This window comes from Lampetra fluviatilis, chromosome 20 (genome assembly GCF_964198595.1).
Source record: "Lampetra fluviatilis chromosome 20, kcLamFluv1.1, whole genome shotgun sequence".
Lineage (NCBI taxonomy): Eukaryota > Metazoa > Chordata > Hyperoartia > Petromyzontiformes > Petromyzontidae > Lampetra > Lampetra fluviatilis.
This window is the reverse complement of record NC_136294.1, coordinates 7,251,632-7,507,548: the sequence shown is the minus strand read 5'-3', so window position 1 is coordinate 7,507,548 and position 255,917 is coordinate 7,251,632. Positions and strand designations below refer to the sequence as shown.

Here is a 255,917-nt window from a genome sequence, read left to right as displayed (position 1 = left end):
CATTGCGACCGCGTAAACAAGGCGGAGATACGCCCGGGGTTTAATGGTTGGCACACTGCTCATGCCATCCAGATGCGATCTCCTGGCATGAAATTTGAAATAATGGTGCACTTCTCATAAATCGCCCTGCATTTGTGACGAGAGAGAACGTGATGCGAGAAAGTGGTGAGGGATCATCTGATCATGTCCATGTATTTACTAGCTCGTGGTATTTATTTAAGGAAACATTTCGCGGATAATATTATTATCCGCGACATTTTCTATTCACGAGGGAATACTCCGCTAATTCTATCGAGGCCCCCACCCCCTTCTCCCCCCAACCAGGACTGGGTTGACCCCTGACCCCTCCCCCCACCAAACAGGAGTTGAATCGAGCCACTCGCTCTATATCTGAGCCATCTGACCGCCATTTCAACATTCAACCATAGCGCTTCGTTACAAATGTAGCTTTCATTTCAGAATATAATTGGGTGTGCACCGGCAGACACATTTGAGTCCCACCGAGCACAATGCGTGCCATTTCACGGCTGCTTTTGAAAATGTCAGCCACAGATTTCAAATGACGAGCGTCACACGTTTCATGCCGCTACGAGCGGTGGCGCAGATGCCACCCTGTGGGTTGTTGCATTTAAATATCCTGGCCTTATTGTGGTAGGTTTTTACCCTTTAAACTGGTACAAAACTGACACCTTTATACAAGGCATCATGTTTGCAATAACCGCAACACAATCAGTCAAAATGCAAACAAAAAAAAACAACTCTGATAATGGTAATGGTATGCACTGTCCTTGAAGTTGATTGGTCCACACCTGAGACAGCTTTCCTTAGAGCCTAGTCTCCATTGGTGTATTTTGCCACTGGTAAAGGAGGTCTCATAGTGTACCCTGGCCTTATTGTGGGCGTTCGTTCCGAGCTCCAGCACGCGGAATCAATTGTCACGCATTGCCAAGCTCAGCAACATCACCCTATTCTTAGCAGCGTTTACTTGGCTAGAAGAGTTCACGCGACTTTTAAAACCAACGCCGCATTATGGAATACATTCGGTGGCTTGGGCTGATTTCATAGGGGTGGTGCCTTAGTCGCGAACACACCCAGGGGGTTCAGATGTTATTAAAAATGTGGAATAGGAACGTGGCCTCTAACCTTCCCCGCTGCCTCCTTGGGTCTCCGAGGACCCACGGTGCTGTCACTCTCCTCACCTCTTAACCTTTGCCCCCTGCTGACCCCCACCGATGCTTCATCTGCTTCCCACTTTATCTTTACAGACCGGCTGTGCAAAAGGCGGCGTTCTTTTTACGAATGCGTGCAAGGCTTGAATGTTTTTAAAACGTTCAAATTAGAAATTAACTTATACATATGTACTCTTAGTTCTTTCGGTAAAGTCACGTAGGTAAAAAATGAAATTAAAATAAGAAAAATAATAAAAACAATATAATCACGACGTTTCGGAGGCAACACAAGCTTCCGTCTTAATTTTAATTTCATTTTTTACCTACGTGACTTTACCGAAAGAACTAAGAGTATGAATCCTTGCAGTCACGAATATAAACTGAATGTTTTATTTCACCAGGCAAGGTCCACTGAGCTATATAGCTGTTTTTCAGAAGCGACCTGGCCACAAATGAAAGCTCAACAAAGTGGCTTATCACGTGGAAATTTATAGCTGCCAAATACTCTAAATGCAGCAAGAACCAGCACCAAACATGGCCCAAGCTTTTTCTTCCTATATTGGGATGTTTGGCCAATTCCACGAATGTTTCTATATTCTGTGTTTGCAATGTAAAACACAAAACATGTACAATATTTCGATTTAAAGCTTTCGTGACTGCAGGGATTCATCTTCTTGGTTCTTTCGGTAAAGTCACGTAGAATGGAAATAATAAAATAATAAAAAGGCAGAGTCTTCTCGACAGACCTGTTCTTCACCTGAGGACGGCTGCTTGCGTTGTGGCCGAAACGTCGTGAGAATTATTTTATTATGTTTTATTTTTATTATTTTATTATTCCCATTCTACGTGACTTTACCGAAAGAACCAAGAAGATGTACAATATTATGAATGTTACTCATGTAGCTTTTCTTATATTAAAAAGTGCGTTTTCCTGCTCATGTAGGTCTCGAGTGGCGATCATCACGGGTGGTGAAACTCTACATTCCTATGGCAAGGACCAGGCTGCATAAATTGAGTGGTATTTATTTTATTGAACCTGAAGGGATGAAGGACTGGGTTGGCCTGATCATGTTAACCCGATGTTTTTGGAAAGATTGGGAGTACCCACACTTTACCCCACCAAATATGACCTGCCCTTCGACTAACCCTGTGGTTCAATCTCGATTTGAGGCTGTCGTAGGTATACCTACGTGAGTTTAACACGTAGGCTTTCGCGACCAATGTTATTCATAATCAACGTTTTTACCTACGTGACTTTACCGAAAGAACCAGAGAGTATTGAACCCTGTGGTTGTACCCAATTACACTGCTGAGTGGAAAGAGACGGGGGGGGGGTGGAACCGTTGTTTCAACTGCCCAACCAGGAGATCAGCCGATGACGCAGTGTACTAACCATTGCACTACAGCAGCGTCGCTATGCAATCTCTATTACCTAAGGGGATGTCTCCATTGTAACGTGCAGCTCTCTAATACTGCACGTGCAGGTGTGCGGCCTTTGACTGCTAAGTAAGAACAGCGGTGCAGGAGATATTGCATTCAGCACAACTTTGCAGCAAACGTCCATAAACGAAGCGGGGATTTCATGAAATCCATCAATTTGCTTTCTGTCATTCTCAAGACTACGGTGCAGATTTAGAATGTAATGGTTTTTACTTTTCTCATTCTTTCATACTTTTTTGGCATTTAAATTTCAAGTCGCGGAAATTATGCTGGAAGACTATGTTATATTTTTAAAATGTTTAGTTTAATGGATATTTTTTTTTATCATGAAAGCATGTTATACAATATGCACATATTTTATTTGGCCATGAATTTGTTTTTCAAAAATCTATTTTGATCATCAGCAATTCAATTCAACTTAATTCTGCGCCCATTAAAATCCTCATTTGTACAAAGCGCTGCACCCGTGTGTCAATTAATTAATTTTAATTAAGCCACAAACCCATGAACATATTTCGCTGCGATATTTAAAAAAAATCCTATTTCTCCTTTACTTTGAGCGATTACTATTTTTCCCCCCCCGGAATTTCTTCATAAATCACAATTAGCTGATGAGCATGGAAACGTCTTCAGTCTCCGAGATTGACTCAAGGTGGGGGCCATTTAACCTTGCGCGTATAGCTGGAAGGTCATGTCTGTGGTAGGCTTCCTCATGAATAATTCATGCAGGGGGACATTGTCAGCATTGTATTTTTGCTACACCCCCCCACCCCTAATTCTTCCACACGATCTTTGTTTGCGTGCGCGTTGCGTGCGTGAGTGCCCGTCGCATATGCTTCACCGAACACCGCTGATCAGCTACAGATTCCCTATAAAGATTCATGCCTCTGTGTGTCCCCGCTATGGATGGATTGCTTCGCTGGGAGACTTGGCATTTATCACGGGCCACATTAACCCATTCGTCTGCGAGATGTTTTCGTTGCGTCCGGCAGTTGAAAATTTATCGGGAGAAATCGCAGTCAATTATATTTAAAGGGACGTCGCGTGTGTGTGTGTGTGTGCAAGTGCACGTGTATGCGGTCTCTGGGACGTGAGCCCTGTTCGTTATGGGGTAAATACTCTTGCATTAACACTGCCATGAGGGACCAGCATTGGAAATGACTCAAAATAATCCCTCCCATACCCCACCCCAGTCTCGCCATCTCTCGCTGGACTTGGGATCGCGCAGGTAAAGAGGTTAACGGCGCAAAATGACACTGTCAGGGACAAGTAATTTCTCTTTGAGCGGAATGTCTCCCGTCTTTGAGTATGATGCTTCTGTGGTCCAAAAGAGGCGCTCATGGGAGAAAGTGATTCAAACTGTGATTGATTGGATGTGAACAAAGGCAGCGAGAACATATATATGAAACGTACAACATTTCAATAACGGAAGGATCATCATCAGGCAAAAAAAAATGCAATCAGTAGCTTCAACCCTTTCTTAAATTGCAGTGCAGTTGGTTCAGCAGTTTAAGGTTTCCACTGCAGACATCGTTAATCCAAAATTAAGCAGTGACCCACAATGAAGTTACTGCGTATGAGAGCGAAGTGGAAGACACTTCATCTCCGGCAGACTGGCTCATTGGACTTTAACAATCTGCGTTACACATTCCTGGAATATTTCCTGATTCAACTTTTATGCGATGCTGTTGCAAACGTATGGAAATTACCGTGTCGGTGGTCGCAGTAATAACTGCACAGCTGTCCGATATGTTTTTCTGGTTGTACCACGTGTTGTTCGGTGTGATGTCCGACGTTTCGCTCAATGTGCTGGAAGCTTCTTCAGGAGTTCCTGAAGAAGTGTTATTTTTTTCCCCAAATTGTGCATGAAACGACACGTTGGACATCATGCCTAACGGTTTGCAATTCAACTCGAGAATGCTTCTGAGGTCTAATGTGTGTAGAGTGTATGAAGGTAACAATGCGGAGCTGTTTCCTGCCACCAAGCCTGTTAGTTATGCAGGAGTTTAATATACAAACCAAATGCGGTACTGTACCTGCTCGTACTTGAAACCTCTGGCTTGGTTTGTATAAAAATAGGTAATTCCTCAAAGATGTCCTGGGACGGTATCTGACAAATGTGGATGCTTGCCTCTCCTGTAATGGGATGTCATTTGTCTTTTAAGTGAACAGTAACTCAATACCAAAAAAAATCGATAATGTAAAACATTTTCGTTTGCCTAAATTGTCAGCATAATTGTCCTGTTTTTAAAATACATATTCGACGCTGAGCATCACCCGGGTTCCAAACCATCACGTGAATAAACAAAGTCATCAAGCACACTGACCCTTGCCATTATTTGGTGAGGTTATGCAGTGGATTTGAGAAATTACATGCAAAGTAATTTAATAGTTGACTGGATAGCACGAGTCCCATTCATCATGGGGAATATGTAGCCATTCGTTTTGGATAAGCAGCGATTGCCAAACACATTTACTCTCGTACATCCTGTTACAAAGCATCCCTCGGCAATCGTATGCTCGCTAAATGAACGCAGTGTCACATTTTTTGGACACCAAGGAAAGTTGGCCATGGCCGGTGCCTGGGCTTGGAGGCGAACAAAATAAAAAATAAAATCAGGTCAGAGCAGCAGATGGCATTGCGAGACCCAGCATGAGCACACTGGACTATGGAAAATAAGAGTATATATAAGTAAAATTGAACATTAAGTCAAAGTATGTCCTTTCGGTGGGCATCAGATTACGGGGTTTAGATAACTGGCGAGGGCTTAGAGCTATTGTTCAACTCTGAATGGCTTAGTGACAAAAATAACTGCAATTTCACTTGAAGCGATTGAATGCGGGGCATGAACTTCCCCCTTTATTTGGCAAGGTGCACTTTTCAAAAAGAAAAACCTGGGAATCAGTAATGGCTTGTGTTCTCATCGATGTACAGTGATGTATACGAACAGACCCATCCGTTCCTTAGAAACAGTACTCGCCAAATAGCTACGGTGCTGCTTCCATAGAATAATTTTTTATTTTATTATACTGGAGGAATCCGAAGAGCTATGAAGCTCTTTTTCACAGGTGTCCAGTGATAGACTTCCAGTCACATCGTGGCACAATATTCACATGGGCAATATGTATTTATGTTGGAGGAATGCGATGAGCTTTTAAGCTTTTTTTCACAAATGTCTAGTAGTAGGTAGGCTTCCAAGCACAATATTCACGTGGGCAATATGGCAATGCTGCCAGCCAATGAGTGACACTGACAATGGCCCAAATACTTGGGCACCGAATAGTTTTGAATTGAACTGCTATCGGTGCAAACCAGCACAGGGCAAGGACCTGCACAACCAGAGAAAGTAGATCTCTTTATCACTTTCGCATCAGCACAAACATTGCCTTGAGGACCTGTCCTAAACCACACATTTCTCCGTGAAGGAAATATTCCACGGCAATCAACAGCACACTTAGTAGGTGCCGAGTTCTTGCTGCTGCACCGCTCAGATCGCATCGATTGCGGCTTCGCTTACAAGGTGTCCCAGACCCGGCGCTGTTCCCGCAGGTGTGATCCAGAGATTGAACTTTCCTCCGCCCGTGATTGTAATTGATGAATGGGCAACAACCTTAATGTGGATTTGAGTGTAGCCTTGTTATTAAATGCACGCATCGGTGCAGCTCAGAGCTTCCCAACACAGTGCGGGCCGTTGGTGTTGTTTGACCATACTTCACCACGCTGGGTCAGTGCGGGTTTGTGAAGGTGGGGGAACGCAGACGCGGAATTATAGCAGTGCATTATTATTATTATAACAACTCGCTTATTTGCCCGTCCTAGGATGGAAGCTGTAAAATTTACGACAAAAATCGAGCAGAGTATAATTGTATCTCGTGTAAATTTAATGGCAGTGATTCTTGCACAAAACTACGTCATAAAACACCTAACTTAATGTCACTGTAGCACTGTGTATAAACTGACCTTCAATTTGTTCAAATTCACTGCTCTGATACTTTATTCTGTTCTGCTTTCGGTCGCTGGGGTTGAAATAAATTGGAAATCGATGCAATATGTGGAAAATCGCCAAGAAATGTCTATTTTGCCATAATGTAGAAGCATAAATTAGACTTACCTTTTCTCTCAAGTGCTGAAGAAATAAATAAAGACACCAAATCCACTTTGTTGCTGTGTAGAATTATTTATTACATTCACTATCAATGAAGAAACGTCAAACTTAAAGCAAATTTGCGAATAACATTTTATTTCCGTTCGACCTGCGTGAGTGTAAAATGACGGGGGGGGGGTGGCATGTGGAGTGACGTCACGCGCGTTACATACATTTCTGGGCTATTATAGTAATTTCCATTGCCGATGCCCTTCGCTGCTCCATGTGTAACCCCACAGTCCATACCACTTATTTTGCATGGTGATTATCCCGTGCATCGATCCGGGCTTAAACATGCTTAGTTTCCGAGCTCTGGCGAGATCAGGTGCCTCGATGTGATTTGGTCATATGCTGTATTACAGATCATATATACACCCTGTTTGTACGTAATATTCAGAACACGTGTTGAGTGCACTACACTCTCTCGAACAAATGAACTTGCAATATAAAAAACGCACAACAGAGGCAATATACAGGGTGTCGTGATGGGTGCGTTGCAGAAGCCCTAGTTTCTAACCCTAATTGTTTAAATCAGATCGATGAATGCATTAGTTAAATCTGCGTTGCATTACACGAGGATCTCGTTAGGAATGGGGATGATGTCACGGTATAGGATGCTGATTGCATTTAGTACACGGGCTAATGGCCTAAGTGGCAATGCTGGAGCGTGCGCCTCCAATTAACACGGTTGACCACGTCCGGTGCATATACAACAATGCATGTGAAGAATCACCGCTGACTCAAGTCCTTTACCCTCCGAGTAACTTTCATGAGAATCTCCAAGGTCTTCCTTGCAAAATATTCTTATTGTGTTCACAGCCTCTCTGCGTTCCACCACATAGCCTCACAGCAGCGCTTACTTTATGGCACCCTGTTTGTGCATGGCGGTCACCCATCACAGCACCATCCAGGCGCAACCACGCTTAGCGATTTCGCGGTGATGCAGTAGAGACGTGGGAGCATTTTACTGGTAGCAACCTCCTGGTTCCACCAGCCCACAGGGGATTATTATATCCGTCCGTCGTGGATCCAAAAATGGGAGAGGTGGGGCTGGGTGGAGAGGGGAGGGTGGGGAGGGGCTGGGTGGGGAGGGGCTGGGTGGGTAGGGGCTGGATGGGGAGGGTGGAGCTGGGTGGGGAGGGGAGGGACTGGGTGGGGAGGGGAGGGACTGGGTGGGGAGGGAGGGGCTGGGTGGGGAGGGTGGGGCTGAGTGGGGGGTGGGAGGGGTGGGGCTGGATGAGGAGGGGCTGGTCACCCCGTGGTTCCCTTATAAAACTCAACGTTTAACCTACTCACGCCGGCTTGTGCCCGCCCTCACAGTCGGGCATATTTGCGGAATACACCACGCTGCCGTTGACCCTGGCCATTGACCGAGCAACCCAACGTTCCTACCAGCTCCCTCCGCAGGAATGTGTTGTGCTGCACTGCTCTCTGCTGCTAACCAAGGAAGCTCCACATCCCTCTGCCAACCTGTTTGCGCTATGAACCACCACCCATGACCGTTGGGAAACACTCCACCGCTGTTCACCTTGGTTGTTGCAGATCTCGGTGTAAATGTCATACACGCATGGTAAAGGTAAATCGAAATTTAAATGAGCAACACTTTTAATATCGGCCCATAAATGGTAGTAATGCCCACAGTGATGCTGTGCCTTTATTTAAACGACTTATAGGATTTTTTTTGTAATGATCGTCATCATCACCTTGGTCAATACAATGCTGGATTAAGCCATCACCAAGCAGCCCGCCTCTGATGGTTCTGAAATGTAACAATCCGCCCACTAACACTTGCACGCATCGCTCTGTCTCCTTGGTGGACGCGTTCCATTCCTTGCCACAGGGTGTATCATAGGGCTACAGCGTTGCCTTTTGGTTATTATAATTACACTAATAAAACAAAAATATACTTTTGGAGGGCTCGCTAAAAATACAAAGCTCTCTCGGCTTGCGAGTCCCTAAAGACCGTGTGCTGTCCAGATGCCGTGCCTTGTGCCAAGGTGTTCACCACTGCTATCGCGTGAGCACTGAATCCTAATGGGTGCCCAGGTTTTGCCAGCTCATGTTGAATAACACGGCGCTCCAAATGGGAAATTAGAAATGCTATCCTGCAGCGATTCATCGACCCACATGTTTCAGAGCGATAAAGTCTCCAGCTATTATAAGTATGGCGATATATGAACGACCTTGCCTGGTATTCAGGTCGTGGTTTCAATCCCGACACTGATGCACGTATATTTGGAATGGGCATTGTTTTTTTTTTGGTCGCGTGGGGTTTCCTCTGGGTCCACATTTATAAGCGTGCGTTTCGAGCATTTTGCGGCGAGAAATTACCACGTGATAAGCCACTTCCTTGAGCTTCAATTTGTGGCTCTTGAAAAATATCTACATAGCTCGTTGGGTCTTAACTGGTAAAATAAAGTGTTTATTTTTATGCAACTGTGCATCATATAGAATGTGTCTGCGTTGCAGAACAAACGACAGAGTGTGTGGGGTTGGTAGCAGTTTGCTTCTCTCTACATAAAAAAAACCTGTGACTATTCCTTAAATAAAATATTTAAAAATACTTTTTTTTAAAAAAACACGCTTTAATTAAATGTACCGTACTCGTAATGGCAGAACTCCAGGAAGTGGCCCCGCAGCTTGCCACAGCGTAAGGGACCGTGGTTATTTACAGGCAACGTGAGTTGAGCGTGGACAATTAGACCCGTAAAAAAGATTGTTAAAAATATAGATATTTAAAAAACATTTTTATGGTAGAATATAGTCTTGTCATCAGTATGACATACCTATACCAAGTTTGCAGTCGATACGATATTGGGAAGTGGGGGGAAATTGTGTTAATTCTAGATTTGAAGCTTTCGTGACTGCAAGGATTCATATTCTTAGGTTTTCGGTAAAGTCACGTAGGTAAAACATTAAAATTAATAAAAGTAAAATAAAATAAAAATAAAAATCACGACGTTTCGGAGGCAACACAAGCTTCCGTCTTCAGGTGGAACCGTCACAGCCACGACAGCTGTATCGAGTAAATGAGAGATTGCAGGAGCTACCACTCCGTTTATATATAATGAATTAATTTTAATGTTTTACCTACGTGACTTTACCGAAAACCTAAGAATATGAATAGGAAATTGTGTTACAATATTTTTTAAGGATACGACAACAGACGGAGTGAGTTAAATAAAAGCGTGAAAAAGAGGGCAGTACACAGCAAAAAACATTGTCATACTGTACTATGCTCCCAGGTCTATGCTCTCCACCTTCACCACCCAACAGCAACCAGCACCAACCAGCATTTCTTTCAAACTCGTGGACTCAAACCTCATTCACCATCCTCTCTCTTTCTCCGGCAGATCTCACAAAACTCGTCGCCTGTGTGTGTGGTCTTTAATTTGTATTCTTTATTTCTACTAAAAACTGAGTCCACTCGTGCCTTTCAATGCGAGAGAGAGAGAGAAACATAACACAACTCGAGTCTTTAAAATGTCAGCGATAACAAATAAGGGCAATTCTAACCGAAAAATGTTCAGCCAAACCCAATCGATCGGGAAACTCCAGAAAGCGACGCTATCAATATCACAATCCAAACACGCGCATGGACCGCACAGTACTTTGTGGCGACGATTCCACGTTAAATAAAATGCAACTTTAAATCAATGGAGCATCAGGGCTTCTTCGAAATTGGTGATCAGCATTGAGGAGCGGGTTTATTTGTCATCCGACCTGCATGAACCATGCAGGGCCTCTCGTCAGCATCCACGGACAAATATCGGGGGTCAGCGTGCTGGCGCGTACCAGGCACGCGAGGTCAATCCCCTCTTGATGTTCCGCTCTGAACCCCGGCTGCCTTATCAGCCTGCGGTGGCTTCAGATCTGCCACATGCCGACCTCGCGGCCACATTGGCCATCGCCCATCGAGGGTAGTTCAAAGCCCGAAAAAAAAATGTATTTGCGGTCAACGTGACTACAAGCAGCCATGAATTTGTCTCCTTAGATGATCGCGCAGCAAAATAAGCGTTCGCGCCGCGTGCTGAGCCTTGCACGTTCGTCAGCGCGTCGCGGCGATGGATCCTCGCGTTACACGGCGCACTGCGTTCACGGCCACACAGCGCTCGCACGTCCGTCGGAAAGAGGTGCGCGGAATAAGAAATGTTGCAGCCCCCCTTCCCCCCGTCGCCGACAAAGCTGTCAACACTCCTCTCGGATAGTAATTGTGCAGCCCCGCCATTACCTGCTCAAGGCACTTTTTTCAAAGGACCAGTAAATTGCGGGTAAACGACTGAAGATGATTCATACCGATGCTACGTTTCCTTCGTTAATGATGAATATTAACTCTGATTACTGACTTACGGGGTGATTTAATGGAGACTGATTCAGTTGACGCTGATTATGGCTATAAATGCTCAGGCGCAAGATGGAGTGCGAGCGAGACGGAACGTTGGCACGCACGCCGTTTAATGAGGACAATGAGGATGGCGATGACCGGGAATTATTTATTGACAACGTTGATGAATGCCAAGGTGCAGCCCTGCAATTGCTGGGCCACGCCCAAGAGGGAGCCCTTCCAAATGATGTTTTGGCCAGAGGTCTTGGAAGAGGTGGGAGGACCCACATTTTTACCCCCACCGCATGCAACCTGTGGATTGATGATGAACCGCGGTGAACTCGTTGGCACTGCTGAGTGGACAAAGGATGTGGAGGGGAAAGTTGGAGGCAGTCGCCTTCCAGCAACAGCGGAGGGCAGAGGAGCGACGCTCACAACAACGAGCGGAGCGCCAGGTGGCTAAAACTCAGAAAGTTGACAAAGTGGGCAGCACAGCTGATGCATCTGTCAATCATCTCAGTCCGTCAACTCATCGCACCTGCTGGATCTGTTCCCTGACCTCCTGCTAACGGCCCTTCGACACTTCATATGACGGCCTCAAAGTGCACCTGGCCTGGCACAAGCGCCGTGGTGACGTCACCGCCACTTAGTGGTGAACGGCGGTTTTTGTTGTTGTTGGGGAGATTAAGAGAGGCATCAATTATTTCACTTACCGTGGCGGGCGATCGACCCGTCCACTTCTACGTTGCAAGTCCAATGTGCTGAACCATCACCGGTGTGTTCACCATCACCGGTGTGTTCACCATCACCGATGTGTTCACCATCACCGGTGTGTTCACCATCACCGGTGTGTTCACCATCACCGATGTGTTCACCATCACCACAGCACGGCAGAATCAACCCCCCCCCCACACACACCATTCCTCTAGACAGATGGCAGGCGAAATGAATGAATGTCCTCGTCGTAAATTAATGATGGCGTCGGTGCCCGGGCGTCGCGTTACAATTTGAGCGCGCGGGGGGGTGGGGGGGAGGGTAACGGGGAGTGGGGTGGGGGGCAACGGAAAGAAGGGGGGGGGGTCAGCGAGAGGGAGGGGGGGGGACGTGGGGGGGTGGATGGCTGCCAGCTCGCTCTGCCCAGCCCCGGCCGCAGCCCAGAGGTCGCAACCGGGTACCCGATACCCGTACCCTACCCGATACCCGGCTACCCGTACCCGGTTGGGTACGGGTACCCGTTTGCGACCCTGGTGCGGCCGGGTACGGGTACGGGTAGGCCGTGAGTCACCGGTGAGTAACCGTTTGTCACTCATTTCGGGTAGGGTACGGGTAGCGTACGGGTACCCGTTTGCGACCCTGGTGTGGCCGGGTACAGGTACGGTAAGGAATCAAAACCCGTTTGGGACCTCTGCCGCAGCTTCAACCCAGCGTGTCGGGTGACGCTGACCCCGGCGGCTGCACTCAGGGAGGACACTGGGCCGGGAGAAACAGGACCAGGGAGCGGCTTTTGAACTTCCCCGCTGCCCCGGTCTCTCCGGGGTCACGCCCAGCAGGCGACGGACGGTAGAAGGGAGCCTTTTGCGCGCAAACGGTTGGCAGGGAATGGGGTCGCGGCGAGGAATTAGCACGGCGAAGTTGTTCGCGGTCGTGGTGCTGCACGCCGTGTTGTCCGACGTTTCGCTCCACGTCCCCGGGGGAGCTTCAGTGTATGACAAAGCTCCCAGCGCGTGGTGCGAAACGTTGGACATCGTATTGAAAAAGACGCGTTACGTCCCCGAAAACACATCGGAGAGTAATGCTGATGAACCCTCGTACGTGTGCGCACACCCGTAGGAGGGAATGGCCTGGTTTTTGTTTTTCTGATTGAAGAGCGAACAATTAACATGAATATTTAACGAGGGTGCCACGAATAGACAAATGGATATCAAACGAATATCAAATACCGTTGTGCTTGCCTTTTGTTAGACCCCTTTTAGAAATTGAAAACTGACACTGCAGTCATCCAGGCGAAGAAAAGCCTTTTATGAAAAATATATGACAAATTATCCGAACCATTTATTAAAACAGAACAGCTACACTGAGATTGCATGTAGATACATTACGTAGCGACAACATACGTACTGAGAGTAGTCGGGTACGGATATATACTTTCACCATGGCTATTCACAGTGGCATTAGAACATATTTTTCACCCAAAAAATGTCAAATACAGAGTACACGTCAATGGAGAAAGTATTAATCATCTTAGATTTGCCGATGACGTGGTCATTAGAACGACCAATGGACTAGAACTGCAAAAAATGATCGAATAAGTTCCCAAAGAAGGCGACAACGTTGGGCTCAAGATAAATACGAGCGAAACGAAATCTACGTACGAGTTTACTGAACAAGAATAAAAAAGTATATATTGTTGGAGCGACACGTCTGCAGAAAACGCAACACAGTATAAACAAGGGCAATTATTGACGGCATTTGGAGCATCAAAATAGTGAAATGAAGAGGCGAGTGAGAGCGGATATAATTTTTAAAAATAATTTGACCATGAAAAGTAACACATCAGTATGCCTAAAGAGGAAAGTGTTCAGCCAATGCGTATTGCCCGCGATGGCATGGATCGGAAACATGCACAATGACAAAGAAAATTGCATTTTTATTTCATTTTTTACGATGGATTTCACTTTAAATTTATAGATCTGATTGAAAATGGTCGTGGGAATAAAAAAAGAAACTGGAAAGCACGCGAATAAGTACGGATAGATGCAAGTTGGGAATTGCACTGAGGAACGGAACGAGGTACACACGGAGCAGAGAACACACATTAGAGACGTCGTATTGACTAATTCTAGATTTGAAGCTTTCGTGACTGCAAGGATTCATATTCTTAGTTTTTTTCGGTAAAGTCACGTAGGTAAAAAATTTAAATTAATAAAAGTAAAATAAAATAAAAATCACGACGTTTCGGAGCTTGTGTTGCCTCCGAAACGTCGTGATTTTTATTTTATTTTACTTTTATTAATTTTCATTTTTTACCTACGTGACTTTATCGAAAAAACCTAAGAATATCGTATTGACTGCTAATGAGAGGACATGGAATTGGACAGAGCATATCGCTGGATGGGATCGTGACCTTTGCTTGACACTGATGATGGATGGGCATCCAGTGGAGGTAACTTTTCTCAATTGTATGTTCGTATGTTGAGCTTCTTTCGCACCGTACGTAGCCAACAGTAAGTCAACCAATGTGGAGATGGAGTGATGAAATCATCCCGTGCGCAGGAGCGAGATGGATTGTGGTGTCGCAATGATCACGAGGGATTTCAAGGGTGTTGGGGAGGTCTTCATCAAGCACTGAATAGAGGATGGCTATTCCCGATGACGATGATCATGCTAATTCACGCTTCTTGCCTTTAAAGTAATTACGCAATTTCCTTTTTATTTGCCTCAAAGTTTCCTCCGTCTCCGAGTGCTCTTCATCTATTTACCCCCACGAATAATTCTCCAAACTGTTCAGTAATGAAAGGGTAAAATAGATATTGGCGCTAACAAGCGTGAAAGCAAAAGCTATTTTCACGTTAAGATTGTGCGTGTTTTTTTTTTGTAAAGTCTCACTTTAGCCGCATTAAATTGCCTTCTGGGAGTCGCGTGCGCGAGGTTGCATCAATACCATTGAGCGTTCGCCAAGGTGCCATTTCCCCTACGACAGCACGACGTTACCAGAAACGTTTCCACGTTCAAAAAGGTAACAAAACATGCAAAGGGCAAACGGTCCAATCGATCTCCGCGCGTCGACGCGACGTTTTTATTGTTTTAAGCTGAATGCAAATTTGTGCCAGCAGGTGTGGAGACGAGTCAAAGGTGGTGGGGGGTGGGGTGTCAGGGTCGAGGCGAGTTCATTCGTCGTGGCATGGAAGCGTGCTTGGTGCAAATTGCGCTCGAGCGGTTTGATCGAATGCGTCACCGCTCGTCACCCACCGCAAGCCCTCACCACCCGGTGTCAGATGAAGCTGTCTGTCCTCAAAAAGGCGACGTGAAATCTTCCCTGTCCCGTAGGAAAATAATAAAAATAAAACATAATAAAATCATTCTCACGACGTTTCGGCCACAACGCAAGCAGCCGTCTTGCGTTGTGGCGGAAACGTCGTGAGAATTATTTTATTATGTTTTATTTTTATTATTTTATTATTTTCCGTCTACGTGACTTTACCGAAAGAACCAAGAAGATGAATCCCTACAGTCACGAAAGCTTTAAATCGAAACTTCCCTGTCCCCTCCGCCGCAATTGTGCGGGCGTACGCGCGTCCGTGACACTGTCCACACGACAACAGCGGTGGTGGTGGTGGTGGTGTGGGGGAGAGAGATTCTGTGTGGACGTGTAAACAACGTGTCGCCTTGACGTTGCAATGCCCGGGTCACCCCGAGTTATTCGGCGCATCCGCACGAACCGCTGGAAGCGTTCCGTGTTCAGTGTCACGCATTGACTTTGGCAGCTCTTTGCGAGAGTCCATGGAGACTCGTGTTGATATTGTTTTTGTTTTAATGAACTTAGCACCAGTTTTGTTACGTAAATAAAAATGCCTTTCGAAATTTGCGTCATGGTCGAGGTGCAACGGCTTACAACAAGCACATCAAATTTCGATTTAAAGCTTTCGTGACTGCAGGGATTCATCTTCTTGGTTCTTTCGGTAAAGTCACGTAGAAGGGAAATAATAAAATAATAAAAATAAAACATAATAAAATAATTATCACGACGTTTCGGCCACAACGCAAGCAGCCGTCCTCAGGTGAAAACCAGGTCCGTCGAGGCGACAGCGTCTGAATGAAACAGCACACGAGCTTGGAGCATCTATATAAGCTGGGCGCCTTGACAAAGGAATTTGCATATCAAGAGGAATTTATCATATTTATGGGAAATGCAGGAATGTGATTAGTACTGCATATGCCCGTGCATTATGCAGGATTAGCAGCATCAAAGGAAGGGGTAGCATTAATAAAGGGAAGGAGTGTTAATAGTATGTAGCTGCAGTAACTAAAACCAACACGTAAACAACTAAAGTATAAACTACATAGTATCATCAGTATACTAACTATACTAACTATACTCTACAACACCAAGTCCAGGATTCTCAACGTCTGTTTGACAGCTGACAGCAAAAGCCTCTATCGTCAATGGGCGTTAATGCCCTCGATACATTAACGGGCGGCATCATCGCTTGTTCTTTTTTTCACAGAGAGCAGCAGCTCAGCGAAGAGCGTTGCTGACCCAACGGGAATGCGCGCCCGCCACTAACATAGCCGCTGCCGTATAATAATAATAATAATTATTAATCATAACCTTGACCCGGTCGAGCGCCCACGTTTCTATAAATCCTGGCTGTGTGCCCTTGGATGGCAGGCTGTTTCCGCGTGCATCCAACAGCCTGGACCGGCCACCATCACCACCACCCACACCTCGAATCGCGGGCGACTGCACGAACACCGCGCGAGGTGGCCGCTCTCCACGGCTGTTTGCGTGTGCGCTGCAGCAGCAGTAGCAGCAGGAGTAGCAGCAGCATCAGTAGCAGCAGCAGGAGTAGCAGCAGCATCAATAGCAGTAGCAGCAGTAGCAGGAGTAGCAGCAGTAGCAGCAGCAGCAGCAGCGGCAGCAGCAGTAGCAGCAGTAGCAGCAGCAGGAGCAGTAGCAGCAGCAGAAGCAGCAGTAGCAGCAGCAGGAGCAGCAGCAGCAGTAGCAGCAGTAGCAGCAGCATCAATAGCAGTAGCAGCAGTAGCAGCAGTAGCAGCAGCAGGAGCAGTAGCAGCAGCAGTAGCAGCATCAATAGCAGCAGCAGTAGCAGCAATAGCAGCAGCATGAGCAGCAGCATCAATAGCAGTAGCAGCAGCAGGAGTAGCAGCAGCAGCAGGAGCAGTAGCTGCAGCAGTAGCAGCTGCAGCAGTAGCAGCAGCAGTAGCAGCAGTATCTGCAGCAGTAGCAGCAGCAGTAGCAGCAGTAGCAGCAGCAGTAGTAGCAGCAGCAGTAGCAGCAGCAGTAGCAGCAGTATCTGCAGCAGTAGCAGCAGCAGTAGCAGCAGTATCTGCAGTAGTAGCAGCAGTAGTAGCAGCAGCAGGAGCAGCAGCAGCGTCGTCGTCGTGACACGGGAACGCGCCTGCTCCGTGCCAATGCTGCTGCAAGCTGCTGCTGCTGCAAGCTGCTGCTGCAAGCTGCTGCTGCTGTCTGGAAGTTAGAATCTATATTTGTTTGTCATCAGTAGACGAATTAACGCCAAATCACTTTGGATGAGATTTGCATTTCAATGCCAACCAGCGTTGTGATACAAATTCCGGTTACGTGTTGCTAGCTATACCCCTCGCGAGGTCATGTCTTTCTATTACACCTGAAGATTTGATTTATTTATTAAAACCACCCCTTAACACCTCACTTTCAAGCCTCTCAGCAGGCCTTAGCTCCCCTGCTCAATAAATCCACAGATGGCCATGTAATGCACTGTATATGCCCGAATTTTTAACTTATTGTCGACGTTGGAAGAGGCGACTGGGTGAGCAACGCAGGTCCGCACAATGGCGTTTGAAAAGCTCTAGGTCCTAATCAGATCCTTTAATATGTTTTCATCGAAAACATTGCCGGGTGACTCACTCTATGAATTGCTGCTCCAAACTCTACTAGACTGTTATATTGCCACCGAATTAATTCCGAAGTCAGAGTCAAACTCACGCTCGGCGGCTCTCCGAGAAGGAGAGATAGATCTTCTTGGTTCTTTCGGTAAAGTCACGTAGAAGGGAAATAATAAAATAATACAAATAAAACATAATACAATTTTATAAAAAAAAGCAATAAAATAAAATTGTATTATGTTTTATTTGTATTATTTTATTTTTTCCCTTCTACGTGACTTTACCGAAATAACCAAGAAGATGAATCCCTGCAGTCACGAAAGCTGTAAATCGAAATTTAAGGAGGGATAGGTTCACAAGTCACTCCGTGCGTGAGCACAAATGCACGAAGCCAGAGGCACCAATCAATCAACGCATTTTAAAGTCGGGACGCCTCTTAACGGCCACGATATGGGGCTGCTATTAATTTGCACCAATTGTCCACACGTATCCCCCAAACGCACATCCTATCGGGGCGGACGTCAGTGAATAAACGCGTTTCAGAATCAGAATATTTATACTGGAGGTATCCGATGAGCTTTGAAGCAACTTTTCACAGATGCCCAGTATTTCACAGATGTCCAATCCTGTGGATAGATGGGAGGAGCCTGCTGCTTCGTTCCTCTTGTCCGACAGGAGACCACGGTGGCATTTTGTCTGCGCCACAGAGAAACGCGGATTACAGGAGTTGTCCTCCACTTTCAAGTGGCTCTTCTTATCTGCCAGATGACCACAGATCACGGGAGGAATCCCATCCCGTGAAGGAAAGCAGTGGCCAGAATTAACAGGAATCGGAGAGATAATCGGAGCATGGCCAAGAGGAATCCCACTATCATCGACGATTGAACTAACAATTAGCAATCGCTCCATGCGCTCTACCATACAATTGCCACACAAGAAAATCACTGCCACAAAACTACAGAATCCTTTATTTAGTTCTCACGTGTAGCAAGCCACACGTGCTGCTGCTATTATGTGGCTTACCGATGCAAACTCCACACCACAGAGAAAAGCGCTACTTTTTTTTACGGATAAAACCCTGTGTCTTGTCACAGCCAGAGAGTGGGTAGAATGATCTGATCAGAGGCACTTTTGTCACGCCCGCCTGCCTGGTTGGCATAATTCAACACCACAACCCCCCCCCCCATCGTGGCGACGCGGTGAGTTATTGGCGCTGAGCTGAGTGACTGATGCAGGGCTGTTGCTGGCTTGCTCAACGTTCAAAAGCCTTTACAAACCTGGGGAACCCCTTGTCGGGACCGGGACCGGCTTGCGCGGTGCGCCGTGCCGTGATGGCCCAACGTTGGGCGGAGCGTTGACTTCGTTTCGAACAATCGTGGCGTTAGTTCCAGTGCCGCGTGTAAGAGGTGGGTCGTCTCTACGGGATGAGCGCAATTAACGAGATGGCCATCAATTGGGATGGGGTTTTCTGTCCTATTCTTGCGCGTAATGGGCAATGCATTCAGGAGCTCAATGCCCAATGTCAAGGTCTCACAGCCACGAGAGGGCTTCAGGAGAGCGTTTGTGTAGTTTTGATATTTCTCCTCCATTGTATATATATGCATGTTGAACTACTCTCGCATCGTACGTAGCCAACCGTGCCAATCGGTGGTTTACATGGTTCATGGCCACGGTCGAACCACTGTGCCTTGTCTGTAATTTTTACATTCGTGGGGGAGATGTGCACTCACCTGGGGCGTATGATTCCTGTCACTTTGAACGCAACTAATACCCGCCATCGAGGCCAAACAGACGTCGTTCATGCTAGTCGAGATTCGATCGGTTTAGGGGTCATCGCACCGTACGGCGAAGGGAAACCCGCAAACAATTTTGGACACAAATCCGAGTATTTTTGAGTCCCGTTTGTTTTTTCTACTTTGATGAGGCGATGCAAAATGTAGATCTCTGCCGATGACGGAACCCGCAAGTGCACAACGTGGCACATCACGCTGCCGGCTCCGTGCTGAGTCGGGAGGCAGTGGCTGCGTTGATTTATAGCAATTGTAGTGCAGCAGAACTGCGTCCTGTCCGAGACGAAGCCGAGAGGTCAACTTCCCGAATCCAGTCTGTTATCTCACCGGTAACATCGGGAAGCATTCGCTAGTCCTCCAAACTGTGACTGCGTCCCTGCCTAGATGAACCTGCCAGCCTGAGTTTGATCTCCAGCCGTGGCCAACGTGAGTGGCGAGTGAAATCTAAGCCAGCCCAAGGTCGCCCCTCCCCTCCCCAGCGTGGCCAAATGACGCGCACGACGGCCATCATTCTGCAGGGGATTGACAAAGGCAACAACAACGACAACATTGATTTGAAGCTTTCGTGACTGCAGGAATCCATACTCGTTGGGTCTTTCGGTTAAGTCACGTAGGTAGAAAAAGTAATAGATCACGACGTTTCGAGCGCAACACAAGCAATCGTCATCAGGTGGGACAACGACACCCCCCCCCTACCCCCAGTGACTCAAGTTCTGCTGCACGGTCTCTCAGCAGATCTCTCCTCCAGTGCTGCTACGGGGTCCCACTTCTGCCCCCCCCTCTCTACCCCCCTCCCCTCTCTACCCCCCTCCTCTCTACCCCCCTCCCCTCTCTACCCCCCCCTCTCTACCCCCTCCCCTCTCTACCCCCCCTCTCTAATCCCCCCCTCTCTACCCCCTCCCCTCTCTACCCCCCCCCCTCTCTAATCCCCCCCTCTCTACACCCTCCCCTCTCTACCCCCCCTCTCTAATCCCCCCCCTCTCTAATCCCCCCCTCTCTACCCCCCTCCCCTCTCTACCCCCCTCCCCTCTCTACCCCCCCCCCTCTCTAATCCCCCCCTCTCTACCCCCCTCCCCTCTCTACCCCCCTCCCCTCTCTACCCCCCCCTCTCTAATCCCCCCCTCTCTACCCCCCTCCCTCTCTACCCCCCTCCCCTCTCTACCCCCCTCCCCTCTCTACCCCCCCTCTCTAATCCCCCCCTCTCTACCCCCCTCCCTCTCTACCCCCCTCCCCTCTCTACCCTCCCCTCCCCTCTCTACCCCCCCTCTCTAATCCCCCCCTCTCTACCCCCCTCCCTCTCTACCCCCCTCCCCTCTCTACCCCCCTCCCCTCTCTACCCCCTCCCCTCTCTACCCCCCTCCCCTCTCTACCCCCCCTCTCTAATCCCCCCCTCTCTACCCCCCTCCCTCTCTACCCCCCTCCCCTCTCTACCCCCCTCCCCTCTCGACCCCCTCCCCCTCTCTACCCCCCCCCTCTCTACCCCCCCCTCTACCCCCCCCTCTCTACCCCCCTCCCCTCTCTACCCCCTCCCCTCTCTACCCCCCCCCTCTCTACCCCCCTCCCCTCTCTTCCCCCCTCCCCTCTCTACCCCCCCCCCCCTCTCTACCCCCCCCCCTCTCTATCCCCCCCTCTCTACCCCCCTCCCCTCTCTACCCCCCTCCCCTCTCTACCCCCCCCCCTCTCTACCCCCCCTCTCTACCCCCCTCCCCTCTCTACCCCCTCCCCTCTCTACCCCCCCTCTCTAATCCCCCTCTCTACCCCCCCCCCTCTCTACCCCCCTCCCCTCTCTAACCCTCTCCCCTCTCTACCCCCCCCTCTCTAATCCCCCCCTCTCTACCCCCTCCCCTCTCTACCCCCCCCTCTCTAATCCCCCCCTCTCTACCCCCTCCCCTCTCTACCCCCCTCCCCTCTCTACCCCCTCCCCTCTCTACCCCCCCCCCTCTCTAATCCCCCCTCTCTACCCCCCTCCCCTCTCTACCGCCCTCCCCTCTCGACCCCCTCCCCTCTCTACCCCCCCTCTCTACCCCCGCCTCTCTACCCCCCTCCCCTCTCTACCCCCCTCCCCTCTCTACCCCCCCCCTCTCTACCCCCCTCCCCTCTCTACCCCCCTCCCCTCTCTACCCCCCCCTCTCTAATCCCCCCCTCTCTACCCCCCTCCCTTTCTACCCCCCTCCCCTCTCTACCCCCCTCCCCTCTCTACCCCCCTCCCTCTCTACCCCCCTCCCCTCTCTACCCCCTCCCCTCTCTACCCCCCTCCCCTCTCTACCCCCCCCCCCTCTCTACCCCCCCCCTCTCTACCCCCCTCCCCTCTCTACCCCCCCCCCTCTCTACCCCCCCCCCCCTCTCTACCCCCTCCCTCTCTACCCCCCTCCCTCTCTACCCCCCTCCCCTCTCTACCCCCTCCCCTCTCTACCCCCCTCCCCTCTCTACCCCCTTCCCCTCTCTACCCCCCCCCCCTCTCTACCCCCCTCCCCTCTCTATCCCCCCCTCTCTACCCCCCCCTCTCTACCCCCCTCCCCTCTCTACCCCCTTCCCCTCTCTACCCCCCCCCCTCTCTACCCCCCTCCCCTCTCTATCCCCCCCTTTCTACCCCCTCCCCTCTCTACCCCCTCCCCTCTCTACCCCCCTCCCCTCTCTACCCCCTTCCCCTCTCTACCCCCCTCCCCTCTCTATCCCCCCCTTTCTACCCCCCTCCCTCTCTAACCCCCTCCCCTCTCTACCCCCCTCCCCTCTCTACCCCCTCCCCTCTCTATCCCCCCCTTTCTACCCCCCTCCCCTCTCTACCCCCCCCCCTCTCTACCCCCCCCTCTCTACCCCCCTCCCCTCTCTACCCCCCCCCTCTCTACCCCCCCCCCTCTCTACCCCCCTCCCTCTCTACCCCCCTCCCCTCTCTACCCCCCTCCCCTCTCTACCCCCTCCCCCTCTCTACCCCCCCCCTCTCTAATCCCCCCCTCTCTACCCCCCCTCTCTACCCCCCCTCTCTACCCCCCCCCCCTCTCTACCCCCCTCCCCTCTCTACCCCCTTCCCCTCTCTACCCCCCCCCTCTCTACCCCCCTCCCCTCTCTACCCCCCCCTTATCTCTACCACCCCCTCTCTACCCCACTCCCTCTCTACCCCCCTCCCCTCTCTCCCCCCCCCTCTCTACCCCCTCCCCTCTCTACCCCCCCCCCCTCTCTACCCCCCCTCTCTACCCCCCCTCTCTACCCCCCCTCTCTACCCCCCCCCCTCTCTACCCCCCTCCCTCTCTACCCCCTTCCCCTCTCTACCCCCCCCCCATCTCTACCCCCCTCCCCTCTCTACCCCCCCTTCTCTCTACCACCCCCTCTCTACCCCACTCCCTCTCTACCCCCCTCCCCTCTCTACCCCCCCCTCTCTACCCCCCTCCCCTCTCTACCCCCCCCCCTCTCTACCCCCCCTCTCTACCCCCCCTCTCTACCCCACTCCCTCTCTACCCCCCTCCCCTCTCTACCCCCCCTTCTCTCTACCACCCCCTCTCTACCCCACTCCCTCTCTACCCCCCTCCCCTCTCTACCCCCCCCTCTCTACCCCCTCCCCTCTCTACCCCCCCCCCCCTCTCTACCCCCCCTCTCTACCCCCCCCCTCTCTACCCCCCTCCCCTCTCTACCCCCTTCCCCTCTCTACCCCCCCCCCTCTCTACCCCCCCTCCCCTCTCTACCCCCCCTTCTCTCTACCACCCCCTCTCTACCCCACTCCCTCTCTACCCCCCTCCCCTCTCTACCCCCCCCCTCTCTACCCCCCCTCTCTACCCCCCCTCTCTACCCCCCCTCTCTCTACCCCCCTCCCCTCTCTACCCCCCCCTACTTCTCCCCCCCCCCCTACTGCCGAGGCCTACTATATAACCTCGTGCCACGGCAGCTCTCTTGCCTACTTCAGCAGTTTTTTCTTGCTGTGGTTGTCTCTCCCACCTGATGACGATTGCTTGTGTTGCGATCGAAACGTCGTGATCGATTGTTTTTTCTACCTACGTGACTTTACCGACAGAACCAAAGAGTAACGACGATAACATATCACGGTGGCGTGATGTTGTCTTCTTCACCTGGTATGCAGGAGGTTTGATCCCAACCCTGACGCCTGTATATTTGGGGCTTGCGTGTTCTCCCCGTGGTTGCGTGGATTTTTTTTCTCCTGCTTCTCTGGGTTTTCCCTCCACATGTAAAAACATGCGTTTTAGTATTTGGCTGCTATAAATGTCCACGTGATAAGCCACTTGGTTGAGCTATCATTTGTGGCCAGGTCGCTTCTGAAAAAGAATCTAATAGCTCAGTGGGCCTTACCTGGTAAAATATATATTTTTTGCGATTTGCTTCCCTTTACTATACTTTGCAGTCCGGTCGTCTTTTTGGACTGTTCGTTGTTGTAATGTTCTGACCATTCTTCTTGGTTCTTTCGGTAAAGTCACGTAGAAGGGAAATAATAAAATAATAAAAATAAAGCATAACAAAAAAAAATTCTCACGACGTTTTGGCCACAACGCAAGCAGCCGTCCTCAGGTGAAGAACAGAGCTGTCGGAAAGACAGCGTCTACGTGCCTTTACCGAAAGAACCAAGAAGATGCAGTCACGAAAGCTTTAAATCGAAAAATCTTCTGACCCGCCCCGAATCGACATCTGTGACAAAGAGCTTTACAGCTCATCGGATTCCTCCAGTATAAATAAATATTCCGATTATGAATGTTTTTCTTGGTGGCTCTGAATGGAAGTCCGCTCACTGCTGGTGAACCTGTGAACTACAGCATCTCCTTGGGAGGTGCTGCGTCCTCCTGATGAAGCTGGTTCTCCTCTAAGAATCGCCTTCGAGCCCACGACACAACACGTGACGGTTCATCAAAGGGCGACAGGCAAATGGGTCCCATGGGGCTAGAGAAGCCAAGTCCCGTTGCGGTGATCGACGACATTCTGCCACAGGCTTTAGAGGTCACCTCTCGACGCCCCTCCGTGTAGCCTTGAGGTTTTTGCAAACATATTCAAGAAGAGTGACCGTTTCTTCAATCCATCACGTTTTGTTGGCAGGCTGTGTACTGGAAAAGTATCTTAATTGTTGTGAGACGCCGTTGACATGTTTGACGATCTATAAAATGTACGTGTAGTGGTGATACGCGCGGGGTGTATATGTCGTGTGCCAGCGCGTATGTACGGGTGTGTGTGTGGTGACGCGCGCTGACGGGGAGGAGCAGGCGTCAGTGCGCGGGTGGGGGTAGTGCTGCTGATTGGCTGTGTGCCGGTGACGCGCCCAGAGGGAGTGATCGGGTAGCAGCGCGGTGTGATTGGTCGGGGAGTGGAAACACGCGCTGAGCGGAACCGGATCGTAGGGATAGCGCGTGGGGATTGGGTAACTGAGGAGCGGTGCCGACGTTGAGGTCCGCATCCGCTCCGTCTCCCGGGAAGAAGGGGTATATAGGGTGATGCACAGAGGAGCAGGGGCAGAAGTGGAACCATCTAAGAATGAAGACGAAGGTGCAGAGATAGAGCCGGTAGAGGAGAGTAATGGAGAGTAGAGGAGAGTAATGGAGAGTAGAGGAGAGTAATGGAGAGTAGAGGAGAGTAATGGAGAGTAGAGGGGAGTAAGGTATAAGTGTGTAGCCAGCGAGAGAGAACGGTCTACACGAGCTGAGTAATGTATAGTGTGTAGCCAGCGAGAGAGAACGGTCTACACGAGCTGAGTAATGTATAGTGTGTAGCCAGCGAGAGAGAACGGTCTACACGAGCCGAGTATGCATACGGTGTAGCCAGCGAGAGAGGAAGGTCTACACGAGCCGAGTATGCATACGGTGTAGCCAGAGAGAGAGATGCAAAGTCTACACGAGGCGAGTGGAGAGTGTAGCAGAGGCGCAGAGTCTACACGAGGCGAGAGAGGAGTGTAGCCGAGGCGCGGAGTCTACACGAGGCACAGAGAGCCGGCAGCACAGAATCCAGAGTCAAGAGAAGCGCATTGTGAAGAAGAGAGGCCACGCGTTGTATTGTTACAAGTCAAGATTTAATAAAAGAAGTGTGTTCCCGTCAAGGAGTTTCCTGCCGTCATTTTCCAATACTTCATCTGGCGTCAGAAGTGAAACGGGCTTCCAAGTATGGAGACGAGGAAGACCCGTAGGACCCACGGGATTGACCGCGAGGAAGACCTGGACGACTCGGGGCCGCTGGTGGCGGGGGGTGAGGAAGAGGACTTGCCCACGCTGCAGGGTCCGTCGACGGCGCCGGCCGAGCGACCGGGGACAGACGCCGGGCTTCGTGAGGCGCACTCCCGACTGGCGGAGCTGCTGCTCGCCGCCGCGTCCATCTTGGCGGAGATCAGCTCGTCGGGAGGAGCGGGGACGGTGGGGGACATTTTACAAGGTCGCCCCGCAGATTCCCGCCAAAACGAATGGGGGATTCCCGCCATTGCGCCTGGGCCTACTTTTGGCGGGAACGGCGAGCGCCACGTGGTGGTGGGTTCCCAAGCGCGCGCATCGACGTCATCAGCGCGCGAGGGGGTCCGCCATCTTACGTCTGCTGCTGGAGCCGCCATCTTAGACACCGACGGACAGGCGGAGAGGAACCACGAGGCGGATGACTTCATTTTTCAGCAGCGCCTGCCCACGTTGTCAGCCTTCAAGGCGGAAGGCGGAGACTGGGGCCAATTTCAGCGAAGGTTTTTGGCGCATCAAGAGATGTCAGCGTGGTCCGATGCTACGGCGCTGCGGGCATTGCCCGCCATGCTGGACGACGATGCGCTCGCGGCCTTCAGGGCTGCACGGAAGTCGGACCGCTCCACGCTGAAGGATGCGCTGGGTTTGTTGGCCAGGGTCTACGGGCCTCCCTCTACATGCCGCCATCAGTTCTACGCAAGACGGAAAGCGGCCACGGAGACCGCGCTGGCCTATCGCACGGCGTTGCTGGCTCTTGCTGATGCTGCGTTCCCTCGGATGGACGAGGAGGGCCAAGACGCGATGGTTTTGGAGCAGCTGCTCAAGTTGGCGCAGGACCTGGGGGTCCCTATCAACACAGCTGACGAGATTGATATTTCTTCTTTGAGAGTCGCCACGAGTATTCAAGCGCACGAGGCCCTACAACGGAAGCAAGGCGTTGGTTGCAACGCTGCTGTCGTCGCAGCCCCGGGTTTGGTGGTCGCCGAACCCCAAGTCGTCAGCCCACGAGAGGAGGCGTTCGCCACGGGACGACCAGGGGACTGGAGGCCGGGGGCCCGGTCGCCTCTGCGATCGGGCCGAAAGTCGGAGCAACCAAGATCTACTCCGACCCTCGTCACGTGCTATAACTGCGGCCTCCGGGGCCACGTGGCGTCCGGGTGCCGCGCTCCGCGGCAGCGCGCCATGGGAGCTCGGCTGGACGACGACCGAGAGCCCAAGTCATCTCTACAATCCCCGGCAAGTCGCGGCACCTCACACGCTCGGCCTGTTTATTCGGCACACATGGGACGCCGCGTTGCGGCGGAGGAGGGCCGGTTAAGGTTCGGGGATTCGGTTCGGCGAGGGGGGTTCGGCCGGGACCAGGGAGACATTGAATGGGCGGAATTGGGGCATAGAATTGTGGCTGCTTCGGCGGGTTCGTCCGTTGTTACGGGATCTATTGATGGGGTTGAGATTAGGGTGTTAGTGGACACGGGGGCATCGGCAACTATTATATCGGACCTCATTTATAATATTCTTCCAGTCCAATGTCGTCCGCTGCTTCCAGTGGATGTGCCATTTTACGCCGCTAATGGGGGATCGTTGGGCATTATCGGTCAGGTTAGGGCGTCCATTTGCATTGGAGATATCAAATTGTCGGGGCCCGTTTTCGTTTCGTCTTCTTTGGCAGTTCCGTGTCTTTTGGGCACTGACTTTTTGGCTAAAATGCCCATTAAAATTCTTATCGATCAACGATGCATTGAACTGCCATCGGGTCGCCGGATTTCATTTTTGACGGGCCCTACTGACATTCGGACGGCGTGCGCTACGATACAAGCGGTGGCGACGCAGACAGTGCAAGTGCCCCCGGGTTCACAGATGTTGATTCCCCTCCGGTTGCGGAAACCATGGGTGAGGGAGGCTTCGGGACAGAGTATGCTTTTGGGTCCTTCTAACAAGGCTGTCGGGGGTCTTGATTTATCGGTGGCTCACACTTTGGTGCGGGCTGACAGGGATCCGTTTGTGATGGTTTTGAACGCGGGGTCCCGACCAGCTGTCATTCCGCAGGGCACCGTGCTGGCTCACGCGGCGCAGGTCCCTGGGGATGATGGGTTGGTTGCGCAGGTGGGCTCGAGCCCCGCGCGGAACGTTGAGCCAAGGGAAGACCTTGAGTGGGTCCATTCGTTATGTGCCGCCTCGGACGATTTGTCGGCGGCGCAGTTGGGTGCGCTGCGCGAGTTGCTCATTGAATTCTCTGATGTATTCAGTAAACATAAGTATGACATTGGGTGCACGGATTTGTTGCACCATCACATTGAAACGGGCGATGCGGCGCCGGTCAGGCTAAATCCCTTCCGACTGAGTCCCGTGGAGAAGGAACATGTTCAGTCGGCTGTTAACGATATGCTAGAAGCCGATATTATTTCGCCCTCCTCTAGCCCGTGGGGAGCGCCTATTGTGCTGGTTAAGAAGCAGGACGGGTCCCTGCGATTCTGCGTTGATTTCCGTCGCCTGAATAAGATCTCTGTGGCTGACGCGTATCCGCTCCCCAGGATGGATGAGTCCCTCGATGCATTGTCTGGTGCGCGATATTTTTCGACTCTTGATTTGTTATCGGGGTTTTGGCAGTTGCCGCTCGACGAAGAGTCGAAACCTAAGACAGCATTTCGGACTCCAGGGGGGCTGTTCCAGTTTAACCGGTTACCCATGGGACTTCACTCCTCTCCAGCGACGTTTCAGCGACTTATGGAGCTGGTTTTGTCGGGCTTGCAGTGGGATACATGCTTGATTTATATGGACGATGTCATTGTTTTCAGTAAAACGTTTGAGGAACACCTCCGGCGATTGAGAGGGGTGTTCTTGCGAATGCGATCGGCTAAGTTGAAATTTAAACCGGCCAAATGTCACCTCCTTCGTAGGTCCGTTAGATACTTGGGTCACATTGTCGATTCTTCGGGGATCTCCACCGATCCCGCGAAGACGGATTGTGTCGGTTCGTGGCCGACACCTACGTCCGTTTCCGACGTGCGTAGTTTCATCGGGTTTGCTTCTTATTATCGGCGGTTCGTTGAGCACTTCGCCACTATTGCAAAACCCTTGCACGCTCTAACGGCGAAGGGAGTGAAGTTCAAATGGGGACCGGAGGAGGAGGCCGCGTTTCGCTCCCTCCGGGACGCCTTGGTGGGTGCCCCACCCTTGTGTTATCCCGATTTTGCCAGTCCCTTTTTGCTGGACACGGATGCTAGCAACACGGGCATTGGGGGGGTGCTATCCCAAGTCGTTGGGGGTGTCGAAAGAGTTGTCGCCTACGGTAGTAGGGTGTTGTCTCCGGCGGAGCAGCGCTACTGTGTCACCCGTCGCGAGCTGCTTGCCATTGTTTTTTTTGTGCAGCAGTTTAGGCCATATCTTTATGGTCGTCACTTTACAGTCCGAACGGACCACGCGGCGCTACAGTATTCATTGAGGGTCGCCCAGCCCTCGGGCCAGTTGTCGCGTTGGTTGGAAGTCCTCCAGGACTATCAGTTTACGACTACGTACCGTAAGGGGTTGCGACACACGAATGCCGATTGCTTGTCGCGGTTGTTGCCTTGTGATGAATGCGCGTGTTTGTCGGGATCGGCGCGCTGTAAACCGACGCTTGCAGGGGAGATGGGGGCACTGGCTGCGACAGCGGGCGCACCGATCGGGGATGATTCCACTGCCTCTCAGGGTCGGGACTCGCTGCTCTCGCTGTCGCTCAGCGAATGGGGCCGCCTCCAGATGGCGGACAGCTCGCTGCTAGCATTGCGCCGCAAGGTTGGGGGTCCCGAGGGGGACCAGGAGCGTACCGGCTCCTATGTACTTGAGCGGGGCGTGTTATTGAAATGGGACAGTTTGTCCCGGCGGAACGCACTCGTGGTGCCTTCCACTGTGAGGGGGAGGGTTGTCTTGGCGGCACACGAACGCCTCTTGCACTTGGGAGTTAACAAGACGCTTGCCCTGCTTCAGCGTGACTATTACTGGCCGGGAATGGGAAGTGATGTGGTGCATATTCTGAAGGGGTGCGTTGAGTGCGCTAGGCGTAAACCACCGGCCATGGCAGCTAATCCACCGCTGCAATCTATTCAGGTCTCGCGTACCAACGAGCTCGTTGCACTCGATATTTTGGGGCCCTTCCCAGTCACGCCGAGAGGGAATAAATATTTGTTAGTGGGGGTCGAATACTTTACCCGATGGCCTATGGCGTGGCCTCTCGCTAACCAGTCGGCAGCGGCTGTGACGGATGCCTTCGTCCAGGGCTATGTCCTGGACAAGGGGGCTCCCGAACGCCTGCTGACCGACCAAGGTAAAAATTTTTCGAGTAAATTGTTGCAAGAGGTGTGCGATCTGTTGGGTACCAAGAAGGTGCGTACCTCCCCGTACCACCCGCAGACTGACGGGATGGTGGAGAGACTCCACAAAACCTTGACTTCCATGCTGTGCCAGCAGGTGTGCGAGGCACATGTAGATTGGGACCTGCAGGTCCCGGGAGTCCTTGCTGCGTATAGAATGGCCCCCCATGCAGCTACGGGGTTTTCCCCATTCTATTTGATGTACGGTCGGGAAGCTGACCCGCCAATAGAAACGCAACTTGGCCTGTCCGCTCCACGAACTAATTCTAATTTGGCAGAACATATTAAGTTTAATATTCACAAGCTGACAGAGGCGAGGGAGGCCGCGCGGCTTAATTCGCGGGCTCGCCAAATTGCTAATGAACGGTTGCGGGCACGGAAGGTGTCCATGCACGAATGGAAACCAGGTGACAGGGCCTGGCTGCATTGCCCTCAGGCACCCTTGGCTACGTCGCCTAAATTGTTGAGACCGTGGAGGGGACCCGTGGAGGTCGTGCGCGTTGCACGGCCCCAGTGCGTTCAGATAAAGTGGGGAAAGCGCCGGTGGTACGTTCACCCCTCCCGACTGAAACCGTTCTCGCCTCCATATGGCCTCCCCTTGTGTCGTGATGGCCGGGCGTGTGACGTGACCGGCGACCCAGAGGGGGAAATGTCTCTGCCTGATCCACACGTATTTTCGCCTGATCTGCTCCCAGGTGTCTCGGAACTGACAGCTGCCGATCACCGGCGGCCGGATCTCCGCGGCGGGGCCGGCCCTTTCAGGCCCGTTCCGCGCCGTCTGGAGCAGCCGGAACCGCCGGACGGTCGTCAGTGTCCCGCCCCATACGATGGACCAGCCAGACGGACTCGCGCCAGGTCGTGCTACTTTGCATGACCTGCCTCGTGAGGAGTCGGGGCAGTTGGAGCGCCTCGTCACTGCGTGTAGTCGCAGGGACGTGGGGCGCGTTCGTTTCGAATTTGCTCGTATCGTGTTATTGTTGACTTTTCGGGTTCATTGTCAATCTGTACATAGTTATTCTTGTTGTTGTTGTTGTTGTGTTATGTTACGGGGCACACTCGGGGGGGTTACGGGGTTTTTTTTTGTTGGTTGTCGTTTTATCGTCGCGGTTGGTTGTTGTTAGCAGCCGGGCCGGCTGCGAGCTATGTGGGAGGGGGTGATGTAGTGGTGATACGCGCGGGGTGTATATGTCGTGTGCCAGCGCGTATGTACGGGTGTGTGTGTGGTGACGCGCGCTGACGGGGAGGAGCAGGCGTCAGTGCGCGGGTGGGGGTAGTGCTGCTGATTGGCTGTGTGCCGGTGACGCGCCCAGAGGGAGTGATCGGGTAGCAGCGCGGTGTGATTGGTCGGGGAGTGGAAACACGCGCTGAGCGGAACCGGATCGTAGGGATAGCGCGTGGGGATTGGGTAACTGAGGAGCGGTGCCGACGTTGAGGTCCGCATCCGCTCCGTCTCCCGGGAAGAAGGGGTATATAGGGTGATGCACAGAGGAGCAGGGGCAGAAGTGGAACCATCTAAGAATGAAGACGAAGGTGCAGAGATAGAGCCGGTAGAGGAGAGTAATGGAGAGTAGAGGAGAGTAATGGAGAGTAGAGGAGAGTAATGGAGAGTAGAGGAGAGTAATGGAGAGTAGAGGGGAGTAAGGTATAAGTGTGTAGCCAGCGAGAGAGAACGGTCTACACGAGCTGAGTAATGTATAGTGTGTAGCCAGCGAGAGAGAACGGTCTACACGAGCTGAGTAATGTATAGTGTGTAGCCAGCGAGAGAGAACGGTCTACACGAGCCGAGTATGCATACGGTGTAGCCAGCGAGAGAGGAAGGTCTACACGAGCCGAGTATGCATACGGTGTAGCCAGAGAGAGAGATGCAAAGTCTACACGAGGCGAGTGGAGAGTGTAGCAGAGGCGCAGAGTCTACACGAGGCGAGAGAGGAGTGTAGCCGAGGCGCGGAGTCTACACGAGGCACAGAGAGCCGGCAGCACAGAATCCAGAGTCAAGAGAAGCGCATTGTGAAGAAGAGAGGCCACGCGTTGTATTGTTACAAGTCAAGATTTAATAAAAGAAGTGTGTTCCCGTCAAGGAGTTTCCTGCCGTCATTTTCCAATACTTCATACGTATTATTATGAATTGTTGCTCAAGTATGTTTTTATATTACGTGAATGCATTTTATTGTGGGTGCCTAAACTGTCAATCATACGTTCAAGATTCTATGGCTGGATGTAAACTTTTTAGAAAAAAATGTTTCATCATCGCGAGGCACGGAGATTCCTACTGGCCGTGCTCCCTTGCTGTCACAGGGTTTCAAGAAATGATCAATGTAGACACATGGAATGGAATCTCAAATTACCCGCGCAGTCCTTGACTTTTACGTAACATGATAATTGGTTCTTTACCCTTCTATCTGGCAACAAAACTGACACCTTTTTACAAGGAGTCATGTTTGCATAGACCGCAATACCTGCAGTCATAATACAAACAAAAGAACATAACTCTGATAATGTGCACTGTCCCTAAAGTTGATTGATCCACACCCGAGACAGCTTTCCTTAGAGCCTAGTCTCATATGGGTTGGACCAGATGACGCCAAAAGGCGCCTTTTGGCGTCATCTGGTCCAACCCATATGAGACTAGGCTCTAAGGAAAGCTGTCTCGGGTGTGGATCAATCAACTTTAGGGACAGTGCACATTATCAGAGTTATGTTCTTTTGTTTGTATTATGACTGCAGGTATTGCGGTCTATGCAAACATGACTCCTTGTAAAAAGGTGTCAGTTTTGTTGCCAGATAGAAGGGTAAAGAACCAATTATCATATTTTTACTGGCAAATGAGGTTCCCATAGTGTTTTACGTAACACATAAGGCAAAGGCAGCTCTGTGCATACATCTGGTGGGGATACATTCGACTTCAGCCTGTAGAGTTCTTTCCCGACATTTTTTTACGAAGCGTTTGGGGACTGTGTTGGTCGATATTATCACCTTTTCGGGGGGAGAAAAGAAATAACAACTCAAAATTGCAACCCCTTATAGTGTTCGAAAGAAGACCAGGCATAATTACGACATTTTACACTTTTTCTCATATGGCTCCATTTATTTTATATTTTACATACGCTCACGAAATGCACTCAAAAAGTTTGAAGGTTGTTTGAACCGCGCGTCTGGATGGTTTCTCTCTCTGGCAGCTCACACCGCTCCTCGGTTCAAATGACTCCGTTCCGATGCGGAACTTTGCCGTATCACCGCCGTGGGAAATTTTAATTCAAAGCTTTTTTTGTTCGAACTGGTGGCTTACTCGGTACATTCCCCGTGAACTCTACACACCCCTCTTCTACTGGGACACATCGGATATCCCGAAATCATCTCTCGAGCCGAGAACATAGAATCCACAGCAACAAAGCCACTTTGCGCGAGTATCCGCCGTTGACATTTGCTCCAAAACGTGATCTCGTACCTCACTCAGATCCTCTCGAGAAGTGAAACACCGTGTCCTTCTTAAAACCTTGCGAGTAGTTACACGCTGAAGGGTTTGGTTCAGAGGCGCCTGGTATTGCCACTGAAATCGTACATCCAGAGGACAAGTTTACAATTCCCATTTCGAATAATATTCATTTCCCCCTTTGCTGCAATTCACAGAGTGTAATTTGAAATTAAGATTTCACTCGAATGCAATAACTATGGCAAACACCGAGGCATGCCATAGGTTATTAAACCACGGGGCAGCTGCTTAATTTGGAGGGAAGGTGAGGCAATGTCCCCCTTGGGCTGAGTGAATCTTCTCAAGTTTCCTAGTAATTTGGGGGTAGGGGGGGCACGTATCCCACATCCAAAGCACTCCCTTGTACGTGAATGGCAACTTCAGAATTAGAACATTTCCATTTGTACTGACTTCACTTCGTCCGTGTGTATTTATTACGGTACCGTACTATTCAAACGTAAGTTTCTATTTTTTGGTTGATGAACATGATGATGAATATGCTAATAATTCCAAAGCAAATATCTATATATATAGTTTTTTTGGGACTTCCAGCTTCGTGTGAAACTCTCCTCCACTGCCCACCTGTGCTCACTGTTCAATCAACACCTCCCCCGATAACTGTATCATCTCTCGCTGAAGAGAACAAAACGCAGCACTATAAATATATTCATATCTCCGTTTGCTCTGCCGTGATGCACGCACATCACTATTGTCTCTCGCGGCATCCTTGAGACGCAGTTGCCCTCAGGCACCGTGTCAACTCACGTTGCATTGCGTTAAGTAGGTTAAAGGTAAAGGTGCAGCCCTGAAATGTCTTGCTCGTGGTATGTCTGATGGAAGGGGGCGCTATTCCTTAAGAGAGAGCCCCCTAGGAGGGTGTTTGGTGTCATGGTTCACTCACTGGATTTGCAACACAGAGGTTTGCCGGTTCGTATCGACGAGTTTCTTAGATCCTCCGTAACTCCGTCCACTCAGCAGTGTAAATGGATGCGGCACATTTAGTCGAGTGGTGGGGTAAATTGTGGATGCTCCCACCTTGTTGAAGACGGCCGGCAAGCGTGGAAGAGAAGACAAAAATATCTTTCAGAGGGAGCTCCTGAGAGCTGGTAGTGGAGGCCCGTCAGTCAGAAGTGAGGGGAGCCATCAATTGCAGGGCTGCAACCTTTACCTTTCAAACAGACAGATTCCCAGAGGCCATCGCGTCCATCACAGACAGGGGCTGCACCTCGCGACGCACTGCAGGCACGGGGCACCGCGACTCGACGACTCGATCGCCGGACGTTCAAGATCCCTTGTGGCACGCTTTACAAGAGGCAGGGCAGCGCGCTCGCTTGATCCAGGGAACCAAATGAACCCCTTCTTGGATGACAAAATTACCCCTTTTGTTTAATTACGGCCCGAAGGAAGAAAAAAAAACACGACGCCGCTCTAAGTAGGATGACACGTTGACCAAAATGAGGCTCGCCGCCATGCAGCGGCTGCGCGCTTAGACGGACAGACTCGGTGCGATAATAGCAGTTGCGGCCGTGCGCTGGGCTTGTTTGTGAGAATTAACATTTTTAATGCGATGTTCATTTAACGCGAAGGAGTGTTTTTTGTCGTTGTTGTCGTCATCGCTGCAGAAGCGTTGCGATGTTCGACTTTCAGTCGCACTGCCGCGCACAGCGGTGGCTTAACGGGATTTCACGAGTCACACTGTCAATATGATCAAATTGCAATTCTTGGCACCGCATGTTTTATTCACGTGGAAATGAATTACATTTACAGCCATTCATCGTTGCAATGATAAAACAAAAATTAGGGTGGGGTGGGGTACTCTCCTATCCACATCATTTATAAAAACACGAGTAAACTGTTCGTAAAGAATGCAATTGAAAGAACATAATTTTAGAAAAATCGACAAAGACCATAGATTTAGTTTGAACGCTATATTCCACAACGTGTGAATGTGACATGAAGCCATAACAACACTTGGTCACTCTGTTGTCCCGTAACAAAATCCAACCCGGCATTTACAGTTTGCTCGGAGATTAAACAACAACAAAATTCCAACATGAAGAATTTTTTCTTGAAATCGGCCAACCTTCGGTTAATGCTTCAAACAATGAGCACACTATTGTCATACACGCCTGCTGAAACCAACTGTTTGTCCCTACTGCGACAAATTAAAACAAAATACAAGGCTGGAAACATGTACATGGCACATGTTTGAAATTAAACATTCATGTTTAATTTATCCTTGCAGCGGCAGTAACGGAGGATAGTGGATCAATCGCAGAGTGCCCAGAGCACAATTTACAAAGACAAACACTGCACGTGGGGCAGTATATGTCTTTGTAAATTGCTCTAAGTGCGGTAATTTTGCCAATTGAAGGCATGTTGCATTAAAAATGGTCAATGAAAATCAGAGTGAATAAATAATGTTGTCCATGTTCCGGTTAGCCATAGTCATTGTCACAAACTGAATGCTGTTTTTTGTTAAATCTAACAGTCCGATTAGCGTCGGTATGACTATAAAACTATGTTAAATGTATTTATGTAAACTTGACATCGGATAAGTTTGCTTTTTTACATGCGTGTAGCTGTTTCCAAAGCAAACGTTATCCAACAGAGCAACACAAAACAGCGTTTCATTTGCAAAGGGGACTCATAATCCGTGATGTTGTCACTCGCTTTATTTTTCTTTGCCCGAAAGCTACAAAACTCATAAAGCAACCGCGCGACAACTCCACCGCACGGCTCAACCAACAGATCTGTCACCACCTCCCCCTCCTCCTCCCCGTGGTAGCCCAACGTCGCCTGTATGTCTGTCTAAAGCACAGCAAGTTGGCACAGTAGGGGGCACAGGTGGTGCCATCGGCCACTCATCTCAGTCATCTCAGTCAGTCGACCCGTGGCAACCTGCTGGGTCTGCCCCGTGACCTCCTGCCAGCGGGCGTTCGACACTTCACGTGGCCTCAACGTGCACCTAGCCTGGCACAAGCGTCGTGGTGCCGTCACCGCCACTTAGTGGCGAATGGCGGTTGTTGTTGTTGTATGTATAACTTCTTTCGCACCGTACGTAGCCAACCATGCTAATCGTAGGTGCCGGGGGGGGGGCAACACTAAACACACACACAAACTTCATTCGCTCCGTACGTAGCTAGTCGATCACCCTTCCTACTGCTGCTGCTGTACTTCTCAGCAGCTGCAACAGCAGCGTTCAATCCACAGCGACTTGTATGAGACAACTCAAGAGCTCCCTCCCCTCCACCTCTGTCGCTTGGCCGTCGAGTGACACTGAAGCGAGTCCCAATGGCCCAGATCTGTTGAGTTGTTTTCGTTTGTTCGCAAGATTGCCATTGAAATGCTTCAAATCTACATGTGAAACGTGTCTGTGGGCACGTGCCAATCGCAAGCGTGTTAGAACGCGTGCAATTAGCATGCACGCCAGGGGGTGCGTGTACTTTCGCGTGTGCGTGTGGGGAGCGGTGGTGTGGCGGTTAGCGCCACGCTGCACTACGAACCTGGCGACCCAAGTGCGATTCCCGCTCACGGCCAACACCGGTGAAGATTATACAGTATCACTATGTCACACCATTTTTGTTCCTGGGCAGTAAGTGTTATTTTTAAATTGCTTATGCCTCAAAAGTACAGAAAATGGCTCTTATTCCCCACAAACTTTGCTTTTTTGACCAGGACTTTATGTGAAGGAATGACACAGATGAACACGTTTTCTCACTAAAAATAGGTATATTTCTAAATATCACTGCCCTGGTCAGAAAAGCAAAGTTTGTGGGGAATAATAGCCATTTTCTGTACTTGTGAGGCATAAGCAATTAGGAAACAACACTTTCTATCCAGGAACAAAAAAATATATATATTGTTGCGCAGTGAATTATTTGAACCGGTCCTTGTCCTCCCCTAGGTCGACTCAGCCTCAGATGAGTACCTGGTTCAGCGTGTAAACATCGCCACTCGGGAGACAAAGGCGGCCGGGCGTGGTGCTGGCCACCCACCCCCTCGTGTGCCGTGCCGGCCTTCATAGGTGCTCGCTAACAGCACTTGCCCCAACAGTGTGTTAAGGCTATACGGGAGATCATTGTCTTTGTGTCCATTCCCACATGTGTCTGCACAGTTGAATCCGCCTAAGAACACATTCCTGCGGAGGGAGCTGGTAGGAACGTTGGGTTGCTCGGTCAATGGCCAGGGTCAACGGCGGCGTGGTGTATACCGCAAATATGGCCGACTGTGAGGGCGGGCACAAGCCGGCGTGAGTAGGTTAAACGTTGAGTTTTATAAGGGCACCACGGGGTGACCAACCCCTCCCCACCCACCCCCCACCCAGCCCCACCCTACCCACCCAGCCCCACCCAGCCCCACCCTCCCCACCCTCCCCTCTCCACCCAGCCCCACCCCTCCCATTGTTGGATGCACGACGGACGGACGGACACAATAATCCCCTGTGGGCTGGTAGAACCAGGAGGTTCCTACCAGTAAAACGTGAAACTCATAGACATTCGTCAATAACACGGTGGCCTTGAAAGGGAACTATTATATGCGACGTTTAAGGCAACGAGCCTTCTTCATAGCACATAAATAGTGAGGCCAGAGAGGAAGAGCGTGGAGAGGAGTTGGATGCTCCCTTATGGGACTGCCAGCTTGTTATTTATATTCTACACTAGCATAAGTACCCGGCGTTGCCCGGGTGAAAAATATATTTCTTAATAACCTTACATATATACACACCCTCACCACTCACCACTCACCCTCACCATTCACCCTCACCACTCTCCCTCACCACTCTCCCTCACCACTCATCCTCACCAATCACACCCTCACCAATCACCACTCACCACTCACCCTCAACACTCACCCTCACCACTCACCACTCACCCTCACCATTGACCCTCACCACTCTCCCTCACCACTCATCCTCACAAATCACACCCTCACCACTCTCCCTCACCACTCTCCCTCACCACTCATCCTCACCAATCACACCCTCACCAATCACCACTCACCACTCACCCTCAACACTCACCCTCACCACTCACAACTCACCCTCACCATTCACCCTCACCACTCTCCCTCACCACTCTCCCTCACCACTCATCCTCACCAATCACACCCTCACCAATCACCACTCACCACTCACCCTCAACACTCACCCTCACCACTCACCCTCACCATTCACCCTCACCACTCTCCCTCACCACCCTCCCTCACCACTCATCCTCACCAATCACACCCTCACCAATCACCACTCACCCTCAACACTCACCCTCACCACTCACCACTCACCCTCACCTTTCACCCTCACCACTCTCCCTCACCACTCTCCCTCACCACTCATCCTCACCAATCACACCCTCACCAATCACCACTCACCACTCACCCTCAACACTCACCCTCACCACTCACCCTCACCACTCACCCTCACCACTCACCCTCACCACTCAACCTCCCCTCACCAGTCACTAATCACCACTCACAATCGCCACTCACAACCGCCCTCACCATTATATTTTTGCCCCAGTCAACGCCGGATATTTCCCATTCGTAGCAGTTTATATCAACTCTATAAGCAACTTATATTAAACAGGAAGCGCGATCCTAAAGTAATTTACAACCTTCGATTAGTCCTTTGTGCGATTCAAAGAATCGATTCCTGGCATGTTGGGGGTTTACATTTTGAATGATAGAGTTTCATTTTCATTGTTATTTTACTTTTTAATTTTTTCAGGAGTTTTTAATTACATTTTTGCCCCGGTCAACGCCAGATATTTCCCGTTCGTAGCAGTTTATATCGACTTTAACCAATTTATAGTAAACGGGAATCGTCCGAATCTAACGGAATCTACAACCTTCGATTCCTTTGCGCGATTCAGAGAATCGATTCTTGGCGCGTCGGGTTTAAAAGTAATTACACAGTTGTTTTTTCATTGGTATGTAATATTTGAAAGTTTTCATAAGATTTTAAATGTATTTTCCCCCCGGGCAACGCTGGGTATATCGAGTTTATACCACAAAGTCGTCGCTTGACACGGGTGGGGTGTCGAGGCCTAGTACCGTGCAGAGCCTCCGGCCTCGCTTAGATTGCCCACTCGGCTGAGGCTGGGTACCGGGGCCGTTACCCCCCCCCCCCCCGCGCTACAATAATACTGTGTAATCGCTATAATTTGATTATCTACCGACCCTATAATAGTAATTGCACACATTGTGGTGGGGGGGAGTGAAGAGGACGTGAAACTTTGATGAATTTTCCTCAGAGTCGCGTGGTGGGTGTCAAGGCCTAGTACCGTGCAGAGCCTCCGGCCTCGCCTAAATAGCCCACCCGGCTGAGGCTGGGTACGGGTGCCGTTCCCCCCCCCCCACGCTACAATAATACTGTGTAATCGCTATAATTTTATTATCTACCGACCCTATAATAGTAATTGCACACATTGGGGTGGGAGGGGAGTGAAGAGGACGTGAAACTTTGATGAATTTACCTCAGAGTCGCGTGTTAATGCGTGCGCATATTTTTAACGGGAATTAAAAATGGCGTCCACCCCGCAGCGAATGCGTCGCTACCCGTTGCCAGGGGCAACCGCCGTCCAATGAAACTGCGTATGGTCCGGCGACACACAGACACACACACAGACAGACAGACAGATTTGCGATTTTATATATATAGATAAATGTGTACATACCAAAAAAATGTATTTAATGGAGAATTAAATGTACTTAAAACTATACTGCATAGGGAAATTAAATTTTGAACATTTTTATCAATTCTCTCAACCGAGTTAAGTCAAATCATATGCAAAATTTATTTCTTTTGCCCATCAGAACCACTACAGATAATTCTAGATTTGAAGCTTTCGTGACTGCAAGGATTCATATTCTTAGGTTTTTTCGGTAAAGTCACGTAGGCAAAACATTAAAATTAATGAAAGTAAAATAAAATAAAAATCACGACGTTTCGGAGGCAACACAAGTCTCCGTCATCAGATGGGACCGTCACAGCCAGATTTGCTGCATCAAGTGAGGCAATGATTCAAGATGTAATCCCTTAAAAGCAAGTTGAGGGGGGAGGAGAGGGGGGCGGAGCTCATCAGAATGTGGTAGCCAATGAATGGAACGTATCGGGAGGGAGGGGGGCGGGGCTCAAAGACGGCACGACGTGCCACGTAGAACGCATCGGGAGGGGGAGGGGGGGGCGGGGCCAAAAGAATGCACGACGTGGTACACGAGAGTCGGCGGCGTGGACGTGGTTGTGCGCAAGCAACTACTGCTGCACACGCCAACGCATTGGACAGAGAGGGGGAGGGGAGGCCAAAAGAGAATGTGGTGCAAGTGTACGTGGACATGTGTGTGTACAAGCACCTGTTGATACACATGATAGAAAAGAACGAAAATGCCCATGTTTATACCAGTGCTGGCTGAACAATGAAGAGAGTACTGTTAAACACTGGGGATGTTAACACTCGGTAAAGTAAAGTAAAATAGTGCCTCTCAGATAAGATGGTCCAAAAATGTGTAATTAAGTCTTTTTTGCGTGGTTGATAACATATTTCCAATGATTACTAAGTTTGTACCCATCATCACGGTTGAAATTATGTCTGTGTTTGTATATTTGTATGGCTTCGTGTACAAACCTCCCGATGCGTTCTACGTGGCACGTCGTGCCGTCTTTGAGCCTCGCCCCCCTCCCTCCCGATACGTTCCATTCATTGGCTACCACATTCTGATGAGCTCCGCCCCCCTCTCCTCCCCCCTCAACTTGCTTTTAAGGGATTACATCTTGAATCACTGCCTCACTTGATGCAGCAAATCTGGCTGTGACGGTCCCATCTGATGACGGAGACTTGTGTTGCCTCCGAAACGTCGTGATTTTTATTTTATTTTACTTTCATTAATTTTAATGTTTTACCTACGTGACTTTACCGAAAAAACCTAAGAACACTACAGATAACATTTTCCAATTCTCAATAACAACAAGACCACATTACCCCACCACTCCAATCCCTCCACTGGCTCCCAATATCCCAGATCAATTTCAAAAATCGCACTCACCGTCTTCAAGATCCTCCACGGAGACGCCGCTGCCCACCGCCACTCGCAACCCCCCCCCCCTCCCCCGTACGTACTCAGCTGTTGCAGCAAACCGGGTTCTCTGTCAAAGCCCCAAGTCAAACCGTCCCTCAGTCGCCAGATTAAGCTGGTTGTAATCGCCAGCCGAAACGTCGTACTCGAATTGTAAATGTTGTGGGTGTTCTCTCCACAAACACAGACACTTGTGTGTTAAAGTATTAATTAATTGGCACGTTCTGTCTACGTGACAAATCCTACGAATTGGCTGTGACGAGTGATGGGTGGGTTAATGACACATTTATATTCACGTGATTTAACCCCAAACATTTTTTTATTATGAATAATATCGGTCACGAAAGCCTACGTGTTAAACGGGCTGGAACTCACTTCCCCCAGTTCACTGTGCTGTCGATTCCCTGTTCAAGCAAATATTTTCCTCTTTCCTCTGTCTATGACTGGACTAACTGTCCGCAATGTATGTATGTTGAACTTCTTTCGCACCGTACGTAGCGAACCTTGCTAAATCGGAGGTGCGGGGGAAGGACAACAAACTAAACACAAAAAAGCAGTTCTAAAAAAATACATATTTTCAATCTGGATTTAAAAGTGGATAGCTCCAGCCGCTTCCTAATATCGGAAGAAAAAGCATTCCAGACGGCCACAGAAGGGCATTTGAAAGCACGTGATGCAGTGACTATCTTTGGTCGATGGCTCGCCAAACAAAAAAATAAGTACGCGCACTGCTGCTATACGGCGTTTCGAGATGCGGTTACACTTAGACGCCGTATGAATCCACATTGTATCGTAATAATTAGTGAGAAAGTAACATGCCATAAATAACGGGCCATCGCGAAAAATTACTGTACAGATGTGCAGGGCTAGCTCGGTCATTACGGTCACTTTGATTAATCGGAAATAACCTGCTATTGGCTTATTATTATTATTCCCAAGACGTTAATTTTTGTAATTGTGGAAATGAAACAATAGAAAAAAATTAGTGTGTTTTATTATACATGTATTAAAAATGTATACCAAACTATTCCAAGGGGATAATTATCGTAATCTCTTTTTTTGTGAGAGGATTCGTTTCTGATTTTTAGAACGTGTAAGGGCCAAATATGCTCATTAGCGAGCCTGCAATTTACTGTCGACATGTTTGCCGCCTTGCTTACATGTTCGCTAGTTTTATTTTTAATGTCCCTTGACTGCAGAACAAACCCGATGCTGGAAAATGCAAACGGTTTGACCGTACGTTTTATTGGAGCCAATTAGTGGCAGATGCTAGCGTTACAAATTATGTGAGGAGCAAACAGCCATTAGTGTGAAAGTGGCAATGTGGGAGTTAAGGAAATGCTCAGAGGATATGAAGCGAGTTCATTGTCTTTTGTACATTTTTTTGTCTGCGAGCGTTTTTAGCTGTTACCTCCTTGCGGAGTAATTGAGACTCAAGAGCCTCTTCTAATTCTGTCTCTACGCGTGGGTGACGAGGAACACCTCAAAAGCGGTGCCTGGCTAGGGTACAAAATGCGTTTTTTACGATCATGCCCATGCTTTCCACACATGCCTCTACAAGCCCATTCCATGACCCAGTAATATATAAACACACTACATCATTCGGTTTTTCATTTTGTCCAAACAAAAACAAAAACCTCGTGACAACAATATATTTTTGCGAGGCGCTATGAATAAGGCTTATAAAGCCAGCATGGAAGAGTAGGCCAAATTTCCCTCTACCCTAGAGCAGTGGTTACCAACTGTTCTGGATCTATGGACCACCATGCACCAATTAAATCAAAATATTCGTACGTCGGCAACCAGTGACAGAAATCAACAGATGCGGTCACTGGCCAGTTAGATGAGTCATTAAATTATAGTGTGTATGTTGAATTTATTTCGCACCGTACGGAGCCAACAGTGCTAATCGGAGGTGCGGGGGAACGACGACAAAGTAGACACAAAAAGCAGTACCAAAGAAATCAGTTTTCAAATCGAGATTTAAAAGTGTATCGCTCCAGTGGCTTTCTAATATCGGAAGAGCGTTCCAGACGGGTGCATCAGTTCACCTGAAAGCGCCCGATGCAGTGACCGTCTTCGTTCGATAGCCTGCCAAGAGCCATTGTGAGGATGACCGCAGTTCACGTGATGGTTTATGCTACTCGACGAGATCGGCAAGGTAGAAATCTAAACAGATGTGGAATGGGCACTGAAATAATTTTGCGAAATCAACGGTGCTCTTTGCAACGGTCTCGCGTGCCACTTCTCACAGCCAGGGGGACACCAGCGGTCCGCGGACCACAAATTGGGAACCACTGCTCTCTCGCTCTCTCTCTCTCTCTCAAGCGCTCCCTCTGGTGGAGGCTCTTCCACAAGCGAACAAACGAGCGAGCAGTTGCAGGGCTGCACCTTTGGCGACGTCGAGAAAGCCACGGGGAGAAAAAAAAGTACGCGCGGAACGACGGAGCAACGCTTCTTTCATCAGCGACACCCCAAATAACCGCGACGAAAACATCCCGCCCTCATTAACCGAGCACCCAACGTGGAGTCTGGTGATTGCTGGTGCTGTGTTTGCTAATTCTCGGCAGGCCTAGCTAAGGGGGTGGGGGGTGGGATGGGACTGTGAGTGCAGAATGCAACGTCGTTTTCCCCTTGTTGTGTCACTAACCTTGTTCAACTGTTTGAAATGTACCGTTTACGACCAACATCATAATGATGTTTCGTCACCATCGACGCCAAACGCTTTTTGGGATAATTTTGTCGCACGGGTTATTGAGCTAAACTGGATTCTCATAAGTGCCTGAATATGGAAGCTAGGACGCGATTAAATAAACGTGTCGCTTTCCCTCGCGCTTGAAATACGCAGTGTGTTATCCCAGTCACTGACTGAAGACGAGGCGATGGTCGGTCTAAAAAAATGCGTTTCATGATTAGCTTATTGAGCATTCTTCATCCACTGCTGGATTAAGCTTTCTGATCATGACGTACATCTGTCACTTCACACTGATAAACCTCCACGCCCTCTGAGTCCTGTATACAGCTCGTGCATCAAACTATACTATTTATCATTTACGGTGCCGTAACACATGTGCACGCACGCACACACACAAGCTGGCGTACTTATATCGCAGTGCATCAGCAAGGTTGACGCGTGATGTTTGGGGTGAGTTCAGGGTCAGGGGCCGTGTATTGATTGTTTTAGAGTTCTAATGTTTACCGGTTAGCTCCCAACTCTTCGACTCACCGCCGCCACGTGTTTGTGGCCAGCGCGCTAATTATAAACGGACGTAATGATTTTCCCCCTTAAATTAAAGTGTCGTCATCATTCGGGGTAAATAATTATTCGACTCAATAAAATGTAGCTTTTTTTCTCTTCGTTTTTTTTGGCGAATGTAACGGCCTCTAGTGGCCGAAGGAGTCACGTGAAGCCATGAGATACAGCATGCAAATAATTGAGCATCGATTCTTAAATATGCCATTAATTGCAAATGATCATGAGCTATGGTTATCATCATCACCATCATCATCAGCAACGATCAATCCACTGCCGAATGAAGGCATCCACAATCCATCGTCATCTCTCACAGTCTTGCAACATTAATAATCCACCCAGCGCCCGCACGACAACTGATTTCATCTCTCCATCTCCCTGGCCCCCCCTACGCCTTCCCGTACGCACGATTTGCTCCTCGGCATGAGCTGAGGATCGGTATTATGCATGCATGCACGTTGACTTTCTTTCGCGCCGTACGTAGCCAACCGCGCTAATCGGAGGTGGGGGGGGGATTCATCGTCGAGTCGACGACCGCATCTCTCCGCCGCCAGCGATTGATCGTCGGGACCCGCGCCGCTCGCGATGGGGTGAAACGGTCGCGAGCGGGAGCCGCGCACTTGCATCCGCTCGCTAATTAAGCGCAGCGGCAAGGGCGCCAGGCTCGCAGATGAAGTCTTCCCGCCGTCGCAACGCCGCACGACAGGGGTTTCTGGCAAAGGCGATGCTTCACAAGCAAAAGCCCCGTTACCTCGTGCTCTGCCAGGGAGGACAGCAATAACCCCCCCTTCCCCCCGGCTCAATGTCAAGAACAAGGGCAAGAGAGGAGCTGCTGGAACCTCGCTCCCACGCGCGCTCCTCGCAGTGGGAGGCTGATTGAATGCAGCGGGGTGATATTTCTGCTATGCCTGCTTACCACGCATAAGCACAACATTATCATTTTAAAAAAAAAAACGGCTATCGGTAAGGGAACTTTGTTTATTGACGCTATTTTTTATTTCGATTTAAAGCTTTCGTGACTGCAGGGATTCATCTTCTTGGTTCTTTCGGTAAAGTCACGTAGAAGGGAAGTAATAAAATAATAAAAATAAAACATAATAAAATAATTCTCACGACGTTTCGGCCACAACGCAAGCAGCCGTCCTCAGGTGAAGAAACAGGTCTGTCGAGAAGACAGCGCCATATTTTTTTTTTAATGTATGTGCGTGTGTGCGGAGAAAGCCAACAGAACCTTTTTGTGTGTCCTTCTTACGGCCCTTTCTCTCATCGTCCCCCCCCTTGCCTCCCCGAGGCTTACGAGGGGAGTGCGCGCGACAACATTACGCTTGCACTCCCCCCACCCCAGCGCCGCTGTTGTGGTTATTATTGCGAGCTCGCGAAATGAAGATGAGCGTTAACGCTCGGATAGTCACGCAGATTTAGAATCCGGCGGCCCCCCGAGGCTTGCCATAACGTAAGGGGCCGTGGTGATTTACAGCCAACGTGAGTTGAGCGTGGACAATTAGACCAAAGTCGAAACATTACATGTAAAAAAGAATGTTTAAAAAAAATATTAATGATAGAATATAGTGTTGTCATCAGTATGACATAAGTATACCAAGTTTGCAGTCGATACGACATTGGGAAGTGGGTAAAAATTTAGTTACAAGATTTGAGGATACAACAACAACAGAGTGAGTTAATAAAAAGCGTGTAAAAGAATGTTTTAAAATATGTCTTTTTATTTTAATGATAGAATATCGTATTGTCATCAGTATGACATAAGTATACCAAGTTTGCAGTCGATACCACATTGGGAAGTGGGTAAAAATTGAGTTACAAGATTTGAGGATACAACAACAGAGTGAGTTAATAAAAATAGTGTAAAAGATTGTTTTAAAATATATGTTTTTTTTTATTTTTTTAATGATAGAATATAGTATTGTCATCAGTATGACATACGTATACCAAGTTTGCAGTCGATACCACATTGGGAAGTGGGTTAAAATCGAGTTACACGATTTGAGGATACGACAACAACAGACAGAGTGTGTTAATAAAACGCGTGTAATAATAAAAAAATTAACTCGTAAAAACAAAGTTTTTCACTATAAATCCTTTATATGCGTGGCGGCTAGAGTCCTCTCGTCCTCTGGCTTGAGATGGCTGCCACCTATGGGTCAGATGATTGCCTGCCACCATTAAGCAATTGGTAATTAAATATAAAAAAAAAATTCCTAAAAAATGTAAAGTTATGGAAAAAATTTTTCACTAAAATAAATTGTCACGCACAACGAGTCTGTGTGCAAAATGTCAGCTCGATTGGATCACGAAAGATTTGCACGGTCGTAAGCGCGCAAGCAAGTGAACTTAATATAAAGGATTTAAAAAGCAGGTTACATGCCGTGCTCTGAGTATGTATGTATGTTGAACTTCTTTAGCACCGTACGTAGCCAACCGTTTGCTAATCCGAGTTTGCGGTAGTATAGGAGGATGGCGAGAAGGGCACTAACATCACAACAGCTGTCTCCGTTTTCCGTTGCAAAGCGGCGCCTTTCTCTGCTCGTGTTCTTACTCATAGCGCCTATGTCCCACCTATGTACCATAGATTTCATTAAAACATAATTTCGTTTTAATTGCATTGCATTAAATTTGTAATACATTACGCTGGGGAAAATGTGTTTTTTCGCGTATGAATTAAACGGTGAAAATATTAAAATAGCCGGTGGAACAATGAAAATGTTTGTTTTTTTACAACGTGACTGAAAATATGTTGACGTGGCTTTTATATCCTACAGAATTTATTGACTGGATATTATGATATGTTTTTTCCTACAATCGAAAAAATTACTAAATTAACGTCCTGTTAGATTGCGATTTAAGAACAAGGTATACAAAACTATCTTACGGCCGTACCGAGCGTTGTTCGGCACGACGTCCGACGTTTCGCTCCACGTGGCCCCCCGGAGCTTCAGTTCCCGAGGAAGCTTCGGTTCCCGCAGAAGCTGTCAGCGCGTGGACCGAAACGTCTAATGACGCGCTAAACGCCAACGCGGGTGCGACTCCCCCGAGGCACACCGGGGGAGCTGTAACGGCACGACCGCAAAACATCCACGCGCGCTCATCTACGGCCGCATTACCCCACGGTCTTATTTTAAAACCCCGTATTTATACCTTAATTACATAACTCATTACAATAAGTGGATGGATGCGAGGGCGTACAATATAAACGTACAGCACAGGCGCGTTTAATAATACGTTGTCAATTTTTTTGGTAATCTTTTTTTTTCCAATTCACACAGCTGGAATGGAAGCTCAACGTCGCCTCACTCTTTGGCCTCTTCTCCGCGGGCAGACAGCGACAAATCATCACCCTCGGTGGAGCCAGGTGTGTGGCTGCGATTGGGATCGCTTGGTGGCTTGCGGGAGGTTGCCGCTTACGTGGCCACACTCGCCACCTATCCCGACGGACCTGCTCTTCCCGAATGGCAATGAGGATCGATTGCAAATTAAGGTTGTAGTGGGCTTCTCACGAACATAACTGTTGCGTATTCAGCCTACACGAAGATGATTCGTTTTTGTTTCCTTTCAATTGCTTGATCGAAGCGTCTTTTTTGCTTGAAATAGGTGCAATTCACGAGATAGAGAGAAAACATCCTTTTAATGTAACAGCCAGAGTGATTATAGCTAACCTTAGTTGCTCAAAGCGCGCAGAGTAATGGCCATCTTCGGAAATGTTATATCACGAAATAACGGCAATAACGGCGATTACGGCGAGATTTTTGTAAAATAACTCCCGAGCTATGCAACTCTACTCTAGAATTGCAAATGTTGTGGACTTAATCTCCAACACAACGGTGTGCTGTAATAATAACGAATTGGCATGTTTTTTTTACGTGGCAAATTGTACTATTTGGCTGGAGCCAGGTTTAACGACACTTTTAGATTTACGCCATCTAATGCAAAAAATAAATTTGTATTATGGATGTTAAAATTACGCGGGGAGGCGTCCGACAGGATTTATAATGACACTTTGCGTGCGGGTTAAACTGGTAGTCAAACACTGCCACAAAGACCAACAATGACTCGTGCATTACATATGAAGTATTGAATGACGGCAGGAAACTCCTTGACGGGTAACACACTTTTTATTAAATCTTGACTTGTCACTATACAACGAGTGGTCTCTATTCCTCAGACTACACACACTTGACTTGACTCGTGTAGCCTCTATTCCTCCGGCTACACACACTTCACTTGACTCGTGTAGCATCTATTCCTCCGGCTACACACACTTCACTTGACTCGTGTAGCATCTATTCCTCCGGCTACACACACTGCACTTGACTCGTGTAGCTTCTATCCCTCCGGCTACACACACTGCTCTTGACTCCGTAACGTCCGTGAAGCCTACAGGCCCACCCCGGCTTGGGCGTGGGCCACAACCTCCGAGTCCCACGAGCCGGCTCTCTCACGGACGTTCGGCTCCGGGTCCCAGGGTTCCGCCTCTTCCTCCGTCTTCCGTCTTCGCTGGTACTCTTCTCCCCCCGTGCGCCTGTGCGCATCCCCTTATATAGTCCCCGCTCACGGGAGACGGAGTGTATGCGGACCTCGACGTGAGCATCGCTCCTTAGTTGACCAATCACGCCGCGCTGTTCCTACGATCCGTTTTCCCCAGCGCGTGTTACCACTACACAACCAATCACGCCGCGCTGCCACACGATCACTCCCTCTCAAGCGCGTCACCGGCACACAGCCAATCACCACCACACAACCCATGACCCCGCGCTGACCCCTGATCCTCCACCGTCAGCGCGCGTCACCAACACACACAGCCAATCACTACGCGCTGACACACGATCCCTACCCCAGCGCGTATCACCACTACATCACCCCCTCCCACATAGCTCGCAGCCCGCCCGGCTGCTAAACAACAACACAAGAAACCCCACCCCCCTAGTGTGCCCCGTAACGCAACAACAACACAACAATAACAACAACTTATGTACAAATCGACAACCAACGCAATAAAAGTCAACAACAACACCTAGATAAGAAGCTATGTACAGCCCGACGAACAACACAATAAAAGCGAACTCCAGAAAATGAACGCGTCCAGTGTCTCTGCGACCACATGCAGTGACGAGGCGCTCCGGCCGCCTCGACTCCTCAATCGGTAGGTCATAACAAGTAGCGTGACCTAGCGCGAGTCTGCCTGGCCGGTCCGTCGTATGGAACGGGACGCTGACGACCGTCCGGTGGCTCCGGCAGCTCTGGACGGCGCGGATCGGGCCTGGAAGGACCGGTCGCGCCGTGAAGATCCGGCCGCCGGTGGTCGGCAGCTGTCAGTTCCGAGACACCTGGGAGCGGATCAGGCGGAGACACGTGAGGATCAGGCAGAGACATTTCCCCCCTTGGGTCGTCGGTCACGTCACATGCTCGGCCCTCACGACACAAAGGGAGGCCATATGGAGGCGAGAATGGTTTCAGTCGGGAGGGGTGGACGTACCAACGACGCTTTCCCCATTTTATCTGAACGCACTGGGGGCGTGCAACCCGCACGACCTCCACGGGTCCCCGCCATGGCTTCAACAATTTAGGCGACGTAGCCAAAGGTGCCTGAGGGCAATGCAGCCAGGCCCTATCACCAGGTTTCCAGTCGTGCACGGACACCTTCCGTGCACGCAACCGCTCGTTTGCAATTTGGCGAGCCCGCGAATTAAGCCGTGCGGCCTCCCTTGCCTCTGTCAGCTTATGGATATTAAATTTAATATGTTCAGCCAATTTCGAATTTGTTCGTGGTGCGGGCAGGCCCAGCTGCGTTTCCATGGGCGGGTCGGCTTCCCGACCGTACATCAGATAGAATGGGGAAAATCCCGTTGCTGAATGGGGGGCCATTCTATACGCGGCGAGGACCCCCGGGACCTGCAGGTCCCAATCAACATGTGCCTCACACACCTGCTGGCACAGCATAGAAGTCAAAGTCCTGTGGAGTCTCTCCACCATCCCATCCGTCTGTGGGTGGTACGGGGAGGTACGCACCTTCTTAGTACCCAATAGGTCGCACACCTCTTGCAGCAATTTACTTGAAAACATTTTCCCTTGGTCGGTCAGCAAGCGTTCGGGAGCCCCCTTGTCCAGGACGTAGCCCTGGACAAAGGCGTCCGTCACAGCCGCCGCCGACTGGTTGGCGAGTGGCCACGCCATAGGCCACCGGGTAAAATATTCGACACCCACCAACAGGTACCTATTACCCCTAGGCGTGACTGGAAAAGGCCCCAAAATATCGAGCGCAACGAGCTCGTTAGTGCGCGAGACCTGAATAGATTGCAGCGGTGGATTAGATGCCACGGGCGGTGGTTTCCGTCTGGCACAATCAACACATTCCTTTAGAATATTTACCACGTCACTCCCCATCCCCGGCCAATAATAGTCACGCTGAAGCAGAGCAAGCGTTTTGTTTACTCCCAAATGCAAGAGGCGTTCATGTGCGGCCAGGACAACTTTCCCCCTCACAGTGGAAGGCACCACAAGTGCGTGCCGCCGGGACAAACTATCCCATCTCATTAATAGGCCTTGCTTAAGTACCCAGGAGCCAGTTCGCTCACGGCCCTCCTCGGGGCCCCCCACCCTGCGGCGCAATGCCAGCAGGGAGCTGTCTTCCATTTGGAGACGGCCCCACTCAATCAGCGACAGTGAGAGTAGCAAGTCCTCTCCCTCAGGGGTAGCGGGAACATCCCCGATTGGTGCACCCGCAGTCGCAGCCAACGCCCCCACACCTTCCCCAACTGTCGGTTTACAGCGCGCCGATCCCGATAAGCACGCACATTTGTGACAAGGCGACAATCGCGACAGGGCATCGGCGTTTGTGTGGCGCAACCCCTTACGGTATGTAGTCGTGAACTGATAGTCCTGGAGGACTTCCAACCACCGTGACAATTGGCCCGAGGGTTGGGCGACCCTCAATGAATACTGAAGCGCCGCGTGGTCTGTCCGGACTGTAAAGTGACGGCCATATAGATACGGTCTAAACTGTTGTACAAAAAAAACAATAGCAAGCAGCTCGCGACGGGTGACGCAGTAGCGCTGCTCCGCCGGTGACAATACCCTGCTACCATAGGCGACCACCCTTTCGACCCCTCCAATGACTTGCGAGAGCACCCCCCCAATGCCCGTGTTGCTAGCATCCGTGTCTAGCAAGAAGGGACTCGCAAAGTCAGGATAACGCAAGGGTGGGGCACCCACCAAGGCGTCCCGGAGGGAGCAGAACGCAGCCTCCTCCTCCGGTCCCTATCGGAACTTGATTCCTTTTGCCGTTAGAGCGTGCAAGGGTTTTGCAATGGTGGCGAAATGCTCAACGAATCGGCGGTAATAAGAAGCAAACCCGATGAAACTGCGCACGTCAGAAACTGACGTGGGCGTCGGCCATGAACTGACACAGTCCGTCTTCGCGGGATCGGTAGAGATCCCCGAAGAGTCGACAATGTGGCCCAAGTATCTAACGGACTTACGAAGAAGGTGGCATTTGGCCGGTTTAAACTTTAAATTAGCCGATTGCATTCTCAAGAACACCCCTCTCAATCGCTGGAGGTGTTCCTCAAACGTCTTACTGAAAACAATGACATCGTCAAGGTAAATCAAGCACGTATCCCATTGCAAGCCCGACAAAACCAACTCCATAAGGCGCTGAAACGTCGCGGGAGTGGAATGAAGTCCCATGGGTAACCGGTTAAACTGGAACAGGCCCCCTGGAGTCCGAAACGCTGTCTTAGGTTTAGACTCGTCGTCGAGTGGCAACTGCCAGAATCCCGATAATAAATCAAGAGTCGAAAAATATCGCGCACCAGACAATGCATCGAGGGACTCGTCCATTCTGGGGAGCGGATACGCGTCAGCCACAGAGATTTTATTCAGGTGACGGAAATCTACGCAAAAACGCAAGGACCCATCCTGCTTTTTAACCAGCACAATAGGTGCTCCCCAAGGACTGGAAGAAGGCGAAATAATGTCGGCTTCCAGCATATCGTTGACGGCCGACTGAACGTGTTCCTTCTCAGTAGGACTCAGTCGGAAGGGATTTTGCCTGACCGGTGCCGCATCGCCCGTTTCAATATGGTGGCGTAACAGGTTCGTGCACCCAATGTCATACTTATGCTTACTAAACACATCAGAAAACTCTATCAGCAACGCCCGCAGCGCACCCAACTGTACCGTTGACAAATCGTTCGAGTCCGCGCACAGCGAATCGACCCATACAAGGTCCTCCGTCGCTGTAATGTTCCCCGTGGGGCTCGGATCAACCTGCGCAACCAGCCGCTCTTCCGCAGGGATCCGTGCCGCGTGAGCTAGCACGGTGCCCTGCTGAATAACGGCTGGCCGCGACCCAGCGTTTAAAACCATCACAAACGGGTCCTTGTCAGCCCGAACCAAAGTGTGAGCCACCGACAAATCGAGACCCCCGACAGCCCTATTTGAAGGACCCAACAGCATGCCTTGTTCCGAGGTCTCCCCCACCCACGGTTTCCGCAACCGGAGGGGAATTAACATCTGTGAACCCGGGGGCACGTGCACGGTCTGTGTCGCTAACGCTTGTATCGTAGCGCACGCCGTCCGAATTTCAGTAGGGTTCGTCAAAAATGAAATACGGCGACCCGATGGTAGTTCAATGCAACGCTGATCGATGAGAATTTTAACGGGCATTTTAGCCAAAAAATCAGTGCCCAATAGACAAGGAACCGCCAAGGAAGAAGAAACGAAAACGGGACCCGACAATTTTATATCTCCAATGCAAATGGACGCCCTAATCTGACCGATAATGCCCAACGATCCCCCATTAGCGGCGTAAAATGGCACGTCCACTGGGAGCAGCGGTCGACATTGGACGGGGAGAATGTTGTAAATGAGGTCCGATATAATAGTCGCTCGTCCGGCGCCCTCGGCAGATCCTGCGGCGTCGGCATTTCTTCTTCCTCACCCCCCGATGCCAGCTGGCCCGAGTCGTCAAGGTTATCCTCGCGGTCAATCTCGTGAGTCCGACGGGTCTTCCTTGTATCCATGCTTGGAAGACTGTTTCACTTCTGACGCCAGTTGAAGTATTGAATGGCGGCAGGAAACTCCTTGACGGGTAACACACTTTTTATTAAATCTTGACTTGTCACTATACAACGAGTGGTCTCTATTCCTCAGACTACACACACTTGACTTGACTCGTGTAGCCTCTATTCCTCCGGCTACACACACTTCACTTGACTCGTGTAGCATCTATTCCTCCGGCTACACACACTTCACTTGACTCGTGTAGCATCTATTCCTCCGGCTACACACACTGCACTTGACTCGTGTAGCTTCTATTCCTCCGGCTACACACACTGCACTTGACTCGTGTAGCTTCTATTCCTCCGGCTACACACACTGCACTTGACTCGTGTAGCTTCTATCCCTCCGGCTACACACACTGCTCTTGACTCCGTAACGTCCGTGAAGCCTACAGGCCCACCCCGGCTTGGGCGTGGGCCACAACCTCCGAGTCCCACGAGCCGGCTCTCTCATGGACGTTCGGCTCCGGGTCCCAGGGTTCCGCCTCTTCCTCCGTCTTCCGTCTTCGCTGGTACTCTTCTCCCCCCGTGCGCCTGTGCGCATCCCCTTATATAGTCCCCGCTCACGGGAGACGGAGTGTATGCGGACCTCGACGTGAGCATCGCTCCTTAGTTGACCAATCACGCCGCGCTGTTCCTACGATCCGTTTTCCCCAGCGCGTGTTACCACTACACAACCAATCACGCCGCGCTGCCACACGATCACTCCCTCTCAAGCGCGTCACCGGCACACAGCCAATCACCACCACACAACCCATGACCCCGCGCTGACCCCTGATCCCCCACCGTCAGCGCGCGTCACCAACACACACAGCCAATTACTACGCGCTGACACACGATCCCTACCCCAGCGCGTATCACCACTACACATACACGAATCCGGATACGCAGCTAAAGTAGAATCAAAGGGTTATATAGTTCACTATATTGGGTGACCGAGATAATGTTGATTTAGTCTGAACGAGGGGGGGAGGGGACAGGTCCTGCAGCATCTGACCAGCGAGCATCCCTGCAGTGCAACAGCTGCTTCTGTGGCAGTAAGCACTCGTCACAACAGGGAAACAGCGATGACACGCACAGGATGCGTTAGGAGATAGATAACCCCCTTCCCCTGCCATCGGCTGTTACCTGCGGTACACTAAATCCTGTATGGCAGCACATGCGCGCGATGTTAAGAAGGGCGCAGTTTTCATGCCGAACAATAGCTCAGCGTGAACTTTAAGAAACAATATCCCTAACTTAGGTCAATAATTCGCAAACACAGCTGCTTCTCGTGATCGATGGGCGTAACACAAAGCTGTCGTTAGGTCATAGCTGACATCAGGGCAGATGTACACGTCGTTTCTCGAAGAGGAATGTTCACTGTTTGAACTATTGGAGTGGCAAATCAACCGATACCAATGAAAACAAATACATTTACAATTGTTTTCCCCTATCTGGTGATTTTTTTTACGTGATTAAAAGCTAATGCCTTGCCTCCCTCAACAAAACTGCAAAGTTAACTTTTTCATCCAAATATGGGAACAATTTTGGAAAATTGATCCATGGATACCGAACATATACCATCAGAGATATGAATGCTGACATTTATGGTACATTTTCCAACTAGCTAAGAATGAACACATCCTTGCCTTATGAAGGGTTTCAATTAATCCTGCTTGAAAATGTTCTATTTTATCATTAATTGGATGTGTCCTTTGGCAGAAAAACATATTCGTAACTTATCGTAGATTTCATGATGCAAGTGACATCTCTTTCTGGAAACGTAACTACGGCGAATTCCAACAAAGTTAATTCGACTCCGATGCACAGGCTGTGCTGATGTCACCACGCGCGCGTTTGATGTTCCCGTGCACCAGTATAGCAGCAGCCACAGTAAGCACCCCCCCCCACACACACAGCGTTCCCTCGTTATTCGCGAGGGCCGCGTTTCGGAGATGTTCGTGAATAGCAAACTTCGTGGATAATGACATTGGCCTACAAAAACCTTGAATAAATACATTTAATTGATCATAACACGAAAAAACATTGCTTATAATAAACATGAAGTAAATAACAACTATTAGAGTATGAAATCATCGTTTATAAATGAACTTACCTTAAACTATGATGATGCTCTCATCACTTTATCTCCCATCACGTCATCTCATCACTTAATCTCATTTTTTCATTTCATCACTTTATTTCCCATCACTTTATCTCCCATCACTTTATCTCATCACATTATCTCTCATCACTTTATCTCATCACTTTATCTCCCATCACTTCATCTCATCGCTTGATCTCATTTCTTCATTTCAACACTTTATCTCATCACTTTCTTTCTCTATTTCGATACAGTAGTAGTGTCGAGTTCCAGATGCGATTCGGAGATCGCCGAAATTTGCGGATTACAAGTTAGTGAATAACGAGGGAATGCTGTATTTGTGTGTGCTGACATCATACTCCAGTAAGTAATTTTCCAAGACTGTTAAGAGCTCAGTAATAATATTAAAACAGTGGCTACATTTTCTGAAAGAAGAATGTGGTCAGAGCGTAATTTTAACACCCATAATACAAGTTTTTTTTTGCATTAGATCGCGTAAATCTAAAAGTGTCGTTAAACCTGGCTCCAGCCAAATTGTACAATTTGCCACGTAAACAAAACATGCCAATTCGTTACTATTACAGCACACCGGTGTGTTGGAGAGTAATTCTACAACATTTACAATCTGAGTAGAGTTGCGCAGCTCGGGAGTTATTCTACAAAAACCACCGGAGCACTTCTTGCCTCAGAGGAGTTTTTGGCATCAACATATTGTTGATATGAACTCACAGGAGAGCAGGCATCTCATCCAGCGAAACAAATCAACAGGAGCCAGGCGAGAGTATGAAATGCATGTGACGATGTTGTTGTCAAGTGCATTTGTATAAATTATACGAATTGCAGAGTGATTATTTAGGTGCAGTGAGGCTTTTCTGGGTAAACAAAACGTCGGCGGTCCCTCGGGTACGACGATGACAAGTGTTACGTGGACAGTGTAACCAATGGTGAGTCTGGATGTGGCAGAACAGACTGATCTGAGATCCGCAGTGCTCAATAGCAGACACGGCAGGCGGTTTTGGGGAGGGAGGAGTGGGCCCCGTCGATGTCACGCCAATGCTCTTCTCTCCTCTGCCGTTTATCTTCTTTATATAGGGGGGGGGGGGGGCACGGTGCTGAGATGTTAACTCCCTCGCCTGGTATGCAGGAGGTCGTGGGTTCGATCCTGATCCTAATGATGCCCGTGCATTTGGAGTTTGTGTGTTCACTCTACCCGTGGTGGTCGCGTGGATTTTTCTCCGGGTTCTTTGATTTTGCCACCCACATTCATAAACGTGCGTTTAGATTATTTGGCTGCTACTCTAAATTCCCACGTGCGATGACGATGATGACATCAGCCCCTTCGATGAGCTATCGTGTGTGGCCGGGTCACCTCTGAAAGAAATAGAGATTACAGCTCATTCACTACCTGTTAAGATAGTTTAGCTTATAAAAACAAATATAAAAAAAGTATTATAAGCATTCGAGCAAATTGTATCATCTGCAACTTGACAGCATGTAACCCGCATGTCATCGTGGCACTCAGCACATGGCTGAGACCCATTGCATAAACGATTGTGCTACATTTATAAGTGATCAATCGCATTTAATACTCTTGACCACTCGTAACATTTTACGTAGCACGGGGGAAGGCATGTTAGCAAAGTCAGACATTGAAGTGAGCGCCCACGGGTCTTTGACCTGGAAAACGACCTCAAGGCAGATGTGGGGATACTGTGAGAGTAGACCTTGAGGCGGCCGAGTGTTCACTTCACGAAATAAAAACTACGAGATCTAGCAGGACAAAAATATTATCGCGGAAATCGTAAACATGTCGTAACAGTCAATCAAGTTTCGTCACAGGGATGCATTTTTGGGTTGTTTTTTGTACCAGGTAAGGCCTACTGAGATCCATGGCTCAGCATTAACGTGCCCCTCCCCCCGTATTAATTACAACAACAATAAACAGGCCCTTTGTGGGGCTCTCTTTTGTCTGAGACGTGAGACAAATTTCCCCTTTTGTCCCTCACCACTCCCGGGCAGTCTTGCTAACACAAGCACGGCCACACACACACAGGAATGCCCTCCTCAATTCTTGGCTCTATTAAATCGAGGGCTTTCAGTACTTTCTGTAGCGGGCACACCCAGAGGTATGGCCTTGACAATACAAACTCTTGTTACCTTATCCTTCCCCAGGACCGTTATTAATAACGCTGCAGCGGATGGTTACTTCAGGCTCAGCTGACCTTGAGGGAGGCCAAAGCCAGACACATGCATCAATGTTCACTGTTGTGCGTCGGGAGATGAACTCGGAGCGTGGGAATTGTTGCGCCGTGTGAAATATTCTACGTCGCAACTTCTGCCAACTCACTGGCCCTATCAGATCCGCACACCAGCAGGAGGGCTGCCAGATTTGGCGATTTTTGTAAACGATTTGGTGTTATTTTAAGCCGTTTTGATTCAGAAAAAACTACTTAAACAAATCTCAACTTTGTAGACATTTCGGCTCCGCTCTTGGCAAATGGAGCATTTTTTGGCTCTTCTTTTCAGAAGCTTAGGCTCGATTTCGATATAAAAATATATATTTTCAGTCATTCTCAATTCTCCAATGGATGGATGAAGGTCTCACAAAACCGTGTCAGTCATCGTGGTTTTGGACCATATTTCACTATGCTGGTCAGTGCGGGTAAGTGAAGGGGAGGGTAGGGACATTTCGGAAATCACTCGCCGCTGATGTAAGTCAAGGCTGGGAATCGAACTCGGGTTCCAGGGTTTATCATGCAGCTTGTTAATAATAATAGTTCAATTTGTAACGCGCGCAAATTTGCAGGCGTAGTTGCCGCAACTCAGAGGCGCGGAGCCAAGCTCAGAGTCGCACTATACTTACTCCACCCACAGGCTCAATTTACCAAAAAAAACATCCGGCAATCCCACACAGCAAGCAACTGCCCCTATTGTGATTACCACCACCAACAACTAAGTGGCGGTGACGTCACCACTGCACTTGTGCCAAGCTAGGTGCAAGGTGAGGCCACGGGAAGTGTCGAAGGCTCGCTGGCAGAAGGCCACGGGACAGACCCAGGTGCCATGGGTTGACTGACTGAGCTGACTGACAAATGCACCATCTGTGCTCCCCCATTGTGCCAACTGATCGCACCACTCGCCCTTCGTTTACCTCCTACCCCACATACACCCAGGTCAAATGATTACACGTGGGGAATTAGACTGTTGGGGCGGTTGCTGTTAGTGGGTACCTGCTATGGCTCGCACAAACACACCAAGGGGTGGTGAGGTTAGATTGCACTGGTCAACACACTTTTTCTGGCATAAGGTATTCCAACGGTTCTAAGGTAATTTTGGGGTGCTGATTCCAAATCTGGGATCAGTTTTTGTCTATCACATCAGGTTTTTGAGATATCAAATATTGTATTTTCAATAAAAACTGCAGAAGAAAAATATTAAACGAATGTGGATATCTACATAAAATGATATTATAAACACACTATCCTAAAAATACAGCACCATATTTTAACACTAAAGCAGTCACTGACTCGCAACAACTTGCAATCATAAGTGATAGAGTTAATTTCGGGTAAAATCGATGAAAATGGGGTATGCCGATAGCATAAAAATGATGTGATAGAGCAAATCTGAGATCAGATTTGAAATCAGTACCCTGAAATTAGTCTAAAACAGCTGCAAAAGTCCAGGCCAGAAAATTTGTTTCGTTTGTTGACCAGTGTTGTCCTTGCTCTTGTGGTTTGTCATCCACCTTCAAGCAGCAGCTGGAGGCTCACCTTGCTCCGGTTGGCAAACGAGGGACTCCGAGCTCCGTTGCCGTGCAATGCCTCCCGAGTTGTCGATCAAACAATGCATCCCGATTGGTGAAATATGTGCGCGCTCATAAATTTGCATTATTATTATTATACTAATTATTTGAGGATGAAAGCCTCTTTCGACTCTGAAGACTTTTTTTTTTAAAGAGAGTCCGATTCTATCTAGATTAGAGTCCGATTGTTCAATGTTTGGACCATACCAACAATGAGTAATGCTGCGGCGTTGAGCTCTATGGCTCTTCAATGAGTTTTGGAGTTGTGGTTCGGCATAATGTCCTTCCTAAACAAGGTCCCAGCAAGGTGAGTGAAACAACAGACTATAAAACACATGGGGTGGGGGGGGGGAGAGATTTAAACAAGCGAAGATGTTTATCAGGAAATCAAATGAGTGGAATAATGCTGTGCACATGAGTGTAGAGAGGAGATTAGACATGTGACATATACATGTAGTGCTCGACTTGACACGATAGCTTCTTGCTTCTCTCTCTCACTTTATTTCGCTGATACCGATCAATATTCCTCCAGCTAACGCCAATCAACATTCCTCCTGCGCGCTCTCCGCTCGCTCGCCGCGTTCCGCCGGCCTCGCTCGCTTCGCGTCTCTCCTCCGTCGACTCTCCTCTCCACTCTCTCCGTCACAGTTCAGCCGCTCTTTATCGGCTTCGCCGTCACACTCAGCCGCTTCTGCTGGCATCTCCATTGCTACCCTACACTTCTCCACTGCTACCCTACACTTCTCCGCTGCTACCCTACACTTCTCCACTGCTACCCAATACTTCTCCGCTGCTACCCTACACTTCTCCGCTGCTACCCTACACTTCTCCGCTGCTACCCTACACTTCTCCGCCGCTACCCTACACTTCTCCGCCGCTACCCTACACTTCTCCGCCGCTACCCTACACTTCTCCGCCGCTACCCTACACTTCTCCGCCGCTACCCTACACTTCTCCGCCGCTACCCTACACTTCTCCGCCGCTACCCTACACTTCTCCGCCGCTACCCTACACTTCTCCGCCGCTACCCTACACTTCTCCGCCGCTACCCTACACTTCTCCGCCGCTACCCTACACTTCTCCGCCGCTACCCTACACTTCTCCGCCGCTACCCTACACTTCTCCGCCGCTACCCTACACTTCTCCGCCGCTACCCTACACTTCTCCGCCGCTACCCTACACTTCTCCACTGCTACCCTACACTTCTCCACTGCTACCCTACACTTCTCCACTGCTACCCTACACTTCTCCGCCGCTACCCTACACTTCTCCACTGCTTCTGGCTCCGCTGCTGCGGCTCCAACATCCTTCTTCCTCTCCCAGGCGCGGACTCCCGTCTGCTCCAAAAACTCCTCTCTTTATCCCCGAGCCAATTAATCTCCAATTAAGCGGTGGCATCCTCCGCGACGCCACTCGCTCCCCAGCCCCCGCTGGCACCTGCCCCGTTTTCCAGACAACACGGCGCCACTAACCGACAACAACAACTTCCCGGCCAATCAGCGCCCTGCGTCCTTAATCGCCCCTTAACCCCTGTTACTGTCCTCAGACAGCGTGGCACCACATTTGGACAATAACAACTTCCAGCCAATCAGCGCCCTGTGTTCTTAATTTCCCCCTGCCCGTCTCTGACCTCTTCAGGCCTAACGACAACAACAGCCTCGACCTCTGATAATTGTTTTTTTACCCTTCTATCTGGCAACAAAACTGACACCTTTTTTTACAAGGAGTCATGTTTGCATAGACCACAATACCTGCAGTCATAATGCAAACAAAAAACATAACTCTGATAATGATATGCACTGTCCTTGAAGTTGATTGGTCCACACCCGAGACAGCTTTCCTTAGAGCCTAGTCTCACATGGGTTGGACCAGATGACGTCAAAAGGCGACCTAGTTTGCTCCCATTGTACTCTGCGCGCGCGTACACCCACTCCCGCGTGTGGAGTGTATTTTCAGGCACTACATATACATTGAAGGCTGAGTTAATGGTTCTGATACCAATGATCGCTGCTGCTCTTGTGTGTGACTAGGAATCGGACTTTGGTCACTGGCATAATCTGGTGTTATATTAAACCTCGACACCAATGCTGTCCACACAGTCTAAATTCTCTTCCATCATTGTCACGTTTGGTAGACGCCTGGCTCTTTATCAGCCTTTTGAGATCCACGGGCCATTTCCACACTCCCGTAAGGCTGAAGAAAATAAAAATATGCAATATAATTATTTTTTTCCTCTGGCAACGTGAGGTTTTTCTTTCGTTAATACTGTAGTGAAGCGCATTTTTTAGCACCAGGTGTGGAGAATTTTGCAAGGTAATTAAACAGGTGTGTGCCCTGTGTCCAGTGATGTGAATGCTTTATAGAGTAGAACGAAAGATATGTTGAAGGGGTTTTATATCGTCTGGCTATGCACGGCATTTAAAAACAAAACACCCGAGAATTACTTAACGATATGCGAGTGACCCGGTGAAGACGGCGACAACACGAATCCCTTCCCACCACCCTAAATAATAATACCACCAACTAATTGTATGGCAATTACCATTCGCTTAATATAATCAATAGTTGATATTAACTGATTGCTCCGATAGCTGGTTTGTGGTCAATAGTTGCAGGTCTATTAAAGTGGGAGGTGCGCGTCTTTTCCAGTGACCTATGCACCACTCCATTTGCTGTACCCAGTGAGGCAAATACTTTGAAGCCCTCGTGTGACAACAGAAATGAATGTCCCACTTTGCTCAGCTGCTTCGGTTGTTTATTTACCAAATCCTCCAGCGAAGGGCACCGTGTTGTAATTAAGATTAGCCGGAGCCATCCATCCTGACGTCTACTGAGGGTTATTTTGCTCCGTGTTCCGCTTATCACAAAGCCCCCATTGGTGGCTAAAAACCCCACAAGAAAGGGATTACTCTCCAACATTCATCTTTGGTGAGCACTTTATGTATGCAAATGAGGTGCGTGTGTGTGTGTATATATGTATAGCGCAGTGGCATGGCCTAGGCGGTAGTGACTTTACCGAAAAAACCTGAGAATAGGCGGTAGTGCATTCACAGCTCGTAGCAGAGGTTGGTGGTTCGAAGCAGGCAAGCCGCCCTGGTTAGTACTGCTGGGGTACTGATCATACAAATGCGCACTGTTTGCTGCGCAGTGGATGTTCAAGATCCCATGATGTGATTTGAAACGAGAAGGCCGATTGTGAACCGGCGTCAAATTTGAGAGAGAAAGAAAAATACTCGCAAATTACTGAACCTGTTTGTGAAACATTGCACGTTTGCTATGAGAATGGCGTGAATAGCAAAACCACTGTGTTATTTTAAAACCGTTTTTGTCTTTGTTTTTTGAATTCTGCTTGGTGACAGATTACGCGTCCAGGTATATATATATATTTACACTTAGTATATATAAGAAATATATTATGATACATATCATTAATACAAATATATCGTTATTTATAAATATATGTATTCATATATAAACATACATTATCATTATATTTAATACAAAATATATATATACTGTCGTCTCAGTTGCATTTGACAGGGTTGAATACATTTTGATTTGAAGTGGATACGTAGACAGATTTTATATAGGTAAGTGGAGCATTTTTTTAGATTATTTAGATACTTTGCAAGTGAGATTGAAACTATTTAGGGAGAAATACAGATGCAAGGGCAAATATATAAAATCTGCATAGTACCACACACTTATAGTGAGAATATATGAGATGGTTAATGATATAAAATAAAAGTACTGCACTATAAATAGCATGGTAATATTAGCCATAATTCCCTTGTGAATTAGGTTTAGTGGAAAAAATCTTAAAAGGGCCTAGCAAGGGTTTCTAATTATCAACCTATAGCGCAAAGGGGACAGAATTCAAATTGGATGCAGCATTCATTTATCTCTCTCTCTCTCTCGCAGATAACATTTAAATTGTGACTGGGAGCAGCTTCCTTTGAATATGTATTATTAACTGCCATGGTGGATTGTGGGTAAAAAAAGCAAAACAAGAATTATCATCAGATGCCATTGCACACTGACGTGTACGTGGCCAATGTGCTGACCTGTAAATGCTTGCTGACACCACCGCTCGAGGCAGGTCTCGGCTAGAGGGGCTTCAAAAGAGCCGAACCTTCTCGAGGGTATGTCTAGCGTACTCTGTCACACTAGCCCGACGTCTTGGAGGAGGTGGCATTAGGGGCCGTTCATAAATGACCGTCACGCGATTTTGGACGATTTTTTACCCCCCCCCCCCCTTCGTCACACGGCGTCACAAAAAGTCAAACCCCCCCCCTCAAATATGACGTCACAAAGCTCTGCCCCCCCCCCCAAAAAATATTTCCATTTTGAAAATAAAACATGCTTCAAATCGCTTTAAACTATTGTCATTGTAGTGCGTATTTAATGTGGAGCTGCAATCTGATGTTGTAGGAGAAAACTTTTATTAAAAAGTATATTTCATTAAGTAACAACGTGTTGTTTATATTTATTTAAAGTTGCGCATTTTGATGTGACGTCACATTTCTAAACTCCCCCCCCCCCCTCGTCACACATCGTCACAAATGTCTGACCCCCCCCCCCCCCGTAGGTGCGTGACGTCATTTATGGACGGCCCCTTACCCACACTATACCGCACCAGAAGCGAAGCTGCCCAATGGCTAAGTGTGGCATTCACCTCATACATTGCTGGATGGACAGAAGCAGTGGGGGGGGGGGGGTTAAGAAACTTGCACTTGCCCCAACAGTCTGTTAAGGCTATATTACAGGGGGGATCTTTGTCTTTGTGTATAAATGTGCTCACCGTTGCTTGCACTGCCACGCTAGGAGACCAAACTGGCGACCTCCGGATTTCAGGTTCAGCGTGCCAGCCATTACACCACTGCTCCGGTGGCGAGATGTTAACTACCTCGCCCGGTATACAGAAGGTCGTTGGTTTGATCCCGACCCTGACGCCTGCTGTATATTTGGAGTTTGCATGTCTCTCTCTCGCTCTCTCCCCGTGGTCGCGTGGATTTTTACTCCGTGTCCTACGGTTTTCCCCTCCACATTTAGAAAAGTGCGTTTAGAGTACTTGGTTGCGATAGATGTCCACATGATAAGCCACTTCGTTGGAGCTATCAATTGTGGCCAGGTCGCTTCTGAAAAATAACTATATAGCGCAGTGGACCTTATCTGGTAAATAAAAAAAGTTTACATTCATGACTAAATATAGTATATAAAACAAATACATAAAAATTATTATACATTCAGAATTTTGAGTAGCAGCCTTTCTTCAAAGCCGAGAGAAAAGGGCAGATATATCTTAAGCAACCAGCAAACTATTTATACAGGTAACATTTGCACAGTTTGATATCTGCATATGAGCATATTTATTTAGTTTTGGGTTACATCGTGCAGGTCTTTCAATGTTTATATAAATAACCATCTACCACCCAGCAGGGTCACGTAGGCAAAGATGGAAATAGATTTTTTTGAAAAACAAGCAGAGAGTTACATCCAGGTTCATCAGGTGTTTAACAAAAGCATTTTTTTCCATGAGGATATGAGCATCAATTTCGCACCAAGTCACATAATCACGGTTCCCATGAAGTACGTGATGTTGCACGTAAATATGTAGCGTCATTGACAGGCATTGTGTATAGCGTCTTGTTATGTATACTTACCTGTAGTAGCAGATATGTGTCCATAGGGGGTGGTAACCCGGGATGGGTTGGATCAGCCGGGCCGTTGGGACACGAGCTTCTCCCAGCCCCAAGAGAGGGGTTGGGGGGGGTATTCCAGAGCCCCCTAGAGAGTTCCAGAAGGAGGGCGTGGCCAGGGGCGGAGAGGGCGTGGCCAGGGACGGAGAGACCCTGGCATGAGTATAAAAGCCGGACCTCGCGACGAGTCCGGCAGTCTTCGTCAAGCTGAAGAAAGAAGACCGGCTAGGCTAGGACCCTGGGAACCCCCAGACCTGACAGCCTTCTAAGGGCCGGGGCTGTCGTGGGCCAGTGGTCAAACCCTGGGAACCCCCGGGACCTGCCGTCCTTCTAAGGGCCGGTACCGGGTGGGTCAAGGGTTCGAGATCCGAGGACCTTGGCTGGGTTGGGTCAGGTAGCCTCCCCCTAGGTGCCCTTAGCCGGAGGAACGTGAGGGTAGTCCCAGTGATAAGGACACGCTAGCCCGGAGGCTGTACCTCCCTAAGTATCGGGTAGAGGGGCCGCTACCCCTCTGTGTTAGGGAGCGTGTATCTCACACGTAACGCTAATAAACGTGTTGCCTCAAGCGCTCCGTCTCCAGGGTCCTTGGACCCACTACACACGAAAGGGCACCTGCAACCATATTTGTGTAAGTATAAGAATAGGGTTTACCCTTTCTGGCAATTAAAGACGCGTTAAGATGTTCAATCACCAAACAGAAACCAAGTCTCAACCAGTGTTAGACCAGAGAACGCCAAAAGGCGTTGAGACTCGGCCCTAAAGAAGGCTGTCTCTGGTGTAGACCAATCAGTTTCAAAGACAATGCATATATTATCATAGCACTTCACCCAGCCGGTGCCACGAACCTGGTGAAGTGCTGAGTCACCTACCTGACCCTCATAGCACCTCACCCAGCCCGTGCGACAGACTCGTGTGAAGTGCTATGTCAGAATCATAATATGTATTGATACTGGATGAATCCGATGAGCTATAAAGATTTTTTTCACACAGACGTCCAGTAGCCATCCACCTGACCTCCGTCAGACATTCACCACTCACCTGGTACCACACCAATCAGCAGCTATCTACTCAGCTGAATCTCATAACCAATGTGTACAGGGTGCTCCAGATGTCTTGTTACCCTCCATTTAATTTTCTAAAAACGTAATATTTTCAAAGTATGGTTTATTTAAAACAGAAAATGAATATGCGAAGGGAAAAAAATGTTAGGGGTCAACTAATTGGTGGGGTCACATGCCATCTGGACCACCTCTGTACATTGTACGTGGCACGAAGAAGGGCAATTTGGCCAAAACATGGCCTATTATATATTTGAGTCGGAAGGCAGTGTTATTTACGAATGCGTTGAGTGCGTTGTTTATTGCGCAAAATTGTGGTGGGCAGGCCTTTTGAGATTGAATGCCCCCCCCCTTCACACGTCCCCTCCCTGCACGTCGATCCGGTTTGTGCGACTGAAATTTGGGCTGCAGGAATTTGTGTCACGCGGCGGGGTATTTCAGTATCATAAAAAATATAAAAATGGTAGAGCGTATCAAATAAAAAAAAGCGACGCCGCCGTGGGGGATACGACAAATGATCAGATCAATTGTAGTTTTAGTTTTAATTTTGAGCTGATTTGCATGACAACCCCATTCGGCGGAGGTGAAATTGGTCGAGGAGTTCACCAAAGATAGGTGCACGCATGCAAGCAGATTAGCCCCCTCGTTATATGTGTCATTTAGGATGGATTAGAATTTACTGTTCAGTTTAAAAAAGTCCCAGTTTTCTCAGCGCCCCACACAGTGTAGTCCGCGACTATATAGTCAGTAAATCTCGCTGCCCTCTCTGATCTGTGGAAGGCCCAAACCGTTTACGATTCTATTAGAAAGCAGTGTTCAATTACTTTTTTTGTAACGTAGCAGTACGCTGCTACCAACAGTTCCCTTACATTTTTGTAAAAAAAATACAATTCCTTGAAAACCAATGCAACAACTTGTTTTTCTGTTATTAAACGGACCGCCGTCTGTTGCACCACATAAAAAAACATTTCATTCCGTCAGCCTATGGGCATTCTTAATACATGTGTCCCAGAGGCATTTGCTAAAGCTGGCACTCTGGGCCTGTTTGTCTTTCTGAGACATCAGCACTGATAGTGAAAGAGACCTTTGTATGATTAATTATTACCCCTCAGAATAGCCTTCCACGAATTGCACGCTGCGTAGGGACATCCACATGAAAGCGTTCAGAAGGGGGACTGGAATGATACGTCAATGAAACCAATGAATCGATTAAAAGTTTCAACCAACTACTTTTTTATGTTCGATTACTCAGGCCCTTTAAAAACATGATAGTTGTTCCAACGTCTCTGTTTCCCGAATGCCGAAAACGTCACCAAACTACTCCCATCAGATCATGTCCAGCAGCACGTGTGTGGGGAACAAATCGCATAGAATTTCGATACTCTCCGATTTGTCAACTAACTACTAGTTCAGAATGTACCATCCTGGGATCATATCTCAAAACATCTAAAGCTGCAATGGAGTGATTGAGACATCGCCAATTGGAGTGCATGCCTAACGTGGGGTAGAGATGATGATGCCCCGTGCTTGTTTGCAACTCATCTCAGATGAGGCATCTCCTGGCGAGGCTTTGTGTAACTCCAAAAATTAAGATTTGTGTAACTCCTCCACGTCGCTATTGCTTGAGTCAATTTGTTGCACAGTTTAAATCGACATATCATTGCTTCAATAAATACATAAAAACCACTAAACGAACAGAGCGTAAACCATGACGCAAACTCCGGTCATCCCCACGGCGGCTTTTGGCTCGCGATCGAACAAAAGCGGTCACTGCTTTCAGATGCGCTTCTGCGGCCGTCTGTAACGCTCTTCCTTCCAATATAAGGAAGCCACTTGAGCTATGTACTTTTCATTCTTTAGAACTGCTTTTTGTGTTTAGTTTATTGTCCTTGCCCCGTACCTCCGATTACCACGGTTGACTACGTACTGTGTGAAAGAAGTTAAACATACATACGTGCAAGCGATCAAGTAGAACACCAAATAGTTGATGGTGGGACACTGTTTGGGCAGATCTTGTGTACTTTGCTGCAGCCAAGGGATTTGACAGAGGGGATAAAGCATTGAATGAGTCAAATGCTTTGAAGGTAGATGTTGATGAATTACAATTGCTTGTGTAATGTGGCATTTCGCTCTTTGTCTTTATTCAATCTTCCCTGGCACAACTCTTTTCATCCCAATGGGCTCTTTGATTTTTAATGAAAATGTAGTAATACAACATCATACCACACACACGTAATTTCATACATTTTCGGATGATCAAATCACCCTGAATGTGCTATATCCGGTCTGATCGCAGAAGCTGAGCAGGATTTTAACCTGGTTATTTCTTGGATAGCTGACGACCAGGGCTTGCCAGGTGTTGCACGTGTATGGGTTACGAGGTGGCCAGTAGATGGCAGTGTTGAGTTGTCAGCACTTTGCACGCACGGTGGAATTTCTCCAGGTTCTCTGGTTTCCAAGGCCGTAGCCATGGAGTCAACATTGGGGGGGGCTAAATATTCCAGGGGGTCTGGGGGTCCCCCCCCCATAAAAAAAATATCTAAATTTGAAAACGAATTTCCTGCCTAAAATATAAAAAAATTCACTTGCACATAGGATGGACTTTTTTTTATTTTTAACAATAATGTCTAATAATGTATTGTATTACATTGCTCGGTTTTTTTCTATTTTTTCTCTTTTCTGGTTTCATTGTATGCAATAGCAGAGAGTAGGGATTTATAAAGTACAACCATAACCACAATCATATAAACAGAAAACTATTTTATAGCAATATATGGGGGGGGGGGGGATGTGTACCCCCCAATATATCTTATAATTACGGCCTTGCTGGTTTCTTTCCACATTCATCCTAACACTCATTCATGGAAATGGCCCAACAACTCAACGCAGGCTCTTCCTGAAAAATAAGTGTTGAGACTCATTGGCGATGCTCTCCTAGGCAAATAATTGGTACAGTTAATAATTCCCTCTTTCCGCCCATTACTTACACGGTATACACAGTACCCTTTGCAATTAGGCTCAGCGGTGGTAACACGCGGCTCACATCGGAAGACTGGGTGCTGACTCGCTCAGCCCATCATCCAGTCGGGGTCGATAAAATGAAACCGCTTTGTGTGGAAGTCACCAGTGGTTGCCCTATTTATAGACTCACTATTTCCATCGGAATGTGGAATTTCTACCACTGGTAAAAAATAATAATCAGGATGCTCATTTAATCCGTAAATTACGGGATTTTGTCGAAAAAATGTAATACATTCATTTCGTTGTAATATCAGTTTTTTTTAATATTCATAGCGGTGTTATAGCGACGTGCGGTATTTAACATAATTACCCCGCCCATACGCCTCCCATCGCCTGGGAAAGGTGGCTTGCATAGGCTGGATGTCACTCTGTAAGAGCCCGGGCGAAAGGGGCTGTCGTCACGCTCACACACATTGTGTGTGTGTGTGCCTGTGTGTGGGGGGGGGGAGATCACGTGGATCCCATCTTATGCAGCTCTCCCAAACGAGCGAGTGGAGGAGCAAGAGAGAAGAAGATAGGGGCAGGGAGAGAGAGAGGAGAGAGAGAGACACACACACACCGCGTGCACAACAGCAGAGGCACCACCACCACGCTCCGACTGGCAGCACGGCACGCTGCTGCTGCTGCACGCTGCACGCAGACAAAAGCTCCCCCGTCTCACAAGAACTGGTCGCGCTGTTATCCCAACTCAGCCCTCTGCGGAGAAGGTAACGGGGGGTTCACGCGAACGGTAACACAGCCAAACGCCGCACACGCGAGCCGCTATTTCACGTATTCACCACCCGTATGCGTTGCGTTCATCGTAGCGCGTGTACACACACACAGCGTGTACACAGACACAGCACAGCGTGTACACACACAGCGTGTACACAGAGCGTGTACACACACACAGCGTGTACGCACACACGGCGTGTACGCACACACAACGTGTACACACACACACAGCGTGTACACACACACAACGTGTACACACACACACAGTGTGTACACACACACACAGCGTGTACACACACACAGCGTGTACACACCACACACACGGCGTGTACACACACACACGGCGTGTACACACACACGGCGTGTACACACACACATAGCGTGTACACACACACGCACAGCGTGTACACACACACGGCGTGTACACACACACAGCTTGTTACACACACACAGCGTGTACACACACACACACGGCGTGTACACACACACACACGGCGTGTACACACACACACACGGCGTGTACACACACACGGCGTGTACACACACACACGGCGTGTACACACACACACACATAGCGTGTACACACACACGCACAGCGTGTACACACACACGGCGTGTACACACACACAGCTTGTTACACACACACAGCATGTACACACACACGGCGTGTACACACACACGGCGTGTACACACACACAGCGTGTACACACACGGCGTGTACACACACATACACACAGCGTGTACACACAGACAGCGTGTACACACACACACAGCGTGTACACACACACAGCGTGTACACACACAGCGTGTACACACACACAGCGTGTACACACCACACACACAGCGTGTACACACCACACACACAGCGTGTACACACCACACACGCAGCGTGTACACACACGCAGCGTGTACACACACGCAGCGTGTACACACACCACACACATAGCGTGTACACACACCACACACACAGCGTGTACACACACCACACACACAGCGTGTACACACACCACACACACAGCGTGTACACACACCACACACACAGCGTGTACACACACCACACACACAGCGTGTACACACACACACAGCGTGTACACACACAGCGTGTACACACAGACACCGTGTACACACAGACACAGCGTGTACACACACACAGCGTGTACACACACACAGCGTGTACACACACACACACAGACAGCGTGTACACAGCACACACACTCAGCGTGTACACAGACACACAGACACACTGTCTGTGTGCTGTGTATACACACACAGACACACGTGTACACACAGACACACGTGTACACACAGTACACGCTATATCTGTGTGCTGCGTGCGTCCGAGCAGCAGCCCCACCGAGGGACACTCCGCGTGCCTCTCTAGCCCGAATGTCGTCGTCGTCTTCGCGTTGTTCGCCGCGGGAGCCGCGCAGAAGAAGCAGCAGAAGCAGCAGCAGCAGAAGCAGCAACTGCTGCTTCTGCTGCTGCTGCGGTGGTGCGCCCCGTGCCCGCGTAGCGCTCGCTCCGTGAGCCCGAGTCGTCTTCCACATCCGACACATCCTACACATCCACATCCACCTACACGTCCTACACATCCTCCACATACTACACATCCTACACATCCACCACATCCTACACATCCACATCCACCTACACGTCCTACACATCCTCCACATCCTACACATCCTACACATCCACCACATCCACCACATCCTACACATCCACATCCACCTACACGTCCTACACATCCTCCACATCCTACACATCCTACACATCCACCACATCCTACACATCCACATCCTACACGTCCTACACGTCCTACACATCCTACACATCCTCCACATCCACCACATCCTACACATCCACCACATCCTACACATCCACCACATCCTCCACATCCACATCCTACACGTCCTACACGTCCTACACGTCCTACACGTCCTACACATCCACCACATCCTACACATCCACCACATCCTACACATCCACCACATCCTCCATTCTACACGTCCTACACATCCACCACGTCCTACACATCCTACACATCCACATCCACCATATCCTACACATCCACCACATCCTCCACATCCTACACGTCCTACACATCCTACACGTCCTACACATCCTACACGTCCTCCACATCCTCCACATCCTACACATCCTACAAATCCTACACGTCCTACACATCCTACACATCCTACACATCCTACACGTCCTACACGTCCTACACATCCACATCCTTCACATCCTACATGTCCTACACATCCACCACGTCCTACACATCCTCCACATCCTACACATCCTCCACATCCTACACATCCTCCACATCCTACACGTCCTACACGTCCTACACATCCTCCACATCCTCCACATCCTACACATCCTACACGTCCTACACGTCCTACACGTCCTACACATCCACCACATCCTCCACATCCTACACGTCCTACACGTCCTACACACCCTACACATCCTCCACATCCACCACATCCTACACATCCTACACGTCCTACACGTCCTACACACCCTACACATCCTCCACATCCACCACATCCTACACATCCTACACGTCCTACACGTCCTACACACCCTACACATCCTCCACATCCACCACATCCACCACATCCTACACATCCACCACATCCTACACACCCTACACATCCACCACATCCTACACATCCTCCACATCCACCACATCCACCACATCCTACACGTCCTACACGTCCTACACATCCTACACGTCCTACACATCCTACACATCCTACACGTCCTACACGTCCTACACATGGTGGGCGATGCGTGGTGGTTGTGGTGGTGGTTGTGGCGGTGCTTGCCAGCCACCCCCTCGTGTGCCAGTGTCGGCCTTCATGGGTGCTGCTACTCGCTCATCACAGCACTTGCCCCAACAGTCTGTTAAGGCTATATTTCAGGGGGGATCTTTGTCTTTGTGTTCATGTGTTCGCTAACAGCACTTGCCCCAACAGTCTGTTAAGGCTATATTTCAGGGGGGATCTTTGTCTTTGTGTTCATGTGTTCGCTAACAGCACTTGCCCCAACAGTCTGTTGAGGCTATATTTCAGGGGGGATCTTTGTCTTTGTGTATAAATGTGGTCGCTAAAAGCACTTGCCTCAACAGTCTGTTAAGGCTATATTACAGGGGGGATCTTTGTCTTTGTGTATACATGTGCTCGCTAAAAGCACTTGCCCCAACAGTCTGTTAAGGCTATATTACAGGGGGGATCTTTGTCTTTGTGTGTACATGTGCTCGCTAACAGCACTTGCCCCAACAGTCTGTTAAGGCTATATTACAGGGGGGATCTTTGTCTTTGTGTATACATGTGCTCGCTAACAGCACTTGCCCCAACAATCTGTTAAGGCTATGTTACAGGGGAGGATCTTTGTCTTTGTGTGTCGTGGAGAGCGGTGGGATAGTGGTTAGCGCGCTGTGCTGCGCTACGAACCCGGCAACCCGAGTTCAATTCCTGGTTCACGGCCACAGCACCAGCGATGACTATCAGAACCGTTCTTGGGGGCCTCTCCTAGGTCGACTCGGCCTCAAATGAGTAACCTGGTGCGGTGTATAAACATCACCACTCGGGAGACAAAGGCGATCGGTCGGATGTGGTGCTGACCACCCCCACCCCCTCGTGTGCCGTGCCGGTCTACATAGGTTGCTCCTCGCAAACAGCACTTGCCCCAATAGTCTGTTAAGGCTATACGGGGGGGGCATCTTTGTCTTTGCGTGTCTACGATCAAAGCAATTCCAGGGGCACCTACAAACCTGTAAGGTCCCACACACACTCACGCATCGTTTGGAATCAACACGTTGCTTGGCTCGACAAACCACGGGTTGTATAGAACACGTTTGTGGATGATGCTGTTGCTCTTCTGCGTATTTGTTATGAGCGGTGGAGGACGTCTGTCAGAGCGAAGTGCTCGCATATACCGCGTGCGGTCCGTATACATTGTATGTATACTGCATGGCTGTACTGTCAGTGGTGAATCTATACATAGATGTTGATATATCTGGTGGGTCTGTCTGGTACTGCCAGCGCACGACGTGGATTACAGACGAAAGGCATTTGCGGTGTTTGTTCCACACAAAGACAAAAGATCCCCCTCGTAGCCTTAACAGGCTTGTAGGGGCAAGTGCTATTAGCGAGCACCTATTTATGCCACACACACACACGGCTACATGCACCCTATTCAGCTATTACGCTGTCGATAACACGGCATTGTTATACTTCTGTAAGGCTAATTACGTTTCTTTTTACAGTTCTACAAAATGTACATGATTCTCTGCACGCTGTTACCACCACGGTGGTGGTGTGAACACAACATCTCTGATGGTGGCGTGTATATCAGTCCCTCCAGAAAAACGCGGAGTTTTTTGGTGATTGTTGCGGGCAAAAATCGTTGATTATGCGGCACGTTTTCTAAAAAAATGCGATGGAATATGCGGGATATTTATGCAATTTTATGCGATTAAATTGCGGGAACTTGCAAAAATTGCGGGAACTTGCAAAAATTGCGGGAACTTGCAAAAACTGCGGTTTGATGAAAAAGAGAAAAAAAAGTGATTCCCCCAACACCCTATTCACTAGGCTACTACTTTAATGTAAAGAGTCATTTCTTATTACTTCCTATGATAAGCAAGCATACTACATCACAGAAAGTGCTGGGAATATTTAAGTTCTCATCTTGTTTTATTTCAGACCTTAACAAACAGATGGCTCAAACTTACAAAACATTGAGTCGAACAAGTTCTGTAGCTTTACAAAATGAATATGCTACAACTTCTGTAAAAATGAATAAATAAAATATTAAAAAATAAAATGTGTGCTTCCTGTTTTACAGAGGTAGCTATGCAAAATAATTTGCCCCCACTGTCATGTAACACACTGGGGAACTGCTTTGCGCGGTCTTTTGCGCTTATGTTTGTTGGCAATGAGAAAGATTTGCGGGCTTCATCATGGTTTCATTGGCATCGCGGGGTTTGCAGCTTTTCAATGATGTCGCGTAATGAGTGACGTCACTTCATAACGTTCCCATGGCAACAGGGGAAATGGCTGCGCTTGTGTGAAGTAAACGCAACATTTTTCAACTTTCTGCTAAGATATATGTGACTTTTTGCAACGAAAATGCGGGGATTATGAAATCATGCAAGCCCGCATATTTTGCGCGCGGAAATCTGCAATTTATGCGGCGAAAGTGCGGCGTATATGAAAAAACGCACCCCCCGCATAAATATGCGGACTTTGGCTGATTTTGCGTGAAATCTTGCGATCGCATAATCGCGTTTTTCTGGAGGGACTGGTATATACTGCAATATCTCTGTGTATATCTATACACCAACCGCTGGCTCTTGGGCACATTTGCGAATTAATAATCAATTCTCGTCTCCACATTGTTTGCGGCGGCTGAGTTGTGAACAGGTCTTATGCTCCCGGCGGAGATGGTCGCCGTATCTTGGAAACAGCCGCTTTGCTCCCATTCCCCTCCCCACAATAATAATGAAAATAAAGGTTTTATGTTTTAACCCCACTCCCCCCCCGGGGTCTCGCACTCAGTGGCTGCACGGTGGAGCTAAGGGGCTCACGATATTAATAATAAGACTTGGCGGACACAATAGCCGGCGGTGGTGGTATTTTATTCAAAGGTTTGTAGTTGACTCATAAGGAGGGTGCCCTGCTTGGCAGTGAAAGAAGGTTTACGCAGAGTGAAATCAGAAGCTGTATTTATGCTGAAGGAATCCGATGAGCTGTCAAGCTCTTGTTTTCCCACAGATGTCCGGTCAGAATTGCCACGTGATGTAGACTTGTGTGTGCCGAGAGAGAGGGCTTTCTCAAGAACAGCCAAAACACAATCTAAAAGCTGGTGGGGTTCCTAACGTTTCTGCACCAGTGGGTCCAAACCTAACCCAACATGATTTAACGGACAGCCATGTGCAGCGTACCGATAAATCGTGTCTGGAAGTTGCGCTGACCACATCCCACGCACAGCCTTGTTGGTCTGCGCAGCACAGTTTGGGCCACTGGGGGCTTTATGGTAAGGAGCAGTATCCCGGAACAGCGATTATTGGCCAGGGAGCCATCAAATGTGGGCCAAGAGTATGATACGCTTTTATCAGTGCAAACAAATACATGTAAAGGGCAAGATGGCAGAAACAAAAAGCCAAAAAGTTAAATCGGACAAGATTCAAATGAGACATTTTTCAAGGAACACCAATTTTTGCAAACAGTATGATACCATCTTCTTGGTTCTTTCGGTAAAGTCACGTAAAAGGGAAGTAATAAAATAATAAAAATAAAACATGATAAAACAATTCTCACGACGTTTCGGCCACAACGCAAGCAGCCGTCCTCAGGTGAAAACCAGGTCTGTCGAGGCGACAGCGTCTGAATGAAACAGCACACGTGCTTGGAGCATATATATAAGCTGGGTTGGATACCAAATGTATAATTGTTGATAGACTGACAAAATTGTGAAAGTGAAAAATAAGGGAAAAAAGTGTTGCCGAGAAAAAGGAATGGAAATAGTATTTGCAGCAACCAATTTGGTGATTGAAGCTCTTTGAGGTACAGCTCTAGAATTTCACCTCCTCCCCCCAAAATGGGTGCTGCTCGTCTCGTGCCGTCATCTTTCCAGACACCTGGCTTGTGGGCAATACCTCCTTCCCACGGCTCTCTGTCCCTCCGCCAAGTCTCACCGCAATGCTAATCTGCACCCCCATCCTTGCGCCTATTTACGTCAGCTGTGTCCATCGCATCGCATTCTTGGTCTCCCTTGGAATTTCTGAGCAAGTGTCATTTTTTTTTACTCGAGGTGCTCTCTCCGGTTTCCTCCCACATTGATCGACAATTCATTAATATGGCTGAAAACATCTTAATATATCTACGCAGCTCTGTGCGTTGTAGATTGTGGCGTTTTGAGATGTATTTGGAATAAATGATGCTACTCTCTCTATATAAAACATATCCTCGTCAGATATCCTTTTGTAGACAAGCTGTAAGGTGGTGGATGATGTGTCCATAACAAGGCCGTAGCCATGGAGTCAACATTGGGAGGGGACCAAATCTTCCAGGGTGTCTGGGGGTCCCAACTCAGAAAAAAAATAAATCTAAATTTTAAAAATAATTTCCTGCCTAAAATATTTAAAAATTCACTAACACATGGGATGGACTTTTTATTTTATTTTATTTACAATAATGTATTACGTTGCTTTGTATTACGTTGCTTTGTTTTTACTTTTTTAACATTTCTTGTTTCATTGTGTGTAATGGCAGAGATTAGGGATTAAAAAAGCACAACCATAATCACAATCACATGAACAGAAATCGACGCATTGATTTCTATGAAGACAAGTCCAGATATTGTGGCCAAGGTTTAGCAAATTGTTGTTTTTATTTACATAGCATAGCAATTATTTTTTATACCAAAATATTGGGGGGGGGGACATTTTGTGCATATTTCAACATTGGGGGGGGGGCATGGGATGTGGAATGTGCCCCCCCCCAATATATACTATAATTACGGACTTGGTCCATAGAATCGTCGTTTCTGCCTTCGTATCTCATCCTCGAGTCCCCTTTTCACACCTCGTGTTTCCAACACTCGCTCATTTGCACGGTGTTCTGTCCACGATACCCATAGGGGTCCGTCTGTAGCACAGCATCCCCCATGCTTCCATCTGTCGTTGCACATTCTCTTCAAGGTCCAACCTTCGCGACTATTTTTAACATGGCAAACGTGTGCTTGGTCTCGCTTTGAGCCTGTTCCTAAACCCCAAGTGCAACTTCACCTACCGTCCAAATCACGCACTCGTTGATGCCTTGAGCCGTATAGTCCAATTCACGAAGTAAGTAGTTTCTTAAATACTTCCACTTGTGATTTTGGTTTCTAGTTGGGGCATATTGCAAGGCCATAAATTCTAAGGCACATTGCTTTTTGGAGCTTTCATGCACCTGGGGATGGCCCTTTAAAGGTAGTTCATGTTTTATCTTTCAGACGTGGGCACATTTATTCACTTACGCATGCATGACCAGCTGTTCATAATACAATACACACCACATGCAACACGCATGGCCACGGTGGCTCATGTATATACGGTGGCGGGCCAAGCAGGGTTTAGGAAGCAATACGATCGACAGCTAAACATAGATTCTAATATTATGATATTTGGCTTATTTTTAAGCTCTCTATGCAATACCAGTCTAGATAATGAATGAATTAATTATTTGGGTTTTTAAGAAGAAACGAAATAAATATGAAACATAGCTCGTCCATACCCTTTTAACAATGTTAGGTTTACTCAATCAAGTGTGTATTTATACGTGGTGGGAATGTATACACCTTCCCACAGCAGTTGGGACCATAGTGCATGACGGGAACAGCAACAACAAAAAACCCATCGCTTAAAAATTAACACAATGTGAGAAAGCGTTTCCTTTGTGCGATATTCGACAACTACATATTGCAGTTCCCATTCTGTGATGAAAGACGTCAATTGATCGTTTCAGATATGCCAGTCCCCACCGATCATCTACAGGAATTGTTAATGCAGAAGTCGTGACGTAATAAAACTAGGTCAGGCCACAAAACCCCTAAGTTTCAGTCAATAGCACTTATCTGACTGTCGCCTGATGAAGCTAGTTGTAATTACTGGCGAAACGTCGTACTCAACATTTTAAATGTTGTGGCTTTGCTCTCCAACACACCGGTGTGCTGTACTAGTGACGAATTGGCCACGTTCTGTTTACGTGAAAACCCTTACTAGTTGGCCGTGTCGGAAGGTGGTGGGTTTAATTACACATTTACGCGATCTAACCCAAAGAAAAACCTGTATTATAAACAACAACAACACACGGCAAACACGTGTACAAAAAGCACTCGGCGCCTTTGCACATTATGCAAAACCCATCGGAGGTGTCGTTTAGTTAATGTGCTACTCTTGTTGGAACGAGGAATGCAAATGATAGAAGCAGTAGGAGGTGGGGAGTGGATTCGTTGATGGGAGGCGAAGGTGGCAGGGCATGGCATGATGGCATCTCACTTTGCGGGGGTGTAGGGAGAAATGTTTATCTCCCCTGCCCACCCCCCCAATGAGAGATGATGGTACACTACAGAACTCCTACATTATGCCTTCACTCTGGTGATAAAGGCTCTTGTGGCGTACACAGATGTGGTCCATTAAATTGCCATCTTTTAAAAAGGGCACTTGGGTTTAACATGCTACCACCCCACCATTCCTCCTTGAAACGCAACAGCACTTGAAACACAGCCGCTCTATTGTCTTACCACCTTCCCCTGCAGACGTCGAGGACTCGGCGATGAACCCCCGTGGCTCCTCAAAGTGCTTTGTCACAGCGCATTTGCATTGCAACCCCTCAAAGAGATTCCACGCACTCGGCTCGTGAGCTTGCCTGTTCAATTGTTTAGCATCAGGGTCGTGTGGCTGTGGGCGCGCGCTCGTGTGTGGGGAGCGGAAGGGCATCTCGGTTTAGCGCTACGCTGCGCTACTAACCCAGAGACCCGAGTTCCATTCCCACTCTCACGGCCAATACCGGTGACGATTATCTGAACCGTTCCTGGGCCCTCCCCTAGGTCGGTCGGTGTGTATACAACGCCACTGGGGAGACAAAGGCCGGCCAGGCGTGGTGCTGGCCACCCACGGCCTCGTATACCGTGTCAGCCTTCATAGGTGCTCGCTAACAGCACTTGCCCCAACAGTCTGTGAAAGCTATACGGGGGGGGGATCTTTGTCTTTGTTTGCACAGGGAGAGGGAGGAGGGTTGATGCTCAGAGTGGCCAGTGCTTTCTTTTTCCCCACGAGAAAATATTTAATGCAAAGCAGATGTTTCTGCCGGATATTTTCTGACAAGTTACTGGGATTGCCGCCCCAGCTCCTCTGCACAAAGTGCACGGTGGTCCTTGCGGTCTGTGGGTCCGTCGCTTGCCGTTCGCGGCGTGGGGGTACCCACCACGCAGAGTGGCGCTCCTGCTGACTGAGATTGACGAGGAAGCTGCTGTAGGAGACTGCTGGTGAGCCGGAGGAGGGACGAGGCCAACTGCCCAAAGGCTGCGGCAAGGCTCGGCTCGCTTCCCCGCAGAAGGTGGTGGCCGTGCTGGTCGCTCGCGTGCTCTCGGTAATGGGAAACATCGCTGTCCGTCCATCCGTCATCGGCCATGATTGATCCACCGCTGGATGACAGCCTTCTCGAGCCACCGTTGCCTCCCGCGATCCCGCGATCCGGCGATGTAATGATCCGCCGAGCACCCGCACACGAGACTATTGCATTGCTCCGTCTCCTCGGTGTGGTGCTGTGCCCCCCCCCCCCCCCGGACGCTTTTCGCCCCTTGGCTGCTGCCACTTGATTGTTATTCTCGACCATCGCCCATCATCGCTGATAACGACGATGTTCTGTTTAAGTCCGCGTGCTCTTGTCTGCAATCTGCAATGTGTTCTCTAATTCATGTGGTCCTCTTTCTGTGCAGTTCCCAAAGCGCGTTTCTCTCAACGCTTCCCTGAACACGTTTCAGATTTTGTTCCATTTAATTCACAAACGGATATGTTTATGATCCACGTAGCATTGCGAAACACAAGAGTCGGATGCCTCCTGTAATCTGCGAGGTTGCCGTTGAAGTGGCCTCTCAGAACGGGGTCATCCTGGAGTTGATTTTAATGGCCTGGTAGTTTATGAATGCTGATACCTGGGCGAGGGTGATTTAAGGGAGTGGGTGTGATTAGCTCTATAATAGTGTTTGAGTCTGCTTGATTTTTGTGCAGTCATTATTGTTTAATCTTGTAATCACTGACATGTTGTTTAATCACTCGCCACGTAGCATCATGAGTGAGGCAAAGTCCATAGTCCACACAGTGTCAGAGCAAAAAATGCAATCCTATGTCATTGGCATGTGCACCTAGATAACTGGTCCATCTGTCGAGGATTTCTAAGCTACCGAGAGTTTCGATTTAAAGTTTTTGTGAATTTGAAAAAAGTGGCGGTATTTTTTTCTTATGCTAACGTTAAGAAAAAACCCGCCACTTTTTTAAAAAATTCTTGCTGTGGTTTTCACACCTGATGATGATTGCTTGTGTTGCAATCGAAACGTCGTGATAATGTTATTGTTTAATATATTTATTATTTTATTATTTCCCTTCTACATGACTTTACCGAAAGAACCAAGAATATGACAACAAAAAACTCAACACGTTCGTCAATAGCCTCGTGTGAAAATATATTTCGGTCAATGACCCTTCTTCATAGCACATAGAGAGGCCGGAGTGATTTAAGAGTTAAACTATGAGTCCGTGATGAGCCTGACACTACTATATCATTCTGTAATTAACTCGTCCTCCACCAAGATTTGTACAGATGTCGAGGTAGTGCCCACCATGTTTGTACCAATTGAGTTTGTGTGTCTTTGTCTTTGTATAGCGATGTAGCGGTTATGTGCAGGTTAGCGCTGCGCTACGAACACGGCGACCCGAGTTCGATTCCTGGCTCGCGGCCAACACCAGTGACGATTGTCTGAACCGGTCCTGGGCCACCCCTGGGTCGACTCAGCCTGAAATGAGTACCCGGTGCGATGTGTAAACGTTGCCATTAGGGAGACAAAGGCGGCCGGACGTGGTGCTGGCCACCCAGCCACTCGTGTGCCGTGGGAGTGCTCGCTAACAGCACTTTCCCCAACAGTCTGTTAAGGCTAGCCGGGGGATCTTTGCCCTTGTTGTCTTTGTCTTCTAGAGATGAGCCATCCTTGGAGGCAAAGTCCTGATGCAAAATTTGTTTCGTATAATGGCCCGGGAAAGCGGTTGGGTAAAGCTTCCTTAAGTAAGTCATTCTAGTACCTGTGAAGACCCTTTTGTTGAAGAGGCAAAGGTTGTGTCAAGGTATGCAGTTACTTCTGCACCTCCCACGCTCCCCCATTGATATTTGAACAAAGACGAACTTTTATTCAATCGGTAAATCCCACTGAGCGATATACTCCTTTTTTCAGAGATGACCTGGCCACACGCGATTGCTCTTCGAAGTGGCTTGCTTCGTCACTCGTGGAAACGTATAGTAGCGGGCAAATAATCTGAACGGATGTCGCTTTTGAACGTGGAGGGCAAAGACAGAAGCCTCAGAAAAAAAAAATCCACGCGACCAACACAGAGAGCACGCACACTCCATATATACAAGTGTCAGAGTTTGGGGTCGAACCCACGGTCTCCTGCATACCAGGCAGGGGAGATAATACCTCCCCTGCCCTTAGGTGACATCCACAAACATTACTTAGGCAATTATGCAAAGCAGGATTCTGTTGTGCCTGTAAACGTCCTGATGGAAACGTTTTTGCGATGCCATATATCACGAAACAATCATACGTTCGTTTTATAGGGCATCGTTGATTTCACATCGAATCATCAGCTGGTGGAAGATTTAGTACACTGAATAAGCCAATGAAACTAAATAATGGTCAAATGATGTGCTTATGAAGTTGTTTCCAGACTGTGCAAAATGTAATGCTAAATATACCCTAAAGTAGACAATGTATGGCAACTGGGTATTATTCAGAACGCGATTAGTTTTGTATTTGCAAATGGGGAAAATAACCACTTTGTAAAAAGTTATTATAATGGAGCCGTAACTTCACAATGAACAGACTATGCTGTGTTCAGTATATCACCTTTTAGTTTAATTATTTTTGTGCTATAGAGAGGAAGATAGAGGGGGAGAGTCTTGTCTCTCAACCATTGTGGCGTTGCTTTAGAAACCACACGCACAGGCAAATCCCTGGCATTGGCGAGATGTTAACTACCTCGCCTGGTTAGCAGGAGGGACGTGGGTTTTATCCTAACCCTGACGCCTGTATGAGTTTGCATGTCTCTCTGTCTCTATCTCCGCCCGTGGTTGCGTGGATTTTTCTCGAGGTCCTCCCATTTTTCCCTCCACATTTTGAAAAACGTGAGTATTTGGCTGCTATAAATTTCCACATAAGCCACTTCAGACTTAAAACTTTCTTGACTGCAGGAATTCATATTCTTGGTTCTTTCGGTAAAGTCACGTAAATAGAAAACAAAACATGTAAAATAAAAGCAAAAAACCCACGACGTTTCGATCGCAACACAAGCGGTCTTCATCAGGTGGATGCTTTTATTTCAGATTTTTTTTTTCTATTTGCCTGATTTTACCGAAAGAACCAAAAATATAAGCCACTTCATTGAGCTGTCATTTGTGACCAGGTCGCTTCTGAAAAAGAGCTATACAGCTCGGTTAGCCTTACCTGGGAAAATAAAAAGAGATTATAGTTTTAATTGAGTTTCTTGTAAAGAGTGGAGTCCCTATGAACTCGTGAATGAGGAAACCGATTCATAATACGCTTTTGTCACTCCACTGCTGGATGAAGACAGAGTTGGTCATGGGGGTTGATGGGCTGTACGTCAAACCGCCGGTCAATGCGGGTGGGTGGACGTTGCTCGCCGCTGATGTTCGTCGTAGCAGCCGGGAATCGAACTCGGGTCGCTAGGTTCGTCGAAGGGCATTTCATGATTACTCTTGCAGAACCACCCACCGCTACACGCTGTGAGCTCTGCAGTAAGTTGTATATTGCACGACAAACCGGCCGAAATTTTTTGGATATCGGCAATGATGCTTTCGAATGTGACTTTGGGTCTTGTTCGTTGGTGGTTTATATCTCCTTATAAACAAGCAAGTTCGGTATGTGGTGTGAATATTTCGAGATGATGTATTCGGCAGAACATCTCCTTGACTTCACATGATAATAATCTATTGCTTGAGCCATTAAGCAACATGTTAAGTACTCTTTGGTTTTTTCGGTAAAGTCACGTAGGTTAAAAAAGAAAACAAATAAATTAAATCACGACGTTTCGGAGGCAACACAAGCTTCCGTCTTCAGGCGAAACCGTCACAGCAAAATTGCTGTATCAAGTGACGGTGTCACCTGAAGACGGAAGCTTGTGTTGCCTCCGAAACGTCGTGATTACATTTATTTGTTTTCTTTTTTAACCTACGTGACTTTACCGAAAAAACCAAAGAGTATGAATCCTTGCAGTCACGAACGGCGGCTCCGTTATTTTTTAAGCTTATTAACTTCATCGGGGGTAGTATCGTTAATTTATTTATTACAAGTTTCAGTGCTCGTGGTAATGTTGGTTCGCTCCATAATTGATGAATTCACTGCTACCTTTACCTGGGACAAAAGCAAACGGCAACGTTGCCACCAGCTACGCCTAAGAATAGAACGTGCGCTTTTCTTTAAATTATTCTTCCCCTCCCCCCCACAAGTGTAAATTATAAATGTTGGTCTTTTGTAAGGGGTAGGTTTGACAAAATGAACCCACTTTACACATGGGAAGCCTTATTATTCTTTGTTGTGTCTCTTTCCCCATTGTGAATGCAACACGGACTCGCTGATATTTACGCGATATAATCCCCCCCAAAAAGCCTAGATTATGGATAGCCTCGCTTCACAGTATGTAGTCTGCATCTGCAGTTCTTCGTCTGCTTGCGTGAACGAGTAGTTCGAGTGCGTAGAGTTAGAGCAGTGCATTTATGCAGAAATTGTCAATGCTCTGTCTGGTCTTCGACTAAAGAATTGTGAACAATCAGATCGTAACGATTTTGTGATTTTTTTTTTGCTCGACATACAGCAGACATTCGTGATAGGAAACCATTTTAGAATAGGTTAGCCTCACAAAAACATTCTATCCATGTACAGTTGTTGGCTTATGATTGGCCATCACCAACCAAATGACGTAGATTTTTCCATCTCCTGTAAAATTCAAAATCTCAAAAGTCGTTTCGTATTCATAATGAACTTGGGATGGCATTGTGAATTCCACATTCCATTGGTAAGGGTGAACATCTACAAATTGCTACTCTGGATGGATTAATTTGCACATTTGCTTTCTTTTTCTCATTCCTGCAACTTGGCAGCCTTCTCCGTGAAGTTCGTTAACAATTCCCACAGTTCATTCCCATCAAGTAGTGGATTAATCATGGCTGATCGTGGTGCTGATGAATGCACGAGGGGCTGAGTCAATCTCTGACCAAGATTTGATCTTATAACCTTGAGCTTGTTGTGCATTCTAACCATTGTACAACTTGATCATTTCATGCTACTTGATATCTATGTATACATTTCTTCAATTTTCTCTTGGTATGTGTGCGGTAGTGTAGTAGTTAGTGCGCTGCGCTACGAACCCGGTGACACAAGTTCGATTCCTGCTCACGGCCAACATCAGTGGCTATTATATGAACTGGTCCCGGGCCTCCCCCCCTAGGTCGACTCAGCCTTAAATGAGTAACCTGGTGCGGTGTGTAAACATCGCCACTGGGGAGACAAAGGCGGTCGGGCGTGGTGCTGGCCACCCACCTCCTCGTGTGTACCGTGTCGGCCTTCATAGGTGCTCGCAAACAGCACTTGCTCCAACCTTCTGTTGAGGCTATACGGGAGTCTTTGTCTGATACAAATCCACATTTTTCCAGCTATGTGTACAAATTTTATAATGATCTATTTGCTGGAATTTTTTTTTTCAATCTAAGACCTTTCCTGGCCGAGTTATGGTTGCGAAACCAAAAAATGCTTCATGCGGACTACAAAAATTTAAATTATTGAACACTAAGATGCCTTATGTGTATTTACAAATCAAAATGTTTAGCTGCTGGTTGCCAGGACCGATCGGCTGCCAAGCAACAGGATTCCGCGAGTGACGGCGCCATTAGCAACAGGCGGCTCTACAACAGGCAGCATCCCTAGCAACAGGCAGCATCTCTAGCAACGGGTATCCCTAGTAACGGGTATCCCTACCAACGGGTATCCCTAGCAATGGCTTGCCCTGCAGGAAGTCATAGGAAAACATCAGGGTGTCTGGTGGGAGGTGTTGGACGAAAGGATTTAGTGAAAGAGGCAAAGATGAATGAGGGATTGCGAGAGGAAATGAGAGACCCTTTTACATCAACATTTTTATCAAATTAGTGCACAGATTTGCTTCTATGGAATGTGATATTTAACACATGCAATATGAAGCGCTTATGTGCATTGCGAAATAGAAAGTTTTGATGCTGTTCGCCGGAATACAGCGAGTGCAAATGAGAAACCGAGTGCGTCAATGAGGGAAGAATGAGAGCGAGAGGATTGACTGAGTGAATGAATGAGTGGATGGTATCTGAATGAGAGGGGAATGAGTGAATGAGGCATGAGTCGGAGAATGAAGAAATCGTTAATAAAGTAGAGAATGAGTAAATAAGGGATAAATCAATGAATGCAATGAATGAGGATTGAGTGAGTTTATGAATGAGTGAAATTATTGAATTTGTTAAGACAATGATTGAGAGGAATTAGTGATTGAATTAGGGACGAATGAGATAGATTTGTATGACAATACTGGGACTGTATTAACTGGGGTTAATAATGTACGTAAATGTACCAAATAAATTACAGGTATGGACTATTAAAATGCTCAACCCTACCATAAGAATGTGGAATTTCCATGTTTTGCTCAGGGTTGTAAACTAGCGCTGAGCACTGCCTCAATGCTCATACAAGCAAGGAATCACTTGCACTTTTGATTTGGTCTGTGGAATCAAAATATAAAATAACTTGCTTGATCACAATAGACGGTGGGGAAGGAGGGTTTTGAACAATTCTATTCATGTAATAAAAGCATTGATGAAATGCATCGATTGTCAAGCAAGTAACCATGACTACCTCGTGGTAATGAAGGCAGCGATAACAGTTTCCTGATTAAGAAGGCATAATTCGCGCATGTTTTTTTTTTACCGCTGGGTGATTTTGACAGCTGTTGTCTTTAATAATAGGAATGTGAACGTATTCTAGACAGTAGCTCCCACGCAACCGCCGATTCCGTCTGAAGGACGGTCCACCAAGTATGTCCTACCCCTTGTTCTCGGTCGACTTTATTCCCAGGTAGACGACGTGCAATCATTTCCCAACGCTGAAGTGAGCGGCTGCCATCGCTGTAACCCTTAATACGAGGCGAGGGGTGGCCACTTGTGCCAACATTTTTGAACGCGCGAGTCTTTTTTTTCCCCCAGCCGCTCCGTCAACCAACGTGCGGGTTTTTAAATCCTTTATATTAAGTTCACTTGCTTGCTTGCTTGCGCGCTTACGACTGTGCAAATCTTTCGGTCGTTTTTTAACCCACTTCCCGTGATCCAATCGAGCTGACATTTTGCACACAGACTCGTTGTGCGTGACAATTTATTTTCGTGAACATTTTTTTCCAAAATTTTCAATATTTTAGGAAAAAAAAAATTATATTTAATTACCAATTACTTAATGGTGGCAGGCAATCATCTGACCCATAGCTGGCAGCCATCTCAAGCCAGAGGACGAGAGGACTCTAGCCGCCATGCATATAAAGGATTTATAGTGAAAAACTTTGTTTTTATGGGTTAATTTTTTTCCTGATTGAGCCCGCGGGTTGAGCAGTTCCTTAACCTTTATTCAACTCCGGCAGATGCCTACCTGCTGCAAGCAGTGCGGAGTAGTTTCTTGGCCCAAGGTTGAGAGGAGAAATAATGAACGCTCGACGTTTTAAAATATAATTAATTTGAGCCGTGTGGTAGGTAAGTAGTAAGAATTTTTCGATTTAAAGCTTTCGTGACTGCAGAGATTCATCTTCTTGGTTCTTTTGGTAAAGTCACGTAGAAGGGAAGTAATACAATAATAAAAATAAAACATAATAAAATAATTCTCACGACGTTTCGGCCACAACGCAAGCAGCCGTCCTCAGGTGAAGACCCCGACAGACCTGGTCTTCACCTGAGGACGGCTGCTTGCGTTGTGGCCGAAACGTCGTGAGAATTATTTTATAATGTTTTATTTTTATTATTTTATTATTTCCCTTCTACGTGACTTTACCGAAAGAACCAAGAAGAAGTAGTAAGAAGTTGATTTAGTGCGCCTTTTGGCGTCATCTGGTCCAACCCACGTGAGACTAGGCTCTAAGGAAAGCTGTCTCGGGTGTGGACCAATCAACTTCAAGGACAGTGCATACATTATCAGAGTTATGTTTTTTGTTTGCATTATGGCTGCAGGTATTGTGGTCTATGCAAACATGACTCCTTGTAAAAAAAGGTGTCAGTTTTGTTGCCAGATAGAAGGGTAAAAAACCAATTATCATATTTTTTACTGGCAAATGAGGTACCAATGGTGTACATACAGTAATTAAATTAAATAATTGCATCGAGGATAATTAAGATATCTGATTTGTAAGAAGCACTCATAATCCAATGTTATGAGAAACTTTCATGCATAATTGCCAACAAACGAAACGTTTATCAAGCTTCCAAGTAAAAAATTATGTAATGTGCACGCATTCTTATTTAGAATGTATTGACCCGTGTTAAGTTGCCAAATATACAGATTCACAATTAGACAGGCGTCTGTGTCTCAAAGTAGGCATCAGCAGTTTCATGTTGTCAGGAGGATCTTTGAAAACATTGAGCAGCAGGCATAGACGCATAGTTGAATGTATAATATTTTGCCACTGTTAAAAATAATCTATGGCGTGAGTTTCCTGGCTGGCTGCTGGCTGGGCTCTTCTCTACCCCAACTCTGTCCTGAGTGGTGGCTGAGGAGCCGTCGCCACGGAGACCAGCTGGGTAACTGGCTAAAGGGGATTCTCCGTGTAACAAATGGGCATTGAATGCAATTGAAACAGCGGAAGAAGTTCGGAAGACATCGAATAGATCGCGACAACGAAGAGATGGAAGTAACGGATACGGAAGACTGACATGGTTAATTTAATTGCCGTAACTTTTCAATTTGTGCTGCTATTAATGTTATTATTTTGCCAGAATGTTTTTTTTTCAATCCGAGAGAATATAAAAAAACCTCAGGATACATATCATCTTGGTAATTTATTTAATGAAAAAGCAGATTACTTTTGGTGCTCCGAGTACAGGATTTCGAGAAGAGCATGACAATGACAGCCGCCTGTTATTTTATGTTCCAGAGCAACAAGTTCTCTACTCGTCTCCTTAAAACAGTTCTTGTAAAATTTCAATAAACAACCCTTTCTCATATTCTTGGTTCTTTCGTTAAAGTCACGTAGAAGGGAAATAATAAAATAATACAAATATAAAACAATAAAAAGGTGTGATTGCTTGTGTTGCAGTCGAAACGTCGTGAGAATTTTTATTATCATCACACCTGATGATGAATGCTTGTGTTGCAGTCGAAACGCCGTGAGAATTTGTATTGTTTTATATTTTAATTATTTTATTATTTCCCTTCTACGCGACTTTACCGAAAGAGCCAAGAATACGAATCCCTGCAGTCACGAACGCTTTAAATCAAAATTTAACCCTTTCTCAATTTAATGCTGGATCAAGGCGGCCCTCCCCAACGTTGCGCATCGGTCACATTGGGCTTGTGCGACGATCAACTTCGCCGTCATGGCCAACGTGGATTGGTGAATGTGGGGGGATCCAGAGCTGAGGTCAGATATCACTCGCCACTGATGTTGGCCGTGGGCCCCTACAATTTGAGCTGGGTCGCCGCAGTAATGAACACCGTGACATCACGTAACCAGTAACATCTCTCAAGACGAGAAGAAAAAACAGCTAAAAGGGATTTAAAAAAAAAATAATGTCAGTAATACATCAAATTATTATTTTTCATTATCTTTGAGGCAAAATGTCCTCTGGGCGTAATGGGAATATAATAATTGCGTCCCAACTTTACCTCTTTCCTGCTCTGATCTCGGTCAAAGCCGCAAACAGTATGTAATGTGACATTATTATATACATCATGTGTTTTGTGTACGTTTTTATAATTTTTGGGGATTATAAATTACATAAATACTTGCAGAAAGCTAGCAATTGAGGCATACACGACCATCTTGCAACCACTTTGGAACATGTAACGATTTTTTTCTGTACTATACCAATTTGTAAAAAAAAAAACCCCTCCACTGGTGGTATGCTGCTTACCGTGCTGCGCTTTGTAAACCGGCGACCAGAATACGATTCCACGGCTAACTTCAGTGGGAAGTTATATCAAAACTGATCTTGCCCTCCCCCCCATCATAAAGCCCCACTGACCAGTGTGAAGTATGGTTAAACACAAATAAATTCCCCGTGACTGACATGGTATGGGGAGGCCTTAATCTATTGGTCGATCGAGAATCGCTGGAACGTATTAATTTTTAAATTACTAAAACAGCCAAGTTCTTGCGCTTCTTTAATGAACCCTAAAACGTTTTGCTAACTCCATAAGTGATGCTTATACGTAGTTGTCTTGCAACCTGTTAGCCACGATTTGTATAGATTCCTTGCTATGTTGTGGCTAGAAAGTTGTTACTGTATGTACACTTAAGGAGATTGGAATCTGTTTTCCTTCAATAGGTAGGAGACTGTGATGTGTTTGTGCTTCACGAAAGTCAGGAAGGCGTTTGTCACATAAAAAAAAGAAAACTACAACAAAGCTGCTTGATCAGAATTGGAACACGGAGGGTGCAGCTTTGTGAAATCACAGGAATATTTACTCGGCCACAGACTGGCATCGTTGTCACTTGCTGCAGGATAAAGTTGACTCGGAATGAGCGTCAGCATCCCAAAGCAAAAATTGTACCCTCTGCACACAGGATAATGCTGCTGCTGTGCTTCTGCGTGGATTATGAAATCAGTACTGAGGTGTATCTTGCCCAGCCTTTACCCAATGCATTTTTGACAACTTGAATCGTTTCCAAAAACATTTCTCTCTCAAAGTCTAGCGATGCTCGGGAAGAGAAAAAATAAAACACTTTTTAAAGAATTTGAAGTGATGGAGACAAAAAAAAATGGTTTATAGTTTGCGGGTTTCTTTTTTTTAAAACTTATCGTTCAAGTCGAACGGTAACAATGAAGGCAGTCCGAAATGATGGTAGCGGCACCTTGAGGGTGATTTTACAGTTAGATTGTGTCTCGTGTGCAGGCCCCAACTCTTTGAGAGAGGGTGGTGAGCAGAGGCGGAGTGAGTAAGTAAGCAGCTGCTCACAATTGGTTATTTGTTTTCCTCATTATCTGAGGTGAACTTTGAGTTTGCCTCGACGAGTTAGCACCCGTTGGTTTTGATACCGGAGAGCCCTCCTCTTAATGAATGGGGCCAAAAACCTGACGCGAACCCCCAGTCACACCCCACCGCAACGCTGCCTCTGCCAATATCTGTGTAGCAATTAGCACTCGCGTGACCCTTTGCTTTTCCGGTTAACAAATCCTCAAATCCTCCCGCAGTCAAAGGCAGATGGCAACAAAGACGTGAATTAAATCTTGACTTAAAGCTTTCGTGACTGCAGGAATTCATATGCTATGGGTCTTTCGGGAAAGCCACGTAGATGGGTTCGAGGGAAATAACAAAACGTAACAAAAAAACTACGACCTTTCGATCGCAAAGCAAGCGGTCATCATCTCGTTTTTTCTCCTGATGACGACTGCTTGCGTCGCGATCGAAACGTCGTAGTTTTTTCTTTTTTTTTCCTTTGAACCTATCTACGTGACTTTACCGAAAGGCCCATGGAAAAAGATTTGAATTTATTTTTACATGTGTTCATTCGCACATATCTACTAAATGAAGTTACTATGCAATTATTTCTGCAGTGTGTTTTATATAAAAAAAAAGACGTTTTCAAATGTTTTCTTCTCATGTAAAATATCGATTGTTATCGAGCATAGTTTAATGGCACCACCTGCCATAGGTTTACGCGCTTGTAAATTTCAGTTCAATTTCTGAATTTGGCTCCTAAAGAGTTTCCCAGCACATGGGAGCAAAAACGTAGGGCATCGTACAGAATAACGCGCGGCACAAACCCCCAAAAACGCATCGATCAGAGAGTTCATAAATCACAGTCTTACTCTTACAATTCCAAGTTGTGATCTGACACCGCTTGTCAGACATTGATTGGATGCTCTAGAGACGAGACCAATTCTTGAGCAATGCGACGAAATGATCCTGTTTAGAGTCCCCGCATTACATTACCATTGGGTTCCACGAATCCCATAATAAATCCCTGGTGCCTCGTGCAAACAGGTGAAGAAGAATAAGGGTTGTTTGTTGTATAAAGTCTGACCATTGGAACAAAAACGTCAATGGCTGGAGTGAAATACATATGAATAGGTGTGTTTTAGGGTTTAAAACATGCATCAGTTGTCGATATTTTGAGCCGACTACTGTTGAACAATGTGCTGGTATGTGTTTACAGTGAGTTTATTATAATTTTGGCAATGAATCAAAACAATACAGTATAATTTTACACATGTAAACTAAATTTAAAGTGGATTGCTTAAATGTTTAATGTGCATTCTTGATGGTATAGACGGTCGTGTGTGTGTGTTCGTGTGTGTTTTTCTGGAGGCATGTAGCTCACTCAACATTTGTTTACCCAATCCTCCAGAGACCCTTGTTTCACAGGAGGGTTCTACATTGCAATGTTTGACCATCCCTTTAGGGGAAGTGCTTTGTAATAAACACGTAGTGTTTTCTCAATTAACTATTTTCAGTTTGCCAGACTTACCTCAACTGGGATGGCTCACCCCTCCAATGAGTCCGGCTTTGAAACGATTTCCTGAAGTGTGTCTCTGGTACCAAGATTCATGATGCATTCCACATCATATCGCGCACGCCACACGGCATAGCCGGGCAGTGGTGGCTATGCATGCCTGTAATCCAGCACTGTGAAAGCGGCGAGGGTTGATGGATCACACAAGTGTTGTGAAACTCCGTTGCTGTGGGCATTTGAGGTGGGCCCATACCCTGGCTCGCCAGAATGCGGTAAAGAAATGTTCAATCTGTGTGGGATAGTGTTGCCCCCTCATACAAGTGGGGTTTCTCCAGGTGCTCTGGATTCCTCCCACATGAAAACACTCATTAATTGGCCAATAACTTAATATATAGAGGACCACAGACCTTGGACTGTTATCTCGTGCCTCTGAGTCATTGTGTGTTCGAGAGTGAGCAAATGCTGTGTGTCATGTGGGAATGTACGAAACAAATGGCTGCTTGGAAAACAGCAGCCATCTTATAGCAGCAGGACTTGCACCTATCACAGGCATAATTCATTCCCCGTGTGGTATGTTTGTTTATCAGGGCTCATAAAAAGGTAAAAAGGAGCCAACTTGCAATTGCCTACTGTCTGGGGGAAAGGTCTCCACTCAAGGGATTTCTAGGGGGTATCTGTTCTACTATTCCACGCTGACCAGATATGTTGGAATAGGTGTGTGTGCGTGCGTCTCCGTGTATCTGTCGGAGTATTAGTGTCTGTGTTTTTGTGTAGTTACGTGAAATATGCAAATGCACGGGCGGCCATTTTGGTGAGAAAAAAAACCGTGGATAACCTGCAGGTATTATTCAAAATCGCGAGTATTAGGAAGCCACTTCGCTGTGCATTGTGGATAAAATCTTGGATAACGCGACAGACAATAGGAATAGTGTTGATTGGCAGATGGCTTATAGTGGGGTAAAGTGTGGGGCCTCTCTCGTCCTCCAAGATAGTAGTCCTTCAGTGTGGAACACAAGTCCATGATACCCTCTAGAAGGGCGTGATAGAGCTCCTCCCGTGGAGGCCTCTCATGCCAGCAGTGGGGTGAGCCAGCACTTGCGGGGCTGCACCTTGGTATTCATCATCGCGAGAAACAATTCCCAGTCATCACGATTGTCGTTGTCACCATCCTCGTCGTCCTCATGAAACGGGGATGCGTGCCAAAATCCGTCTCGCTCGCACTCCGTCTTGTGCGTGAACATTTATAGCCATAAATCATCGTCAATTTGAATCGGTCTCCATTAAATCGCTCGTGAGTCAGTAATCAGAGTTAATATTCATCACTAATGATGGAAATGTAGCATCGGTATGCTTCATATTCAGTCATTACTGCAGTTTAGTGGTCCTCTGAAAAGTTGTTGCTGTTTTTTTCTTAATAAAAGCGATCTTGGATAATAAAGTCCCCTTGTAGATGTTTATTTTTTTACTTTTAAGGATACATTTTTAAAAGTATATATTTTTGTTCATGTTGCTTCATCAGCATTTTTGCTCATCAGTGGAATAAGTGATTTGCAATTGGCTGGGATTGAAATGCTCAATGCCTTAAACTAAATATTTTTATCCTGAGTAATATTGCGGTTCAGGATGTGGTAGCACCAAAAGCACTGCGTGTTCAGTTATTCAAATTTTGCCTATGTGTTTAGTTTCTTCTTCTGCAGTAATATAATACGTACGTTCACAGATGGTTTTATAAATATATTTCAGAAAAAAATAGCCACGAATCTCCGTTCAGTAGGCTTGAACATACAGAGTCCACGCTTATGCCATCTTGGAATAAAATTTCAACACGAGGTCACCGTGATTAGCACACCGCCATTAAAAGTTATGCATTACGCAAAAACCAGATCGAAAAGGCTCTTTGAGAAATGGACGTTTTAAAATGGGCTCCTCGTCGTGATCGCTGGCGCTCTTGAATTGCGCGCGGCGCTTCGGTCCACGTGAAGTGGGCGGCGAGCATTTACCGCATGCTGGATGTTACTGGCTTCAGTCTCTTTTGTGTCTTCGTATTTCAGGGGAAATCTCGAACTCGACGAGCTGAGGGTCGATTCCCGCGCGCGGCCAATAGCTGGTGAATATTTGAACCTGCATCCTGGGACTCCCCCCAACTGAGGTCAAATCAGCCTTATAAAAAGATTGCATCTGGTGCGAGGAGCCAGCACTGCCACTCGGGAGACAAAGGTGGCTGGGCGTGGTGCTGGCCACCCTTTGCCTGCTGTCATAGGCGCTACTCGCTAATAGCACGCGCCCTGACAGTCTGTTAAAAGCTATACGGGGGGGGGGGAGTCTTTGTCTTTGCTACAACCTAGTGTGCTGGGATGCCAAATTACGATACGAATATCAACCGAAAACGATGTGATCATAGAAAAGTGACCTCATACAGTACGTCTACACGGAGTCACCTTTTAATGCATTACATGACATTAATACCGTTACATAATGAATTTGTGGCATTTCTCCAACATCAATATTCTGGGCCCCAGCAGAGGTGACGGTTGCTTGACCTCAAAGCAATAACCTCTTTCTAATTAATATGGTGACTAACCATTAGAAGCGCCATTGGTTGAAGTCGGTGTGGGCGGTAGGAGGCTTAAAACAAATACGCTTCCCGTGCCTGACTTGATGGGGGGGGGCCCCCTTCGGCTTGTGTCCAGGAGACCACCTCAGTTTACACAAGTCACAGTTTTAAGCTTAAGTTCCGTGCACAAACCGGCAGCGTGTGAAAAGACAGCAATTTCGATTTAAAGCTTTCGTGACAGCAGGGGTTCATCTTCTTGGTTCTTTCGGTAAAGTCGTCACGTAGAATGGAAATAATAAAATAAGAAAAAATGTTTTATCTTGGTTCTTTCGGTAAAGTCACGTAGAATGGAAATTTTTAAAATATTATTTTATTATTTCCATTCTACGTAACTTTACCGAAAGAACCAAGAAGAAGAGAGCACTTGTTCGATTCAGGAAGGGGGGGGGGGTTGAAAACCCGTCAAGGCCTGGTCCAAAGGTTAAGCAACTCCCGGGCGATCAATCACGTGAATCACGTTTGATTCATTTCACGTCCCCAATGACAAACATTTGTCCGCATTTTACAAGAGCTATTTGGGGGAGGCGGGGATGGGGTAGCTTGCACGAGGGCAGCCCACTCTCAACTACAGCAGTCTCTTGTGGTCACTTCCCCCCCCCTCCGTTTTTAGTGATGACCAACAGCTTTCTATCCATAGCCAAATTAATTTACCGCACACCAAGTGCACCCGGCGGTTACAGAAAGCTGCACACGTGGTGGTGGTGGTGGGGTTCATCTTCTTGGTTCTTTCGGTAAAGTCACAGTGACTTTACCGAAAGAACCAAGAAGATGAATCCCTGCAGTCACGAAAGCTTTAAATCGGTGGTGGGGTTGTTTGGAGGCACCGACGTTGATGAGAATCGCCAGCCCCTGCACTGACCCTGCGCTGCCCCTGTTTCCTCCTGGCGAGAACAAACGCAACGGCGAGCAACGGACCACTCGATGATCCTCGTTTTGCGTCGGGGATCTGTGCGCAACGAGTAGAACGCGCGAGTGTTTTGTGCGTGCGCGCTTTACACCACGCCAACCCCCGGGGCTGCGTGGTGCACGGCAGAGGGCAGTGTGCAGTGTGCGTAAAAATGTAACCATTGTACTGTGCTTTTACGCTGCCGTATCTTTGCTCCCTGCCTTTTTCGAACATGCGCTGAACCGGCTTGATGTGTGGTCAAGTCACACCGCCACAGCCCGCACGGCTTGAGGGGGGTCCCCCCTGATCCAGTCGCAGGTGGACAAGCGGGCTGTACACGCGGGCACTCGTGCGATCTGACGCAAGTGATCCCCTGCCCTGGATCTTTCCGCAAAGCTTTTGGGCGCAACCCTAAACCGCATCTGGCAGCGGATTCGGACGTTTGATACACAGATGGAAAATGTTTAAACATCTTCGGTGTGCGAGAGTGGTGACCCAGAACAGAACCGTGGAACGTTTATGACGACGTGATGCCCAATTCGCATTTACGAAAGAGGCCTCGCCAAAGAGACGCACCTCCTCTGCTGCTCCTGACTCGGCCACCTCGGTGTAAAGAAATAGCTGATGGTCGACCTCAACGTCGACCATCCAACGAAGAGGAAGTGCGATCACGTATTGCGAATGCTACAACGATTTGACTTGCCATTGGCCGTGCCTGCGAGTTTGACGCAGAACGGCGGAAAGGGGTGACAACGATGAAGGATCTTTTTAAATTCAGACGCTGTCTTTCTGACAACCTGTTCTTCACCTGAGGACGGCTGCTTGCGTTGTGGCCGAAACGTGACTTTACCGAAAGAACCAAGAAGATTAATCCCTGCAGTCACGAAAGTTTTACATCGAAACGATGAAGGAGAGAAGCTCCCCAGCTTTCTGGGGCAGTCCCACGCACATCCAGCGAGAGGTGGGGGGGGGGTCCAGGGGTGACTCAGCTCGGTGGCTGTCGGTAGCAATTTGGCCTCGAGAGGCAAATCTGTTGTTGTGACCCCTCCCCGCCCCTAATTTACTTCTTTTGCCAATGATGACAGAAGCCCTCAGAGCCGTTTAAATTCCTTAATGGGGGGTGGGGAGGAGGGAGCAGTGGCGAGAAAATAAAAAAATGGAAGAAAATGGCTTTAACGTGTGTGGAAAGATGTTACGTGGTTTTGGTTGAAACATTAAAATGAAACCCCAGGAAAATCTTTACATCTTGGAGTATGAGCCATCATCACAACTGGGGAAATATGTGCTGAACAGTTATTGGCCATCTGCGATGATTTGTTTTCCAAAATACCCGTAGCATTCAGTATTTAACTAGGCTCACAAGACCCTTGCACGAATGCATTCCAAATACTACGATTGCACTGTGGATGATCCCTGAGCAATCATGATTGCTCTATGGGTGATTCCCATGTTTACTAAAATTTACATTCACTTGAACGGGATTCTAACAGGGATTCTGCCAGAGAACTGTGCATTGGAATCCCATTCATTTCAATGGAAACACAGGAATCGCCGTTTGAGATTAATAGGCTTGCTTTGTGAGTCTGGGAATTGCTTTGTAGAATCTGTTTGTTTCAATGGTGACTCCTGGCATCACCATTGGAAGGAATCACCGATGCCTCGTGCATGGAATTGCCCTGATTATATATGCCGATTCACACAGGAATTAAGGGCCTAGCGGGACCTGGCCAGCGGAGTGAAATCATCATTGGGGCGTGCGATGCATAAGTAATAATTTGCGTACTGTGATTCTGGTCAATACTGAACGGCTTGAATCCAAACGTTAGGCATTGGCCTCATGATTCAATGGTGATTTCTCTTGACAGGCCAGGCCCTACGGGGACCCTCCCTTTTTGTCTCAATGCCGAGCCTGGCTCTAAACAATATTTCAATATTCTGTCAATCCCACGATCCCATTAGGGAATTGTATTTGATTCTCAAACTAAAATTGACAATACAGGCTAGAAATCTCCCATAACTAAATAAATCATAAGCATTTTGTTTAAAAAAAAAAAAACAATTGGAAATTATATTAATCTACATGTTGTAAATGAAACGGCGATAATATTTACGTGATTAATGTAGTTGGATGCCAATGTCCTCAGGTGGCACGCTCTGCTGTACTTTCTCCCGCACGTTTAGCGACGCAGATATTCAAGTCTCGTTCAGAAAGAAAGTGACTGCTGAAACACATTCAGATCTGGCAACTGTTGAATTCTGCATGGCTGCTATATTTATGGCCGCTGTCCATCAGGCCATGTGAGCATTAAACTATTCCTTAAATTTGCAGAAAGGAAACTCTATTCAATAGCCATGATGGTGTAGGTTCCTAGCAGACAGTTGTGTGCGATGTCTTGCAGAACGGAGAGGCTTCATGCTTGCAAGCTGTGAAAATGGAAGACGCATCTTGCTTAGAAATTCACCGATTTTCAGAACGGATATCAAAAATAACAACTTGCATTTGATGCTACGCCCAAATATGTACTAAACGTATCCCAGCACGAACGTTACAATTACTACCACATAATTCTGGTGGGTAATAATAACCTCTGTTTTGTTGCTCTGTAAATGTGATCACAATAGGAAAAATATAATATTTCATTAGATTGATAAATATAATCGGACAAAGGTGATCGATTTGATAACATGATTAAGTAGCACAATGTTGTGGCTATGTCGCCGTATGGAATGCTCTTCCGATATTAGGCAGCCACTGGAGCTATGCTCTTTCATATCTAGATTGGAAACGCGTTTCTTTAGAACTGCTGTTTGTGTTTATTTGTTGTCCTTCCCCTGCGTCTCCAATTAGCAGAGTTGGCTACGTATGGTGCAAAATAAGTTCAACATACATACACTGCTTATTTACGCCACTGTTGGTAGTAGGGCATCCACTAGAAGGAGATCTAGATAGCCCCTCTATAGATGGTGTGCGATTAAATAAAATATATTTCCAAATCGGCAAAGGGTCTTAACTGGTAGTATGGGAAATTATATTTGCACAATTGCACGTTCTGACCCCAAATATCGACCTGCACTGCAGGGCTAAAAGGTCACCGTGCGTTTTATGATCTGGCAGAACGGCAAATGACGTTTATGATCTGGGAGTGACGGCCATATGATGATTTAAATGCAAATTCATAGAACACATAAGCTGTTCATGTGCACACACTTGCGCTGATAAAAAGGGCAAAGTTAATGCATGCAATGTTGTGTTTATACTTCCTGCAGAGAAATAAAATTATACATGGCATATCCTGTTAACAGAGCGGAAATGTTCTGTGTTACAGTGAGAATGCATTAGGAATTTTGGTCTTTTGTTCCCCCCATCATATTTTTCCATACGTACTCTCGCAAAATGCAATTGCTTTAAGGAAATGAAATTGCTTTTAAGGAGCCCGCAATACACCGTTGTAAATAAATAAAAAGGCCCGCATATATGCAACAAGAGGCAATGTTACACAACGTGTCCAGAGTAGCAAAAAGCAAACAAGCAGTATATTGATGAAGCCGAGTCATACTTAATATGCACAGCAAATTGTTTGGATTTTGAAAACTGCTGCTCCATAAGCAAATCAATGTGTGGCCTAATGATTTTTAAGTCTTAACTAGCTGAGGCAAAACATAGTCCAGGGCATATGGAGTAATAGTTTTTTGTACAATTGTTTGAATCGAAATATATTGGTCCAATTTTCTGCCAAAAGTATTTTTCATGAACTTATTCAGTTGATTTCTAAGTTAGCCAAATGACCGCGTGGATAAAATGTACCATCCTGCAATATTTTAGTGGAGGGGGTGGAGTTTTTGCATAATAGGTAATGGGCATGTAATGAATTTATCGTATTTGCTTTACATGCTGTAAAGTAGTCATTGCAGATGTACAGAAGTGTTAATTATTTAACTAAGGTAATAGCGATGTAATGTGTAGCAGTATCTCAAGTTATGGACAAATGCACAAGCGTTATTATCACACAAACAAAAGTAGTAAAATAGAAAAGTGCGCACGTTTGGCTCTCATATGGTATCAATTATTTGGACGTAAAACAGTACATTCCATTGGCAAAATAAATACTTTGGAAAGTTTCAGTAGAACACTATTTTTAACATCATGGCCTCTTCAACGTGACCTTCTTTCAAACTGTGTGGTTTTCCGTAATAGACCGATTGCTGTGGGTATTTCGATGTGCCACAGTACTACGCTTGAGTGCTATTATTGCCAGTATAAACACGTTTTTTTTTATCGTAAACAGTTTATCATTTAAAAATATAAATGGGGTTTTGTTACTTGTAGTTTTCTTCACCCGATATTTTTCCCCCCCCTTTCCCGCATACCGACATTTTTGAGGAGGGATGCTGGTGCCTTTATTTATTTAAACGGAGTCTCTGCCTGCTTTCCATTGCCTGCTCTCCATTGAGCGCCGGTTGCGAGATGCGATCTGCTTCGGTTGGTATGCAGGAGATCTTGGGCTTGATCCCGACCCTAACGCCTGTATATTTGGAGTTTGGATTTTCACCTCGTGGCCGTGTGGATTTTTCTCCAGGTCAACCGGTTTTTCCCTCTACATTTAGAAACATGCGTTTAGAGTATTCGGCTGCTATAAATGTCCACATGATAAGCCACTTTGCTGAGCTCTCATTTGTGGCCAGCTCAGTGGGCCTTACCTAGTAACATAAAATTGTTTCGTTTATAGTTTACATCAAATCAGAAAAGGGACATTTTCTTTTCTCCATCTTCATCGTCAGCAGTAAAAATTTCAAGGTACACGTTTCTCCACTTTATGGCACCTACTCTCAACCTCCACTTTAATTCTCTCCCCATCCTCTGATCCTGCCACCTGTGCCTGGTGGCTGGAAGTAAATCTCACTACGGTGCTAGATAAACTTGCTCTATACTCTTAGGTTTTTTCGGTAAAGTCACATAGGTAAAAAATAAAAATTATAATAGAAATAAAAGAATAATACATCAATTAAATCACGGCGTTTCAGAGGCAACACAAGTCTCCATCTTCAGGTGGGACCGTCACAGCTAATTTAGCTGTTGCCTCCGAAACGTCGTGATTTAATTGATTTATTATTATTTCATTTTTATTGTTATTTTTAATTTCAATTTTTTCTTTTTCTTTTTTACCTACGTGACTTTACCGAAAAAACCTAAGAGTATGAATCCTTGCAGTCACGAAAGCTTCAAATCTAAACTTGCTCTATCCATGATAACCATTCGCAAGCTGTAGAAGCCATTCACGCTAAGCCTTACAGGAGACGGGAGCGTATCCTTTCTCGTAGTGGATTTGACACTGACCGCGACCATTTCAGAGTTGCCTGCAAGACTGTAAATAAACTGATCCTTGCCTCCCGGTCTGCCTATATCAAATCACACATAACAGGTGCATCTTGACAAGCCTAAACACATCTGGAAATCTCTTAATAACCTCCTCCACCCAGGCAGAAACTTGGCTCCTTTTTCTGAGTGACTCACTTGCCGCATTAACACTCACCACTTCGTTCAGCACTTAATTTTACTAACAAATTGGCACTCATTACTAGCTCCATCACTTCTTCTTTTAATTCCTACTCTAATTCCCTTGGTTTCCCAGCTCCTATTTCCCACGCTCCTCCTACTTATCTATATTGTCCCCTGTATCATGGAATGATGTTCTTGCTTTAATTCGATCCCTTTACATTAAGCCATCTTTTCTCAAAATCCTTCCTAGGCCCCTCCTTTAAAACATGCTCCATTGAGTTCGCAACTGTGATTGTGCACATCGCCAATTCTTAATTTCAGCTAGTGTTTCCCACCATCTTTTAAAATAGGACAAGTTTTATCACCGCGTCTTAAGAAATTCGTGTTGCACACTCTAAATGAAGGACGTGGGCAGGTGCTCCAAATGGAGGGCAAACACATTTATTGTGGTCAATCTGTAAAATGCAACAGCACGTCTGTCACACATGGCAATCCTCAACCAGTCCCCATTAACCACATGACTGGTGTACAAGTCCAGTTAATCAATAACCCTGCCAGCCACCCACAGGCCCAACTCAGTCATCGCATGCTGGTGTACACACGTGCATTGATGCACTGCACAGCACATCAGGACTTTAACAAAACCACACTTTACTCCCTTGCTGCACGAGGAAATAATTAAAAGAGTGGTCCATTCCTAATGTGCCACATTCGGACTAGATAGTGGTGAACCTGCCACTTACCGGCCGACTACTAACCTCTCCACCATCTCCAAACTCCTTCAGCGTCTTGCTCAACTTAAGACTCACATTACCTCTTCCCCAAGCTTTTGTCCCTATCAATCTGCCTACCGTCAGACTTACTCCACGGAGACCGCAATCACCAGAGTCTGAGACGACATCCTTTCAATCGTCGACTCCGGGGCAATCACGCCTCTCATTGGTCTGGACATTTCATCCGTTTTCGATACTGTTCATCGCCTACAGCTTACTATTCTTCTTGAGTCCGACTTTGGAAGCAGAGGAGTAGTCGTAATGTAGTGAGCGACTTCCGAGACGCAACGTTTAGAGGGCTTCTTATTTATTTCTCACACTTCAAGCAAAATCGCTGGGCGACAAATATATATACACGGCTACGCATAGCTGACCCATCTAGACAGCCCTTATCGTCGGCATCTAACTATATAGCTGGCTGACGAATATAGCGATGGCGACGATGGGAGCCGTGCAGAGGATCGGCCATGCGGCCGGATGATGAAGAGAGATGACGGCGAAGACAGCGACGGTAGCCAAGACCCGGGACCCCACGACAGCCCTGAACCTTCTGTCTCGTCCCCCCTATATACTTCCTGGCATGGCCAGGCCCCGCCTCCAGCCATGCCTCTGGCCATGCCTCCGGCCCTGCCTCTGGCCACGCCTCCTTCAAGAACCTTCGAGCAGGTTCCTGGAGCTTCCCGACCAGAGGTCGCAAACGGGTTTTGATTCCTTATCCGTACCCGGCCGCACCAGGGTCGTAAACAGGTGCCCGTACCCGTACCCTACCCGATACCCGGCTACCCGTACCCGGCCGGGTATCGGGTAGGGTACGGGTACCCGATTGCGACCTCTGGGATGAAGCCATGTTGCAGGCGTGGGTGGGTTGATTCTAGGAACTTGAATTGTGAGAAGAGACAAGACGTTGGGAAATGAGTGACAAATGGTTACTCAGCAGTGACTCACGTCCTACCCGTACCCGGCCGCACCAGGGTCGCAAACGGGTTCCCGTACCCGTATCGGGTACCTGGTTGCGACCTCTGTTCCTGACTGACCCCGCCTTTAACCCAATTATGCTTCCCTTGTCGTTGGTTCTTATATAACGCACCCATATTTGTGATCATCCCAACTGGTCAACAGATTGGCACCCTGTCGTTACACTAAAATGGATTTCGTACGATTTGGCCCGAGATGATCTCCTCTTAAAATAGGTGAATCCACATCCACTATCATAAAGCACTCGTGCGGGATACCCCAGAGCTCCGTGCTTGGAGCACTTTTGTTTGAAGTCTACACATCCCCCCATCGCGCCGACTTATTCATAGTTTTGGAATTAAATACCGCTCCTGTGCTGATGACATTCTATTGTACACGTCAATAAACCCCACTAATGCTCAAGGAATTATAAAATGTCTCCGAGTGCACCTTGCAGAACTGCTCCTGGTCGCATGATCTTTCGTTAAATGCAGCCACATCTGAAGGCCGTACTCATTGGCACCCGGCAATGGCTCTTGTCACCCTCTCTTTTCCTCAACATCGCCATTGCCGGCGCCATCATTCCCTTTATGGACTGCATACAATTCCTTGGTGTCACTCTGGATTCTTCCACCTCGCCTCTGGACATTTGCGTCAACCAAATCATCACAACTTGCAACTATCATCGCAAGGCTCTTCGTCACCCGCGTCCACTCATTGCCATCTATATTGCCAACACCCTCGCCTGCACTAGAGTCGGGTCTCGCCTCGACTGCTGCAAAGCCATTCTCTCCAAGTCATTATCAAGCAACATCCTCAAATTGCAATGGTTAAAGAACAACCTTCCTCGTGTTGGCCTTGGTGTCCACCGTCTACGACTCGACTCGGGCACCGCTCTCCGTACTCTTCATAGGCTCCCTTTTGTCAGCAGGACAAATGATCAAATCGCTTACCTTTGTCGGCATGCCTTCACCACCGGTCCCCCCCACAATACCTCGCCTCACTGCTCTCGCCTTGCACGGAAGCTCACGGTAGAAGCCTCCGCAGCGTCACTCAAAATCTCCTTCGGACGCTTAGGTCTCGAACTGTTACAGCCTCACGTCGGTTCTTTGCTGTCGCCCCCCTCGATGTGGTACTCTCTATCCCTTTGCACATCCACAACATCAAATGCACTCTGACTTTTAAGCAACATCTAAAGGCTGTTTGGTGACGATATCGAGCAGCCCTGAGCTTGGCTCCGCGCCTCTGAGTTGTTGACTTGCCTGCACAATCTGGCACGTTATAAATGTCATAATTATTATTAAACTGTAACAATGATGATTTCTTCTTTGCCCATGGACTCAGGGGCGGATTAAGGCACGGGGCTTTAGGGGCTGCAGCCCAGGGGCCTCCGCCAGCTGGAGCGGCCTCCAGAGATTAAGTGAAACGTTATTCATTTGTGAATGCTGAATTTTTATTTGTTGTTAGCCTTGTAAAAATGTATTGTTTTTTTCTTTAACTTTGTTTTCCTTTTGAAAATATTACTGGGAGCCTCACAGTACCTGTAGCCCAGGGGCCTACAACATCTTTATCCGGCCCTGCATAGACTTGAACTTCCTTTTGACACGTAAAACATGCTTTAAAATACACATGTGCTTCAGCAACCGTTGAAGCTTTCCCGTGCTTGCGTTGTTATTATACGATCTGTCATTTAAATGCTGCACTCTTACAATTCCAAAACACGGACGCTAAAAATAAAAAAAAAACGTGTAACATTCGTGTACGATGGCAGAAACAATATCCGGCGGAGTGGGCTAGATTTTTTTTTCCAGACATCCCTCATGCTTTACCCAAGCCAGCGCTGGCTCGTACCGCATTCAGGGTGTCGATTGCCCACTCATTCGCACCTATCTCCTCCTCGCTGCGCTGAGGCTGTGACACAGCCTGCATCCAGAGGTGTCGCTCTGCCCGATCGCTGACGGACACGTCAAACGGGCAGCGGTGATGGCGCCGCACGGCCGTGATTAATCCTCTCCCGCGTTCCCACAAAAGGGCCCTGGGTGTACTATGCGGTCCGTGCGCATATTTAAAATAATACGCACCGCCCTGCTGGTTAATTGTTGTTTATATTTCACCGTGTTACCGTCCCATTTGCCGGATGGCATTCCGTGTGATCCTGCCTCTCATGGAAATGGGGGATGATCGTGACCTGAAGAGCATCCCTCAGATTGCTGGACCCCTAGAATATCTGTGCACGTGGCAACCTGAGTTTGATTACTGTCCCCGGCACGCCCCAGCAGCAATTGATATCTGAATCGGTTCTGGGTTCTCCCTTTACCAACGCAATTGTACACCGCAGTGAAGTCAAAGTTAGATATGGGGATCCTTGGTGACCTCGAAGATTGCACGCAAGCGGTGCACGTGTGATTGCATGAAACCGAAGTGCTGCTTAATCCAGAAAAGAATTGGGTTCTGCTGGTTGGCACTCAGGCTCAGGCAAAAAAGATTTGTGGGAGAGATCAGGTGTGGCAGTCACAGACTTCAGGATTCGGTGCTCTACTCATCTAAAGAGCCTCGGCACCATACTCAACCAGAATGTTGTTTGATCACCACGTGCAAAATATAGTCGGGTCGAGCAATTTTCATGTCGGGGCTCTACGGCACATTTGACCACTTGAGTCGTGACACAGTCAACATGGTGGCGTGCAGCATAGTATTGACAAGGCTCGATTATTGCAACTCGGACATCTGTCAAAAACATTACCAAGCTGCAGCGTGTACAACATTCTCTGGCACGTGTCGTGACGGGTACTGCAAGATCAGACCATGTCTGTCCCGTGCTCGCTGAGCTGCACTGGCTTCAGGTTGCTGAACTAATACATTATAAAGTCACACTCATTACACACAAATGAAGCACACTCCCTTGCCGATCTCCTCAAGGAGTACAAACCATCACGTGAAGTCCGGTCATCCTCGCAGCGGCTTTTGGCTAGTCGGCGAACGAAGACGGTCGCTGCATCGCACGCAGATGCGCTTCTGCAACCGTCTGGAACGCTCTTCCTTACGATATTAGGAAGCCACTGGAGCTATGCACTTTTAAATCTACATTGATAACGAATTTCTTTACAACTGGTTTTTGTACTATGGGAACCTCATTTGCCAGTAAAAATATGGTAATTGTTTTTTTACCCTTCTATCTGGCAACAAAACTGACACCTTTTTACAAGGAGTCATGTTTGCATAGACCACAATACCTGCAGTCATAATGCAAACAAAAAGACATAACTCTGATAATGTATGCACTGTCCTTGAAATTGATTGTTGCCAGATAGAAGGGTAAAAAACCAATTATCATATTTTTACTGGCAAATGAGGTTCCCATAGTGTAGATGCTTGACCCGAGCTCTCATACTCTGATGGTGCATTGTCTTTGAGTTGTGCGCCTTTTGGCGTCATCTGGTCCAACACCATGTGAGACTAGGCTCTAAGGAAAGCTGTCTCGGGTGTGGACCAATCAATTTCAAGGACAGTGCATACATTATCAGAGTTATGTCTTTTTGTTTGCATTATGACTGCAGGTATTGTGGTCTATGCAAACATGACTCCTTGTAAAAAGGTGTCAGTTTTGTTGCCAGATAGAAGGGTAAAAAACCAATTATCATATTTTTACTGGCAAATGAGGTTCCCATAGTGTAGATGCTTGCCCCGAGCTCTCATACACTGATGGTGCATTGTCTTTGAGTTGTGCGCCTTTTGGCGTCATCTGGTCCAACACCATGTGAGACTAGGCTCTAAGGAAAGCTGTCTCGGGTGTGGACCAATCAATTTCAAGGACAGTGCATACATTATCAGAGTTATGTCTTTTTGTTTGCATTATGACTGCAGGTATTGTGGTCTATGCAAACATGACTCCTTGTAAAAATGTCTCAGTTTTGCTGCCAGATAGAAGGGTAAAAAAACAATTATCAACTGGTTTTTGTGTTTGGCACGGTTGGCTACGTACAGTGTGATAGAACTTCGGCATATATATACCAACGTAGAATCATAATACACTGCTGGGCGAATGCCAACTTACCCACACGTCGCGCTGGCCATGGGGGTTGTTGGGGCATACTTTACCTTGCTTGCAACTTGCATGAAGACGTTTTGAGGCAGTTGGAGGGGGGGGACCGATTGAATCGAACTCGGGGCGCTTGATTATTCATAGTGCGGAATAAGAATAGGTTTTACCCTTTCTGGCAATAAAACAGGTGTTAAGATTTTCATACACCAAATATAACCCTTTTGCAGGGAATCAAGTCGGCATTTACCACACGTGATTGTGTTAAACATGCAAACAAACATGCTCTGATAATATATGGCATTGTCTTCGAAACGGATTGGCCTACTCCAGAGACAGCCTTATCACGAGTACTGTGTGTGGTTAATGCGGACTTGATTCCTTGCAAAAGGCATCGATTTGGTGTTTGAACACCTCTTTTGTATCCAGAAAGGGCAAAAACCTATTCTTATTTTTGATACGTTGATACTGGCAAAAAAGGTCCTATGAGAATTCATAGTGCATTGCGCTAACCACTGCGCCATTGCTCTCCCCTGTGAACGTAGTACAGGGACTCCTCTACTTACAGACATTCGACTTACGAACGTTCAGAGATAAGAACAAACCTGTCCGTGTGTCCAGTTGCCTGTCCGGACCGAGAGTCGTAAGTTCAACCGCCGCGCGACAGACGGTGGCGGTTGTTCGGTGTCGCACAGCGTGGAGGTCATCGAGGAGGAACCAGGAGACTTGAGCAACCCAAAGGGTTCGACACCGAGCAGCTGGCTGAAGGTTTCCGCATGATTGAGAAGGCACTGGCTTTTTTTCTTGAGTCTCAGCACCCAAGCACTGAAAGGTTTACTAAGGTGTCGCAGCAGCTGTTCGCGATGCTATCGTCTGTTACAAGTTGATTTATGAAGAGAAGAAGAGAGCGACTGTGGAGACATCTCTTGGAACGTTTTTGAAGAGAGTAGAGAGGAAATACGAGCACCAAAGTTAATTAGCATCTACATCTGCAGAACATGAAGAACCAGTGTCATCTACATCTGCAGGAGATTACAGTAAAACATTAGATTGCGAGTAACTTGGTCTGCGAGTGTTTTGCAAGACGAGCACATTTTAAAAGTAAATATTAATTTGATAAACGAGCGAGGTCTTGCAATACGAGTAGTACGTGTATACGCTTTGTCTGCCGAGTGTCACGTGATCACAACTGATATACGAGTGAAGCTTTCGTGACTGCAGGGATTCATCTTCTTGGTTCTTTCGGTAAAGTCACGTAGAATGGAAATAATAAAATAAAAAAAATAAAACATAATAAAATAATTCTCACGACGTTTCGGCCACAACGCAAGCAGCCGTCCTCCTTCACCTGAGGACGGCTGCTTGCGTTGTGGCCGAAACGTCGTGAGAATTATTTTATTATGTTTTATTTTTTATTATTTCCATTCTACATGACTTTACCGAAAGAACCAAGAAGATATACGAGTGCTTTGGATTACAAGCACGTTTCTGGAACGAATTATGCTCGCAATCCAAGGTTTTACTCTATACAACTTTTAAAGCCATTCCCCATGTTTAGTGTACACGCCGTGCAACATGTTTGGAATCGACAGGAGTAAAGTTGGACTTACAAACAAATCGACTTACGAACAGACCTGGAACCTAACTTGTTCGGAAGTAGAGGAGTCCCTGTCCTGTAATACCTCACTTTACGAAAGTTGATGCGTTCCTGGAGCTTTGTTCGCATGTTGAAACTTCGTTTACTGAATAATTTATAACATTACTACAATGAGGATGCGTTCCCAGCCTTCGTAACTTTATCATTTACACACTTTTTATTTAACTCACTCTGTTGTCGTTGTCGTATCCTCAAATCTTGTAACTCAATTCTAACCCAATTACCAATGTGGTATCGACTGCAAACTTGGTATACTTATGTCATACTGATGAAAATACTATATTCTATTCAAAAAAATTACAAAAAGTATATTTTTAAACATAATTTTTTATATGTTATGTTTCGGCTTGGGTCTCATTGTCCACGGTCAACGGACGTTGGCTGTAAATCACCTTGGTCCCTTACGTTATGGCAAGCCTCGGGACCACTTCCTGGAGTCGTGGAGTTCTGCTATTACTCGTACGGTACATTTCATTAAAGTGTGCTTAAAAAAAAGTATTTTAAAATATTACTTATTTTATACCATAAACACTTCCATTCATCTTTGTAAACAAAGACAATTTATGTTGAAAATAATATATTTTATACTGTCCAGTGTTAAATTAAAAAAACTAACATAAATAAAAGAAACATTGCGATATGCAATGCTCAAGAATCCATATCTTATAACATATGCTTTCTTATTAATAAAATAGCATATAGGCATGTAATTATTTATTTATTCATTAAATCGCTGTATTCATTTTTTTACAAAATTTTGAGCTTTCCATTTTAAAGTAATGGTAATAAAAGCAAAGGTCGTTATACCGAAACTTTATTGAATATACGAGGTGTTACTGCACTGAATAATATCCATGTATATTATATTATCAAATGCTAGAGTATATAACTTGTGAATTGCATTCGCTGGTGAAGTATTAGTTATGCTGTGGATGACATTGTTTTCTAAAGTCCAAGTTAGTTTAATATATATTTATTTAATACATTACGCATTGTTAGTATCCGCCGTTATGTTTATGGGGGAGAATTAATATCGATCGTAATGAATTGGACAATTAGTCACAATGTCCCACGGCATTGGGGGTGGGGGGGGAGGTGGTGACGCGTGGATGCACGGACACATAACGATGTCGACGAAGCGAGAAGCTAATTTCGTGAAATCTCGTATGATTGAGAGAGAGAAAACACAACAATCGAGCCGAAAGAGAGATGGTATTGATGTGCTTCCTAAATCGCGAGAGCGGACGCTATTAGTTGCAGGCTTAACCATAAAACCAGTCGGCTTGAAAGCGCGAAGCTCGAATTAATAGAGGCGGCTTTCAGAAAATTCGTATTTTCTCCTGCTAAGTGATGTCAGAGACGCATAAATGAAAATCCTCGGGTGCTGAGGATGCTTTCAGTTTGTTTGCCTTTTGAATTTGGTCTTGAAAATGTGACCCGGAGGTAAGTCTTGACGTGCATGTTTCCGACAGCACTGTGGTAGCCACTGGAGATATCCCCAAGTGGTTAGGGTCCCAGAAAAGACGAAAAAAAACACGTCTCCTGCTGGGAATCTGCAGGCAACCATCGGCTTTAGGGGATGAAACTGTCCGGTGGCTGATGAAGGCAACCAATGTGGGCTCGCGGCTGAAAATTGTCAATGCAAAGAACACCGCGGTTTGAGAGATGTGAACTTCCTCGTCTGGTATACGGGAGGTCGTGAGTGCATTGCCTGCACTGATGCCTGCTGTAGATTTGGAGTGTGTGTGTTTCTCTCTTTGTGGTCCCGTGGATTTCTCTCCGGATTTTCCCTCCACATTGAAAAACATGCGTTTCGAGTATTTGGCTGCTGCACATGTCCACGTGATGAGCCACTTGGTTGAACGATCATTTTTGATTGCCAGGTCGCTTCTGAAAAAGGGCTACAAATCGCAGTGGGCCTTACCTGGTAAAAAAAAGTAAAATTTTGCGTTTATATTTTGTACTATGTACATTTCATACCATTTACTAACAGGATGGAGAATTAATCATTTACCAACTAAATCAGGTGCGACTGCATATGTGCAACTTGTTATCAAATTCCGTTTTATTGTCATCACCATTTTTGCCTTCTAAAGGAGCAAAGTCAAACATCGGCGTTATGGATCGAGACGTTTTCGCCGTACCTCAAGAAATGGTCTCGGTGCTCCTGTATGGAAAACTTTTCTGTGAAAGATAAACAGCTTCACGTATTTCGTTTCTTTAAATATTGTTTTCTTCAATGTAATTTAGACGTTTAAAAAAAAAATGAAAATTACAAGTTATTATAAAGTCCTATCTGTATACCAGCACCCGACTAAATAATAACAATGATTAATAATGTACATCTGTCAATACACTGCTGGATGAAGGCCCTCCCAATGCCATGTCAGTGATGAGGGTTGTGTTACCATACTTCACCAACCTGGTCAGTGAGGGTGATGAAAGGTTGGGAGGAGGCCGAGATGTGGTGTTCGGATATTAATCGCGTGGATAGCAATTAAACTCGGGTCCCATGCGGATTCATAGCGCGTTGTACGAACCACTCACTGCATTATATAACCGCTAAATTTCTGAACCACTCTCAATACCCCCACTTAGATGCCCAACTCGGCGGCGGTGTGCCGTTGTGGCAAGTACTGCCATCTAGTGATATACAGATACCTTATGTTTGTGGTGGCTGGCCACAGATGAACTACTGCGTTGAAAAGGATAAAATTCGCTTTCCTTGTCCCGTGTATCACTTAAAGTGCATACAATTCACCGCATCCAACGACAGCGGGGATAGAAGAAAAATAGCAAAAATAATTTACATGACGTGTTTTTTTTGTTCGAAGCACACGTACTATACTCACTCCTGTATGTGATGAATGATAAATGTTGGTTCTGGGTGCCAGGTAAATGTGTAAAAGCATAAATAAACGGCCGCCTGCATCGACGCTATTTATTATCTCGGTACCAAACTGTGCGGGAAAGTTTCCCAGTGGTGCACTGGATAAATCAATTGTCCATAATAAAAGCGATAACATTGAAACGAGTAAACAGATTAGCACCCAGGGAAACTTTAAACATTTCCAGAAATCTTAGGCCGATGGTATATGTTGTCCCATATGTGCTGTTACAATTTACGGCACATAGGCTCTGCTCCGATGTTTAGTATTCTGCATCTGGCCTCTAAGCCGCTTTTTACGCTTGTTCAACTTTCGGCATTCTAACCGTTTTGGATCTGTCTCTTTATACATTCTGATAATCGTGTGATTTCATCCTGACAAGGCCAATCAGTGATTATGGATTTAGCGCAAGCTCTCGGGCGCAGAAGGTCGAAACAGACCGATGTTGGGGGGCGGATTGGTAGCTGGGCAGCTTGGGGGTGGTTGGGTGGGATGGTGGCTGGGCAGGTTGCTATATGAATGGTGGGTTGGTGGTGGGGTGAGTTAGTGGTGGGGTGAGTTGGTGGCTGGGTGGCTGAGTGGATTGGTGGCTGGGTGGTGGGGTGGGTTGGTGGCTGGGCAGGTTGGTATATGAATGGTGGGTTGGTGGTGCGGTGAGTTGGTGGCTGGGTGGATTGGTGGCTGGGTGGGTTGGTGGCTGGGTGGCTGGGTGGGTTGGTGGCTGGGCAGGTTGGTATATGAATGGGTTGGTGGCTGGGTGAGTTGGTGGCTGGGTGGTGGGGTGGGTTGATGGCTGGGTGAGTTGGTGGCTGGGTGGCGGGGTGGGTTGATGGCTGGGTGAGTTGGTGGCTGGGTGGCGGGGTGGGTTGGTGGCTGGATGATGGGGTGGCTCAGCGATCAGAGTACTGAGCTGGCTCGTCTTGAGGTCCTCAGTTCGAATTTTGGTTTCAAGACACCCGTGATTAAACTGGTTTCTCGATTATAGCGAGTTGATGGTCTTATAGCCTGATCACTCATTAATGGAGGAAAAACATAAACTAAAATTGTGATTACAGCATGTATATTTAATGTAGAGCTAAGGTGCATTTACTTGTCTCTCATATGCTGGTGTGTGATTGGCTGCGTATTCCCTTTCAAAGGTGTCATTCTCCACTGTTATCGGGGCAAGTTTGTAGGTGTCCCCCCCCCTCTCACGACACCGAGGCCTATCAATCATAATCGAAGTAGGGAAACGCTTGCATTTAAATTACTCAATTATTTGAAGTCAACGCGTTTGCTGGTATTGTTTTATATATCTATCTGAAATCACACTGGCGTGACTGTAGCTACTAATCCGATGCCATCGCACTTGATTTAAAACCCACTCTGCAATGCTTAATAGGAAAATGACGTATCGCTCGCAATCTAACGTTAATATACTACGCAGGAGCAGTAATCGTTGATTTCTCAACGTGGGTTTATAGAGGCCCACTGATCAACAAGTTTGATCAGTGGCCCCCGTGGGGCTTATATTTTAATTTACTTGGCATTTGTATCCCGGTCAAAAAAACCCCAGTAAGGAACGCAGTGATTTTCACAAATTAGACACCGACATGAAAGGCAAAGTTGTGTAGCCCTGACGTTGCTCTCGCACAACGCTGCTGGCGGAAAGGAGAAGCTCTAGAGAGGCCCTTTAACGTATTGTCATGTCGGTTACATCCTCATCAAGTATTTTCTGAGACCATATTACGGAACAAGACTGTGGATCGGAAGTTGGTATATGTTCTGGACGTGAAATGTGTATATATGTGTACAGTATATATATGTACGCACATAACGTTCTACATTGAAAACCAATTTATTGAAAACCGCCTTTTGTGTTTAGTTTGTTGGCGTTCCCCCGCACCTCCGATTAGCGCGGTTGGCTACGTACGGTGCGAAAGAAGTTCAATATACATACGTACTTAGAATCCCAATCCACCCCGGTTTTACTCCAACGGTGCTGTCGGCATCACGTGACAGGAGGCAGTGAAATGTTCGTTCAGAATTTTGTCAGAGCGGTGCGCGCACCACCACCTCGTGTCAGAGAAGGGCCCGCGAGAGGTGAAGAGGTGGCACGATGGGAACCACCTGTGTACGTGTTGGAGAGGTGGGTAGGGGGTGATGTTTGTCGCATGACACTAAAACCAACACGTGTCATTATAGAAATTGCTTGAATTTTGGCCAAATTGAGTGAAGAACCTGGTTTAAGATAATTGATCTCGGTTCGCGTGCGGTGGTCATTGGTGAATGGGGTCGAGCCGTCAATTACGCACACCGTGAGAAACCGGTTTTCACTCGATCGGTGCGGCCTGGGAACTCGCCAGTGCTGGCTGACTCGGTGTTCGTGATCACTTGGGCCACCTGGCCACCTCGCAACGCACACGGTAAATTGATGCCTGGCATCTTCTAAATTTCCCTCGGTGTCGATACATAACCGGTGGGGGGAGGGTAATTTGTTTTCCCCGTCTTCTACGCAATACATTAATACGTGTGCAGTGTGCGGAAGGACACGTCTTGAAAAAAAATACTTGATCGCTGGAACGGGAGGCAGAAGCATGCCAGGCACGCTGGAAATTTACATTCGCTGCGCAGAAAGCATGAATCACCCTACCGGCCAGCTTGCTGCTGCGGTAGCAGCAGCAGCAGCACTTGAAATATTTCTCATTTGCAATGCGGCGCAAAACGAAGAAACTATTTTGCACAGAATCAAGTGGCGCACGAATGTTGATATCACATTCTTTATATACCTTCGTCGTTACGGATAATAATTACATTTCTATTTATGTTTGGTCTCGTGAACATATCTTTTTAATACAAGATTCATAATTAACCAAGTCCATTAGCACACATTTAATATTCCGTCTCATCAGCTGCTCGTAAAGTGTAAGTAACTAACTGCTTTAAATCCATTATAAACGACCCGAATTTACTGCTTTAAAAATGATTGCAAATAATACAAACGGATAAATATGCGATATTGATTAAGGTATCGCTCCATTGTCTGCCCAAAATGACAAATGTTTTAGGCGAGCTGACACTCGCTCCCCTTTCCTGCGTGTATAATGAAGGGGTAATACTGGACCCGGCCTGGTCGATGGCATGTGTGGCCATTATTATGGCGTTGTGATCTTTACTGGTCCAGGCAGGCAGGTCCGGCGCTCCGTGCCGTGAATCAAAATTGTACGGCCATGCCTCCTTCTGGGCCTGCTTTTTTTTTTTAACCCTTCAAGATCCGCACAGCCGTCCAGGTCTCTCCGTGTCTTGCAACCCCCGTGCGCTGACGCTCCGCAGGCGTTAGATCACATCGATTGAGTTCGCTAGCGTTGCCCGGACACGGTTATTGTGCGACGAGCGGCAAAGTGGGGGTGTCGCTTGGCCCTTTTGTTTGTCAATCTTGAAGCCTGTTGACTCTTTCCAATGCGCAATGGTACAATAGACTTCCGCTAAATATGCGCAAATTGATTGTAAAGAAAAAGCCGCCACGTATTTGTTTCCGCTCCGTTGGTTTATAAAGTGTTGCACTAAGGGCACGGAGCTGTGTATACGCAGTAGCAAAAGATTGGTTTGAAATATCACTGGCTTACATGTGACTTCAACAGGGATCTCTATACAGGGCTGTAGGTTTAAAATAATTCGCACCCCAGCGTTAACGTGTACACGTTTAGCAGAGCTGGCAACGGCTAGAAAAAAGCCCCCATTATTTAATTGTACGTCTCTGGCTTGCTCGTGAGGGCACACAGTGGACACCATCTCGCTTTCTCTCCAGGTCCTCATGAAGACAAAAGGTTTTTGAAATTGATGTCTGGCTATAAAATTGAGGTTAAAAAAGGTCAGCGGTAGGCTGTCGGGTCAGGGTTGGGCAAAAAATTCAATTTTTTCTTTAAATGCCAACCCGGTTTAATATTGGATGACAAAATCAATTAAGCGCCCTCAATGTTCACACACTTCATGTTTTCCAAACAACAAAAAATCACAACGCTTAACCATTCACTTCTCGTGAATTAAGTGTCCGATGTGTTCTTGTGTTGTGCCGCTTGTTGTTCGGAGTGATGTTCGGCGTGACGTCAAACTTTCTTAAGGGAATTCAACGTCAGACATTGTGCTGGACAACACGCCATACCATTTGAAGCATAGACACTACCAAGAGGACAGACACTGTGCGACTGTTCAGTCACTACTGCTGTTGTAAGTACAGCCCAAAAGTCAATAATTTAGGCAAGTCAAGAGTTCCGACCAGAGGTCGCAACCGGGTACCCGATACCCGTACCCTACCCGATACCCGGCTACCCGTACCCGGCCGGGTACGGGTAGCCGTTTGTGACCCTGGTGCGGCCGGGTACGGGTAGGCCGTGAGTCACTGGTGAGTAGCCGTTTGTCACTCATTTCGGGTAGGGTACGGGTACGGGTAGGGAACGGCTACCCATACCCGGCCGGGTACGGGTACCTATTTGCGACCCTGGTGCGGCCGGGTACGGGTACGGGTAAGGAATCAAAACCTGTTTGCGACCTCTGGCTCCGACACAGTGACCGATAGTGTGAGTGTGTTTCGTTACAGATGCGGGAGGGTCGTGGGTCCTCCGCTGGCCTGGACCACTTGGCACTGTGACTGAGCACCCGCCCTCAGAAAGGAGCCACATTTCCGGTGCGTAAATTGCGCCGGGCACAAGCATCGGTCGAGCAGCCCCTTGCTCCTGCCGACATGTTCTCTGCCGGTTGATGTTCTTGTGTGGAGGGCGTGCGCTTTATGACACGATGTTTCCACCGCACGTCGACGCAAGCTGCTGTTAAAGAACCCCGCGGCGCGCTGCTCCCAGCGCCTCCACGCAGCGCCTGCCCACTCGTTCCTCTTCCCTCCTCCCTGAGAATTGAGAACTTACGCGGTCGACCCGCGTTCAGGTCAATGCACAAGACGTACTCGCAAAAAGGCAACCCCATTTCCCCCCACCACCACATCCCCATGTTATTATCGGCCTGCGAGCTACGTACAGTGCTGGAGTGAAACACAACCGCTTGATTGGCCGTTTTTCTGCTATTTATTTGCACGAGCTCTGCACTTGTTGTGCTCGGCGTTCATACAAGCAGTGAGGAGGGCAATGCCCTGCAAAAAAAAGCAAACCATGGGCGGTGGATGGCAAAGCGTGGCTCGGTACATCCCCCAGACTCACGCGGTATTTTTACCTGGCAAGACTCGGGCCCCCCTGCACAGCAAAGGGCTGCCTGTGGTACATTGCATAACATCGTGTGATCCGTAAGTCAGGGGCTGCGTTTCCACAGCGCTGTTGTCAGCGAATCCAGCTCGCCTTGACCTATTATTCAGACGGCGCGAGTGCAGCTGATGGCTTTGAATCATTACACTGGCTGGAATCATTTATGGTTAACCAAAGTGTCCTGCGTTTGATTCACGCAGACTTTGGTTTCATGCTTGGGAGGCAGCTTGCGTGCTCGCAGCTTAGGGCCGGAATGGCGGGTCGCTATCTCTCGGCGCTTCCTGCGCGAGCGTGGCCCCCCCAGCGGGATTGGCCCGATTTCACGCGATGGCGGAACCATGCTGCAATTGCTCGTGAACTCTTGACCAACGCTCAACGCTGCCTCCGCCCTAATCCTCCCCTTCCTTACCACAACCGCCCCTATCCCCATCCATTATTACTGCACAGAACGTGAGTGGTGGCTGAATGGGTGTGTTTTTGTATCAAGTGGACCCTCACGTGAATCGCAAAATGCCGAGTTTGCCTGATTTTATGCTAAAACGGCCGTCATTCCACCAAAAAGTGACGGGGGCGATGGCCAATGAGAGCCACGTGATTCTGGTTCTACGAGTCGAATGCTTTTACGTTTTAAAACATTGTTTGTGACACATCTGTTGTGCGATCGCTCCCTACTTATGTAAACGCATTCGGAGTAACCCCCAGGCTCAAACTTAGCTCGTTTCTTTGTTGGGCCCCAAGGCAGAGTTTAAAATCTCCCCTGAATTTGGTGGGGCCGAGTTTCCCTTGAGGGACGCCCCAGCGTTGACTTCCCACCCCTTGGTGGTGCTGATTAAGCCGACCTCGGTGGGACGATGGCACGATGGCACTGACCGTTTTGAAATCCTGCGGCCTCACGGCAGCGAGTCTCCCGTATTTCTGGCCGAGCTGTATCAACACGACTGCAAGAGATATCAATCATCGGTAGATTTACTTTGATTCTTCTTCTTTTGCAATTTTATTTTTGAGCTTTAAGTTTTACAGTGTGATGTCAGTTAATCGTCGTCAGCCTCCACAGGACGAGTTATTTCCCAAGCTGTCGCCATCCGTCATGGTTCTGAGATTTAATTCATCCACCTGTGCGAGCTGATCGCTCCATCACCTTGATCAATGTCTCCCCCCTCCCCCACCATGCGATCCATTCCTTGAGACTGCCACTTCGTGCTTTTTCTTGACCATGAGTCATCAGTTGTATGTATATATGTTGAACTTCTTTCGCACCGTATGTAGCCATCCGTGCTAATGTGCTGTCCCCTGTGAACGCTGCCAATGCGCTTGCCCCTTCTCAACATTGGAAACAGGATAACAAACAATTTAGAGGCCAAAAAACGATGTGAGAAAGATGGATTTCGAAAAAGTCTTTCTTCAAAATAACGAGCATCGTTGGGTACTTTACCCATGCACATAGGTGATGAAAATCACCATACCAATGTGCCTAAAGGGAAATGTTTTTTTTAATCAGTGCACTTCACCTGCTGTGACGTACGGATCTGAAACAGGGAAATTCTTGAAGAAAATGGAATGAAATCTGGAAAAGCGCACAAAGAAGCATAGGGGGAGACAGAAAGAGGAGCGCATGGATCGGATAACAAATGCAGAGCCGGTGTCTGTTAAGAAAAGTGAGTGGGCTTGGGCAGGACGCATCGCTGTGAGTGAACATGGCTGGCGATCAAGACGAACGGTGGAGTGGCAGACAGAGGAGCGAGCAGTGACCGCCATGGAGGCAGAGAGCGACGAGAGCAGTGAGGCGAATCGCGAGAGATGTTGATCCTGCAATGGAGGGTGCCACGGTGGCGAGATGTTAACTACCTTGCTGGGTATACATGAGGTCGTGGGTTCGATCCTGACCCTGACGCATGTGTGTTTGGAGTTTGCACGTTCTCCCCGTGGTCGTGTGGATTTTTCTCCGCGTCCTCCAGTTTTTCCCCTCCACATTTAGAAATGTGCGTCTAGAGTATTTGGCTGCTATAAATGTCCACGTGATAAGCCACTTCGTTGATGTTATCATTTCCGGCCAGGTCGCTTATGATAAAGAGTTACGTAGCTCAGTGGGCCTTAACTGATAACAAAAATGTAGTTAGTATGCATGTACGTATGTATGTATTGTTGAAGCCCTTTGGCACCATACATAGCCAACCATGCTAATGTTTACACCTTGGGAAGACCTTCATCCAACATTGCACAGATATGGCTGATGATGATAGGTGCCTCGTATAAAACAGGGGGGCACTGCAGTGCCTCCCTTTGCGGAATGCTTCATGGGAAAGTGATGACTCAAGATTTTGAAAACACGAATGGCGTTGGTGATTTCCTCTTTTTTGCTCTCAAGCCACATTGCCAGTTTATTGGGTTCAACGATTAGACTGCAGTCCATAAAAGTATAATTACATCCGAGCAGAGATTAAAATGTGTAATTTCTCATCTGCAGTAACCTAATTTCCTGTTAGCTCATGTAAAAAAAAATCGCTTGTGCACACATACCAAATCCTGCCAAAAAATAAATGTGTGTATAACTTTTTTTATGGAGTATGAGTGAAACCGCATCAGGGGGGAATTTTCTTCCCCTCTACTCTGTATTTTATAAACCATTGCGGACCCTTGCCAAGGAAGTGAATTTGCATGGCACCACAATGCTCTGGATAATTCTAGTTATGATTTTCAGAGTTCTGTGCATATATATATCAAAGGCTTGCAGATGTAAAGTAATTGGCTATAGTTTTTTTCTAGTGAGATGCCAATGGATAAGAGAGGAGAAGAGGTAACTGTGGACAACGCGGCTGCCAGTATTGGGCCTCGTGTGCAAGCGTCTGCACCTCCACACGGAGTGTACGAAATGACGCTTCGAACTGTCACGTAATTATTTACCCGCTTGTTATGCCAGCAGTTGAGGATTCCAAAACATTCATCATTTGTGCTTGGTTAACAGAAAATGTGTTTCTCGCAAAGGTAATATTTAATGATCAATTTGGCCATCGATAAGGGAAGTGCCCTCGGCAAAGCTTTGTCACATGCGCTACTTTAAAAATCAATGGGCGTGTTTTTTTTTTTGCGACGACACGCTATTTTTAGGGATCGACGGGGTCGCACAAGCAGTGCCCTCGGCAGCTAGTAGGAGCCGGTTTGCATATGTTACTGTGTTTATATGGTCCACAGACCGTATATTTTCGCACTGCCCGGGGTGTTCATTTGGAGGTGGTTGTACGTATCTGAAATTCACCAACTCTCAAAGCAATTGCATGGCAATGACTTACAACTGAATCCCTAATCGTTGTTCTTCATTAGCCGTACAATACAAGGAGAAGTTTGCGCATAATTAATTAATGTTGTGCACATGGATTGAACACGTTATGGGGCCAGGTTCATATGCTCGTGGGAAAAAACAAAAGTTGCAAAACAGGAGGTAATTTCGGTGCACATTATATGCCCTTTTTGTCTGCAGGAGATGGTAGAAAACTGCCATTTAGCGATCGCAAGATGAGTCCCCCACGTGTCGTAAGCGATGGCGGTGAAGTACTCCACCCTGTAGTTCTGCGTTGCCGACCCGCGATCCACCGAAAATTATTTTTGAAGTCGATCGCTCGGCACGTGCGTGGCCTCACTGCTGCTGCGCGGACAACGTGGTGATGTTGTGATGCCCAGCTGGACGGAGACATGTCGTCGGTGCCAGCGGACTTGAGCGTGACGCTTGTTCAGCATTCTACCAAGTCGAGCGAAAATCAATAAGCATTGCATTTCACGGCGTGACACGGACTGACCCGGCACCCGCTCCCCAAAACAAACACAATGTGCCTACTCAGATATTACAGATTGCATGTCGGGTTTCGGCCTCTTGTGGTCGAATGAGTCCTTTTATTGATATTCAACATTGAAACTTTCTGCTCTCTTTGTACAAGTCATAGGGAATTCTGATTAATCCAGAGTGGAGCATTGGGCTAACTTCAAGCGAGTTCAATCTGACGGCGCCGACACTGGCCACTGTTATTCTGAGTGAGTTTGCTCGGTTTAGTGTACACCACTCTTGATGTCATAAAATAATTCTTATCACGTAGTCTCAGTGCCTGCAACGTGATGCCCACAATGACCTTTTTTTAGCAAGGAACAGCAACACCGTTGGCTTGAATGTGTCGTAACAATAACCGTTCAAATTGTGGTTTGGGTTTTTTTTCATCGGAAGGAAATGTTTTGAACAGCATTTTACAGTAACATTTTAAAAACATGATTTTCAAAACTTCAACCCAGAGTGATAAACATTGCGAACGGATAATCTCCACTCTTAAACAAAATCCTCTTTAAGTTGACAATTAATTCTAAGTATAGTAAGTTCTATACATTGAAGCTTCAGGCTTTGCTGCATAAGGGGCCATCCATTTAGTCCGTACGCAAAAAAATATGTCAACTTGACCCCCCCGCCCTCCCTGTACGCACGCGGACTTTTTACACCCCCCCCCCACCTGCGTACGTACGCCTGACGCACCCCCCCCCCCCCGAATCCTATAGAATGGCCGATATTTAATCCACGCAGAAACGAACAAGGATTAATAATATTAACGTGTTTTAAGCAAACAGATAGTCCACCTCCGGACCTTCTAACTCATTTGAAGGCCAATGTAGACAAATTATTATCGAGGCTTCACCCCCACACCCCCCGTTTCCTATGCGTACATTGTCAGTAGACCCCCCCATACGCAAGCGTACGCGTTTGGGTTAACCCCCCCCTCCCCCCTCCATAGGCCCCTAATTTGCAGGTACATTTGAAGGTGAGTAGGTAGTGCCATTATAATTAAAGAGTCATAATTATAGAGCGCATTGATTGTATCTTATATGGAAAGCCATCCTAAGCTGCTTCAGTAATGGTCAGATATTTATACTGTACACATTCTGTCACACACTGTACAAGTTGGAAGAGGGAACTACAATAATAATTTAGACAGAGTATTGTATGACTAATACTGGTAGGAACCTCCTGGTTACACTAGCCCACAGGGGATTATTGTGTCCGTCCGTCGTGCAGGGAGGGGCTGGGTGGGGAGGGAGGGGGGGGCTGGATGGGGAGGGGCTGGGTGGGTAGGGTGTGGAGGGGCTGGGTGGGGAGGGTGGGGAGGGGCTGGGTGGGGAGGGCGGGGCTGGGTGGGTGGGGAGGGCGGGGCTGGGTGGGTGGGGAGGGCGAGGCTGGGTGGGTGGGGAGGGCGGGGCTGGGTGGGGAGGGGAGGGCGGGGCTGGGTGGGGAGGGGAGGGCGGGGCTGGGTGGGGAGGGGAGGGCGGGGCTGGGTGGGGAGGGGCTGGTCACCCCGTGGTGCCCTTATAAAACTCAACGTTTAACCTACTCACGCCGGCTTGTGCCCGCCCTCACAGTCGGGCATATTTGCGGAATACACCACGCCGCCGTTGACCCTGGCCATTGACCGAGCAACCCAACGTTCCTACCAGCTCCCTCCGCAGGAATGTGTTCGGTCTATTTGTAAGTGTTCATATGTGGGAGAAAATTGTAGCGCACGGAGAAAACCCCACGCATGGTACCTGACTGGACCCCCTCCCCCCCCCCAGACAGGCCCCTGACTCGACCCCCCCCCCCCCCCAGACAGGAGGGGATGTCTCAGAAGGTGCCCCAGTCACCTTCTGAGACATCCCCACCAGGACGATCCTCCTCGTTGACATCACGTGATTAAAATACACAACGACGCTGTCGGGGCCGGACACCGTGGCTCATTTGAATCGCCCATCAAGGAAACAAAGGCACAAGTGAAGTATTGGAAAATGACGGCAGGAAACTCCTTGACGGGAACACACTTCTTTTATTAAATCTTGACTTGTAACAATACAACGCGTGGCCTCTCTTCTTCACAATGCGCTTCTCTTGACTCTGGATTCTGTGCTGCTGGCTCTCTGTGCCTCGTGTAGACTCCGCGCCTTGGCTACACTCCTCTCTCGCCTCGTGTAGACTCTGCGCCTCTGCTACACTCTCCACTCGCCTCGTGTAGACTTTGCATCTCTCTCTCTGGCTACACCGTATGCATACTCGGCTCGTGTAGACCTTCCTCTCTCTCTCTGGCTACACCGTATGCATACTCGGCTCGTGTAGACCGTTCTCTCTCGCTGGCTACACACTATACATTACTCAGCTCGTGTAGACCGTTCTCTCTCGCTGGCTACACACTATACATTACTCAGCTCGTGTAGACCGTTCTCTCTCGCTGGCTACACACTATACATTACTCAGCTCGTGTAGACCGTTCTCTCTCGCTGGCTACACACTTATACCTTACTCTCCTCTACTCTCCATTACTCTCCATTACTCTCCTCTCCGGGCTCTATCTCTGCACCTTCGTCTTCATTCTTAGATGGTTCCACTTCTGCCCCTGCTCCTCTGTGCATCACCTTATATACCCCTTCTTCCCGGGAGACGGAGCGGATGCGGACCTCAACGTCGGCACCGCTCCTCAGTTACCCAATCCCCACGCGCTATCCCTACGATCCGGTTCCGCTCAGCGCGTGTTTCCACTCCCCGACCAATCACACCGCGCTGCTACCCGATCACTCCCTCTGGGCGCGTCACCGGCACACAGCCAATCAGCAGCACTACCCCCACCCGCGCACTGACGCCTGCTCCTCCCCGTCAGCGCGCGTCACCACACACACACCCGTACATACGCGCTGGCACACGACATATACACCCAGCGCGTATCACCACTACATCACCCCCTCCCACATAGCTCGCAGCCGGCCCGGCTGCTAACAACAACCAACCGCGACGATAAAACGACAACCAACAAAAAAAACCCCGTAACCCCCCGAGTGTGCCCCGTAACATAACACAACAACAACAACAACAAGAATAACTATGTACAGATTGACAATGAACCCGAAAAGTCAACAATAACACGATACGAGCAAATTCGAAACGAACGCGCCCCACGTCCCTGCGACTACACGCAGTGACGAGGCGCTCCAACTGCCCCGACTCCTCACGAGGCAGGTCATGCAAAGTAGCACGACCTGGCGCGAGTCCGTCTGGCTGGTCCATCGTATGGGGCGGGACACTGACGACCGTCCGGCGGTTCCGGCTGCTCCAGACGGCGCGGAACGGGCCTGAAAGGGCCGGCCCCGCCGCGGAGATCCGGCCGCCGGTGATCGGCAGCTGTCAGTTCCGAGACACCTGGGAGCAGATCAGGCGAAAATACGTGTGGATCAGGCAGAGACATTTCCCCCTCTGGGTCGCCGGTCACGTCACACGCCCGGCCATCACGACACAAGGGGAGGCCATATGGAGGCGAGAACGGTTTCAGTCGGGAGGGGTGAACGTACCAACGGCGCTTTCCCCACTTTATCTGAACGCACTGGGGCCGTGCAACGCGCACGACCTCCACGGGTCCCCTCCACGGTCTCAACAATTTAGGCGACGTAGCCAAGGGTGCCTGAGGGCAATGCAGCCAGGCCCTGTCACCTGGTTTCCATTCGTGCATGGACACCTTCCGTGCCCGCAACCGTTCATTAGCAATTTGGCGAGCCCGCGAATTAAGCCGCGCGGCCTCCCTCGCCTCTGTCAGCTTGTGAATATTAAACTTAATATGTTCTGCCAAATTAGAATTAGTTCGTGGAGCGGACAGGCCAAGTTGCGTTTCTATTGGCGGGTCAGCTTCCCGACCGTACATCAAATAGAATGGGGAAAACCCCGTAGCTGCATGGGGGGCCATTCTATACGCGGCAAGGACTCCCGGGACCTGCAGGTCCCAATCTACATGTGCCTCGCACACCTGCTGGCACAGCATGGAAGTCAAGGTTTTGTGGAGTCTCTCCACCATCCCGTCAGTCTGCGGGTGGTACGGGGAGGTACGCACCTTCTTGGTACCCAACAGATCGCACACCTCTTGCAACAATTTACTCGAAAAATTTTTACCTTGGTCGGTCAGCAGGCGTTCGGGAGCCCCCTTGTCCAGGACATAGCCCTGGACGAAGGCATCCGTCACAGCCGCTGCCGACTGGTTAGCGAGAGGCCACGCCATAGGCCATCGGGTAAAGTATTCGACCCCCACTAACAAATATTTATTCCCTCTCGGCGTGACTGGGAAGGGCCCCAAAATATCGAGTGCAACGAGCTCGTTGGTACGCGAGACCTGAATAGATTGCAGCGGTGGATTAGCTGCCACGGCCGGTGGTTTACGCCTGGCGCACTCAACGCACCCCTTCAGAATATGCACCACATCACTTCCCATTCCCGGCCAGTAATAGTCACGCTGAAGCAGGGCAAGCGTCTTGTTAACTCCCAAGTGCAAGAGGCGTTCGTGTGCCGCCAAGACAACCCTCCCCCTCACAGCGGAAGGCACCACGAGTGCGTTCCGCCGGGACAAACTGTCCCATTTCAATAACACGCCCTGCTCAAGTACATAGGAGCCGGTACGCTCCTGGTCCCCCTCGGGACCCCCAACCTTGCGGCGCAATGCTAGCAGCGAGCTGTCCGCCATCTGGAGGCGGCCCCATTCGCTGAGCGACAGCGAGAGCAGCGAGTCCCGACCCTGAGAGGCAGTGGAATCATCCCCGATCGGTGCGCCCGCTGTCGCAGCCAGTGCCCCCATCTCCCCCGCAAGCGTCGGTTTACAGCGCGCCGATCCCGACAAACACGCGCATTCATCACAAGGCAACAACCGCGACAAGCAATCGGCATTCGTGTGTCGCAACCCCTTACGGTACGTAGTCGTAAACTGATAGTCCTGGAGGACTTCCAACCAACGCGACAACTGGCCCGAGGGCTGGGCGACCCTCAATGAATACTGTAGCGCCGCGTGGTCCGTTCGGACTGTAAAGTGACGACCATAAAGATATGGCCTAAACTGCTGCACAAAAAAAACAATGGCAAGCAGCTCGCGACGGGTGACACAGTAGCGCTGCTCCGCCGGAGACAACACCCTACTACCGTAGGCGACAACTCTTTCGACACCCCCAACGACTTGGGATAGCACCCCCCCAATGCCCGTGTTGCTAGCATCCGTGTCCAGCAAAAAGGGACTGGCAAAATCGGGATAACACAAGGGTGGGGCACCCACCAAGGCGTCCCGGAGGGAGCGAAACGCGGCCTCCTCCTCCGGTCCCCATTTGAACTTCACTCCCTTCGCCGTTAGAGCGTGCAAGGGTTTTGCAATAGTGGCGAAGTGCTCAACGAACCGCCGATAATAAGAAGCAAACCCGATGAAACTACGCACGTCGGAAACGGACGTAGGTGTCGGCCACGAACCGACACAATCCGTCTTCGCGGGATCGGTGGAGATCCCCGAAGAATCGACAATGTGACCCAAGTATCTAACGGACCTACGAAGGAGGTGACATTTGGCCGGTTTAAATTTCAACTTAGCCGATCGCATTCGCAAGAACACCCCTCTCAATCGCCGGAGGTGTTCCTCAAACGTTTTACTGAAAACAATGACATCGTCCATATAAATCAAGCATGTATCCCACTGCAAGCCCGACAAAACCAGCTCCATAAGTCGCTGAAACGTCGCTGGAGAGGAGTGAAGTCCCATGGGTAACCGGTTAAACTGGAACAGCCCCCCTGGAGTCCGAAATGCTGTCTTAGGTTTCGACTCTTCGTCGAGCGGCAACTGCCAAAACCCCGATAACAAATCAAGAGTCGAAAAATATCGCGCACCAGACAATGCATCGAGGGACTCATCCATCCTGGGGAGCGGATACGCGTCAGCCACAGAGATCTTATTCAGGCGACGGAAATAAACGCAGAATCGCAGGGACCCGTCCTGCTTCTTAACCAGCACAATAGGCGCTCCCCACGGGCTAGAGGAGGGCGAAATAATATCGGCTTCTAGCATATCGTTAACAGCCGACTGAACATGTTCCTTCTCCACGGGACTCAGTCGGAAGGGATTTAGCCTGACCGGCGCCGCATCGCCCGTTTCAATGTGATGGTGCAACAAATCCGTGCACCCAATGTCATACTTATGTTTACTGAATACATCAGAGAATTCAATGAGCAACTCGCGCAGCGCACCCAACTGCGCCGCCGACAAATCGTCCGAGGCGGCACATAACGAATGGACCCACTCAAGGTCTTCCCTTGGCTCAACGTTCCGCGCGGGGCTCGAGCCCACCTGCGCAACCAACCCATCATCCCCAGGGACCTGCGCCGCGTGAGCCAGCACGGTGCCCTGCGGAATGACAGCTGGTCGCGACCCCGCGTTCAAAACCATCACAAACGGATCCCTGTCAGCCCGCACCAAAGTGTGAGCCACCGATAAATCAAGACCCCCAACAGCCTTGTTAGAAGGACCCAAAAGCATACTCTGTCCCGAAGCCTCCCTCACCCATGGTTTCCACAACCGGAGGGGAATCAACATCTGTGAACCCAGGGGCACTTGCACTGTCTGCGTCGCCACCGCTTGTATCGTAGCGCACGCCGTCCGAATGTCAGTAGGGCCCGTCAAAAATGAAATCCGGCGACCCGATGGCAGTTCAATGCATCGTTGATCGATAAGAATTTTAATGGGCATTTTAGCCAAAAAGTCAGTGCCCAAAAGACACGGAACTGCCAAAGAAGACGAAACGAAAACGGGTCCCGACAATTTGATATCTCCAATGCAAATGGACGCCCTAACCTGACCGATAATGCCCAACGATCCCCCATTAGCGGCGTAAAATGGCACATCCACTGGAAGCAGCGGACGACATTGGACCGGAAGAATATTATAAATGAGGTCCGATATAATAGTTGCCGATGCCCCCGTGTCCACTAACACCCTAATCTCAATCCCATCAATAGATCCCGTAACAACGGACGAACCCGCCGAAGCAGCCACAATTCTATGCCCCAATTCCGCCCATTCAATGTCTCCCTGGTCCCGGCCGAACCCCCCTCGCCGAACCGAATCCCCGAACCTTAACCGGCCCTCCTCCGCCGCAACGCGGCGTCCCATGTGTGCCGAATAAACAGGCCGAGCGTGTGAGGTGCCGCGACTTGCCGGGGATTGTAGAGATGACTTGGGCTCTCGGTCGTCGTCCAGCCGAGCTCCCATGGCGCGCTGCCGCGGAGCACGGCACCCGGACGCCACGTGGCCCCGGAGGCCGCAGTTATAGCACGTGACGAGGGTCGGAGTAGATCTTGGTTGCTCCGACTTTCGGCCCGATCGCAGAGGCGACCGGGCCCCCGGCCTCCAGTCCCCTGGTCGTCCCGTGGCGAACGCCTCCTCTCGTGGGCTGACGACTTGGGGTTCGGCGACCACCAAACCCGGGGCTGCGACGACAGCAGCGTTGCAACCAACGCCTTGCTTCCGTTGTAGGGCCTCGTGCGCTTGAATACTCGTGGCGACTCTCAAAGAAGAAATATCAATCTCGTCAGCTGTGTTGATAGGGACCCCCAGGTCCTGCGCCAACTTGAGCAGCTGCTCCAAAACCATCGCGTCTTGGCCCTCCTCGTCCATCCGAGGGAACGCAGCATCAGCAAGAGCCTGCAACGCCGTGCGATAGGCCAGCGCGGTCTCCGTGGCCGCTTTCCGTCTTGCGTAGAACTGATGGCGGCACGTAGAGGGAGGCCCGTAGACCCTGGCCAACAAACCCAGCGCATCCTTCAGCGTGGAGCGGTCCGACTTCCGTGCAGCCCTGAAGGCCGCGAGCGCATCGTCGTCCAGCATGGCGGGCAATGCCCGCAGCGCCGTAGCATCGGACCACGCTGACATCTCTTGATGCGCCAAAAACCTTCGCTGAAATTGGCCCCAGTCTCCGCCTTCCGCCTTGAAGGCTGACAACGTGGGCAGGCGCTGCTGAAAAATGAAGTCATCCGCCTCGTGGTTCCTCTCCGCCTGTCCGTCGGTGTCTAAGATGGCGGCTCCAGCAGCAGACGTAAGATGGCGGACCCCCTCGCGCGCTGATGACGTCGATGCGCGCGCTTGGGAACCCACCACCACGTGGCGCTCGCCGTTCCCGCCAAAAGTAGGCCCAGGCGCAATGGCGGGAATCCCCCATTCGTTTTGGCGGGAATCTGCGGGGCGACCTTGTAAAATGTCCCCCACCGTCCCCGCTCCTCCCGACGAGCTGATCTCCGCCAAGATGGACGCGGCGGCGAGCAGCAGCTCCGCCAGTCGGGAGTGCGCCTCACGAAGCCCGGCGTCTGTCCCCGGTCGCTCGGCCGGCGCCGTCGACGGACCCTGCAGCGTGGGCAAGTCCTCTTCCTCACCCCCCGCCACCAGCGGCCCCGAGTCGTCCAGGTCTTCCTCGCGGTCAATCCCGTGGGTCCTACGGGTCTTCCTAGTCTCCATACTTGGAAGCCCGTTTCACTTCTGACGCCAGATGAAGTATTGGAAAATGACGGCAGGAAACTCCTTGACGGGAACACACTTCTTTTATTAAATCTTGACTTGTAACAATACAACGCGTGGCCTCTCTTCTTCACAATGCGCTTCTCTTGACTCTGGATTCTGTGCTGCTGGCTCTCTGTGCCTCGTGTAGACTCCGCGCCTCGGCTACACTCCTCTCTCGCCTCGTGTAGACTCTGCGCCTCTGCTACACTCTCCACTCGCCTCGTGTAGACTTTGCATCTCTCTCTCTGGCTACACCGTATGCATACTCGGCTCGTGTAGACCTTCCTCTCTCTCTCTGGCTACACCGTATGCATACTCGGCTCGTGTAGACCGTTCTCTCTCGCTGGCTACACACTATACATTACTCAGCTCGTGTAGACCGTTCTCTCTCGCTGGCTACACACTATACATTACTCAGCTCGTGTAGACCGTTCTCTCTCGCTGGCTACACACTATACATTACTCAGCTCGTGTAGACCGTTCTCTCTCGCTGGCTACACACTTATACCTTACTCTCCTCTACTCTCCATTACTCTCCATTACTCTCCTCTCCGGGCTCTATCTCTGCACCTTCGTCTTCATTCTTAGATGGTTCCACTTCTGCCCCTGCTCCTCTGTGCATCACCTTATATACCCCTTCTTCCCGGGAGACGGAGCGGATGCGGACCTCAACGTCGGCACCGCTCCTCAGTTACCCAATCCCCACGCGCTATCCCTACGATCCGGTTCCGCTCAGCGCGTGTTTCCACTCCCCGACCAATCACACCGCGCTGCTACCCGATCACTCCCTCTGGGCGCGTCACCGGCACACAGCCAATCAGCAGCACTACCCCCACCCGCGCACTGACGCCTGCTCCTCCCCGTCAGCGCGCGTCACCACACACACACCCGTACATACGCGCTGGCACACGACATATACACCCAGCGCGTATCACCACTACACAAGCGTCAAGGGGCGTTGCGTTCCTGAGGCCTGAGTGGGGTAACAGAGGAGCGCCTACGCCGCCGTCATACTTTTCTAAACCTTTTTTCGCAATCCTTGAAGCGTTGCCCCTTTTGGGCGAGGACGGGGGAGTGGTGGGGGGGTTAAGTGGACAATTGCACGCGCGTGCTGAGAATACAATCGCAGAGAATCACGTTCTTAGCTGCCGTCGAACATGTGTGTTCTCTTGCACAAAACAAGTAGCTCCTAATGATTTGTCGATGCTTCCTCGTGTGTCGTAAAACTGTCAAGATCAAGAGGTCATCGGGGCCAATGCCATTGATGTCGCAAGGCCTTGCCAAGCATTCCCTTCCCTCTGCCAGAAACAAAACTGTTGCCGTGTGAATTCCTGCCTTAAAGGTCTGCACTTACAGCATCCCACCATTTTTGTCGGGTCTTGTTCAGTGAACCCCCTTCCTGGGTGTCACGCCAAAAATACCCAAGTCGGTAAACTGCCCTTCCTCCTATATCCAGCAGTGCACGTACCCTGTCCACCATGTCGAGATAAGCAGTGTTTATAGAGCCTCATCAAATGTTGAAGAGAGTCACATCATTTTTTTTTACCAAGTAAGGAGTTGCTCCTACATGGGCTCTTTCTCAAGGTCGGTCTGGTTAAGATTGCCATGGAGGTAAGATGAAGAGATAACGCAAGCGAGCACGGTTATTCTGTCCTTGTTCTGGTCTCATCCCGTGGCAGAACTTAAGGCAAGACCACGTGACACGTCAATGCTTAGTGTTGATGGCCTTTTCTTGACGCTTGGTGGAAATTAGACCAGAAAAAGGACAGAAGGCTGCTTAATTCAAACTGAATACCGATCAGCCAAGAGGACTGAAGGAATGCCTCGCCTTCACTTGAAACGTAGCTTCACCATTGACTGCTCGACACACATGTGGTGTCCCTTCTTTTGGAACGTACATTTGTTAAATAAACACATTTGATGTCTCAGTAAAATTGGATAGCATGGGCTAAAAAAAAACCCACTAATGAAACTTATTTTTAATTGCCTCCTTTAAAATTCTCTACTCTTGCAAGGTTCAGGAATTTCAAACAGTTGTAAGTCCCTTTGCTGCTTTAGACTCAAACATTTCTTGATCGCTTCCTTAATGCTATTGATATGATAATTAGCCCTGGGAATGCATCACTGAGTGGAGTTATCCATTGACCACACAACAGTTACTGTATATCCATAATAATGTAATTGTGCCAGCAACTTTGAACACAGATTAGTCTTTTTTAGCGATGTATTTTTTTATTATTGCAAGGTTTTTCTGCTACTCCATAGCTACGAATAGGTAATTGCATTTACAAATTCAAAACCTGTTCATCAGGAAACATGTTTAAAATGTAATTGTGAGTCCATAATAGAGGTTTTTGGGTTTGATCGGGTGAATATAAATGTGTCATTAACCCACCACCACCCGACACAGCCAATTAGTAAGGTTTGCCACGTAAACAAAACGTGGCAATCTGTTGCTACTACAGCACACCAGTGTGTCGGAGAGTAAACCCACAACATTTACAATTTGAGCACGACGTGTCGCTGGTGATTACAACCAGCCTCATCAGGCGATAGCCGGAATTGTGAACAAACTTCCTGTTTCGGTCTTAAATAGATTAAAGGCGACGTCATCGCTGTGGGCCTATCAGGTGCGAAGACCGGGGGGGGGGGGGGAGGGGTTTAATGTAGTCGTATAAATTGCAATGTATTATGTTAATCTGAGAATATGCAGGCCCCAGGTGGAATGTGCAGTCTCCAACTCTCATCTCTGCGGCCTCTATTTGTGTGCTATGAAAAAGGGCCATTGCTCAAAATGTCCCCTAATTATATATTTCCCCAGGTAAAATAGTGTTTTTGACGATTGAGTTGAGTTTCATGCGACGTTTTGCATGTTTTATTTACTTGGTTCCATTTTATTTGCTAATGTCCATGTATTTGATCTATATGTTGGAACATGCAATGCACATTATAAAAATTGAATCGTTCTAAAGAGAAATGCAATTTTGAAAAGAGGTACAGAATTCATGCGTATGCACAATATTTATTCCACGTGAAAACAACAATTACGTACCGTAATGCAAATTGAATTGCACAATCTCATTAACACACTCAGCCTGCGTGTTTCCAATTGCAGTGTAACACCACTTTAAATTGCAGCTATTCTTATGGATGGTGTAAACTAGATTCTAAAAGATAAATGTTTCTGAAAATCGTTATTAACGTGTGTGACTTGATAATTAAATAACATGATGATACATTTTCCATGCTCATCTCGTCTACGTTTTTTAAATAAATATATTATACACCTGCTCACGGCTCAAAGTTTATAAATCTTTCCAGCAGGATACAGACTCGTCATTCAGTCACATTTAAGACGTGGACTAATAACATGACTCCCAACACCCTAGACACTTTGAATATACAAGTATTCTAATAACGTCATAAATTCATCCGGTATCTCAGAATAACAATCGGCACGATGCTTGTACACTTGTTGCAAAGCGCACGATACAAAATAACAACAAACAGCACCCCCCCCCCCCATCTGAAGCAAATGCACGCAACGACACGGAGACCCAGCCAACCAGCCAGAAATGCGAGATCTCCTGCCCATTCTCCGCCTGTGCACCACAAATGATCCTCATGGCGGTACCCCGGGGGGGTACCAATTAATACAAAATTGCCGAGGCAATTAAATGTTTTATTTCTGGGACACAATTTTTTTCCAGGGGTGTACTTCACTCCGCGACTGGGGTACCAATCAATCCGAAATCGGTGCTACGCCGTGATGTCCAAACGCAACACATCAGCATAAAAAAATCCGTTATCGAAAATTTAAACTTTGAACAGTGCATCGTGTACAGCTCGTCGAGATGAGTCGATTGCCGCATCGCCGACCATCAACAAGCTAAAAATTACTGCATCACGGACATTATACCGCCATAAGGTTCAAATTTCTCTTCGTGCACAAGCAAGCGACGTCTAAACACCCCCCCCCCCCTCCTCTCGGTGTTGCACGAGGCCCAGGGCGGTGCGCGACGAGGCCAGCCCTGGCCACTTGGGGCCCCCTGGCCACTTGGGGCCTTCTGCTCCTGGCCACTTGGGCCCCGCCCGTGCCGGTGGATGGTGGCCGTCGCGCGTTTCTCAGATTCTCCGTCGCCTGTCCGGCGTTGCTTCCGGTGTCACATACGAAGATTCCAGGCGACGGAGATGTTTTTGTTGTTGTTGTTACCAGGTAAGGGCCCCCCCCCCACTGAGCTATGTATAGCTCTTTTTTCAGAAGCGACCTGGCCACAAATGATCAGCTCAACGAGAAGTGGCTTATCACGTGGAAATTTACAGCAGCAAAATACCAAAAACGCACGTTGATTTTGAAATGTGAAGGGGAAAAAACTGGAGGATCCGGAGAGGGAGACGTGAAAACTCCAAATATAGAGCAGGCGTGTGAGGGTTGGAATCAAACCCACTCTCTCCTGCATACCAGGCGAGGGAGATAACATCTCGCCACTGCAAGCTCGGTTAAACACCACGCAGCCTTCGCACGAAATTAACCTCTCATGGGTCGTGCAGTGGTGTGCGCACACTAATGTGGCGCCCTCTTTTAGTAAGGGCGTCCATAGCATTGCTGCAATTCGCCATAACCTAATGGGGATATTGGCGCTTAAATGTGCTCGAAAGCAGTGACTTGATACATATCGGGCTGGAGCCTGGAGCTGTGTTTCCGGTTCGACCAAAGGGCAACGGACGAGCTCGTGGCCTCAGCGTCGTTAATAATTACACTGGTCAACACACTTTTTCTGGCATAAGGTATTCCAACGGTTTTAATGTAATTTTGGGGTGCTGATTCCAAATCTGGCATCAGTTTTTGTCTATCACATCAGGTTTTTGAGATATCAAATATTGCATTTTCAATAAAAACTGCGGAATAAAAATATTAAATAAATGTGGATATCTACATAAAATGATATTATAAACACACTATCCTAAAAATACAGCACCATATTTTAACACTAAAGCAGTCACTGACTCGCAACAACTTGCAATCATAAGTGACAGAGTTAATTTCGGGTAAAATCAATGAAAATGGGGTATGCCGATAGCATAAAATGATGTGATAGAGCAAATCTGAGATCAGATTTGGAATCAGCACCCTGAAATTAGTCTAAAACAGCTGCAAAAGTCCAGGCCAGACATTTTTTTTTTAACCAGTGTTATTACTCTTAATGTGAAGGGCAGTATCCAGCTCGGAGCATGCTCAGACAGGCACACTGTCGGCAATGAGTTGCATAAACCCGTGTTGCACTGCTCAGGAAACTATACTTCCTGCAGCCGTTCGATAAAACCTTAACTAACGAGCAAGAGCTGTGTTGTGTGTTCCGAGGCGAGGGTTCAAATCGGTTCTAGATTTGAAGCTTTCGTGACTGCAAGGATTCATATTCTTAGGTTTTTTCGGTAAAGTCACGTAGGTAAAAAAAAACATTAAAAAAAAAATCACGACGTTTCGGAGGCAACACAAGCTTCCGTCTTCAGGTGGTACCGTCACAGCCACGACAGCTGTATCATTTACTTGATACAGCTGTCGGGGCTGTGACGGTACCACCTGAAGACGGAAGCTTGTGTTTTTTTACCTACGTGACTTTACCGAAAAAACCTAAGAATATGGTTCAAATCGGGTTTCTGGACTTTAATTCACACCAACATACTTCACCATGCTTGTGTGTGTGGATTGGTGAAGGGGTGTGAGGGCAGGACTGGTTCTGATATCACTTGCCACTGATGTTCACAACCGTGGCTTGCCATCGAACTTGGGCCCCCAGATAATAGCGCAGCGCACAAAACACTGTAACATTGATCCACCCCTACTGCTTCGATATTCGAGGATAATTCATGAAGCATGTACACTTTTCATGTTCCATTCTTGACGCTATTTCTTCCCCTATAAGCCATCATGTTCATTAGAAACATGTTTGCTCCATTGGTGGCCTCTGATATTCGTCGCTATGCATTTCGTGGCTCGGGCGGAACTGCAAGGGTGATGACACAGCAGCATTAGCACTGCCCGGGAACACTGTGCTGCTGGAGGCCTTTCGTTGGTTGCCTCGTTTGCGACGTGACGTTGCATGAAAGCGCCGCATTCCCACCCTGTTTGAGGAACGCACATTGCACACTGCACACGGTCCCCGCACACCTGTAGTGCACACTCACATGACGATAATTGAGTTGGAGAATAATCAGTCCCTCCAGAAAAAGGCGGAGTTTTTTGGTGATTGTTGCGGGCAAAAATCGTTGATTATGCGGCACGTTTTCTTAAAAAATGCGATGGAATATGCGGGATATTTATGCAATTTTATGCGATTAAATTGCGGGAATTTGCAAAAATTGCGGAACTTGCAAAAATTGCGGGAACTTGCAAAAACTGCGGTTTGATGAAAAAGAGAAAAAAAAGTGATTCCCCCAACACCCTATTCACTAGGCTACTACTTTAATGTAAAGAGTAATTTCTTATTACTTCATATGATAAGCAAGCATACTACATCACAGAAAGTGCTGGGAATATTTAAGTTCTCATCTTGTTTTATTTCAGACCTTAACAAACAGATGGCTCAAACTTACAAAACATTGAGTCGAACAAGTTCTGTAGCTTTACAAAATGAATATGCTACAACTTCTGTAAAAATGAATAAATAAAATATTTAAAAATAAAATGTGTGCTTCCTGTTTTACAGAGGTAGCTATACAAAACAGACATCTTCTGTTAAAATAAGTGTTTTCAGTGCACAGTAACGTAAGCAATACAGTAACAGTACAGTCTTACAGTAATGTAAATTTACATACTACTAACAAAAAAGTGCAATCTTACAACTGTAAAGTTGCATAAACTCTTCATCATGGTTTCATTGGCATCGCGGGGTTTGCAGCTTTTCAATGATGTCGCGTAATGAGTGACGTCACTTCATAACGTTCCCATGGCAACAGGGGAAATGGCTGCGCTTGTGTGAAGTAAACGCAACATTTTTCAACTTTCTGCTAAGATATATGTGACTTTTTGCAACGAAAATGCGGGGATTATGAAATCATGCAAGCCCGCATATTTTGCGCGCGGAAATCTGCAATTTATGCGGCGAAAGTGCGGAGTATTTGAAAAAACGCGCCCCCCGCATAAATATGCGGACTTTGGCTGATTTTGCCTGGAATCTTGCGATCGCATAATCGCGTTTTTCTGGAGGGACTGAATAATAGTCGTTCGTATGGTGTATTTTTGGCATGGCGTGAGGACGAAGAATGTTAGGTTTATATTTGATGTGCACTTTATTTTACCAGTATATAGCATATTAAGATGAACTATTCCTCCTAAAGAGGGGTTCTGAGTTCCACAGGAAATGTTTGACTCAAATGATGCATGTGAGGTGCCCAGGTGGCTCAGGTAGTTCAGAGGTCAGAGCATTGAGCTGGTGCCACTTAGATTATGGGTTTACATCCTAGCAGCAGCCAGCCATGAACAACATAGGGTTCTCAGACCCAGAGAGTTGATTTTCTCTGCCAGATCACCAGTGACTGCACACATTTGGTTTAGTGCTTGACTTGGCTAATTTCTGGCTGTTAATTTAAAAAGAAAACCATCAGCTTGACCATCATTTGAGAAAATCGTGTCAAGCCACTTAAAGGAATTTTTAAGATTTGCTGTGAAAATATTTTACTAGGGGTCCTTCTCGGACACACTTAACTCAGGGATATTTCTGAATGGATTTTCAATATCACGAACATTTTGAATGGTTTTTCAATTGCCATGGAGTGGGCTTACCGTCATGAATGATGATGCTACTGGGCCCTTTTTAATGCCCCACTTAATACCTGACAACACACACGCTTCGCTAGCTCCCCATAGAATGTATTTGGCTGCTGCGGGGGAATTGAACCGTCAACTCTGCAGTCTGGCTCGGTAGCAAGCGTGCTGTGCCCGGGATGGAGAATGTTTGTACACACTGTAATATTTTTCCGTGGATTTCGCACATTCAGCGCAAATGCATTTAACACCACATCGAGGATTGCTGCCAAGTGCACACATGGCGGTGTTGAAGCCACCACAGTTTCCAAGCCGAGCATTGATGACTGGGCAACAACAGGCCGGAAACATCAGAATATGTGTTTATACCGGAGGAATCCGGAGAGCTTTAAAACTTTTCGATTTAAAGCTTTCGTGACTGCAGGGATTCATCTTCTTGGTTCTTTCGGTAAAGTCACGTAGAATGGAAATAATAAAATAATTAAAGAAAACATATAAAATAATTCTCACGGCCTCAGGACGGCTGCTTGCGTTGTGGCCGAAACGTCGTGAAAATTCTTTTATATGTTTTATTTTAATATTTACATTCTACGTGAGCTTTAAAACTCTTTTTCACAGATGTCCAGTAGGAGCGGGTAAGAACATTACAACAGCAAACAATCCAAAAACATGATAGTAATGCAAAGTACAAGAAATGTAAACAAAGACAAAGATCCCCCCTATAGCTTGTAACAGACTGTTGGGGCAAGTGCTGTTAGCGAGCAGCACTTGTGAAGGCCGGCACAGCACAGCAGGGGGTGGGTGGCTAGCACCACGCCCGACCGCCTTTGTCTCCCAGTGACGATGTTTACACATCACACCAGGTACTCATTTGAGGCTGAGTCGATCTAGGGGAGGCCCAGGACCGGTTCAGATATTCGCCACTGGTGTTGGCCGTGATTCGGAATAAAACTCGGGTTGCTGGAATCGTAGCGCAGTGCGCTAGCCGCTACAAGAAAGGTAAACAAATCACCCAAACACATACAAATACAACTAAACCATCCCCATCATACCACGAAAAGGCCCCAGTTTGGTATTAAGTTATTTTTCAAAAGCGGCCTGGCCATAAATGATAGTTCAACAAAGTGGTCCATCATTTGGACATTAATGGCACCAACATAATCTGAATATTGAACCAATTCCTCAACCACATCAATTCCATACACCACATCAATTCCACATCAATTCCATACACCCAGCCATCAAATTCACCATGGAGGTGGAAAAGGATGGCAAGCTACCATTCTTGGATGTTTTAATCGAAAAGATCATATGACTCAATGGGCCACTCTGTCTCCAGGAAAGAAATCCATAAGGATGCCTACCTAAAACCTAACTCACACCACCATCCATCTCAGAAGAATTCCCTCATCAAAACTCTACGCCATAGAGCTCGATCTATTTTCCAACCATCATCACCTAGCCAGTGAACTGGAACACGTACACCAAGCTCTCAAGATGAATGGATATTCAGACTACTCAATCCGTAAAGCTATCACCCCAACCGTTGGAAAAGATCCCTCTGAGGACCCAATCAAAACCATCACCTTGCCATACATAGCAGGGATCACCAAAATATTTCCAAAATCATGAACAAACACAAGATCCAGGTTCGATTTAACACAGTACATAAAATTCGTGATCTGATCCCATCTGTGAAGGATGTGATCCCTGACATGCAATACCCCGGCATCTACAAACTAAGCTGTGTCTGCGGCAGTAGTTACATTGGGGAAACTAAGCGACATGTCTCGGACCGTGTTTGTGAACACAAGGCAGATCTGAAATACGATAGGACCAATACCTCGGCCGTGGCTGACCATTGCTTTAATGCAGTGGGCTCACGCGAAATTTATTTATCAAAGACGAAGGTACTTTGCAAACCCACTGGCTATCAACAAAGATTCATTCGTTAGGCCATCCATATATACAGACATAGACACAATTTCAACCGAGAAGATGGGTACAAACTCAGCAATCACTGGAAGGATGTTATCAACCAGTTTAAGTCATAACTGGCTGTAATGTTTCCATTTTAGACCTGGTAGCCCTTTAATTGGTGTAAGCCCACCACCAGGACGATCACTGCCCACTACTACCATCGCCACTAGCAGTAGCCCTTTAATTGGTGGAAGCCCACCACCGTGACCATCACTGCCCACTACTACCATCACCACTAGCAGTAGCCCTTTACTGGTGTAAGCCCACTACCAGGACCATCACTGCCCACTACTACCATCGCCACTAGCAGTAGCCCTCTATTGGTGGAAACTCACCACCAGGGCCACCGTGGCCCTCTACGAGTACCATCACCTCTCGCAGCAACCTCCACCGTCAACAGTGTGAGTGTGTAAAGCGAGGTGCAATGATTACCTGGCAGCCCTTTAATTGGTGGAAACCCACCACCAACGCCAACGTTGCCCACTACTACCATCACTTACATTAACATTAGCTGCCCCGCCCATGGCTGCTGACACTTGGGCTACGCCCATTTCAAACCTTTATAAACAGTTTGCCTTTGGAGGCTAACCCCCTTTTCCTGATGACGACCGCTTGTGTTGCGATCGAAACGTCGTAGTTTTCTGTTATTTTCTTTGACCCTATCTACGTGACTTTACCGAAAGACCCAAAGAATATGAATTCCTGCAGTCACGAAAGCTTTAAGTCAAGATTGAATCTAAATATTCTCAATGCATGTTTCTAAATGTAGAGGGAAAAACTGGAGGAAAAAATCCACCATCATGCAAAGAGTGAGGCTAGCCAACTGTATATTAATTATCTGCTGAAAACTGCATTTAAAATGCATTGCGGTCAAATTATTGGAGTTTTTTTTTTATTATTATAGTGTTGCATAAGCCAGTATGAAACATTTACATTGGCCTCACTTAATTTTGCAATTAAATTAGGCCAAGGACAGAAATCGTGTGTTGTGTTTGTTGTTCAAGATACGAGCACGTTTGAGTGTTGCTGCAAGGGTTTTAACGGTTGAAGAGGCATGACCTGCCTTGTGTTGCCTATGATGACATTACTACTATTATCATCATCGCTGATGCATAAAAAAGCAAATCACGTCCAATTGACTTTTCGCCAAATGACCATTAATTTCAATTACATTTATGGGCAGGCGGGGGCGGATCTGTCTGTGATTAGTCCACATTTCTGTACAATATTCCCTCATTATTCACGAACTTGCTTCCTGCGACTCACATCTGGAACTCTACACGATTGCATCGAGAGAGAGAAAGTAATGAGATAAAGTGATGATGCGCATCATCATCATTTAAGGAAAGTTCATTTATAAACCATCGAAATATCTAAAAGTCTAAAATTGTCTGTTTGTGGCTTTGTGTATCGAGATTTGAAGCTTTTGTGACTGTAGGAATCGATGCTCTCTGGTTTTTTCGGTAAAGTCACGTAGATAGAAAAAAGAATTAAAGAAAACACGACATTTCGGTGGCAACACAAGCAGATCACTTTCTCACCTGAAGACGGACGCTTGTGTTGTGACCGAAACGTCGTGTTTTCTTTTGTAATATTTTCTATCTACGTGACTTTACCGAAAGAACCAGAGAGTGTGGCTTTGTGTGTGTTCGCGCGCTTGCGACGGATTTGGCTCTCCAACGGTGGGGTTTTACGTTAAATACAAGTATAACCCGTAAAAACAAAGTTTTTCACTATAAATCCTTTATATGCGTGGCGGCTAGAGTCATCTCGTCCTCTGGCTTGAGATGGCTGCCACCTATGGGTCAGATGATTGTCTGGCAGCATTAAACAATTGGTAATTAAATATTTAATTTTTTTCCCTAAACAGTGTAAAATTTTGGAAATGTTCTTTCACGAAAATGCATTGTCACGCACAACGAGTCTGTGTACAAAATGTCAGCTCGATTGGATCACGGGAAGTGGGTTAAAAAACGACCGAAAGATGTGCACGGTCCTAAGCAAGCAAGCAAACTTAATATAAAGGATTTAAAAAAATAGCCAGGTACCACGCCATAAGCCCTGCCGTTAGCAACGTTATTCCTTTTTAACATCCGTCAACTTTTAATAAGTTTAATGAGCGATTTAGTTCAATGTTTTTGCGTTATCTCTTTATTTATTTATGACGTGTACACGACCATACCAACTCGCGCGCCTTTGGTGGGGGGGACGGCCCATGGTAATAACTGAACAGACCTTTGACAATCCACAGCCGCACTACGGCCTCCCCGTGCCATGTTGAGTTGTTTGGGTTGTTGGGTCATACTTCACCACACTGTCAGTGTGGTTTCGTTAAGGATGAGGGGCAGCCCTTGGACCGGTTCAGGTGTCACGCGCTCGCCGCTGATCCTGTAGCCAGCGTTAGACTCAAACTGGGACCTCCAGATTCATAGCAACAGTGCTCTAACCATCACGCCACCCCGAATATAAATGAAGCTCTGGCAAGCTTTTGTATATATGGTATAGGTCAGTGGCGGCTCCTGCAAAATCTCTCAGGGGGGGCAAATGTCTGGATGATTGATAAGGATAAGGTCCACCCATGCAATGGATAAATTAACAGCTTAAGCATGTAAAGGCAACTTCACTTCTTTAATATTAATGAAAAATAAAGTGACTCTTACCATACATCTTGTTTGTTTCTATACTCACTATTAAAACAAACCACTCAAGTTTCTTTTATTAAAGATTCCACTAGGTGGCGACAAATTATATTGTTGGATGAAACGTGCTTACGTATGATGACGTAAGCACGTATGATGACGTAAGCACGTTAGGGCGAGCCCTCCCGGAAGCCATAGAGAATGCATTGCAGCGCCCCCGTTCGAAAAAAAACATCTTTGAATGTAAGTCTATGGGACCACTCGGGGCGATTCTCAGCTGGAGGGAAATCGCCCAAAAAGAGGCGGTACTCCACAGAACGTAGCATGACGCTGATTGGACTATATCCAGAGGCACAGTGACGGCTAGCGTGACTCTGTGGTTGAATGACATTGGTGGTGCGTCGCCCAATCTCCCTAATGAAGAAACCGCCCCTGGTATAGGTCACTTTTAATTTAAACGTGTATATCGGTCCTAGGGGTTTGTTTTTTTACGATGCTTTACCACGCTGGCCGTGGTGTCGGTTCAAGGGAGTGAATTTTGTCTCATCTCCGAGTATCTGACTAATATGGATGACCCGATCCAGTCTGGCTCCTCCAGATTCTCAAGCATCTTATCTGTTGACGAGGAAACTTGCGGGATGGTGACAGTGTGTGTGTGTGTTGGGGGAGGCGGAGATGCTGGGGGAATTATCCAGCAGTGGATAGAAAATGCCGGACGATAACGATACATTATTATACATATATTTTGTTTGTCTTCTGAAGGAATACAGAAGACCTGTTCTTCACCCGAGGACGGCTACTTGCGTTGTGGTCGAAATGTCGTGAGAATTGTATTTTATAATGTTTTATTTTCATTATTTTATTATTTCCCTTCTACGTGACTTTACCAAAAGAACCAAGAAGAAGGAATACATCATTTCACATCACCATCATTGTCATCAACACACCAAGTGCTGTATTTTTCCACTACTTTTGGCTCTGAATCACGCTCAGCTGAACATTAAACCTCTAATTCAGGTCAAGGTAGAGGAGCAGGCAGGGGTGGACATCCATTTAAACTTAGTATGGAATTTTTTCTATACACTTCCTTCTGCCTTGCCATTAGATCACTGATGTCTGGCCTTAGTAGGTCAAAGGGATCGAGGCCATTAATAAGGTCTATGGAAGTCGCCCCCCCCCCCCCCCCGCTGTGTGGCATTAAATATTTACAATAGCATTTTCACATGATTATAACATGTCGTCTTGCACGCAAGGCTCTCACGTGTTTGTGAGTAGATTGTTGGTGGCAGGGGAGCAGTCCCTAACCCTTGTCCTGTTTTACCTTAGCACATTTGAGGTGGGTAAGATTTGAAATGTATTTTGTGCTTGAAGCTACTCGCACCAAAATGACCGCGTTCGTTCATCGAAGAAGCGTGGATGTTTGTTGCCCAAGCAGTTAAAGGTATGCTTGATTGTAGCTCAATTACACCGTGTGGAACAAACACACAACCAACTCACTTGGATTACACTAAACATTTTTTCTCCCATCTGTATTCTCTGGATTTACACTGGGGGGTTAATCATTTCTATAAGCTTACCATTATTAGATTACAAATTTTTATTTAATGCAGGCAACGTTCCTCTCCCATTGAGGAAATTGTATAGTTGCTTTATGGAAATGTGCATGCATGTGTAATGAGTAACTTCGTAACTGTATTTTGAACCACTTCTGACACCAATGTAATGAGCGACTTCCACGACACGTTGTATAGAGGGTACGTCTTCTTTATTTCTCACACTGGGCACTTCTTCTTCTTTAGTGCTGCCTAACGGCGTGTGCGACTTCACGATGATATTGGTCCCGGTCTAGCACGGCGTGTAGAGTTTGTGCTGCTGTTGTTAATTGTAGCCATGTTTTGATGTTACTGAGCCATGTCGTTTTTGGCCGTCCTGGTCGTTTTTTCCCTTCGATTTTTCCTTCCAGGATTTGCTTTAATAGCTGGTATTTGTGGTCGTTTCGGGCAATGTGGCCTAGGTAGTAACACTTCCTGCTAATGACGGTCTTCAGCAGTTGCCTGTCAGTGCCCATATCTTGCAGAACTTGTGTATTGGTGGTTTTGGCTGTCCATGGGATTTTCAGCATTCTTCGATACAGCCACATCTCGAAAGCTTCGAGCCTTTTTGTTGCTGTTGTTGTCAGTGTCCACGTCTCTACTCCGTACAGCAAAATTGACCAGATGTAGCATTTCAGTGTGCGCAGTTTCAGTGATGTACTCAAGTTGCGGTCTGCAAGGAGTGTTTTCCATTTAATAAATGCTTGCCTTGCTTGTTCAATTCTGCTCTTGATTTCGACTTCATGGTTCAACTGATCGTCAATGATTACACCAAGGTATTTAAATCGGTGTACTTGTTCCAATTTTTCGCTGCCAAGCTTGATTGTTATTTCGCTTGTAGTTCGGCTGACCTTCATAACCTTTGTTTTCTTTTTATTAATTCGTAAGCCCCATATTTGACTCTCTGTGGCAACCTCGTCCAAGATTTGTTGTAGGTCTTGTTCCGAATCGGCCAGCAGTGCAGTGTCGTCGGCATACCTGATGTTGTTGATGTATTGTCCATTGACTTTAATACCAATGTTTTTATCTGCTAGTGTTCGATCAAAATCTGCTCCGAGTAGATGTTGAAAAGACTGGGTGAAAGTGGGCAGCCTTGTCGTACACCTTTTTGTATTGGTGTTGGGTCTGTCAATTCGTTGTCATATCGGAGTTGGGCTGTTTGCTTCCAATAAAGAGCAATGATGAAGTTGATGTCGTTTTTATCTAGTCCCAGTTGTTTTAATAGAGCTGCTAGTCGGTCGTGGTCGACTGAGTCAAAGGCTTTCTCGTAATCTATGAAGCAGATGTACACTTCTTTCTGATGTTCGTAGCATCGCTGTAGTAGTATCTGTAGACAGAAGATTGCTTCTCTTGTGCCTAGTCCTTTGCAGAAGCCAAACTGTGTGTTCTTCAATGCACACTGGGCACAACACAGGTCAACACTGGTTCTTTCTCTCACTGAATATAACTCTAGGCAGTGACACCTCTACTGGCTACACGTACAGCCGGTCACTCGGCGGGGTCCCCTCGCCCACACTCGTCTCCGCCGATGGCTGAGCGGCGTGACGATGACGGCGATGAGATCTTCCACGTGGCCGGACGACGGAGAGAGATGTCGTCGGTGACAGCGGCACAGCCAGGACCCAGGACCCCACACACAAGCCCCGAGCTCCGGGTCCGCTCCCCCTTATATCCCCCCAGGCGTGGCTAGGCCCCGCCTCCGGCCACACCCTCTCGTGGAACCTTCGAGCAGGTTCCCGGAGCATCTTGGCTAATCCCACCTGTTACCTTTGCCCCAGATACGCCTCCTTCCCTGATTGGCTGTTACCTCTGTGGCTGTACCCGTGAAACCCTTCCCAGGCCAGCAGGTGGTGTCACTTTGTCATGTCAGCAGGTGTAACCCTGTCATTACACATATATGAGGTTGTGTGTAAATTTTTTTGTGGTACAGTGGTTAGGGTGCTGTGCGGGCTAAGCAGTGGTGCTGCGGTTAACATGCCGCGCTACGAACCCGGTGACCCAAGTTCTTATTCCCACTCACGGCGAACAGCAGTGACAATTATCTGAATTGGTCCTGGGCCTCTCCTAGGTCGACTCAACCTCAAAATGAGTACCTGGTGGGATGTGTTAACATCGCCACTGGGGAGACAAAGGTGGTGCTGGCCACCCACCCCGCGTGTGCCATGCTGGCCTTCATAGGTGCTTGCTAACAGCACTTGCCCCAACAATCTTTCGAGCAATACGGGGGATCTTTGTCTTTGCTTTTGTGTGCTGTGCTATTAAGTCAGTGGCCCGAGTTTGGTTTCTTATTACTGCTAACATTAGTGGTGAGTAATTTTAGTCAAATTGGTCCTGTCTCCACCCAGCCTTTTACAATCACACACTGACCAGCATGATGAATTATTGTAAAAAAAAACACGTCAGGCATGGCATAGGAGGGTGGCCTTCATTCATTGGTGGATTTGGAATAGATACACTGTAATTATTTTAAATGATTTGCATACAGAAATTAGGAGCCACATAGTTTGAAAGCCGCAAACATAATAGATGTGTGAAAGCTAATTATTGATAGTGGCGACCTTACAGCGTTAAACTGACATGATAACAGCGAGCCACCGAAAATGGCTCGCGGATTGCAATCCACAGTATATTTTCTGGATAATAAACACTCTGCTGCACAAAGGGTATAGTATAAAAGAGGTGTTTTAATATACCGGACAGATTCACTGTTTGTTAATAAATTCATAGAGTACAAATCAGAAAATTGAGAGGTGGGGGGGGGCTTATCAAAATACTTTGTGTGTGAATGATGTTTAAAATTGCCTCAATTTCATTTATCACGTTAAATTGCACCTCTTGCTGCAGCCCTCTTTTTCCAGACACATTGCTTCCAAGAACGCGGCGAGCCTGCCTCCTGCCACATTAACTTTGCGGGATATTGCATTCTTGGGAAAAAGCCGTTTAAAAAGCCGTTCATTGGCCGGCAGTATTTAAAATTAAAAATACATTTTTTTATGCGTGTCTTTCTTAACATCTCTAACAACTAAACCCCATGCGCATGTGCATTTTAAACGGAGTCCCCTTTTATTTTTCTCAAACTCGGATATTATTTTGCTCAGAAAACACATTTTTTTGGAAATATATTTTTTGTATCGTGCCATTTCATTGCAAGGCCTTTAATAATTTATTACCCACCAAGGGTGAGGTCTGGAGTGAGCTTGTATAATTAATCCGTTCTGATGTGTCTACATTGTCTACCATTTCCTAAAAATCATAAAACATATTGACCACATTGTGCGATAGAGATCTCTGAGCCAATTTGGTCTTCTAAGTCTATTCATCTCTTCATAATTCATGCACGTATTTGCAATGCAGAAATGCACCTTCCGTATTTCTCAGTATTTTTAATAGTAAGAGGTATGGCGTCGTAGCTGTAATCCCAGCGACCGAAGTTTGATTTCCAGCCATGCAGAGGCCTCAATCCAGCAGTGGACTAACAAGGCGACTACATTATTATTCATAATAGAGGTTTTTTTGCGTTAGATCACGTCAATATAAATGTGTCGGTAAACCCGCCACCACTTGACGCAGCCAATTAGTAAGGCTGTGTCACGTAAACAAAACATGTCAATTCGTTACGAGCCCAGCACATCGGTGTGTTGGAGAGTAAACCCACAACACTTACAATTCAAGTACGACGTTTCGCCAGTAATTACAATGAGCATCATCAGGCGACAGACAGATTTGTGGAGAAATCCTCATGTTATAATTCTTAAGTACATTACATTATTATTGTCATACTAAGAGGAGGAGAGTTTGATTGTGGAAGATGTAATGAGGGACATTAATTAGTTGCTTATCATTTTCTTGTACTATCAAACTTAACGGGAAGACAGGAATGATGGTATATGTTTGGTATATGTTACTGTGTTGGCGGCAATGGGTAGCCGGGGTTAAAGGAGCTTTTGTGAAGCATATTATTTTAGTGGGCTTGACACATGGGGTGGATACGAGGAAGATCAGGACAATGGGGAGGAGAAGTGACTGTGTGTGCTTATTGGCCAATTCTCAGCCTCACTGCTGGTTAGGACAACCTTTGGCATACCAAGCCACCGGAATAAATTTCAGGAATTGGCAGAACATAAAAACACGTTCCTTAGGAGTGGGCAGGTAGGAAATTGGTGACAGCGCATTCGTGCGATCCGTGTCACGCGGCGCAAGCTGCGTGGGGCGGTGCGTCACGTGGTGCTGAGCCCGCCCGAAGCGCTCTATGAAATACAAATCGAGGGCGTGGCTATGCACGACAGACAGACAAATACTCCCTGGTGGGCAGTGTGGAACTGTTGTTCCTACCTGTATTAAGTTTCGTTTGCACCCCGGCCTCTGCACGCACTCAGCAACATCAGCTCTGCGACCACCTAGCGAAGAGCTTGGCTGTGACCCACTTAGAATCATCTGGGCGCGATAGCGTTCAAATTTGCCCCAGTGCTTTAACTGCATTTGCAAAGTGTCCTATTCCTCAGTCGAGCAGCAACACTGTGCTCGCTATTCTTACCCACACCTCGCAAGAGTAGACCGCCGTTCGCTGCTGTCATGCCACATTTCGCCCTCGCATTAAACAATATTCCCCGTTGCGAAATGTCAGCCTCCTAACAAACACGCTCTTTGTGGATCCGCGGCTTATAACGGCTGCTGTGCATGATGATTTTTGTAACAAAAAAAGTATGTTCGATCACACTCATTATTTCCAATTAGGGGTTCGTCCTTGGCCTCAGGTGCAAGTCGGTGAAAGTGAAATGTACGTAAACTTAAAGTTGCACCGGGGAAGGAAGTGTGCAGAGGGCTTTGACTTTGAAGCTCATCCGCTATGAGAAGGGAGTCTGTCCAACAGTTTAATGAGCGTATTCCAGGCCGTAAGTGCAGTGATGAGCCGCTATCGGGTTCGAGCGAATCCAGGTGTCGGGATTATGCCGTTTTAATGAATTCCTGGCAGATGCCAGCAGAGACTTAGATTTTTCCCGTTCCGTCTGAGGCTTTCTTGTTAAATTATGGAAATCCCTATTTTAATGTTTCTGAACAGCTTCACTCTCCGCTCGGGTGTCTGCATGCAATTCTGCGCCGCATCCTCCGAGATCAAAGACAAGCGACCAAAGGCAGTGCGAGGGAGAGAGATGTGGAGAGAGTGAGAGAGAGCCACCCTTGGATCACTACGCCGCGTGAAGTAGTGGTTGTAGTGCTCACATGCATGCATTTTTTATGATTTTGTACAAATCTGGATCAATCACTTTCAACCTGTGCGCGTCCGCACACCACGCGACCAGACTAAACTCCTCCGCCCCGATCTCGGTTTAAGTCCCCGACTAAAAGGGCGCACGCGCTGTTCTCGTCAGCCAGCGCTGACCTCATCGTCGCCGCTTTCTGCTCAGATCAACCATCGCAATGGCCACCCCCCTCCATCCCCAGCCGCGTGGTTCAGCGGCCACGTGTTGGGAACGGCGCGCAGTGGCGTCGCACGCCGTGTGCGAAATCTGCACTTGTACGGGTGAACGCGGCTCATGCCGTTGTGTGGATCAGGCGTTCCAGGGGCTCGCGACCCAGAAACGTTCGGCTAAACATCCCCTTTCCAGGTCATCGAAATGGAAGGCGTGCGTTCCCTCCATCCATCTTCTCCTCGTGTGGCGCAAGAGATAAAAACAAATTGGGCGCGATGTTCCAACGCAGATTCGGTGATTTGCTTGTCGTGGCGGCGTGGTGAAGTCACGTGTCCGCGCATTTTGCGGTCTTTCAACCGATCTCGCCGTCATGTAGAGGAGCAGGATAAATGCTCCTTGTCAGAGGGAAGCCATATATGCCTGTGGTGGGGCAACCAATTTGTAGTCAAGGCACAGCCGGTGGCAATTTGTGCTCAAGCCCTTGCTGTAAATATGTTTTTCCCCCACAAATCGTTAGTGCTTGGGGCCGGCTTTTATGGGAAGTTTTTATGGGAAGCAAAGCCTCAACCGTGGTGAGTGTTTTTTTTTTCTAAGGCAGCGCTAGTCCGTATTAGAACAAATGACTGCGCTGAAGATGGAACAGCGCGTGTGTGAACATCCTCCTCACGCAATGCACATCGAGTGCCATGCGTTGCGACGTGTGGTGCATTATGTATGTGAAAACGTGGGCAAATTATTTACGAATTTATCGCCCAAGTATGCTGCAGGCGCGCATGCTGCCAGGGTACATTCCATACCAGGATAGAGGGCATAAAATTACACGCTCGTTTGAGAATGCTTGTTTCAGGACTTCTGCTTTTCATTGAAGCTGTAGAATAAATAAAAACCACTGTACAATGTACAAACAGGTCAAGGTGCAGCCCTGCAAGTTCTTGCTCATGCCACTGCTGGTGGAATGAATGCCCTCCTTCAGAATGAGCCTCGAGAAATCCCATCCAGATGGTATTTTGGCCTCTTCTCCTGCCACACCGGCCAGATGCCACACGCAACCTGCCGACCGACCAAGTACGGAGCACCCGTTCATACTGCTGGCAGGGGCAGGGCGCGGGCGGGGGGATAGAGACAGGGAAAGTGCAGGAACCTTCATCACCATTGTTTTCGACCGCCGTTCCAGGAGACTGAACCGGCAGCCCTCTGGATTGCAAGACCAGCGTGCTAACCACTACGCCGGCGACAGCATCCCACTGCGTCGCACTTGCAGATTCAATTTTTTTCACGGTGTCACAGAAATAGAATTTCAAATGGAAAGGTTTTTTTTCTTTTAATGCTGCGGATGGCTCATTTGCATTTTAATCAATTGTGCGATGCGGGCGCTGCCAAGTGCGGTGGCGTTGTGACTTTGCGACGACACGGCGTTCCGCGACGGGTCTCGGCGTTGTTTGGCTGCGTGCCACGTCCCGGAGGACCGACTGGCTGAACCACAGGGCCCCGATGGTTGTGTTTTCACGACGATGTCCGCGGCAGTTGAATGCGTATAGAGGAGGGGGGAGAGAGAGATGTATGGAGAGACACATCCACACTCGGGAGCAGTTTCATACTTAGTGCCCGCTTACATCTAACGATATATTTTACGTAGATCTTTAGGGCAACAACAAAAATTAATATAGCTCAAGCATCAGACCGTTACTCAGAAGAGGAAGTTCCAGATGTGGCATTTTGTGAAGTTAACTGCCCTTCGCAGAAGGAAAATGGGGAAATCTTCTGGACCAGATGGTATAACTGTAGACATGAGTGGATCGACCGTGGCTGCTGATGATGATGAATTGACAACCCCCTGCCAATCCCCTGCTCACCAAAGGATGTGTCCATGCTGTATCAGTTTTGGGGGTTGTTTGACTATACTTCATCATGCTGGTCAATACAGTTCGGTGTTTGGGGGGGGGGGGCTTGCAGGGTGGGGGAGGGGGGGGCAACAATAGGCTCCAGTTATCAATAGACTAATGAATGCACTTGAATAATCTCTGATGTAAGAACACCGCAGGATGATTGAGGAGCCTCGTTGCCTGTTCTTGCTGCAGACATTGAGCAGAATGTCCCAACACTGATCAGTGTGGAGCGATGCTGGCACACGAAACGTTGAAACTCTTTAGATTATTTACCCTTTCTGTGCGGTTTTCCCAGCCGTCCGCTCACTCTTGATGATTTCTGACCACCTCCATCTCGGAGTGCACACCTCCAAACTTCTCATCCCATCCGGCCACATCATGCTCCATCTACGTCTCATTCTTCTTCCCTCCATTGGCATTTCCGTCTGGTCTAAAATTTTGCATATGTTTAAACGACTGCCTGCAAATAAACATTGAGCGTGCTGACATCAAAAATACATTATGCTGCCTTATTAATCTTGATGCATATTTAACGGTGACCCCCCCCTCCCCTCCCCTTATTATAAGAGCTCCTTAAATAGCAGTGACTGGGAAGCTGCGTGGATGTTGTTAGGACCCGCGGGTCACCTCTGGCAAGTATTGACAAAGGCGGTTGTGGCATCATCGCCGCTTGTTTGATGTCGCCGCTTCAGATGTCCCACGCCGAAAGATGAAGCCGCAGATTGATTATGTTTTAAGTTGGTTGTGCGAGAAATGTAAATCAAGTGGCTTCTGCGCAGTGCTTGCGGGCGTATTGATGGTGTCGTAAGCTGTTGTGCGCGAGGTATTATCAGACAACGCGCCACACAGCACTTTCTCCTGTCAAGGTGACGCCACTGTTGTAGAAAGTGGAATCTATTTACTTTCTTTTTGGTTTCGTACGCATCTTCGAGACCAGTGGTGGCGTGCGCCTAATTGAGGGCCCAAAGCTGACGTTCTTGTTTGGGGACCTCCTCTTTCCATTTATTAAAACCTCGTGAGAAGAGAACTGGAGCTTGACATTTGAATATAGACAAGATATACAAATGTAGTAAGTTAAGAGAGATGTAGACCAGAGGTCGCAAACGGGTTTTGATTCCTTACCCGTACCCGGCCGCACCAGGGTCGCAAATGGGTACCCGTTCCCTACCCGTACCCTACCCGAAATGAGTGACAAACGGTTACTCACCAGTGACTCACGGCCTTCCCGTACCCGGCCACACTAGTGTCGCAAACGGGTACCTGTACCCGTACCCGGCCGGGTACGGGTAGCCGGGTATCGGGTAGGGTACGGGTATTGGGTACCCGGTTGCGACCTCTGATATAGACACACACGTGTATATATATCGTGAAATGAGTGCTGAGAGAGGTTCCATTTTTTATGTTAAATAGCGTGTAATGTTTATTGGGATTTTAATTTCAGCTGATATTTTATGTGCCCCTATTTTCGTCACGAGCTGCTTGGGGGCCTTACGCTTTTGCTTGGTTCGCTTATGCCGCCACCATTCTCGACATAAAATCATTTCCTACTGCGCTAGTGCAATTTACTGATTTATACTGTACAGGCATGTTTTCTAATGGGTGTCTTTACATATTATTGGATCTAAAAGCACAGTTTGGAGCATTAATAGCTATAATTAAAACCCAACTGCAATCATTGCCGTGCTAAATAAATTAATAACAATTAAACACAATGCACCTTTTATCTCAGTAATGTTTTCTATTGAACAGGGCCAGATGAAAGGATAATGTTTATTGCTGCATTGGAGAGCTTGGTGATGTGATTCCTAGATTAAAAAGCCCCGAGGAAAATAAATTAAATGGGTCCCCGACATGAGCGGCCTACATCTGATATTCTTTGAGCCGCCTTTACGGGAACACGTGTTCGTCTTAACTCGATGTGGAACGTGCCATTTTTTTAAGGGGTGTCATTTGAATTTGATGCTTTTCGTTATTCCCACCCCCCCCCCCAGGTCAAGGGAGGTAATACGAGTTTGAATGTGCCGCGACAACATTATCGTCCACTTTTGAGTTCGCTGTTACACTGAGCACATGAAATATAATGTACGCAAAGCACACTTTAAATTCAGAAGCTGTTACCCCCCCCCCCCCAAGCTATTAGTTATTTATTTTTTTAAATTATTTCGGTCTCGGAAGGCCTTATTTAATTCTGCCACACAAAGGTTTGATAGGGCGCAAGGGACTGCACGTGACCAACGTAATTTACGTCACCTCCTATTAAGTATAGGCAAAGTGTCGTGCCACGCAGGAGGATGCAAGTGAGCGCATGAGACGTGCAAGACGTTGGCTGCAAAGTGAAGTATGTGGCTGTGCTCTGGAAATCCCAAGTTCCATGAATCAAATTTAAAGCAACGTTGCATTACAGCGTTTTCCCATTCGTCATTACGCGATGAAATTCATAACCACTGTGCAGGATAAATACGTGTTTTTTCCCCCATGCGTTCCCAAGGGCGGAGCTTACCTTAATCAATTGTTTCAAGTTCAACTCGACGTATTACCACATTGTGAGTGTTTCTCATTTCTGGGGGAGGAGTGCTGACGCAGTGCCTCACCCGCAATGCTGTGCATTTCTACCGAGGTTTGAGTCCGAAGCAAACGGCTGCACATGAAGTAGCCAGCGATAACTGAACCAGTTCCGCCTGGGCCCCAACCTCCACCAACCTGCACTGACCAGCGTGGTCAAGTATGGGAAAAATAGCCGCAGTGGCTCACGCAGTATGGGGACATTGACAAGGGGGCTATGAAGTGTAATTGCTATTTTAATCATATATTCTTTGGTTCTTTCGCTAAAGTCACGTCGGTGAAAAAAACAAATAAATCAATTAAATTACGACGTTTCGATTGCAACACAAGCAATCGTCATCAGGTGTGACAACCACAGCAAGAACATTTTTACTGAAGTGGGAGAGAAGCCAGGGTTAGGGCAGTTAAAAGAATATGGATCATTGCAGTCACGAAAACTTAAAATCTTTAATCATATAGTTAAAAAAAATTATTTCCATTTTCTGTTATCTGGCTTCCAATGTGTCTTCATTCGCTGCAGGAGGTGTGCTTGTGTGAGTATTACAGGGAGCTGATATTTGGCACCTCCGATTAGCACGGTTGGCTATGTACTGTGCGAAAGAAGTTCAGCATACATACATACAGGCAGTGCACACCTAATCTATTTTTTATTGTATCAATTAAGGCCCATGGAGTTATATAGGTCTTTTTCATAAGCGACCTGGCCACAAATAAGAGCCCAACGAAATTGCTTATCACGTGGAATTTTTTTTTAGCAGCCAAATATTCTTAAACGCATATTTCTAAATGTGTGTGAGGGGTGGGGGGGGAGGACCCGAAAAAAAAAATCCAGGTAACCAGGGGGAGAACATGCAGGGTGAGGATCGGGTGAGGATCGAACCCAATGCACTCCTTGACACAAAGCAGCGAGGCTTTTAAACATCTCGGCACCACGGCGCCACCTGCAACATCCTTAACCTGAGCCGTCGTCCTCAATGCGTGCCATCGAATCGAGTGCTTCTTTGTTCACTTTCAACAATGTTTTGGCGGAATGACTGCACCTGCTCATTAATGGCAGCAGCCGCTGTCTGTTGTGCTGTGTTGGCTGCAATTCAGCCGTTGCTGAACTAGAATGGAGCCTTGCCTACTCTCTAGAATAAACCAGAGAACATCCTCGTTGCTTTAAACAAAAAAACAGACTCTCTTGAGTAAAATCACGTGGTAGCGTTGAGCGGCGGCTACTATTATCGTAACCTGACAGACGAGTGCGCGTTTTCTGGGGAGACAGAAGCTCACGTAGGTTCACTGTGGTGGTTGATTTAAGAGAAAAGTCGGAGACCTAGACAATGTCACACTAATTTGTTCGGCAGTTTGATGATGACTTCACTGAATCGTTTACTGGACACCAGGGATGAGTTACTCCGCTGTTCTGACCCAGACACAGTCAACCTGCCCATATCCGCCAGCTTTTGCCATTCAGTGTAAACTGGATGACCATTACCTAACACTTTTTGTCTGTCGGCATGGCAAGACCACAACCCATGACACCTTCATTTGCGATCATTTAGATGATGTGGCAGCTATACATTTCCACGTGATAAGCCACTTTGTTGAGCTATCATTTGTGGCGAGGTCGCTTCTCAAAGAGAAGCTAATAGCTCAGTGGGCTTTATCTGGTAAAATAAAAAAAATCAATTTATTTGTATCGGTGATTCGCTTACATTTTATAAACGTTGCACTCCTACTGTGAGTTTGTATTGTTTGTTGTTGTAGCGTTCTTACCCGCCCCCTGGTGGACATTTGTGAGAAAGAGCTTTATAGGTTATCAGATTCCTCCTGCAAAATACATCATTCTCATTCTGGATCCCTGACACAGGTATTTTCCTTTTGAAAAAAGTGAAAGATTTTTCCGCAAAATTGCCACAGTCTGTCGCATTTCACTTTGAGGATTTCACTTTTCACCGCTCTTCTGAGAATTTCATTTTCTCGACATTGAAGTGCACTCTGCCAAAAGTATGCATTTTTATCGTAAGCTCTTCCAACGTTCAGGTATTAGGTGAAAAAGAAAGACATTTTTATCCTTTGGTAAGTTTGCCCAAGTTATATTTCTGTGTCACGGCATGAGTACTATCCATCAAAGGGTTTAATTTGCTTCCATCCACTCGGCTCCTCTGCCATGAAAGGGACACCCTCACTGTGGCAGTGATGATGGTGTCTCTCAGTGGGGGTGCCCAGGTCGCTATTCGAGTGTACATGACGATCCCTACTGCACAGCCGTGCCCATATAAACGCAAGGGTTGTTTTTATTCCACCCTTTAGTACTGCTCATGATGTGCATGGCAATTTCAATAGAATATTCTCAATGGATATACTTTAATTTCTCGTCCGAGTAGCTTGTGTAAATGTGAAGTTATTGCATCGGCTTTGCAGTTTTTGAGCAAAGTGCAGCTTGCTCTATTGTTTTCAATTTCTCAGACAACAAATTTTACCATTGCAGCACAGGAAATTGATTTTTTACAAGCAATGGGCATGGGTCGTGGGCCCTTGTGTGCCAACAATTTGTAAAACAAGTATTTTTATGAAGCTGCTGTATCCAGTATTTTTGTAAACTTATAGTTTCATTTTAAAAAGTGTACCAAATGTTGGTTTTAGTGACGTGTTTTGAACGTTTACAGGGCATAAAAAGGAAGTGCGTTTAGTGTGGCTAAAGAGAATACATGAAGTGATGATTTCAGAAGTGGTTCTTGGAATTCATTTTTTGGGGGCCATTTGTTGACACAGGATGATGCACTGATAGCTACATCAGTTGTGAATTGAAATATATGCGTCTCATGGTACACCGCCCATTGCACAAATCTAATATAACGGAGTAAAAATCAAAGAAGCAAATATAAATAAGGCAACATTTAATTATTTTTTACATTTTCACATGACACGTTTAAAATCTTAATTTAATATCCACGAGTGCACTTCATAATACTGTACTTTAAACATACAATTATATTACACTTTATTCATATACAAAGCTCCTCCATATAGCCTGAACAGACTGTTAGGGCAAGTGCTGTTAGTGAATACCTATGAAGGCCGGCACGGCACACGTGGGAGTGGGTGGCCAACACCACACCCGGCCACCTTTATCTCCGCAGTGGTGATGTTTGCACACTGCACCAGGTACTCATTTTAGGCCGAGTCGACCTAGGGGAAGCCAATGACTGGTTCAGATAATCGTCACTGGTGTTGGCCATGAGTGGGAATCGAACTCGGGTCGCCGGGTTCGTAACGCAGCAAGCTAACTACTACAACAACAACAACCGCCATTCGCCACTAAGTGGCACTGATGTCACCACGATGCTTGTGCCAGGCTATGTGCACCTCGAGGCCACGTGAAGTGTCGAACGCCTGCTGGCAGGAGGTCACGGGGCAGACCCAGGTGCCACGGGTCAACTGACTGAGATGACTGGCTGATGCACCACCTGTGCCCCCTACTGTGCCAACTTGCTGTGCTTTAGCCACCTGGCGCTCCGCTCGTTGTTGTGAGCATCGCTCCTCCACCCTCCGTTGTTGTTAGAGGGCTACTGCCTCCAACTGCCCAGCAGCGTCTTTCACGAGTCTCCTCCACAGAGGCCAATCCTGACACCGCTGGTACCAGTCATCGGCAAGTCCACTCAGCTCCACATCCTCCTGTACCACATCACTCCATCTCTTCTCTAGCCCGTGCCGTGCCCGTTTAGCCCCCTCTAACTTCTACACTACATCATCCACACACACATACTCACCAGTATCTTGGCTAGAGTGTATTCAGCACATTGGCGAGATGCGCGAACAAGTTTAGTTGGTTCCAGATCAAAAGATCACTCTGGATTTAGTCGGCTTGTGGGAAGAGTCATTAAACGTTGAGATAGTGTCCAATTTAGGATGGGATAGGAAATTGGATATATTAGAATACGGTAAGCCTTGAAGATATGCCAAGAAAGTAAGGCATTACAATTAAACGACCACAATTTGTATTGCTTTAGGAACACAGCATCGTAGTTATGTACAGTATTGCAACAGCTTTCAACATGTCACATTTAAGAAGGTACAGATTATATGATCCTGCGCCAGTTTGGGACAAAAATGTTATCCATGTCATGGAAAAATACATTGCTTAAAAATTATACTCAAGGGTTCAAAGGAACACATGATTTGTTTTGGTTTTATTACAATTGCAAGGTTTAACAGCTTGAACATGAAACGCTACGCAGTTAAAGTTGTGACAAATCACGGACAGGGCGAAACAAGGAGACGCCTCATTACACACGCGTATAGATCCACCAATAATTGCACGGTTTCCATAGGTTGCCTTAAAAGCTTCGTAATTGTGGCACTGCCACAAAGGGGCGGGCGGGGGGGGGCGGGGGGAGCATCGCAAAATGACCTCGGAGCGCCTCACCAGAGTCCGAAACAACGGGGTCCGTGCATGCCACGTGGATGAACCGCGTCGATACCGTGTAAAGGCAGGCCCTAAGTGAAGGGACTCCACATTTGTGTGCGTCTCGATGGAGTCCGTGAGAGACGGTGGCGATGCGTCAGCTGCAAGCAACGCAGAAGGTTCCATTGATTTCTCCTCTAAGCCACGTCATGCACACTTGTGGTGAGCTTTCACGAGCCACTCAACCGCCGCTAACAATTGCGGGACAAAAGAAATACAGGCTTCGATCGTCCAACAGTGCAAACTAGAATTACAAAACTACCTTGGCCAATGCAAGCTTTCAAAATGTGAGTTGTCAGTGGGTGCTCTCAGCACCACATGATTTGCGATGCCTATGAACACTCACTCGCTGTAGAATATACAATTGCACTGTTTTCTATTGAAAGTCTCAGCGGCCACCTTGACTTTTCACGACATCCATATTTGACCAAGCTTGGAGGGGCTTTATCTCTCTTGTTGTCTTTGCTTCGGGTCTCAAACCCCACAACCTTCTGGATATGTCGTGCAGTCTGTTAGAAATCTCCCCCGATCTACAATAGTGTCACTCATCACTCACCGCCAGTCCACCACAATGGTTTTTACTCTTGTTTTAATTGGTATAAGGTATGTGTGAGTATTGGCCGCTTTGTATGTTTAGATGATAAGAACGCACGGCCCTGTGTCAATGCATTGCTGGATGAAGGCCTTACCACGCTGCTGTGTTGGTTTTAGGGGAGTAGTGCAAGTTGTTGAAGTGGAGGGTGGAGAGGAAGGGCGGGGGGAGGAAATTTCTGAGCAGACACCACGCACCACTGATATTAGCAATGGCCCGGGACTCAAACTCAGGTGTGTGAGTCTATCGTGCAGCATGCAAACCATTGCACAACCGTCCCTGCATGATTGTTCCCTCGATTGTGGATGTTTGCCTTGATGGCATGGTTTGAAAACACCTTTGATCGCAGCCTCTATTATGATTGGACTCGCATTTTATTCATGTTCCATGAATTGGGCCGAAGGGGGGAAAAACATTTGTAAGCATAACTGTGAGAAGGGGGTAGACCGTAGCAAATGGAGACAAGTGTGGAAAGTGCGAACTTTCATGAACAATGCACTGCTACTACCTTTACACCGTCGCACTCATTGCACACAAAGTGCTGCAAATGAGCCACAATACCTTGATGATCTCGTCAAGGAACATAAACCACCACGCGAACTCCTGTCATCCTTGCAGCGAGCTATTGGCTGGCCATCGAACAAATACGGTCACCGCATTGCGTGCTTTTCTGACGTGCTTATACGGCCGTCTGGAACGCTCTTCCTTCCGATATAAGGAAGCCACTGAAGCGATGCACTTTTAAATCTAGATTGAAAACTAATTTCTTTAAAATTGCTTTTTTGTGCTTAGGTTGTTGTTTTTCTCCCGCACCTCCGATTAGCTGCGTACGGTGCGAAAGAAGTTCAACGTACATACATCCCATGGCACGAGTGGAATAGCAACCACACCACACCATGCCGTGCGTATAAGTGGGGGAGGGCCCTATCGGCATCGCAACTTTCTTGCTGGCCAAATCATTACTCCTGCATCCGCTGTGCGTTGCACAAAATAGCTCCGCAAAAAAAATGTTGTCCGCAAGCTGGTGTCGCCGATATGTCTTTTAAGGAAGCACAACGTAAACCTGCAAAATATTCCTCCGAGTGGAGAAATGTGTGCGTGTATCCAGGGCGCAAGCGATAGTCTGAAATTGCTTTGGCTGTCGGAGGTTTTGAATATACAGCCAAATGTGTCGGGGGAAAGACGCATTAACACGATGCTGTGCATCAGGCTGTAATGGTATGAATGAGTTCAGGCTGCATTAATTGAAGCATGCATGCTGCCAAATGCATTTGCATTCCATATGATCCGAAAAGAGAGGGACTATTAAACACGTGGCATTAAATGCTTTCAACCGGTAATTTCTTTGGGGTTTGCCATAATGGGCACCTCAACTGGATTGCACAGGAGTTTTGCCGAGTGGACTGGTACATACAGTGCCGGATTAAGCTAATGCGAGGCCTGTAGCATATGTTAAAAAGGGGCCCTAAATAAAAACTTAAATATTAAAACACACATTGTTAAATAGCATCGCAAAGTAATTGTATTCTTTCATTTGCTATACAGACAGGTAATATGACAAATCGCGAACCTTAAACACCCAGTCGTTCATAAAAGTTGAAGGCAGTATCAGGGGCGGTTTCTTCATTAGGGCGATTGGGCGACGCACCACCAATGTCATTCAACCACAGAGTCACGCTAGCCGTCACTGTCAGCCTCTGGATATAGTCCAATCAGCGTCATGTCACGTTCTGTGGAGTACCGCCTCTTTTTGGGCGATTTCACTCCGGCTGAGAATCGCCCCGTGTGGTCCCATAGACTTACATTCAAAGATGTTTTTTTCGAACGGGGACGCTGCAATGCATTCTCTATGGCTTCCGGGAGGGCTCGCCCTAACGTGCTAACGTCATCATACGTGCTAACGTCATCATACGTAAGCACGTTTCATCCAACAATATAATTTATCGCCACCTAGTGGAATCTTTAATAAAATGAACTTGAGTGGTTTGTTTTAATAGTGAGTATATAAACAAACAAGATGTATTGTAAGAGTCACTTTATTTTTCATTAATATTAAAGAAGTGAAGTTGCCTTTACATGCTTAAGCTGTTAATTTATTCATTGCATGGGTGGACCTTATCAATCATCCAGACATTTGCCCCCCCTGAGAGATTTTGCAGGAGCCGCCACTGGGCAGTATAGTACTATAGTAATAGAGCAAGTGCAGAATCACTGAACCGGAATTGATAGCTTGAAAGCATTTAGCGCGGGGCCCTTGAAAGTGTGGGGCCCGTTGCATGTGTAGCTACTTGTGCTACTAGGATAATCCGGCAATGATTGCACCAATTCGTAAGCAATGGCTAGCTCTCGGCTGCATTTCAGTGGAATGCATGTTAAAGAGCCACCCGAGAATTGAGGTTAGACGCACATAGTGTATGTCAATTGAAGATATTGTGTATAATGTATACAGCAAATGCTGAACATTACCCATTTATAAATTGCATCTCGTAGCATATGTGGCTACTTGTGCTACTAGGAAAATCCAGCACTGGATATATATGTCTTTGCCTTGCTTTTGCGCAGTAAAAAGCCATGTTATGACTCTGGGTCCCAGAAGGAGTTTGTAAAACGAATAAACAAAGCCTGTGCTTGTGACACGTCTAGATTTGAACGTGGCGATACTGTCATCATGAGAGTTAAAAGTTCCTCTTTGACTTGGCTTGCATGTAAAATGTATGTTTGGCAATGCCTCTTTAAAAAAAGGGTGCAAGGGTGCAAAAAGGGTGCAATAATACGTTTAAAAAAATGCAGAACTAGTTGTGGTATGAAGTTCCGGCACCAGTATAAATACTATGTAATGTTTGCGTGGGGCAGGCCTTCATCCATTAGTGGCTGAATAATGACGTTCGTAGTGGTACGTCGGTGTAAATTCCCAAACGACAACATTTACGGCCTGACGACCGTTTTATTCACACGTGAAATTGCTTTCAAAGCAGCGAGACCAAAAAAAATCCAGCACAGCTGAAAAAAAACAGTTCTTGAAGAATCCTGGGATTTGGTAGAAAACAAATATTCTTTAGAATGTGGGGGGGGGAAGGTCTTCCAAAAATCCTAGCTCACGGCCGGGTATTTCGAATTTGCCGTAGGGGGTTTGCTGTGTGAAATAGGGGTGGTGGTGGTGCACAGTATGTGAGCACGTGAATACGACCCCCCGTATAGCCTGGGCGTAGATTGTTTTGGGCAAACGCTGTTAGCAAGCACCTATGAAGGCCGGCGTGGCACACTTTTAGGGGGTGGTGGGTGGGCAGCACCAACTGTGTGAGCACGTGAATAGCGCCACACACACTCACACCACACACACTCACACCACACACGCTCACACACCACACACACACATACCACACACACCACACCACACACACACCACACACACACACCACACACACCACACACACTCACACACACACACTCACACACCACACACACTCAGACCACACACACTCACACTACACACCACACACACACGCTACATGCGCCCTACAGCTGTGTCCATCAATCTAAGCGTTCGTTGCCCACGATGTAAAAACACCGTGCGGGCCCTGGTGCTCTGTGACCAGAGGTCGCAAACGGGTTTTGATTCTTTACCCGTACCCGTACCTGGCCGCACCAGGGTCGCAAACGGCTACCCGTACCCGTACCCGGCCGGGTACGGGTAGCCGGGTATCGGGTAGGGTACGGGTATCGGGTACCCGGTTGCGACCTCTGTCTGTGACTGTGCTCCCACGCATAGCTGCTCACACGAGCACTTGCGAAAGCCACAGCGGGGGGGGGGGGAGTTGGGAATGCTGTGGAGATTTCGGCGTTTTGCTGTATTCTTTGTGGCAAACGACTTTTTTTCAGAGCGTGCGGGGGGTGGGTCGGTGGGTGGCCGTTTTTCTGGGCAGTAGTGGCCTGGACGGCGCATTGTGGTGGCCAGCACTACCCCAGCAATGTCATTTAATGTGAATGAATGTTGTTTAATGCTATTTAATGTTATTTAATGTTAATGCTATTTAATGCTAATTAATGTTATTTATGTTAATGTTATTTAATGCGAATAAATGTTATTTAATGCTATGTAATGTTAATGTTATTTAATGCTATTTAATGTTATTTTATGTTATTTAATGCCATTTAATGTTCATAATAGAGGTTCAGTGAACACATTTCTAAATCAGCTCAACTCGCAAAACCCATCCATCCAGTTCACCATTTCTCGGACGGGGTATAAATGGTAAAATAACACACGGTGAGAATAGGTTTTTCCTATTTTAATCTGGCAAACAAAACAAGTGTTAAGTTGTTAAAACACCAAACTGAAACCTTTTACAAGGAATCATGTCTGCATTAACCACAATACTTGTGGTCAAAATGCAAACAAAAAACATACTCTGATTATAATATATGGCATTGTCCTTGAAACTGATTGGTCTACACCAGAGACAGCTTTCTTTTGAGCCTCGTCTCAAACGAACGCCAAAAGGCGTACAGCTGTACGCCTGGCAAAAAAGGAGGTCCCATGATGTAGATAACACACAGTGTTTACCGAAAGAAAACGCATACTGACGCTTATCTGAATGCAGTCACACCATCACTCCGTGCAGAAATCTGCTCTTATCAAGACGCTCATTCATCGAGCTAAGAAAGTGTCAGATGGTCACAGTCTGAGCAGTGTAATTAAACGTGTTAAAGAAGCGCTGCAAATGAATGGTTACAATGATGCACAAATCAACAGGGCATTGAATACCAAAACCAAATCAAATAACACGAGCATTGAAACTGCCCAAGTAATTAAAAATATCAAAATACTATACATTGCGGGAGTAACTGTTAAACTAGCCAGATGTTTGGAAAAACAAAACATCCGAGTCAGATTTGGCACGGTACATAAAATACAGAAATAAATATCTGGTACCAAAGCTGTATTACCGAAGCTATCAACAGAAGGTGTGTACAGGATTAACTGCACGTGTGGTAAATGTTATGTTGTGCAAACAGGACGAATGATCAGCACGAGACTAAAAGAACATCAGAGGAATATTAAATTATCCCAAATGCAACTGTCAGCAGTAGCGGAACACGCGTGCCAACAAGGACACTCGATTAATTTTGATAATGTTGAAGTTTTGTGAAACACTAGCTACTACTGGCCAAAACGAATTCGAGAATTTGTCGAAATTGAAAGAAATCTAAATAACTTTAACCGTTCGGATAGCTACCGCCTTAGTGCTGCGTGGAAACGAATAATACAATAATACATTATTTAAATGCATGCCTACAAAGGGCAGCGTACTTCAATAGGGATTACCGTTAGTAGGGATATTTTAACAAACACAAAATGGACAGGAAAGACAAGGTCAAAGGGCTCGCATAATGCACATGCATAATGTACGTTGCCTCAGTAAACCCCCCCCTCCCCACGTCATTTTGCAAGAGCGCAGAAGGGTGGTCAACACATCTACGCCTCTATATAAGGAAGGAAACAGGTGGACTTCTCCACAAATCTGGGTTTCGCCTGATGAAGCTAGTTGGTATTAATGGCGAAACGTCGTACTCAGATTGTAAATGTTGTGGCTTGGCTCTCCAACACACCGGTGTGCTGTACTATTATACTACACTATACACTACACTATACACTACACTATACACTACTATACACTACACTATACACTACTATACACTACACTATACACTACTATACACTACACTATACATACTACACTATACACTACACTACTACACTATACACTACACTATACACTATACTATACACTACACTATACACTACACTATACACTACACTATACACTACTATACACTACACTATACACAACACTATACACTAAACTATACACTACACTAGTGCTGTACTAGTGACGAATTGGCACGTTCTGTTTACGTGACAACCCTTACTAGTTGGCTGTCGGGTGGTGGCGGGTTTAACGACACATTTATATATTTACGCGATCTAACCCAAGATAAAACGCTATTATGGATGATATTGGTTGCGAAAGCCTACGTGTTAAAATATTTTATAGTATTGAATGCTGTTTAATGTTAATACTATTAAATATTATTTGATGTTATTTAATGCTATTGAATGTTAATTAATGTCATTTAATGTTAATTAACTTGATTTAATGTTAATTGTTATTTAATGCTATTTAATGTTAATTAACTTTATTTAATTCTTATTTAATGCTATTTTCGTCGGAGAACTTCGACTGCAGCGTTAAGTGCAAAATCCGCGGAGCCTCTGCATCACTTTCATTTGTCGTCCAAATTAAGTATCGCGATAAATGCCGTGGTTGAGCAAGAAATCATGAATGTATAATTCTGCTCACAATGCCAGCTGCTTGTCGTGGTTTCACGTGCAAGCAGATCAGCAAAGATATTGCTAAATTTTTTGAAAAAAAAATTTAACCAGTGTTTATTTTTTTTATTTTAAGCTTTCGTGACTGCAGGGATTCTTTCGGTAAAGTCATGTAGAAGGGAAATAATAAAATAAACAATATAACAATAACACAGTGTTTATATCAGCCGAATTATTTTGTGGATCGTATAATGGAGGCTCCCGTAATGGAAGGGCTTGGCCCAGCTTGTTATTTTTTTTAGCTTTACCATTTAAACCTCTCCATGGCCCTTAACTCTTAGGCCCTAACGTTTACTTGAGGCTGAATTTCAAGGTCGCATAGCTTCATGTTAGTATTTTTACATAAAATATCTATCATGGCACATGAGAACGAGTGGAGGTAGCTCTTGGGCGCTTCGTGAAGACGACGGGAGTGATTGTCAGAGCTATTCGTCAATGTTCAGTGAGAACATGGCTATAAGAACACGGCCTATCTGGATGTACCCCACGGGTTTGAGATTCTCATTTGAATTTACACAAGGCCAGATTAGTGATCCGGGCGTCGTCGTCAGCGACACGATGTGCTTCATTTTGCACGGCACGAGCATTCATCTCACGAAATGTGCAGCGACAGAGCTCGCTGATGGCACCGTCATTTACCAGGCCAAAGCCGGCTCGCGTGGCCGAGCGAGCCGTGCTATCTTCCGCCAAATTCGCTCTCGCAGCAAAGCCGAGGTTGAGAAAGCTGAAAGGGCCACGCGGCCTCCTGTAGCGTAAATCTGCTCAACGCATCGTCCGTTGCTGAGCGATTTTAAGTACCGGGAGACGGGGCAGGCGGTGGCCCTGCGAATCTCACGGGTAAGGGGCCATCCATGTAGTAGGTGCGCAAAAATCTGTCAAAACTTGACCCCTCCCTACGTCCCTGTACGCACGCGGACTTTTTACACCCCCCCCACCTGCGTACGTTCGCTTGACGCACCTCCCCCACTCCGAATCCTATAGAACGGCCGATATTTAATCCACGCAGAAACGATCAAGGATGAATAATATTAACGTGTTTAAGAAAACAGTCCACCGCCGGACTATCTAACTCATTTGATGGCCAATGAAAAAAATTATTATCGAGGCTTCACCCCCCCCCCCGTTTCCTATGCGTACATTGTCAGTAGACCCCCCCATACACAAGCGTGCACATTCGGGTTAACCCCCCTCCCCCTCCATGCGTACGTGCTGAATGGATGGCCCCTAATCGACTGTTGTCTTGGCCACGTTGCAATAGCGCATTCGGGCCCCGTGCAAACACGGCCCGCGCCGTCGCGTGCTGGCGTTGCAGCAAGCAGCAGCACGGGCGCGCACCCGCTGCTGCTGCTGCCGCTACAGCGCAGCTTGCGTGGCCGTGCTGGTGCCGCCCAGCTTGCCTGGCACCATCACAACCACGCAGCTTGCGTGGCTGTGATTGTGCCGCCCAGCTTGCCTGGCACCATCACAACCAGGCAGCTTGCGTGGTTGTGATGGTGCCGTGTAGCAGCTCCGCCAGGTCGTGCCGCGTGTTCGGCACCGACGTCGGCTGTTTCCGCTCCGCGTGCCGCGGGGGGCGGGGGGCCTTGAGGAACGTCTGCGTGCTGGGGAGCTCCAGTCTCCGCAGAGGCTCCTAAATTCGGTAGACTTTTGAATTCTCCACAAAAAGCCAATTGTGGCACCTGACTGCATTTGGGGGGTGATGCCATTATTTTGCCAGTGCATCGTCCAGCGGTGAGGCCAGACGAATAAATTGCGGCCTTGTCTGTATGGAGACCACTGATCACCGTCATTAATCATGGACAATCATCAGCAGTGACCCCAGCCACCGTCGCGTGGCATCATTGCAACCGGCGAACTTAAAATTGTCATTATTATCTCATAAATCAACGTAAGACCATCACCAAGTAGTCAGCAGCGATAAACTGATTAAATTAATCAATTCAGTGGCTGACTAATAGTACAGTGGATGCAGATCTGCTCTTACTACTGTGTAAAGAGATAGACACAGCCCAACTGTGCAATGTAGAAATGCGATTTTATACAGATTGCACTCTAGTGAGTCTTTATGGGGAAAATGTAAAGAAGCACTCGTATGCCTAAACAGCTTTTGTTTGGCCAGATCGAGGTCGGCGAAACGGGCGCGGCACGGGCTAGAGAAGAGATGGAGTGATGTGGTACAGGAGGATGTGGAGCTGAGTGGACTTGCCGATGACTGGTACCAGCGGTGTCAAGATCGGCCTCTGTGGAGAAGGCTCGTGAAGGACGCTACTGGGCAGTTGGAGGCAGTCGCCCTCCAACAACAATGGAGGGCGGAGGAGCGACGCTCACAACAACAAGCGGAGCGCCGGGTGGATAAAGCACAGCAAGTTGGCACAGTAGGGGGCACAGTAGGGGGCAAAGGTGGTGCATCAGCTAGTCGTCTCAGTCAGTCGACCCGTGGCATCTGGGTCTGCCCCGTGACCTCCTGCCAGCGGGCATTCGACACTTGACGTGGCCTCAAGGTGCACATAGCCTGGCACAATCGTCGTGGTGACGTCACCGCCACTTAGTGGCGAATGGCGGTTGTTGTTACAGCGGGCGGTTGTAGTTACAGCGGGCGGGTAGGACACGTTCTATATGGCTAGATTAGGAAAGAAGTTCGGCTGGCTGGGTATCTGGCTGGAGGGTGGGATGAATATATTAAAAGAGGTATATATAGGCTCCTAGTAATGGATAAGTTACATTAAAGTATCGATGAATTTAGGATATCTATATATATAAAATCGCAAATCTGTCTGTCTGTCTGTGTGTGTGTCTGTCTGTCTGTCTGTGTGTCGCCGGACCATACGCAGTTTCATTGGACGAAATGTGAGGGATTTGCGAGACACGATTGGTCCGTTTGGTTTTCCTAGCGCTGCAATTGGCCCGTTCATCGCGGACCACGGCGGTTGCCCCTGGCAACGGGTAGCGACGCATTCGCTGCGGGGTGGACGCCATTTTTAATTCCCGTAAAAAATATGCGCACGCATTAACACGCGACTCTGAGGTAAATTCATCAAAGTTTCACGTCCTCTTCACTCCCCCCCCACCCCAATGTGTGCAATTACTATTATAGGGTCGGTAGATAATAAAATTATAGCGATTAGACAGTATTATTGTAGCGCGGGGGGGGGGGGGTAACGGCCCCAGTACCCAGCCTCAGCCGGGTGGGCAATCTAGGCGAGGTCGGAGGCTCTGCACGGTGCTAGGCCTCGACACCCCACCACACTATAGGCCGTACATATTACTGCACAGCGGCCGAGGAGATCGTGGCTGGGGGGGGGGGGGGGGCAAGGATAGCAGCCCATCTGTGTATATATGTAAGGTTATTAAGAAATATATTTTTTACCCGGGCAACGCCGGGTACTTCTGCTAGTAATATATATAATCAGTGTTAGTTGTATTATATTTTACGGCCCGTCCTGTAAGCACATCTTGAATTCCACTTGTACTATAATGTTGCATATATATGTATACGATTGGATAGTGATTTGAGAGCATTCTCAGATATTAAACATTGTTTCTTGCTTTTAAATATCTCTAAGAGTTGCATTGTAACGTCGGCCATGTATTTTGACAATAAAAACATTTTATTGAAATGCTCATTCCTATTGGTGGGGAATTGCCGTAGGCCTTTGTAACGCTTTAGACTTGTTTCCCTTTTACATGAGACTCCAGGAAGTGTCAATAATAATGCTGTTGCTCTCGTATTCTTGGTTCTTTCGGTAAAGTCACGTAGATAGAAAATAAAAATAAAATAAAAATATAGTTTCAAATAAAAAAAATTGAAAAAATTTAAAGCAATTTTTAAAAATGTTTTTAATTAAATTACATTTTCTATCTACGTGACTTTACCGAAAGAACCAAGAATATGAATTCCTGAAGTCACGAAAGTTTTAAGTCAAAAGTTGTTGCTCGCATCAATATTGCGACACATTCTTCATGTGCTGCCAGTTTTTTTGAGTGGACTGGAGAGAATTTATAATTTAAAGATTGCTTCGGTGGGTGTGCGAAAATTTGTGAGCATAAATAAACCCCCCCCGTCTTGAGTTATAGAACTCCAATAAATCTTGTATTCAAAGGCAAATAGAAGCGTGGAGTTTGAATTTGGTACAAAGCAATTCAGTTTTGGGCAGTCCTATGTTTAAATTAGTAGTTGATGATTGTAGATAAAGAAGCAATTGTGTGCTCTGTGATGCTTTTACACCGTTCTAACAGTTTGAGAATTGTTTTCTTAATTAATGTTGTATTGCCCATAAACATGGTATTAAATTGCGTCTAAATCCGTCAGATCTCAGTAGCTCAGCAGTTATGAGCCTGGCTAGTCTGGGCATATTTTTTGGCTTGGCCTTGTGTGCCGAGAATGTTGACTCCTGAAGATGCCCCCACCAGGGCATGGAGAAAGCTCGAGAGAAGAACAAAAACGCTCGTCATGCAGCCCAACTTGGAACACCTCTCTATGAACGCGTTACGCATCAATCTGGCCGATGTTTGGATTGTATCAACGCGTTAAGCGTTGACCTGGCCAGTGCTTGCTTTGGGTGACCAGCGTCACCTGCCAGGTGCTGTGTGTTGGCGTGTGGCTGTGATCCGGCCAGGAGATGGCAGTGCTGACGATTACCCCTTGGTGTTCGTGGGTTTTCTCCGGGTACTCTGGATTCCTCTACCTACTATCCAAACGCCTTGTTCATGATACAGTCATCGTTAAATATCCCAGTGCAGGGATCCTCCTGAATGAGAGTCTTGAGTCTCCTTAAATCTTAGTCTAAAGACTTTTTTGAGTAAATTATATCATTGGCTTGATTGATATTGCCCTTTTACACTTAGGCGGACGATACTTTTATTGTTTTTTTGCTGTTAATTTGTATTTGGGTTTACTTACAGGCCTCAAAATCTCCATTGGGATTTCAATGGCTTATCAATAATATGGGTGCTGTGCATGTGTCCTTCAGGAGACCCCTGTGGTAAGGGGGTTGGATAGGCACTAAGCATTATTATTGACATCGTTATTTATTTCACAAGGAATATATTTTGTCAAAATTGGTCCACTATTCTGTGAGGCCTTTAACAAATACAGGATATCACACTTTCAAGTGAATAATGCTTTTTTTATTTCACTCTGGGTAATATCCCTTGTTTATATTTGAGACATTTACCAAAGGAAAAAAAAAAGAGAAGTCACATGACTCAATAGGGGTGGTCCAACACCATTGTTTGCACAGAGGGGCGATATTAAAACTTTTGAACTTCAGATAAAATTTTCAATATTTGATTAAACAAATCCCCTTGAATCATGCATTTTTAAGTGTTCTGTAATTGGCCTACTGATGACGATTGCTTGTGTTGCGATCGAAACGTCGTGATCTATTATTTTTCTACCTACGTGACTTTACCGAATGAACCAAAGAGTATGGATTCCTGCAGTCACGAGAGCTTCAAATCAAGATTGTTCTGTAATGTTAACATGCAATATATATATACATATAACTGATGAATAAAACATATAATTTAAATTGCTATGTATGAGCGTCATTCAAAAGTTCTGAACGTATATACACAAAGTACATACGCCAAGAAGAATCTCATTATTTTTCAGCTTTAACAATGAATTTGTCATGTCATTTTCCTAAAGCTTCTCATTTCCCTCTAGAATTAATCTCTCTTCCAGCCCACAAAGGCAACCCTGCACACCCTGTTTCAGGTATTTAAAAAATTTATATTCTCTAAATGCTGTCTTCGGAGGTACTCCCATCAACTCGATAAACAGGGGAACGTCACTGGGGCCAAGGTCTGGAGAAACCAGCAGGGTGCTACAAGCATCATGCGTTGACAGCATCGACCTTTGCAACTATTGCGGTGCAGCCGTCTCCACGTGTGGCATGAAGTCAATACGCACCACCCCGTTGGCATTCCAAAATATGGTGCGCATGATTTTTGTTCGCAGAGCACTCTGCTACTTGAATGTCTTGGGCAATCCATTTGTGCTTTGGCGGGGGGGGGGGGGTCATAATGGTTAAATCCATGTCTCATCGCTGGCAATACATCACCTCTTAAACTTGTCGCGGTCTCTGCCTTCATTGAGTGAAGACCGTCACGAGAAGTGATCAGATGCTCCGTCTTGAATGTCGCACGTCAGCATTCTGGTGACCCAGGGGGCAGTGCACACACATGCGGTTGTTCGGTCCCAGACGATCGTGCGAGGCTGTGTCCGCCTGATTTGCACACCGATGCTAAAAGTGGCAGCTAGCCGTGCAGCGGTGACGAAACGGCGGTCTTCAAAGACCAACTTCCTACGCAGCCTCGGATGTCGTCCTCGTTCACTGCTCTCGCAGAGGCTGTGCTGACCTGTGCTTAACTTCAAGGGTGTTTCTGCCGGCGTGAAATTGTGCAGCTTTTTAACGGTCCCCGATTCGCTTTCAACGGGGGGCCCACAAATTTATTTTTTCTTCTATACAAATGCCGCCGTCCACAGGACTATTCTTTATTCCTTTACATGTAGCGCATTCCTGCGGGGCTAAGGAACCGTGCAGAGTGGGCTTTTCTCCAATGTAAAACAATTCACAAACAACACGATGCATAAAATGTTCTTATGTTCACATCACCTATCGTGGTACTACCTGCAATGGAGGCACAGTTGAGGAACAAAGTACAGTTAGCTGCAATGTGGTGCTCTGGGTGGTCGAGTGTGCCCAGCATGGAATGTAAGTGGCTGTGACATGAATGGCCTCTGGGATTTATTTCTATGTCAGGCTCGGAACTTTACGTACCAACCTTGTGCGGCCATGAAACTGAGATTCCGTGGCCAGCGTAAAATGTGTGCTGTGCATTTCATATATGCATGCGCACGCTCGTGCACTGCAATACTGTGGGGGGCAAACATCAGAATATGATTTAATTTGGAGCTTTCGTGACTGCAGGAATTACTCTTTGGTTCTTTCGGTAAAGTCACGTATAAAGATAAAATAATAAATTAAATACTAGCCTAAGACGTTTCGATTGCAACACAAGCAATCACCATCAGGTATAAATGAAATAGAAACACAAATCTAGTATACTTAGAAATGTAATGTAATACAACAGATAGTCGGATAACATAACAGTCAACACCCTACCTGGTTATCCGACTCTCTGTTGTATTACATTACATTTCTAAGTATACTATATTTGTGTTTCTATTTCATTTATACCTGATGATGATTGCTTGTGTTGCAATCGAAACGTCGTATGCTAGCATTTAATTTATTATTTTATCTTGATACGTGACTTTACCGAAAGAACAAAAGAGTAATCAGAATATGATATTGGTTAAAATGGAATCGGAAGTGCAACATTTTTCATTTGAATTTTTTTTTTAATCCTCTGAATGAAAAAAAAGTACTTGACGAGAGATGCTGAAGTATAAAATTCCCAAGACTTTATATTTTATAATGCGTAGTACACGAACCAATTAAGAGAAGGGGTCACCCCAACAAACCAATTGGCTCTTATTTTTTAAAAATGTGTGTCCGGGGTGATGTACGTTTAGAGCAGCACTGTTAATGAGGAACAAGACTCTAAAGTAGTGGTTCTTAACCTTTGCTGCAGCCTGCTCCCCATTGGTTATCAATAATACAAAAATGTGTAACGTTAATAAATACATAGGTTTGATGAAACAAAGTAGTTGCACTTACGTGCCCATGCATCTCGCACCCCCAGGGAGTGCGTGCACCCCAGGTTAAGAACCACTGCTCTAAAGTAATTGCACTGTAGCATGCACTGGGTACTATCGCTGCGGTGGAGATATGAGATGGTTCCTATTGTGTGCTTATCAACTTTTTCGTTTATGCGCATTATAATGAAGCTTCAGGCGTCAGGTCGATAATTCCAGTTTAACACGTCGGCTCTCGTGACCAATATTATCCATGACCGAGGTTTTTTGGGTAATATCGCGTGAATATAAATGTGTCGTTAAACTCGCCACTTCCCGACACAGCCAATTCGTTACTCGTTCAGCACACCGGTGTGTTGGAGAGTAAACCCACAACATTTACAATTTGTACAACTGATCCTTATGGCGGTACCCCGGGGTACCAAATAATACAAAACGGGCGAAGCAATTAAATATTTTATTTCTGGGACACTATTTTTTCTCCAGGGGTGTACTGAACTCCGCGACTGGGGTACCAATCAATCCGAAATCAGTGCTACTCCGCGATGTCCAAACGCAGCGAGGACGATTGCGCTGAAACCCTGAATGCTCGTACGCACCGTAGTGGTGCATCGTGTACAGTTTGTCGAGATGAGTCGATTGCCGCATCGCTGATCATCAACAGGCTAAAAATGATTACATCACGGGGACATTGTGCGAGAGCCGGGGTACTATGGTACCGCCATAAGGTTCATTTCGTAAATGTGCTGTACTAGTAACGAATTGGTATGTTTTGTTTACGTGACAAACCTTATCAGTTGACTGCGTCGGGTGGTGGCGGGTTTAACGACACATTTATATTTACGCGTTCTAACCCACAAACTTCTTATAAATAATTTCTGTAGCGTGGGTACAAATCTACAAGATAAGTGCTACTCTTAGGTTTTTTCGGTAAAGTCACGCAGGTAAAAATAAATAATAAAAATAATAGAAATAATAATAGAAATACAATTATTATTTCTATTACTTTTATTATTTATTTTTACCTACGTGACTTTACCGAAAAAACCTAAGAGTATGAATCCTTGCAGTCACGAAAGCTTCAAATCTGGAAAAGATAAGTGCTCTTTGTTTTCCTTCGTTGTTTAATGAAAACAAAAGTAAGCAATGCTAACCGCATGCTCAAATCAACAGCATTACCCAACAGCATTACCCAAGCATTAAAACATATCCGCTTGAGGTGTATTCATTTACAGGTACATCCCTTTGTGTATTTGACGAGGAAGACAACACTCTGCAGCAGGTGGTTTGTTGTTTGATTTTCCTTTTTTTATATTTAACCTAGCCAGGTTGGCTCCAGCGGTGGGAGCGAGTGGCTCACAATCGGAACGCTTACGAGTTCACAATCCTGGTTGCGGGTTGACTCAGCCCATCATCCCTGCCGTGGTCGATAAAGTGGGTGTCACTTCATTTGGAAAATCAACAGTGGTTCTTGTGCTATGGATATACTTGCCCCTCGCCATAGAAATGTGGAATGCTGTCGCCATTGGCTTGGAGCTTTAAACAGGAGATGAATGAGCGTCAATGCTCATTTGAGCAGCACATAACCTGGACTTTTCGTCTTCGGAATTGGTCTGTACAGCATCTTGGTGAATGCATATTTATGTAATCATAAATACATTTACAACCAATCTAGATTTGAAGTTTTCGTGACTGCAGGGATCCATACTCTTTGGTTTTTTCGGTAAAGTCACGTAGGTATAAAATAAATTAAATCACGACGTTTCGGGCACAACACAAGCGTCCGTCATCAGGTGGGACAACTACAGCAAGAAACGATTGCTGAAGTGGGCAAAAGGGCTGCTGTAACAAGAGGCTATAGCTCTTCCCCCCTCTCTTACCTATATAGCATCTTGTTACAGCGGCCCTTTTGCCCACTTCAGCAATTGTTTCTTGCTGTGGTTGTCCCAGCTGATGACGGACGCTTGTGCTGCGCCCGAAACATCGTGATTTTATTTTATTTTATACCTACGTGACTTTACATTTACAACCCTTTGTCAATCCACTGCTAGATGAAGTACTCCCCATGCTTGTCAGTTACGGGAGTTATCACCATGCAGATGAGTGCGAGCAAATGCTGATGGTAGCCTTGGCCGGTAACCAAACTCACGTCACCAGGTTCGTAGCGAAGTGTGCAAAAAACTGCTCCATCCTCATTTAGGCTAATATTTATTTAATTCAACTAAACTTCAGCTCACAAATGGCTAATAATTCAGACACTTCTAATCACAAATTTGTTATGTTTATCCATCATTTCATGAAGAGTGTCAGACTTGAGAAGTTATTTGGCAAACTTTAGACCCATTGTTATAAATGGGAAATAAATGTTGCCATTTATTTGTTGCCATTTATTTCCCAAAACGTGTTTATGGCTTATTGCCATTCTGAAGCAGTGCTGAACGAGAGATGTTCAACTGCTTCCATTTGCATATCCACTTCATATCGACGATCATAGAGTGCTGCATCAAAGCGGCTGACGAGCAAGGAAGCACCCCAATCCATACACAGGTCTCAGGAATCACGTGCCATAGTTTCCCTGCGTATGTATATTTGGGTTTCTCAAAATGTTGTCGCTGTATCACGAGGTCTATGGTCACAGACGCGTTCTCAACCCTGGCTTCCAAAGCTCCGTGGCTATTTTATTTTTGCAGATCCTTTCGTGCCGCATGTACCAGGGATTATTAAGATTTGTTGTCCGCCTTCTGTCTGCCCAGGGAAGAGGACATCAGTGGGGGGCGGTTGAGTGAGAGATTAAGATCTGAATTAAACCGCTTTCCTTTCCTTCGCTATTGAAACCATTGGACATAGTGCTGCAGCGTTTCAGAATGCTTTCAATGTGTTCAGCCCATGCCTCTTGTTATGAAGCTGGGGGCAATACGCAACCAGATAAGACGGGAGCAATCAACGAAGAGATGTCAGATGGTCCAACAGCTGTGTATTTTTAGCACAGGAGAAATGTATGAAAGCTTCCCCATGTCAATTTCAATAATTCAACTCTAAATCTCACTGCTAACAAGCAACCATTCCCGACACGCTATGCACACTTCAGTGTTGGAAAGTTAAAAGTGAAAGGGGAATGTGGGAAAGGGGTTTCAGCAATGGAGGAGAGTGGACGTTGTAAATACTGTAATAAGGTGGGGGGGGGGGGGAATTGAGCCCTTGTGGAGATAAAAACATCCTGAAATCATCCTGAAATCATCCATCAGTGGAACACGACCATCCTAAAAGCATATGCCAATTATGAACAATGTATTTTTAAAAAGTCAACTTTAAAGTATCTAAGTAAGTGTACTTTGCTACTCCTAACTCGGTGTTTGTATTTAACAAACAAGCTAACAACATTTCATGAAATCCTATGCCCAATAAATGTACAGCGATGATGCATGCAATGCATGTCGCCATTAATTAAGGTACCATTATAGAATTAATTGTGAGTATAATACATCCTCAATGAGCTATCAATTCCCCCCGCCATCTGGCCCAGATGTTGCTTGGCTGTTCCACCCTGTTGCTGGCTGCCTGCATAGGCGGTGGTGTGCAAGCTGCGACGAGTGTGAATTTATTTTGTCGCACTTCTGCGTCGGCGGCGGGCTTTGTCTGTGTGTGTGTAATGGGACGTTACACAATTTGCCGTTATCTGGCATCACTGCAGGGGTAGTGCGTCTTGTATCAGCGAAACAGTCTTAGTAAATTCTCCTACCACCTGTTAAATTATGAAACATATTGTGTCGTAATTGCTTACATTTGTGGTTACAAGCAGAATGTAAATAAGCCCCTCCGATGCGTTTTCAGGGTCCTACCGCTCATTGTTGGGCATAATGTCCGTCGTTTCGCTCCACGTGCTGGGAGCTGTGCATACATTGGTGGCGAGATGTTAACTACCTCGCCTGGTATACAGGAGGTCGTGGGTTCGATCCTGACCCTGACACCTGCTGTATATTTGGAGTTTGCATGTTCTCCCTGTGGTCGCTTGGATTTTTCTCAGGGTCCTCCCGGTTTTTGCCTCCACATTTAGAATCAACATGCGTTTCAAGTTCTAGATTTGAAGCTTTCGTGACTGCAAGGATTCATACTCTTAGTTCTTTCGGTAAAGTCACGTAGGTAAAAAATGAAATTAAAATTAATAAAAATAAAATAATAAAATCACGGAGGCCTCCGAAACGTCGTGATTTTATTATTTTATTTTATTAATTTTTATTTCATTTTTTACCTACGTGACTTTACCGAAAAAACTAAGAGTATGCGTTTGAAGTATTTGGCTGCTATATATTTCCACATGTGATAAGCCACTTCTTTGAGCTATATTATTTGTGGCCAGGTCACTTCTGTAAAAGAGCTATATAGCTCAGTGGGCCTTACCTGGTAAAATAGAAAATAGTTTAGTTTACATGGTGGTGGTCCTCCAAGCATGGCCTAGGCTCGAACCTGCTGGGCTTCTGAGATCTGTTGAGATTGGGCGCATTCCGAGTGGATTTGGTCTTTTAGGAGATTTCAGATATTGTGCTTGTAAAACATTAAATACACAGTGTTTTACAAAAAGCTGAATAAAAAGGAACAAAAAAATCCTGAATTAATTCTTTGTAAATAAATTGACACATTTAAATGAAAAAACTACTGCTAGGATGAACATAGGCGATTTTTACCACTTTTAATTTAAAGTTTGATTGCAAAATTGTATTAACATAATTTTGATAATCAGCCTTCCACATTGTTATATGAACTGTAATTATGATAATTCTTTGATAAAATATATATTATCGCCTGTCTCATACCTTACTGTGAATTCATAGCAAGGCTGATAATATTCATAAAACGATCTTGTGCAATGCTGCTTCGTCGTCCATTGAAGGCAATCAGAAATATAATGCCTCACTTCAAAAAGAGATGCACAAGGCTCATTGACATTGCTGCCTGTCATATGAGATTACTGCACGTCACAAATTACCTTTCTTTGTGTTTGATGAATAAGAGGCTGGGATACAGGATTAGCGCCTGTAGCCAGCGGTGCCCCCAGCCTGTTGAACATCGTTAAAGTCACCTCTTAGTTATGGCCCGTGACAGCGTTCTTTCTGGCCTGCAGCCGCGGGACCCCGTGTGTGTCACGCTTGGCTTGCTCCGTGTCTTCGTTTCGCACGGGTTATGGTAGTGAGGCAGCGTGCTGTGACGATACCGTCTGTGCCACCTCCATTGCTCGGCTTAATTTTGGTTCTTTTCTTGTTGTCATTTCACCCGTAGCGGTGGCGAGATGTTGACTACCTTGCCGGGCATGCAGGAGGTCATGGGTATTGATCGATCCTGACCCTGACGCCTGCATATTTAGAGTTTGCGTGTCTCTCTCCGTCGTCGCGAGGATTTTTCTCCACATTTAGAAACGTGTGTTCAGAGGATTTGGCTGCTCTAATTTTACACGTGATAAGCCACTTCGTTGACCTATCATTTGTGGCCAAGTTGCTTCTGAAAAAATAGTAAATAGTATGGGAAACTGCCGCCAACGGTGTTGTCGATTTAAGTCGAGATGTACAGAGGTCCAAGTGAACTAATTGGCAGGGTTCTGCAGGCCAACTAGCACCGTATGAGCATAATGCTGGCAGCCTTCCTTGATTAATATGCTTGTTAAATCATTCATATTTATCGTGATGCTTGTTTACCCAAGATAGCCTCACTGAGTTTCAAGAGGTGTCCTGTCAAATGTTTGCAGTATGGGACGATGTTGCTGCTATGTCTATAATCCCAGTTAGTAATCTGGAGGAAATTTTTCGCATCGGATGTTTGGCCGACACCAGTTTACATTGTATGGTATTTAAGCTATGGGAAGAATATTCTTGGTTCTCTCGGTAAAGTCACGTAGATAGAAAATTAAAATAATACATCTCAATTAAAAATAAAATAAAAATATAAGCAAAAAACCCACGACGTTTCGATCACAGCATAAGGGGTCTTCATCAGGCGGAGAGAAAAGAGGGCAAGCCTCCAAATGCAACTGCTTATAAGGGTTTCCAAAGTGAGTGGGCGGGGGACGAGAGTTGGGGGGAGGGGAGAGCTTGTGCAGCGTGAACAGCATGGGCGGGGCAGCCAGTCAGCCAATGGGGGGAAGGGGGTAGAGATGGGGGGAGAGAGGGGGGGAGAGAGGGGGGGAGAAACCAGAGAACCCGGAAGCAACCCATGCACAACAAGGGAGAATTAATATTCTTGGTTCTTTCGGTAAAGTCACGTAGAAGGGAAATAATAAAATAATAAAAAATAAAACATAATACAATAATTCTCACGACGTTTCGGCCACAACGCAAGCAGCCGTCCTTGCCATTCAGACACTGTCTTTCCGACAGACCTGTTCTTCACCTGAGGACGGCTGCTTGCGTTGTGGCCGAAACGTCGTGAGAATTGTATTGAATGATGTTTTATTTTTATTATTTTATTATTTCCCTTCTACGTGACTTTACCGAAAGAACCAAGAAGATGAATCCCTGCAGTCACGAAAGCTTTAAATCGAAATTTAACAAGGGAGAACATACAATCTCTATACAGAAATGCACCTGGGTCAGAAATCCAATCTAGATCCTTCTTGATGCAAAGCACAGGTGTTACCACTTCGTCACGCTGCCATCCTCGATGATCACATTCATCCTCTCGTGGAAATGGTGACAAGCATGAGTATTATTCATAATATAGGTTTTTGGGTCAGATCGCGTTATTTATAAATGTGTCGTAACCCTCCACCACCCGACACGGCCAAACAGTAAAAAATGTGTCACGTTTTCAAAGGACAATTTAATTGACTTCTTTAGCCTACCGGTGTGCTGAAGAGAGAATCAACAGCATTTTTAAAATTTGAGTAGTACGACGTTTCGCTGATAATTACAATCAGCTTCATCGGGCAAGAATGGTGAAGCTCTCCTGTTGCTTCCGGTCTTAAATAGAGCAGCATCAGGGTGACGTCATCATTTAATTCGTTGACACCCGAGAAGTTGGGAATGTTTGGTAATCTCGGATGCATGTTACCCTACTCGCATTACAACAATTACACGATTCGGAACCCGAGTGGATTAAGGGGGGTATTGCATTAGCCATCTGTGGATTTACAGGGGTCTACAGGAAAACGTGTATGCGTAAGATTGGACTTGCCAATAACTGGCTCCAGTAGTGTCAAGATTAGCCTCTGTGGAGGATGTTCGTGAAGGACGCTGCTAGTGAGTTGGAGGCACTCGCCTGCCAGTAACAACGGAGGGTAGAGGAGTGACGCTCGCAACAATGAGCCGAGCACCGGTTGGCTAAAATGCAGAGAGTTGGGACAGTTGGGAGCACAGGTCATCCCAGCCAGTCAACCCATGCCACCTGGGTCTGTTCCGTGACCTCCTGCTAGTGGGCCTTAAACACTTCACATGGCCTCAAAGGTGCACCCAACTTGGCACAAGCGCCGTGGTCATGCCACCGCCACTGACTGGTGAACGGTGGTTGTTGTGTTGTCATGTTATGTGTAAGATGGTTTTACATATGCACTGCCACACGTTTAATGCATGAGCGTCAGTGATCTCAGCCCCGTTTACCCAGAGTGCCCACACCAGGCGCGTTCTCAACATGCCCTCATCGCATGGTTATTAGTTTTCCATACAAAACGCATTACAGCTGTTTACTATAACTCGACTGGAGACGGCCTAGTTTTGCTCCGCAAATGTAGTCCATTGGGCTGGAATCTGACATTTCACTTGGTCTCATGACGTGGCACAAAGTCTGCTCTGGCCCATGGACTAATGTGTGTGACGGCACATTCACATGGAGATGGAGCAAGGCTTCATTGTCAGGAATGGTGGCGGGGGGGGTATGAGAAAAAAGCTTAAGGCCAGTTTTGGTCAATGATGCAAAACGAAATACAATAGTTTAACATTCACTCTGCAATTAAATGTATTGGTCACGCCCTGAAAGGGGGGAATTCGTAATCCCTGCAACACAACACTGCACTCCCATCTCTTTGCTGAAGCCAGCTAAGCAATTACCGTGGTTTGTAAATGGAGTCATGATGATCTATATGAGAATATTAATATACCGTGTGTGTGTGTGTGCGGCGCGTGTGTATGTGTGTCTCACGTGGGGAGCGGCAGTGTAGTGGTTAGCACACTGCACTACGAACCTTGCGACCCGAGTTCGAATCCTGCTCACGGCCAACATTGGTGACTTAATATCTCAACCGGTCTTAGACTCGACCTTATTATATGAGCACACCTGGTGCGGTGTGTAAACATCGGCATTGGGGCGACAGAGGCGATCGGGCGTGGTTGAGGCCACCCACCACCTTGTGTGCCATGCTAGCCTTCGTAGTTGCTTGCTAACTGTACTTGCCCCAGTAATTTAAAGGCAACATGGGGGATATTTGTCCGTGTTCGTCTCGTGTATAACTCAGTCCTTCATTCTATGTCATCCAATTAAATAATTGCACGCAAACGCATTCTTGCGGAGGGAGCTGGTAGGAACGTTGGGTTGCTCGGTCAATGGCCAGGGTCAACGGCGGTATGGTGTATTCCGCAAATATGCCTGACTGTGAGGGCGGGCACAAGCCGGCGTGAGTAGGTTAAACGTTGAGTTTTATAAGGGCACCACGGGGTGACCAGCCCCTCCCTCCCCACCCTCCCCACCCAGCCCCTCCCCACCCAGCCCCACCCTCCCCACCAGAGGTCGTAAACGGGTTTTCATTCCTTACCCGTACTCGTACTCGGCCGGGTATGGGTTGCCGGGTATCGGGTAGGGTACGGGTATCGAGTACCCGGTTGCGACCTCTGCTCCCCACCCAGCCCCTCCCCACCATCCCCACCCAGCCCCTCCCTGCACGACGGACGGACACAATAATCCCCTGTGGGCCAGTGTAACCAGGAGGTTCCTACCAGTATTATTTTTGTTTGGTTGGCATGGAAGGCACGCGACAGCAGGACAGCACACACCAGGCCGTCCCAGTCATCGCCAATTTAGTGCAAGCATTGTGATGGCATGAGATAGATATCCATGGCTTACGATACCCAAGCAGGAAAGTGCAGGAGGCAATGCCGTTTTTCGCATCTTGTTTACAAGAAGCTGAAGGAACATTCACGCAAACATATATTCATGTTTATTCAAATCCCATCCAAGTGGGTGTTTGGTCCAAATATAACTTATTCAAACTGAATTACATTAATATTATTTACATATTTCAAACAACGGAATTTATATATCATTCATTTGCATCTTTAAAAAAAAATGGCCATTATTATTCCATGCCTTTAGGCACGAGTATATATTTTAAATCAAATGCAGGTGGAGTAGTTGAGACGTTTGTCTGTTTTGTCCCCTCTGGCAAAGTCACCACAATGTTTAGCAATTCCTCGCAGTTCTGTATCAAAAAATAGGCTCTGCTGTGTGGAGATGACATTGGGCCGGTGCATTACACTCTGCTGTTGAGGCTTCCACAACACAGCACTTCTTTTTTTACTCGGGGCAAAAGGGTGGCTTATTTTAAGCAGTCATTTGACCCTCACCACAACTGGGCCAGCCTCACATCCTACCATTATAAAAAAAAACGTACAGCCCTTATTCAGTTCACTGCTGGGTGAAGGCTTCCCCACGCTCTGTCGGTCATGGTGGTTATTTGACCATACTTCACCACAGTGGCGTCACTGGGGGGGGGGGTGTAAGGACCGCTCCGGGTGACACCATCAGAGGGGGGTGACACCAAAACGACTGTCTATACAATGTTTGTGCATTGTTTCAGCAGAAATGTATTATTTTTTATAACAAAAATATCCCTGTAGTTGGTTTTAACAACAACAAAACATTTTCGTAAGCCCAGCTTACATGTACTGTATCAATATACCTACACAACTCTATGGTAATTTACTTTTTTAACCTTCTAATGCGCTCCGGTCAGAGCCGTCATTATTACCCATTTACAGTGACGCGTCCAATCACGTGGTTTCGTCTGCACGCGCTGCAAGCACTCGACGTTGTTTTCGTCGCTGCTGGCGTTTTTATTGTCGCTGATTTTGTAATTTTCTGGTGTTTTAGCCAAAATAGTGTGGTAATTAGTATTTGTGAACCTATATCAATGACTTTTTTGAGAATGAAGTAGTAATTAAAGGAAATATTGTAATTTAAAGGTGTCATTTTAATTTTGCTCGTTGTTTACGTCACTACTATTGCCATTACATTCAGTGATATACAGGAATCAAGATTTACGAGTAACATTAGTAGAAAACACATTACTAAGGATTCTGTATGGTCTGGTGACACCATGAGTTACCGCACTGGGTGACACCTACCCTAGTTACACCACTGCTTCAGCATGCTGGTCAGTGCAGGTTGGTGAACAGACGGGGGGGGGGGGGGAGATCCACGATCGGTTAAGATACCACACGCCAACTGGTGTTGGCTGTGTCTGGGAATCGAACTCATGCCGTTGCCAGGTTGATAACGCAATGCGTAAACCACTGTTCCATCACTCCTTTGTCCCACTCCTGGTCAATAACACATCTTAGCCAACACAATAGTCTATCTTGGATAATCCTCAAAAATGAAAAAAAACTAAAAAATGAGTTGTTACATGAAATGGAATCCGGTTGGTCCCATAAATGAGGGCTGTACATCAAACATTGATAGCATTATTTAAATTCGATCAATACAAATGTAGTAACATCCAACCGTAGATAGAATTTTCAATTTATAGGAAACAAATGACACTTCTTACGCTGAGTCATCTTGATTCACCTTGAGGTTCTGCATTGAAAGCTGAAGTTACGGAGCATATACGGAATACAAAATGTGGCTGTTTTTATTGTTGTTTTCCTGGATTAAATTATCAAGCAGGTAAAACACTACAAACTTTTTATTTTATTTTACAAAGTAAGGCCAACTGAGCTATACAGCAGCCAAATACTCTAAACGCGTGTTTATAAATGTGGAGGGAAAAACCGGAGGACCCGGAGAAAAATCCACGTGACCACGGGGAGAGAGACACGCAAACTCCAAAGATACAGGCGTCAAGGTTTGTATCGAACCCACGACCTCCTGTATACCAGGCGAGGCAGCTAACATCTCACCACCGTGGTGCCCAATTAGGCGAATTAGGGATGCCTTTAATCCATCATGTAATGAGTCCCAAAACGGACCTGTTTCTGATTGCCAAAACAATGTCTGGAAAACACTACTTCTGGTTGTCATTGCAACCGCTGTCCTCGGTATTGTCTGTCGGGAGCTTGCATTTATGCCTTTTGTAATTGCCACGGCAGAGTGACACATTATCATTGTTAAAAAGCACTCCAGCCGTTTCTTTGCAGCTTGCAGCTTTGCAGCTTTGCAATTGCGGCAGATTCTGAACGTTGATGGGCACGGCGTTGTCTCCGCGATTTGAGTGGGGATGGTCGGCACTCGTTTCATCCAGAGACAGAGTTTCACATTTTTATTTACAAATCTGGATGTGACTTGGGCTTCTGGATTAAAATTAAAATTGACGAAGGGCATGAACGCCACGAGTGGTGTCTGATTGTGAAGCAGACTCCAGGGCTTGATTGAAGGCAAGCTGCACTTGATAAATCATGGCAACTTTTTTTTTATGACTACTACTGTGCACAATTGCTTACATCAATTGCCCCGTGGTGTTTCAATGTCCACATGAAGATATTCAGGACGACAGCGCAATCAGTGTTCACGTGTGTTCATCAGAGTTGATGACAGCATGAAGATATTCAGGACGATAGCGCAACCAATGTTCACGGGTGCTCATCAGAATAGATGACAGCATGAAGATATTCAGGACGATAGCACAATCAGTGTTCACGTGGTGTTCATCAGAGTTTATTACAGCAACTCTGCACGTGACGCATGGCACCTTGCCTCTCCCCTGCCTTTTAATTTTCTCTCCTGTCACAAAAAGCTCGCTTTATTGCGTACAACAGCACGTTTTGTACGTTTTTGATACGTTTTCCAACCAGCTATGTCAGAGCTTGACGTTCACACGAATGTTTTGTGATTTCTTTGTTTTACTTTCAGTTTTGGGTGAATGAAAAAGACAACAACAAAGCCAAGCTAAAGTTACGCAGTTTGCTTTGTAAGGAATGTTGTTCCGGGACCAATTGTAAGGAAGGAACTGAGTGCCTTATGCAACACGTAATCAAATTCGCAGCTCACGGGCTGAATCTTATTGTAAACATTTAATTAGGGCCATATAGACGAACGGTCAATTAAATAGGCTAATGCTGGCTTGCATTTCTCTGGTACAAACTGGCAGCTCTTTTGTTGCCCAACTGCAATAAAAACTAGAGTATTCCTAAATGGGTAGGGTGATTGTCTTGTGAAAGCCTACCTACTCCCATTGATAAACTATAATGGACCAAGCATTTGTGCTTAATAAGATAAGCCACATGCGTTTGTAATCTCCTCGGCAAGAGCGATGGTTAATGTACTTCAGCAATCACCAGTGTGTAGGATGCCCCTGTGCATTCCCAGCTCATGAATTTAGTTAGAGAGACGTTTCCCTCTGCTGTATACATCAGAGCCACATTAATAGAAATTCAAACAATGTTCACTCTTGGCCTTGAGTTTTGCTTAACAACTATGGTGTGGAATTACAATGAGGAATGTGCATCGGAGGATATCATATGTAAACTATTTTGAAAAGTGTGTTTAGAGCACACAGCATCTTGGAACGATAAGTGACAGCCTTGGAAAGAAATCAATATTTACCCTCGGGCTTTGGTGCCTTTACATCGTGCAATGCCGCTTGGGTATTGGAGCAATGTGCGCTGCTGTTAAAGTGTTTGCGTGTACGCTTTCACGCCGCAGTGTTTACATTGATTCTTCGCGGTAACCTTGATGGAGTCCTTTACAATTAGCTTATCTCGTACAAGACCCTACAAGTTCACCTTTCGGGATACAATAGTGCATTTACGCTCAGGGGCTAACCGATTAGTTGTTTTCTTTTTACTTTGTTCTCTTGCTGCGTCCTTTGAAGTGTTCGAGTTTCCAAAAGCCCGTGATGCCAGGGCTAATGGGGCAATGAATGAGTTGAGCGTCACACCAGCAGCATCGCGAAGCGACGGACGTGTGCCGTTTGTCTGTCACTGCGTGCCACGTCAAAGCGAGGTGCAGTGTGGAATTGTCTCCTGTCACTCACGCGCTGAGTGCGCACACGTTAAAGACGCGGATGGATCTCGCGGCGCTGATTTTTCAATGGCGCTGATTTTTCAACGGCGCTGATTTTTCAACGGCGCGGTCTCATCCTCCGATTGCCTTGATATTGAGCTGTCGCTGGATTCGTTGGATATACGTAGCATTGAAAGACAATAATCTGACAAGCAAGGCATTATCTTAGGAAGGGAGGTCAAAATGTATTCAGAATATTAAAAGTTCACGCAGGTTCATGGTTATTGATGCCACTTGCCACAGACTTACCGATATTAATATGGAAGACATTGCGGGGGGTCTGGTGGCCACAGCGGTTAGCGCACTGCACTGTGAACCTGGTGACCTGAGTTTGATTCCCGGACACAGCTGACATTCATGGCGAGCGACATTTGAACATGCGGTCACCAGCCTGCGTTGACCAGCACGGCAGCGGCATGGTCAGACAACCCCCACACGCGGACCTGGGCAGGTACGGCATTTGGAGATCATCCAAGCGATGGATTGATGGAAGAGCTGTACGTAAAGAAATGCAACCGCCGTTACATAATTTAACAACTCTGTCGAGGTTTAATGCGAGTCTGCTGCATCTGTGTAGGTACTGTACGTCGAACTTCTTTCGCGCCATACGTAGCCAACCATGCTAAGCGGAGGTGCGGAGGGAAGGGCAAAAAACTGAACAGGAATGTGAAATGTCTCCCGTTCGCCGTACGTAAGTACGTCGGACTTCTTTCGCACCACACGTAGCGAACCGTGCTTCAGCGGGTGCGTCGCTCAATACCCCGGCGGTCGAGATGCGCGATCGCTTTACCCTCTTGCCCCATCCCACCACCGCATGACGGGCGCTGCTTGAGAATGCGTCGCGGACGACGGCTCGCGTGCCGCGTGCCGCTTTGGTGTCACGATGCGGAGAGGTGGCGCCGCCACGGTCCGGTGGCGCACTCTCTCTCTCTCTCGTGTATTCCGACGCAGCTGATGTAACCCCCCCCCCAACCGGGGCTCCAGCATGAGCCTGTCGCGCGCGCTCTCGTGCAGAACTTGGCCCTGTTGCGCGTCGTCGCCCGTGCCCAACCGTACAGCGCACGATTCCCGGCGGTTTCGTATAAAACGCGCAACTCGCCATGCACACGCCAGCATGCTAATTGGCTTGCGCATGTGTGTGTGTTGTATATATTGGGGAGCGGTAGTTTAGCGGTTAGCGCGCTGCGCTATGAACCTGGCGACCCGGGTTCGATTCCCGCTCACGGCTAACACCAGTGACGATTATCTGAACCGGTCCTGGGCCTCCCCTAGGTCGACTCAGCCTTAAATGAGTACCTGGTGCAGTGTGTAAACATCGCCACTGGGGAGACAAAGGCGGTCGGGCGTGGTGCTGGCCACCCACCCCCTCGTGTACCGTTCCGGCCTTCATAGGTGCCTGCTAACAGCACTTGCCCCTACAGTCTGTTAAGGCTATACGGGGGATCTTTGTATCTTTGTATATATATTGCTGCGCAGTAAAGTCCAGCAGGCATTTATATGCATCTTTGAACAGCTCTGCAGGTGGCCACAAGTTGAGGATGGGATTCTTTTTTTATTGTGCTTGCGTCTGGCAGCAGGGTGTTCAGGAGTGACACTCCGGTGTTGAGCTCTGCCTGGCCACGAGGAGGGGGCTTCACGAGAGAGTTGCTGGATTCTTTGCAGCGCCTCCTCTAACACGTAGGCTTTCGCGACCAATATTATTCATAATCAACGTTTTTGGGTTTAGATCGCGTTATTTATAAATGTGTCATAACCCTCCACCACCCGACACGGCCAATCAGTAAAAAAGTGTCACGTTGACAAAAGACAAATAGTTCATTGCCCGATGATGCTGGATGCAATTACCAGCGAAACGTCGTACTCAAATTGTAAATGTTGTGGTTTCACGCTTCAACACACCGGTGGGCTAAAGTAGTGAACTATTTGTCTTTTGTCAACGTGACACTTTTTTACTGATTGGCCGTGTCGGGTGGTGAAGGGTTACGACACATTTATAAATAACGCGATCTAACCCAAAAACGTTGATTATGAGCGCCTCCTCTGTCGAAGAAGGGTCAGACTACAGTGGTTTACTATGTGGTCCACGGTTTTGGTTGCATAGCCACAATCGCACGACTGTGGCTTGTCTTTTATCCCGCCCCGATGATGGTATTAGTTGCCAGGATGTGATTGAAACAAAGTCACAGCGTGTCACTGTAAAATCTAATCCTTCAGCTCAAACCGTCGCCAAGGAGTCTGATTAAGTAGTGTACGAAATGCAGTTTTTTCAGTCGGTAGCCGCATTGCGGACAAGTTCATTCGCTGCGCATTGGAAATAGAAAAATATTCATAATGAAATCGATGCGAGTGGCTGCTCAAGCCAATATCGAGGGCCACCCTCACGCGAATTACAGTCGTAGGAAATCTGGCACAAATGCTGCGGTGTTACACGCAGCAATTTTTGCTGCCTTCGCTCATCGCATGCTCATCGCATGCTCACACTAGCACGCGTACAAGTGTGCGCACGGGTGGAATGAAACCAGCACGATATCTTTGCGACACAAGGGTGGGGTGATAACGGATCAAATTCACCATCTGCACAGCTGCCCCTGCATGCCCCCTGCACACGATTAAATTCCCTCGGGTTTCAAAGACTTCGGTCGAAAAAGATACAGTTCATTGTTACGAACTTTTGATAGCTGAAGTAAGGCATTCTTCTCCCAGATGAAGATGTAATGCATGTGCTGCTGATAGTTTATTCTGCAAAAATTCCGTAGATGCTTAGTTCTGGCCACACATTTATCTCATCATAGCAATGTCTAAGAGGCAAATTATTTTATTACCGTTATTTTTCAAACTGCCCTCATACAAAAATTTCAACACGTTTGTCAATAACGCTGTGCGGCCTTTAAAGTAAAAATATACTTTAGGCAATAGTCCTTCATAGCATATCAATGATTTTATTATGTAAGTTATTGACAAATGATGGTTTTTTTGTATTGTGCTTGTGCACTACTGCTAATGCAGCTTTACCAAATAATGTTTTAGATATAAAAATAATAATAAACTGACGTGGTTAAACATAACCAACATTTAAGGGGCCCACCGCATAGGCAGTGGAGCAGAGGCGTGCATTAAAAACCCACCACATTCATCATTGGCATTGTCCCATAACAGGAGAATATGGCTGGCTGGCATTTCAGGCAATGGCCCTCTTCAGAGAGAAGAGAGTGCAGGAGAGATTGGCTGATGGTAACATTGGAGATATTACTTGATACTGTGAGGCCCTAAGAAAACTGACACATTTGAGCAAATTGGGCAAATGATAAATTTTTTATTGACATGAGAAAGTTTTTTACTCGGCATTGTTTAACAAATTTCCTTCGGAGCAGAGAGAGGCAAAGGAGAATGCTTGCGATTTGCAGCTGGAGAAATTGCCCCAACGACCTAGTTGTTATTTTAATAATATCGGGTAAAGGCAGAATTAATAACTGTAGTGTTTTAAAAGTATTTTATGCCTGCACAGGTACAACCTTGCCTACCATGCACCCCCCCTCCCCCACCTTAGGTTTTGCACTTTTGAAATTACTTACAGATTTGTGTCGAGTTAGAGACGAGGGCAGCATTACCTTGGGGTGAATCTTCAAAGCGTAAGCTTATGTGCCTGCGTGGCTGCATTCCATCCGGAGGTGGTGCAGCAGTGTGGGCTGTTAGCTGTTGTGCTCTGGCATGTGTGAGAGTGTACGCTGGAGCGTGTTCCTCCCTGCATGCTTTTTAATGTGCTGCCAAACAGCATGCGCTATTCTTACGTGGAAATCGGTGATTGTTATGGATTGACGATCGATGCACCTGCACATAGCAGCGAGAAACTGGTGGTAACACAAAAAGTCTGGGCTTGAGTGCAGACCGTCTTGTGGCATGGAACGCCGCTGTGTTCGGGTATGCCAAATCGTGGCTCACCTCTACGAAGCGTTTGATCGGCCCGTTCTCTAATTACTCTGCCCATTCGCGATGAAAGCGAAAGCGTGGGGTGTCTTCTCTTTTTGGGGGGTTTCGTTCAGCGTGCTCACGTTTGTGCGGAGTCGATGAAATGGAGTGCTTTCTCGTCTTATCGCAGTGGTTCACATTGCCAGCTGGCCAGCACAGGCCATTTCCATTGCCAGGTGGGGTGAGGAGAGGGGTTCTAATGGGTGTGCCGTCGCAGTGGCTCGCAATTCTCCACGTTTCGCCGAGTGACTGGCGAGTGCATGCCGTGAATCATCGCAGCCATTGTGGCTGTGCGCATTTGATTCCAATGTAAGGAAAGGTGAATGTACGTTTGTTTGCCTACATTCATACAGAAATATTCTACAGATGCTTCTTAGGCCCCACACTTAATCTCACAGAGCACATTGCGGTGTTGTTGATGCGTATGCCAAGTTGATTGGATATGCATAATGTATTAGGGTGCCTATTTCCGCCAAAGGCAGAGGGGGAACCCTTAACAAGCGTCGAAAGCATCATCTGTTCACATTTCGTGGATGGCAGTGATTTTATTGACACTGCATACCCCCACAGCAGGCTTATGCCCAGTGTTATTGTGTGTGCGTGTGTGTGCGCAGCAGACATAAAATCACACGGGTGAATGTGCGACACGTTCAGTTTTACAAAGAGATGAGGATTGACGAGAGTGGTGTTGGTGCACGCAACTGCTGCAGCAGTGAAGCAAATGCCGGTCGGTGAAAATAATAAACTATGCCATTACAGTATTCTGTATATTTGATCATGATTATGTTAATTTGTACTGCGTATTGTTACGTTGTATCATAAAATGTTTTGTAAATAACTACATATATTCTCTATGTTATGAACCTTAAACTAACGTGTAGCATGCTCTAATTGTTTTGAGCACGTTACATATTTAGTGTTAATATTAACTTGGCAGTCTCTGTATTACAGCAATTCCATGAACACGTTTTAATAAATTACGGTACAAAGCAGCAAATTGATCATTATCTTGCTTAAGTGTTCATTTGTTGGGAGTGTCCCTGTATGTTCAGGCAAACCCCCTAACCAAAAGTTACGGTTTGTTCTAAACCACGTGGGTTGACAGGCAGCAGCAGCATGGAATATTCTGGCAACTGAACTCAAAGGGTGGTTGACAATCAAATTCAAGGCCAGAATATCCAGACAAATTGCATGCGTGAAATGAAACCCTCCAGCACATGTTTTGGGGGTTGGGCTGGAAATCTACACTTGAACGCGTTATGATGAGTCTTATGACTTCCGGTGTTAGATGTTCAAACACCAAATAGACACCTATTACAAGGCGTCAAGTCTGCAACGTCTTAAGACCTCTATTATTGCCATCTTCATCTTGATACTAACAACAGGGTCCCGTTGACGTGTTACTTCCGTTTGCCGTAAATGGTGGGAACATTTTAGATGCATAATGGGACCTCCTTTGCCAGTACCAAAATATGAGAATAGGTTTTCCCCTTTATTCTGTCAACAAAACAGGTGTAAATATGTTAAAACACCAAACGGAAACCTTTTACAAGGAATCATTTCTGCATTGTGGTTAATGCAGACATGATTCCTTGCAAAATGTTTCAGTTTGGTGTTTTAACATCTTTACACCTGTTTTGTTGCCAGAAAAAAGGGAAAACCCTATTCTCATTTTAGATGCATATATATTCTAATCGCACTGCACGATGCGACAAACCATACATAAGTGCAGCGATTTTCAAAGTTGGTGTTTTGGGTTTTTACAGGCACAAAGAGAAGTTTTATTGGCGCAAATATCGCAGGTTCTACAGTGTCCACTTTAGAGCCGAGACGATGCTCTGGTAATGCCACGAATACATCGATTTTAAATTGTGTGCATGAAACCTCTGGCCTTGCGGATGCTGTGGTGAGTACGTTGACCAATAAGAGGACAGCTTAGTAAGTATTTAATGAGCAATCGATTGGCCACGTTTTGTGGTCGCAATTCAAATCGCGCATCAATCCTTGATTTTTGCCATGTGGTTGATATAGTGGCCTCCAGTGGCTGCATAAGGGTCACAGTAACCAATTTTATACAACGCAAATTAACTGAAATTTCCCACACCCGCACAACTTAATACATGTATTGTAAGCATACGACTTGATGATGTATCACCGATGTATATCCACCCCGTCGTGATAGTATGCTCATCGATACGAGGTCATCGGTGTGACCGTGGTACCACGTGGCTTGGCCTATTAAGCACGCACAGCTGCACAGCAGCAGAAAGAGGAACACGATAATGGCCCTTAACAAAGTGAAAAGGCATTTCAAAGGGTGCTTCAAAATACGTTGAAATTGTTGTTGCTACATTGGGAAACAACTGTAATGAGATTATGGAAACATTTACGACAGCATGGATGCTTGCTTGCGTATTTATGCAGCCTTATGTATTTGAATGCATTACTAAATAAAATTACGTTAGGTTAAAATATGGTTAAATTAGACGGTACAGTATTGTTGTTTTAAAGTTAGATAATAATTTTAATGGGTTGGAATTGTGTCATTTAAAAAACCCAAAGCCAAATGTGAAATTGTATTGTGATGTGAAACCTCTGCATTGAAGCTGAGTGTGTTTACAGCATCCGAAGGTAATGAAATTACAATGCAGAACTCCAGTGCTGTAAATTAAATTTTACACCGTCTTGGGCAATTATAGAGCAATTAAGTAAGAATCTATTTGTCAGTACAGGCTGGTAGACACATGTTACTCCGGCAAGAAATCGCATGGGGGTTTTCTGACAAACCTCATTATGTTTCAAGCTGGTGGTATGATTTGAAATGTGTACATTTAACCACACACCCACTTCCATCTCACAGAGTGTGCTCCATTTTCACAAACACAATTCGCTTGAATTATTGTCATCTAAAATCCCACCATGCTACAAGAAAGAGCAGGACTAATTGCCTTTGAGTTGCGGCAGTGGTATTTTCGATATTTGTCTGTGCCAAGCAATAGGTTAAAAGAAAACGTGATTCGTCGGTAATTTCTTTGCACATTTTTAATGTTTCTTAACAAAGTGGTACCAGCGTTCACGTGTGGTTAGTTTTTGTATCGTTTGCCACGGGAGTAGAAACGGCAACATTTTTATTTCCCCGTGGTGATCAATAACGTGCCGCGCAGTTTGAACTTCGAACCCACTGCCAGCAACGGGAACTGCCGACCACAGATCCATCTTATAGCGTTGCCAACAGCGAATCTTTCCTGCACAGCATGACGTTAGGTTTTCTTAAATGTTTTTCCCACCATTGGCATTCAAGCGCAGACTTGTTGCTGAACGTGGAGCGAGTATGCAGCCCATATCCCCTTAGCATGATTGATAGTTAGGGTTTTTTTTTGGTGGTTGGATCGCGTAGGGTATAATGCACTTCGGCGATGCACCCTCAACCACTCGACTCAGCCAAACAATTCAAGTTGTCACCCAGACACAAGTGGCGATTGATTTATTTTGTATTTTTCAGCGACCCGGTACAGAATGTTGAAAAAGCGAGCAAAATTTGACTAAACATTTCTCGACTCTTTTTACTGGAGATTTCATCCAGCATCATTAGGTGGTAGCAAGAGCCCAGACCTGAAACACGAGGTATGAAATAAAACATTTTTGTAGCGTGCTTCATGCTACAGGGAGGGAAGGGTGGGTAACAGCTGTAAGGAAAAGCCATCACTGGTGATTAATCACGTGACCTTCTGAGCCCACGCTGACCCTCACTGAGCATATGGTGGCAGCTATAGAGTCAATATACATTGAGTAGAACATGCAAACATGCGTGCCGCAAAGGTCTGCTTAATTAAGATACTACCTGATCAGCAGGGCGGGAGAAAAAACAATCGTGTCAGGGATATTTAACGACCCCGACACAAGCAAACGAAAGCAACAGAGCGAACGCAATGGCTAACAACTTGTAACCACAAGCATTCTGGTCATAATGAAATTAGATGCGGTACACGTTTTGTTTGTTTGTGCATTTAATACACTTTGCAGTATTCAAACTGGCGGTCATCTGGATTTTTATATACGGTATATATATGGGTACATTTACAAACATGTATATAAGATCGATGACTTGATTTGCACACTGCACTTTGAAATTAGCGACCTTAGTTTGAGTCCCCGCCATAGCTAACACGATTCGCAGTGGTATCTGAACCAGTCTTAGAACACTCCCTTTCACCAACCTGCACTGACCAGTGTGGTGAAGTATGGTCAAATGACCTCCATAACCGACGCTGTGTGGAGAGGCTGTCATACAGTAATGGATTGGCAAAGGGCTGCAAATTATGTTTTATTTTTAAGGTAACATTTATTCTGGGTGGACCTTTATTGATATTGAGAGGCCTGCGTACAATCTATAACGGCGGGAAGACAAATGCATTGTTATTTTGCAGTGCCAAGTCCTGCTGTGAGAGCATTGCAAGTTTGTTCTTAATTTCCCCTTACAGTATTTGCCAGTAAAACATATACATCGAGGCTTTAAAGCTGTCAGCATTCACAAATGTAAGCATTGCTCAGTGCTCTCATGCTGGCTTTCATCCGAGCGCGTCACACGGATGATGCAGTGCAGTTTTTTTTTTCTTGGAGAAAGGTGAACAAGCTCATAATTAAGTAAATGCCACGCTACATTTGTGAAGGATACAAAATCAGCCACCGTTTCTAGATTATCGGCCGCGTACGTAGCGAACGCCAGGCAACGGTGGCTCTGCTGCACGTGGCTGCCTGTAATGCAGCACTGTGGAGACAGCGAGGGTATGGGCACCACACTCGTGCGGTAATCCACCAAACCTTGCGTGGTGAATCACCGCGCTAGTGACGTGCGAACTCCCTTCCCGCAGCGAAGTGGTGCCGTGCCCTTGCTCGCCAGGAGAAGGCGGTAGAGCAAGTGGACTTAGCGCCATCTGTTTTCACCTCGAGAGGTTTTCTGCACGTGCTCCGGTTTCCTGCCACGTGTAGAAGAAACACTCGACGTTAATTGGCTCAAGATATCTTCAAAGAAATAACACCCACAATGCAGCAGGACCCTCCTGGGAAAAAGTTCTGTAACTCAGCGCGGCTCTTCTGGGTAATTAAGTCAACTATTTGGGGTGGAACAACACATCGATTCGTGAATTAACATCGATTTTAAACTCACGAATACATGCTTCACACGAGTAAGATTTTGGTTTTCTTGGTTCTTTCGGTAAAGTCACGTAGAAGGGAAATAATAAAATAATAAAAATAAAACATAATAAAATAATTCTTACGACGTTGGGAAGACAGCGTCTTCCCAACAGACCTGTTGCTTCACCTGAGGACGGCTGCTTGCGTTGTGGCCGAAACGTCGTGAGAATTATTTTATTATGTTTTATTTTTATTATTTATTATTTCCCTTCTACGTGACTTTACCGAAAGAACCAAGAAGATGAATCCCTGCAGTCACGAAAGCTTTAAATTGAAATTTAAGATTTTGGTGTTTTATTTCACGAGAATTCCGGCGGGCGGTGGCACCTGCAGAGGGCTTCACGGCCCTTCGTGCCTTGCCCGTCGCCTCCACTGATGCCCCCTTTTCACCCCCCCCCCCCCCAATGTATACAGATACTACTGACCGTATTGTATGTATGTATGACGTGTAAACTATTTGACTGTCCTGGCCTTCCAGTGTGCTGTCAGTGTGTTACTTTTTATGATTATAAGCCTACAAAAGAAATGTTTTTTATATTTGGTGGGGTGGGGAGGAGTAAACAATGTTTGGGGGAGGGGGGGAAGGTCGACAATTGTTGTAAACCTTCACCATTGGAACCTCATTTGCCAGTAAAAAATATGATAATTGGTTTTTTACCCTTCTATCTGGCAACAAAACTGACACCTTTTTTACAAGGAGTCATGTTTGCATAGACCACAATACCTGCAGTCATAATGCAAACAAAAAACATAACTCTGATGATGTATGCACTGTCCTTGAAGTTGATTGGTCCACACCCGAGACAGCTTTCCTTAGAGCCTAGTCTCACATGGGTTGGACCAGATGACGCCAAAGGACAGTGCATACATCATCAGAGTTATGTTTTTTGTTTGCATTATGACTGCAGGTATTGTGGTCTATGCAAACATGACTCCTTGTAAAAAAGGTGTCAGTTTTGTTGCCAGATAGAAGGGTAAAAAACCAATTATCATGTTGTAAACCTGTTGGATCAACTTTTTGACCCCACATCTGGGGGAAGGTGGGGGGGGTCCACTTTCTATAACTTATTGATTCAGGCCCTCTGAAAAGCTCTCTTAATTTAGTTGTCTATGATTTATTCACATGGCCTCTGCAGCTACGAGTCATTGAAAGAAGGGGGTGAGGGCTGGAGGAAGGGTGGGATCATTCTACCCGAATGCTCACGTATGCATGCATTCTTTTTTTAAGTCTCCGGGTAAGTTTTTTGTGTCATGCAAGGCATGCAAAAGAACCAGACGTTTATAAATGCTAGCCGTGTAGGCTGATCATAAAATAAATACGTGCATCGCTCCCAATACCGGCTGCATCGATGCACAATTAATTCGAGCTTGCGCCTGTCTGTGCCCAGCATCGTATTTTCAAGGTCAATGGACAATAACGGAAAATGTCTGGGGCTTGTTTCAATATGCATTATTCCTCGTCATATTTCAGGTCTTACTCGCCTGCATATAGCTTAGTTTCGCGCACGCTTTGCTAAACATAAGTTATTCATTGCCTCTGTGCCGCTCGCTTCATAAGCCAGGAAAATTGTGATGCGTATCCACATTTCCCCGCAAACTATTCGACTGTCTTGGCACGCCAGTGTGCTGTCGTTGCGTTATTTTTAATGATGCAAAATGCTAAAGCGCAAAGTCGTTTATTTGCCATTACTCCGGGCAGGCTCATGATTGTAATTTGGATAGGAAAATAGCACAGCTGTCGGCATCCATCAGCTGGGCTTTGTGCTGCAAAGCCGCCCGTGCATGCGCCTCACAATCGGCACAGAGACAATGGGCGAGGCCCCAACGGTGGCTCATCGTATATTAGCACAATTGAAGTGTGGGATGCGCACATACATGATTATCACTCCAGCCTGCGAATGGCAAAAAAAACGATGTTGTGGCAGGTGAAGGATATGCACGGAATGGACATGCGGAGAGGGGTGGCTCAACATTGTGGGCTAAATCGGACTGAATAATGAATGCTAAATTGCAAATAGCAAATTGAAATTGGATGGTTTTATTTTTCTGCCCGCTTGTGTTGCTTGGAGAGAAAAAAGTATTTAATTGAAAAATGGTTCGTGATTTGTAATCTCATTTTGTGTACAACTTTGTGTTGGTATATCCGGCAGTCACGTGTGGTTTTGTTTGTTTAACAGTACAATTGAAATGACGTTATAATCGCGACTGTTGTGCCGCTTCTTAAATGACCATGAATTAAAAGCTTGTTTTTTTTGTTTTTACAGCCTGAAAATTTTGATCTGAAAAACCATGTACAAAGGCTCCCATCTCAAGTACAGACGAATAAACAACGCATATGTAGGTAACCGCCATTACAGGTGAGCTTCTTGTAACATGGTTAATGTGCACTGGGTCTAGCTCAACCAGTAAACCGCACACACACGAGCCCAAAACGTTGCGCTGCTCGTTACTCAAGTGGGATTACGCGTGGCGTTCATTGCCAGGGACTGCCAAACGCCTGGCAGGACCCTCCTGAAAATGAGTCACGAGCGACGCTTTCCTGGGTAAAGAAACATCATGATAATCATCGCGATCCACAGGCAGATAGCTCGCAAGTGTCGACTGAAAATTTCGTCATTTGTTTCCACTTTCCTCTGTCTTGTGCCAATATGATCAAGTGTGTGTAAAAATAAAACATAATAAAATAATTCTCACGACGTTTCGGCCACAACGCAAGCAGACCTGTTCTACACCTGAAGACGGCTGCTTGCGTTGTGGCCGAAACGTCGTGAGAATTATTTTATAATGTTTTATTTTTATTATTTTATTATTTTCCTTCTACGTGACTTTACCGAAAGAACCAAGAAGATGTGTGCCACAGCTTTCTGGCACACATCTCTTATGTCGTCATCAAGCCCCATTCTCTGTTAGGTCTTCCTCTCTTTCCGCTTACTTAAAATGTTTTCGAACAATAACAAACTTTTAATTTTCCGTTTGTTGTCCATCCTCGATATGTGTCCAATTAGTGCCATTTTTCTTCTCATCACCACCTGCATCATCATCATCATCACCATCAGGTCGCGTCTTCTTCAACGTGCGACCTTTTTCTCACTTCTACGTTGGTCACTCTTTGGATCCAGCTTAAACATAATCGCAGTAATAATACATGAAGGTTTTAAAGACATGCGTTTCCAGTGGTGATGCAAAGTGGCACACACGATGGCACAACAATAATTACGTACAGCCCTTTGTGAACCCATTGCTGGATGAAGGAAGTTGTTTGATGACAATTCACCGCACGTGCGCGTCGGTGTTTGTTGGTGTCAAACTTGCCATTCAGATACATCGCCCCACTCACCGCTTATAATATTAGCTGTGGCGGGGGAATCGAACTCGTGTCACCAGGTTGAAAGGGTAATGCACAAGCGCCCCCGCCACCACGCCACATCTCCGCACGACGCGCCGTTTGGCACGACGCTTTATTTCCCTGTGGGGTGAAAGCGAGAGCCGTAGGTTGAGGATTGCGTGGCGCGCGGCACGCTGGCCGCCGTCGATTGACTCCGATGATCCGCGACGTTTGAATTCACGGCTCGCTTGCCTTCACCTGGCCCGCGCAGAAGCCTGCGCCCTAACGGCGTCGTTTTTCATTCGGCTCCTTTCGTGGAACTTGCTTTTATTGTTTACGCGCTAATTCACGCGCTTGTAATAACGCGTGTACCGTTGGAAACGTAAACATGAATGTGGCAACGAGCCGATTTACAATGTCTTCCAGCCCATTGACCCGGACTTAATTGCTACTCTCTGTTCCCCGGTAGCCGAGAGAAATAAAAAGTTAACTTTGGCATTTTGTTTGGCTAACGAATGTTATTTTCTCTCAGCTTGGCACATTAACAGGGATATGTAAAAAAAAGAAAAAAAACGTCTTTACCATTGCCGTGGTTTTGTTTCTTCACACCAGGAGGCTTTGTAATGCCGCAGGTTTAATGCCTTGCCGAGGTTCATGAAAAAAAATCCACACGCACGGCTCCGTGACGAAAAACATTACCTACGAGTAGAGGCTCATTGTCGCATACATGTTTTGAATGTCATTGCACCTCAATAAGTCGATCGCAGACAAGTCGCCGACTCTGAGCCTATATGACCTGTTAGACAAAGATCCCCCTATAGCCTTGGCAGGCTGTTGGGGCAAGTGCTGTTAGCGAGCACCTATGAAGGCCGGCACGGCACACGAGGGGGTGGGTGGCCAGCACCACGCCCGGCCGCCTTTGTCTCCCTATTTGCGATGTTTACAAACTGCACCAGGTACTTATTTGAGGTTGAGTCGACTCAGGGGAGGTCCAGAACCGGTTCAGGTAATCGTCACTGGTGTTGGCGGTGAGCGGGATTCGAACTCGGGCCGCCGGGTTCATAGCGCAGCACGCTAACTGCTACACTATCGGTCCCCACCCATATACGCCCGCACACACACTATATCATGGGGTTCATAGGCAGGTTGGTGGAGCAGTGGTACAGTGGATAGGGCACTGAATTCTGAACCTAACCTCCTGAGTTCAATTGGCGGGGATCGATGGCGAGTGATATCTGAAGCATCGGACCAGCGTGGTGAAGTACGGTCAAACAATGCCCATGATCAGCAGAGTGCAGGGAGCAACCTTCATTTAGCAGTGGATCGACAAATGGCTGTAGACAATTGGTTTAACCGTACGAATTTGATATTTGTCCTTTATGTCATCACTTGGTGCTCTGAACGCTAAAGGTGTCCTATTTGTCCTTTTGAACCTTACGTCATGAAAAACTTTGCAAGATGAAAGAGTATACTCTTAGATTGTTCGGTAAAGTCACGTAGGTAAAAAATGAAATTAAAATTTATAGAAATAAAGTAATAAAAATCATGACGTTTCGGAGGCAACACAAGTCTCCGTCATCAGGGGAGGCCTCACTTGATACAGCAAATCTGGCTGTGACGGTCCCACCTGATGACGGAGACTTGTGTTGCCTCCGAAACGTCGTGATTTTTATTATTTTATTTTTATTAATTTTAATTTCATTTTTTACCTACGTGACTTTACCGAAAAAACTAAGAGTATGAATCATTGCAGTCACGAAAGTTTCAAATCTATAATTAAGATGAAAGAGCTTCGCTAGAGATGCGGCGGTCATTTGCTCATGTGTTTCATTATGACTGAAACTACGCTTGTTTACCCAAGAGAGCATCACTGAGTCTCAAACCTCCTTTTCAGGAGGGTCATGGCAAATGTTCCCCAGTAGGGGGGGCGATGTTGCTGCGTGTAATCCCGAATGAGTAATTTTCAGGCACATTTTCATCATTGGGATGTTTGGCCAATACCTGTTACATTGTGTGATGTGTTTTTTTTTATGTATCTAAGTTGAACTTATTTCGCACCGTACGTAGCCAACCGTGCTAATCGGAGCTGCGTAGGACAACAAACTAAAAGGGGAGAAAACCCATAAGAACCCACGCGGAATTGGAGTAGAACGTACAAATTGGGCACGGAAAGGCGCCCCGAGTTGGGCATCGCACCCATGATGTGTTTTGCCGAGAGGCACACGAGCTTTTTCCGACCGAGCCATCCTGCCGCACCGACGACTCGAGTGAAACTGCAGGCACTCTCGATGCATTTTGTCGCAACCTTTGGGCGGCGAGAAAGGCGCACCGGACCCGCCGTCAATGGCTGCTAATTCGTACACGCGATTCCTCGCAGTGTGTTCAAAATGTGGAATGGTGAGTGCCCCACTGAAAGGACTGTGTAACAATAACATTGAATGGATTATTTCAAATCCAATTGAGCCCGACTGGCAGACTTGTCTGGCAAGCGACTGTAAAATTGGCCACACAGAAAAGAAAAAAAAAATCACAAAATCACTCGTATGCAGCGGCAATGTGGACGGGAGCGCTGTTTTCTTTTCACGAGGAGCCACACGCTGCCCAGTTTTATTTTCAAGGATCTCACAAAGTCATTTTGAACAACTTTTGGATGGAGGGGGGGGGATAAAATACAATCCATATGTTTTCTTGGCTCCGCAATGCACAGTGCCGGCCAGAGTATTGCAGATGTTGATTTGGGTTTACTATCTCGTATTTTGTGAAGTAAAACACTACGTTATTAATACCTGTGGGTTGTTGAACACTCAAAAGTTCCTGCCTGGTAGAGGAAATCTTTGCGAGTAAAAAACAACTTATAGCTCATATGTTTGTTGTTGTAACTGTTGTTTTCCACATGCCATTATTTCGTTCGCAATTTTATTACGATGTTTCCTATATTGACCTACGGCAGTTACTGACAATGAATAGAGACCAAGATCACAAAATAGAGCCGACCAAACGGCAGGGCTTTTGGAAAATGAATTTGAGAATGAACAGCGGTTAGCATGCCACAAAGTTTCGATTTAAAGCTTTCGTGACTGCAGGGATTCATCTTCTTGGTTCTTTCGGTAAAGTCACGTAGAAGGGAAATAATAAAATAATAAAAATAAAACATAACAAAATAATTCTCACGACGTTTCGGCCACAACGCAAGCAGCCGTCCTCAGGTGGAGAGCAGGTCTGTCGAGTAGAGAGTCAGAGTAGAGAGTCAGACTCTCGACAGACCTGTTCTCCACCTGAGGACGGCTGCTTGCGTTGTGGCCGAAACGTCGTGAGAATTATTTTACTATGTTTTATTTTTATTATTTTATTATTTCCATTCTACGTGACTTTACCGAAAAGAACCAAGAAGATGCCACAAAGTGCCCGGTTTTAGTTTTGAATCGTCACTTATGGCCAGCCGTGTCACACCGGGATCCGGAACACGGACACTGACAACAAAGCAAATGGTAAGACGGGCTGAAATGTGTGCACGGACGGATGCGAGCTTGCAATTACATAACGGGACGGCAGACGCTTGAACCGGGGGACCCATTGCAAATTTGAGACGCCATTTTGACCCTTAAAAAAACAAACATTGCTGGGCTTGGGGAATGGCACATTGCTAGAGAGGGGATGGTGGCCGATGGATGAGACGGGAGATGATATGGCAGCCAAAGGAAAGAAAAACTTGACCGAGAGTTGACCTCCGTTCAGATGGAGTGATGGGAACAGTTCCCACGGACGAGTGAGATGGATCGTGGCATTCGCAGGACTGTGAGGAATGGTGACGGGCACCTGGATGCCTTCGTCCAGCAGTTGGATAGGCCATGGCTATTGATGGTGATAAATTACATGTGTTAAAACTATCTCGTAACACGGACGACAAATATAAGTAGACAAGCAAATACGTGCATAATGTATTATTATTATTATGTACGGAGTCCTAATACACAATGAAACGGAGGCACATTCCGAATGGATAAGGTCTTAAAATGCGCGTCATTTTCATACACAGTTAATATTGAAATAAAGTAATGATGAATATCATTACTTTATTTGGTTCAGGTAGTTCAGGTGGTTCAGGTGCCAGGTGCCAGCAGCACAGACCATGCCTTGCTGCATCATGGCCCCATGAATGCCATCGCATTGCGAAGTCGAATATTACATTCACTTGCAGAGAGTTGTACCTGTAAATATCCGCCCTGAGGCCAATACAGTCTTTTGATTTGGAGAGTTTTTTTTTCTTTCAGCGAGGTTGCCTTAAATGGAATTGTGTAAAGTGTTGTGCATTTTTGATGCGAAGCTCTGTGTGTGTTTTTTTTATGTAAATGTAATTACAGGCCAGCGATATCAGACTTTTCGTCCTGAGACGGCGGGCTAGAGATTTGATCCAGACGTCTTGTCTCCTTGCACGCCTCGAGGATGATGAAGCTACGCCTCCCGGTCCTGTTCCTCTCGCTGCTGCTCAGCGTCTTCTTGCTGCTGAGCGTCGAGTACAAGTACAGCTGGACTGGCTCCCTCGTTCGCGTCCTCGACGTGCTCGGCAACTCGTCCGTCTTCAGGCAAAAGTCGGGGTCTGCTTTCGATAAGATCAACCACGTGACGCTGTGCGGCCAACGGGGAGCGCTGCAGAACACGTCGATCATGCGCGTGCGCGACACCAAGATATTCCTGGTCTCGGCGTACCACGACCAGCGCGAGGCCGGTCAGAGCACACGCATCATCGGCATCGCCAACCGGTACGAGCCGGACATGCTCTCCTGCCACTTCTGCTGCCGGGGACACTCGGAGATCCTGACGGTCACCGCCAGCACCTACATCCACTCGGATCACTTTGACTTCCCGTACGGCACGGCCGATTTCCTGTGCATGGAGCCGCTGGACTGCGAGCCGGGACACGTGTCCGTCCAGCGCATGCGCACGATACCGGACGAGGAAGAGGCCGAGTGGGTCTTCATGCCCGTGCGAAATCGGCTCTACATGCCCCCCACCTTCACGCAGGAATTCAGCGTCTGCATCTCCACGCTCTTCGGCAACTACAGCAACGTCCTGCAGTTCGTGCAGGCGATCGAAATGTACCGCATCTTGGGTGCGGGCCGCGTGACGGTGTACAACACAAGTTGCAGCTCTGAGCTGAACAAAGTGCTCCTCTACTACATCAAGACCGGCCTCGTCGAGGTCGTTCAGTGGCCCATCACGGACTACGTGCAGGTGTCCAAAGGGTGGCACTACCCCGAGCACCCGGGCGAGCTGCACTACTACGGCCAGATAGCGGCGCTCAATGACTGTGTGTATCGGCACATGTACAGCACGCGCTACCTGGTCCTCACGGACATCGACGAAGTGATCATCCCTTTGAAGCACACAAACTGGAAGGACCTCATACAGTACTTGAACGACAAGTACGGCGCCGACATTTACATGTTCGAAAACCACGTGTTTCCCTACACGGTATCGGAAGAGTTTGGGTCGAAGTTCCAGGCGTGGAACGCCATCCCGGGCGTCAACATCATGCGCCACATCAGACGGGAGCCGAACCAGCCGGAGGTCTTCAACCCGACCAAGATGATCCTGAACCCGCGCGCGGTGCTCCAGACGTCGGTGCACAGTACGCTCAACGCGCTGGGCATCTCGGAGACGGTGCCCGGAGACACGGCGATCATGCACCACTACCGATCGCCCGAGCAGCCCGACCTGCCGCTCGACTCGCTGGTCGTGGACCTCACGCTGTGGAGATACAATGCCACTCTGATCAGGAACGTCAACAAGGTCCTCAACAGGGTCTTCTGGAATGAGTAGGCACAACGGGCGGTGGTGGCGGCGGCGTTGATTGCCGTGTTGCGTTTTTTGCGGTCTTGCAATTTAAGTTAAACACTGGTGTTTGTGAGTTTCCGGTTTGCGAATGTGGTCAATGTATGGGACATATTTAATTGCTAATCTTATGATTGTGTTTACAGTTAAAATTTATTATCTTCAATTTTTTCTGCATTTTAATCTACCAGGGCAAAATAGGATTTGTATTGGTACGTTTTATGGAAGCTAGGGAAGTTAACGGTGGTTCCAGGTTTATTTTAAACCAATCCTAATTATTTTTTATTGCTTTTGGGAGTACGACTTTGACATGTTTTCAGGTTAAAACATTAAAAATGTGGCACAAATTGATTTAAATAAATGTTCAGTGTGTATGTGCTACCAGTCTCTAATGAGCTTATTGTTTTCATGACTCGTGTCCACGGAGGATAGTCAAATCCCAGCGGATGGTGTCAGGATTTTAAAAAGTAAATCCTGTGGTGATAAACAAAAAATGTAAATACGATTTTAAACTTTGAATGAGGGATAATTTGAATGACGGGTGTGTTTTGGGCCAAATGAGCTAGTAAAGATTCACATGAAACATTACAAATAGATTCGGTAGGAATATATATTTATACATCCAAATGTATATAGTTGTATATTTGAATATGTAACAACACCAGCTGTTGATACATACAGCTCATTTTAAATTATAAAGCCGTGTTAATGTATTCCTAAACAATGCATGGAGTTGACATTTCTGAATTGTTGCATTAGTTAGTTTCACGATGGATTATTCAGCAGAAATCATCATTATCACGTATTATCAATCTTGCGAACCAGTTTTAAACATATACAGCAAAATGCTATTACTATAATTAATATATTAATGTCGGAGAATTTTTTTTTTGCTCTCAATCTGATTAAGGGCTGTGTGCCACCATCGCGGTTTAATCACTGCTGAAACACATTTCATTACTTTCAATCACACACTCATTACTAGTCCGTGACATGCCTTGCTTTTGAAAGCGATTGTGAGATACCCTATCTGTACCTTTTTTATATCGAGTTTACATCTGACTGTCTGTTTGTAAACATCTGTTTAAATTACATGCCTCTCAAATGAGTTTCTGATTTACATAAACACATGTATCTTTTTTATTCATAATCATGTCTTCTTTAGTCAAATGACAAACAGGTCATTTGTATTTTCTCCACGACACATACCGATAGTCAATAAATGAATACATTGATAAATGAATTCATAATTGTTTCTCATATCCTCTTAAATAAATGGTACCTAGCATTTAAAACAATTCTGCGGAAAATGTACATGCGGTACATTAACCTGCAGATTCAATTTTGAAAGGAGTGGCGTGCATTTTTTAGAGCTCCAGGTCATGTACAACATTGAAGGTTTGGACCCATGAACATTCATCTCAAGTTGCTGAGCAGAGTGGTAAAGAGATGTACTTTTAATGGAGAACTGAGCATATGCTTGAACAGACAGTGAATTGTCTTTTCACATGTTTTCATTTTTTACTTCCACTTTGCGTGTCAGTCGCTTTGGCTGTTGGCACACAATGCCTTTTTTATTTGCTTAAAATGAAAATAAAGCAATCACTCTTTGATGTGAACTACTTCTATATATTATCAATTTGTCACATTTTCAATGCAGAAGTTTGATGGGATATCATGCAATTTGGCTCTAATGGCTTGGGATTGAGATAAAGGAATCGAGTTGTATTCTTAGTTTCTTTGCACATTGAGGTGATGGCATTGTTTATAAGATAACGCTCTTGAACTTTGTTTGTTTGTTTGTTCAAGTTGTCCAAAACTGCTGATGACAAGTATTGTGTTTGCTGCAAGAGCACGTACACACATTATGTCTTACTTTAAAACGAAGAAGCTCGAATTGAAATTATATGTTATGGTTATTTAAATTGACAATGTTGCCATAATATATTGCTAGTTCGCTGCGTACGCACCTGCGACATTGTTTTAACTCGGTTATATTAAGGTCACTGGCAAGATCACAAAAACAATACAAATAGTTAGGGATTAGCTATAATGGTGTGAATTGCATATTTTCCATGAATTCGAAGTTTTATATTTATTATTCGTTTTTTCATTAATTACCCCATTTGACTGAGAATATGGCAGCTGTAACAATTACTTGTCATTACATAATCTACCTAATGAATGCCACGTGGTGCGTTTGGGTGTTAAATAACTTTTAAAAAATCCACATTTATATATACATGTATACAAAACAGAGCCTATTGAAGATTTTTTTTACATAAAAGCAGCAGATAAGGTTTACGAACCATGCCTTTTTTAAATCCTTTATATTAAGTTCACTTGCTTGCTTGCTTGCGCGCTTACGACCGTGCAAATCTTTCGGTCGTTTTTTAACCCACTTCCCGTGATCCAATCGAGCTGACATTTTCCACACAGACTCGTTGTGCGTGACAATTAATGTTCGTGAAATTTTTTTTGCAAAATTTTACACTTTTTAGGACAAAAATATTATATTTAATTACCAATTGCATAATGGTGCAATGCAATCATCTGACCCATAGGTGGCAGCCATCTCAAGCCAGAGGACGAGAGGACTAGCCGCCACGCATATAAAGGATTTATAGTGAAAAACTTTGTTTTTACGGGTTAATTTTTTTAAATCCACAAATAACTGGAACTCATAAGAACTGTACATTGAAGGCCTTTTTCAAAATGCACATCATACAAAAGAGTAGTATCGATTATGCTCTAATTGACGAGGCTGCAATTACGATCACCGTTGATAACCTCAACCATTGTTGAGCAATCGCTGTGTTCCATGCACGGTTGTTGATTACAGGTATCCCTCGATTTTTGAACGTTCAGTTTACGAAATTTTCGCGTGAACGAAATTGACAACAACAAAATTATGGTCACTGTTCGGTCACAAAAAAAAAACCCATCGAATTTCCTTCCGTGTTCATGAAATGTCACGCGGCACGCGCCATGAGATCAAACACGAAGCACCGGGCAGGTTGCGTCATCCATCGGCGATGGTATCGCTATCTCTGTAGTGCGGTGGTGGTTGAGTGACTTTCATAAATGACGTCACGCACCTAGGGGGGAGAGGGGGGCGGGGTCAGATATGTGTGACGATGGGGGGGGGGGGGGTTGAGAAATGTGACGTCACATCAAAATGCCCAACTTTAAATAAATATAGACAACACGTTCTACTTAATTAAATATACTTTTTGATAAATGTTTTCTCTTACAACATCAGAGTGCAGCGCCGCATAAAATACGCACTACAATGACAATACTTTAAAGCGATTTGAAGCATGTTTTTTTGGGGGGGGTGGGGCAGAGCTTTGTGACGTCATTTGAGGGGGGGGTCTGACTTTTTGTGACGCCGTGTGACTAGGGGGGGGGGGTAAAAAATCGTCCAAAATCGAGTGACGTCATTTATGGACGGCCCCTTCGTGCATTTTCAACAGCAGTGGTAATTATCATTCAATCTATTTACGTCCATCGACGCCATGATGAGGTCGAAAAAGGATTTCATCTACAGCTGTCAAAGGTGTTAAGCTTGGTCGAATAAGCTACGGGACATCCTCAAAGACAATGACCCAAATATGGAACGCGGCATGAATTGTTCTCACACGACGGAGAGTGGCTCTGGCGTGTGTTACAAGGAGCTGTACCAAACAAAGAGGAAGAAATACTTCTGGATATCTCTCGATGTTTTCCTTAAAACTCGTGCACCAGGCCCTCCCCCCACACCCACGAAGATTCAGCTCAACGATCGTCAACCCTCAACGCCTCAAAGAACCTCAACTCCAACCCGATACGCAACAACAACGCCTCCGCATTTGCCTTCTCAGTCATTCCAACACGCTGATCTTTTGGTGAATTCCCTGAATTGTGTCACTTTTTGTTTTCAATAAATCATGATTCAATCGTTTTCACATTAATGTTATTTATTGTTCTGTTAGTGTTGTGAAAAGTGATGTAGGTTGATTTGAGGCTTTCGTGACCGCAGGAATCCATACTCTTTGGTTATTTCGGTAAAGTCACGTAGGTAGAAAAATCAAATAAAAAAATAAAAATCACGACGTTCCGATCACAACACAAGCGGTCGTCACCTACGTGGCTTTACCGAAAGAACCAAAGAGTAGTGATATAGGTGTATATATATTTTTTTAATCTTACGAAAAGAGTTGGAGTGACTGGTTTGAAACACATCCCAAATTGTTTGCTTTAAGTTCAGGGGAAAAGCCATTTCGATTTACGAAATTTCGTTCAACACGTGTTTATTTGAAGTACGCATCCCTTTCGTAAATCGAGGTGTACCTGTATTGCATTGTCAGTCGGTGAGGCCAGAGTGTTGTGGTGTTGGCATCACCGTGATTGACTCGTGGCTTTCAGCACTCTTCACCGAGTATTGTCTTCAAAATCCAAGTATAAAGTAGTTTTTAAAAATGCTTCGGGATAAAATTTGAAACGTGTTTCTATAACAAGTGAAAAGAAAAGGCTTAAAACGCTAATGAAGAACAAATACTAACTGTCCTCGCATTGTCTTGTAACCAAAATATATGATTGCTGCAAAATGAAAAGATGATTGATCATGGCTTGTATATTATATATTTTTTACAGTACCCTGAAATTGCCAATTCAACATCTCCATGAAAAAAGGGTGTAATATAAGAATAAGAAGACATGTTCTTAAATGTATAGATTTGTCACGAAGTCTCTTTGCACACATTTTAATGACAAGTCTTGTACTAATCGAGTGTCATGTAAAATTGCAGTAAATTATATCGGTGTTGTCAAAAGAATATTTCTTCATAAAGGTACGCTTTGTACTGTGTTCTAGAAAATAGTGACATTTTCTGTAAAAAGTGCAGAACAAAATGGTGTAAAATAAATGTGATCACATGAATTATTGGCAACGTTTAACTATTTTACCTATTTTTTATGGGTTTTCAGACTGATGGCTTAAGTCCAAGTACATGTTTTTCTACACATCTGTCTGACATTTGTTACATTTAACAGTTGCTCAAGGCAGTGGATAGAGCATGAAGCAGTGAAATAAGATTTTAAAAATGTTTACGTTCCAGCAATTTCAACATCACGTCATATGACGAAGAATTATTTCGAATCTCAGAACATTACAAGCACTTCATATTAAAGAAAGACCCGCAGAAGCAGAAATCACGGAGCTACCTATGAGATGACTTCAGGTGACCTCTGGTCCATTCGCAGTAGAGGGCAGCACTTTCTACCCGCTCAAGAACTTTTTTTCTTCTTCAGAATTTAGTGCAGAACCTATTTCCATTTGAAGGTTTTTAAAATCCTTTATATTAAGTTCACTTGCTTGCTTGCTTGCGCGCTTACGACCGTGCAAATCTTTCGGTCGTTTTTTAACCCACTTCCCGTGATCCAATCGAGCTGACATTTTGCACACAGACTCGTTGTGCGTGACAATTTATTTTCGTGAAAAAAAATTTTCTCCAAAATTTTACACTTTTTAGGAAAAAAGAAATTATATTTAATTACCAATTGCTTAATGGTGGCAGGCAATCATCTGACCCATAGGTGGCAGCCATCTCAAGCCAGAGGACTAGAGGACTCTAGCCGCCACGCATATAAAGGATTTATAGTGAAAAACTTTGTTTTTACGGGTTAATTTTTTCTTCTTCAGAATTTAGTGCAGAACCTATTTCCATTTGAAGGTTTTTTTTTTGTGCAGTCGTGGAGACCTGCTCTGAGACCATCCACTCACGGCACTCAAGAGCCCGGTTTAATTATAATAATCACTGGCAATTGGCTGGATTTGAACTCGTGATCTGAACGGTGCGAGCTCGGCCTTTTGTGAATGGAGAGTCACTCGGCCACCTCTGTAAGATGTGTGGGTTCAGAGCGACCCTGGGACAAATCACTCGTGTCTATAGGATCACGCAAATACAGAATGAGCTGCTGCAGTCTCTGCCCGCACACAACTGCGACCGCCACGGTACAGCACATTTAATTGTGATTTGTAGTATTTAAAAGTTTGGCAGATACGTTCACGATGGTGAAATACTCTTGAGCACATTGATGTATCTTCTTGGTTATTTCGGTAAAGTCACGTAGAATGGAAGTAATAAAATAATAAAAATAAAACATAATAAAATGATTCTCACGACGTTTCGGACACAACGCAAGCAGCCGTCCTCAGGTGAAGAACAGGTCTGTCAGAAAGACAGCGTCTGAATTGAAATCGAAACCGCATTGATGTAGTCTACACGATTCAACTCAATGTGATGCCTGTGTTGTAAAATCACCGATGAAGGTACATAGCCAGCACTTCCAACAGAGATGCATACACACGAGGAATTGTTCTCATTTACATCTCCATGCAACATCCTCCACTTAACTCCAGTATTTCTCAGAACTGTGGCTCCGCTCAACTGAATCTATCCCCCACAGCCTGCCCCTCGGTCCCGATCGCCCTGTTTTTTCTGATGGAACAGACCCCCAAAATTAAACCATGTTATTTTGTATATGTAGATAATGTGACTGGTTACATACCCACGGACAGTACAATGTGTGTACAACAAATACATGTGTTAAGGGGAGCGCATACGCTCATTTGCGGGTGAATCCCATTAGTTTACAAAGCCCATGATAAATGAGAACCATTTAATGCAGATTAATTTCATTTGGAAATTGAAATGAGAAGATTGAACTTGTTTTCTTGTCCTTTTGGCATCTCATGCCACGTTCTCATGACAAATAGGCAGTGAAGCTGGACCAATAACAGCACAACTTTGATAATTATCCAACTCGCTGAGCACTTTGGGATATGTGAAAAGGCCAGATATATAAACATCAATACGACATCATAATTACACCACCATGTATCAGAATACTTCAGAATCAGAAGATTTATACTGGAGGAATCCGATGAGCTATAAAGCTCTTTTTCACAGATGTCCGGTAGGGGTTGGTCAGAACGTTACAACAACAATACAATACAAAAAACGGAATCAGTGCAAAGTATAGGAAAGGTAAACAAATCACTTAAAATAATATAAAAAATAAACTTTTTTAAAAATCTTACCAGGTAAGGCCCACTGAGCTATTAACGTATTTTTCAGAAGCGACCCTGGCCACAAATGATAGATCAACGAAGTGCCTTATGTAGAGATGTATAGCAGCAAAAACATCTAAACGCATGTTTTTAAATGTGGAGAAAAAAAACAGAGAAACCGGAGAAAAATCCACGCGACCACAGGGAGAACATGCAATCTCCAAATATACAGGTGTCAAGGTCGGGATCAAACTTTCGATCTCCTGCATACCAGGCGAGGGAGATAACATCACACCACCGTGGTGCCACTTAATACATCAATTACGATTATAAGTTCAACTTGCATTAGTACATCAATTCCAAAGCTTAGAAAAGGCAGTAAAACAACAGCAAAGGCAGTTCCAGGCAACACCAAGACAACACACGGCCCCTCAATAAAATTGTACATTTTTTATTAAACCACCGTCACTGTACGTGAACAGCTAAGGTTTGTGCACATCTGTGTAAAACATCGATTACGCCATGCGGCCACTGCGCTGGGTGTGAGTGATTAATTGGCCAAGATAGATATGATTTGGTCAGATATGCAACATCGCACGGTGCTGTACAGCCATGGCAGGTCGCATTGGAGCCAACCAAGCTGATGCACTGGGCTGTCTGCGTGGCTCACGTATACCTGGGACGACCCTCAGAACCAGTCCTCGTGGATGTCGTGGGTGTCACTGTGGATGTCGTGGGTGTCACCACGAATGTCGTGGGTGTCATCATGGACACAGGACAAACGGTTCGCGAGTGCCCACCACGTAAGTTAACATCACAGCGTGTGTGTGTGTTCTTTACACTGGCAATCAGATGCAATCAAAACGGCACACAATTTCCAATAACAACAAAAAAACATCGCGCTCTTTTTCTTGCGCAAAGGATGACCAAACCCTCGGCACATGTTTTACGTTACGTATTTTCTAATTGTTTTTAGCTCTTGCCATGTCGGGGCCAGGTGTTATAGAGATGGAGGTGCAGAGCACGTGGGAGAGCTGCACCGCTCTTGAAAGTGTTGAGATGGAAGAAATTCGCCTTCCTGTCCCACGCTTGGAACAGCACGGCTCGAAGGCTGCTTTCTAATGGTCGTGGCAACACAGCAACACCATTACGTTTTCATATTCTTAGGTTTTTTCGGTAAAGTCACGTAGGTAAAACATGAAAATTAATAAAAGTAAAATAAAATAAAAATCACGACGTTTCGGAGGCAACACAAGCATCCGTCTTCAGGTGGAACCGTCACAGCCACGACAGCTGTATCAAGTAAATTAATTCACAGGTGAGGAGGAGACGTGGTCTTCATACGCAGTGACGGACACCAAGCAACTCATCAGTCCCTTTGTTTACCAGATGTCTCCATTCACCAGGTGTCTATTGATATGTAAGTCATGTATAAGTGTATAGTGTGTGTGTGTGTCTGTTAAGTGGGGCGAGCGTTGAATTGCTGGTGCCATTCGCTTGTCGTGATGCTTCGATACAAAATCCACTGGCGAGGGAGGCGAGTCCCATGTCATGCGCCCTAAGCCGGCGTCTGAGCTCTTCGCACAAACCCAAAATGAGAAGCAGAATTACTTTGACCTTCACGGCTCTCGTGTGCAGCAAGCATGGTGATCCTCCCAAGGTCAATTGTGAATGACAACCCAAAATAACATCGCCGGTTATTGTATCTCTGCTTCGGTGCCTTGGCATGTGGTGAGTGCAGAGGGGGGGGGGAAATACTCTTAGGTTTTTTCGGTAAAATAATTATTTTATTTCTATTTATTTTTTATTTTTTACCTACGTGACTTTACCGAAAAAAACTAAGAGTATGAATCCTTGCGGTCACGAAAGCTTCAAATCTAGGGTAAAACATAGTTACTGCTTTGGCTAAAAGAGTGGTCTAGGTTTATAACGTCTGTGCAAAAGAGCTTCATAGTTCATCGGATTCCTCCAGGAGAAATAATTCTTCGGATTCCTTTGAATTGGAAGAGATTGTATGAGATGCTCACAACGTACAAGTCTGATGCTGTTCCCTGTCCATTTCGGCATGCTGACGCAAACCCATTTGTAGGGAAATAGAAAGGGCTGGTAAAAAAAAAATACAGATTTAGGATGATAAACGTCGTGGCCAGTCCACGGGTGGGTGGTTCCCATGTGGATGTGGATCGGAGATAAGATTGGCAGAGAGCTACGGATGAATCAAGAGAAGACTGAACATATCACATTTGTATGTAAACCACGTGGGCTGGGAACCTTACTCAGGGAGGCTTCTGTCCATATCTCTTGGGGTTCCTTTTGTGTCCCGTAACAATGTGTCACCAACGTGATTACCTGTAGTGTTTCTCCTCCACAGAACTAGAGCCTGGCCCCGGGTTACACTGCTGTCCGATTTACATGCTGTTGTTTTGTTAAGAACATGCCCTGCCTGGCCTCTGTAGCCGCATGTATATCCGCCTGCCATTGTAATGCGTTCACACTAAGTCTGCCTCGCGTCGTTATTCCATGCTTAACGCTTGGAGGAGGGGCTGCGATTTCAGGCACGGCTGTGTCCGCCCAGACACCTTGATGCTGCTCGTAAAAATGAAGCCAGCCCATAAACGTTGCTCATCCTAATGGTGATGTAGGTTAAGGGCGAGGGCCTCTTGTGAAAGCAAGCTGTGTGGCAGTCCGTGATTCATTCTGTCTGTCCGCAACACCTTTGCTGCGAATTGTTTTGCCTTTTTGCCGCCTTACCTCCCCCCCCCCACCTATTGTCCATTCCCTACCTCCGCAATGTAAGCTCAGTATTTTCTAAATGTACACACATTCAGAAAACAGCGAGCGATCGCAACGATGTGCTTATTTTGCTATTGCGTTGCAATGAGTGTGTGCGTGCGCTCGCTAACAGCACTTGCCCCAACAGTCTGTTGAGCAGCAGCAACTGCAGCAGCAGCAGCAACTGCAGCAGCAGCAGCAACTGCAGCAGCAGCAGAAACTGCAGCAGCAGCAGCAACTGCAGCAGCAGCAGCAACTGCAGCAGCAGCAACTGCAGCTCCCTTTGATGCTGTTAATCCTGCATGACGCACATGCATATGTAGTACTAATCACATTCCTGCATTTCCCATAAATATGCTAAATTCCTCTTGATATGCAAATTCCTTTGTCAAGGCGCCCAGCTTATATATCTGCTCCAAGCTCGTGTGCTGTTTCATTCATACTCTGTCGCCTCGACGGACCTGGTTTTCACCTGAAGACGGCTGCTTGCGTTGTGGCCGAAACGTCGTGAAAATAATTTTATTATGTTTTATTTTTATTATTTTATTACTTCCCTTCTACGTGAGTTTACCGAAAGAACCAAGAAGATGAGTCTGTTGAGGCTATATGGAGGGGATCTTTGTCTTTGTACATTTGTTTTAGTCCTCGTTGACAGCGTCCACAGCTTTATCCACGTTCCGTACGTTAGCGATTGTCGTGCAGCGTCAGGAACGTGATGTAGAGAAGGTGCAATTTATATTCTTAGGTTTTTTCGGTAAAGTCACGTAGGTAAAAAAAAACACATTAAAAAGTAAAATAAAATAAAAAATAAAAATCACGACGTTTCGGAGGCAACACAAGCTTCCGTCTTCAGGTGGTACCGTCACAGCCACGACAGCTGTATCAAGTAAATGAGAGATTGCAGTAGCTACCACTCCGTTTATATAATGGTTGGAGAAGATCGTGGGGCAAGGGGCGCATACTTATTATTAATATGGTAAGGTGAGGCTTAAGACTAAGAATAGACTGCATAACAAAGGCTGTTTTTTTTTTACCGACGTGACTTTACCGAAAAAACCAAAGAATATGAATCCTTGCAGTCACGAAAGCTTCAAATCTAGAAAGGTGCAATTTATTCAAATGTTTTAGCCGTTTTAGAACATACATTGGGATTGTATAGAAAAAAATCGCTAGCCTCTTAGAGCCATCTTTGGACACTGCAGTGGAATGGTTACATTTGTAAAGTTGCGTCACCTTGCTCAGATCATGTTGCATTGTTAAGACAAATCCTCTCCACCACCTCAGCACTGGACTAGTGTACATTTATTCCCTGCTAAATTATGTCCAGGCTGACTATCTAATGCTATGGAGTGCAATTCACAATGGGGCAACGTGAATACTTTTTTGGCAGAATAATTGAACCGTAACAAAATGGTCTTTTTATTGACCACCCTATAATTGATGGAATTTCCTGGAGGGCTTTCCCTCTCAGCCAGTGGTTCTTAACATGGCACCTCAGGACCCTAAGAGTGAATATTATTTATTTTTCTAACATCTCCAAAGAACAACGCACGTAATGTATATTCTCTGTTACCTAGTTTACGTATGAATAGGAACGGCAATTTGTATACGAAGTGGGAATAGTGGGGAATGTGTGTTTTGTGGAATGTGTTGGTCCCCGGAGGCTGGGTTTTTGTAGCCACAGCTGTTGTGTTCTAACCCCAGGAGTAAGAGAGCGGCTTCGTGAATGAGGAATGCTTTTGCTGTCGACAGAATATGAATTAAGGGATGCGGCGGGAAGACGGAGCTGGAGATAAGGATTCATCTTCTTGGTTCTTTCGGCAAAGTCACGTAGAAGGGAAGTAATAAAATAATAAAAATAAAACATAATAAAATTTTATTATGTTATGGACAGAAAGTCACGTAGAAGGGAAATAATTTTTATAATAAAAAATAAAACATAATAAAATTTTATTATGTTTTATTTTTATTATTTTATTACTTCCCTTCTACGTGACTTTACCGAAAGAACCAAGAAGATGAATCCCTGCAGTCACGAAAGCTTTAAATTGAAATTTGGAGATAAGGATGTTATCATTAAGAGAATTGGTTACAATAGAAATGTATAATCTGATTGTTAAGCTGCACATTTATTACATTTGAAAGAGATTGTTAAGGACTAATTGAGCACATACAATTTTAACCGATATATTTTTTTAAAAGATAAGATACCGATAAATATTTTTCGCAACGTTAAGCACATACACATTGATAATTGGTTCTTTACCCTTCTATCTGGCAACAAAACTGACACCTTTTTACAAGGAGTCATGTTTGAATAGACCGCAATACCTGCAGTCATAAAACAAACAAAAGAACATAACTCTGATAATGTGCACTGTCCTTGAAGTTGATTGGTCCACACCCGAGACAGCTTTCCTTAGAGCCAAGTCTCACATGGGTTGGACCAGATGACGCCAAAAGGCGCACAACTCAACGACAATGCACCATCAGAGTATGAGAGCTCGGGGCAAGCATCTACACTATGGGAACCTCATTTGCCAGTAAAAATATGATAATTGGTTCTTTACCCTTCTATCTGGCAACAAAACTGACACCTTTTTACAAGGAGTCATGTTTGAATAGACCGCAATACCTGCAGTCATAAAACAAACAAAAGAACATAACTCTGATAATGTGCACTGTCCTTGAAGTTGATTGGTCCACACCCGAGACAGCTTTCCTTAGAGCCTAGTCTCACATGGGTTGGACCAGATGACGCCAAAAGGCGCACAACTCAACGACAATGCGCCATCAGAGTATGAGAGCTCGGGGCAAGCATCTACACTATGGGAACCTCATTTGCCAGTAAAAATATGATAATTGGTTCTTTACCCTTCTATCTGGCAACAAAACTGACACCTTTTTACAAGGAGTCATGTTTGAATAGACCGCAATACCTGCAGTCATAAAACAAACAAAAGAACATAACTCTGATAATGTGCACTGTCCTTGAAGTTGATTGGTCCACACCCGAGACAGCTTTCCTTAGAGCCTAGTCTAACATGGGTTCGACCAGATGACGCCAAAAGGCGCACAACTCAACGACAATGCACCATCAGAGTATGAGAGCTCGGGGCAAGCATCTACACTATGGGAACCTCATTTGCCAGTAAAAATATGATAATTGGTTCTTTACCCTTCTATTTGGCAACAAAACTGACACCTTTTTACAAGGAGTCATGTTTGAATAGACCGCAATACCTGCAGTCATAAAACAAACAAAAGAACATAACTCTGATAATGTGCACTGTCCTTGAAGTTGATTGGTCCACACCCGAGACAGCTTTCCTTAGAGCCTAGTCTCACATGGGTTGGACCAGATGACGCCAAAAGGCGCACAACTCAACGACAATGCACCATCAGAGTATGAGAGCTCGGGGCAAGACTAGGCTCTAAGGTAAGCTGTCTCGGGTGTGGACCAATCAACTTCAAGGACAGTGCACATTATCAGAGTTATGTTCTTTTGTTTGTTTTATGACTGCAGGTATTGCGGTCTATTCAAACATGACTCCTTGTAAAAAGGTGTCAGTTTTGTTGCCAGATAGAAGGGTAAAGAACCAATTATCATATTTTTACTGGCAAATGAGGTTCCCATAGTGTAGATGCTTGCCCCGAGCTCTCATATTCTGATGGTGCATTGTCGTTGAGTTGTGCGCCTTTTGGCGTCATCTGGTCCAACCCATGTGAGACTAGGCTCTAAGGAAAGCTGTCTCGGGTGTGGACCAATCAACTTCAAGGACAGTGCACATGATCAGAGTTATGTTTTTTTGTTTGTTTTATGACTGCAGGTATTGCGGTCTATTCAAACATGACTCCTTGTAAAAAGGTGTCAGTTTTGTTGCCAGATAGAAGGGTAAAGAACCAATTATCATATTTTTACTGGCAAATGAGGTTCCCATAGTGTAGATGCTTGCCCCGAGCTCTCATACTCTGATGGTGCATTGTCGTTGAGTTGTGCGCCTTTTGGCGTCATCTGGTCCAACCCATGTGAGACTAGGCTCTAAGGAAAGCTGTCTCGGGTGTGGACCAATCAACTTCAAGGACAGTGCACATTATCAGAGTTATGTTATTTTGTTTGTTTTATGACTGCAGGTATTGCGGTCTATTCAAACATGACTCCTTGTAAAAAGGTGTCAGTTTTGTTGCCAGATAGAAGGGTAAAGAACCAATTATCATATTTTTACTGGCAAATGAGGTTCCCATAGTGCACATACACATTGTTGTATAGTTTGTTTGGATTCGGCAGATGTTATTAAAGGTTCATGTATTCAATTACATCCTGTATATAATACAACGGATTCATGTGCACACAAATGTAATATTTCTCTGTATATCGGGTACGAGACAATAGCAAAGAATAAGTGATTTTACGTTGTGATCTGATGCATGTACAAGACATCGACTTCACATGTGAAGAACATTTAATAGGCCACGCAGAATGGACAGCCCACACTGGTTCAATCCGAAGGTGGCCTTCAAGTTTCCCTTTTCACCTGACACTGTTTTACGTGACCAACTAAATATTTCGAACAAAAAATGTCAAACGAGTGAAGCTCACGGGCTTCATTCCTACAACCAGGCGAGGGAAACTGTTGTTTGCCATTTTAAGCATTTGGGGATATGCACTGATACCAGGAGTCAATTGAAGAATACAACGCCCAGAGTAAAACGTGTTGCGTGCATGCTCACACCTGGCGATAGGCGAAGGAGGCTGCCTGTTTCCATGGCAGCCTGCCAGGTCAACCCCCCGATGATCCTGATGGGTTCACCATCCAACCCGTGCTTTTTTGCTGGACCGAGCCACAGTGACAAGGCACGGTTAAATACGTTCAAATAATCCTGACGGCATTCCCGTCAACCCACGCGGTTTACCCCGTATTCCTGCACAGGGAAATTGAGTTTTCAAGGTCCATACGGCGTACAGCCGTTTTAATACGGGCAACAACAACAAAAAATTGTTGTCTATTTATTTGTGCTTTTCCCTTGTGATGGGACTTTGTAGGATGAACGTTGAGATGTATAAGGGGCACGGGGTGACCAATCAGGTTTTGAATTGGTCTGTAATACGGTAGGGCACTGATAAGGGGTTAGCAGATATGTGATGGGGAGGCCCTCTGGTTTCCCAATAACTTGAAGTCACTCCGCAATCAATTGTGACATCGCGGAGTCGACGCACAAGCGGGATGCGTGCGCCATGATGTCCACTCGCTTCAATGTTTTTCAAGTTTCTGGCCGTGCAAGTGTTAAAACACAGGGCAGAAAGTCACAAGAGACGCGTAATGTAATGTAAACTATGGCTAACACCCAGGGGTCGGAAATCAGAATAACAACATGAGCCAATTTTTTTTTCGAATGGCTCAATTATTTCAAGAGCCGCAATGCACTGTGGTCAATACGAGAAGGTGGTCTCCTTAATTAACGACGGTCACGAGGCAATCCCTTAAAGAGCCACCGCACGCCTCTCCTGAGACGCAGTTTGGCGACCCCCGATCTAACCCAAGGGTTTATAATCTGTTCTTTGTTCCAAATGAGCCCTCAATTAGTTAGATGATATCCATTGATTTCAGCTGTTATGCAGGTGGAGGTTTCAAGAAAAACCCCCGCAGGAGTGCAGCTCTTGAGGACCACAGTTATGAGCACTCCTGCTCTAACCTAACTCAAGCGCAACGTGAAACTTTGTTTAAAAATACACACAAGTATTCTAGAAGCTTGCTCACCCAATAATACGGTATGACCAACAGCCCTTGGCTGCAGAGGAGGCTGTTGGAGATGGAGTAGAGGAAGTCGAGTCCATTGGGTTTTATCTCGTCAAGGAGTGTAAACCACCATCACGCGAACTTCGGTCAGCCTCAAAGGGAGCGGCTTTTGACTAACCATCGAACAAAGATGGACACTGCATCGTGCGCTTTCAGATGCGCTTCTGCGGCCGTCTGGAACGCTCTTCCTCATCTATTTAGAACTGTCTTCTTGGTTCTTTCGGTAAAGTCACGTAGAAGGAAAATAATAAAATAATAAAAATAAAACATAATAAAATAATTCTCACGACGTTTCGGCCACAACGCAAGCAGCCGTCTTCAGGTGGAGAACAGACTCTGTCTCCTCGACAGACCTGTTCTCCACCTGAAGACGGCTGAAGATGGCCGAAACGTCGTGAGAATTATTTTATTATGTTTTATTTTTATTAATTTATTATTTTTCTTCTACGTGACTTTACCGAAAGAACCAAGAAGATTAATCCCTGCAGTCACGAAAGCTTTAAATCGATAGTTAGAACTACTTTTTGTGTTTAATTTGTTGTCCTTCCTTCGCACCTCCGATTACGGCAGTTGGCTACATACGGTGTGAAAGAAGTTCAACATACTACAACAAAAACTACTTAAACTATTTTTCTTTTACCAGGTAAGGCCCACTGAGCTATTAATGGCTTCATTTCAAAAGCGGCCTGGCCATAAATGATAGCTCAACGAAGTGGCTGATCACGTGGGCATTTATAGCAGCCAAATTCTCCAAGTGAACGTTTCTACATGTAGAGGGGAAAACAAACCGGAGAACCCGGATAAAAATACCACGTGACCACGGGGAGAACATGCAAACTCCAAATATACAGGCATCAGCGTTGGGATTCAACCTACGAACCTCCTGTATTACACGCGATGTGGTTAACATCAGAGCGTGTTAGCACAGCGGTCCTGGAAACACGCATGAGCCAGTGAGAGCTCTTACCGCTTAAAGTGTTCGTGGGCTCTCAGAGCTTGTTGACTCGAAGGGGAGCCACAGCTGTGTGGGTAGCATGAGGTCCAAATCTATTAACTGCATATGGAAGTACAGTGGTACCCCGGAGATCTAACTTAATTCGTTCCGGAAGGTCATTCGAACACCGATTTGTTCGAACACCGAATTCATTTTCCCCATAAGAAGTAATGCAAATTACATTAATTGGTTCCAGACACAAGAAATCTCTTATTATAAAGCATTTTTACGCGAAGTTTACAGTAATTACATGCATACAATCATACAAAAAAACAAAAAACACGATAAATAAATGCAATAAATGAATAAATATATGGAATACATGAAATAAATGAACATTGAACTTCACTTTACCTGTAGTGAGGAGAGTTGATGGCTTGAGTGGAAGGTGGTGAGGAGGAGGAGGTGGTAAAACCTTTGTCTGGGCAAGCGTCGTGCGCGCTGGCCATACGCGTCTCAGTCGTACAGGTTCTTTTAAGTCGTGATTGGCCGTTCGATCTCCGAATTTCGTTCGGTTTCCGGGGCAAAAAATGTTCAGAAATATCGTTCAAACACCGATTTGTTCGAGTTCTGGTGCGTTCGATCTCCGAGGTTCTATTGTATTTGAAAGGGGGGAAAAGAATGGTGTTTGCAATGAGCCCAAATGTAGCCCCTTTGTTATTGTACTAATTGAAACAGACAAACTTTCATTGTGCGGCAAATTTAGTCTTATGTACAGAACCCGATTGAGGCGAAAATCAACCCTGTTTGGACAGTTTGCTTTATCTCTTTTTCGTATGTATTTCTATGTATATTTGGCTGTAAATTAGATGAGGCAATTATCACGATGTAACACGATTTTTGTTCCTGGGTAGTAAGTGTTATTTTCTAATTGCTTATGCCTCAGAAGTATAGAAAATGGCTATTATTCCCCACAAACTTTGGTTTTGTAACCAGGACTTTACGTGAAGGAATGACACAAATTCACGTTTTCTCATTGAAATAGGTAAATTTCAAAATATCACTGTCCTGGTCACAAAAGCAAAGTTTGTGGGGAATAAGAGCCAGTTTCTGTACTTTTGAGGCCTAAGCAATTAGGAAATAACACTTACTACCCAGGAAAAAAAATACATATTTTTTTTGCTACACAGTCTTGTGTCATACTGAAATAATTTTAGTGGTGTTTTCAATTGTAAGTGGTGTCTTGCTTTTGTTTGTGCCTTTCCTATTGATTTTTATGGATTGACTTTTAATCTTGTTGTGTTTCATCGCAGATAATTATGAAAGAGAAGCGATTCTGTCGTAGCGTACGAGAGTATTATGATGCTCAAATGGGATCTGTGCAAAAGTAAGAATACGAATTAAAAAAAAGAATCCACAATTATTCACGGTTTAAATGCCGTTTTGTCATCAATTATTTTGTGTAACACCCTGCACGATATCCGCCTCTGCTGGCCGTCCTGCAGTGAATCATGAACAGGGCTTCATTTCAGCCGGAGCTGTTCGGCGCTGAGCTCTGGAAAATATGTCTTGCCCCAACACACCACATCCCATATACCGCGCACTATGGCTGTGTCTACTGGGTCATGTGTCACATGGACTACCGCCGCCACAAAAAAAATAATGTTCAGTGAAAAATTAAGTCGTGGTTAGGAAAATTCCACGTTCATTTCGGGAAGGCCCCCCCCGCTCTTTAAAGGACAATCGCCGTTGACTGCCCACAAAGTGGCGCTTTTCAGATGGTGTTCGAATTATGGATCAAGGAAGGGGGAGAGGGCTGGTTGTGGAACCTGGCAGGGGGTTTGAACTCTTGACCTCATTACTGAGGGCCCTGCTGCTCTACCATATGAGCTACGTCTTAACCATATTACACCCCCCACCCCCCACAGCTATAGGTACGATTCACCTATTAATATCCAATGTAAGCATCTGATCACTGTCTAAGCTTGCGGTGTTGCATGCATTGATTTACATGATTATTTATTTAAAGCAGGGAACTATAATATACAATACGACGAGTTTAATATACAAGCAGGCAGTAATGTAAAAATATAGTGTAAATAAGTAATGTTACATTTAACTTGAACTTTACGCTCAGAAACAAAAATAGCAAGTAACACCAACAACTCACGTGTAATGTTTATAAACGAGAGAGAGAGAGAGAGAGAAAAAAAATCAATGAACTGTAAGACATTATTGAAAAATATTTTTAATCATCAGGTATTATGTATTTTATAGTAACAATCAGCACACGTATATACAATGGCCACTGAATCTGTGGGATTGAACACTTTAAATTACAAAGCATACGGACGTTTTTTTTTATTTTGTTCTATTGATTCGAGAGCCCATTTGAAGGAAAAACAGGTCTTTATTCCCAAAGGTTTGAAGCTTAGAAAAATTGCCCAGTCTGCCAATCAATACCAGCGGTGATTGTCAAATAATTCTTTTTGTGGTAAAAAAAAAAAATCAACGGCACTGACAAACGGTGCGGAGGCTCGCGGTTCCGTCTGTGTACGCTGGGGACGTCAAAGTAAATTTAAGCGTGCCGGACAAACAAAATAAGAACGGCGATGCATTTACTTGGGCTTTCAGTTGTAATTCATATCACTTTGTGTAGTTTTTTTTGTGCGCATCACAAAGTGGCGTTGTATGCATGCTGATTGTTTTTGGAGACGGGAGCGTTCTAAGCAATTGTGTTTTAAATGGGTGTTCATGAATTGTAAACATTGTATAATATAAATTTCGATTTAAAGCTTTCGTGACTGCAGGGATTCATATTCTTGGTTCTGTCGGTAAAGTCACGTAGAAGGGAAATAATAAAATAATAAAAATAAAGCAAGATATTTTTTATTTTATTTTATTATTTCCCTTCTACGTGACTTTACCGAAAGAACCAAGAATATTGTATAACATAGTTTTTCCAAGGTTTTTTTGTAAATACATTTGTATTGTCCAGCAAGGATGTGCGTTCAAATATTGTCTGGAAGTTGACTCATCTCAGAATTTCCCTGTTGAGAAAACGAGGATAATTTTGTGGGGAAGTCAACAGTGGTTGTCCTATGGATGGACTCGTCCTCGCCATATAAATGTAAAATGTAAGCTGCTGTTTCCGGGCTGCAAACAGGAGATCAGCACTGCCTTTATATTTATTTGAGCAAGATATCGCATTTGGTGTTATTATAGCCATCTCTATACACGACTAGATTAATATACAAATGTGTCTGTGGCTGCTGTACAAAATGACAAAGTCTCGCCTCTATGCTTTGGGAAATCTAGATTAATATCCTCCATGCAGGGTGATGAGCTATTTGATGCCACGGCTGATGTTCAGCTCTGGGAGGACAAAACGAAGTTTTAAAACTGCAATCGAGAACTATTCATGCAATATATCTATTGGTGAGACCATACTATTGCCCGAGTATTTTTCACACATTTAAACACATTCCTGCGGAGGGAGCTGGTAGGAACGTTGGGTTGCTCGGTCAATGGTCAGGGTCAACGGCGGCGTGGTGTATTCCGCAAATATGCCCGACTGTGAGGGCGGGCACAAGCCGACGTGAGTAGGTTAAACGTTGAGTTTCATAAGGGCACCACGGGGTGACCAGCCCCTCTCCACCCAGCCCCACCCCTCCCACCCCCCACCCAGCCCCACCCTCCCTCCCCACCCAGCCCCTCCCCACCCTCCCCACCCAGCCCCTCCCCACCCTCCCCACCCAGCCCCACCTTCCCCACCCAGCCCCTCCCACCCTCCCCTCCCCACCCAGCCCCTCCCTCCCCACCCAGCCCCTCCTTGCACGACGGACACAATAATCCCCTGTGGGCTGGTGTAACCAGGAGGTTCCTACCAGTATGATGCATTGATGTATTGTTGATGTAAATTGTTTTTTACATCATTCTCATCACTACCAATTCATGTAATTGCTAGTTATATTGAAGGGGCATGGAGAACTCATCTTTCTCATGTTTTTTTAATCGACTATCTACATAACTACAGGTCTATAAACTAGTTCATTGGCATGCTAATTTCTCTACCCCCCCCCCTCTCTCTGCCCCCCTCTCTCTCTCTACTTAAGACCTCGACACACAGGCGTTGTTTCTCTGTGTGCCTATGTGTGTGTCTCTCTCTGTGTGTCTCTGTGATATCTCTCTATGCTTATGTGTCTGTCTATGTGTCTCCGTGTCTGTGTTTTGTCTCTCAAATTTAGCAATCTTTGGAAGAACGTAATCAACCAGGTAGGGTGTTGACTGTTATGTTAGCCGATTCTCTGTGTTGAATTTCATTATATTTCTAAGTTGACTAGGTTTATTTTCTTTTTCATTTGTACCTGAAGATGATTGCTTGTGTTGCAATCAGAACCTCATATGCTATTATTTAATTTATTAATTTTTATACGTGACTTTACCGAAAGAACCAAAGAATAATTCCTGCAGTCACGAAAGCTCCAAATCAAGTTTTAATTCCGCTTATTCACCCTCCCTCTCGTGGAGGCTCTTCCACCAACAGTGGCACGAGCAGGCAATTGCAGGGCTGCACCTTTGAGTACAGATCTGTGCGCTAACTTAGATAATGTAATTGACGCTGCACGTGTCTCTCTGGATACATTATTTGTCGCATTATATATTAGCTTGAAAAACACAAAGAAGGAGCTTACATTTGGAAACGGGGCCGCACGTTTACTTGATTTATAATTCAACAAATGTGTGAATGCCATGCACATTGTTGGCCACAGTGCACCGTCTGATGCAACTTTTTTTTATTCAAAATAAAGCAGCAGAGAGAACACATTGACTGACAAGAAATATACTGTTTGGATCACGACACTATCTAAAGGTGGTTTGCAAATACTTGGCGGATGTTTGTGTACAGATGAGTAAAGGCAGACTGAAAAGAATACTTGAGGTAATAATTCAAACATCCGAGGTGTGCTGGAGAAAGGAGGTTTAAAGGATGAATACCCATTGGGAGATGACAATTGTGTAATGGCCTGATTGGAGCTGTTGTGATGAAATGCAGGCTGTTCGAGAGATTATTACTGACTGTATCAACTCTGATTTACATATTTACACAGCATGAGAAGAGTTTAAAAAAAGAATACAATTGCACCTACTATTCAAAGAAATTGTGACATAATTTTGTCGGAATATTATGTTCTTTTACTTGACAAATCGGTGACACGTGTGGGTATAGCGCACTGCGCTATGAATTTGTCAACCAGAGCTTGCCTCCCAAACCATGGCTGACATCCGTGTGCGTGGGTGGTTATCTGAACCAGTCCCGGGCCCCCTTTGCAAACCCGCACTGAACAGCGAAGTGAAGAACGATAAAAAAAAAACCCTCATGACTGACACGGCATTGCGTTCATCCAGCAGGAGATTAACAAAAGGCTGCATGTGATCACTTCTTGTCCGTTGACAAGATGAATTACAAAAAAAAATGACGATGTCTGGATGAATAAGCAACATGTTTATAATTAGTAGTCAATTAGTTGGCATTTAATTCGTGGCAAATTAATACACTTTTTTATATATATAAAAAAAACATGTGTTACCTGACTCGAAGGTTAGGACAAATGACATATTTGTTGGGTTGGCTAATTAGCCTTTTAATGATAATGATCACCTATTTATAATGTACACATTGCAAGTAAAAAGCCCAACAAAGACACTTTGTTAAGAAGGAGGCACAGTTTTATATTGAAGATACGTCAGGAAACAAACCCTAAACCATGATTATATTTTATTTATTAGAAAATTTGAATGTATTACGCGTTTTTCTAATTTAACGTGCAGGCCACATTTGTGCAATTAATTATCAGTGCCAGCTCACAGAAGACATCTTCACAAACGGAGTTATCATCGACTTGTAAGTTAATGCGATATTTGGTGTGTCCCCAAATGGTTCCTATTGATTATTATTTGACAAGGGCCCACTTTAGTAAGCCTGGGTAGAGGCCTAACAGATTAAACTTTTGATGTTATTTTAAAAGCCTCGACAATGTTCACATCTTCGTCACCATGCCCACGTTCTCCGTATCCCGAGACTCACGCGCCAAACGCACACAAGATTTCACATCATAGCACAGAATGCCCGCTGCGTGCCACTCCATTTGAGCAAGTTCAACACATTCATTCTCCTTTCCCCGATGCCATCCTTCTAAAGGTGATGAATCCATTCAGAGGTAAGGCAACATGAGGGTCCACTCATCGTAAAGGGAACACCTCTCAATCAGGTTTACATCACCTTTGCCCTTCTATCTGCACGCATATATTCGAGCTGTCGTTGTTACTGGTCATCTCATTGCGGTACAGTTCACCGCGTGCTTTTGGTCATGTCTATGCGCCGCTTCTCGGTGGCAGCCCCAACAGTCTGGAACGATATCCCTCTGCACATTTGCAGCATCACCTCAATCGCCTCCTTCAAGAGAGACCTAACAACTCACCTCTACAACCACATGCTTTCGAGCGACTCTGAGCTTGGCTCCGCGCCTCTGAGTTGCGGCCACTACGTCTGCAAATTTGCGCGCGTTACGAATTGAACTATCATTATTATTATTATTATCTCGTGCCGCTGCTCGATCTGCCCAACTCGTGTTTTTATTTCGACGCATTTATCTGTCCGAGCGTGTTGCTCCCCTTGGTCTGCTGACCGCCCTGCGTGGCACATTTGCGATTCTTATAGCGACCAGAAGCTCTATAAATTGCAATCATTATTACTACTACTACAATCACTACCTGGTTGCGGCAGTGATTGGAAACGTCGCCAGGCGAGGAACTGTGAATGTTACATAAATAACACTGGTCAACACACTTTTTCTGGCATAAGATATTCCAACGGTTTTAAGGTAATTGTGGGGTGCTGATTCCAAATCTGGCATCAGTTTTTGTCTATCTCATCAGGTTTTTGAGATATCAAATATTGCATTTTAAATTAAAACTGCAGAAGAAAAATATTAAATAAATGTGGATATCTACATAAAATTATATTATAAACACACTATCCTAAAAATACAGCACCATATTTTAACACTAAAGCAGTCACTGATTCGCAACAACTTGCAATCATAAGTGACGGAGTTAATTTTGGGTAAAATCAATTAAAATGGGGTATGCCGATAGCATAAAAATGAGATGTGATAGAGCAAATCTGAGACCAGATTTGGAATCAGCACCCTGAAATTTGTCTAAAACAGCTGCAAAAGTCCAGGCCAGAATTTTGTTGTTGTTGTTGACCAGTGTGATAAGGGCGCGATTCGCGTCTCTTTCCCGGGGAGATCTCACCCAAAGCTCAACATGTGGGTGGATCTAAGTGGCGGGGGTTTGCATCTTCCCAGCCGTAGGATATTTACATAGCTCTGCCGAGTATCATACAGCTCTAGGGACGTCTTAAGCGGGGGGGAGAGGGGGGGGTCCCAAATTGGAGGTCCCAAATCCCCCCCTCCCCTCTTCCCGGCTTGGATCCACCACTGATCAGTAAATTAATTCTGCTGAAGCACACGTGGCGAAGTTAAAAACATATATTTCTCCCGACATTTAAAAAAACAAAAACATTGCTGACGTTTTCTAATAGCTACTACATTTCGTTTCCACTTAAAAAAAAATCTATAAAATGTAACACCGCAGAGGGGAATACAGATACAAATACTCGTCTTATTATATTGCGTTTATTATGTACCACATTCACACAGCCAGTTTCGTAATTAGGTTCTATAAATGCACCATTTAACATGTCAGGTCCAGCTGCCTATGTTCTTGAGCACTCTGCCTTGTTAAAACCACGCCGCTAATGAACTCTCGAGAAATTAGGACATTGAATGTCAGTCATTCATTGATTATAACTGCAGAATCATTATCACCTGCGCAGCGGTTGATTAAAATGCTTTAAATACTTGGCTATGCATATTTGAATAATCAAGGCCGTTTATGAAGACCCCTATCGGTGGTATTGACATCGGTGCCAAGGACATATACACACACAGAAGTCGACACTCATTTTGTATGCACGTACGTTGAACTTCTTTCGCACCGTACGTAGCCAACCACACTCATTTGAGGTGCGGGGAAGGACAACAAAATAAACGTAAAAAAACACTTCTAAATAAATGCAGTGGTTAGCGCACTACAACGATGGAACCAGGCCACCTGAGTTAAATTCCCAGTGGTGGCTAATATTGACTTCAAGCTTTTGTGACTGCAGGAATTCATATTCTTTGGGTCTTTCGGTAAAGTCACGTAGATAGGTTCAAAGAAAATTACAATTTAAAAAGAAAGATGACATCGTCATCCTCTCAACCGACAAGGGCAATGCCACAGTCATCATGGACAAAACCACATACAATGACAAAATTCAGGACCTACTTAATGATGGTAGCTATACAAAAATTAAAAGAGATCCCACCAACAGCCTCGTTACGAAAACCAACAATATCACCACCGATTCGACATCTTTAATCAAACGAACAAAGTGGTTTTCCTTAAAACCCTCTGCTGCTAGACCACCCAGATTGTATGGCTTACCAAAAATCCATAAAGAAGGTACACCCCTTCCTCCTATCGTCTCCACCATTGACTCACCCACCTACAAACTGGCCCGATTTCTGTCTGAGACCTTACAACCATTCACTGGTAAGACAACCTCATCTGTACTTAACTCAGCTCACTTGGCATCGTTAATTAAGGACATCCCACTATCTCCAGGTGATTTGCTCGTTAGTTTCGATGTAGTCTCTTTGTTTACCAAAGTTCCTGTGCCTGACACCGTTGCAATAATTGACGATTTGGTCCAACAAGGACTGAATGCTGATGGACAGGCCCTGGTGAGACACTGCCTCATCAACACTTACTTCATCTGGAATGGAACATTCTACAAACAAGTTGAAGGTACCCCAATGGGTTGTCCATTATCTCCAATTGTAGCCAATGTTTTCATGGAAAATTTTGAGACAGATGCCATCCAGGCATCCACTCTACATCCGTCCTTGTGGAAGAGGTACGTAGATGACACATTCATCATCTGGCCACATGGCCGACCAGCTCTGAACCAATTCCTCAACCACATGAATTTCATAATCCAGCCATAAAATTCACCATGGAGGTGGAAAAGGATGGCAAGTTACCATTCTTGGATGTTTTAATCAGAAAGAGACCAGATGGCTTAATGGGACACTGTCTACAGGAAAGCCACTCAAACTGATGCATATCTAAAACCTGACTCCTACCACCATCCATCCCAGAAGAATTCCCTCATCAAAACTCTACGCCATAGAGCTCAATGTATTTCCGATTATCATCACCTAGCCAGTGTACTGGAACACGTACACCAAGCCCTCAAGATGAATGGATATTCAGACTACACACTCCATAAAGCTATCACCCCAACCGTTGCGAAAGAACCATCTGAGGACCCAATCAAAACCATCACCTTGCCAAACATAGCAGGGGTCACCAAAAATATTTCCAAAATCATGAGCAAACACAAGATCCAGGTCTGATTTAACACGGTACATAAATTCGTGACCAGATCCCATCTGTGAAGGATGTGATCCCTGACATGCAATACGCCGGCATCTACAATCTAAGCTGTGTTTGCGGCAGTAGTTACATCTGGGAAACTAAGCGACATGTCTCGGGCCATGTTCATGAACACAAGGCAGATCTGAAACATGGTAGGAGCAATACCTCGGCCATGGCTGATCACTGTTTTTATGCGGTGGGCTCATACGATAATGATTTCTCTAAGACGAAGGTACTTTGCAAACCTACTGGCTATCAACATCTTGCAATCCCTGCCTCACTTGATACAGCAAATCTGGCTGTGACGGTCCCACCTGATGACGGAGACTTGTGTTGCCTCTGAAACGTCGTGATATTTTATTATTTTATTTTCATGTATTTTAATTTCAATTTTTACCTATGTGACTTTACCGACAAAACTAAGAGTATGAATCCTTGCAGTCACGAAAGCTTCAAATCTAGAATATCAACAAAGATTCGTTCATGAAGCCATCCATATTTTTAGACACGGACACAATTTCAACCGAGAAGATGGGTACACACTTAGCAATCATTGGATGGACGTTATCAACCAGTTTAAGTCATTAATGGCTGTGATGTTCCCATCCTGCCACCTTCCAATGTTCGTTGTTATTTTCAGCTCTCCGGTTTTACAATAACAGGTAAAATTTCTCACACCAACACAGCCTACTTCGAGGGCCGTACCTCGATGTGGCGGTGGCTCTGCGATATTACATTAGCATGCTAATTAACATAGCCACCTCAGTGCGCTCGCCGTGGAGGCCGCTCACCGATCTTACATTAACATGCAAATTTTTAACTGGCAGCCCTTTAATTGGTGGAAACCCACCGCCAATCGCGGTCGCTGCCCATCACTGACATTAACATTAGCTGCCCCGCCCATGCTGCTGACATTTGTGCTGTGCCCATTATAAACCTTTATAAACAGTTTGCCTTTAGAAGCTAACCCCCCTTTTCCTGATGACGACCGCTAGTGTTGCGATCAAAACATCGTGGTATTTTGTTATTATCTTTGAACCTATCTCTGTGACTTTACCAAAAGACCCAAATAATATGGTGGCCGAATATTAGTTAGCTCGTGACATCTGAACCAGTACTGCCACACCAGGAAACCGGTTCACATTGTGGTGAAGTATGGTCAAACGACCCACATGATCAACGTGGTGTGCGAGGCCTTAATCCAGCAGTAGATTGACAAAGGGCTGAATCATCTTATTGTGTTATATGTCAAAAAATGACAAAGAAGCTACTTATGGTTGAAAAGATATTTTATGTACACAGTAAAGAGCAATGCCCATTTCATTTGTAACAAATTCGCCTTTAATGAGAAGCATACAATTTTAATAACGTGGAAATACATCAATATGTTATCCTGACATTTACAATAGATCAATGATGTGCAATTGGTCGTACAAAAAATTAAGACGAATGCATCGTGTTTAAGAATTAATTGCCTGATTTGATCAATTTAATAAACATATTTTCATCTTGCTCGTGAAAAGATATTAAATGTGTGAAGGTTTACATGGTCAAATTAGTGGTGGTCAAAGGTTTACAACGAATCTTGATAAAAAAAAAATACGCTCACATATCCCCTTCGCATTGCTTCACTCCTCTATCCTTACGGCGTAATGTGGATTTTGAGAACTGATTTTCCAAACGGGTTTGTTTGACGATTTTCATGTACGATTTACTTGATTATTTTTCCAGAAAAAAACATGCACACCAATTCAACATCAATCTACGTAGTGTGGAAAAGATGAAGCCCTGCCACATATACTTTACTCGCGCTACTGTGGCCCTCTCTAGACTAGCATTGCAAGGCCCGCGGGTCAATGGCGGCCCCTGGTGGCCTTTAGTGCGGCCTCTGGTGGCCTTTAGTGCGGCCCCTGGTGGCCTTTAGTGCGGCCTCTGGTGGCCTTTAGTGTGGCCCCTGGTGGCCTTTAGTGCGGCCCCTGGTGGCCTTTAGTGTGGCCTCTGGTGGCCTTTAGTGCGGCCCCTGGTGGCCTTTAGTGCGGCCTCTGGCGGCCTTTAGTGCGGCCCCTGGTGGCCTTTAGTGCGGCCTCTGGTGGCCTTTAGTGCGGCCCCTGGTGGCCTTTAGTGCGGCCCCTGGTGGCCTTTAGTGCGGCCTCTGGTGGCCTTTAGTGCGGCCCCTGGTGGCCTTTAGTGCGGCCTCTGGTGGCCTTTAGTGCGGTCCCTGGTGGCCTTTAGTGCGGCCCCTGACAATAAACAAATAGTGAAAACACCCCCCATCATCATCATCAGCGTGCTGCTGTCAAACCCAACAATAGTTTCAAATGTGTGGTGGCATTCACACCGCTGATATGTTATCGGTGAAAGTGGCCCCGCCTCTGAAAATTAGTGAAGAACTCTGGTCGAGATGGTATTTGAACCTACTCATCAACATTGACCAGGCACGTTACTCCGCCAACCGTAACGAACTGTGCTGTACTCTAATTATACTGCTGGCTTGGGTCTTTAGAATAAAAAAATAGGATTTACCCTTGCTGGCAATAATAAAACAGGTGTTAAGCCGTTCAAATAACAAACGGATACGTATTGCAAAGCATCAAGTCTGCATGAACCGCGCACATACTTGTGGCAAAACATGCGGTGGTGTTTAAGAAACTTGCACCACCGTTTCGACTGCTGGGGACCTCTGGAGACCGCAACCGTTACACCTCGACTTAAAGCTTTCGTGACTGCAGGAATTCATATTCTTTGAGTCTTTCGGTAAAGTCACGTAGATGGGTTCAAAGAAAAGAAAATAGCATCCTGATGACGACCGCGTGCGTTGCGATCGAAACGTCGTAGTTTTTTTGTCATGTTCTTGGAACCTATCTACGTGACTTTGTCGAAAGACCCAAAGAATAGAACCGGCATCCAAACGACGAACTGCGGTGAGGATATTAATTGCGGTACACGATTTGTTGGCAAGAGAGTTGAGACCTCATTAACAAATGACCTCGCTTCGCCCCATTAATAAACACAAGTATTAATAACAATACGACTCGTTAAAAGTGTGCACCTTCGGTGCGGTTAGTTTCGAAGAACAAAGAAAACTAATTAAAGGTTAATGATGATTGTGAATAATTACTCGGCAAACCTGTGGAACCCGTAATGTGTTTTTTGCACGAGGACCCTCAACGGCAGAGGTGGTGTAACCCCACAGTTTTGTAAAGACTCTGTCGGCATTTATGATGTCATGGCAAGATGTTAACTAATAACACTGGTCAACCAAAAAAACCCATTTTTTTCTGGCCTGGACTTTTGCAGCTGTTTTAGACTAATTTCAGGGTGCTGATTCCAAATCTGATCTCAGATTTGCTCTATCACATCTCATTTTTATGCTATAGGCATACCCCATTTTCATTGATTTTACCCGAAATTAACTGTCACTTATGATTGCAAGTTGTTGCGAGTAAGTGACTGCTTTAGTGTTAAAATATGGTGCTGTATTTTTAGGATAGTGTGTTTATAATATAATTTTATGTAGATATCCACATTTATTGAATATTTTTCTTCTGCAGTTTTTATTGAAAATGCAATATTTAATATCTCAAAAACCTGATGTGATAGACAAAAACTGATGCCAGATTTGTTATCAGCACCCCAAAATTATATTAGAACCGTTGGATTACCTTATGCCAGTGTGTTGACCAGTGTATAATGAAAACCTATTTGGTCTGTATAAAATTCGCGATTTACGGGTGGTACCAGCTTTTTGTAAATTTATATTCTGATATATTCAGCTCCCCAACTTATTATTAAGGGGGGCAACTATGAGGTGGGGGGCATGAGAGCTTGAGGGTGGTGGGGAGGGCAGACCTGCAATGACGCAGCGAATGTAAAGTTGGGAAAAAGCAGCTTCCTGCTGTAGCCGAGGGGTAGATCACGAGGTCACGAGGTGCCTTCATTTAACATGTAAAGGACATGGCTTTAATTTCCTGCCTCGGATTAGTAGTGTACAGTCATTCTCTTCACGTCACCCCCGCGGCTACAGAATGCCCCTCCGCTGAACGATACTAGTCTCTTTTCGATTTAAAGCTTTCGTGACTGCAGGGATTCGTCTTCTTGGTTCTTTCGGTAAAGTCACGTAGAAGGGAAATATTAGAATAATAAAAATAAAACATCATAAAATAATTCTCACTACGTTTCGGCCACAACGCAAGCAGCCGTCCTCAGGTGAAGAACAGGTCTGTCGATAAGGCAGAGTCTATTCAGACTCTTATTTTATTATTTCCATTCCACGTGACTTTACCGAAAGAACCAAGAAGATACTATTCTCGTATACGTCGGACTGCGTGTTTCTCAGCATGATGTACGACGTTTCCCTCCACGTGTCGAGGTGGCCATTCTGAAGAAGCTCCCAGCACGTGGAGCGATTTTAAAATGTTTAACGAAGGTCCCCGGATCGTGGAGCGAAGCGTCAGACAAGAGCGCCACGCGACATCGCGGCACGACACGAGAAGACACCGGAGCATGACCGCCCAAATCCACGGCGCTGCTACTTTTACCGTTTCATTTGAGCAGAACAAAAAAACATCAACTTCAACAAAATGTAGTCCTTTTGACTGCTACTCCCCAATGCGTGGATATTTTTTAGTGGGGTTTTAAAGTATCTGTCAAGGAGCATTAACCATCATCACGCGACCTCCGGTCATCCTCGCAGTGGCTGCTTTGGCGAACCGTCGAACAAAGACGGCCTCACTGCATCCCTCGCACTTTCAGATGCGCTTCTGCGGCCGTTTGGAATGCTCTTCCTTCCGATATTAGGAAACCGCTGGAGCAATACACGTTTAAATCATCTAGATTGAAAGCTCATATCTTTAGAACTGCTTTTTGTATTTAGTTTGTTTTCCTTCTGCCGCACCTACGATTGGCTAAGTACGGCGCGAAAGAAGTTCAACATAAGTACAACCTGTTTGCTGATAATTGTTCTTTTTTGCCCTTCTATCTGGCAACAAAACTGACACTTTTTTTTACAATGAATCATGTTTGCATAGACCACAATACCTGCAGTCGTAATGTAAACAAAAAACATAACTCTGATAATGTATGCACTGTCCTTGAAGTTGATTGGTCCACCACCCGAGACAGCTTTCCTTAGAGCCTAGTCTCACATGGTGTTGGACCAGATGACGCCAAAAGGTGTCAGTTTTGTTGCCAGATAAAAGGGTAAAAAAACAATTATCATATTTTTTCTTTTGGCAAATGAGGTTCCAATGGTGTAAAAAATCTGTTTGCTGTTTGCCTCCTAGTCTGCCAGGTCTGTGGGGGGGCAGTCATAGCCCCCCCCACTCCCTCCAGCATAAGCTGCTCAAATTAAATTATTGGGTTGAAAATCATTGCAAACGTGGGCATCGTGTTTAGATAGCTGATTAATACAATTGAGCAGTGTATGATGGTGTGGTATTTGTTTTCGACCACAATGGCTTTTGATCTTACATTCCTTTAATAAACTCCTACTACGGGCCATGCATATGGAAGCCATGATAAAGTAACCTTAAATGTCTGATACACATTCTAGATTTGAAGCTTTCGTGACTGCAATGATTCATATTCTCAGGTTTTTTCGGTAAAGTCACGTAGGTAAAAACATTAAAATGAATGAAAGTAAAATAAAACAAAACAAAAATAAAATTCACGACGTTTCGGAGGCAACACAAGTCTCCGTCATCAGGTGGGACCATCACAGCCGAATTAGCTGCATCAAGTGAAGCAATGATTCAAGATGTAATCCCTTATAAGCAAGTTGAAGGGAGGTGGAGAGGGGGGGGGGAGCTTATCAGGCTGTGGTAGCCAATGAATGGAAACGTATCGGGAGGGAGGAGGAGCGGTGATCAAAGACTGCACGCAGTGCTCAACACAATGAATGGAGACGTGTCGGGACGGAGGGCGAGCGGCGATCAAAGACTGCACGCAGTGCTCAACACAATGAATGGAGACGCGCCGGGACGGAGGGCGAGCGGTGATCAAAGACATCACGTAGTGCTCAACACAATGAATGGAAACGTGGCGAGCGGTGATCAAAGAACAATGAAGAGATTACTGTTAAACACTGTGGATGTTAACACTCGGTGAAGTAAATTAAAATAGTGCCTGTCAGATAAGATGGTCCAAAAAGTGTAACTAAGTCTTTTTTGCGTGGTTAATAACATCTTTCCAGTGATTACTGAGTTTGTACCCATCATCACGGTTGAAATTATGTCTGTGTTTGTATATTTGTATGGCTTCGTGTACAAACCTTTGATGGTAGCCCGGAGGTTTGCAGAGAACCTTGGTCTCGGAAAAGACAATTTCATGAGAGCCCGCCGAGTTGTAGCAATGATCGGCAACGGCCGAAGAATCAGTTCTGCCGTGTTTCAGATCTGACTTGTGCTCGCGGACACGATCAGCAACATGACGTTTTGTTTCTCCAATGTAGCAATCACCACAAATGCAACTCAATTTGTAGACTCCAGGATACTGTAAGTCAGGAACGACATCCTTCACAGATGGAATCAGATCACGGATTTTATGCACTGTACTGAATCGGACTTGGATCTTATGTTTGTTTAGAATTTTGGAGAACTTTTTGGTCACGCCTGCTATGTATGGTAACGTGATAGTTTGATTCACCTATGGTAACGTGATCAGATTCACCATGGAAGTGGAGAAAGACGGTAAACTACCATTCTTGGATATTCTGTTTAAGAGGAGGCTTGACGGATCCTTGGGACATTCTGTCTACAGGAAAGCCACCCACACAAATTCCTACTTGAAACCGGATTCCCACCACCACCCATCTCAAAAGAATTCTCTCATCAAAACGCTATACCACAGAGCTCATGGCATTTCTGACCAACACCACCTGACTGATGAATTAAGACATGTACATCGGGCCCTCAGGATGAACGGATACTCTGACCGCACTATCCGCCAAGCTGTCTCTCCCACCACACAGAAACAACCACATGAAACTCCGACCAAAACTATCACGTTACCATACATAGCAGGCGTGACCAAAAAGATCTCCAAAATTCTAAACAAACATAAGATCCAAGTCCGATTCAGTACAGTGCATAAAATCCGTGATCTGATTCCATCTGTGAAGGATGTCGTTCCTGACTTACAGTATCCTGGAGTCTACAAATTGAGTTGCATTTGTGGTGATTGCTACATTGGAGAAACAAAACGTCATGTTGCTGATCGTGTCCGCGAGCACAAGTCAGATCTGAAACACGGCAGAACTGATTCTTCGGCCGTTGCCGATCATTGCTACAACTCGGCGGGCTCTCATGAAATTGTCTTTTCCGAGACCAAGGTTCTCTGCAAACCTCCGGGCTACCATCAAAGGTTTGTACACGAAGCCATACAAATATACAAACACAGACATAATTTCAACCGTGATGATGGGTACAAACTCAGTAATCACTGGAAAGATGTTATTAACCACGCAAAAAAGACTTAATTACACTTTTTGGACCATCTTATCTGACAGGCACTATTTTAATTTACTTCACCGAGTGTTAACATCCACAGTGTTTAACAGTAATCTCTTCATTGTTCTTTGATCACCGCTCGCCAAGTTTCCATTCATTGTGTTGAGCACTACGTGATGTCTTTGATCACCGCTCGCCCTCCGTCCCGGCGCGTCTCCATTCATTGTGTTGAGCACTGCGTGCAGTCTTTGATCGCCGCTCGCCCTCCGTCCCGACACGTCTCCATTCATTGTGTTGAGCACTGCGTGCAGTCTTTGATCACCGCTCCTCCTCCCTCCCGATACGTTTCCATTCATTGGCTACCACAGCCTGATAAGCTCCCCCCCCTCTCCACCTCCCTTCAACTTGCTTATAAGGGATTACATCTTGAATCATTGCTTCACTTGATGCAGCTAATTCGGCTGTGATGGTCCCACCTGATGACGGAGACTTGTGTTGCCTCCGAAACGTCGTGAATTTTATTTTTGTTTTGTTTTATTTTACTTTCATTCATTTTAATGTTTTTACCTACGTGACTTTACCGAAAAAACCTGAGAATATGTCTGATACACAATATGCCAGGATTCTAACTGAATGGTTAGAAATGAATATGTTCAATTTACTGTGTACGCACATCGTAATTTCCAGTATATTTAAAACACATCTTAATTTGTCCGATGACCAGATCAGCCTGAATGTGCCCAACCTTTGTCGGGATCCCAGAAGATTTGCAAGATTGAGCCTGGTTCGTACTTGGATGAGAGACTGCCCGGGAATTCCAGGTGTTGTCGACTTGGTCTGTGAGGTTACGAGGATATGGCAGTACAGCAAGACAAATGTTCACGTGTCATTCTATTGAGAGACTGTGCGTTATCTTGGTGTGCATGGTCTGGGACTGTTTTGTTGCATTGCGTTTTGGTTAGCCAAAAACGCACGTGTTTATTTATTTAGCTATTAACATTTTCTCTATGTTGCACTCCTGTAGCTTTTGTTGCTGTATCGTTTGCTGTTGTAACTCGCTGAAATCGCCCGTACTGGACACCTGTGAGAAAGAGCTCCATAGCTTATCGGATTCCTCCTCCTGCAGTCTGAACAGACATTCTGATTCTGTACTCTTTGGTTCTTTCGGTGGTATAAAATAAAATAAATTAAATCACGACGTTTCGGGCGCAACACAAGCGTCCGTCATCAGGTGGGACAACCACAGCAAGAAACAATTGCTGAAGTGGGCAAAAGGGCTGCTGTAACAAGAGGCCATATGCCTATATTGCTTGTGTTGCGCCCGAAACGTCGTGATTTAATTTATTTTATACCTACGTGACTTTACCGAAAGAACCAAAGTGTATGGATCCCTGCAGTCACGAAAACTTCAAATCTAGAGTATTCTTATTCTGATTTGCGTGGGTGCTCGAATGTCCTCCCACATGCCAAACGCTCATAAATGAACATCTCATTGCAGTACCCTTACGGAAAATAACTTGATACTCGAATATGCTTTGCCAGATAATTATTAATTGTATTAAAATCACATCGATATAGTCTGCTCTTACACAGCCCTTGCTCATTCCGCATGCTCTGATGTTCCTATTGATTCTAGGAAGTATAGCTTTACCAGCTCCATTGACAGGGCTTTTAGCTTTGCAGGCAAGGCACAGCATCTGACAGTTTGATATCGGTCGGCCAAAATCTTTCCCAGTGTGAGCCGAAAATGAAAGACTGATAAAACACAGGTTTGGAAGATTTGCAGCTGAATCTCAAAGGCGTCCACAATGAGATAAGTGGCGGTAGTTTGAGCAATTTAAGACGGATGCTCAAATGGCGTTCACTGAGAGCACTTGGCCCGGATCTCAAACTATAACTGAAGTATCAACAATTTTATTTCAGTCTGTGAAGTCACGTGATTTTTTCACAAGTATAGTGTTACATAGGTGACATTTATATGGTCTGTAAATACCATAATCACTCAAACAACACATGTTTCGGATGGCCATACCGTGCATAGGTCTTTAAGAAGATGTGAACGACAAAATCTAAGTGGAGATTCAGAAACAAAAAAAATCACATGCTGTTGCGACACACATTTCCACAACTTCTCTTTTAGAGTGAAATTGGATTTGTAAAAAAAAACAGGATATTGGTCAGAAGTCTTCGTAATGCGCATTAATTTATTTATCAAATAATTGAATATTCCAGACGATTACAAAATAGTTGTTGCAGGCACGGGCACATTTCATTGTAAAGAACGGTGCGTCAATGTTTAAAAACAACAATCATTCGTCGCAAACAACTCCCTCTGCGTTGAATGTAAACCTCGGACCACGTCACGAGAATATTACAAATGAACAATTCGGACGAAATGAAATTGTTGTCGTATACACAAAACTCGGTGCGATTGAACGCGAATATATTGGATGTTCCAACGTGTCTTTTTCGAGATGAATTCCCTCCGCTCAACGTGACTAACGTAGGTCACAAATACATCAGATCATCCAATCGCGCAACCGACTGCAATACACGTAACATCTTGATTAACGCTTGCGTTTTTTTCTGCTGCATGTAAACAATTTGTTACACGCTGCATAGACCCCATTACTACTGACAATATCAGTCCCATCACCTCACTTGCCGAGCGAAACATGTGCAGCTTGTGTACTCTCTCCAGCAATTAACTTGGCGGAACCCGAGATAAATTTATCGGGAATAATTAATTGCTGAGCAAAAAAATTAGCACACAACAGGCATAACTTACATTTATATGCCAATATGTACTGCATTCACTACGTGTATTGTGCTTTTGCAAGGTCATCTTTTGGGATGCAATGAAATGCAGAAGCAAAATTTTGACTACGCGTTCACGCACAAATATAATTATTTTGCAGGATGCAGAACCTCAGCTCTTTCCACCGCATTGTAGACGTACTGTCATCATCCCTGTCTCGTCACAGATTGTGTTACAACGTTCTAACCATCAAATATATCGTAACGACCATTGAAAATCCACTGCTAGATGAAGACCTCCCCAAGCCTTAGCATTCTCTCACGATCTTGTGTCAGGGCTTCCACTGGCCATTATTCCTGCCCTGCACATCAGACTTTGGTCCATCCCCCCACCCACTCCTGGCCGTTATCACCCGATAGGTGGGCGAGGGATGAACATCTCAGATTTTCCCAGGAATTTTCAGGGGCGACGTGTGTGCATCGCGTGCCGTGAACAGCACTTCCTCCAACGGTCTGTCAAGGCTTTACGGGCGGGAGGGGGTCTTTGTCTTTATATGTTTTTTGTATTTTGTGGCGAGTGGTAGAGTAGCGGTTAGCAAGAACCCGGCGACCCGAGTTCGATTCCCGCTCACGGCTAACACGAGTAACGATTAATCTTGATTTGAGGCTTTCGTGACTGCAGGAATTCAAACTCTTTGGTTCTTTCGGTAAAGTCACGGAGATAGAAAATACACGTCGCGATCTATTATTTTTATTTTATTGTTTTTATTTTCTATCTACGTGACTTTGCCGAAAGAACCAAAGAGTGGTAGTAACGATGATCTCAACCAGTCCTGGGCCTCCCCTAGGCCGACTCAGACTCAAATGAGTACCTGGTGCAGTGTGTTAGCATCGCCACTAGGGAGACAAAGGTGGCCAGGAGTGGGATACTGGCCACCCACCCCCTCGTGTGCCGTGCGGGCCATCATAGGTGCTCGCTAACAACAACACTTTTTGTTAAGTCTACACGGGGTATCTGTGTCTCTTTGTGTTTGTGTGTGTGGCACAATAGTTCCCATCCCGATGTCCCAGGTTCGATCTCAGCCTTAGCCAGCATCGATGGAAATTCGAATCGCTACCTAACCTGGACCTCCCTTAGTTTGGTTCAGCCCTGAAATCAGTAGCAGGCTTTTTTTAATAGTGACAATCAAAGTCGACTGTTCAATGCGAAATCTACAAACAGTTATCATTGTCATCAGCCATGATGAATCTACTGCTGTCATGCAGTAGATTAGGGTTATTTGACCAAACGTTAGCATTATTTGACTACCTACATTCTTGTGTGCTGTGTCGGCCTTCATTGGTGTTCAATAACAGCACTTGCCCCTCAAGTATGTTAAGGGTATAGGGGGAAACTTTATCTTTGGTGAGGAATGTGTCTTTCCACCTGGCACCCGCGCGACCTTGGCATCGCACTTGCAAAGCAACACAACAACTGTTATATCTAAAAAAATGACGAAAAATGAAACCCACCAGATTGAGTATGCGGCTCATTGCACACGCTCCAAGTACTATCTGGTTAATTCGGGTCATTACGGTGCTTTCATAATCGCGCGCACATGCGCTCGCTCGACTCGATGCTGACAATGTCACGTAGAATACAGAATTTTTTTGGGGGTTATATCGCGTAAATATAGAGATATGTTATTAAACCCGCCACCACCCGACACAGCCAACTAGTAAGGTTTGTCACGTAAACAGAACGTGGCCAATTCGTCACTAGTACAGCACTAACCGGTGTGTTGGAGAGCCAAGCCACAACATTTACAATCTGAGAACGACGTTTCGCCAGTAATTACAACCAGAAGCTAATTGTAATGTTGTGGCTTGGCTCTCCAACACACCGGTGTTGCTGTATTAGTAACGAATTGGCCACGTTCTTCTTCTTAGTTCTTTCGGTAAAGTCACGTAGAATGGAATTAATAAAATAATAAAAATAAAACATAATAAAATAAAAACGTGAGAATTATTTTATTATGTTTTATTTTTATTACTTTATTATTTCCATTCTACGTGACTTTACCGAAAGAACCAAGAAGATGAATCCCTGCAGTCACGAAAGCTTTAAATCGAAATTTGGCCACGTTCTGTTTACGTGACAAACCTTACCAATTGGCTGTGTCGGGTGGTGGCGATTTTAACGACACGCTTATATATTTACTCGATCCAACCCAACCCCTCCCCCCCTGTATTATGGATGATATTGGTCGCGACAGCTTGCGACGTGTTAAAATGCCACCCGCGTTTGCTGCAGTCGGGAGAGGTGGCTCACGGCAGAGTGCGAGTGTGTTGACCCAGGTGCGCGTCAATCGCCCGAGGCAGAACGCTTGCAGCGTTCACTGACATGTCGTTAAGAGGCGCGCGAGACGCGTGAAGATGACTTTTGTGAATGGCGTGTCCCCCACGCTGTCGTAGGAATTAAGTTGTGCTGAAATAAATAATAATAGAAATATAATAATAAATTACGACGTTTCGGAGGCAACACGAGTCTCCGTCATCAGGTGGGACCGTCACAGCTAGACTTACTGTATCAAGGTAGGCAAAATGCCAAGAGTCAAGCTTTTAAATACGAGTTTAAGGGGGGAGGGAAGGGGGAGGGGGTTATCTGAATGTGTGTCATTCAGACGCTGTCTTTCCAACAGACCTGTTCTTCACCTGAGGACGGCTGCTTGCGTTGTGGCCGAAACGTCGTGATAATTATTTAATTATGTTTTATTTTTATTAATTTATGATTTCCCTTCTACGTGACTTTACCGAAAGAACCAAGAAGATGAATCCCTGCAGTCACGAAAGCTTTACATCGAAATTTAACACGAATATATGTTGTACAGAAGGGACGGCAGACCATATTTGTCCACACTTTGCTGTACTGCGTTTTTTGCTGGCAAGCCAGGGTTATCGCACCTCGATGGGCACGAGAATGGAGTTTCACAAACCTCGGTGCGATTCACCAATTCCTCGCCTTCCACGGTGCAGGATTACAGGCGTGCGCCCCGCCGCTCTTGACACAGTTATCTGGCTCAACCAGCTCGATGTCAAATTTGATGGTTATTGCTCTGCATCAGCATGAGCCGTACGAGGAAGGAGATGGGGGGCACTTCGGAAAATATGTTGACTCTGCCCCGTGGTACGAGCGTCTGCCCAAGCGCCTTCCGTATTAGCTTGACCAGTTTTTGTTGTTGTTTTAGTAATCATTCCAGAGACATTCTCTTTTTCTCTCTTTTATATATATAACATGCTGTATTCCACATCTTCTCTCACATCATACATCGCAACGTCCCGACGTTCTGGACGGCATTACCAAGGGGGCCATCGACGATGCCAGCCAAACCGGACTCATCGGAGCAGGCGGGGTGGCAGGGTTTAGGGGAGCCAGAGACATTTCAGGCTTACAGCAATCGGTGGGAGTGCATCGTTTCGCCGTGAGTGCGTGCAGATCGCGACGCGCTTTCCACAGTGCCACGCGGACAGTGGCGGGTTCTGTGATCAAGGACGAAGGAGTCGTGACCACTGCAAGATATCTCCCTCTGGAACGCGTTACCCCAGGAGCCTGCTATAGACCCAATAGAATGTTTTTTTCTCCATCTTTGAATCATTATAAAGGTGTCTTCAGATGGGTAATTATGCATTATTGAATGTCACTATTGACATGCTGCTGTATATACAGATCAATACATCTGGGTGTTTGCTGCTGGTCATCGTTGTCCTGCAATCTGAATAATGCTCCCGTTTTCTCAAGAGAGTTCAACCGACAGCTGCTTCAATGGTAATGCATTTACGTAGTCAAATGCGTGTAAGGAGTGCATATTTACGTGATCGTGTACGAATGCAAACAGCTCTCGCTTAAACAGCCTAATCAGTAGGTTTGCCACCTGGAAATAAAGCAAAGCACAAAGACTACACAATACAATTAGCGAAATGCAATGATGAAATTATGGAAAAACTGATATCGGTATCGGATCGATATTGGTATCGTATCATGAAACATTATACCGTGACAACCATACTAATCAGACTAAAGGAGGGACCTTTGCACTTGCATGTATATGTGTGCAGTAATAGCTAATAGTAGTGTGTATGTGTATTTTATATGGACCCAATGTATGTCGCATGCGTTCAAGACAATGCATTCATATATTATTTACGCATGAAATGCATTTACTCAATTATTCATGTTTTCACATTCATACATACCTCATGATACACTTGTGATGCATTTTAAGAAAGTAGATGTATTAATTAATTTTACGGAATTATTTCTACATTAAAATGAAAATGCGCATTTGCACAATGCGAATTAACTTCAGTAGGAATTGCTGTATAATGAATCCCCCACCCACAAGTTAATTTCAGTGTACACAAATACGCAATGTATTTCTACTCTGTGTATATATAGGCACATTAAATTGCTTTTTAACGGTTGATGTTAGTGTTAACGCAAACAACATTCAAAATTTCAAATAATGGCAGTCATCTCCAGACGAACCGTCATGCGTCGTGTGCGTAATATCTCACAAGTGATTTTAAAACAAATGAAAACCCATTTACATTTCCTTTTCTCTTGTATGTGACCTTGGCCGTACAGTTTTGCATGCTCTGTTTTTACCCTATAGCCTTTGTAAAAACCCTTCCACAGTCCCGCCCAGTGGGGCACCTCGATGCAATTGAACATATACTGCCAGTGTGATGCGGACACTTTCGCATTTAAGGCCACATATGACTACAGAGGGGGCCTATGACCAAATAATTGACCCACAACGCGCCGAATCACGCCAGATCTTAAAAAGCTAAGCAGACCTCGAAATATCTTGGACGCTAAGCAAGTTTGAGCCTGGATAGTGCTTGGAACGGGTGACCAATATGCAGAACAGGTTGTTATAGACTACGGAGCTATGTGGTGGAGATAACCGAGGGAAATGCAGCAATATGGCTGTACCGGCCCTACAATGTCTATGTTCTCTGTTCTCACCAACCCACATGGGCCAGCATAGTGAATGAGGCATGGTCAATAACCCTCAAGACCCACGTGGTGTGGGGAGGCTGTCATCTAGCATTGGATTGACTTAAAGAACTGTACGTGACTGGCAAGGCACTTTTAGTAAATTATGGCTTTCAGAATGGGATCTGCTGTTATTTTGATGACCGACTATCTTATGTTACACACGTATATGCATTCCTCTGCCCACGTGGCGAAAGTAATCTGTTAAAAATTGTTCTGGCAATTTGGGACTTTTAAAACAAGGTTTTGATCTCTTGTCACAATTTTTTTTCCAAGCACGAGGCTGCTTTAAGTTCGCCGCGCACAAAGCATTCATTTATATACCCTACATGCACGCGATTGTCTCCACTTATGTTTTTTTGACATTTAGTAATGTGCATGATGATTGAACGATTAAATGTATTTACTTATTGAAACAAATTCTGCGGAAAATGTTAGTACTCAGAGTAAATCTATGCCTATGAGTACATCTTACTAATACTCAAGCTGTACACGTATATTTGCCGCAAGTGTACTTGCTGTCTACCCTGTAGTGCCCGTACACCATTGATCATGGCCTCATCTTTTATAACCCACCAAACTCACACTGTCAATATTCTTTGGGTCTTTCGGTAAAACCATGTAGATTAAAAACATAATAAAAATTAATAACAATATCACGACGTTTCGATCGCAACACAAGCAATCGTCATCAGGTGATTTTATTATAATTGTTATTTTTTATATATCTACGTGGCTTTACCGAAATACCCAAATAATATGAATTCCTGCAGTCACAAAAGCTTTAAGTTAAGATTGACACTGTAAAGTTTATTTATTTATTTACAGAACCACACAGGTATGATAATATAAAAACAGAAAAATTAAGTACATTGAAATACGTATTCCCAGATTTTGTCTCTAGATGGCAGACGTATCTTATGATACAATAATGCGGCGCCCTTGCACAACTGCACATCACAATGAGCAACATAATTTATTACTTGTGGCCATGCCTGGGGCTGTTTTGGGGCACTCTTTAATGTGAGGCCTGGGGATCTTAAAATCACAATTGACGAATTTCATTTCAGAATGTGCCCTATTCCATCCTGAGCAATCTGGCTTTCAAACCAAATTATAGCACAGACTCTGCTACTATTGACTTCGACAGTCTTGAATCTCGTCATCATTGCGCCACCCTATTCCTCGACTCGTCTAAGGCGTTGATCACGTTGTTATGTAGCAAAGCCTAACATGCTTAAAATACTAATAGGGTTTTTCCACTTTTTTCTGGCAACAAAACTGACACCTTTTGCAAGGAATCATGCTTACATTAACCACAATACTTGCATTCAAATGAAAACAAAAAACAATACTCTGATAATTTATGCATTGTCTTTGAAACTGATTGGTCCACACCAGAGACAGCTTTCTTTAAACCTTATTAGTATATTTTGGTACTGGCAAAGGAGGTCCCATGATGCTTAAAATAGTTTTGGATTGTGCATAAAACTGCATTTGCAACTATATTATCTGACCGATTTCAAATTGTCTCCCTTAATAATACATCGTTTGACAGGAGCCCCAACACTGAGAGTTTCTCAGGGCTCCGTGCTTGACCCTATCCTGTTTTTTTTCTTCTGAATGTCAACAATCTCGGCATCTATAATCTGTACTCTGACATTAAACCTTTCCTTGCTGATTACACAGCACTGATGACCTTTGGAAATTCCGTGGAGGAGTTACAAGAGCATCTACAATAGTACTTGGATAATCTTCAACTCCATCTTAATACCCTAAGACTGGTCTTCAACGCTAAAAAGACCAAAGTTATGTTATTCTCCGGCTGCGCCAAACCTGTCTAACCACCTGTACGTACGTTGAACTTCTTTCGCACCGTACGTAGCCAACCGTGTTAATCGGAGGTGCGGGGGAATGACAACAAACTAAACACAAAAAGCAGTTCTAATGAAATGAGTTTTAAATCTAGATTTAAAAGTGCATAGCTCCAATGACTTCCTAATATCGGAAACAGGAGCGTTCCAGACGGCCACGGAAGTGCATCTGCGTATTGTGGCTCTGGACTCGCACCTTATTGAGCAGGTTGACAACTTCAAATATCTAAGCGTTATCCTGGACTCAAAACTGTATATCATACCCCACATTGACCACATGGCCAATGAGATAAAAAATAAACTAAATTGGATTCCTACACAGAAACAAACACTGTATTCCACCTAGACTCCGTCTGAATATAGTTAATGCCATCATCCAGTCCATATTTGATCGTTGTGCTTCTGGATCTGCCTTAAAACATCTCATTACATCATAGCACTCTGCTCTTCATTATGCTCTTAACGCCCCCTCTAGACCTGATCATGGAAACGGAGGCAAGGCGCAGTACGTCCAAGGTAGACAACTTCTAAATGTGGGTAAAATACATTACACCATCACAATGGGAGACATCAATGCAAAGGTAGGCAAACGGAACAGAGGTGAGAACATAGTTGGTAGGTTTGGTATTTGTGAGAGATGAATATCCATTAGAGTTGACAACCAACAAGCACGTGAAGTTAATACATATCTTCTTCAAAACTATGGAACTTACAAAGCGGATAGTGGAGTCGTCAAATTGAACTCAATGTAGTTCTCGTGGTCAAGCCCATGATTGCCAGGGTTGCCTCTATCCTCGCCGAATTCAACGTGGGAAATGATCATTGCCAGGTGCAGAGCCAGTTACGCTTCAATGTTCTGAAGGTGAGGACAAAGCAAATGAAAGGCAGGAAAAGTAGTCGATGAGAATTTAAAATACGGTTATGGGGGGGGGAGGATAAATTCGACTGATTCTAAGTAATCTATGCAAATCAAGAGGCAAGCAACATCATGCAATGGATGTGCTCACTACACATAATTAAATAACTAACATTGTAATGGGAGGTGTATGCTAAGTGAAACTGCGAAGAGCATGATGAAAACAAGGAGAGATGAAAATGCCTATTAACAAAAGGGCAGAATTCACAGAATTATGCAAAACGATTAGGAAAATAATGAAACCATGAATCTGAGAACTCAACGCAAAAGTGATTGAAGATCTAATGATAAATAATAGAAGCATGAATGCAGTATAATATATATTGATGATTGGTCTATGATAAAGGGTAGACCTCACCATTGCCAGCTGTACATTCACTCAAATCTGTGCCCCCGTTATATCCGGAGAGACCATCATTGGGCTGACTTCCTCTGATAGGTCTTGTTAATCAAATCCTCAAAATATCTCAATTACTACACACTAGCATAGCCTCTGAACAGCCTCCTTAAATCCACTTGCTCAAACTTTGTTTAGTAAAAAAAATCATTTCTGTGTTGCTGCCCCACATTTCTGGAATATCCTTGACGCTCAACTAAAGATTGATCCCCTCCCTTCACGCCCCCCCCTCTTTACTCCCCTTATTAAACCGAAGCACAGCGCGTATTTGCACCTGCACCTAACATTTGTCGGGCACCTCTTGCTCCCACACGTTTGTACATGTCTCTTTCGATGTGTGTCTGTTAATTTCACCGTTGGGATCAAATATAGAGCTTACATTTCGATTTAAAGCTTTCGTGACTGCAGGGATTCATCTTCTTGGTTCTTTCGGTAACGTCACGTAGAGGGGAAATAATAAAATAATAAAAATAAAACATAATAAAATAATATAAAAATTATAAAGTGTAATTTTCATTATTTTATTATTTCCAATCTACGTGACTTTACCGAAAGAACCAAGAAGATATAGAGCTTACTTGCACCTGTACGTAGATTTTTTTTTTTGGTACCTCTTGCTCTCCTATTAGAGTTGCACTGCTTTTGTTTTATTCGCGTGTGTTTCGTTTACGACGACCATAAAATAGGCCGCTTGTTAGTGGTGCAATATTCATTAAGGACCCTCTACTTATTTATCCACAACGTCAATATTTTTGCTGTCTTTGTTTTATTGCTGCTGTGCTCACGCACCACGGATCTCCCTGCTAAAAGAGACGGGACGAACTGTGTAAGGAATTAAACAAACTCTAAAACTCAGACTACGTCGATTTGCCTCCCCTCCCAGTCCGCCCGCCACCTCTGGGCAGCCCCTGCTCACGCCTCACACAGGTGTAGGGGTTGTTACGGGGAGAAAGGCGGACAGAAACAGAAGGGTGTCTGCACCCACACACGGGTGTCTACATCCACGTCCGCATCGGTTAACCCTGGGGGGCCATGGGGGCGCTGTGATCCCCCATAACTCCACCCCTCGGAGAGGATTCCTATAAAAGGCGGGGAGCCAGAGAGCTCAGGGCCAGTGTATTAGAAGCTTACCAGTCAAGAATGAAGACCGGCAGAATAGGCCCTGGGACTCCCCTGGCTCGCTGTCCTTGTCAGGGCCGAGCAGGGCAAGCCAGTGGCGCGGCCCCAAAAGCTCCAGGACCGCTGCTCTTGTAAGAGCACGGCCTGGTTAGCTGGGTGCCGGGATCCGTGCTTGACCAGGGCCGGATCAGATAGCCTCCCATAGCACTATTAGAGGAGGTCTGGGAATAGGACAGAGGGAATAGTGCTAGGGGTGTTTCCCATTGAGTACGGGTGAAGGGGCCGTTACCCCTTCAAGCATTGTTACCGCCCTTGGGTTGAATAAAAGAGTGTGCCTCGACTACGTCGTCTGTCTCCCTGGGAACTCACTACACAGGCATTAGACGAGTCCCCGAAGCGCCGACGGGAATGAGAAGCACAGCTGAGCAGGAGCGCTTGCCCTCCTGGCAAGCGGCACAAAAAAGGAAACTTGTAATCGCAAAAAGAACAAGTTTCCAAGAAAACACATGACCTCTGCGTAACAATGCAGCGTACATTAAATACGCGTTCACAGATTGCAACTCGCGTATCAGTGTTGGCTGAAGCGGCGAGCTGATATTAGGGGGGTTTTGTGTGTGTTCTGAGGGCGTAAATTATACCTTTAGTGGTTCGTAAGTTATTCAAATTCTCCTTATTGAAAAAAACTCTCACGTTTTCATCGGATATTAAAACACACGTTTGCACCCACATTATAAGATACTATAAATAATATTATATGAGTTTATCACGTAGGTTTTCGCAACCAATATCATCCATAATAGAGTTTTGTTTGGGTTAGATCACGTAAATATGAATGTGTCGTTAAACCCGCCACCACCCGACACAGCCAGCTAGTAAGGGTTGTCTCGTAAACAGCACGTGCCAATTCGTCACTCGTACAGCACGCCGGTGTGTTGGAGAGCCAAGCCACAACATTTACAATCTGAGTACGACGTTTTGCTAGTAATTACAACTAGCTTCATCAGGCGACAGCCAGATTTGTGGAGAAGTCCACCTGTTTCGTTCCATATATAGAGGGGTAGATGTGGTGACCACGCTTCTTCTTGAGTCAACGTACATTATGCATGCACATCATGTGAGCCCACTGATGTTGTCCTTCCTGTCCATTGTGTGTACTAAATAGCCATACCAACAGTAATCTCTATTGAAGTATGGTGGCCTGTATAGGCATGCATTTAAATAATGTATTATTTGATTATTCGCTTCCAAACGGTGCAAATTATTTGTATTTCTTTAAATTTCGATAGATACTCTATTTAGTCTTGGCCAGTAGTCGCTAGTTTTGCACGTAACTTCAACATTATCTAAATGAATTGAGTGTCCTTGTTGGCACGCGTGTTCTGCTACTGCTGACAGTTGTATTTGGGAATATTTAATATTTATTTGGTGTTCTTTTAGTCTCGTGCTGATCATTCGTCCTGTTTGCCCAACATAGCATTTGCCACAAGTGCAGTTAATCCATTACATACCTTCTGTTGATAGCTTCGGTAATACATATTTTTTACCAGATATTAATTTCTGCATTTTATGTACTGTGCCAAATCTGACTGGGATGTTTTGTTTTTCCAAACATCTGGCTAGTTTATCAGTTATTCCCGCAATGTATGGTATGTTAATGTAGGGCTGTATTGAATAAAATCAAAGATTTACTCGATGAAAGTACCTACCTTAAAATTTAACGAGACGTAAAACAACGGCAACCATTGCCAAGTCATCAATTCCGAAGGAAGAGAAATACCTGATCAAATCAAGGGCATCAAAACCACCAAGACTTTATGGTCTACCAAAAATTAACAAACCTGATGTCCCATTAAGACCCATAGTTAGCACAATAGGCTCTGCCACATACTAATTAGCATAATACATAACGAAAAAAATACAGCCCTACATCGGTAGGATCTCCTCGTTCATAAAAACTCTGAATATCTCTTAAATATAATTAAAGATGATAAGATATTAAGCTTAACCCTAAAGGTATTCTCGTAAGTTTTGATGTGACTTCTCTGTTCACGAGGGTTCCGGTCAACGAGTCAATTAAATTACTCGACACTCTGGTAACATTGTCTAAAGAACACCTATTTCTTGTGGAAAGGTAACTTCTATAAACAAATGGAAGGAGCAGTAATGGGCTTTTCTTTGTCTCCTGTGATAGCGAATTTGTACATGGAAGATTTTGAAACAAAAGCAATGTGTCATCCAATATGTGGATGACACATTGGTGGTCTGGCCACATGGCAAAGATACACTTAACGAATTTCTAAATCATCTCAACTTGCAAAACCCATCCATCCAGTTCACCATGGAAGTGGAAGCTGACAGAACTCTACCATTTCTGGATATTCTGCTCGGACGGGGTCGAAATGGTAAAATAATACAGTGTTTACCGAAAGAAAACACACACTGACGCCTATCTGAATGCAGAGTCACACCATCACCCCGCACATAAATCTGCTCTTATCAAGACGCTCATTCATCGGGCTAAGATGAATGAGCGTCTTGATAAGTGAAATTAATCATGTTAAAGAAGCCCTGCAAATGAACAGTCACAATGATGCACAAATCAACAGGGCATTAAATGCCAAAACCAAATCAAATAACACGAGCATTGAAACTGCCCAAGTAATGAAAACGATAAAAATGCCGTGCATTGCGGGAGTAACTGATACACTAGCCAGATGTTTGGAAAAACAAAACATCCAAGTCAGATTTGGCACGGTACATAAAATACAGAAATGAATGCCTGGTTCAAAAGATGTATTACCGAAGCTATCAACAGAAGGTGTGTACCGGATTAACTGCACTTGTGGAAAATGCTATGTTGGCTGTGTTGGGTGGTGGCGGGTTTAACGACACATTTATATATGTACGCGATCTAACCCAAAACAGATTCTATCATGGAGAATACTCCATGATTAATTACAAATTTAAGCATTTCTTGTGCATGGCTCATCGTATAAATATGCAAACGCACAGTTGAGCGTTCACCTTCGCTAAATGCCCATTAACTGTATGCTCGCTGTAGTTTAAAATTGTGAGTATATACTGCACGTAGAAAAACATTAAAAACAGGATTTTCCTACTTATAACAACGTATTAATAGAGTGCTGGCTAAAATGTGAGATTTTTTATATTAAATTTACATTGTGTTAACAGTTTAATTATAGCTTTCCGTTGAATGAACAGCTTTTTAAAGATTGCCCGTAATTCAACGAGGATTCAAATTATCACGTGATTTTATTCAACTTCAATTTGTTAAAGTGGTCTCAATGTAATTTCCATATGTTTATGTTAATCCGCACTTGAATTAAATATTGTTCACGTCTTACAGAATAAAATGACACTTGAAAAAATATGGGTAATTATTTTTAATGCAGCTTAAAATAAGCAAATATGTAATTTGGGAGCTGTAATAAGGTCCAAAAAGTATAATGGCAAGTTCAACAACAATGTCTGTTTTTATTTTATTTATTGCAGAGTTAAACCACTAATTACATCTTGTGAGCTTACTGCTAAAAATGGTTGTCTTAAGATTTCAAAGGATGTGTAATAAAATAATAGGACTACATTTTAAAATGTTCTGGAATAAACCACCATAATTCCTTTTATAATGTTTCTTTGTATTTTCTTTTGCAGTAATGGAAAACGTTTAATAATGTATTGTATTGACAGTGTACGTGCTTTTAACCTACATAGTTGAAGTTAACTAAGGATGGCTGAAAATTATAGACAATGCAAGGGAGCAATTAAATGTGGTTAAACAAATGGGTTTTGTAAATGTATGTTTAAAAACTCTACTTTGTGATTTAACGTTTAAGGACGTAAATAACACTGCTGTAAGATATGTTATAATATATTAATATTTAACTATTACAAAAATATGTAATGAACACTTTCATGCCCAGAAAAAGCTTTTTGGAAAAGGGCACTTATGGAAAAACGTGATGGACGTGCAATGTTATACTCTTTAGAAAAGCCCAAATATTCAACCTTAGCACGGGTTTGTTTTTAAACATTTGTTTTTCAACATGTTGTGCAGAATAGAATTGCACAAGTGAATCTTTCACTCGTTTTCCCATGTGTAAGTCTGTCTGTTTCAGCTCAGAGTTTGACCATTTCCAGTGTTTGTTCAAGATTTCTCATCCCAAGAACCCACAGGGACGTTTAGAAGTACGCATTTCTCAATTTGTAACAGAGCGAAGGTCCGTTGAGATACAGAATTTTTACTTTATAGACGAGATACGGTGCACGTGGTGGGTTTTCAGCTCGGGAATTAAACTCGCTTCCAAAGCCATCACAAAGCCACTGAGATATGCTTCGGTCTTTTAAAAATAATGTTCATAGCTGATTGGAATACGATTTTGAGAATACTTTTTTTTCACGGATTTATTTTGTTATTTTTTTTTGGTGCGCACAGCCATGCCCAAGAAGGATGAAACCAGCAAGCTCGCTGTGTGTGAAAGGGCAGAGCACCATTGAATTGTTGTTTCTTGCATTGACCACCCGCATAGCCTTAATCTAATCTAAGTTGTCTTGTGGTTGTTGTTGTTTGACTTGCATCCCACTGGGATTTTTGCACACAGCGTTGGTGTACGGTGTTTTTCTGCAATATTTTGCTGTCTTTTCTTGGATTTTCTGTTTGCACTTAGTCACATATTCACTTTAAGATGTTTTTTGTTCATGTTTTTGTTTTTTTGTTGTTGCGGTTGCACCCGATTCAAGAGCCGAATGGCTCACAGGGCTATACCTAATAAATTAACTTGAACTTGAACTTGAGGCCTCGGTGTTGTATTCTCGTGGGGAAGCAGCTGACATTGCATTCAACCTCCGAGCCTCCTAGCCACGTCCCAATGCTGTGTTAGCACCGCGGAATCCTGCTGATAATACTCCTGCTGTTATGGAGTGACTCACGCTGCAGCTATGGCTGCAAATTCTAGATTTGAAGCTTTCGTGATTGCAAGGATTCATACGCTTAGTTTTGTCGGTAAAGTCACGTAGGTAAAAAATGTAAATTATAATTAATAAAAAATAAAATAGTAAAAAAATCACGACGTTTCGGAGGCAACACAAGTCCTCCGTCATCAGGTGGGACCGTCACAGCCAGATTTGCTGATACAGCAAACGTCGGGATATTTATTTTTTATTATTTTATTTTTTATTAATTTGAATTTCATTTTTTTACCTACGTGACTTTACGGAAAAAACTAAGAGTATGGCTGCAACGTTTGTTCAATTTGAATCACAGTTCCCATGATCACTGTTGTTACATTGTTTTTAAAGCTTTATTTTGGTGATTTCGAAAACGTGTGGTTAAGCCATGTTATTTGTTTGTTGAATTACAGAGTAAACCTGATCACTTTTATATAAATTGTCTCATGGTTGTTATTGTTTGACTTGCATCCCACTGGGATTTTTGCACACAGCGTTGTTATACGGTGCTTTTTGCTGGAGGATTTTGCTGTTTTTTCCTGGATGTTTCTGTTGCGCGTTGTCACTTAGGATGCTCTTTGTTCATGTTTTTGTTTGTTGCGTTTGCACCCGAGTCAAGAGGCGCATGGCATAAATGAAACTTGAAACTTGAAATTCAACGAGGAAGTAGAGATCAGATTAAGAAAAACATAGCAACCTAACATTATTAAAAAATTTAAATGAAACTAAATTATGGATTACATTTCATACAAAAAAAACTTTCTACAAATGACCGTTTACGCAAGTATTAAAGATTGTGTAGATTTCAATCATAGTATTAAAACGTGGGAATCTAATTTGTTATCGTAATTTAATGAGATTTTTTCCTGAATTTAGATGAAATTGTACTTCTACAGAGCTGTTAATGAACTGTCAAGCACCATGCAGACCTGTGGGATGCCTGCAATGACATTTTTTTTCAAGCTTTCATTTTTATTCTGCTGATAATTACATTGGCAATTAATCATTTTGAAAGCACTCATTTTATATTTTCGTATTTAGTCTTCCCAGTACCTACACATGACTACTTGTACATCATTATCATGGCGAATATCATTCTTGATGGATTACATGGTAGTACTTATCTTACCAATGACAAGCGGTCCTCTGTAAAAGTGGCATGTTCTGCATATGCTATGGATTAAATGTAAAAACTGTAATGTATTATAAAAATGTATGGTATTAATACGTACTCATGGTTGGGGATAACCACTGCA

At 45.9% G+C, this 255,917-nt stretch overlaps 1 protein-coding gene and 1 long non-coding RNA gene across 5 annotated transcripts; one reads left to right on the top strand and one right to left on the bottom strand.

Annotated features, from left to right (window-relative positions):
- Window positions 1–49,954: 49,954 nt before the first annotated feature.
- Window positions 49,955–69,855, bottom strand: LOC144937918 (uncharacterized). Its single transcript, XR_013637796.1, has 4 exons — window positions 69,809–69,855; window positions 68,432–68,502; window positions 65,384–65,507; window positions 49,955–50,094 (listed from the first exon to the last, which is right to left on the bottom strand). It is a non-coding gene; the product is annotated as an uncharacterized LOC144937918 (long non-coding RNA).
- A 5-nt stretch (window positions 69,856–69,860) lies between these two features.
- On the top strand, window positions 69,861–204,419 carry LOC144937917 (glycosyltransferase family 92 protein F13G3.3-like). 4 transcript variants are annotated; one of them, XM_078865524.1, is made up of 5 exons: window positions 69,861–70,205; window positions 116,604–116,690; window positions 145,017–145,217; window positions 197,148–197,240; window positions 202,651–204,419. In XM_078865524.1, exons 4-5 carry the CDS (start codon window positions 197,173–197,175, stop codon window positions 204,026–204,028), a joined length of 1,446 nt encoding a protein of 481 aa, XP_078721650.1. In that variant the 5' UTR covers window positions 69,861–70,205; window positions 116,604–116,690; window positions 145,017–145,217; window positions 197,148–197,172; the 3' UTR covers window positions 204,029–204,419. The 4 variants fall into 4 exon arrangements, with proteins under 4 accessions (XP_078721650.1, XP_078721649.1, XP_078721651.1 ...); XM_078865523.1 differs by lacking the exon at window positions 145,017–145,217; XM_078865525.1 differs by lacking the exon at window positions 197,148–197,240 and having other exon boundaries at window positions 202,570–204,419.
- Window positions 204,420–255,917: the final 51,498 nt, after the last annotated feature.

Coding starts and splice junctions, on each gene's coding strand:
- LOC144937917 (XM_078865523.1), top strand. CDS start 197,173: ATGTACAAAGGCTCCCATCTCAAGTACAGACGAATAAACAACGCATAT. Junction 197,241..202,650: donor GTAGGTAACCGCCATTACAG/GTGAGCTTCTTG, acceptor GCACGCCTCGAG/GATGATGAAGCTACGCCTCC.